General features: G+C 41.2%; 6 protein-coding genes across 12 annotated transcripts; 3 read left to right on the top strand and 3 right to left on the bottom strand.

The window, feature by feature from the left end:
* Positions 1 to 85,925: 85,925 nt before the first annotated feature.
* YWHAQ (tyrosine 3-monooxygenase/tryptophan 5-monooxygenase activation protein theta) lies at positions 85,926 to 107,501 on the top strand. The gene is made up of 6 exons (XM_059842860.1): positions 85,926 to 86,082; positions 87,106 to 87,484; positions 102,258 to 102,381; positions 104,759 to 104,922; positions 105,289 to 105,384; positions 106,431 to 107,501. The coding sequence occupies exons 2-6, from the start codon at positions 87,191 to 87,193 to the stop codon at positions 106,488 to 106,490; spliced, it is 738 nt and encodes a 245-aa protein (XP_059698843.1). The 5' UTR covers positions 85,926 to 86,082; positions 87,106 to 87,190; the 3' UTR covers positions 106,491 to 107,501.
* Positions 107,502 to 130,918: 23,417 nt separating this feature from the next.
* Positions 130,919 to 165,825, top strand: ADAM17 (ADAM metallopeptidase domain 17). Of its 2 annotated transcripts, XM_059842851.1 has the most exons (19): positions 130,919 to 131,222; positions 143,290 to 143,422; positions 144,921 to 145,054; positions 145,942 to 146,030; positions 148,052 to 148,220; positions 148,765 to 148,895; positions 150,547 to 150,636; positions 151,693 to 151,806; positions 152,337 to 152,481; positions 153,028 to 153,116; positions 154,995 to 155,147; positions 155,949 to 156,148; positions 157,189 to 157,292; positions 157,959 to 158,093; positions 159,014 to 159,144; positions 160,148 to 160,226; positions 161,393 to 161,481; positions 162,129 to 162,185; positions 163,801 to 165,825. In XM_059842851.1, exons 1-19 carry the CDS (start codon positions 131,135 to 131,137, stop codon positions 164,149 to 164,151), a joined length of 2,481 nt encoding a protein of 826 aa, XP_059698834.1. In that variant the 5' UTR covers positions 130,919 to 131,134; the 3' UTR covers positions 164,152 to 165,825. The 2 variants fall into 2 exon arrangements, with proteins under 2 accessions (XP_059698834.1, XP_059698835.1); XM_059842852.1 differs by lacking the exons at positions 130,919 to 131,222; positions 143,290 to 143,422; positions 144,921 to 145,054 and having other exon boundaries at positions 145,945 to 146,030; positions 148,009 to 148,220.
* A 1,643-nt stretch (positions 165,826 to 167,468) lies between these two features.
* IAH1 (isoamyl acetate hydrolyzing esterase 1 (putative)) lies at positions 167,469 to 173,192 on the bottom strand. The gene is made up of 6 exons (XM_059842856.1): positions 173,045 to 173,192; positions 171,928 to 171,980; positions 171,332 to 171,480; positions 170,342 to 170,503; positions 168,479 to 168,597; positions 167,469 to 167,801 (listed from the first exon to the last, which is right to left on the bottom strand). Exons 1-6 carry the CDS (start codon positions 173,123 to 173,125, stop codon positions 167,634 to 167,636), a joined length of 732 nt encoding a protein of 243 aa, XP_059698839.1. The 5' UTR covers positions 173,126 to 173,192; the 3' UTR covers positions 167,469 to 167,633.
* Positions 173,193 to 173,878: 686 nt separating this feature from the next.
* CPSF3 (cleavage and polyadenylation specific factor 3) lies at positions 173,879 to 193,482 on the bottom strand. Of its 2 annotated transcripts, XM_059842853.1 has the most exons (18): positions 193,348 to 193,482; positions 192,792 to 192,855; positions 192,267 to 192,364; positions 191,159 to 191,287; positions 190,192 to 190,369; positions 188,494 to 188,583; positions 187,333 to 187,483; positions 184,913 to 185,088; positions 184,225 to 184,383; positions 183,346 to 183,492; positions 182,214 to 182,366; positions 181,697 to 181,805; positions 180,846 to 180,944; positions 179,712 to 179,806; positions 179,048 to 179,135; positions 176,968 to 177,037; positions 176,287 to 176,383; positions 173,879 to 174,303 (listed from the first exon to the last, which is right to left on the bottom strand). In XM_059842853.1, exons 1-18 carry the CDS (start codon positions 193,416 to 193,418, stop codon positions 174,202 to 174,204), a joined length of 2,076 nt encoding a protein of 691 aa, XP_059698836.1. In that variant the 5' UTR covers positions 193,419 to 193,482; the 3' UTR covers positions 173,879 to 174,201. The 2 variants fall into 2 exon arrangements, with proteins under 2 accessions (XP_059698836.1, XP_059698837.1); XM_059842854.1 differs by lacking the exons at positions 192,267 to 192,364; positions 192,792 to 192,855; positions 193,348 to 193,482 and having other exon boundaries at positions 190,192 to 190,241; positions 191,159 to 191,210.
* ITGB1BP1 (integrin subunit beta 1 binding protein 1) lies at positions 193,466 to 202,259 on the top strand. Of its 3 annotated transcripts, none has more exons than XM_059842858.1 (7): positions 193,466 to 193,544; positions 194,870 to 194,967; positions 195,869 to 195,947; positions 196,676 to 196,812; positions 198,004 to 198,096; positions 201,040 to 201,189; positions 201,900 to 202,259. In XM_059842858.1, exons 2-7 carry the CDS (start codon positions 194,896 to 194,898, stop codon positions 201,969 to 201,971), a joined length of 603 nt encoding a protein of 200 aa, XP_059698841.1. In that variant the 5' UTR covers positions 193,466 to 193,544; positions 194,870 to 194,895; the 3' UTR covers positions 201,972 to 202,259. The 3 variants fall into 3 exon arrangements, with proteins under 3 accessions (XP_059698841.1, XP_059698840.1, XP_059698842.1); XM_059842857.1 differs by having other exon boundaries at positions 193,468 to 193,544; positions 194,867 to 194,967; XM_059842859.1 differs by lacking the exons at positions 193,466 to 193,544; positions 194,870 to 194,967; positions 195,869 to 195,947 and having other exon boundaries at positions 196,677 to 196,812; positions 198,032 to 198,096.
* A 273-nt stretch (positions 202,260 to 202,532) lies between these two features.
* On the bottom strand, positions 202,533 to 287,250 carry ASAP2 (ArfGAP with SH3 domain, ankyrin repeat and PH domain 2). 3 transcript variants are annotated; one of them, XM_059842848.1, is made up of 28 exons: positions 286,951 to 287,250; positions 269,846 to 269,918; positions 265,839 to 265,984; positions 257,306 to 257,380; positions 255,697 to 255,746; positions 245,924 to 246,053; positions 243,725 to 243,810; positions 242,291 to 242,366; positions 241,715 to 241,801; positions 236,392 to 236,495; positions 236,213 to 236,282; positions 231,142 to 231,229; positions 229,309 to 229,357; positions 229,034 to 229,200; positions 227,571 to 227,704; positions 226,763 to 226,857; positions 224,916 to 225,105; positions 224,404 to 224,489; positions 224,089 to 224,204; positions 223,568 to 223,635; positions 222,651 to 222,764; positions 218,756 to 219,011; positions 216,191 to 216,352; positions 215,161 to 215,329; positions 213,752 to 213,819; positions 212,008 to 212,117; positions 206,791 to 206,913; positions 202,533 to 205,175 (listed from the first exon to the last, which is right to left on the bottom strand). In XM_059842848.1, exons 1-28 carry the CDS (start codon positions 287,074 to 287,076, stop codon positions 205,101 to 205,103), a joined length of 3,093 nt encoding a protein of 1,030 aa, XP_059698831.1. In that variant the 5' UTR covers positions 287,077 to 287,250; the 3' UTR covers positions 202,533 to 205,100. The 3 variants fall into 3 exon arrangements, with proteins under 3 accessions (XP_059698831.1, XP_059698832.1, XP_059698833.1); XM_059842849.1 differs by having other exon boundaries at positions 212,008 to 212,114; XM_059842850.1 differs by lacking the exon at positions 216,191 to 216,352.
* Between the last annotated feature and the right edge of the window lie 1,108 nt (positions 287,251 to 288,358).

The following is a 288,358-nucleotide window of genomic DNA, read 5'->3' as shown; positions in this document are numbered from 1 at the left end:
ATAAAGCAGAAACAGAGTCACTCTCACTCCCAAACAGTGACGACTAATGACTAATAGCCATGACTGTTCATAACGCTGAATTTATCTTTAATTTCCCCTTGAATACTTCTTTAGGGGCATGAATAATATTATTTGACACTTATTTTCCAAGGAAGCTTCTTGTTGGGGTTGGGAAAGAAGTTGAGCTGTAAATGCTGTAACAAAGTCACCTGGATTGTATCACACACAGGCGATTACATTTCAGCTCCCTGAGAGAATGTGCTGTAGAAAGGACTCCTTCACAATGGCTACATAAAAAACTTTGAGGAAAATGGCCAAAACAGAGGGCCTAGCTACTGTAAAAATCCTCTTCCATCACAATGTAACTGAAGGAGAAAAACAAGCGTTAGCAACTTTACAGAGATATACTGTCTTCAACAGCACATCTGGGGGGAATTTTGCTGAGAAAATGGCTCCAAAATAAAGTGAATGTGGCTGAAATGATGGGAAAGGAGACATATTTACAATTTGCCTTCATCCTCAAAGATTTTATTTCTTGTTACTCTTCAGGAAAAGGACCTGCCAGGGAGGACACTCTGGCACACTGAAATCCATGTCCTTTGTGAGGCAGGAAGCAGCTCTGGGAGGGGACCACACACACCATTTCAGTCTCGCTATTGCACAGCTGGTAAATCCTTTCCAATAAAAATGCTGTTGAGCAGCAAAAGGGTATGATTCTGGGGGCAAAACCAAGGAGCATAACTTTGCATATACAAGGAACTGGTAAAAAAATTTACTAAGAAGTTTAAATTTGTTAAATTGAGAATCTATATAAATCAGCATTCTTCTATTAAGCAACCACTTTTCCATTTCTTTTCCAGTAAGAAATCATCAATTCTCTCTGCAAAATACATTATATTAGTCAATATATGGAAGGATATGAATTACATCCTCATGATCACAATAAACTTTGTGGCTGTAGTTCTCAAAATATAATTACTTTTTAAAGCCATTTTCAGCTTCTTAAAGCCCTACTACTAATGGGCTAGTGTAGATAAATGATCAGCATCCCATGTTCCATTATAGATGAAGAACTTCTTTTGGTCCCATTGTGGTAGCTAATAATCCTTTATCTTTGGTCTTGCTGTTCAGGCCTGTGGGTTGGGAGGAAGAGCTGAGGTTACTCATGCTGTGGTGCTAATGGTGCAAGAGCAACACGATATTAATGTGAAATGGGGGCAGCTTTGGATTAGTGTTGGCATTGTCACTGCTGATGGATGCCAGTACTTCCTTGTCTGGGAATAGGCAGCAAAGAGCTCCCACAGTCCCTTCCAGCATCCCTCAGGAGCACGGGGCAGCTCAGGATCTGCTCTTGCTGCTCCACTTGGGTGCCTTCAGGTTGTCCTCCACCCTGTCCCACTCTGGCAGGGAGCAGCCCCTGGCTCTGTCCCTCACACCAGCCTGATGTGAGCCCAGAACCCATGGCCAGCCAGGCAGCACAGAGGTGCCCTCCCTCCTCCCTGCTCTCCATGTCTGTGCCTCTGCAAGAGCTGTCACCTTGTGTGAGTGCCATGAGGACACTGTAACACCTGAAGCTGTCACAAGGCCATGCAGACATTAATAAGGGGATCCATAAATGTGAGTCTCCATACTTGGCAGTTCAGGTGTGTCTTGCAGCTCTGGACCTGGCAAAGTCTCTTCTTTAGTCTCAACCCAGCCAGGAACAAAGACAAGGCAGGACCTCTTCAGGTTTGTACAGGTTGGGGGAAAAGTAGAGCATCCTCTTGAAGAGAGATGGCTCCACCATGTACCCAAACATCACCTGTATATGTGCTGTGCACCAAGCAAGACTCCTCCTCTTTATGAGCTATGTCATTGTATTCACCTTTAATGATTTCCACCCTGTGAACTTACCCTCTTTGGCTAGAGGGGAAAACTCTAGGTTGAATAATCAGTTGTGTGTTTTCCCAGCCTTGGACTGTAGGGAAGAGGAGAGAGACCATCCCACCAACTATCCCCCTGCTTGTATCTTCCTGTGCGCCTCTCCTGGTGCTGTGGGAGACCAAGAAGCAGCTCCTGGAGCCTTGATCAGCTCATCTGCTAAGATCTGCTGCAGTGGTGACTTCAGTGAGGGATGCACATTTATTCTGAAAAGTCATATTTTTATTCCTCCCACCAGCTGTGCTTTTATTTAGTGTTTGATTTGTAGACACCTTCACTGCTCTCTCACTGCCAGCTGGGTGCTGTGCCTCCAGACGTGTGCTGTTTCCAGACCGTGTGCTCATGGCTGCGGCTTTTGAGAACAAAAGAGAATTTGTAATGAGGAAATGCATCAGTTTGGTACCGCCTCATTTGCTCACCTCCTGGCTAGCCCATGGCACGGCCGCTGTCCTGCAGTCCCTTTTGGCTCTGTCCCACTCCCTTGGAGGTGCCTTTTCCCGGAGCACGCACCTGTCTCCAAAGCAACTAACCCCTTCTGCTGGGAGTGCGGCGCGGCTGCTGCCGCCCACACGGGATGCCGCCCATCACGGCTGTTCTCCATCGCCATGGAAACCATCCTCCCTCTGCCGTGCCATCCCCGCTGACCTGCTATCTGCTTTATCAGTCTGCACCGTTTATTCCCTGCGTGGATGCCTGTTTCTAATAACAGAAACACCTTGTAGGTTATATCTCATGCCAGGACTAAGTTACTTCTCTTCCATCAGTGTGCAAGTGTGGAGGGGTTAGCTCTGGTTTTGGTTTTGTCAATTCTAGCAACAAAAGTAAGTTTTTGCCTTGCCATCACTTGCCTGAAAAATATTTGTTTCACATTAGGTTTTAACAGCTTACAGCTTAATCCCTCGGGTAGAGACAAGGAGCAGAGGTGAGAGCTGGAGGTTGTATTGCTTTTTCTTTCTACCTCTCTAATTTCCTTCAAAGCAAATTAGCTCTTGGAACAGGTTATTACTTTTAAAAACCACTTAAAGTTTCCAGAGGTCTGACAATGACCCCATTAACCACTCCAGAGTGTACTTCCCACCAGCATTGTGAGCAACACAGGTTTAGTTTGTCTGCTGGAGACCTGGAGGAGATCTGACATGTGCCAGGACCCTTCCCTTATGTCCAAACCCTGGGAAGACATCACATTTGGTCCAGGCCCTCCTTACATGGAAGGCAAGAGAGGATGTGAGCAGGTGAAAGCTTCTAGAATACTCACCTGGTTCCAAATGTTGGATGGTGAAAATGGAATCCCCTCTTTACCCTTGATGGGCACCTACTTGGTATATAGCAGCTTATGTGCAAAATACAGTGGCTGGAATTGCATGTCAAACATTGAAGTTGAATTTATGAAAGTTTGTCCCAGCTCTGTCTTCTTTTTCTTTCTGCTATATTACTGGACAGACAGATGGGAAAATATAAGGAAACAAGGAGGCAGTATTGCTTACAGTAGTGCTTACTTTTTAGTATGCACTGCTTTCTCCCTAGGAAAGTATCTTTGCACCCTGATCACATCACCTCTCACTCTTCCTTTTTATCATAAACAGACTGAAGTGTTCATGAGTAAGGACTTTTTTCCAAGCTTTCAAATAATTTTACTGGCTCTTCACCTCTTCTGAATATTCAGGATCAATTTCATCCTTTCAGCCTGAGGGTCTCTGGGTTTAGATTTTCTTTCACATTCTGTCCCTGTTTGCTAATTCCCAGTCCAAAGGTTCCCACTTTTTCCATGTCATCTCTGCGATGAAGAGCTTCTTGTGACAATGGGGGGAAATGCAGGGCATTGCTTTCCTCTGGAGGGACTGTGCTGATCTTTGCTCTTCCCCCAGGGTGAATCAGTCCCCCAGGAGCTCTATTTGCTGAGTGCTCTCCAGTGTGATTTGTGTTCACTTACTGCATCTCAGCAGCCTCTGCTCCTCGAGGGAGGGATGCAAATCCTTGGCAGGAGGTTTCAGAAATCCTGTTCTGCCACCGCTGTGTTGAACAGTGTCCCACCCCATATGGAACAAAACTTTCTCATTTAAATACTGACACACAGGAGTTTGTTACCCGTTTTCTGCAGGCATTTTTCTATCACACTGAAATGGTCACAGGAATGATGAACAAAATGGCAGGGATTCCAGCCAAACCCATGTCTGCCTTTAATTCCAACGGGTAGCCAGAGAAATGCTTGGCAGTATTCAACCAGCTCTATTTTTAATATTGTGTTTACATGCATAATGACCATGTGCACATAATAGCTGTCCCCCTCCTGCTCCACCCAGCACTTTCCAGTATTGCTCACTATAGCTTTGAGCAGACATGCCTTATGGCCATTCCCAAACTGGCAATGGCATAATCCAGGGAAAGCACCTCAGCCATTACATATGCAAAGGCACTAACTATCAGGAACATTATTTTAATAGATTTTTCACAGATAGCTTTTCTTGTTTGTCCCACTCACCATCCCAGAGTCCTATTCAGACTGGGATGCAAGGAAGGGGAGACACCAAGAGGGAGGCAGAGATTCAGCAGTTGCATGTTTTACTGCTGCCAGTGCTCCACAGGACCATCCCAGCTTGGAGCTGCACTGGAAAGAAAAGAAAGGCAGTCACCTGGCCCCTTCTGGCAGGTGGCTTTTCTGTGAGATAAAGCACCTGGAATCACAGCTGGTCTGGCCCAAAGCTGAGCACAAGGGCCCCAAGTGCTTCAGTTCACCCTTGGGCAAAACCTGCCTTGATTTCTGGCTGCCCAGAGGAGCCGTCAGCTGTCAGCAGCAGTGGCCAGCTTGTACAGCCAGCCTCCCCTCCCAGCTATCTCCAGCTCTGCAGCATCTTTTCAGACCTGCTCCTGCAGCAATCTTGTTGATGCAGCTTTCATCACGAACACAATATGAGCTCCCTTAGCAGCAGCAGCAGAAAATTATATGTGAGTGCTGGTCAAAGCTGTGAGGACATGTGCAGTACAGAGCTTCCATGCAAAAGCACTGGAGCATGATGAAAAGGAGGATTTACCATCACAGAGGACATCTGTAGCAACAACATTTTCCTACCCTGTACCTTCAAACTTTGCTGGGAACACTATTCATTAAGCTGTGGTCAGTGCAGGAGATCAGTTCTGGGCATAGTAATAGAACCAACCAATTATTGTGCTTGCTTCTTTATGAGTCCTCCTCAGATTCAGGAAAATAGAGTGGCCACTTGGCTCCCCATGGCAACAAGTTCAAAGTGCAGGGTCCCATCCCCCTGAAAAACATCAGGATCCACTTTATATTTGGTTTTCTAACAGAGCCAGAGAAGCTGAGGGTGCAACAGTGCCACTGAGTTGGGCTGGAGGGGTGAGGAAGGCAATGGGGTCCCAGGCCTTGCAGTTTAGGCACATTGCTTTTCTGACCCATGTGTGACATGTACCAATCCTGCATGGCACTTGCACATCACGAGCACCCCAATTAAATTAGAAACTTACCCATTTTCCCTCCAGAAGAAGGACATCCTTTGCTGTAACCCATGCTGCTACCCATGTAGCCATAAACACACAACATCCCAATGCTGCACTGCTCTACAGTACAGTAAGCTATGAGGACTAAAATCAGTTTTAAACCCTCAATGCATCATTCCTGTCCTTATGTATTATTAAACTGTGCTCTAATTGCCAGTGCAGCAGGATGAAAATGAGTAGGTGTTGGTGACGACCTACAGCCAACTTTTGTGTTTGTTTCACCCTGAAGAAGAGAAATGTCTTGGCCATTTTCCTGAATTAAAAATTGATTTTGTGTTGCTTGCTGAGCTGGGATAATATGATTGAAGGATGAAGCAGTGGAGTAGAAAACACCAAACTGTTAGCCCCATAGCCACAGGAGAGCTTCTCCATTATCATGTTGTGCAGTGCCTGGCTGGGAGGATCACTGGCCTGTGGGCACAACAGCAACACAGATCTGCCCCAGCATCACAGTGATGGGAAATGGCATGGGAGGAAAGAGAGCAAGCAAACAGCTAAAGTGACCACACTCGAGTTTGCCATGACCAAGGGCTGCTGTCTTCCACCTGCTGGCCATGCATTTACAATGGGATTGCTCTAGGATGTGTTTCATTAGGGAATGAATTCCAATTTCCATAACAAATTCAGCCCTTGAGAAGCATGATCTACAGCACTCCGTGGATAATAGCTGTGTCACTGACCAGTTATGCTCTTCACAGCCCTATTTTATCACTAGAGGGCTCATAGAGATGACAATCCTATTTTTATCTGTTCTGCATTGCCTATTAAAAACTCTGCTTACCCCATACTCCTCTTTCCAAATATTTCTTTCCAGAAGGAGACATTGTGCGAGTGTAACCACTCATGTAACCATTGTTGCTGGAGAGGGACAGAAGGCTTTGCAGTCTTTCTGGAAGCAAATGGAAAGATGGCATGACACCTATCTACTACCAAACCACTGCTCGTGAGCAACTTCCAAGGAGCTGCCTCACCACAGTAAGACCAGAACTGTGAATTGCCAAGAGACATTGCTGACTCCATGATTTTCTAGACATTTTTGCAGTTAGCTTTTGTTGTTGTGTCACTAAAGGTATTCAAGAACATTTTGATGTGGTCTAACCTGTTATTATCCTCCCAGGGCAGGGTACAGGAAATGAAGATGACAATCACCCACTATTTAATTATGTTGTCCATTAGTTAATCCTTTTCTTCTCATGCCCAGAAAGGCTTCTCCCAAGATGAGTTCCTGCTCTACACCTCCGTGGAAGTGTGAAAGGGGTCAACAGCTTGAGTGGCTCCAGCCATCTGCAGGCGGACCCCACCAAAGAACCTCCAGCTGCACTCCCTGGTCCTCAGCAAAGCAAAGCTCCTTCCTTCCTGTACCAGCTCATCCCTCTCCTCTGCAGAAGGTGCAGAGAGACCTTGGGGGTTCGAGCAGAGCACACGTGGGGTGGAGTGAGAAACCCCAGGGGTTTCCACTCTTTGAGGAGATCCCCAGCAGTCTGTTCACCCAAGAGGGTTTGTGCTGGTTTATGCACCTGCAGAAGATGCTGCAGTGTTTCACACTGGGGGAAAGAAACCTGTCCTTTTTTTCTTTCTGAATTGAGGAATAGCCTTTGGAAAAAGCAGCAACTGGAAGCATGCTCATTCCTCCCCTTACAACTATGAAATAATGGCAAGGCTGCATTTTTGTGAGTGAACAACAAGATGTGCCTCATTGCAAGGGGCATGGAAGAAGAGCAGAGCCGGGGGACCTGGACCAGATCCTTTGATGTTCTGCACTATGAGGGTCTGGGAGAAGTCAGCAGTTTGCCATATTTCCCCGACTCCAGTGCTACCATGGCTTGCACAGCTCTCTGAGGGGAAGCTGGAGAAGGCATAAGATGCTTTTTAGGTGAAGGAAGACCTGCAAAATTATGAATAACTTTGTGCTACCCAAGGCGCAAAACCAGTTGAGAGGGGAGAAAGAAACAGAGCTCTAAATCTTTTCCCTATGAAAACAAAAGCTCTTCAGGTTCCTCTTCACATATTCATATAAGGCAAGAGGCACATGTCCTGATTTCAGCCATCAAAATTGTGAGTACCTCATCTAAATACTTTCAGAGAGGAAAAAACAGGATGATGACTTTAGCTATGATTTAAGAATATAGATTAACATGTGGGCACTGTGGACTGTGAAGGCTTTGGGTCTGTTGCCACAACCCATGGGAGCAGGGAGATTAATGTGCATCTGGGAAAACTGTGTAATTTCAAACCAATATACTGTTGGTCAAAATGAGTACTGCCAAAGCAGTGTTGCCATAAATTGTTGAGAATTTCTTTTTGCCTTTTGCACTGAAAATTTTGAAAGAAAATCCTGACTTTGCTCGATGAGAGAGGCTCTTAGAGAAACAGATTTGCTCTCTCTTTTGTGGGCTTCACCATGCAAACTCTCTAACTGAAAGGACCATTATGAAGAAAGGCAGCAGAATTGTGCTTTTCTTTTAGACAGAGAAAAGGCATCGTCTGCATTGTCAGGGAAATATCATTTGCTGCCCAATATAAGTATTTCTTTGTAAACCTTCAGAGCCAAAACCAATTAAATTCAAACCTTTATCCATCAGTATAAAGTCCTAATTTCTTAGCTAATAAAATCTCTAAGAGCATCCTGTTAACCATTGTAACATCACTAGATGAAAAGCTGCTTCTTAGTCCCCCCTTGTGTTTTCCCTTGTGTTAGATTAAGCATTTTGCAACAAATTACAATACAATTACAATTTAAAGTCCTCTGGATGGGATGGAAGAATTATAATTACTCATTGTGAAAATGGGTGTGGAAAAAGTCTTCTGACCTGTTCGTAATAATCCAACTCACACTTCATTACAGTACACGTAACACTTAATTTGTGAAACCAGTGTAATTGTGTTTGTAATCTGTGCTGTCCAGGATGATAGTGTGAGGAAAACAAGCAGCCTGTTAGCATGGTGACCACAGAGCATGCTGCCCAGCCTCCTGGCCACACTGAAATCACCAGCAAAGCAAAATAAATTGCTTTTGCTTAGCAGGAACAACACTCTGATCTCACCCTCCAAACAGAGAATTTCCTGCTCCTGCTGCTCTGACTCAGCAGCTTGCTCTGAGCAACAGGAAGAAAACAAAGAGGAAGAGGTCAGGGAGGAAGGCAGAGGTGGGAGCACAGCACTCACTCATCCTCTCCTGCTGGTCCTCCTGCCACAGCCTCACACGTCCCACAGCTCTGGTGCTTTGGGGCTGGACCTGGTCCTGGTGCCAGGATCCGTCCATATGGGATCCATCCATAACCCTGGGGTGGCTTCCCATGAAGCCACAGCACTCCCTGCCTCCAGCCTCTCCCCATGTCCACCTGCAGAGTCAGTACTGGAAGGGTCTATACACACAAATTTTTTAGGGGTGGGTAGAAAGATCCTTCATCATTTTACCAACTGGTGTGCACCATCCACAGCCATGGAAGTACAAGGCACTAGGAATTCAGCTGACTCCAGTGACCCCATCTCCTTCCCACTGACACACTGAACCTCCTCATTAAGGCAGGTAAAAGGATGGCACTAGAGGCATGCAGGGGAAGAGTGATGCCAAGCTGTGGCAATTCCCTTCCCTTGCATCCACAACAGCCATGCAAGCCCAGCCTGCAAATAGTAAAGGCAGTGAATCACTCTGCTGCTCTGGATGTGGCTCTTATTGCTTTTATGCTGATGCCATGGATGTCAGTGAGGCTCCTCCTGATTTACTACAGCAGTCTGAGACGAACAGGAGCGTGTGAGGCTCATGTATCAGAGCAGTGTGATTGCAGCACAGCTTCCTGAAAAGCAAGACACAGAGACAAAGATGTGACTTGGGAGCAGCACAGCAGAGCCCTCAAAGTCTCGGTCAGCACTGGACAGAAGCTGGACCAGAACAAGCAAGTTTGAGCAGAGATCATGTGCTATTATATTGCTTACTTAAGTGCCAATTAAATATTACTTTTTCAATTTGTATTTACCTGAGGAATCAAATGTATGTACTGCTGGTGGTATTCAAAGGCTACCTGCAAGCTGATCTGCAGCCCATGATGACAGGCTTCCCAAGGGAATGCTGGCCCTCAGTACCAGCAGCACAGAATTGGTAGGTCCCACACCAAAACCTTCCCACCTGAGCATTTAACATGGACAGTTATTTACCAAGTGACTCACAAAAACAAATAAGAAGGGAAGGGAATTAAGAGTTCTCAGTTTTTCTGCAGTTGATTTAGTAACCCCCAGGGTGAGAAACCCAGGCACCAATCACTGGCACTCTGCATGAGAGCAGGGCTGCCCCTGCAGACAGGCAGCATAAGGCTGGTTTGCCATTCAGCTCCTCTACTGAGTGAACTACCCAAATGAACATCCTCAAATAGCAGCCCCAGCTTTTGGCCCAAGGCTCTAGAAATGCTGTCTCAGTGCTGGTACATTTACCAGGGCTGGGGCCCCAGCCCAGATACTGGCAGGCAGGTGTCCACACTGGCATGCTCAGGGCCAGGAGCCACAGTGCCTTGGAGGCAGCCTGGAAGGGACCACCTTGTCCTTGAGATGTGAACTCTGCTGCCAGCCCAGAGGGCCTGTGGTGCAGGGTGGTGGTGAGGATGAAGGCTTTTGCAGAGCTGGGATAGGACACAGTGCCACACATACCCCTGAATTCAAACTGGAAGCCACCTCCCCTTTGCTGGGAAGGCAGAAGTACCCCACAAGTCACCACCAGGGAGCCCCCAGGGCTGCAGGGCTTGCTTATGGCAGAGCCCTGTGGCGAAGTCCACAGCTGGCCCCAACACTGACCTGCAGCCTCTGCACAGCCCTCATCTGTAGCAGCTGTTGGCTGCAACCCAAAAGCATTCATCACTAAAAAACCCAATTCTATGTCTAGTTAACTACCTAGATATATTATGTGAGTCAGTATGATGACATCATTGTTATCATGATGTCATCACCTACTGCACCAACCCCTATCTGCCAACTGCCCCCCAGTCCAGGACTTTGCTCTTGGAAAGTTCTGTGCCTAATACAGGGCATTTGCCCACGCAGTGAGGAAAGAGCATTGCAAATTTGTTTTTTTTAATTAGCAGCCCCAAGTAATGGGCTGACAACAGGTTAACTGTATCTGATGTAAAATTTCTGGGAGTTTCATTTTGCTCTGCAGTGCACGTGTGACAGATATGAACTGTGCTAAGTACTCACGTGAATACCAGGATAATAACCAGAGAATCTCACTGCTTAGACTATGGAAATGGGAAAAAACCCCTCTTTCTGCATGTGTATGGCTATTTCCTGTCATGTCTAGATCCAGCTGTATGCAGTCCAAATATATATGATTAAAAGCACTTTGCCCGATAATGTATTTGTAGACATAACACTTGTGCTGGGTGCAGAACTGAGCAGCCTGCTTTATTTCACAGGCAGGGTGCTTGGCAGAAGTTTGGCAGCTGCCTCCAGCTGTGAAGCTCTTTCTCTCACCAGGTGCAGATGGCAGCAAATCTCCTTCCTCCATGCTAAAATGTAAATTCCAGTCCTTTCCGAGCTACTGCACTGGATAATGAGCACTCTCTTTCATAAAAAGACTCCCATATTCTGCCAGGAACATCCTCAGGAAAGGGCAGAGAGAAGGGAAGAGGGAGAGACAGAGGTGTACCCAACCTGTAGCAGACAAGGCACAGGAGAAAACTTGAGCACTGGTGTAGATCAATTAAAAAATTGCAGTTAAGCGGGGATTGCGGGGGTGGCAGGAATTAGATTAAAGAGGGATGGAGGATCATTTAAGAGGAGGCTGTTGATATGCAATGCTTTCATTTCCCAATTCAAAAATCCCTGTAGCAGCCAGCAAAGTGTGCAAATGCCTTCTCAGTGGGTGAGAGAGGGGTGCAGGGTACAGAATGCAGAGGGCCATGGGGAGGCCACCTGCAAGGAGCCAGCTGGGGAGAACATTGGTGAAATCTGTGAATCAGTTCAGAGACAGCTTCTAACAATAGCCTTATCATCAATACCTATGTTTGCATCAGGAAAGAAACAGGCAGGAATGCACAGGTTTAACTGTATTTTCCTACATGTTGCTTATTTGGGAGAAAAACACATCACCCTCTGTACTACCAGGGTCCTTTTCCCTCTCTCACACACACACACACACAGAGCGATTTATTGTTTGCTAATTGCAAAATGCTCACAAACAGGGGGGCACTAAATTTAGGTTGAAGAGAGGTTTCTTTGTTTGAAAACAAAACAAACAAAGCAAAATAATTACAGGGGTACTGCAAGTGAATACAATAAAGAGTCAAAACAGAGGCAAAATAACACTTTTCATTTCTAGAGCTCAAGCATTTCTGCAAAGCTGCAGCAGGGTCAGTGCCTCCTCCTTGCTGAAAGGAAAAAAAGCACTCTAATCCATACTAGAGGCCCCTGGGAGAATTCAGAAAACCTTCTGAATTTCTTGCCTTTGCAGATCCCACTGTAAAAAATTTGAGGTGGGGATGTCATTTTGAGACAGATTTTCTTCTCAGCATCATGCAATATAAAATACAATTCTTGATTTGCTTAAAGGCTTTCCATGCCAACAGAAAGCAGTCAGAGCCAGTCCTCAAATCTAACACCAAAAATCCACATGGGGGAAGGCCCATGTGATGCATCCCTCAAGCCCACACCAGCTCTTCCACACTGGTTCTTACCTACTGCCCAGACATGATATTCCATTTTCCACTTGGAGCTGGTGGCAATGCTGTGCAACCTCCCAAGATTTCTAGCAACCACCAACCATAACAGCACTCTAGACAGTGAGTTTAGTAAACTGCATTCAGCTTTGAACCCAGACTCTACCCTGAAATACATTTAAAGCCCAAACCCTTGTTTTCTGCCTGTAATCACAGAGGGGAGCACTGATTTGGGGGGGATGTAGAAAATGACCACCCACTGCCCCTCTGGCTGTTTCCCATGTGTTCCTAGTATGTGTCCATGAGTCCCTCACCTTCAGCAAATTCAGTGTTGCCAGGGAAAGAGGCTGGCTGAGAGGTGTGTTGGGATGCTCACAACAAACTCCTGCACATGGCAGCGCTGTGGCAGAAGAAAAAATCTGCAGAAAGACAAGTGCATTTTAATGAACAAGGGCAACATCATTAAAACTATTTCTTGTCCCCAAGTGACTGACTAAACTGTTGGGTAACTGTTGGGAGTGCAGACAGGATGTTCATGTTCAGCATGAAGCAGCTACTTGGTGTCTCTGCAGAATAATGCAGCTGGAAAAAATCACTGTGGGAACTCGTGGCTGGCCAGAAATCTGCAGGGGAGGCGTGATCTGACGTGACAGGAGCTGGATGTCTAGGAGCAGCACCACCAGCCAGGGAAGAAAAAGAGCTGATTCTGGGAACACTGGATCTGGGTTAAAACTCAGGAAAACTGGGTCTAGCTGTAAGGACTTGCTCCTGCAGGTTGGGGTGCTTTGGTGTGCTGGCCTTTCCTCTGGGAGCTCAGGAGTAGCAGCTCTGGGGACCCTGGGGTATGACCCTCTCATGCCAGCCTGCTGCTGGAGATTTAGGAAATAACAGCAAGTATGGGAAACATCCCACTGACCACAGAGTGTTGGCAGTGCTGGGTATCAAATCCCACTCAGCTGATGCTCAGGTAACCAGAGGGGTGCTCACAGCACAGGCACAGGGCTGAGAGCCGTACAGCAAGGATTGCTCTGGTCCAGTCTCTAACCAAGTTTACTTTGTACAGACCAAAATATTTGTTTTCTTTATAAGTTCCTCAATTCAGGATCAGACACTCCAGGTTAATTTTGCTCACAGACCATTTTGGTTTTAAGACTTTTGAAAATTTCTTCACTAACACATGCCTTCTCAATTTATTTATTTCCTTGACTTTCTTAACAGCCACCAGGAGGTTATATTTAAACCTCAGGTATGGTATTAGCTCTTTGTCAATATTTAAGTTCTTATGGGACCTGTGTGGTCTTGAAAATGAAAAATTAGGTTAATTGTTTGACCAATTCAATAAAGCAGAGCAGCATCTCTGTGACCTGAACTCAGGCCAGTGTTATCTGACAGGGAGGATGTTTTTTGTTTGTGTCACTGAGACAGCTTTCCCTCAGACATCACGAGCTAGCCCCCTGGCATCAATGCAGGTGCTATCTCTGTCCTTCCCTTACTTGCATGTCACTGCCTCTTGATCCCCAGGGCAGGAGCTGGCAGCCTGCCCGCTGCCTTCAGCTGGTACAGCTGTGTGCCAGGCATGAATCCTGATCCTTAAATGTTGCCTCTGACTCAGCATTGACCCCACAATTAGTGCTTGGGAGAGGAGCACCTTGAGCCATTCCCTTCACATCAGTGACTCCCAGATGACTCACGAATGGCATGAGCTGGCACGGCTCTGTTGGAGACTTTTGGGGAGCAGTAGGGTCCTGCCCACTCCTGTGCCCAGCTACATGGGCTGTGCAGAGCAAGAGCTGAAGACACTCCTGCAGAGCAGGTCAGCCAGCAGCCCCCAGGCAGCCATCTGGGGTGCTGGGGGAAAGCTGAATGTGGGACCTCCCTGATAGGAACTCCTCTGATACCTGGCTCTCTTTGACTGGAAGTGGTCTCTCTTGAGTGGAAGGGGTCTCTGCTGATTTTTCAAGATTCACAGAATAGTCCAGTCACCTTCAAAAGTCCAAGGGGCTAAAGCTCCTTGAATGAGTGAAGGGAAAGGTGAAAAAAAAGCTCAAGGTAGCAAAAATGATGAAGACAGACTGAGAGTGATGCACAGAATGCAGGTAGAGGATTCAGACAGCCCACTGCATGTGCAACAGCTGCCTGTCATATGAGTATCAGCACATGCACCTGCACACCACCTCTGCAGCAAGAGAACCATAAAATCACAGAATCATAGAAATGTTCAGATTGGAAAAGATGTCCAAGTCTAACCACCTACCCAGCACCACCACCATGTTTACCATTAAAGTGTCCTCAAGTGCCACATCCACACACTTTTTCAACACTTTCAGGGATGGTGACTCCACTACTGCCTTGGACAGTCTGTTCCAATGCTTTGCAACTCTTTCAGTGGAGAAAGTTTTCCTAATATCCAAGCTAAACCTCTGGCACAACTTGAGCCATTTCCTCTCACCCTGTCTCTCACTACGTGTGACTGACCTCCACCTGGCCACAGCCTCCTTTCAGGCAGTTGTAGAGGGTAATAAGGTCTCCCTTGATCCTTCTTTTCTCCAGGCTAAACAGCCCCAGCCCCTCAGCTGCTCCTCACAAGAGATCTTTTCTAGAGCATGCACCAGCTCTGTTGCTCCTCTCTGGACTCCAGCACCTCAGTGTCCTTTTTGAAGTGAGGGGCACAGAACTGGACACAGCACTCGAGGCACAGCCTCACCAGTGCTGAGTGCACAGGAACAATCCTGCCCTGGCCTTGCTGGCCACACTACTTCTGATACAAGCCAGGATGTCAAATGTTAAAGAAGAAGAAACAGGGGAAAAAAAAGCCTTGCCTCTTTATTTTTGTGTTCATTCCTGAAGATGACAACCGACCTACTATGTTTTCTCATTGTATTTGCAGGGGCTCCTGTGGCACGGAGGAATGAAGGATCTGACTCCAAGTTCTCAGATGGCTAATTTATTACTTTATAATACTACGTTATATTAAAGAATACTAGACTAAACTATACTAAAGAATGCAGAAAGGATACTTACTCAATGCTAAAAAGCTAATAATGAAAACTCGTGACTCTTTCCAGAGTCTCGATACAGCTTGGCACTGATTGGCCAATGAGTCAAACAACTCACACCAGAATCCAATCAGACAATCACCTGTGGGTAAACAATCTCCAAACACATTCCACATGTGAGCACAACACAGGAGAAGCAAATGAGATAAGAATTGTTTTCCTTTTCTTCCCAGGAGAACAATCCTGGGTGAAGGGATTTTTTCAGAGAATGTAAATGCTACATTTTCTATCAAACTTGCCCCTCAAATTACAGGACATAGTTTGCTGGGAAGCACTGGGAGGAGCCAGCCTGGAGCTTGTCCTTGAACTCTTCATCATAAGAAGAACACGATCGCTGCTGCTCCTTGGCTACCAAGGGCTGCAAAGGTGATATGGATGGGGACTGATTTTTCACACACTGAGACTCTGAGGGAAATCCCCACTCAGTCATCCACCTCAGTGCACTGGTGCTGCCCTCCCCTCCTGTCAGGGCCCTGCTGTTCCTGTGAGGACTCTCCCAGCCCTCAGCTCCAGCCTGGAGAGCCGTGTCTGTCAGCCGCGGTGCTGCAGCCGCACACCCAGCTGTGCTCATAGCTGAGCTTGCTCTAAGCTCTGTCCTTATTCACAGCTGCTCACCATGGCACGGGCACTGTTCTGCACTTGCAGGGGTTTACTTTGCTTCCCATGGCTCAGGGAGCCCAAAGCATTGGCATTTTACTCTGCAGTGTACTGCTACCATCCAGTCGGGCTCTGCCAGACGAGCACTGGCAAAACTTGTGCTGCTGCTGGTGCAGCACCCACTCTCACCCTTCTGTATTCTGTATCAAAGTAAATAACCTGAGACACCATAATTTCTCTGAAGTGGCTTTAGGCTACAGCCTTTTGTCCCAGTAGGCCTTGCCAGTTGGCAGTCAGCAGCTGGTGGCAGGTTGAGCTGCCCTTTCAATTGGGTAAGGTGAGTTTTCCAGGAGCTCAGAGCTGAGAGCACAGCTTGACACAGAAATGCCTTCCAGTACTGGGCAGGCTGGCAAGCCAGACCAGGGGCACCCCAAAAGCCCCAGAGCAATGCTGGCTTGTGCATGTCCCTGCTTGCAGCATGAGGGCAGGGGCTTCAACCTCCTCCCATGGTTGATGGGCTGTAGGAGGACCCTGCCAGGTGGACTGAGCTGTTTCCCACTGAATGTAGAGCAGCACCAAGCTGCCAAATGGCCACGTGAAGCTATTTAAGAAAATGCTGAGTGAAAGACGTAAATGGTTTCTTTACCCAGCCTGCCTTACAAGCAATGTAAACTCTGTGTGGCAGTGAAGGAAGCAAACCCCACTAAGGTTTTGTTAGCTGGGATGTGCAGGACTCTCCTGTCTGGAGCGGGGTTGTCCTGCACAGGATTCCTCCACATGCCATGAGGCTCCAAACATAGGCAGGGACTGCCCAAATCGGGCCCTGGGCCCTGAGGAGAGCCTCTGCAGGTTTGCTCATGGCTGAAGCACACGTGGGGTGTCTGGAGGCACTTCAGCCATGTGTTGCACTGCAGCAAGTAACGTGGAATTGATGTGCAGGGATTGTAATGCCTTGGGAGGCTTGGGGAAAAGTCTCCCTCCTGTTTCAGTGATGGGATCTGGGAGAAATGATGATGTGTGTGCTGTCCATCCACTCCCCATCAAATGCTGTCAAAACTTCTGCCTGCACATCTCTGTTCTTCCACATCCAACCTCCACCACAACCCACTGGCAACCAACCCTTGTCACAAGTGGACTTTTGCTTTCTTTTCTTCTTTTAAATGTGAAGCTGTTGACAACCAGCTTCCTGTCTGAAAGGCAAATGGTGACTCACAGCCCTTCCCACCTCTGCACCCAGGAGAGAGCTGCTCCCTTGGAATGGCACTCTGCAAACAAACCATGGGGGATGGGGAGAGATCCCATCATTCTATCAACACATTCTCTCTCCAGGAAATCTAAGGCTTCCAGCATTGTAGAAAAATGGGCATTTTTATTAGCAAATTCTCTTGCCCTGGAAGCAACTCTTTTCATTTGCAGCTTCCCATTCATCAGCAATGTCCCTGACATGCAAAGCCATCATCAAATGCACCAAGCTCCATGGTGCCCCAGGCCATCACCTTCCCAGCCCATGCTGCACCAGAGCTGCAGCTTCCACTTTTCTTTCCCCCTCCTCTTTCTTGGTTTTCAGTCTGACACCAGTTCTACACTTGGTTTACAGACAAGCAGACTTTCCCTGGGTGGAAGGGAGGGAAAGGCACACCTGGGCTCAGGAAGGGGGAAGTCTTCTTAAGTTGTATAATTCAGGGGAGGGAGGAACAGACAAATTTGCATCAGGTCTTCTATCACTCTGACTACATTCCCACTGGAGAAGGTAAAGTGTGTGAGGACACACAGCCCAAATGATGCTGCACCATAAGAGCTGGATCCCTGAGTGAGGAAAAGAGGCAACAGAGGATGGTTGACATGGCTGGCTAAGGCCATCTAAAAGGCTGACCTTTTATTTAGTTTTTATATTTCTGTGTTACTGGCTGCCTTTATTTCCTTGCTGCCCTTCAAAATCAAAACACCAATTATTTCCTGCTGAATTAGCCCTCATTAGAGCACTGGAACCACCACAGTAGCAAGTGTCTGTCCAAGGAGGGTTTGCTGAGGAATGCTGTCCTGCCATGTTGCCCTGGCAGGGACGACTCTCCTGGCCAAAGGAACGTTTGCTTTGTGCCATGGAGATACTCCAGACAAAGGGAAATGTGGGTGAACCTGCACATCTTCCACTCCTACACCGCCCTCCTGCAGCTCCTCAGGAGAGAGGAGGCAGCTTCTGCATTTACCTGCTGCGTTATTGAGGGAGACAGAGCAGCTCTGGTCCCACGGCTGTCATTTCACACCTCCTGGTGTTTGCTCTGAGAGAAGGACTGAACAACTGCTTCCTCCTCACTGCACCAGGGCATCTTAGAAAGCACCAAGGACTGAGCTCTGGAAGTGCCTGTAGAAGAGTCATGTATCTTCCTGGCCTCTTAGTGAAATCTGCGATGGGAGAATTAAATGAGGCAAGGAATCTTCTAAAGCATTTGTGTTGTGTTTTGCCCTTCTGTATATTACAAATTGCACATTTTGTGACAGGAGCTAGCATGTCAGATTGCTTTTCCAAATAATTATGCATGATACACTCCCTCAGCCAGCTCTCTGGTGACTCAGCAGGAGGTAAAGCTTTGAATAGGAGGAAAAAAACCCTCAGACACATTTCTATGGGCTCTGTGCAGCCACCAAACAAACATCAAGTCTAGCCTTTTTGTGCTGCTGTCTGGCTGCTGAATCCCACATCACATGCAAGGAAGGGAGTTTTGTGACGAAGAAAGCTGCAGAAGACAGTCTGCTTTGGGGAGGAGTGGGGATTTTAGTGGTTTTGGTGCTGTCTCCTATTCCTTGCTTTGCTTTGCTGTTCTGAACCACCAGGTCCACCAAAATGACCTGCAGAGGGGGAAAATAATCTTCAGGGTGGGGCAAAACTTTACAGCTGGGTTTGTGGTGCGATGTTGTGTACTGGGGACGGCCCTGCCGAAGAAGAGCACCAGAAAAGGGGACTCTCCCCCTCCCGTGTCTCCCCGTGCTGTGACCGAGGGGCAGGGAAGGGACAGACCCCGGTGAGCACCAGGGAATCCCGGCTGTGCTGCTGGAGCTGGGAGTGGGGCTGGCACAAAGCTGCAGCAGGGAGTGCCCACCCAGCCACCTGTCTTTTGTTTTGGAGCCTGGCTGGGGAGCAGTGGGGTTCAAGTTTAGTTAAGCAGTGCCTCAGAGAAAAAAGAGCCACGGAGAAACTTGCCATCAGATGTGATTTCACAGGAGCCCAAGAACATGACCTCTTTTTAAGCATCTTTATTTTTGCCTGGCTAATGAGCATGTTTCCTCACAGAAAAGCAGATTCCCAATGGCAGGGATTGCAATATAATCTCTTTGCTCTGGCAGCAGCGCTGCAAAAGGGGGTGGCAGAGGCTCAGGCACGCAGAACCAGAGGGTCTCATCCTGCCTTGGGGTCACGGAGCCTGATGGCTTTTCCAACCCATCCTTCTCTCACAAGGAGAGGTCAGGGCCACCAAGCCCCAGCCCACAGAGCCAGACATGCCCAGAAACATCCCCTGTCTGTCCAGTGTCCCCACTGTGTCCCCAGCAGAGCCCAGGAGCCAAGTACTGGAGAAGTGGTCACCAGGTGTGGCAGCTGCACTAGAAGGACCTGCAGGTAGAGTCACAGATTTCCACAGGAAACCAGAGCAACAAATTGTTAGGAAAGCAAATAATCCAAAACAAATCCTTCTCCTTTATTCAGTAATGGCACACAGGCACAGAACAACAGTGGGGCCAAATCTCTGCAAGTTTGGATGCACAAATCCCTTTTCTTACTAATGAGAGCAAAGTGACAAATGGCTTTGAAAATGTGAGTTGTGATACATCTGGTGACAAGACCCCATTCCCTTGATCAACAGGAAAATCCAGTCTAGGGACTCTTAATGTGGGAGGATCAAGAGCCAGCTGAGATGCAGGAGACTGGAAAAAATGCAGGGCTTGGGAGAAAAAAAAAATCCTGTTTAATTAATATATTTTTCTTATATGGAAAACTGTATACTTGGAGAAGAAATGTAGAAGAAACAGTCTTGTAAATTAATTTTGCTCAGAGTGAACAGTGAAGGTTAGAGAAATGTTTAACACGACATGACTGCTGCCATTCTCAGCTCTTCAAAAATGCTTTCAATAGATAAAATATTTCAAATGAAGGTCTTTTATTTCAAAACTGCATGGTATGGAGCAATTAAAATGCTTACAGGCTCTCGGCTTCAATACCTAATTTAATGATGGTTTTGGCTGCTGTTGTGTCAGCTGCCTCACAGACACTATGGAGAGAGAGCAAATATTAATTTTCAAGGTTTTGCTCTATTCTCTTAAATTTGTTGATGCCTTGTGGTAGGATACAGCCTTCTTTCTTACTTAAAAAACAGCTAGATGGCTCCTTTTAATTTTTCAGCATTTTATTTTCCTTAAGTTAGAAATATATTAGTAGGCAACACATGTACAAGTACCTCAGCATACAGTGGTCACGTCTCCCACAGTTTGAAAATAAAAACTGAATCTCAGCTTTGTAAATGTATCCATCAGCTCCTTTGTTGAGCTAACTGCATAAATAATACTTTCACCCTTAAAGAATTAAAAAAACCCCAATAATTCTGATAAGCAGCATAACTACTGAAATTATTTGAATTTCCTAAATTTGGTGGGTTTTTAAAAAAAATATTTTCCTCCTTAAGCCTTTAAAACTTTCAGAGATTTTCCATCTCCTGGCAGAACAAGCTTTCCCTGTCAGACCACTGGCATCACATATTCACACATGCCAGCCATATTTAGCCCTGATGTCCCCAAACCAGCCCTGCTCCTGAAGCCAGGTGAGTATTTTGTCTGGTTGCCTTCCCCCAGCACCCCCTTGCCCCAGGGCCTCCACTCACCCCTGCCCACCTCTTCACCACCACCTCCCTCCATCCCCAGGTACTTTGGGAAAGGGTTTGGTGTCAGCAGGAGATGCTGGCAGCTCTCCTCTCCCGTGAAATGCAGCTGGAAAGCAGGATCCACAGACCTGTTGAGCAATGCCAGTTTTGTGGGAGGGTTAAAAGGGGCTGGCTCCCTCCAACCAGCTGTACTGCAGGCTTTTTGGATAAAAACCCTGCAGTCACCCTGGGGAGCTATTTTGCAAAATTTTAGTTAAAGAGACTGTATTGCAGTGAATGCTGTGCCTTCCCCAGAAAAGGATTGGAAAGTCATCCTCGTTTCCATGGATACCCTGTAACAGGACTGAAAACAAAGCTGAAGCTGTACTTTTTGATATGGCTCCCTGAGCCTCCCTCTCTGTCCTTATGCACAGGGAAGGGACAAACAGCCTCTGCAGCATGAGGGGGTCATGTCCACATGAAAATATCTGCACTTGTGGCTGAGCAGGACGGGAAACTTTGTCAAGGCATCTGCTTTTTGCATGGAAACCCCAAGGAGGCTGAGCAGTGCAGGGCTGGTTCTCCCCTCCCAATTAAATCTAGTTGAGTCCATGTTTTATATATGACCTTGAGGAGCTCTTTGATCAAATAGATTTTATTTCATCTCTCCATAAATGTCAGCATTATGGGGCATGCTGAAAAATACCACAGCAAACATAAAGAAAATAGATAACACTTTGTGGGCATCACATAACGATGATATTCCCTCTGTTGCCAGTGACATAAATCTGCAGCAGCTGGGCTCTGTGTCGTGGTGAATCACGTCTGCTACACTGCTGCAGGCACATGGCCCCAAAGCACTTGTGAGTCCAGCTCAGTTCTCAGCTTCTCCTTCCACCAGAGATGCAGAAATCCAGCTCCTTATCCACTGGAAAGGGCTGATGTCCAACATTCCCAGCTTTACACACCTCTGTGCTTGCTTGCTTGCAGCTCTCGAGCACAATGCCCACTTTTAAGAAGCCACACTCTGCTCTGTGCCAGGCTGCTTGCTGCTCTCTTTCTTCTCCCTCAAGAAAGTGCAGAGGATCAAGAAGATGCTCCACCTGACTTGCTGCAACCTTGATGCTGATGAATACAGCTAAGAGAGGGTTGGCTATTTCATTCTTCAGTGGCCTCATGTAGAATTCATCCAGAAATATTCCTTGCAGCAGTGTTGCAAACCATTTCACAGACAGTCACATCTCATTATTCATCAATGTGTCTCTCATGGAAGTGGTCAGAGAGCTGTAGAAGTCCAGGATTCTGTTGTGCCAGTTGCTGGCAAGGGCAGAGCTAATCCTGCTGGCACCCTACTCTTAGCACATGCTGGGCAACAACTCTGCCTCCCAAGGACTGCTGTACAGTAAAATCAGGGCCACCCCTGATGAAGGGGAGAAATTATGCATCTGACTCCATCTTATAAGAAGGCTAATTAATTATTCTATTCTATTCTATTCTATTCTATTCTATTCTATTCTATTCTATTCTATTCTATTCTATTCTATTCTATTCTATTCTATTCTATTCTATTCTATTCTATTCTATTCTACTGAATCTAAACTGAACCTGCTCAAGCACTCAACTCTACTGCACTCAAGCATCTCGTGACTGTCAGCTGACAGTCCCAACACACACCTGGATTCAATTGGTCAATGAATCAAACCACACCAGAATCCAATTACCAATTCCCTTCAGGTAAACAATCTTCCACAACGCATTCCACTTGTTCCAAACACAGGAGCAGTAAATGAGATAAGAATTGGTTTTTTCTTTCTCTGAGGTTCAAAGAATGTGAATCCCAGAAAATCCTTGGGAAGTTGTGCCTTGCTTTTCTCTGTGAAGAGAAATGCAGCAACACTGCTGTGCCTTGTCTTGCTCATCTGTGATGTTATTTGGAAAATAAAATGAGAAAAGAAGGGGTATACTAATGTTAAAAACAGAGAGATGTCAATATTGGTGGTATACAAGTACTTCAATAATCCTTGGAAGAAGCTATTTTGTTGTAAGGAGCTTTGGTTATTCTGTTGGATGGGAAGAAGCTTTGTGTGGATGTAGAAGGACCTGGTGCAGCTTGAGCCCTCGTTCCAGCCAGGGTTTCTGTTCCCAGCTTGGCAGCCCACCCTAGAGCTCACCAGTCTCAGAGCTTCAGTCTGAAGTCCCTTGGGGAATGGGAAGCACAGCAAGCACCAGACCCCACAGCACAAGAACCACACTGCTTTACCCCAGCTCTGGACCTGGGCTTGCAGGAGATCAAAACACCTAACAAGAGCAGAAGTCAGCACAAGAGGGGGACACAGAGAGTTAACTGAATATTCAAGATAACAAGTGTAAAGTGTAGCTTGCCGAGATTTTCTTCCAATATTATCTCCTGTCATTTAGTAATTGTATGTACACACACGCATGCATGAGATCCAAAGTGGTGGGATGTGGGCTTTGGCAGGGGCTCCAACAGATGCATTACACACAGAGGGAAGAGGCACCAAGTCAGCTGCTCAGATCAGCCCTCACGAGTGCCAATAAAGTCTTTATACCATGCCATTAAGCATTCACGATGCACCATCTGGACTGCAGGAGAGCTAATTTTGGAATGTTTTAAACACAGCACTTTATAATCTCTTGTGCATTAGTTTCCTAGTTACCTGGAGGGCAGTTTTGCAGGATTCAGAGAGAAATGGTAAAAGGCACAAACAAACTCAGTCTGCAACTAGGTGGTTTTAAGTCCTCCATCCTGGACTCATGCAAAACCCCTAAGGTCTCTATCACTGGATAGTTGCAGAGTGCCCCAAGTCCCAGTGGATAAGCTCTCCTTTTCCAGCCAAACCTTTTTTAGTACTTTTTTACACATAGCTGATGTTAGCCAAATCTTCCTGACCAGTAACAATGGAGATAGAGACTAGAATCCTAAATGACAGAGTGGAGGAGGACGAGGAGGAGGAGGAAGAAGCCAGCATGTGGAGAGGGCTGTCTGTGCAATCAGTGTCTCTTTGGACTGGTTTGGGGCTCCTCAGGCTCCAATGATTTCCTGGCTGCAGTAGGCAGTGTTATTTATTCCTCCCCTGCCTGGGCATGGCTCCCTCTCTCCAGGCATGCAGCCTGCACTGCCCCACACAGGCACCATGGGTCACCTCTGCCACCCCTCTGGCTGGAAGGAGGCTACTGGGACAGGTGAGCAGCCCCTGTGAATTGGATCTACTCTTCCAGCCTGAAAACAGGCATTTTCCTTTCATCCCTCTGAGCACAAGGGAGCACTGCAAGGAGCCCCAGCACTCTGCTTCCCTCCAGGCCACTCAGTCTCATGTCTGCAGGCAGGAGCCCTCCAGACCTTGCTCTGCTTTTGTAATCAGAAAAGCTCTGGTTAACCCACCTGATTTATCCCTGCTCAGGCCAGGTAGACTAAAACTTTCCTTAGGTCCTTGTTTGCAGCTTTTAATACCTAAAGGCATTTGGCTGCTCTTTCTGCAGCCTTGAACCCATTGCTACCTTAGTGAGATCTGCAATTTCATAGAACCTTCCCTCCCAATTATGGTCTTTAACACCTGCAGAGCCACAGCTCTGCACATACACACCCACACATCTTTTGGGGGAAAAACCACCTGAAAATAGAGACTGCATATATAAAATAGCCATGTCTCACATATTAAGTGGGTTTACTAACCAATAACAATTCTTGCATTTGAGGTTAAAATTTTTTTCTATATATTTTTCACATTAGTAGAAAGAGTTGTCAAGCTAAAATGTTATGCCTTTCTCTTTTTCTAGCTTCTTTGCAACAGTGTATTTGCCTTTTTTCACTTCATGTGTAAGGAAGCCCAAATCTGGCTTTAGCTGAGGAAGGCTTGGGATTTTTATCCAGCTCTGAGCAATTGTTTTGTGCTGACTTCTCCTTGGAAAGACTCAGCTCCTCCCTTCCACCTCAGAAGCTTCTTTCACAACGTGCTTGGCTGCTGTCAGTGCCACGGGATGTGTCCTTTTTGGCACACCAGTGGGAGGGCAGTAGGGAGGTTTTGCCCTCTGTGCTGGTGCATGGTACATGGAGAACACTCTGTCCCTGAGCTGGGGGTCTGGGGGAGCACCCTGCATAGCCACAGCCTCCCCTTGTCCCTGGTTGTTGTGGTGGTATCTCCATTCCAAAAGCTGGGATGGTACAGTGATGTGAATCCCTTGAGTGCATATGTGTGGGTAAATATAAAAATAAACTGAAATATGGTTGTCCAAGGTGTATAAGGAAGCAGCAATATGAGTCAATAAGTTGTCTCCAATTAGAATTGCTCCCATCCTAGTGTTATGATTAAATCATGGATAAGTCAAAACCAACTGCTCATAAGATGTAACATCAGCCTTGATCTGTGGATTCCCCTTTCACCTGCACAGGCACTGATCCCCTTGGCTGGGTACAGCACTGGAGGAAGATGTGCTGCATTCTTTCTCAGGCATGGACAGGTCCATGTCCACACTAGAGAAAGCTGGGGGAAAGTCCTGTATTGAGGGCTGGTCGGCAATAAATATCATGAGAGTTTCCCATTTCAATTAATCAGAAATTTCATTATAGTATCCAGGGTTTGAGCAACCACCCCAGATTGCAAGATGTTTTTCAAGAAAGGAGGTGAAGCTTTATCATTTTAATGATGGCAAAGATAATCCCCACTTTCCTCTGCACTAAACCCCCATAGGTTACCTCAGCCCTTTTCTACCTGACTCAAAACACACTTACACCCAGTCAGTCCCTACCCAGCACCAGTCACATCCCAGTGCACACATCTCTGTGATTTCCAGATCTGAATATTTTTATGGGTCTCCCTGGTGCTTTCCCTGCTTTTCCCTTCCCTTTGGAAATTGCAAAAGGGGAATCAGAAGCAGGAAACTGTCAATTAGCATAGGTAAAAAACCAGGCTAAAAAGGCTATCATCAGTTGGAAATGAGATGTTTCCCACACCAGCAGCTGCTGGATAATGGGGGTATAAATATTTGTATCTGTCTTCTTGCTGGTAAATTATGCTGGTCCTCACTTGGTGTGGGATAAGGGGAAGGGTCTCTGCTGCCCTGACACTTGCTGGAGTCTGTGGTCATTGGATGCTCCTTTTCCCAAAAACCTGTGACTGCAAAACCACCCAGAAGATGATAACCACAGCAGAAAGAGCAGGGAGACATCATGCAGAAAGTTTGCCCATAAGGGAAACTGCAAGGGACCATAGGGTTTTTCTAACAAACCTTGGTACTGCAAAAGACGAGAGAAAAAGTCTCTTTCTCACTGTTTCAAGAAATTCTACTGTTAGTTCTTTTCTGTTGGTCCTCCTCCTACCCAAACCTCATCTTTTGCTGAGACAAGGTAGGTATAAACAGCTGTTTCACAGCCAACATTTTTCAGTGACTCCCAGGGATGGTCAAACCTTGCCCAGCCAGAGAGGGACAATCTGGGCTTGTCTACATGAGGAGCTGCACTTAACCACATCAGTGCACTGATAGCAGTCATCCTCCAAGCATGGACGTGCTTCCCTCAGTGCACTCAAATACTAGGATAACAGATCAAAAGGAGAATCACTATGCTTCAATAAATTATATCTGTATTTTATGTATTATCTGCATGGTGGAACCCTCAGCTTCTGCAATATCTGGGAAAACTTATGGATGCAAAGTGGAACACAGATTTGGACCAGTTCACAGTGAGGCCCCCACGTACCTCTGCCTTTGAACCACTGCAAGTGGTGAGGGATGCAAAGCCACTGTGCTGGGTTCACATTATGTGCCTTGTGATTGGGGGGCTGCATTTCACATTCACCTTGCTCCAGTGACAGCCCTCCTTTGCTGTCATCACCTGGGGCTGCAGGTCTGGGGGGAAACAAATGACCTACAGAGTCCAATAAATGGCTCAGGAGATGCTGGAGCAGCAGCTGACCAAGTCTGCAATGTTCAGAGACTGATCTTGCAAAATGAGGCATGGAAATGGGTCAAAATTTCCAGTACAGAAAGTGCTTCCTCAGTTTGTGGTTGTTTTCTTTTTTTCCTCGATGTGTAAATTCTGTCTAAGGATGTGGAAGGTCTAGGGCATAGCATTAACACATTGTCAGCCTAATCACACAATAAAAGCTGCCACTGTGAAGCCAGAATAACCATTTATGGAGTGAGATGATGCTGAAAAAAAAGTTGTTTACAGCTTAGCATCTCCTCTGTCTGAAAATCACCCAAAGAGAGGAAGGAACTGAGAGAGGATGTGTTTGGTGATTTAATGCTTAAATAAGAGTGTGAAATGGGTATTTCTTTCTCCACTCAAGAGGGCTCAGGATTTGATTCCTCAATCTCCCTGCAGCCACCCTTATGGGATGAGCACATAGGCCCATGCCCTGGGTGTCTCCTGAATTGGGTGCTAGCAGATGGGAAAAAATCCATGGGAATGGGATGCTTGTCACACTTATAACAGTAGTGGAGTGGGGAGAGGTAAACCCACATTTTCAATTACTTATTTCATCAGGACTGTGTTATTAGTGTCTAGATAAGGGAAATGAGTCCATCCTGTCAATGGCTTTAGGAAGAGCAGGCACTGTGGAAGGAGCAGATCCCAATTTTCATTCCTATTTCCAGCCCTTTGTAAATCTATGCACTTCTGGTCAGTGTTAGGGTGGTGGTAGGTTCATACCCACACAGCTGTGCAGCTGCAGCAGCAGTAACATGCTACCAGCCTGGATTTCACAAGGATCAAAAGCCTTTGACAAGGTCCCCCAAAACATCCCTCTCTGGATGGAGAGAGATGGATTCAGTGGATAGACTGTTGGGTAGATAAGAAAGTAGTTGGATGGACACATCCAGGGGATTAAGGTCAACAGCTGAGAGTCCTGATGGACGTCAGTGACTAGTGGTGTCTTCAGGGGCCCATATTGGGACCAGGGTTATTTAATATCTGCATTAATATATTTAATATATGCATTAATAATATAGATGAAGGCCTCGAGTGCATCCTCAGCAAGTTTGCAGATGGCACAGAGCTGAGTGTTGCTGTTGACACCCCTGAGGGATGGGATGCCATCCAGAGGGACCTGCACAAGCTCGAGAATTGCACCCATAGGAATCTCATGAGGTTTAACATCACCCATTGCAAGGTGCTGCACCTGGGTCAGGGCAACCCCCAGTATTGCTCCAGGCTGGACAGTGAACAGATCCAGAGCAGCCCTGCTGAGAAGGACTTGGGATGGCATTCTCAACCATCCATGATTTAATCCCTTAAGAATTATGAGCTATATCAATAGTCAAAGAAATAATATCCTGTTTATTTTGATTAGTTTAAAAGAATTGATACCTTCTTCCAATTACTAGAGCTAATGGTATCTAGCTCCTATATGAAGAAACATTCCTTATTTTCCTGTATAGCCTCTGCAAGGTAAATAATTATGATCAATGCAGAGTAGCAGGAAGCATTTAGAGGAAAAAAAAAATTAGGAATCACAGCAGTTGAAATAAGACTGTCAGGGCTTCCCATGCCACCTGCAGGACTGTGCCCTTCCTTAAAAATCCTATCCTGTGTAAGTGCCTGACTCCATTACACATGCATCAGCCCTAGCCCCAGTGTTTGTTCCTCAGTGAGCTGTTCACTTTTGGTGTGCCTGTGTGCATCCTCAAAGCTGCATCTGCAACAGGACCCCAGCAGCCCTGTGGACCAGTAACCCCTGGAGGAGTTAGGGCTATTCAAAAGGCATGGAGGGCCATGCCAGCCCATACTGTGGCAGTGCCCTGAAATGTTTTTACCTGACTGCTTTTTACCTGTCCAGGCACTGCATAGCAGACTGCACAACACAAAATGAGACATTGCTGCTTTGATTAGTGTATGCTTTTCACTCTTTTAAGACTGTTTAAAACAGTTGCTTCATAAATCTGGCTCTGGATTTATCTGCTTTCCTATTTATTGTGTAGCCTGCTGTGTCACTTCCTTTACATGTTGCGGTGCCTGGAATACATTATTTCAAAACTGTTTTTCCTGAAAGTGCTTTTTTCAATGAAATAGGCATGAGCAAGAGCAAGTGTGTTCTTGGGAGCTTTCAGACATTGTGTCTGCTTTAACATAACATCACAGCTGCTAAAATGCTATCCTCAAATCCAGAACCATTACAGGCACTGGGGAAATTTCACCTAAGAAAGGCAATAAGGTTGTTATGGACACAGTACAGACTGTATCTACCTACCATCACCTATTCACCCGTGCTGCCAGACAGTGAGCCCATTTTCTCCATCCTACCAGTTCTTGAAATATGTGGCACTCTGAGAGACTGCTGCTTGCCATAAGAGATGGCAGCCAATAGACATGGCATCTCATCAGCCTCCCCTTTCATGCCCCCTGCTGCTCTCCTCCTCGCCCTCCCCTTATACCTCCAGCACCAAGCCCATGCTGTGCAGTCATTAGCACCAGGGGAGTCTTGTTCTGAGCACTTCCTGACACCATTTTCTACAAAGGTCAGTACCAAAGGTCAGAACATCAAAACCTGCCCAGCTTTTCCCCATCTTCCTCAGAACACAGCAGGGTTACTCAAATAAGCTTGTACCAAGAGTTTGCAGAAGGGCAGTCCTAGCATCATACACATGAAGAAACACATAATGGTGTGGGAAAGTACCAACGCAATGATGGAAGATTTTTGAGCTGCCTCACTGAATTCTTCTGGAGGGTTTTTTAGTTTATGCTGACTTCTCAAAGACTTTCCTACCAAGGGGTCCAGCGAGGTGTTTTTCTGGATCAATATGCCACTACATAACAAAAATAACACAAGGCAATTCAACACAACCCACGCTGACTGAGTGCAGAACTGCTCATGATCCAGACTGCCAAACTGGGACAGCAGAGCTGTGCTGGAGCAGCAGTGCCACCCAGGAGAGGCAAGACCATGTTCAGGGTGGCACAGGTTAAAGAACATGTGGGAGGAGATGAAGGCTGGAGGATGTGGACTGGTTCCCTGGCCTCGGACGTGGGCAGGAGCACTTCCAGCAGAAGACCTTTAATGAAGTAGGAAACAGGAGTAGGCCTAGGCCTCCCTCCACTTTTGCTGGTGAGAGTTTAAGGTGGGCAACAAACAGAAGAGATACAATTAGTTAATTCTGAAAATCTAATTAGCACTATGTCTTCTGTGGAGCTTTTTGGGAGCACCAAAGCAGCCACATGCTCCCTGTCACACCACTGCTCTTCCCTGGCACGATGGCCTTTGCTGGCAATAGCTGACTTCATGTCTACCAATGGCTTTGTCCTTCATGTCCACCAACATTTCCTGAGCCCAGAAAAGCACTGGCTGTTGTGGGTTTCAGGAGAGGCTCTCCCAGCCTGTGGATGTGGCATTTAGCTGGAGGCACAAGCCTTCCCCATCCAGTGAGAAGCCACAACCTTGTCTGTCCCATGAGTGAGACAGACTCGTTCTGTGCATGATGGCTTTCAGAAACACTGTGCACATCTGGAGCAGCTGGAGACCAGCTCTGGGGAGGGTGATTTATGGAACCCCCACAGGGACAGAGAGCGTTTGGGAGCCAGAAAGCTAAAAGCCATTATCTACATTCCTAATGCCTTTACTCAGGAGGCAGATTCCCTTCTTCCAACACTATTAGCTTCCAGGTAACACTGGGAGGATGAAATCCCTGTTCACGTGGGGTAACTATCCAGAATACCCAAAGAAGGGTGGCAAAGAACACAAAGCATAAGAAAAACAACACCTTCCACACGCAATCCCTGCTTTCTCCTTGCCAAGGAGGAAATGTTGTTTGTTAAGAGGTAGAAAGCCTCACTTCTCCTGGGAAGCTGCAGAAGGAGGCTCCAGCTCCTTGCTTTCCCTTGTCTCAGAAATGACTTCTCCCTGAACTCAGTGGGAAAACATCACAGCACCATGAAAACACAAATGCTGCTGAGATTGCACCCAGAAACTTGCACATACTTTTGACAACCCTGTAGCTGTAGCTTACTGAAGGACTGTGTAGCACTGTGTGTAAGGGGCAAGGGGATGCCCAAACCTCACCTGCACACTTTAAGGCTGTGATTGGAAAAGTGTGAAGAAACTTCAAGCAGGCATTATCTGGCACTAGCACTCCTGGCTAGAAAGCTGGATTTGACACACAGCCTTGCCAAGCACCATTTGGCATCATCACATTGAACATTTCCAGGGGATGTGTGGCCAAAATTATAAACAGAAGGACATTAGCTGGGATGGACAGAACCCCAGGCAGGCCAGTTGCCCACACTGCTCTTTCTAGGGTTCATGTTCATTCCTGCACCAGTGGCAGCCACTGGGACAAGTGAGGACACACATCTGGCATCAACCTCATCATCTCAGACCACAATACTACTAATAAAATAAAATGGCATAAATTTAAAATGGTTATCCAGACCTTCCTTTTGAAGAGGAAAACTGCTTCTTTTCAGGCTAAGGAGCTTGAAGAATGGATTTATCAAGTTGGCCTTTTTCCATGAGGCTCCAAAGATAATTATAATTATCTTAATTCTTAGTCCATGTTTTAACAATTGGCATTTAATGACCACTTGGAGCAAAAGGCTAACTGAAAATCATATGAATTGTGGCTGAAAAGTTATGGCATGAGGCCAAACAGTCTGGTTCCACTGACTTGCACTATTTCTTGGGACAGCAGTAAATACTAACACAAAAACCTAGTGGTTTTGTTCCATTTTCTGTCTCAGATCAGACCACTAATTTTGACATCTACATTCATAAAGATTGTGTCCCCTAAATCAAACATCTAAGAATAAAGGGAAGACTAATGGAAATCTAATAAAACCAAGACTTTTAGGGGAAATTACCTTTTTTTGAGTGCTAAAATTTTTTATGGATGTTTCACCCATAGCTGGGAAGGGGTGTAACCAGGGTTTGCCAACAACAGACCTTCCCTAACACAGGCATACTTTTGGAATTCATACAACACACGATGGCAAAGAAGACCTGCCCAGCTGCTCGGCAGGCTGGGGTTCACCCTGCCTTGGAACAGGGCATGCTGGCTCACGGGGACAGCAGCACTCCTGCAGGCCTCGTGTGGTGCAGTGCAGGAGGATGAGCAGAGCTTTCTGAGGATAAATAATATTAAAAATACACCTGAGCTGAAATTTTTGCATCCAAAACTGAATCCAAACTTGCCAAAAGTTCAAGGATGCTCAGGTCTGAGGTTCTCGTTCAGTCGCGTCTCTGGAGACCTTAGAAACCCATTTACTGTACAAAGAGAAAAACAGGAAGCAGAGACTGTGTCACCCCCAGGGCCTTTCCTCCAGCTGAGCTGAGTGGCCCGGGAGACATTGTTTTGGTTGCAGGCACAAACAGCAGGAACTTTGCTCTTTAGTTACAGCTTTTTCTGGAGCACTCACCCCCTGACAGGAGGCAGTGCCTACTTGCAAGCTCTGAGCCCAGCTGATGGAAACCCAGGGGCTGCATCAGTGGTATCTCAGGCTCATAGGCATTTGCAGGCAGCTTGCTTGAGGCATCTTTTCTCCACCAAGGCTTCTCACCTGGGCTAAACAACTCAGGGGTTTTTTAAGAGGAGAACTGAGTCCTGGCCTGCCCTGTTGCTGGCTCTTGTGCCTTCTCTTCTAGGTGGCTTAAATATTCAGATCATTAGGGTTTATCAGCAGGAAAACTCACAAAATAGGACAACAAAGTGCTTCTTGAAAGTGAATTTATAAAATCTATATATGTGTCAAAATTGCATGCAAAGTCTAGAAACCACAGCACACAATTCAGGAAGCTAATCAGCCAAGCTGTAATTGCAAACCCTTGCATCAGGCAGCTGAGTCATGAGATAAAGGGAGAGAATTGGGGATGAACAGCAAGAAAATCCACATTCTTGGCTTGGAGAGATGCAGAGCATTTCTAGTTCCCTTCCTGGCTGCTGTCAAGGCTTTGAAAGTAAATAACCAGCATGAATAATCTATGCATTTCATGTACACTACTCTCGTAGAGTAGTTTTAATGTGGAGAGGGCTTAAGGGATTTTGAGAAAAACTGCTCAGAGCTGTTTCAAACAATTGCTAGGTATTAATGTCACATTTGCAAGTCCTGGTGTTTCCCTGATTTTAGCAGAATAAAATTTTCTGCTTATAAAGGGTTCATCTTTTTGCTCTAGCTGTAAAAATACTGGGGACAGATGCTAAATTGCAGGTAAACATGCTGCTGGGCTGGGGAATGGCCTTGTATCAGATGTAATTGAGACAAACACTCTGGAAAGCCAGGAGGCTAAAAATTTATCTTTCATTCAATCTGCTAAACAAGGGTTGCTGAATAAAATTAGGAAAAATTAGAGCTGATCCATGGGCTATATGCTGGCCAGAAGGGAAGTGAATGCATAATGAATACATTTTATAATAAGTAGTTCAACCAAGTCTAATATGAGAATTGCTCATGCCATGGCAGTGTGCCTTTATTCTTTCTCTGCTTTTGAGATATCACTCAAAGTATTTAGTTCTTCTCCCACTCTCTCCAGCTAATACACCAGGCTCACAATAACACATCTGCTAAGTTTCCAGTGTGACCAGTCCCAAATATGCAGAACCCTGTGTGTCTTATGGTTTCATAATATCAGGATTACATGTTTCCAGAAACACTTTTTCAAACGTGCAATTTGAAGTGATGATTTTAGCCACTATTCTCTGTCTGAGCTAGTTGGTGGCCTGTGCTCTCCTGACAAGTGGGGAGAAAACCTACTCAAAATTACAACTTCTGTAGGGAAAGAAAATTAAATCCTCTTTAAGAGACTTCAGAGAGATATTAACGGATGAGGGAAACGCTGTGGATGTGGTTTACCTGGACTTTATTAAAGCCTTGGACACTGTTTCCCACAGTATTTTCCTGGAGAAACTGGCTGCTCATGGCTTGGACTGATGTGCTCTTCCCTGGTAAAACAGTGGCTGCATGGCCAGGCCCAGAGGGTGCTGATGGATGCAGTTGCTCCAGTTGGTGGCTGGTTGCAAGTGGTGATCCAGGCTTGTGTCAAGGCCAGTCCTGTTTAATGTCCTTATCAATGATCTGCATGAGGGGATCGAGAGCACCTTCAGTCACTTCACAGGTGACACCAGTTTGGGTGGGAATGTGGATCTGCTGGAGGGTAGGAAAGCTCTCTGATGCTCGCCAGAAATCCAGGATGGGTTAAATGCAGCCATAAACCACTCAGCAATATCCAAAATGGCAAGTATAGATAAGTTTGTCTAATGACCCCTGAGACACAGTTTCACAGCACCTTCTTTCTTTTTCAATATCAAAGGCCTATTCTGTCTTCTGCCAGCAACACCATGATGCAGCTGGACTGTGAAAGTCAAAGGAGGGTGTTTACCATGACTGAGATGAGCAATGGGCCACATCAGAGCAGAGCTCAGCCTGCTCTGCCCCCATCAGCTCCATCACAGGTGTGCACTCACTCCCATGCCCCAGGCAAGGGCTGGCATCATGAGACACAGTGCAAAGCAAACAGTGCAGCCACCTGGAAGACATTAGGTCCCCAAGGGTTGTCTTGTGTTCCCCACCAAAATCAACCTTGCTGTGATTCTTGGTTGTCTCATAGGAGAGAACCATCATGGCCCCTTGGTCATTGTGGGTGGCCTCCTCTTTCAGCTGCATTTCTTTTTCAGGGTATCAGAGCTGATAGTCCCCAGGAATATCACAGCAGAACCCAGCTGTCAGTGCATGAGTGAGGTTTTAAGGCAGGCATACCCAAGTGGTGATGGTGACTCTGCAAACCATCCTTACCCAGAATTTTTGTCTCAGAATGTGGCCTCACCCCTTTTCAGACTTATTTGACAGGTATTCCTGGGAAAGGGTTGTGCTGTTGTGACATGCCTGGAAAATCCCACATTTGCTCATGTTAGGAAGTCAATTACTAAAATATGGAAAGTGAGCCCAGGCTATAAGTGATTTTACAGTATGCTTAACTGGTTTCTTAGGAGAAGCAGCACAGCAGGGTTTTTGCTTGACCTTCCCACACTGTACCTTAAACACTTTTTTATTATGGAACAGCTGTTTTATTGTGGGTTGTTTGGTTGGTTGGTTTTAATTTGTTTGTTTGTTTGGGGTTTGGGGGTTTGTTTGTTTGTTTGTTTGTTTTTCTTGGTTGGGAATTTTTGGGAGTATTTTGTTTGGTTGGTGGGTTGGTTTGCTTGGTTTTTTTTTTTTTTTATTGTTGTTTGCTTGCTTCTTTTCTTTTTCTTTTATTTTATTTTATAGGGATTTTAAACTGCAAAGCTCTTCATAGAATAACAGGCTTAGACTATCCTGCATTGGAAGAGACCCATAAGGATCACCAAGTCCAACTCCTGGCCCAGCACAGGACAGCCCCCAGAATTAAGCCATGTGCATGCGAGCATTGTCCAAGTGCTTCTTGAGCTCTGTCAGGCTGGTGCTGGGACCACTTCCCTGGGGAGCCTGTTCCAGTGACTGACCACCCTCTGGGTGAGGAACCATTTTCTAACATCCAACCTAAGCCTCCCCTGACAATTTCAGGCCATTCTCTCAGGTCCTGTCACTGTCCCACAGATAAGAGATCAGTGTCTGTCTTTCCTCTTCCATTCCCAAGGAAGCTGTAGCTGCAGTGAGGTCTGCCCTCAGTCTCCCCTCCAGGCTGAACAGACCAGGTGACCTCAGTCACTCCTCACACAGCTTCCCCTCAGGGCCCTTCACCATCTTTGTGGCCTCCTTTGGACACTCTACAGCAGTTTAAAGCCTTTCTTACCTTGTGGCACCCAGAGCTGCCCCCAGCACTGGAGGTGAGGCTGCCCCAGTGCAGAGCAGAGCAGGACAATCCCCTCCCCTGCCCAGCTGGCCATGCTGTCCCTGATGCCCCCAGGGCAGGGCTGGCCCTCCTGGCTGCCAGGGCACTGCTGGCTCATGTTCAGCTTTCTGCTGACCAGGACCCCAAATCCCTTTCCATGGCACTGCTCTCCAGCCTCTCATTCCCCAGTCTGTCTGTACAGCCAGGGCTGCTCCATCCCAGCTGCAGAATCTGGCTCTTGTCTCTGTTACCCTTTGTATGGTTGGTCATTGTCCAGCCCTCTAATTCTGCAAGGTCTCTCTGCAGGGCCTGTCTGCCTTTGAGGGAGTCAGAAGCTCCTCCCAATTTAGTATCACCAGAATAACAGCCCAAACTTCCCAATACAGGCTTTCAAACTGGCTTCTTGGGCAATGTCTTAGGCTAGCTTTTGCTGTCACTTTATAGACAGGCTCTTTTTAATTTTCCTCATTTCACTTCAGTAGTTTGTGAACAGCTGGCTTTAACCTCAGAGTAAAAGTCCAGAGCTGTGCACGGTGTCCTCAGCCTCAGCAAATTACCTTGATTTTTGCCACAGAAAGATCAGTGACTGATCTGTTGCATTCCCTATCCGCTGCCTGAGGAGTAATTTTTCCTTACCTGTGCACTCTGGCCTACAACATCCAGGTCCTGAGAGCTTATGGGTGGAGGCTACCTTAATACCCACAGACATCCAGATAATTTTTACATGAAGATCCCAATTTAGGTTTGTCCTTAAAAATGCAAGGTGTAAATCTGATGAAATGTCACAGGTTTAAATCAGTATAAACCTCCTGAAATCAATGAGGTTATTTGGATTCACAGCATGAGGGCTGACTCCATCCCTGCTCTGACTACAAAACTTCCCAGTTCAAGTGATGGTGCTTCTTTGATTTTACTGTTTAAGAGCCAACTTTATTTAATATATAAAGGAACTACCTTGGCATGAAAGGAAGAAGGGAGACAATGACATTTGTGAAGAGTCAGGGCTGCACAGTGTAGGGACAGACTGTCCTAAGGCAATCCAAAGTGGACCAGGCTCTGGGCATGACTGGGAAGGAAATCTTGGCCAATGCAAAGAAAATAAGTTTAATTTAGCCTGGTAAATTGGGGGATATTTGGGATGGTAGTGATCTCCGTTAGTGCAGCAAACATTAGGGGTAAGGATGATGATTAAGCTTGGGGATGGCACTGCTGGTGTCACCTGCTGCCCTGCCAGTGCAAATGGGCTGCTGTGCTCAGGAATGGCTTCAGTCTGAAAATGAAATAGTGATTCTGGCCCCGTTAGAGCAGGCAGGGACTGAAAAGACTCCCTGAGGAAGGAGAGCAATAAAAAACACCTACGAATTTGAAGCTGGGATTGGATTTGACTGTGAGAGGGTGGGAGGGGATGGTGAGCGGCAGTGAGGTCCCTGCCCATTCTCTGCATCTCACGTGCCCCCTTGCAGCCTCCATCAGGGTCTGCTCTGCCCACGGGTGCTCACAGCCCTTTCCATGCAGAGTTCATCTCTGCCAACAAAAGTGAGTCTCTTCTGCAGTTACTTTGGCATTTAAACACTGCCCCACAGCCACTGGGCTGCCCTGAGGAGCCACTTCTTGAGGCAGGCAGCACAAACTGGGCTCAGACCAGTAGCACTGGAGTGAGTGTCTGTGTTTTGATGCCAGTGCCCTGCATCTTCCAGTTGCTACAAATCCACCTCTTTGTTCATTAATTTGACACAGTTTTTGTCATGAACAATCTGCTTTTTTTCTCTAGGTGTACTGCCTTTTCATTTACTCTCTAGGTGTACTGCCTTTTCATTTACTATTATTATTAGCTGATAAAAGTCTGGAGATGTGTATTAAAGACCTGTGCATCTAACTAAGTCAGTAACAACACACTAGTTTGTTCTGTGGGCTTTTTTTTTTTTTTGTCTTTAAATGAGAAAAGCTTCCTGCCAGGCCCTCTTAAAGCATAGAGAAGATAAGCATAATAAAAATTAAATCAGTGTCAAGAAAACAAGCCTACAGATAATGCAGTCCACAAAGGGGTCCTGGGGAGAGAGTTGCACTTATCTTTTCAGTCAGGTAGAGCTTGTGTTTCAACATTAAACACTTAGTTTTATCAAAACTAACACTTGTTTTCTTTGAAGTCATTAGTCATTAGCTGTGCTCAGTTGATAAATATGTCATTAAAATGGGGTGCTAATAGAATAATCTGCAGCAGAGCTCAAAACACTCAGATTTTCACTCAACAAATGCTTGGAAATATTTAGTGCATGTTTTTCTTGACTGCTTCTAAAATATGGGTGTCTTATGAAGCATATTTACATTTACTATGATGGCAGCATCATCTGATAGAGTATTTCTCTGAGAGGGCCTTTGCTATAGTCTGGGCAATCCTTGTGACGAGGCATTAGGTGAGCAGTAGCTGCCCATAAGCAACTGCACCATGTAAAAGCAGGAGGCTGGGCTGAACAGACTTCTGTGGTTTGATAAATGAGGTGTCTGTGCCGTGTTCCTGCCAACAGAACTAACCAGCACTGGATGGTAAAGAGAAAAAGGACTTCTTTCAACCAGTTTTTTAAGTACAAAAGCAGGTGGAATTGCTTTAAATTTGGTCCTGATGCAGAAAATCTGGCCTGTAACTGAAAATAAATGACCAGAGAGCTGCTGAATGGTACAGTGATGCTCCTGGTGTATTACTCTGACACGAGCCAGGATCAGGAGGAATGCTGAGAATACCTGGAGTAGGCTCTGTTCTCTTCTGAGTCTAATTATTTATAGCCAGCTGAAACAGAAGCTCTTCCTGCCCCTCATTTGTTCCTTCACCATAGTACATGACATACCAGGCTCAAGTCTGGCCAAAAATGTCATGGCCCTGGCTCATGTATCCTGCCTTTTGTTTGAGCTGTACCACGCTGTTGTGGCACATGAAGCTGTTATTTCCTGGGAGCTCCTCCTGGGCCCTGGGAAGATGCTGGGGGGAGGCTGGCATGTACCCTGGGCCCTGGGAAGATGCTGGGGGGAGGCTGGCATGTACCCTGGGCCCTGGGAGGAGGCTGGGGAGAGGCTGGCCAGCCAGCTCCCTGCAGGTCAGCAGATGCATGGGGGGTTTAGGTGTTTTGCAGACGAGACAGGCACTACTTTTTCTTGTCTGAAGATCTTCTTCCTTCCTGACTCCCTTCCTGAGACAGAAAAATGTATGTAAAATGCCAGGGCCTGTTCTCTGCAGGGGAGATAATTTCTGTCTCACTTCTGCTTTCAGACTCCCATGTAAGTGGCAGTCATGGGTATTACTAGATTTCATTTCATACAAGGTAATTTACCTGCCAACTTTTGAATGTGGAGATCTTGTTATCCTGTTCTACAAAAATAATCTATATTTTAAAGTGATCTCTTTTCTCTAGTTAAAAATCACACCAAATAGTTTAGATTTTGCTTTAAACATGCGAGGGGTTAAGTATTCAAGATAATATTTCTGTTATGGCCAGCCCTACTTACAGAGTCACAGAGGATGAAGAAGCTCTTCAGCAGCAATGCCACTGCAGGAACAGAAGCTTGTTACCAGCATTATCCAAAGAGTAACAGGCAGAATATCCTGAGCTTGGTCAGGATAATCAGCCTGAACACAAGAAAGTGATTAGTTAGAGCTACAAGAGTATGGACACTAATGCATGTAAATCAACCCCAGCCTTTGAAATATGTAAGGAAACAGAATATAAATTCCTCTTTGGGGTCACTTTGAAGTGCCTCTGGAACAAGAGAAGAATGTGGCCAGGACATTTTCCAAAGGCCAGCTTAACATGGACTCCAAGAATATAGACAGAGATCTGGTAGCATTCAGTGCAGATGAGAAACCTGCTTGCTTAACAAAGAGAAAAAAGTTACAGATGAAACCAAACATCTTCCCCAAGTAGACGATGTCAGAGCAGTGGTGTGTGCCTGTTTTCTACACTGTTATTTTTGGACACAGCCACCCTTCTCCTCTGGAACTGACTCACCTCTACAGGAAGGCCTCTTCCCTCCCCAGGCAGTTGTCTGCATTTTCCTTCCATGGCTTCTGGTTTCCTTCTAAGGGTTTGCACCAAACCTCACAAACAAACAATTTTAGAGCATGACCGCTGTGACTCTTTACAAGGAGACACCTGAGCCAAAGAAAACAATAAATGCTTGCACTCTATCCTGTTAATCAGATCTGAAAGCATGATTGCACCAAATCTCGTAAACCCCAACAAGTAATTCCTCTTATCCTCACTTTGCATACTTGGACGGTCAGGCACAGACAACTCAAGTTACTTGTCCCAAATTCATGCTGTGTAGCAGGCCCAGGAATAGATTGTAGATCTAGACATTTGTAGGCAGCCCAAACTGGAAGGGATGAGTTTTCAGTCAACATCAGCTCAGAAGCTGGTCTGAGCTGTCCCTTCTCAGTGCCTTCACTTCGATTGTACCAGGCAATGAAGTAGGGCAGGAACACTCCAGCACAAACGAGACACAACCCTCTCTCTCAGCAACACTGTAGTTATTCTCTCTACAATAAGAAACTGTTCTTTCATGTAGAAAATGAATCCCAGGGATTTAGGAAGCAAGCAGACACAATCTTGCCCAGCCTGATTGGAACAGGCACCCTAAAACAGGGCCCATTCAGAAGCTCCACGGACCTTCAGCAGAAGATCCTTGCAGTGAATCTTTCCTTCAAATTCCCAAATAAATCGGTCTTAAAAAAACAGGCTGCAGAAAACAAAAAGCAAGACTCTTAGTAATCACTGTAAGTCTCTAAAAAATAAAGGGAGGCTGAAAGTGTCTCATTAGAGCTCAGTAGTTGGGTGGACCTGCAGGTGCCCAGGAGTGGGTGTGTGTGGTGGCAAAACCTGCTGGGAATGGGAGATGAGGTCATGCTCTGTCCTGGATTTTGGGGTCGTTTTGGGATATTTTTTTTGTCTCTTTGCCTTCCTCTTACGCATCCCCTCAGATGACACATGAATATCTTGTATCTTGCAAAAGTTTACAAAACTGCCTTTTGATAAAATTTTCATTTTAGCAGATTCATCTCCCCCAGCCCTGGACACACCGTAGCATCCAAGAGGAAAGCCAAATGCTCAGCATCGTTCCTCCCTGAGCTGCACCATCAGGTCTCAGCTCACTGAAAAGCCTTCCTATTTGATCAGAAACCACAGCACCAATGAAAACTACAATTTCCTGACTAAAATTCAGATACAAAATCTGCATAGTGATGAAGTCTTGAAGGGTCATATTATTCTCTGGGCTGATCATGTTCCCCTGCTCACTCTTTCTCATCTGAAGATTTTAATTGCTTTAATATGTATTTGGAGCAGTGACACAGTCACAGTTTGTAGCTGTGTTTTAGAATAAATAGGAAGTGAGAAGACTTGAGCAGCAGTAAGGTTGCCATAGCAATTGTTTGTTGAAGAAGAGAAATTGTGACAACAAACCCCTGGAAAACATGTCACTGTGATTCTACCCTTTGCATCAGGCCCATCTAGACTTCAGAAAGGACAGGCTGCATGGGAGCAGGGAGCCCTCGTGGCCCCTCTGCTGCTCTTCCTCAGGAGTTTGGGGAGCCTGCCTGGGGGCTTGGCTGAGGCAGTGAACCCAGGGGCTTGGTAGGAAGTTCTGTTGAGTGACACACACCTGAACTTTGCAGACACATTAAATCACACATGACTCATCCAGTGATCCCATCCTTGTATCAGCACAAGCACTTACTTATAAATCATGGATGAATCATAAGGCATTAGTTTGACTCTTCAAACCATGGAGTATCAATCATGTGTTTTGTCTTAAGATTTTAGTCTGCAATCACTTTGAAAACAAGTTGATCTCTGGTGTAGGAAGGTTATCTGCAGGGTGCTCTCATGCTACTCAGCTGAACATTGATGGGCCACAACACAGACAAGCAGATAAATGGAAAATAAATCCACGTGCAATGTGGGGAATCTACTTTAACTTACATGAGAATATCTCTGAGAACCAAACACCACTTTTACCAGTGTTATCTGAGCAATGCAGTGCAGTGATAAATTCACAGCCTTTGTTGGGAGTTTTTCCTTGTGGCTTTACATTTGACGTTTTATATATTTCATTTGCTTACCCCTGGCACCAGCCTTTAATGGCTGACTTGCATTATTACTCTCATCTTACAAGGGACGGGACAAGAACACAATGTAAATGGGAGCCAAGGTGAGATAGACACAGCAGAGCTGAAAATTGATCTTGTTTCCAGGCTCCTTTTCACACAGACCCTGCCTAATAGTGTAAACTCATGGTTCTGCTGCCATTAGAGCAGATGCTGCTGCACCTCCTGGATGTGAGGGTCACACCATGTCTGAGCATCAGCATTTCAGTGACAGCATTCAGAGACACCCGTGGGACATTTATATTCACATGTCAACATCACCGGCCCAGGAAATAATGTTTGCATAAAGAGTTTTAAAATGCTGTCTGGAATATCTTAACCTCCATGGGACACCCTTCTCTAAATACAACAGTAAAGTGACCCCTGTGCCTCAGGAAGAGGGAGGGGGAGGAGAGCAGCATCTCACCAGACACCAAACCAGCAGCCAGCCACACTGGGCAGCAAACAGTACTTGCAGAATGCCTCCAGCCTTCTCACCCACAGGACAATAGCTCAGACTAGAACAGTGATTCTCTAGTAAGGATTTAAAAGTTCATGACAATGTCTGTACTATACTGCACTGACACACAAATGCTTCAGCTATACTCACAAAATACACATGGACGACAGCAAATCCAGACCAGGTCTGATTACCTCATTGAGTACAACTGGCCCCAAATGATCTTTTGCCTTGAAGCAATCACCAGCATTTTGTCAGGCAGAGACAGTTCTGTTTTGGAGGAGGAAGGTGGACCAGAAAGCAGGCCAAGATTTCTTCCAGCTCTATTTTCTTGTGGACCTTTTTCTGTTAAAATCAAATCCGTAGCATCCTATTTGAACTATTAGAGGTTATGAAGCAGAACAAACTGCTGGGGTACTTCTTCAGTGCAGGGAATAACCAGAGATCCAGTGGTGTGAGATATTCATCAAAAGCTGTGGAAGAACACCAAAATTACTTTCCTACATAAATCAATGAGCCACGTGAAATAGAAGCCCATGTCCAGCAGTCAGCTATGCCAAAGTCAGAGGGAGATGCAAAGTAGCACTTGGTGTAAAATCACTGCCAGCATATCACACAGTGTTGACCACGGGTTAATACCATTTGCTTCCAGAAAAACAAGGCAGCTGTAGGATAATTCACACCCACTTGCCCTGTGGCTTTACACAGAACAGAACTCCCTCAAGACTGCTGGTATAGGTAGTTGCTGAGCAAATTTTTCATGCACAAAGACCTCCTTGCTCTTTAAAATAAAAAACACCTTGTCATAAAGAAATGAAAATCTGGGACCTTTTACATATTCCCAAGTTAGTTTCCAAGACAGGATTTGAAAAGCTAGGGCTGCACTTAAAAGCCTGCATTAACTGACAGCTTGTGTTAGAGAGGGAGTAGCTGCCTTGCCCTAAGAAAAGACAGGTGAAATTTTTAAGGTGGCAATTCACTTCATCTGCTTGGACCAGCTCAGGAAGGAGCCACCCCATTCCAGGGAGGGCTTATCCCCAGCTCCTTCCCCAAGGCAGCTCCAAGGCACATGCCTGTGGTGCTCCCAGCAGGGACAAGAAGTTCACCCACTCCCTGACACAAACCTTCATGGTTACCTGTGTGCCCAGGGGTGGAGGTCACTGCAGTCAGCCCTGCATGTTTGCCACCATTTGGAACCAAACACCTCTCAGCCTGTGCAGCAGGGCTGTGCAGAGCACATTTCTGCACAGCCCTGCTTCTGCAGCTTCAAAACATTATGTATGCTTGGCATCTTGCTACCTCCACACTGAAACACTGTCGTCAGGCAAAGCTACCTGCCTGGAATAATGTACTGAATGCCAAAGAACATGAACCATCCTACAGCAGGAAATTTGGTTTGCTTTAAGCAAACTCAGATACCAAATTGATTTTTTTTGTTTTGCTGTAAGACATGTTTGATAAAAAAAAATGTATATGAATTATCTTTTGGAGGGTTTGAACTACAGGTTTGGCTTTCTTACTGTCTCTGCTTCAGCGCTCAAATGAAAGCTTTTTGTTTCCCTACATTTCTTTTTTTTAGCCTGGTCAAAGATCACTGCTCTTGCCTGACAGCAGAGCACATCTTCTGAAGTCCAAGTCAGAGCCCATGGGTGCTGTCTGTCTGTCAGCACTTGCACTGAGGTCCCTGGTCTCAGAGATGTAAATACTGACTTGATATCAGCCAAGCACTATTTCTAAAGCAGTTTCCAAATCCTCCAAGCTAAGGATCTACAATTGTTTTAAGAAAGGCTTCAGCAAGCAGAGACAGGTCTGCTCATGGATCAGTTCCTTCCTCTTATATTACTGCAGATATTTACCTGAAAGTAAGATGCTTTGTTCTTTAAATAGCATCAATCCTTCAATGCATTCTCCCCCTAAAATCCAGGTATCATAGGCTTCCTGCTGCAGAATTAGTAAGGTACATTAACAGGATCAGAAAAAAACCCTCATTTTTTGGAACTCTTATGTACAACAAGCAAGAGTGGGGGAAGCATAAGTTTATACTGTCTCAGCAGGGCTATTTTCTACTGGAAAGCTTTTGGATTTCTCAGCATTAGATGGTGAAGTTACTTTAATTTCTTAGCATCCCCCCCTTCAAGCTAATACATCCACAGGAACTCCTAAAAATTGATTTTTTCCCCGCCCCTGACAGAAGGATCATCAGTATCCAATACAAACTCCTGGCCTTGCCCAGCCCTCTCTGGGGTAGTGACCATGCAGCACCAGAGAGAGAAAGTAGGACAAAATCTGTGCACCATATGGTGTGTGAGGTGAGTCCCCAGTTCCTGCAGCTGCTGAGGGGCAGGGGAGCTGCATGGCCTCTCCAGAGGCCACCAGGAGCAGCCAAGTAGCCCATGAGGCCATGGGGAGCCCAGGTGGGCTCTTGGCCAGTGACAGTGTGCACAGAACTGGGCTGGCAGAGTGGCACAGGTGTACTGCTGGCAGCAGCCAAGCTGCCTCCCTTTGGTCTGCACAGCCCAGGGACAGGTGAGTGGGAAGCAGGATCTTGTCTTGGCTGAGTGATGGAGAGTGGCTCTGCAAAGGTGGGGCCAGGGGCATGAAGGGCTCCACAGATGCAAATCCAGGGTCAAGTTAGAAATGGGGGAGGTGTGGCTTTGTTGGGGTCATAAGGCATTACAGATGGCAGAGATGAGGAATGAGGAGAGACCTAGGATCTTGTGGAGAAGAGGAAAAAGAAATTGAGGTTTAAATATTGTGGGTGCAGGGAGTGGTAGCCCAGCAGTGATGTTTGATGGCCTCTAAAATCCAGTGTGTCCATGAGAGCTGGTCTGCATTGGGCTGTCTCTCCAGGCTTCTGGAAACCAGCTCCACCCTCACTGTTTGCATTTGTAAACATCAGACCCACTGAACAGCGGGGTGTGGATCTGAAATGCCTGCACAGCCCTCTTGAGCCCTGGTCAGGCAGAGCAGCATTTATACTTTACATTTTTCTGGTTTTTTAATGAGTTTTGTATTCCTTAAGATTGAGAGCAGACTTTTCCAAATGGGGACTGGGTATCACCCAAGCACATCCCCTCAAGCTCCCACTTCACCACAGACTATAATCAAAAGTGAAACCCTTCTCTTTCTGATGAGCTTCTTGTGAGACATTCTGGTTAGGAGCTTGTAATCTTAAATTCCTTTTATCAAGTCTACAGAAGGAAAGTGATGGTGACTCTGATTTCTGTAGCTTTGGTTGCACTTGGTTTCAGGCACAGGTGAGCTCTGGAGCAGACAGACCTTGACTCCAGCAAGGATTCAAGGCCACCAGATCACCCAGAGCAGAGGAATTCTGTTGCCTGTTGCACAACAGCCTCAGGGTACCTCAGAAAACCCAATACTCCACAGGAGCAAAAGTTCTACAGATTATCTCTGAATACAACACTTGTTATTTATTGCATTATTATATTCTTTAAAATAATATTTTCTTTACAGGAAAAAAAAAAACACAGCCACTTTTTCTTAGCAATGATTCCTTATTTTCTGTGCTCATTATAAAATTTCTTATATCAGAGTGGAATGCTGGGTGCTTAAAGTGTTATACAGACAAATAGGATTTCATAAGCAAGTATGATTCATTATCACCACCAGATAACAGAATTACCTATTCAAAGACCTCTGAACTATTTGGTATTCACTGAAGGTGAAGCATTACATTTATTAACAAGAAGTATTTGCATGAGACAGCTTCTCCACATTCTCAAGAGGGCATAAAGGCACCACAGTGAGTGTCAGCCTGTGTAAAGAAAAGTAGACACACCAAGAAAAAATTAAAGGACTCAACCTCTTCAGTTTTGGCTTCAAAGGAAAACACAGTGTAAACTTGCTCTTCTTTCTACTGTCACTAGAATGTCCTGGGGGGGTTGTACCAACACTCAGGCTCTAGGGATGACAGTGGTCCTGGGTGGATGCATGCTCTTTACTCAGGCCCAAGCAGCCACAAAGAACAAAAACCAGCAGCCTTGGTGGTTTAGGTGCTGCTGGGACTCTGAGTTGGTGTTGCCTCACATCATCACTGGCTCATGGCAGCAAGGCATGGGCACAGGTGGCACTGTCTCTTTCCTTTGCTCTTCTGGCAACTCTTCCAAGCTCTCCACAGCAGACCCATAAACCAGCAACACCTTCAACCTATCCTGATGAAATGTTTCCCTTCTCAATGCAAAGATATGTGCTGTTCAGCACATGCCAGCACTGGGGACAGCAGTGTCCCAGCAATTTCCAGGCATTGGGCCCTTTGTTGGTCAAACAGATATTCAGGAACTAGCCTGCAGGAGTTTAGTGCACATTCAAATCTTCTGTCAGGTGCCATTAGATTAGGACAGGTTTTCAAGGATGGGGCCAGAAGAGCCCAAACAAGCATGGGCAAACACCTCGTGGTCAACCCTTTTTGTTCAAATAGTTAAATCCCAAATCTTTCATTCACTTTGCTCTCTCATCCCACAGTGATCCTCTGCTGCAGGGAGCATGGCCAGTGTAAGGCACAAGTAACACCCCCTGTAGCTGACCCAGCTGGGTTCTTCTGTGCTGAGCAGAAAAGGTGCATTTTGTCTCATGCTCACTAACTCTGGGTAAATCTGCAAGCTTGTCTCCTCCTAAACCTCCTGAGAAGGAGGCAAGGGCCTTGCTTGACCAAATCACCATCAAAAGACAGGGAAAAAAAGGTAGGAATAGGCAGGCAGTGTTTTTAGACAAGGGCTATTACCAGAGAATCCCACAGGAATCTCTTCCAGAGTTTAGATCATATGAGCCATATGGATCATATGACAACATCTTCATAAATGATTTGACAGAGTGAGGAACAAAGATTGTTGATGACATGAACGGATTAAAAGCAATAAAACTGAAAGCTGACTGTGGAGAGTTGTAGTACAACCTTGCAAAAAATGGCTGGATGATAAAAAGCCAGATGAAATGTGATCTTGATAAATGTGGAATAATGCATACTGGAAAGACAACTTTAACTCCAGGCACACAGTGATGGGCTCTGACTGGCTTGCAACCATTCAGGAAAGAGATTTTAGAGAGGTTTGTTGAACTGTCTACTCAAAGCTCAGGATCAGTTTGAAAAGGCTAATTTTAATACTACTATTAGGAAATTATAGAAAACAATTTGAGTGGAAAAAAAAAAAAAGAAATATTGCAAGGATTTTATTGCCTGCATCTCACCATAAATCTCTACAGCAAGCACTGGCATCTCTTCATCTCTTCCCAAAGCAACAGAGTGGCAGCAGAAAAAGCACAAAGATGTGAAGCAAGGCTGATACAGGGAAGAACCTGACAGAGATAAGAAATCTTCAACCTAAGGATAGAGGACCATGAGGAATATGTTAGGGTTTGTAAAACCTCAAGGTACACAGGATAGATTAACAGGAAACTATGATTTAATTTCTCATAATACTACTACTAGTAGTAGTAATAATAATTATAAGTTAGGAAACCTCACCTAAAATTTTCTAGTGGCAGATTCAAAAACAAGAGGGGCACACAGTGCATTGTTACACTGGAGAGCTCACTGAGACATGACATTGGTGGATGTCACAACTGCATGTGCTCAAACAGTGAATGGAAATAGCTGATGGAGGACAGAATACATCAAGTATTATTAATCACAAAGGCATCATATTGACTTAGGAGTTCCTTGGCAAAGCCTCCTGGGGAAGTTCTCCTACAGCTTTCACACTTTTGTGCACATTTCTAAGCATCCACTATCAGTCACCTTATTTTTTATGGGCATTAAATCCTCACAGTTCTAAATAGCGTTCTGCAGTCCCATCAGAGGTGTGAGAATGCAGCAGTGAAACCCAGCAGAAATGTAACTTAAGCTCACAAGGGACTAAATGACACCAGAGTGTGCTAACCCAGGTCACAGAAAGAATAGGTGCTTCTTGAAAAAGAATTTCTATGGCAACAGTGAAAAATTATGATATTCTTGTTTGTCTTCACATCTTTTGATCTGCAGCAGCCTATGGCTTGCACAGTCTTTACTCTCTTTCTGAACAAGGGCAGAGACAACCTGCTGACCATCCAACCATCTGCTCCCAGCAGCGTAGATTTGGTCCTAATGCTTTCTGGGCTGGTGGGGATCTTAACAAAACAGTTGTGAGTAAATAATGTTTGCAGTGTGCTTAATGAAGTAGAGGATTAAGCTAACAAAATAATACAAGAAAGAACAGTCTAGATTATTAATTGTGAAGATAATAACAAGACAAGGTTTGTTTCTTATACACTGGGGGAAAATAGGTCTTTTTTTTGTATTTGGACTTGAACTTGTAAAGAACTTTGCAGCTTTCTCCTTGGTATTCCTTCTCACTTTTGGCCAAACTGCCCCATGCCAGCCTCTGTGCACTTAGGGATAACCAGTAAAATCTTCACTGAGGGCTGCTGTGCAAGACCTTTTTATAGACTTCCTATATGTCATGATACCCAGATAGTGCAAAAGGGAGCTACGAGACACAGCTGCTAGGCTGGCTCTCAGCCAGCACTTCCACTTGCCAGGGTTCCTCTGCAGGCTGCACAACACAAATCTCTACATGGGAAAGGCAGTGAACCTCTGGACCTCTCAGAGTCTGGGAAAAAATATAGGCAGCCTTTACTTTCTGCAGGTTCAAACATTTCATCCTCACTGTGGGTGTGCTGAGCATCTGCTAGAAGATTAAGGTAGCTGTCAGCACAGACACTTCACACAGAAATGAGAGACATTTCTTATTCCAAAGTACTGCTGCCTCATCTGAGAATGGGTGAGCAGGTGTTAGACATGATTTCAGAGCATCTGCAGTGTGTGAATGCAAGCTATGTATTAAGTAAGGTTATTAATTTTAAATCGATCAGCTTAGTGCAGCTCTGAACAGAAACATGTCAAATTTGGCTGCTAATTTGGGGGGGAAGCTGAGCTCAGAGGAGTGCTGGCTGGGTGAAGGAGACAAAATAAGGGGTACTTTCAACAAGTTTGAGAAATATTGATTTGAATGGACTGTGCTGAGAGTAAAACCAGTGTGAGCAGGGTCTGGTCTGCTGTGGGTGAAGGGCTGTGCAGTGTCCCCAGGGATACTCCCCTGTCCCATGGGTGCTCGTGCCAGCACTGTGCCTCTACATGGGCACAGCTGAAATGCCCTTTAAATGTCAGTGAACAAAGTAAGGAAGACATCAGTTAGGTCCTGCCCTATTTTATGCCTTCTGTGACATCAAAATCCAATATTATAAAATGCAGGAAATTTATAAAGAAAACTAAGTATCTAGAAGAAAAGGCCACAGGTAGGAGGACAGGGGACAAGGAATGACAGGATGTTCTCTCTGCTGGTGCTGTGTGTTGGATAAACCTTGTCTTCCTGAGCAGCTGTGAAGCCTAAGAGAGGGCTGCTGTAGCAACAAATTCAAAAACAGAAGGCTAGCACCTCTCAGCAACTGAAGGACAGCAAGTTAGAGTATTAGACAAAAAAGTAAAAAACTGCTGAGGAACAAGAGTAGAAATGTAATTATGGAAGATAAGACCTGCCAAAGAGAATATTTCATTCTTTGAGGAGATTACATGTTTGATTTATAACTGCAAAGACATAATAGAGTTTTGCAGGGTTTCTTTCTGAGCACCATATTGGCATTCTGATTAGGAATTGTCAATACACAATATTAATAAAGCATTATGTGGATAAAGAAGTGGCTCAAAAAACCGTTTTCTTCATCAAAGAGATTTGTTATCTATTGGATATTATGAAGACCAGCAGGATCTTGGTGCCTCTCTGAAACTTTTATCCATTAATGCAACTCTAGAGAACACCAGTCTGCAAACAAATGTTCTCCTGGCAGCTGGAGAATGGGACCAGCAATGGTCATGGCACGACTAAGGAATTGGTAGTGGCCAAGGGTGCTGCTGCTGAGGCATGCACTGCTTTGTCAGAGTGCTTAATTTCTCAGTGTTTTTGAACTGCCAATGCTGCACACATGTCACTTTCTAATTTATTTTTAGCTCGTGAAGTTTCTGAGAAGCAAATCAGATTGCTATTGACACTGTGTCTAATGCAGCCCCTTCTTTGCCACAGTCAGTTTCTGAAATGAAGTTATAACAGTGCTGTAAAAAACCCCTGATGTGACAGGCCTGGAAGATGAAATGGTTTGTTGATGTCAGCCTGTGCTAATGGAAGCTGAGCTGAATAGCTCAAGAGCAACAAATTATATAGATTTAGGGCACAGAACAATTTCAGCTACATCACCTTAATGTCCTTTGTAATGAAAACAAATTGCTTTGTGCTATATAAAGTGGTGCCAATGGGAGTCGGAAAGTTCAAAATAACACAAGGACATTGTTTGGTTCCCCAACCAGCTCAGTAGAAGTGTGGCAGAGTGAAAAACAAGGAAGGAACTTCACTGGTTCCTTCCATGAGAATTTAGTCCCCAAGACATAATCCTGAAACTTTGTTTAGATACTCCACTAATAAAAATATGAAAAAATATCCTTGTTTTATTCATAGCAGTAACTTCTGATCATTTGACTTATCAAAGTATTCATCAAATGTGGCTTAAATTTGCAACACCTCTGAAGCCTGGCCTGTGTCTCAAAGGGCTTAGCCATTTCATCTACAGTGATACAATTTTCTTGAAACAGAAGAAAAAGCAACCCTAAAAAAGTGGCTTTACCAAGAAGCTGTTAATTCAATACAGTTTATTTAAACAGTGCAAAGCAACATTAGCACTCTGGTGAGCAATCATTATTCCTATGGTGTGGCACCTCAGGCTCCCAACAACACACCTGCATCCCTCTGTACTGGGTGCTAGGTGAACATACAAATCTGAAGCCAATAATTTTATACTAGGCTTTTAATATCCAAAATATATTTGGAAAAGATCAAGTTTTTAATTGATATGGAATAACCATATCCTTGTTTTAAAGAAGAGGAAAACTCAAGTCAGTTCAATACTTCTTTCTATTACAAAAGTGGGAAAGGAAACATTTACATATTTCCACAGAAGAGACACCTTTGTCCACAAAGACACTGGATTACTGATTCATATAATCATATAATAAGGTTATATAATGAAATCCTTTTCTTCTTCCCAACCCTGACAATGGAGAAACACTATCTATTTCTTTTTGGAGATGACCACATTACAGTACCACTCTTTTATATTGTAACAGTGATTTTTTCAGGAATAAACCTTCTCATTTTTACGTGTATGTTCATAAATGCCTCAAAGTTAATCTTTAAATCTTAGTAGTCTTACTGGACACAGACATATCTACCTTTTGTACTGGAAAAAAAAAATTGGAATAAATCTGGACATGACTATATCTGTGTTGTCACAATTGGCCACCGATAAGACTGACTTTTGGCCAGGCTGGTGAGCCAGGTGCAAGAGCTGTGGTGCTGTTCAAAGCCAACACAGATGTGAGAGAGCTCTGGGACTGCTCTGGTAGGTCTCAGCTGAGAATCACAACAGTCACTGATGCTTTGTTTTGCAATAAAAGCTAGCTCTTACAGCTGTGACAGGTATATATTGCTTGGATCATACCCCATTTCCATTTTTTGATGCTTAGATGACACACTAAGGACTTTGTTCACTTTCAGCTAATGTTTCTACTAACTAACTTTTTGCTAATGCATCCATCAGAAAAGCATCATAAATACTTCTGGAGACAGACATTAATCGTGTGGCCTTCAGGGAATGTGTGCTTGGCCAAACTTGGCATGAACCTCACCTCTTAAATTCTTGAGGAGGAAACCCTTTCATTAAGGACTGGAGAATAGAAAAATCCAAAAAATCAGGAAAAAAATTTAGAGGGTTGTGGTGCTTCTAATTATACGCACACAAATATATGTGTGTGTATATATATATATATATATATATATATATATATATATATGTATGTGCCATTTGCAGTTCAGTTGTGGCACTTGTCTCATTGGTGTGACAAGGATAGTATACTGAGGGAGGAAATAGGAATGGGCAGGACATTCATAAAGATGACAGCAAGCACAGTAAATCCTCAGGATCCAGGCAGGGCAGGATACTCACAAGCACACCACTGTCCCTGACAGCCCTTTGCCAGGGGTCTGTCGCTGATGAGACAGCTCTTGGCCTGAGACACTATCATGCCTTTCCTGCACACACACAGGATGGTAACTGGGTTGCTTGGATGGGAAAAACCAGAATTTTCATTAAATTTGGTACCTGGGCAGGCAGCCTGCTGCCTGCTGAAACCTGACATATGTGACTGGTTCAGCCTCACAGGAGGCAGAGAGAGAGGAAATCCAGGGTAAGGAATAACTCATACTACAAGCAGAACAAGAGGGAAAAAAAAAAAAAAAGAAAAAGAAAAAAACCTATCACTTAGGTGCAAACCCCTGCTAGGTGTAAGACAGATGGTTTTCCATGGCAAAGAATCAAGATATTTTTTTACTATTGGCCAGAAATTGCATGAAATCATGTTATTTATTTATTTACTTAGTCTTCAATTAAAAATACCATTGAACCAAATCTGACAGTGCTCAAATTCAGTTTACTCCAGCCCTACCATTTCATCCACTGATGGGTTTAATTCCTTTTTGATCTTTGCTGTACAGAATTTTTATAAGGGCTGCTGACAGTTCCACTCTGCATCAGCTCCCAAGACTTTCCAGCAGCAAACCCACTTGGGCAGGTGTGGCAAGAGCAAGACTTGCTCCTCTTTCCCCTCCTGGAAGGCTGTCATGGTGATTCAGTGACAGCATCTGTATGCTGGGAGGGAAAAGCTGTCCCACACATCTCCAGCCAGGGGGAGAGGAAGGGGAAATAAAAGTCTTTGTGAGAGATGTGCTGCAGAGGCTGTGCCCCTCCTCAGCACAGCCACACTATTCACCTGATGGAAGGTGAAGCCCTCTGGGAGCACATGGTACCTGTGATTGCATCCCTGCTACCAATGGCACCAGATTCCCACCACAGGTTCACAGAGGGGTGGAGGCTGGAAGGGACTTCTGGGAGTCATCTGGCCCAAGAGTGGATATCTGCACTAGTGGAAATATTATTTTGTGCTATTTCATTCTCTCTGAACTGTGTGAGGTATGCTGAGACCTTCATGTCAAGCTTTGTTTATTAGATTCTTGGAAAAAATGGGCTATGAAATCTATTAATCTCTTTCTTTTACATTTTTGCAAAGTGCTGCCACACACTTTTTGAAGTGATGGCCTGGCATCATACTCAGCCAAGTTTCACTGAAGGTGAGGATCATCTGGGGGCAAGGTGGTGCTACAAGTAAGCTGAGAGCAGAGCTGTGCTTGGGATGGAAACACAGAGTGTGAGAGGGACTGGCCTGCTCTGTGTGATGGGATCTTCCTCCCAGCACAGCCACTGTGCTGAGGGCTCACAGCCAGTCCAACCTGAGATACTGAGTGAAAAACATGTAACATCAACCAAACACAAGGCAGAAGGGAATAACCTACAGGAACTCAAACTCCAGGATGAGAAAACCAAAGCAGAAGATGTCATGGGCATGGGGCAAGGGACCAGCAGCGAGCAAGGCACAGCAGTGCCAGCCTTGGAGAGCTCCCACCTCCTCTCCTCTCAGTCACCAACCACAGCTGAAGTAGGCAGGGAAGGGGCCAGGAATCATCTCAGGGAGCTGATGGGCTGGGACAGACATGGTCTGGGAAAAAACCCAACACATTAGGTAAGCCTTTATCTCAGGGCTGACTTTGAGGTATTGGCAAATGTGAAGAGTTTGTATCACATAATTACTTCTAAAAACAAAAGTGGTGGAGTTTTTTCATGTAAGAAAGGTCTGGTTATGTGATCCAGCTGAATTTTTAGTTAAAATCCTCTCGCCCAGATTTTGTCATAACATTTTCTCAAAGCAAACTGCCCAAGGACTGAATTAGAATAAGCCAGAGCATTAAATCTGTTAATTCACAAGGTTTTAATTTTCTCTCTGTTAAATTTGGTGAAAGTTCTTTTGCAACACCCTAAAAGTGTTATTTAAGAGAAAAAGTGATTTTAGCAGTCAGAAACAGGATACAAGGTGTCAGGGCTTATGAATCAGGTCGTAAAGGGTAAAGCAATGAAAATCCACTGACTTCCACTAAACTAAAGCCATTTTACACCACCTGAGCATCTGCTCCTTCAGCTTCAGCTCACCTCCACTGCCAAATCTCTGTTGTGATGACATCCTTCAACGCAGGACATCCATTAATGAAAACAACAATATGATTTTTCTTCCCTTTCTGCTGTTCCAAAGATAATTACAACTAGAGAGTTTCAATAAAGGTTGTCTTTGCTTTTGGTTTTGTTCAAGGACATTACTTTGCAGTGTTGAACACAAGGTTTAATCACAGCTTGCATTACCTTAGTTGTCCTGAAACACAAGCACCAAGGGAATGCAGCCCTTTGAGCATCACTGTGCAGGCTCACAGTGTCCTGCCTTCCTTGGCCAGGGTGGGGCAGGGCCACCTCCTCCAGGGTAGGTTTTGGAGGGCTCCCTGCTGACAGACCGGCTGTCCGGCCTCTCAGGCCAGCTCTCCATCCTCACACACATTTCATGGGCTTGGATGAGAAAGGAGAGGCAGACATCACATGCTCACTGAGCAGATAAAATGACTGAAGTGCTAAAAGAGAGCCATGAGCCCACTGCCCCAGCTGGAGCACGGGAACCAAGAGGGCAAGATGCAGAGGGAAGGGCTTTGCGCTGCTGTGGAGGAATCGTGGTCCTTCAGAAAGGCAGCACAGAGAATTTATTAATGTTTTATGAGTTCTGTCCAGAGATCAGACAACATGTAAAGGTCCCTCTGGGAATTTACTCCATCATTCACCCTCAAGAGACCCCCAGAGTGGCAGCCTGCAGGTTGTCCATCTTTGCTCATGGATGCATTACTCCAGTGTCTAAGTAGAGGCAGGACCCCATCATACCCACACCTGGCATTCCTGTGCTGGTTCACAGCTATTCAAAAGTCTTTTTTAGGTTATGCTCTTCAGAGCTGGGTGAAAGCTGTGCATCTAATGCTTGCTTTTAAGTGTGCAGCCTGTGGGAGACAACACTTCATGGACTGAGAGTGCCATAGGAGAAATCCTCACATCTGGGGAGTGGAAGCCTTGATCAGCTTTAGGTTTAATACATTTCCTTTTCTAGGTAACAAGCTTCACCTTAGAAAGGGCAGCAGAGTGCATAACAAGGACCTCAACAACCCAGTATGGTGCAGACATGCCTCAGAGCCTGCAGAGCAATCCCAGCACCTTCAGTCAATGTTAACAATCTTTCCAGACCAGCACCTGTGCAATAAAGCTGGGGAGAGATGAGACTCTGAGGAGCCCCACACTCTTTCCAAGTAAATCAGTCTCACACTTGAGAGACAGTGATCCTGCTGGCCAGAGAGGAGGGAGGCTGCCAGCACTGCAGGGGGAAGAGGTTTGCTGATCATTCCCTGAAGCAGAAACAATAACTTCAGTCACCAGGGCTGTCTTTCAGCAGCACAGAACTCAATGTTTGTGGCTGTTAGCAAGTCAGTTACAAGTAAGCAAATTACATTATTAAAAAATCTGTGTGAGAGAACATGCCTTGAAACCAGGTGAAATGGCATGACTGTCCCTTTTATCATTCTCAGACCTGCTGTGTGATGATTCCTGCCAAGGATGCCCATGTCCTTACAGTGGCATCCCTGGAGGACCAGCAGGTTCCCCTGCCTGCCTCAGCCTCCACACCATCACACTGCAGGCACCTGTCCCACCAGGGGAAGATGCCCTCTCGTACCAGAGGTCTCCAGCCCAACCCAGCAGCTCCCAGCTACAGCTGGGAAAGGCAAACAGCACCATGGTCCCCAGAGAGAGGCTGCTGGCAGCACAGTTTGAGCTGCTGATCCAGCCCTGAATCAGGCAGTGGGGTTGAGACTGCCATCACAAAATGCTGCATTTTGCAAGCCTGGCATTTGGTACAAAGCTCACCAAATGCAAAGGAAAAAGCTCTTCATTTCATGACATTTGGATTAAATTCCCCACCTTTAATATAGAATAATGTTCCCTTGGCTTACTTTTCTTTCCATTATTTAAAAAAAACCAGCACAAACACACAGTAAAAGAGCTGCTACTTGAACATAGATAAGACCCTCCAAATCATTATTCTCTTGTATTCCAGGACACCTGTGCATATTAAGCAAAAGAATCTATTATCTACCACAAGGCAGGTGTTCTAGCTGTATTGGAGTTAGAAATGGGAGTCTGGCTAAAAACTAATTCAATTCAATGGGAAGTTCTTCAATTTAACACACAAATTGATTTGTTTTGGCTGATCAGTCGAGATAAAAATAGAAAAATATGCTTTGAAATAATTAAAGAAACATTTAACTGGAATAAAATGTTGATTACAAATGCCTTCTCAGAAAACTGAAGTGAAAATGAGAATAATTTTCACTTCAGTTTTCTGAGAAGAGATTTGGAGCCGACAATGATGTGGACCAGTTTTCCAATATTGGGGTCCTTGGCTGCTTACAGACTACTGAAGTCATGTGCCCCATTGGAGAGTAACTATCTGACTTTAGAATGTAGCATTTAAAGAGATGCCATCATTTTTTTAATGCCTTTACTGGCACATTGTGTTACAACCCTTTTTCAGTACGCAATTAAATGCTCTAAAAACCTGAAAAATAAATAGGAAAAAAAAATTACAGGTCTCAGTTTCTGAAGTTCCTATTCATTTATTCCCTTCCTGAACTGCTCAGAAACTGTAAGGATTTTGATAAATCCAGAAGTATCCTCCTCTACAGAGAGTTACATAGTATTTTGCACTACAATAAAGAACCTGTGACATTGCTGAGTGGTTCTTCATCTCTGTAAGAAGCAAAGCATGACTTCTTTGATTAGTACTTCTTGCTCTAGACTGAGGGGTAACCTAGGGTGATTAGTATGAGACAGAAATTAGTGGATTTTCTAAGAAAAAGGCATTTAGCAAAATCCAGAATGCTGGTATCTGGCCTATCAGGGTGAAAGCATCGGGAATCAAAGCAAAGCAGCTTTTGTTTTTTAAGTTAATGAACCAGGACATCCAGAGCCCTCCTTGACAGGCATTTGCATCATTTCCATTGGAGAAGTTATCAGAAAATATTAATAAAAACAATTCAATAATATTTTCCAAGAATAAGCATCAGTAATTTTCTTTGGCTTTTCGTAATTTTCTTTGGTTTTACACCCACAATGACAGCTGTGTAACAGATTCTTATGTTCAAGCAGGGTGTCCTGGGCTTTGCTGAGTAATATGAACATCATTCATATAGGGTCCATGGCATTATTTTATTATAGTGGTTGGTGTGGTTTTGTGTACATTGAAATTACATCAAGAACTTGTGTTTTTCAAATAGCTTGAAAATGCTGCACAAACCACTCAGACCATCCTCCAATATCTTTATTGTGTTACAATTTCCAAGGGATGCTGTTATATGGAGTAAACGTTTAAGCTGTCAATATTGCAGCAGGAGAGCGAGTAACAGAGCTGGCACATGAGCTGATCGTGGAACTGGGAAGAAGAACAGAACTCCAGGGTTGTCCTCCTGCTTGTGCCACCACCTGAAGAGTCATATTCTGACCAGCTTCCAGCAGGGATTCCTTCCATTCACCATCTGAGGGTGGGTACAATCCTGCCTTATCACAGTAACATTTTACACACTGCTGTAAAATGGACAGGTTGAGTTCACTATACCAAATAAGAACATTTTCTAGTTTTATTACTCAGTAAAGACAGTCTGAAGGTCAGGAGTATTTAACATTAACAAGTGCCTTGGGAAACCCTGGGATTCCTATGCAGTGCAAGAGGAAAACATCATAGCTACTGAGAGCAAAGGGTACCATTCTTTGTCACCCCACCTGTATTTTTCTAATCTTGCCCTTTATACATCTTTATAAATAGAACCATTGTGCAGTTAACATAGTCTCTGAATGAAATGTAAGCTCATTCTAGACACCTGTACTAACAACGGATAACCTTGGTGAATCTTCCAATGAAAGAAGAAAAGCTACAGAAAAACCCTAGAGTGTGCCGAGAAAGTCTCTGCCTGTATGAATTCAAGTGCTTTAATCTGCACGACAAAGGCCCCCCTCCCCTTCCGAACAGCCACAGCACGGCATTGGCTATTCATTCCATGCACCCTCCCTGCTAGAGTGTGGGAAAAGAGACCGGACCCGTGCGAGCAGTGCCGCGAGTACGCCTAGCAAAAGGCAGAACACCAAATTCTCCCCAGCACTCGAGCTCTCGGTGCCTTCCCCCGGGCAGGGCAGGGCTGCTCCGGGCTTCCTTGGCGCGGCACTCAGAGCCTTCGCTCCAGCAGAGATTCCGCGAGCCTGGCTCGAAAACACATTGCAGAGGTTCGAGTACTCATTCACTATAAAATTCTGCATGGTAAATAACATGGCCCTGACTCGCAGCTGCTGTGCTGCCGTTGACATAACAGAAATGAGATACGGCAGAAGGAAAGGAAGGAATGTGAATCACCAAAACCCACAGTAAAGCAGACTGCAGTCAGAAACACGGGTTGCCTGTTGGTACTGCTTTGTGTGGGGAGTACCAGCGAGACCCCACCGAGATCCGCAGGGCAGGTGATCCCACTGAGGGATCCACGGGCTGGTGCCAGCCTCCAGACACGAGTCCCTGCCCGGGAACGGCCAGGCCGGGCCAGGGCAGATCCCCAGAGGGACAAGCACAGGAGCCCATCAGCCTCACTCCCGCCCCAGGCAGTGCCGGAGCTGCGGCAGGGCTCTCTGAGGCACGTGCATTTCTTTTATCGCGTATGTGTCACTTTTGACTCACGCTCACACTTCGACTCCCCAGACGCACTGATTCAGCTCCCTGTCTACTCCACAGACTGCAAACGCTCAGGCACTCCAGCGCCAAGCTCTGCTCTGAGCTGCACAGGGAGAGAGAAAGTAATTCCAGTGAAGACAAAGTCTGACACAGAGTAAATAGCAGACGTTAGACTTTTTTTCCTTCTACCACTGACTTCTTACATTTAGTTCTAGTCAAATCTCTCTCCCGTTTTTGGCGGGATCCTCTCTCTGATCAGACAGAGCTTCTGATAAAGACAAGATGAATCTTGTTTAAAGCAGGATCCTACTAAACACAGAACAGTTTGCCTTTGGGTTTTTTTGTTTTGTTTTGGTTTGGTTTGGATTGGTTTTTTATTTTGATCAAGTAGCAACTGTTAGGGAAAGAAAACAACAATTTTTTAAACTTTAATTTTTTAAAAACTCGCCCTGCAAATCTGTGCCCAAAATTTGTGTGAGATATTGAACTACAACAATTACCCATCTCCTTGCTTGCTGTTGCTGTTACTGATAGTTCAGTAGGTCAGGACTGCAGAAGCTTCTTAACATGGGGCACAGAGACTCTGTGCCAGGTTCTGATCTCAGCTGCACGTGCTGTAATTTACCTTATGTTCATATTGCACTAGAATTACTGAGATGGAAATGTGTTTCACTCTTCCCATCCTTTTGCCTTTGGAGTTGAAGCAAAGGGAAGCTTTATTTTGAAACGTAGGAGCAGTGAAATGATTAACAAAAGCTAAATAGGGCAGTTTCAGGCTGAAAAATGTATGATTCATAGCAACTTGTTCAGACATATTTCTAAGTCGTATACTTTATGGCAATTTAATTATGTAATAGAAGGGATCATGCACTGTTGCATGCCCACAGTTCCCACTCGTTCAGTTAAATGCAGATGGGCTCACACTACACACAAAGTAACACACGAAAGAGAGGGAGAGAGAAAAGTGGTGCTGGAGTATAAGAAAAAAACACATAGCAAAAAGAATACTCAAATAGCAAGTTCTGTACACCACAAAGTATTCATTTGCTCAACTGCAGCAAAAGGCTGGGCAGGAGAGCATCAGCAACAAGCCAAGGCAATCTCAGCATAGGATTAAGGCCATTAAATGGAGAGGAAATGTCACAGCATGCATAAGAAATCTGAAGACTTCAGACATGCAAGCACCGCTGGATGTGGGTGTTTTTATTATACAGCTAGATGTAGAATATCAGAACCTTTCTAGCATTTTTCTCCACCTAAATCAGAGGTTTAAAGGCTGCTGAGTGCCACCTCAGCTTCTTCAGCCATTTGATAAAATCTAGTAGTGATTTCTGAACAGTGTGAGAAGGGTGCAGGTATTTTGTAGATCACTCATGCCCTCATCACTGCATCTTCCATGAGCCCAGGACACCTCCTACTTCATTGAAAGATGTACAGAAAACTCCAGGGTTGTTTATGTGCTGGAAGATTTAGGTCTATGGCAACATGCCTCCTCACAGATTGGTGTCATATTGATCTCTTTTGAAAGTAGTGGTGGCAAACAGCAGCTGAACCCTCATTGCATGAGGGATGCAATGTTGGCACTGATCACAAACATAATTACTGTTCACAGTGATAGGAAACTTTCAAAGCAGAAATGGCCTCACATTCTGCCAGAGGAGGTTCGGTTTGGACGTGAGTAAAAATTTCTTCATGGAAAGGGTGATCAAGCATTGGAACAGACTGTTCAGGGAAGTGGCTGAGTCACCATGCTGGAAGGGATTTAAAAGATGTATAGATGTGACACTTGGGGACATGGTTTAGTGGTGGACTTGGCAGGGCTGTGTTAACATCTGATTTAAAGGTCTTTTCCAACCTAAACCATTCTATTATAATGAAAAACTCCTTCAGTCCCCTGAGGTGCCAAAAGTGACATCCCTCTTTTGGCTTACCTTCATAGCACAGAACAGTATGGGCACCATCTCCTGTAGCCATCAGTGCTGAGGGAGCTGTATGAGAGATAAAGCCCTGGTATGTATGAAATCTAGATGTGACACCAACACTTAATTGCTTTTATATTGAATTAATAGGACCTGGTAATGTCACGTTTGTGCTCCTGTTATAGCTTTATGCCTGCTTTTGGGAGAGCAGATAAGAACTGATTAGCCACAAGGTCCCCAGTGTGCATTGTGGTCCCTGGACAGCAACACCCCTGTCCCACATTCCTGTTGCTGGGGCTCCCTCCTGACAGGAAGGATTGCTCCCAGGAAGAGGGGAGGAAGGCTGGGTCTAATATAAAATATAAAGATATCTTTTTAAATATATGGAATTATATGATATAGAATGTACAATCAAAAAACAATGAAAGTCAATGCTTTGGTGGACTGTCAGACCACCTGGGTATGATCCCAGATGCATCCTCTCTGTACCAGTACTAGCAGAGCTGTAAATACACTGCTGCACTGGAGGAAAACCTGCCTGTTCCCAGTAAATGGCACTTGGGCCAGGAGCAACAGAATTAAAAAATACATATTAGGGCACATGGTGTGAATGGCCTCTAAGCAAACAGAGTGGATACAGCCTCCAGCAAGCCTTGCTCCCTCAGATTTGACTGCTCCCCAACGGGAGGAGCAGGCAGAATGGGAGCCTGCTCACTGACCTGACACCTTGCTCTGCCCACCCAGATATGCAGGGGGACACAGAGGGACACAGAGGGATGCAGAACGATGCGGAGCAATCCAGAGTGATGCAGAGGGATGTAGCCATAAGCAGAAGGAGGCAAGTGCTCACAGGAACCAGACACAGCATGGGCTGGCCCCCAAGAGAAAAGGGACATTCTGTTCGACGTGATACCTGCAGCTGCCAGAGGCCAAGACTTGCACCTAGTGAGTGGTGGAAGCTTAAACCCTGAGGGAGGGCAGGGAGAACTGTTGTACGGGGGAGATATTCACATGCAGTGCAAGAAGAAAACCTTTACTTACTAATCCAGCCCCCATTAACCTGCAGAGCTGGGCTGTGGCATTTGTCTGCAGGATTTATAGAGAAGACAGCATAAGGAAAGCTTGAAGAAAGGGGGTTAATCAATTTAAAGGAGAATAGGAGAATGTAGTAGGCTCCTGCAGGAGTGAGGTCTGGGAGGAGGCACAGCCCCCATGCCTAGCTGCACTGTCTCTGGATCTCCACTCCTATGGGGGAGAGCAGCCGCCGCCCAGCGCGTGGGGAAGCCAGCGGGAGCATTACCTCATCCCGCGGGAGTGACTCAGAGCAGCAGTATCACCTCTGCATGCCAAGTGCATCAGGTCAGTAAAATTAATTCAAAGTATTGAGGAAACAGGTCTAGCACGCCAGAGAAAAGGAATGGACACAAACTGTAGAGAAAGGCACATTACTGTATATCATAATATGCCTGTACATCATCTGTCCACACAGCAACATGCACAGGTGATCACCTTCCATCAGCTGTGATGCTCTTCCTTCTCTCCAGGAAGAATGCAACATATCCATGCTTCAGGTGTGCATCTCCCCCCTCTCTGCTGTGTGCTGTTACCAGTGAACACGGGGGCAAAGAAGTTCACCTGAGTTTGGAGCACAAAGGGACATACTCCTAGGGACTGGTAGAGCTGATTGCACAATGTTGCGCTAGTCCCTGAAAAAAGGCAGCTAAAGAAAGAGCCCGTATTGCACCAAAAATATTCATCGTTGAGTTTACAGATCAGCTCATGCAGCAAGACCTTTGGGCTCTCTTTGCAGAGTCATGGACTATAAAGCTTGTTGGAGGCTTAGAAAGAGGGGTAAGTCTCATCCCTGAAACCATTCTGATCTGACACAAGCTGGAATAGTGTCTTCTTGCATGGGAAATGACTCTGTAGCCATCACATAGAAACGTGGAGCTGCTCTTTGGGAGTGAAGCACAGAATACACTTCAGCTTGCCTCTCCTTTGACAGCTTCAGGTGAAAAGCTGTTTACGAAGAGAGACAAAACCCAAGCCTGATCCTACCCTGACTTTGTATGTCAGACCCCCACTGAGCTGAGATTCACTGTTTCTAAGTCAGGATCATCCCTGCACAGGTACTATGTGTGTGTCCTTCACCAAAGCAAGCAGAAGGGATTTTGGTGCACTTTCTTATGGAGAAAGCAGGATTCAGGTTTCAACACCTTGTTAACACATAGTGAAGCACTGGTCAAAATGGACTTAATGACAGAATAATTTAACACACTTTCCTTAAAAAATAATTACAGGTAAAAAATACATCTCTTCTTAGCAGTGATGGGCATCATCTTATCAAAGATTTTAATACCACAATCCCAGGATGCAGGAGGCAGATTTCTGACCTCACCTTTTAGCTGTGGAATCTTCATATAATCAAGTTGTGAGGCAGAAGCTATTTGTTGGTCCATCTTTATTCACAGTGTTTTCAGTGGCTCTAAGAGACATTTTGCACTTCTTTGTAACCTAGGTTCTCAAAGGTTTGCATACACTAAAGCAAAACCACAGGGTTTCATTTTCTTGATGGAATAAAACCAGTAATGTGCATATTTAATAATCACACAAGAAATATCCATTTTATTTCACTTTGCCTTTAAACAGAATAAAAAGGCATCAACTTACTTGATATCCAAGCACTGCCACCAGCCAGCAGTGGACTCTGTCCCCAGGGCAGGTCACCACCAATGGCATAGTGCACAGCATGCTGCCAAGCCAAGAAGAATTTGCTTAAGAACAGCCCTTCTGGCACCGAAACTGCTGACTATAATATTTGACAATATTGCATCTTTTTCCCAGTCTGATTGAGAAATGGAAGGGAGATCATTCTGGTTTCTGAGGTGTAGCAGGTCATGACAAACAACCAGGATAAATGTCCCCGGGGCTAAAAGTCAGTCCTTATTACCAGCTCAAGCTCAACCTTCATGCAGAGACTTGAGCAAGTTTCTGTGCATATGGTTGCATTCTGTTGGAGACGATAAAACCAACCAATCTCATGGGGGAAGAGTTACAGGATTCACTCATTCTTTTCAACAAAAACCATTGCTTGATGCAGTGAACACAGGGCTGGGAACCAGACAAAGATAACTCCTGGAGAAATGCTCTGTGCTCTCTGGGCAAAATCTGTCTCACTCCAACCCTCTCTAATTTCTGCCATCAGCATCAGTAGGGCCAAAATCTGATTTTTCTAACCAAGAACAAATAGGCAAGGATGTAAAAGTGGGAACCGTAATGTTTATGGGACACTCTCCACTGCTTTGAGGTCTCATGGACAGGTTACATTACTGACTTCTGGCTTTGTCCAGCCCTGGTTGTAGCAGCAGAAAGCACCTTCCTGCTAAAATGTCAGAAATCAGCTTTTCTGCTTGGGCAGCTCATTAGCATCAGGCTCTAAAGTTTGAAAAAAACAGGCTCACAGAAGTTTAAAAAGGCTGGAAGAAGTATTAACACTGCCTTGAACCTGACATGAACCACAGAAAAGGGGAATTACACCACCATAAAGAAGGTGTGAATTTAATTAATCATACTGGCAACTCAATTTCCCATGTGAGTATTTCCCTTCCAAGATGAGCCATGGCCATTTTCAACACAGTTGATGTTTCTTAACATCAGAAGGGGTAGTTTAAACTAAGCTGAAAAGAAGTCACTCTTTAATAAGAGGATACACGAGAGATTATATGGCATAACTGCAGCAATACAGTTATAATTACAGGAGTCTGACTTCCCATGCAGATGAGTCCTGACCCGGGTAGAATTATTGATTTGTGCTGCTTGCTTTAGGAGGGAAACAAACCCATTGTGTCTGAATTATTCTCTCTGCACAGCCAAGAAGGAGGACAACAATTTTTGGTAAAGAAAAAGAACAGAAATTTCCTTTTTGCAGTTCTCACTTCACAACTTGCAACAAAATTATTTTATGTCAAACCACTTAATCTGTAGGATTGTAATCCTCCCAAAATACCATTTGATTTATGGAGGAAAATGAATGCCAGAAACAGACTGCTTTTTATTTCTCATTTTTGCAGGTGCTAATGGAGTCATTTTAGATACTAAACCATGGGAGAATGTGTTCCTCCCTTTTCCCCCTGCAGCCAAAGGTTAGATGAGCTGGCACTGTAGGCTGAGCCTGCCTTCATGACATCTTTCCTGACAGCTCATTTTCAATCCCTGATTCAGCCATCCCTGATCACAGGTACATTGCATCACACCTACAAGCTCCCTGGCACTTTATCAGACTCCAAAGAGCAGACTGTATTCCTGTGTACCGTGCTCTGTATGGAAATAGCATAACATTAAGTCATATGCAAATGTCTAAACACAGCCCACCATTAACTGCCATAGAAATCTATCAACTACAGGCATAATGAGGTGAAGGTATGAAACACAGATTACTCCAAGGAGGATCTAACCCCAAATGCTCATGAAGTTCAGCACTATCTTAGTTTGTAGCAGGTGTCATTCCACATACAGGAGACAGATCATATGACAACTTTTAATTAGTTACATATGAAAATGACCACGATATTAATAGCACAACTTCTGGAATTTAGTGCCATGCTCAATATTTAAAGCCTGTGGGCTCTAGTCTTTCATCAGGCTGCTGATACAAACATCAGTTTATGAACTAGTGTCACTACCTGTCTGATCAGGGTCATGGACAAGTAAATGTAATGACTTGGGCTGAGAGACGTTTTGTCTTGGCAGAAGGAGATCACAATTTCCCTCAAGAAACAGTTTTCACCTAAGCTATCAAAAGTAAACAGCATATGAAACCCTAAGTGCCTGTTAAAACACTTCCCTTGATGAAATATTTAATGCATTTTTTACTTAACAACATACATACTCTTTGTCTGCTTAAAAATTAAATGTTCCTTTCTGCACAATGAACAAGAATGTGAAAAGGCAAATGGTGAAGAATCTCAGAAAGTTTTATGAATAGAAAACACCTCATTCAAGGCTTTTAAGAACCTAGTTTCCACTTTCTGCGTAAGGTGGAAATGCCTGACCAAGAAGTGCAGTCTGGCATTTCAAGATGCTGTCTTTGGAGATCCTTTCTCCCTGCCCAGCCTCATACATTATTTGGGCCACACAGAACATCCTTGGCAGGCAAGGGGCAGCAGGACAAAACCCAGGCCAGCTGGGATGCCAAGGAATCCTACTTCCCCGGGCATTGTACAGTTTGCCCACAGCATGCTTGGAGACCTGAGCACCAAATGACCATTAGGAAGCCTTGTCCTGAAGTAGAAGCCATTATTAAGGAGAAGTAAGACAGTAGGTCAAAAGCACAGGAGAATCTTGAGAGGTTCCTTTCTCCTGATTTGATCCTCTTAGTATCTCCTGGACAAGTTATTCCTCCCTTTCTTGTTTGAGGAGGTTACATTCCTGAAAAGAAAGGTCTAGCTCCACCTGGAATGGTGGTGGGAAGGAGCATCAGCCCTTCAAGCAGCTCTCAGTTGCACAGGAGAGCACAGAGTGTGCACAGAGGAGCTTTGGGGTCAGGCTGGGGCACAGAGCTCTGGGTGTACTTGTTTTGCAGGCACAGTTGTGTCAGTGACACAAAGCAGGTCTGCAGCATAGCTGCCCTCCAGGGACCTCCCTCTGAAGCCTCCTTCAAGTGGAGGATCCACAGCAGAGACAGGAATGACTCTGATGTGTTTGTGTTATTTTTGAACTGAAGATTATCAACAGTAAACAACAAATGAGAGTTTTGCCCTGTCATAACTACTGTGCCACAGACACTGTCCTCCTTCCTGGGGTCTCAGCTGGGATGTTCAGAGAGCAAAGGGACTTGTGTCCCTCTCCTGGGGGGCCTGCCAAGGCTCACACTAAGCTGTGACCAACTACACCTACTTCAGCTCTCTCAGAAAAAGGTTTGCTTTCCACCAGCCAAATGCTATGAATCTGCCAGTTCCCCTCTAGAAACCTTTTATTCATCCCCAACAAAACTGAAGTGACAGTGGCCAAGGTATAAGGCCTCAGGCACACACAGATCTCCCAGCACATTCCCTTACCCACATGCATCCTCTCTGTTCACACGCCAAGCAAGTTGCATTTGCTCATCCTCGGGGGCTGGGAGCTGGCAGCCAGCTCGCTCAGTCTCCAGCTGACACACCCCTGGAGCCCCTCCCTTCCTACAGGGCTCCTTTGCTCACAGTTCACCTTGCCCCCCTCTCCCAAGCCTTCCCAAAGCAGCCTCCCTAAGACAGGGGCTGGAGTTTGGGGATCCCCCTTCATCCCTCTCAGCCTGGTTATCCATTTCTGTCCAGGCAAATGATTTTTATCCAAGCCATTGTTTTCTCTTTCCTGCCTGGTTTCTTTAGTTCCAGTTCTGCCTCCTTTAAGTCTGCGTTTCCAGTTAGCAACACAGAGCCAGGCTGGGAATGCAAATTGTAAGGGATAATCATTTAAGAAAAAAACCAAAACCAAAAAAACACTCCAAAGCAAACAAACCCAAACATTTTGAGTGCTTTTCCCCCACGTTAAGAACTATGCAGAAATTGATGTGCATAACAGCACAGGAATCTCCTGTCAGGGTGCTGGAGCACAGCGGGGAGCAGCAGAGCAGCAGAGGCTCCAGTGCTGCAGCAGCCAGGCAGGCAGGGTGCTGGGGAAGTGCCTCCCCCGAGGTCTGGGCTTTCCTGTGTTTTCCAAATAATTGGACACGTTGAAGGTTGAATCCCACAAATGAGTTAAGTCCAAACCTTAAGTCAGCTGGTTGCAGTGAGAATGAGTCGAAGGGTGTTTCACCATCCCTCTGCTCCTCCCTCCCAGCAAACTGGCAGACTGCTCAGGTTTTTCTCTGCAAACTGCCAAACCACTATTAAACCTTAGACTCATGCCACTGGAGAGAGGAAACTATTTATAGAATAAAAAATTGAATGAGTTTGCTGGCCTAGGTTCATATTTGGTGACTTCAACAAGTTATATAAGGGCAGATTTTAAACCACCACCTTTGGAGAATCCTTCTCAGGGTTTTCCCAGTTTTTCTTGTTGTTTTGCTCTCCTCTGCTGATTAGAGCTGGGCATCATTCTGCAGGAGTGTTTTAATTGGTACATTTTAAATGTTTTCTTTAGGTGAGAGTTCTGTGGCCTGGCCTGGCCTGAGGATCTTGCTCAGAGCCTGGCTGCAAGCAGTGGGATCCTGCAGCCTCCAGAAGTCAAGGCAGAATTCCCCTGTAGTATACTCACAAACCTGATAGTGTGGTGATGATCATGGAAGGGATGGAAGATATTCCCTTCCTTCCCATTGTTTAGCATTTATCAAAAGTTCTTAATAAAATATATGTTGTTAAAAGCACTGCAAATTAACTTCACCTATTGTTAACAAAAGACCTGTCTTAAAAAATATTTCATGGCTTGCATAACAAATGCAGGATATCATAGTTAAAGATTTAAATTGAAACTCAGAACTGAGCTGCCAGAAGCCTAGAAATCATGAGTGCTTAGTACTTTTGAGCACATTAATTGTCCTCAAAATTCAGATGCAGACAGCTACCTGATAAAATATTGACTTTTTCAGTAACACAACTCTGAATATGAAGATCAACCTAAAGACACAATTTATAATCCAGAGCAACAGGGAGACCTGCTGTCCCATGGAAAATAGCTCCTGCAGACTTCTGAGAGCCCCTCACAAGATGATATCAGCCCCAGCTGCCAGCAAGAGCCAAAGCATTTTAAGTGCTCGTGCAGCATTTCCACAAAGCAGAGCTCTAGTTTGCAAGTGGTGAGAAACAATCCACAATATAAACAGGGAAGTGTATCCCTATCAGCATGCAGTGCTGCTCTCAGCTCATTAAGAAGAAGGATTACTTTTCTTATTTCAAGACACATCACAGCAATACACGACCTTTCGATTAGACAAGGGTTCTGGTGCAATCTTCAAAAGCATTGCAATGCATTTTACATCTGCCAGAGCTGACATGCATTAACTGCTGCAGAATTTTATAAGACAGCAGCCTAGGGATGGTTTTGGCATCCCTGCCTACCTCAGGTCCATGTGGCACGATAAAAAGCAGTTTCTCAGGTCACATGGAAGGTGTGTCTTGTTTCCTCTGGTTAAAGGAGACAGGGAAGTGCCCCCTGGGGACTGTGTTTTAGTTGTAGTATTTCCTTTGTTGTAAACAACAAGTTATGCCCTAGGAAAGGACCTGCTAAAATGATCTGGAGGGTGAAATGTGCTTTTCTTGTAGCTTGGCTAGGCTTGGCTTGGCTTTGCCACCAGGCATCAGCCAGTGCACCTGGCCTGTCCAGACCCACAGGCTTTAATGATGCTTTTGAGTTAACCCACAGAGAATTAATACTCTAAACTGCAAGAAATCTGTTAATATGATCTCCTTTTTTTCATAACTGAGGTGGTTGTAACATTAGGAACCTTAGATCTGTGGGTGAAAGCTGAACTTCTAAATTGAGCTGAGAAGTGTTTCAGTCCTAAGGCTCAATGAGTGCTTCAGGTTTCTTGATGATTTCAGCTAAAATGATATCTTAATTTAAATATTGTGTAGGCATACACCAAAAAACCCAAAACAGACAAGGAAGGGGCATTAAACAAAAGCAAGAAGTTGCATTAAGTGCAAAAGGAATGAAATTATATGGAGTGTTAGAATATTACTTAGATGTTAATGTTCAGTTTTAACAAGCTCTTAAGCAGTGCTTGATTAGATTAGGTTAGATTAGGGATCAGCAGGGATTAGATCTAATTCATGAATCAGACAAAGCCTGAAAACCTCTATGAGAGAAATGTGGGCAGGAGGTTTTGGTAGCACATAAGTGACGTCCAGGCAGTGGAAGATGATGGGAGCAGGGACTGTGTCCAACAGCCTCCCTCCAGCTACTAAGGATGAGCAAAGCTTTCCTGACTGCACAAGTGAAATGCTGCATTACACTCCAAATGCTTCTTCCTTAGAAAGATCCCAGTGTCTTCTCCAGCTTCTGTACCTCTGGAAAGGGCTGAAATTGGAGGCATGGACTCAGGACAGCAGTAACCTCATACCTACAGGGGTACTGCCCCTGATACACCAAGTACAGGCACGATGAAAAAGTGATAGGAGCTTTACAAAGGTACTGTAGGCAGGGCATCATTGCCTGTTGCCCAGGCATTGCTTGAAAACACACAGAACTCCAGGTTATTGCCTTTAAATTGTTTAAATCCTCTTAACAACTCACTGACACACCTGAGTGAGGCAGGCAGTCTTCCACTACCACACTTCAAGCTTTAATAGGGGCTGAGCAACTCTCAGGATGCAGAATGACAACAGAAGGAGAATTGTCAGGGTACTTTGTGACAAGGGAAACACAAATTAGAGTGCAGGTTCTCTTGCCATAATTATAATGCCTTTTACAGGAATGATGCACATCCTTGAAATGCTTTGACAGAGATCAGATTTCAGTATAAAGTCCAGATTACTTTATGACCCTAATTTCTCTATTCAATTAGGTTGATACCAAAAGCTGCAAGGTGCCTGTTTCACTTTACTTTCTTTGAGCAGGAAAAAAGCAACAATTCCATCTTTATTTCTTCTAACAATAGGATGCACTGTTGTGGCCATATTGCTCCTTTCAGCTCAGAAGCTGGCTTAAAGCAGGTTGAGATGGTTTCTCAAGTCATCTTTTGCCAGGCATTACTAAGGAAGTGTCTTCTTTGGACGATGCTTCAAAGGACAAGTGCTTGAAGAAAGCAAACAGCATTCAGAGTAGATCCATCCTGACAGATGTGTACCTGCAATATCATAGGAACGAAGCTTCTCCCAAATATTTGGCAGTGAAAGCTTGCAATCAAAATGGGGATGAGCTAATTACTGTACAAACAAGGCACACTGTCTTAGTGTACCTTGACATGTCACATCCTTCTGGAAGTGTGCTAGGAAGGGTCAGTCCAGATTTGGGGAAACATGAATGGTAAAATTCACCCAGCGAGGCAGACAATATGATGTCCTGAGCGGGACAAAATCTAGCACTGGTCCTGACATTTTTACCAGGGAAGGGAACCTTTCCTCTCCCCATCCCTGAAAGGGAATAGAGTTGAACAGAGGGTATTTGTTCCCTTTCCTTGTAGAAACAGGTTCCTAATCCTTCAATGGAAAGAGCAAGATGCTCCACAAGGCACACTCCCTGTTCTCCTGCAGGTTAACATTCACTAACATTTATCCCTGTGCCTCAAGCTGGTGGCTTTGCAGGAGGCTTGTGATCTGGTTAGTTCTCCTCCAGACCCAACCCTGACTGTGAAAGAATGTAAAGAATGTGGTAAAATGGAAGAAGAGTGATCTCCTACTGTAAGGGATGACCCAAGAGAGTGATTTTTGTCTTTTCTTTTCCCTGCCTGACTCCAGCTAGATGGGTGTCAGAGACAGGAGTTATGTACAGTGCATTTCACAAACTTGCTTTGAGTTTAACAGTTTAAGATGAACACAGTAGACAATAAACAATGATAGCCATGTCCAGCTGGGAATGGCAACTCCTACTCCAGTGCACTCAGAGATCTGCTTCAGCCTAAGGACTGGTACAACAGTGGAACTACAGCTAAAACACCAATACAGGAATGGAAAGGGCAGCACTGCACAGCCAGGTGTATCTCAAGTCAAGGAGCCATGAGTTTTTCCACCTCCCTTTTGGTCTTCTGAGACAAGAGAGAGACCAATGCCACTGAAGGAAGAATGTCATCCTTGCCTTCTCCATGGATCCTTGTAGGACTGCTTGTAGAATAGTGTTAACTAGGCTTGCTCCTGCAGTTCATGTTTTTTACTGCAAACTGGCAAAGATTTAAAGCCATTTTGCAGGCAGATTCGGTAACCTGTAGGAGTAGCCTAACATTTTCAGGATAACAGGAAGTGGATCCTTCTTCTTAAAATATCCCATATTCTTCTACTGATATCCCAACATATTTTGCCAGATAACTGGTTTTTGCTGCAGCCATTACCTGCCTTCTTGCATTTTTGCAAAGAGCAAAGTGCTGGTCAGTGGCAAGCTGATTTACCACCACAATCCCATACTGAAGTCTGGAACTGATGACCTTTTGAGAAGCCTGCCTCTTGGCCAAATCCCTAGCAACTGTTTAGTGCAGGGAAAAAAATCAGATGAGTGATAGAGAGAGGTAGATAGGACCCTGACTGGGACAAAAATAAATAAATAGAGCAAGACTTCAAGGATGGTATCCGGGCCTACTACAGTACACTGTTACCAAGACCTGACTGCACTCTGGTTCTGAGCTCCAGCTGGAGCATCTCTCTGTGTTGCAGGCAGGGGAGGTACCATTCCAAAGGATGGGACACTGGAACAGGTTATTCAGAGAAATTGTGGATGCCTCATTCCTGAAAGTGTTCAAGGCCAGGCTGAAAGGGCTTTGATTAATCTGGTGTAGTGGAAGGTGTCCCACTGCACTGTTCCTGATATAGGTCAGGATGTCATTGGTCTTCTTGGCCACCTGGGTACACTCTGGCCCCATGTACAGCTACTCCAAACCAACACTCCCAGATTCTTTTCACTAGAGAAGCTTTCCAGCCACTCTGCCTCCAGCCTGTAGCACTGCATGGAGTTGTTGAGACCCAAGTGCAGGAGCCAGCACTTCATCTTGTTGACGCTCATTCCACTGGCCTCAGCCCATTGATCCAGCCTGTCTAGATCCCTCTGCAGAGCCTTCCTGCCCTCCAGCAGATTCACACTCCCACCCAACTGGGTGTCATCTTTGAACTGTCTGAAGGTGCAATTGATCCCCTTGTCCAGATTTTTGATGAAACTTGTTGCCTCCTCCTCCACTGAGCTGCCTGCCCAGGTGATAGGGCATTATTACATCAGTAAAAAAAAAAAATCACAGCTAAAGGAAAACCACAACAGTTGGAATGTAAAGTTCTTTTATTCTAAAAGTGCTTACTGTAAACAGAGGAAGAAAACTTCTAGAGATGTGTTGCTGGCTTACAGTTTAATTGGCACCCTCAGTTTTGAGCCAGCATAAATCATTATTATGAGGGAAATTGCTGAGGTCAGGCTATTCAGACACTTGCTAAAGGAAAGCACTTCTGAGTGTTGCTATAGGGAATTCTCTGCAGCTTTCCTGTAGTTTTGCAGTGTACTTTACACTGACCTGCTGGAATTAAATTAACTTATACCAAAAGTAGTGCTGTCCCTTAGCATGAAGATTGTTCATTGACACAGCTCTCTGGTGGCGCTCAGACTGTGAAGGAGAGTGCTTGTGCCTAGGCCTGGTGTTCTGGAGGAATAGGATGCATTTTTTCTTCTCTGTCCTTATCCTCATGTTAAAAAATCCAGTTTTGCCTGCTTGCAACAAGTTTGACAGTGAGATCCTTCAAACTGAGGGCAACCCTACACATGCCCACTTACTAATGTGCCTCTTGTGCACTTTGCTAATCCACAGCAAAAGCAGCCATCAACCCTCCCAGTGGAGACACACACAACCCCCGAAGCCTCTCCCAGTTAACAGCCTTCTACCCTCTGCTCTTTCCCTGGCTATCTAGGAATCCATGCCATGTTTAATAAATTTCTCCTTGAGTTACCAGAAAAGCACTGCTTTTAGACAACTGCCTTTAGGCTCAGGGGACAAGGAAGAATTTGGGAAGATGAAATCCTTGTAGCTTCAGATTTGTTTAGGTCGGGACAGAGTCTATGAGAAAGAAGACCTAAACCTGAGGAAGAGGCTAAAGGACAACAGCACTGGGTAATGTCTGTAAATTGGAAAGTAATTTCTTGGTTTTCTCCTTTGCACGTCCCTAGATCAACAGTGTGATAAAGAGGAGACAGAAGAGTGTGGGAAAAGGGCTGATACCCTATAGCACAACAGCTTTGGGGGACCCTGGAGGGGCAGATAACTTTCCTGAAGCTCATGGTTTTAATACTCCTAATTGCTTTTCAGATGCTTAGTAATGTGGTTTTGCTTAGCGTTTACTCTATGTGCTCCCCGCTACTTAATTTTTAAAAACCCCACTGAAAATGTATTTCCTTTCCCCAGAAAGTGCAATTAATTTTGCACATAAAATAAGGTAAAAGGTACACATGAATCATGACAATAGTATTCCATACACAAGAAGATATGCAATATGCTTGACTGGTTATTTATACAAAGACATATCTGTAGTTCACAAGTGGCTGTTTGAGCCATGCCAGGAGCACGATCATTTCTGACTTGACGGCCCCATGAATGTGCAGCATTTCTGTGGGGCTCCTCTTCTGTCTACTCAGGGCTTTTGGCTTGTGTGGCTCCTCTGTCTTTTCCCACATCTACACAATACCCTCTTGCTTGTTCTTCCCTTACAAAGTTGCTGCAAGAGTATTTCTGTCCTTCTTTCACCTCAACATCAGTGCTGTCCATTCAATCATGATTCATCCAAATCATATTTCATAGTCCTTATAAAGCTACCCAGGACATAAGATAGGGGGCTGTTTTGCTATCTGTGTGCAGGACAAAAGACTGAAATGAAGCAGCACCCTCTGAATTAGCAGAATAGCTCTACAGAAGACATCAGGATTAGGCTGATTTGCTCCCATGAGGATCTCTGCTGTGTCCTTTGTTTATCTACAAAATGTACCCTGCACATCCAATTAAAGCTTCTTCAAGCTTGGGACCTTGGAACTGATCTTATTTAATACTTCCATAAACAACCTTGGCATAAGAAAATGAAAACATGCTAATGAAACAAGAGCATATCACAAGATTCAAAGTTTGGGCCAGTGCAGAGGAAGATCAGAGTATTGCACAGGTAGGCTAAGAGTAAAACAGACAGACTAAACTGAGGATCATGGAGTATAAAGTCATGTATTTAGGGATTAACACCAGAATTTCTGCTAAAAACTCAGAAGCCTGTAATTTAGCAGCCAACTAGGAACACCTTATATTTCTACATAAGCACAATCATCCCTTGCTAATGTGATGCAGGGCTGAAAAAACACAGTTTGATGCCAAGAGGTATGAGTTATTTTCACCAGTAAAAAAGTTATTTTGCTAGTATTAAAAGTCTTATGGGGATCTTGCTGGGATATTCTAAGAACTGGGGATTTTTTGTTGAACAGAGACAAATTCAGACTCAAGAGGTATTAAGCCTGTTTTGGTGGAGGGAAGGAAGCAGATACAAAGGGACTAGCATTTAGGTTTAGGCTGCACTTGCACAGGCAGCATGAGTGAATGGTAAGGTAGGACTGCAGAATTTGAGGCAGATGTAGGCAACCAGACATGCTCCTGCCTCGAAATGTGCACAGAATTTGTTCTCATGCTTCAATGAACAAGCACAGAGCCTTCCAACATCCCCTGTACTGCCTTCCCCCAGCATACTTCTGCTGCTCATAATTAAAGACAAACCTGAGAGGGGAGACAGGCCTGCAGGAACAACTCCCTCCCAAAGCTGTCTTAGCAAAATGTGGAAAACTAATGTGGATCTTCCTTGCCAAGTTGGACTAGACATAGCCATCTCCTTCCAACTAATGAAACACGTCTTTTTGTTCCCATTTCTCAGCTGGGGCTCCTATTCTGGTGTTTTGATATTTGATCCCGTTTTTCCCCATCTGCTCATTTATTTTCTCTTCCCTCACCCCAACCCATTCCCTCTGCAAGTTGCCCATGTGTGTCTGAGGGATGAGATGAACTACAGAAGGGAATGTCTCACATCAGGATCCCGTGCTGCAACATGGGCATTAAGGAGCTCTTTTGCAATAAAGCAGCATCAATAATTCAGCAACATGAGAAGAGTGCAAAGCCCATGGCTGAGATGGAGCCAGGCAATCATTTGGGAATGTAAAAGATGCCAGGAACTAAGTATTCCTATGTTGAAGCTTTGGGAATATAACATAGCAAAGAAAGCAGAGTTCCCAGGGATTGTGGACTTCCACACTACCTCCTGCATGTTGACTGACAAGCTATACACAGAAATACATCTCTGCAGTAATGACTAAAAGACTGATGGAAGGAAGAGGAGAAAATGTAGAGTGCCCCCATCGATCCCAGTGCAATGGAGTCTGCGGTGCACACTCAGTGGAGAGCCCAACACAACCCCACACCCCCATTTCCTCTGCCCACCCTTCACTGCCACCCACAGGCTCAGCTGCCAGCCAGGGGCAGCCTAGGGTGCTTTGACCCCAGATAACAAGTGCTTGGCTCTGAGGCTGTAGGAAACACTGTGGGCTCCACTCCTTCTACTCCTACAGGTTTCTTAGAACCACTCTGAGACTCTGATGCCACCACAGCTGCTCACAGCATATTTTTTTTTTATCCAAACCAGTTCAAACTTCAAACTTCAAACAATGCTAAAGTCTAGGGGGACAAGATTTGTTTGGCCACCTCCTCAGATGCATCAAGTTGTGCTGTTGTCACTGATACAAGCAAAAAGGTGGGAATACAGGTTTTACTTTTCACTCAGGCTAAAGATAAACTGCATGGTGCCTTAAGATGAAGGCTAGTGCTCCATGTCTTGACTAATGGTCTGGAAAAGAGTGTGACTAGGGCAAGTTTACAAGTGACACAATTTTATCTGACAGTCAAAACAGAACTCTGAGACAAGGTTGTGGAAAACCTTCATACAGACCTAACAAATGCTGGTTGAATGGACAACACGACACAGAAGAAATGCCATGCTATCAAGTATAGTCTAGGGCAAAATGATTTAAGTATTGATGTGGTCAGCAAAATAAGAACAATTGCATCATGGTTAGTGTCATTTTATATAGCTGACAGGATTTCAGGAAGAATTGTACTGAGAAAAGTCCTGAAAGCATTAAACCACTGTTTAAATCAACAGTCTCACCTTGCAAGCAGTGTCCACTACCAAGTCTTCCATCACAGAGATATATGAGAAAATAAAGATTCCACAGAGGTATAACTGAAGAATTTTAAAAGTAAGGACAGACTAAATGAGATGGTACAAATGGGGTTACAATAAAAAAAATCTTCAAGGAATTAATTAAATACAAAAGACACACATTCAAAACAGGCAGCATTTTTCTCTGATTTACACCAGACAAAAATCAGGCCTTATCCTTTTAAAGTGAATCAAAAGGAGCTTGTGCTCTGTGAAAGCAAATACTAAATGACTCTTGATGACAATCACCCTACTTCTCATGCCCTGCAACTACTGTTCCTTCAAACAAACTGAATGGCTGTGTGCCAAGAGTAACAATAAAACAATTGCATCAGAAATAAAGAATATTCCTCTCCACCTGAAAAAAATATATGACTTTGAATGAAAGTATGTAAGTACGATGCAAAAGGGGAAAATGTAGAAAATTCAGTCCCCTAACAAATGCCACTTTATACAGTATGAAATTGAACCCTTCATACAGGCCTGATGATCATTTATGTGCTTTCTGAGTGAACATAACCTGCTTATAATTAATATGTAATGTTTGTATTGATCCATTAGGGGTAATCTTCAGCCATCATGAATATTCCTCAAATTGTTCTCATAGTTCTAGACTTTGGCTTATGTCCGGTCTATTTAATTTTATTTAGTTGCTTAAGGATCTGGAAACAGACACTTTCAGAATCTCAGTAAGATGGGAAGAATCATTCCCTGGAAATATTTTCCACAGGCTACACAGAGATGCAGGGGCTACTATGCTCAAAAATCCAGTAACTTGGAACTACATCTACTGGAGAGAAATCGAAGTCTGTCTTTCTGTGGAGCATCCTTACCATGTCTTGGAAAACAGATCTGACATTTCCAGGATACACACTTCTCTATATCTGTAAGAGAGACCTTATTTCAGCCTTTCAGTATACAATACAGGGGACTTACAAGAAAGATGGAGAAGGACTTTTTACCAGGGTCTGAGTAACAGGACAACAGTTTTAAACTGAGAGTTTAGATCAGACATAAGGAAGACATGTTTTATGATGAGGGTATTGAAGTATTGGTATGCATAGTCCAGAGAAGCTGTGGATGCCCCATCCATGGAAGTGTTGAAGGACAAGTTGGATGGGGCTTTAAACAACCAGGTCTAGTGAAAGATGTCCCTGTCCATGGCATGGAGGTACTTTCATTCCTACTGGTAGAAGCATGGGGTTTTTTCCATCAGAAAAGTTTTGCAACCTTCTTCTTCAGGGTAGGAATTCCTGAAGAGTTTGACAGAGCAGGACATTTACTTCCTACCTAGCTGTGATGACAGCAGCATGGGTACAATAAAGCAAGCTGGTCAACCAGTACTCCTCCAATATCACACCCAGGAAAGTAAGATACCATCCCTCCTGGAAAACATTTGAATGAAATAGCTAACAAAGGTGGTGATCTGTGACAATAGAAAAAAAAAAAACAACCTATGAAATATTTGATACATTTAATACAACATTTTATGTTATATTTCCCCTTATATTTCCAAAACTTTCACCTTAATTATCTTATTATTTTAATGATCCATGCATAGCTTTTAAGCTCAGGTAAAGATGTATAGAAACATTGTATTTAAACAGGAAATAAGGCAAATTCATAGAAATGCCGGTTCTTAAGAAGGGGAGCAATGCTAACTACATAACATCTGAACATTCAAATACACTTTACTGAAGGTTTCAAAAACAACAATAATTTGAGGAACGCCACAAAGAAGCAGAATGAAATAAATACTGGCATTGACTTACAGCTGTTCTGTGTGTTCTATCTGGAAGTCTCGGGTGTTCAAACACATGGAAATTAGATGTGAAAACTCCTCCCAGCATCAATGTTTAACACTGTGAACATCTAGCACCTTCAGACTAAACTCTTCATGTACTCATTGATGGATCAGGACCACATCTGAATCTCCCTGTTCAGAAGTGTATCTCCTGCTGCAGAAATGGCTTTATCTGCCAACATCAGCATGTTACCATGTTCTCCATGTTGTAAGCATAGCTTTTTACCTCAACAGAAATCTCTGCTCTCTCATACACAGTAGAACATGAAAATAGGGAAAGGGAGGTTGCATCTCTCATTTGGTTTTTCCAAAAGGCAAAACTTCTCACTGGTAAGCTCAACCCACAAATGCAGGAGACAACCCCACACGTAGCCACTTCTTTCCCTTGTCTGAAGCTTTTTTCCTTGCTTGTAGCTCCATGGACGCTCACCCTGTGTACCTGAAACTTCCTACAACATTAATGCAAGTAATTAGGTGATATAATTTGCATTACCACAGGCCATCATTAAACAGCTTGCCTATAATGATGGCAGACAAGTACAACAGTGATAAAATATTTCAGTAAAGCAAAGATGCAGTATGTTAACTGCCAAAATTATTTCATGTACTAAAGATGTATGAATAGTGCCCTGTTCTTGGCTTGTCAAAGGGCATTTCAGCCTAAAATATGTATACATATGCATATACTATGCTCTTCAACCATTGAAGAATTATTTTATTCTACATATAAATCACTATTAATAGTGTACCAGATATATAATCGTAAGTAGAGAGACATTTAATATGTGTTTTTCATAGTCCTCAGACTTCTGATTTATGTACATGAAGGAGTACAAAGTTGCTGAGTCCTAATTAAACTCATAACCAAGAACCTTGTCATTAGAAATCGCATGGAAAAATTCAATACAAACACATCCTCTTGCCACATTGAGATGATGGAAGAGCACAAACTCCTCAAATCCAAAGTATCTCACCTTTGAACAAATTTCTGAGGGCTACTACACAATTAATTTCAGTCTGTAAAATTCAGATGAGAAAGGACAGTTATATTACATCTTCCCACGGGTATCTCTACTTAACCACTGGACTGCCTTCCTTCCATCTCTATCTTTTTTGTCTTCTCTCTTTCCTGATTTTATTCTTATATTGCTCTACACTGGGAATAGTCTGATAATCATAGTTTGTTTTTATTGCTTCCCTAGCACGCACTGTATTTCAGAATAAAATGGCTTTATTTATGGAATGGTGTTTCCCTGTAAGGAATTACCCCAGTTTACTTATAGTTTACAGGTATAACTATCTATTCACAATTCCTTTACCAGTCAGTTTACCTGTATAGATGAACACTTGACCTTCAGACATCCATCAGTCTTAATATTATATGACACAGAAAAAAGTACATTTAGATTATGCAGAGAAACTACACTAGTACTTTCAGATCAAATCCTTGTCTATTTTTCAAACTGTTAATTGATACAGTAAGAGATATTACCTCTCTGCACCAGCTTTGCCTGCTGGCATCCTTAGCCCATCACAAAACTAACAGGAGTGGCCTGCAGTGACCTGCCTGCAGTGACCTGCCTGCAGGACCCAAGGCTTTCTCAAATCATGCTCCCAACTACAATTCCAACGCCCCCTCTCCTGTCCCCGCTGTGTCCCTTGGCTGACTGCTGCCCCTTCTCCCATTTGAATAACATGCTCTTAGGCCAATTGCAGAGGAAAGAGAAGAGAGAAAAAACAAGAAGTGCAGAGGTCAAACACAGACAGAGCTCTCCCTGAATTCACTAAATCTTCACGAAACCTGAAGCCTTTCCAAGTACCAGTGCATCTTTATGCATTTTGGTCTTATTCCCTAGTGCCCCTTTCCCTTCCAATACTTCTCACCCCCTAAAAGGCACACTAAATGTGTGCAGTGTTTGTGCTCTCTGACCTCTCCATATCATTTTTGCCTTGCACATCCACCCTCACTACCTGCTTTTTCATTTGTCAATGATGACCATTGGCAAAACGGCAGAAGAACCAAAAATCTATACAAATCTATTGCAATAGAGATGTTTTCTGAAACCAGCAATCTCATAGCACTACAATAAACTGTTAATGGATGAGCAATTTTAATGGTCCACTCCCATAAACTGAGTAATTTTTCTTAGATAAAAGCAAGACATATAATTAGAAAAGGGAACTAGTTACTTGTAATAAAAGAATAATCAAATCACCATTAAAAGGACATGAGTTGCATTTGTCTTAATTCCAGGGGCCCTCCTGTTGCCTTCAGATAGGAGGATAAAATTTACTTGACCATCTGAGTGACTTTTTCCAGTTGTGTTTGTTCATGCAGAAGGGGACCTTTTAGCAAAGTTGCATGTAACTGAACAAAAGCCATTAAAAGGCTATTTGCTTCATTTCCATAAAAAAAGGACACCCCTCAACATTGAGGGATACCATGAACTCCAGCTGGCTCCTGTCTTCCCACTTGTAAGACAGAGCCAGTGAAAGCAAAAGAGAAGCCCATGGAAATCTCCAAAAGCTTTATGTCCAGCTAGACCAGTGCAGGGTATTCATGGAGAGGAATCCCATATGGGACTCCACTACTCTTGATGGCTGCAGCACACTGAGGTCCCAGGGCTTTGGATCTACTTCACAAGAGATTCACTGGACCTGCTTAGGACCAAAACAGACAAACCTGCATTTTAATGCCAACAGCACAAAAAAGGGAATAGTTCCGTTTGGCCAGCAACTTCCTTCCCTCCCACACAGGCCCATCAGGAGGAAAGCTCTCTGAGGTAGGGAGATGGCCCACCCAGGTAACACAGGCTTGACTCTGCTCCCCAGAGCCTATTGCACTCTCCAGTACCACATGCCACAGATGGAAAGGATACAGAGAAACCCTGTCATGTTCAATAAGGTTACGTATACTGCACCTCCCAAAACCAGGCATGGAATCTAATAGCAATTACTGAAATGGTAGGAGGGAAGAGTGTCAGACAAAGGCTGAGACACTCCTATCAACCATGATCAGTAACTGCCTCAGCACATCAGACTACAGCAGCATTTACCTTGCAGCAGATATCAATATTAATCAATACCATCCTTTACAAGCAATGACCGAACTAGTCCCAGCATGGAGATACTCTTCTCCTGAAGCCACTTAAATGGCACTTGAAGACAAATGGCACTCAGCAGCAAAACTGAGGTTCAGTACCACCCTCCCACTCTGAAACTCACCTTCCTAACCCAAGTATTCCTTGATCCCTCTTCTCCCAGCAGAAGAAAACTATTTGCATATAACAGCACCCCGCAGTAGCTACACATTCATCGGCATCTTCAGAGGCTTGTCCTCTGGAGCAATCAGTTTACACCAGCTATGAGCAAGACATGCAAGTATTTTCAAAAATTTAAGAAGTCCTGTGGCCTCCTCACAGCAGAGTACAGATGGAATATGGAATCAGGCTACTGTTTAAAGAGCTTGATCCCACTGACTCACATTTATTTTTCACTTAACTGGACTCTGATGATGCTTTAGCCTCTTACATGGGTGACTTTCTATTTTTAATATAAGAGCACTCGTGCCACCCTCTAGCACCTTTAAGATATGAGAAAAAAAAATACAAGGGTAACAAGAGATCTTAACGTTTCATTCCTAAGTCCCCCAACCAAGTGCAAGATAAATAAATTTAAGTAAATGTAAGTTTTATCTAGAAGAGTCATGACCACTGGTTTAGTTCCTCTCCAAAAGCTTAAACACACATCAGTCTATATGAACACACTTAGAATGTTTTTCATGTTTTAGCTAGAATGGTTTAGCTGTTTTTCACAGAGAAAATCAGAAATAACTCCAGTTTTGTCCAGGATGACACACTTTATTACAATTTGATTATCAAAGAATTCCAACACCTGCAACTATCAAAGTGGCGCCTTTAAACTCTTAAAGAAGTTGGCCAGATGGAAGCTAAGTCTTACACTGGTTTCATGGAAAATTAACCAAACATGGAAAACATAAAGAGAAAACTCAATTTTAATACCCTCAGCTGACATCTTAAAATTTGCCTGCAGAATTTCCTTAAGACTCCAGCTCTCATATAAGACTGCTAAATGTCTAGGCCTTCTAAGCAGGTCTTCTTCTCTGCCCAGAAGTTTTAGTAAAGTTTGAAACAACAAAGGAAGGGCAGAGGGTACAGATACAGAAAGAATGACAGCAGGAGAACAAGGCAGGAGCTGAGCAGAAGGTAGGAATCAGAAGGGGATAAGATGGGATAGCAGTGTAAATTAGGGGGCTGATAATAAGGAGAATATTACAGGAAGAGTGTGGGAGCAAAAGAGAAATGTCCCTAACCACGAGAACACAGGGTCTTAATAAACATAAAATGTGTTCTCTGGCCATTAAGTGAACAGACACGAGACTAGCTGTAAAGAATCTCCATCCCATTCAAGGCAGAACACAAAATGAGCAAGTTTTTCTACTGCTCCCCATGACAGGACTAAGGACTATTGTGGATAGTTCAGGAGCATGCTGCATATCCAAAGAGCTCACTCATACTGTTGTTCAGTGGTAGTCTGGGTAAATCCCATGACAGAAGTCTGTTTTGGAGAGTTCTCGTGTGTTTAGCTTCATTCACAGTGCTATATGTTTGCTTGGTGAGATGCCACTTTGACCTGCCGTGTATCTGTCGTACAGACAGCAGAAGGAAGCTCCTGTCTGTACCATCTCAACCTCCTTTGCTGTAGAGATGGAAAGCATTTGATGGAGGGGGCTGGTTCTGCTGAGAAAAAGTAAGCAAAGTCCCATAGCAAATAACAGAGGCTCTAGAAAACTGTCTTCTAACTCTGTTGTAAAGTTCACATGTAAGTCTGAGGAATTTGCATTATATATATTCCTCATTTTTCTCCCACACCCCAATTGAGGAGTTTGTGGTGTGAGTTGCTAAGATGCTGAATGTGAGTAGGTGCATCTGAAGTCAGTGGGAGGTGGACTTTCTCTACGTGCAAAGTAGCATAAAGCATTTACCACCCTGGAAATGAAGGTCTTTGATATAGTATTTACCACTTGGGAAATTAAGGCTTAAATTTCTTCATACAGGTAACCAGAAGTGTTGATATTTTTAATTTACTGCACACAAGACAAAATGATGCCAACCATTTCATAGTGGTGACAAGGGTAAAGTCCTTAATGGTCAATAAGATTATAGCACTCCTGAAATGCTCTACAGGAAATTAGTTTTTTTTTAATTCAATAAAGGATAATGTTATCCAGTAAACTGTACATTAAAGTACACACGGATAAGCATGTATAAGAATAAGCAATAAAAGAAACACAGATTTGGAAAGCTTTTGTAGCTTACTCTCCTGCCATCCCAAGCAACTACATCCCATAAGCACTTTTATAAACTCATCAGGCTCTTCTTTCTAAGCAGATGGGCTTCCTGCCCTCAGCACAGGGAAACTGTCTCATGGCCTCATTGCACTGAAAATTCCAAACCTTCTAAGTTACAGTCTAAATTCATCACTGACCATTTTCCACACATTTGTCTTCCATTGAAACAATTCTATATCCATGCCATTCACTCTTCCTTTGAGATGGCATCAAATCTCCTCTTAACATTTATTTTTCTCATCTAAACACAAGAAATTCTTCAAGCCCCTTCACTGAAAAGCTCCCCAAAAGACAACATTCCTATTTAGCAACAGGATTCTTCTGGGGAAATGAGCTTATGGCTATGTAATTAAATTGATATTGCTGGGCAATCTTATGGCATGTTAGCCCACGAGATCCAAGCCTGAAAAGCAAGGAGCACAGAGGGGGTTTGAAGCCAGACACAAAGGCCACACAGATGCTCTGCAGACATACATCAGACTCTGCATCGTGCACGGAGTTCAGTCTACATCCATCACACTGCTCTGTGCACACAAACTGCTCTGCTCAGCACTTCCCAACTCTTAACTTGGGTCTGTATTTCTTAATGCAGCCTCTCAATAGGTGGGAGAGAAATGGGAACTAAATGTTATGACAGTAATTCTTAATATCTTCCCCATTTCTGAGGTGAATCAGCAAAGGAAGTAGCCTCAATTAAATCAGCTGTCCTTCCTCAAATAAAACACACTCACCCACGCCTTATAGTTGGAATGGTTAGTTGATAGAGACATGGTGTTAATAAAAAAGGTTTTGTCACATAATTGGTCAGTTTTGGTCTTTACTTCATGTAAATGAAGATAATTAATAGAGACTAATGAAAATGAGAACATATCCAACAAGGAAGAATAAATGGACATCCTAAAACTGTAGCAAGTTACCAAGAGGTAACTTCTGGGGGAGATCCAGAGAGGTTTCTGAGTTTCATTAAATTTGAAAAGGTTGTTATCTATTGTTCTATATTTTTTTTCTAATAAAGCAATGTTTCCCAAACTCAAATGACAAAGAAAAGTGTTTTGTTCACAGTATAGCTCAAATTTCCACATACACAATCCCAGTCCTAGTCCAAACAGAGACCAAGAGCTTTATGAGTTGAGACAGTAACATCCTGAGATTGATTCAGAGAATTCATCATCCCATCTGGATGCTGAAGTTCCTCAGTATGACTATATTTGGTGATGCTGAAAACAAAGGTGAGAAATCTCATCACTTGACGCACAGACCTGGTACTGCACAGACATTGGAGAACCTGACCTCGCCTGAGCCCTGATTCACCAGATGCATTTGACCTGATTTTGTACGGCAAGACCAACAACACAAACCCACCGTGTCCTTACCACATCCTCTGAGGCTCAGGCAGCGTGAGTGCACACAAGTCATGCATCTACTCAGCCAACGTTTTGGACCTACATACGGCCATAGGTGCCTCATCTTTATCCAGCCACGGGTGGGTAACACGCTACTACGGTACGTCATAGCATGGTCTGACCTCTAGAGAATTAAGGTGAAATCAAGAGGGGGAAAAACAAGCAAATATACTGATCGTTGCCTATGGGAAATGCTGCCTTCACCCGCGTGGGGCTCCGGGAACGTACTCGGGAATATGAAGCCCCGCAGCGCCTGTACCAGACCCCGCCAGCTCCGGGCACCTGGCGGCGGCAACGCCCGGACTTCGTCCGGCCCGTTCCGGAAGGGCCGCCCGGCCGCTCCCAACCCGGCCGCGCCCGGCCCGCCGCAGGGCCGCCCGGGCAGGGCCAGGCTCGCCGCCCGCTCCTGCGGGAGCTCCCGCCCGCCGGCGCTGCGGGGAGCAGCGGCCTGAGGGCGCGGCCGCCCGCGGGCGGAACAACAGTGGTGCGGGCCCGGGCACCGCCTCGCGCCCCCTCCACCCTCCCGCCCCGCCGCCGGTACGGGCACCGCCTCGGCCGGGCCCTCCCACAGGGAGCCCCGGGCCCCCTCCCGCGGCCTCCCCCATCCCCGGTCCCCTTCCCCGTCCCGGTCCCGGGCGCCGGGCGGGGGGGAGCGGCGAGGGCGGGGTGGGGGGGGAAAGGGGGGGGTGGTAGCGGCGTCACCATGGCGACAGTGACGTCACCCCACCCTGGATCTCATTGGAGGAAACCCCGTGGCCCCAGCCGCAGCCCACGGGCCCAGCCGAGCTCGCGCCCTGCCCGCGCTCGCCCCCGCGGCGGCGCGCTCCTCTCCCATTGGCCAGCGGTGCGCGGGGGGGTGGGGCCTGGCGCCCAGGCCGGGCCGCTATTGGCCGCGTGGGCGCGGGCCGCGCAGCGGGTCGGTGCGCGCGCCAACGCCCTTCAGCGCTGGCTCGGCCGAGACGGGAGCGGCTCTTTCTCTCCGCCACAGCCCCGAGCGCGGCACCGACCGGGTGCGGCCCGGCCCCACAGCCCGGCGGACCCAGGTGAGCGCGGGGCCGCGGCCGGCGGCGGGATGGGCCCCGCTCCGCTGCCTCCTCCCGCCGCGTCCTCCATTTTGTGATCGCGGCGTGGAGAGCTCGGCGGCCCCGGGGAGCGGGAGGTGCATCCAGCGCCGCCATTTCGCACCCGCCGCCGCTTCCTCTTCCCGCCCCATCGCCACGGGGACTCCGCCGGCCGCCCCCGCGCCCCCCGCCGTCCCAGGAGACGCGGCTGTTGAGCCCGAGACCGCACCCGCTGCCGTGTACCGGGAGCCGCCGCGCTCTCCGCCGGCAGCGCTGGGCCCCCGCCGCGCCGAGGTCCGGATCGGCGGCCGCCGGGGCAGGCGGGAGGCCCGGGTCCGCCGCGCCCCGCCGCGAGGAGGAGAAGCGCCCGGGGCCCCCTCCCCGGCCTCGCGGCCCCGGCCTCGCTCGCCCCCGGGGAGGCGGGTCCTGGAGGGGTTTAACCCCTGCTGTGTTCTCCGGCGCCGAGCTCGTCTTGATGCTTTTATTATGTATTTTTTCCCGCCAGTCCCGGCATTCATGCCCGCCTGCCTCCGGCGCTCGCCAGCAGGGCTGGTGGCCCACGGCGGCAGGGATTTGGGCGAGGGCCCTAGGCAGGGTGGTAACTAGGGATCATTCCCCGAGTTAGAGGGCATATTAATATGCTCACGTAGGGCACGACGGAAAAGCGGGGTGATGACTTTTTTTCTGATGGAAAACCAGCTATTTCCACTGTTTGGGCGGCTGGCTGCCGTCCCTTGGATAGTACCGACCGAGTGTGACTTCTCCGCCTGGGTTTCTAGGTCGTGGTTTCCCGAGGGGTGGACCCTTGGGACGAGTCCCCGTAGCCTTGCATGGTAGGGGGGCAGGATGTTGCAGTCCGTCTCTCCAGGAGGAGCAGCTGGAGATGGGGAAGGGAAGGCAAGGTTCACAGTAATTCTCGTGTTTTGCTGAGTTGCAGTGGGTGCTGTAGGATCGTGTTCGGTGGTGTTTATCCTGGCATCATGGTTGTTGTCTTCTTTCTGTCAGGTTTTGAGGTGCATTCTCGTGTTGATAGTGTGACACCTCCAGCTTCTTCTGCTACTGCACTGCTCTTGTCCCACTGCCAGCCACCATGGATAAGACCGAGTTGATCCAGAAAGCCAAGCTGGCTGAGCAGGCCGAGCGCTACGATGACATGGCCACCTGCATGAAGGCAGTAACGGAGCAAGGTGCCGAGCTGTCCAACGAGGAGCGCAACCTGCTCTCCGTGGCCTACAAGAACGTGGTGGGGGGGCGACGCTCGGCCTGGAGGGTCATCTCCAGCATCGAGCAGAAGACAGACACCAGTGACAAGAAGATGCAGCTTATCAAGGACTATCGGGAGAAGGTGGAGTCTGAGCTCAGGTCCATCTGCACCACGGTGCTGGTAAGTGGGGACTTTGTTTTTTCTTATATTTTGTTTAAGGTAAAGAAGTGCAGTATTTAAGTGTGCTCCTATTGGGAACTTGGTTGGGGCATATCATGCATTGTTGTGCTGGGGTAGGTGAGGTCAGTACTGTGTAAGTACCCCTTACATACGTTACCGTGATGAGGAGGATCAACTGCACTATGCTGTTGCCCCTATATGTGTAGAGGTATTTGAGATACTCAGTTTTGAGTGTCTGTTAGGTACGTTTTTGGGTGGAGTGATCCGTATGCAGTATTTCACCAGGTAGTTGCAGAGATACAGAGAATTTTGCTTCTCTGCTGTGGTTAGTAAACCTATTAGTAAGATAAGCTAAAAATGTGAAAACCCCTTTATTCAGATCAGCTGATAACTTGCTGCAAACATTGAAACAATGTGTGCATTTTGTTTATTTCCTCATGAAGAAAAGTACTCAAGGTATCTTCAAAAGACATTTTGAGGAGTGTTACAAATTTGACTTTACAAACTTAGACATCTGTATTAAAGGGAGGAAAGAGACATGTAGAAATTGTCTTTGTTAGGTGCAAGCTGACTTCTCAGGGTATCTTTGAGATGAGTTTGCAGTAATTATGGGGCAATGTAAAGCTAAGGTGTAAAGACTGGAATAACACCCTAAGCATGCATCCCACCCAGAAGTACATTTCTGAGGAAGCAGCAGAATTCCAGATGCTGTTCATAGGAAAACTGTAGTGCACTGTAGTGGGAGCTCAAGAGATGTGTGTCAGTAGTGTGGAGGCAGCTGGACCCAGTTCTACATGACCAGGGAACTGTATCTGAAAGAAACTGCATGTGCATAATGCAGTAGTAATTCTGTGGCAGATAATCTTCAGTGGTTGATTTGCTCCTCTTAGTTACATTTTTTTGGTGTCTAGTACTGCTAATGTGAGACCAGGAGAAAGCAAGTCTATAAGGAAATAGACAATTTTGAGGTAAATTTCTTCTAGATTTGTTTAGGAGATGTGAATTTAAAGGTGGCTAGTTCAGAAATAACTGATTTTTCTTCTTGATTAAGTGTTCTGGCTCACATACAAGGGAATGCTTCTTTGGATTGTGCTGAAAATACCTGTATGCTTCCTTGTATGCTGCCACCTAGGTTTGTTCTTTCTAAATCAAAGTGATTCATATTTATTTTCATATTTATTAGCTTTACGAATCAGTTAATTCCTTAGCACACTTAAGAGCCCGTGCCTTCCACAAGAGCAAAATTGTTTCTCCAGTTAGAGGTGTATTGAAATTGTTAAACTTTCACCTTTGTGAAAATGATGAGACTCCTGTAGGATTCCTGCTTCCTGTGACAAAAGTTTCACTAGAACCCTGTGTGATGAAGTGCCAGCATTTGTGTCACTCTTCTTTCTCTACTCAGTGCCCCACTTCAGGATTAACTTCTTGGGACCTCCACGTAAAGCTCACTCTTCTGACTTAATCTCCCTTTGTCCTTTTACCAATCTAGTGCCATGGAGAAGGCGATGCATAAAATTCATACTGGTTGTACCATTTTGACAAGGAACTTGTGTTTCCATAGGGAGAGGCAGTGACTTGACCCCCTTCACACAGTGTCTCTACTGAAGTTATTCCACCCCATCTGATGGTGGCCAGCAGGTATTCTGGTAGCCATGCTAGCACAGACCTCTAGTGTAGGGAAAGCAAGCTTTTCCTGTGCTAGATGATTTTTTCAATGCACTCTAGTCATTCTCTGTTCTCAGCAATGGCCTGTTGGCAACTTTCCCCTTCCGGCCTGCAAGGCTGCAGGAAGTAGTGAAGACCAAAACCTGCGGCTGAGCATGCTTTTCCTGTCCTGTCCTGATCTGCTGCAGAGATGTGCCTTCCTTTGGTAGGAGGAGATGTTGGCTATCTACTGCAAGCCTCCCTTTTTTTTCACTCTTCCTTTGAGGGCCATGTCCAGTTCTGTTCTCTTCTGATTCCCACCCTTTCCTCCTCCATCTGCTACTCCTATGATCCGTGAGTCAGCATGTGACAGGTTGGAATTCAGGAGGAGCAGGCGTTACAAAGGATGGGTTTCCTAAAGCTGAGCCCCACCATGGTTTTGGCTCCTCCTTCAAATGATAATTTCTTCTGTACTAGTACTATGGTAACAGCTTGTGGCTTTTTCAGATCTCTTCAGCTGAGTCTCAGAGATGCCTTTTTAATTCTAGGAAGGCAGCTAAACTGTAACAACTGCTGGCAAGTAGTATGGAAAGGTTGCTTGTCATCTGGAGTATTTGGATTTAGCAAGGGTGGGTGTGTTGGGTGGAGTGTGACTGCTGTTAGTCATACTACTAACAGTTTTTTCAAAAGATTTCTTTTTAACTACTGGTGTGGCATATTTCTAAATCTTCATGTAGAAGAACTTGTGCTAGCGTTAAAAATGCTGCTAATTTTTTTTATTAAAATGGCAGGAACATGGAATCTGTAATTACCTTTTTTCCTGCAAAAAAATGCCCCAAGCCAGTTAAGTAGGCATTGTTTCAGGTCATGGTTTGATAAAGAACTTAAGAACTTAAATTTATTTATCACCACTAGAATACAAACATTCAAAATTACAAGGTATCTGCATATAGATATATACATAAAAATAAAGCTTTTACTGATTCTTTAACTGCCCATCTTGCAAGTAGGCATGATCTGAATGCATTTTAGCTGTTAACTTTATGACTGGTCTTTCAGATGAGAGTAACGCTTTAATGGAGAAATGGAATGGCTACCAAACAACTTGTACAAATGTTTTATTTGAAAGGTATACTAGGAGGTTTTGCTGAACTCCCTGTATTGATGGACTAATTCTTTGGTAATGTAGAGAGTTAATGTTGAATCATCTCTTATGACTCATAGTTAGAACTGTTCTTGAAACTCTCTTCTCCTTGACTAAAGAAACAGGTTAGCAACTTAATTTTTTTCAGGATAAAGTTGCACTATGTTGATTCATGTACTCTGAGCACAAAGTTCATGTTGCTTTTTCTTGATTTGAGTCATTTGAAGACAGGTACTAGATAATGTAGAAGGGGTGGATGCAGCAGCAACTTTCCTATAATTAGTTAAATGAGATGGGAGACTTTGAAGATGGAGCACACAGTATAAGGTCTGCTTAATTATATGCACACTCCACTGTTCAGTGGCAATAGTTTTTTTAAAAAGTTAACTTTTGAATTGATACCTTTCTGGGAAAGCAGATTAAACTGGTGGGTTTTCTGAGAGCCTTGGTCGTTTTTGCATGGCGAAAACTTGTGTTGCATTCAGGCTCCTTTGTTCTTTAGAGAGCAGTAATGTGAAGGCAGGGAAGACAGCAGCCCTTGCCTGGAAGCACTCTCCACTTACAGCTTGAGGGTTTTTGTGCCTGTTAGTGTGTGTTCAGTTTCTAGGTCCTGATGTGTTGGACCTCTTCGTGGAGCAATAGACATAAGATTTGGTAACTATTTGCCCATAGTTTAAATTTTGATGAATATGCAAAGTCATTAGGACTTGAAAACAACTGTGTCTTCATTGTTACTTCTCCTGTCTCTAGCTGCAGTGTTAAAGTGTTTTTTAAATATTCTTAGAAAATTTTGTGTAGAAAAGTTACATACCTGAGGCTTTTGTTTCTCAACATCAGTTTTCACAGTGTACTCTGTAAACGTGTTTACATTGTATTGTGTCAGGCCCATGTTGGCTTGTTTCTCTAGAAATGAGTGATGGTATTGTGAACTCTGAGAAATGAAGGAGCAGTCACATTACTTGTGCTGTTGGTTCTTTTTGCCACCCTGTGGCAGTGCCTGCAATGAAATAGTTTTGAGCTATAGGTGTGTATTGTCTGTATTTTTACTGTCTTAAGGCTGATGGGATGCTTTGATCTTCTGAGATTTTACTGTTAATTGTTGAAAGCATGTATTGGTATGTTGCTCTTGCCAGCTCCCCTTTCCTTCCTTCCTTCTTTCCTTCCTCCCTCCTCCCCAAGGTTGCAATGTTGTTCCTACTGCTGCTTCACATACTTAAGAAACAATAAAAGCTAATGAAAATGAGTGAAAAAATCTGTCCACTTCTGATAATTATCCATTTTATAGATCTTGTTCTAAAGTCAGTCACTTAAAATGAGTAGAACAAAAATCCCCATGCTAGAAGGTAGTGTTTAGAGCAGTTTGTTTCAATAGCACAAGTTCAGAGGTCCATTGAAAGTGAAGTTGGCAATTTTTTGCAGTAGCAAATAGATTCCTCATATCAGCTAAAATATCTGATGTCTGATGATGAATAACTTTGACCATAGCCCTCTTTCTTCCCTATTACTTTGTTACTTTTGGCCTACAGAAAAGTACATGTAGAAATTGTCATATTCAGTAGTTATCAGCTTCATGATCCTGCCTAAACCATTGCCAAAATTTGGTATCTTGTGAATTCTTTGTCTCTGTGTTCCTATTATCAGGGAAGAGAGAGAATTTGTACAGAGATGTATGTGGTATAGAGGTGAAACCCATAAATAAAAGGGTATTACATACAGTCTTTTCATACAGGAAACTGTGTAATATGCAGTTTTGTTTTGAAGGTCAGGCATGCTAATCACTTAATATTACATTTTGACTTGAGTTAGTTGCCCTAGTTGTGGTTGGGACAGTGTTTCAAGTACTACTTTTAACCTTTTGTAAGTTAAAGGGACTGCTATTCTTAAGTGACTGACTAAAAGGAAAAGCTACTTCATAAAAGTTAGGTTGGGAATGTTACTTCTTGGTAAGTCCAGTATTGTGGAGTGAATGTGAACTGAATGAATAGTTTAGAATAAATAATCTTTTTTTTGTGAAAAGTAATTTGTGGAGAGAGAGATGATTTTTCCTTTGTGTTCTTAGCACAACTTCTAGCAACCATCAACACATTTGTGGTAAGAATTGTGGAACTTAATAGTTTAATTTTTTTAGTGTGATATGCTTGAAACTTAGATCTGAACTTGACTTACTAATAGTTTTACCTTCTCTTACCTTCTCTGTCATCTTTCATTAGAATCTGCTGTTGGAATCCTCATTCTTGTGCAAAGGAAACTTAATTATTTCTGAAAAGGGACTGATTCTTGCAGAAACAAAGCATAGAGTGCACTGAGGTTCTGGAATTCTGATGGTAGCTGCAGCCTCCATCCCATGCAGTTATTGCTTGCTGCCCCCTCCCCTTACAGCTGAATGCTGTCTAGAATTATGAAATTTCTTGGAAGATATTTATTGCTTTGGTGGCCTTGAGAAAGTAGGATGTGCTCACTAGGTTGAACTGGAAAACAAAGACAAAAATTCTGGTTTTTCTGCTAATGCAGTGAAGCTTTTAACAGATTTTGTAAATCACTGTCATTCTTACCTGCTAGACAGTTGTCTCACAGGCACTTCTACTGCCTTGGATACTAATGTGATGAGATGCCTTTCTGAAGAAAAACACAGAAGCCTGTATCTGAGAGAGAGAGAGAGCTTGGTGGGGGAAAAACGCACTTGAGTTTGAAGGTTATTACACTTGATTTCTTTAACATGACGCAAATTGGGGTTGTTTAACACAGTATTAAAGGAGTAGATTGTACCGTTTCTGTACAGGCACTGCAGCTTGGTATTCCGGTTTCAGTAGTGGGGGGATTCCTGATTTTCAGAGGAAGGTAGTGAGGAAAGCAGCAGAGGAAGGCCTGGTAAAAGTGCATGGATATACTAAGTTGGGTAGGTGAAGGTGCACGCTTCTTAATCAATGTTTTCATATTTAGCTTTATGCTCTTGACCTTCGAGATTGAGGGGCCAGGTGCTTTCTTACTGCCAATAAACTTGAAGCCAATTTTGTTACAAAGGTAAGGTAAGTAATTATTCTTGAGCACCACATTTGTGGTACTCAGTATAGCTCTACCAAGTTTATTGGAGGAGTATATAAGTTCCTCATCATCCTTTCTGTATTCCCAGGAAGCTGGAACCAACATGAGAACCCTAAAGCTGTGCATACTGCTGATTTGTAAGCTTGTCTTTTGCTAATCCATCCTGTATATCTGAATCTATAATATTGCCCAGTTTGTGTGAGCTAGGCACTTAGGAGAGGCAGCAAAACAATTTGAGTGCTGAGTTTCACATCTTGTAGTCTGTGTACCCACCAAAACATCAGGTGTCAAGATCTAAGAGCTGGAAGTCCTGAATTGCTATGATTTTGTTTGTACCTTTCTCTAAATTTGTTAAAGTAATCAAGGGTTTGATTTACCAGTTCCTAATATTGATAAGGGTTTATTATTTGCTCTATTGCTCTTTATTCTCTCCTTTAATTTAAATGATCCGTTCACTGAAGTACCCTGATATATGAGTAATGTTCAGCTCTGAAAACAGAAGAATTTGCATTTGCTTTAATAATAGCTTTTCTAAATACGCTGTATATACTCTTACCTGACTGACAGCCCCATCATTCCTGGACAAAACTTCTTCAGGAAGTTGTTGTAGATTGTCTCATTTTGGGAATAACAAATTACTGGCGCGTTCCCAATCACAGTTCCAGTAGACTGAGTAAAATAATAAGTTTCTGGGTTTCCTTCAAAATAAAGTCGGATGATGCAAAAGGCTCTTCCAAGCCACACCATGCAATGGGAATAAAGTGCATCTGTTGTGTTACCATTTTGAGTTTCAGTGATCCCAAGCCTCTGATCAAGAGCTCCCAAAGAGAGATGAGAACTAAAACAAGTCAAAATTAGTTCTTAGCATAAGGGCCATGTACCTTAAGACCACAACTCCTGTGTGCTGTTGTTCCTCTTGAGTGCTGTTAGTCTAGCTATACCTTGGCCAGTCATTTAATCTTGCCTTTGGGCTTCTGTAGCTGCAGAGCGTAGAAGTATTTTTAAATGAAAATTTCATTTTTAAATTAAAATTTTTTTGTTTGATTCCGTCATATTATGCAATGTCACGAATGGATGCTGAAAGAAGCTTTTAGATGGCCAGGATTCTGAAGGGAAGGATTTGGTGTCTAAAATGTGTGTTTGCTAAGAAGAGAAGAGCACTTGGAAGTATTTTGCGGAATTAGAAATATGTAAAACGCAGTCATGGAAGAATGTTAGAGTCAATTTGAGATAAATATGTCAGATACCAACGAATTTTTCATGAAAGTTTTTGGCTGTGTTGTATAGCCATTAATTCATCAAAAAGTTATAATTTTTGAAAAGAGGAATGGCTTCTTTTTTAATGCTCATTTCTACATTTGATGGGGGTAACTGGGAAACTTCAGAGTCTGCCATAGAAACTTAAACAGTTCTCTGACTTTCACTGGATTGTTCATCTTGTCTGAAAAATCTATAGAAGGGAAAACTTGTATTTCCATATACTTCTAGTTTCTGGCTTACATAGTTCTCTGGGGACCACAGAACTTTCTAACTTGAGGAAAAGTATAAGCAGTGAGTGTAAATTCTAGATTAAATTAATCTCAGCCCCAGGTGGGAATAGTGTAGGCAGACGTGCTGCAGCTCAGGCTTCCAGTGCATTTGTTAAGTGAGATTCCAGATACTTCATTCAGGGCCAATCCTAGGTATTGGCTGCCAGTTCTTAAAACTATATAGACAAAGACATGGAACCAAATGGAAAAGATGAATTAGGTCACCCTCTCTGTTTTCATGTCAGGTACATTTGTCTCTGCTTTCAGTAGTGCTTTGTCAGGTCATCTTAAGGCCATGCCATTACTGGAAAGGTGCACACATATTTTCCTCAATACATAAACTGAAACGCTGTTAGTCTGGAGAGGTCTGTATGAAAATCACTTAATGTTCTCCCAAAAGGAGTTGATGCATAGAGCTTGAATCCTGAAGAATGAAGAACTCAGTTCCGCTGAATTACACTGTTAAAAGTAAAGTGATCTTACTTTTGCAGCAGGGGACTCTCCCTTTCCTGTCAAGAAAACAACTGCTGAACGTTAAAAAACACCTAGGTTTCAGTGAGTCATACTGTGCACTTTGGAATGACTGATTTTACTTAAAATAGTCAAGAAGTCTTAAATACTACTCTACTAGACGATTAAAGCAGGCAGTTATTTGTGAGTAGAAGCCTTACTGAAAGGTCTGAGCCCACACCAATCATCTGTGCTGTCAGAGACTTCGGAATATTTGATGTGTTTAAATTCACATTTAAGTTATATTAGGTGATTATGTTGGTCTGAGCTGCCTCACCCACTTCAGCTTTGCTTTTTGAGTGCAGTTGGGGTGGAAACCATTTCTGTCTATGCTGCTTCCATCAAAAATACTTGAGACTGAATTATTTTTCCAAATATTTGGCATGCTGCAGGCCTGGCTGAATTTATGTAGCCTCATAGACTCATGGTGTTCCTGTGAGATGCAGGCTGCTCATCTAGATGGGACTCTGATGTTGAATCCATGTTTCAGGGTGGTGAGGTAACTTGCTAGAAGAAGTGTTGACATGCGCTCTGTGCCTTGTGCATTATTTTTAGGAACCTTGTCTCAAAATAGGTTTATTTTGAAACAGTTTCTTCACTTGCATGTGACTTTTTGGTTCTGTGGGGTTTGGCCAATTAGTGTTTGGTACAACATTAAGTAATCCGTTACTTGCTGTTACCCAGGTAACATCTGTGCTCCTGGCCCTCTGCTCCTTAGTAAACAAAACAACCCAAAAGCACTTAGAGCTCAAAATAGAGTACATTCAGTGTCAGTTCAGAAAAGGAAGAAACATCTAGGAAACAGCAATGAAACTCAGTCTAGTTCCTGTAAAACCTGCGAAAAATTGGTACTCTGTGGAATGACAGCACCTCCTCTGCTGGCAGGTCTGAGAACACTTGGACAGCTAAGAGCTGCTGAGCAGAAGTTCAACTTAGTTTCTTTTTTCTTTTTCTTCTTTCTTTTTTTCCATATAATTGAACTTTTTCATTATGCAGTGAGGAGGAATATAATTTTTTTTATTTTATAAGTATTGATATTTATTAGTTTGTTCTTCTGTCAAAAAATTACTACTGTAGGATTTTGGTTTTTTTCTAGATGCTTTTAGTCTCATATGAGTTCAAGCCAGGTGAAGGACATTGTTTTAAAATACTAAAACCTGCAAATGCCAATTACTTCACACAAACTGTTATGATATTAACTTCTAAAAATAGCTTTTAAAATTACATTCCCAGAAGTTGGAGATGGTGCTGAAATAAGGTATTTCAAACATCTTGAAGTAAGATATATGGGCTTAAGGCTCCAGGGTATTCCTGAAACAGTCCGACTTGAAAAATCAAACTTTATCCAACATAGACTTCATTCAGAAAGTTCTGTGCCAGCTGTTTAGAGCATCAACACACTCCTTGCTAACTACCATGCAGCAGCTTAACTTATGGGGCAAACTTTTGGAGAGCATTGCTGTTTCTGATTGTTGCTTTTATATTGACTTTTTTCCTTTTAGTGGAACAAAATTAGTGATAAACTGTACTCAGTGAGAAATGTCAATGGAGATCTGTCTTTTAATAGCATAACATTAAATAACTTGGTGCTGGTGTTGTGACCCAGACATGTCATAGGTGTTGACCTCTGAGTGATGGTGATGTTGTAAATGTTTTGGGTTACTTGAGTTTACCACATTGAGAACTACTGTCTGTACCTAGGCACATGCTGTCTTTAATATCCTTTGAAAATTGGCCTCAAACTAGTTGTGATGAGTAGATAATCTCTGGAGCTGACCTGGTTCACATTTATCCTCTGGTATTGAATGGTTAAGTGTGAAGAATATGTCCACTAGCTAGTGGTGTTGGAATAGATGAGGAGACTTACACTCATGTACTTGCTACTCTTACTGAAGTCCAAGTCTAAATGGCACAACTGAGGGAAGCTAAAAGGTCAATTGAATATTCTAGATGGGTTTTTTTCCAAATTCATCTTTGCTGTTGTGATTTTTTTTTTTTTTAATAGCTGGATATGTAGGAAGAGAGAACTGCGCAGACCAGATAGCAGTGGTATTTTTCTGCCACTTGAACCTACCCTGTAGTTAAACTGTATAGAAAGTATTTAGTGTACACTATGGTTGAACTTAATGTCTCAATTATTCTTGCCTTTAAAATAGGCTTGGGTGGGGAGAGAGTGGTGGGACTTTGTATTATGATGTCAGCTTTTTCAAGGAGGCGTTGCCCTGAAAAGAGAAAACAGAAAGCATATGTGGAGTGGGACTGGAACATGAATTGCAGGGGAGGTGTGCCACTGTATAGTAAGGAGAGGTTGGCTGGATGCACACACCACAAATAATTATTAAGGAGCTCTGTCTTCGGGGAGCTGCTTTGTCTGTGTCAGACATACCTTCAGGTAAAGGTATGCCTGACATCCCTTCAGGGCTTGCTTTTCATAAAGCTGAAAAAATGGGGAAGTGATGAGAGCAGATAGACTGACTTAGTATTTCTGGCTCAGGTTAATTGCAGTGGTCACTGAGTACCACGTGTTCAACCCTTGAGCCTACTTAAACAGACGGGAAAGGGGACCGAGAGAATACTTACCTAGCTGGGAAAGAACAAGAGTAGAATGGAGAAGGATCCAAAAAGGCAATTGAAATGTAAGTTTCATTTGCATGGAGAGGATTATGTTTGCCAATGGAGAGAGAAAGAAATAAAATTCAGCTTTTAGGGGAAGAAGTATCTAGCTGCCAGGCTCCCAGCCTTCTCCCCATTGCTTCTTCAGGCAGCTGCAGACCTGTTCCAGGGAGTGTTAGCCCTTTGTTGCTGGCATTTCTATAATAGATAAATAAGCCTTCCTTTCATGGGAGGGGAAAAGAATATCATATATGAGAATATGATGCTGTTAGGGTGACAAGAGTGTTAGCACACTGTGAGGGTAGAAATAAACTGAGATGGATGAGCAACACTTAGGAGAAGTCGAGTGGGAAATCTTGTCACACTCTAGGAGGACCAGCATGCCGCTTGAGTGTAATATGGCATTGTCGGGGAGGCAGCAGCTACCAACCACAGACTGTCACACTGCACACCTATTGTAATGCAACTGCAGTGGGACACAAAGGGTCTGGTTTGAGGATAGAGCTTTGATTCCTGCATCTTCATACTCCTCCTGGTTCTGAGAGGCACCCCCCATCAGGGCAGATCAGCAGCTTGGGCATTGTGTGGCTCTCATGCAGCTTCTGAGGCATGTTTTGTGTTGCAGAGCACATAATTGCTGGTTTTTCAAGGCTTGGTTTAGAAGGTGATGGGAAGAGCTGCAATTCTTAAGTGATGGTGGCATCTGTATTTTAATACATAAAAGGGATGTGAGCATGGATGGCAGTCTATTGTATTGCCTTACTTCATCCCAGAATCATACTTCTTGCAGTGCTTGTCTCTGCCTACGTAAAATCACAAAAACTTTGATGTTCTCTGTGGTCTGCTTCATTGCTTTGACTGCCTGTAGTCATTTTACTTAATATCAGCTGATGTTTAAAATAAGGTTTCCTGGATAATTTCTTTCTGCTTGAAAGGTAAAAATGTCCAGGTGAGGAGAGATGAGAGAAGAGATGCAGGAAATCTTGAGTTTTCCTGGCTATTACTGACTCACAGCAGTGTAAAGCAAATAATTTGGCTTATTGTGCTGTCTGCTCTCACTACCCCACCAACATTTTCTCTGAGAGGGAGGGTAAGATGCCTTCCAAGGAATTATGATAATCCTGAGATGAATGGCTCATAAAGTACACCAAATAAATTATTGATTTGAAAGAATAACATCTGGCCTGATAATCAGCTTCACTCAAAGTCTGTTTGGATTCTGTTCTAACTTACATGATTCATAAATGAGATCTTGTTCCATTTAAGGCTATTAAAAAACCAAAATTGAATATGTAAAGTCCATAATGAATGTTCCACCCTAGCTGAAGGAAAAGGCACAGCTCTCTTCCTTACTTGTGTTATGTAAGGATTAGGAGGCCCTTAAAATGAACTGGGAATGAGAGCTGCTGGGCTACTGAGCTTCTCCACCTGAGAAGTGCCTAGGAAATAACCTACTCTTTGCTCTCTGAAAAACTGCAGCTCATTCTCTGCATCACATTTTTCTCTTAAGTTTCTTGGAAGTTTGGACAGAGCCACTGGTTATCAGATGTGCGTAACAAAGGCAGCATTTTAGAGATGCACTTACACACAGGCCACAGTGCTGCTTGCTTGTGGAGGGCTGGCACAGCAAAATCCTTTCATATTCCAAGAAAAAAATAGTGTGTGGCCTACCCCATCTGGGGGGAGGAAAAAGTGGGCTCTGATGCCCTAAGGAATGTAGCTTTCAGATTTGGCTTAAATTGGCCACGCTAAAGCTTTCCTGTAAACATTCTTTAGTGTGCACTAGATTCCAGGGGTTAAGTATTTTTCAGCTATAACCAAGCCAGATCAGCTCTAGAGCTGCCTCCAAAGACAAAATTTTGTAATAAAATGGGTAATACTTTTTGTGTGCTAAATATACAGTAAATTTCTGTGTTTTGGAAAGCATAAAAGAAAGATGCCTGATTGTTCCCTTGTTGCTGTAATTGTAACATCTTGAAAGTTTTATTTCAGTATTTGAAAGGTGAATCAAAGATACAGTTTTGCAAAATATGTGGTTTAAAAATGCTATATAGTATCTTCACTGCTTGTCTGGTCAGTGCTCCTTAGACTGTGGCACAGTTAATTTCAGCACATGGATAGGTCACATCTCTGCTACTTAATGCAGTCCCAACCATAGGATGGCTTTTGAAGGCTGGTGGTTACTCTTCGAACATCATGGATTTAAGGAACCTTTCTAAACCACAGGTGTATTATGTGTCACATTTCATCATTCTGGGCAGTTTCTTGGAAAATCAAACTCAAATGTTAGACTTGACATTACCACGTTTTTGTCTCTGAGACTGAAACTGGTTTGTGTAGTGTTGCACTTTTATGGCTGACGTGGACATTGTCATAGGAGAAAAGCAGCAAGAAAACACTCAGCCAAAATGTGAAGTTTTTTTCTTTGCAGAAATCTGTCAAGTGGAAATAACTCATTCTAATATGGAATGATTCATGCACAAGAACAGTATTAATACAGTGTTGTATTACCAATCTGCCTACTACCTTTTAACTCCTGTTTTGAAACACACCTACGGTTTTGCTGCTTTTTCCCTAACACCAGTGAGCTGTACTGTTCTATATGTTTGCTCAAGCCCCTGCATACTTGGCTGTGTTCAACTGTTACACAGATTCCTCACTTAGGCCTTTGTCAAATAGCCAGTGTCTAGGCTTTGGCAGTGGTTTTACAGCCTTACAGAAACTCCTAAAAATGTCTGTCTTTGATTTGGTAGGTGCAGGGGTGTGTCAGGCTTGGTATCATCTTACCTTCTGCTGCTTTCTCTAGGGGTGGTATCAAGGGCAGGTATGACTCTCTTCTTGCCTTACTGCCTTGATGGGGATCTCTGAGGGAGGTTGTCTGGGCACTGCATGGTTACATCCATGGGACACATACAGTTTGGATGCAAAAATGCTTTTTTTAACCCAATTGGAAGTACCCTACTACAAGTGTCAGTTTAAAAATAGTTGCCCAAACCTCAAATGGACTTGGATTGAGTAAACGCTTTGAACTGGGCTGCTCTGCTTATATTGATCATTAAAGGAAGTAATAATGATATGGTGGTGTGCATAGGGAGTAAGTTTGTGTCTAAAATTAGCTTGTTTTGATTATAGTGCTCTAGTAGTCAATTAAAGTGCTAAGGATTTTTGTGCAGAAAGCTAACAGTTCCTTGAATATTTCCTTTGTAGCTGCTTCATGTATTTGGATACATGTTCCTGTAACAAAAATCTTAACTAGCCAGCTGCAAGCTTTGTGGAAACTTTCTGCTTCTTTTTTGTCCTGTTTACTTTCCCAATAAGTAAATGCAGATCTTTATCACTTACATTCCTACTGTGAAGTTTCTCTGAGTATTGTAGGGTTTCCTTGAGTGTTTCTGAATTCTGGAGAACATGGGTGGTTGTAGTAATGAGTTTAGTAAAATCTCTGGAGTTCAAGGGCAAGGTCAGCCAGAAGCTGCTCTGCTGCTTGTCAGTTCTCTGAACTACCCTGTTGTCTAGGGGAAAGTCCTGTACCTCTTCTCTCCTTTCTTCACCCCTGTCTTAGGATGACTTGCAGCCTTGGAGAGAGACTTACCTTCTCTTGCTGGAGGCTTGCAAACCTTTCCTTGTCCTTCTGGTATCAGGTAGGGGAGCTGTGAACAAGGGGAGTGATGTTTGCAGCAGCTCAGGGTGTGCTGGAGGGCACTGTATAGCTCTTTCCATTCTGGGACTGGCAAGGCAGATATGAAGGATGCCTCCCTGCTGTGTTGGAGCCAGGTGTTCCTCTAGAGCCTTGTGAAGAGCTGGTGCAGTTTGGTGAGGTTGGCTGCTGAATGAATGGATTTGAATCCTTGACTCCCTGTGATAGGTGGGCTGGAAATTCCTTATCACAAGTCTAGTAAACAAAATTGATGAAAAAAAAGTAGCTTTGAAACTTTCTGTGTTGTGTTTTGCTTTTCCAGTAAAAGCTTACTCATTTGCAATGTTTTTGAAATGAGAAGCGTATATCCTGAAACTAAACTTGGTCCTGAAACTGTACATCAGTAAACCTTTCCTTATTACTTGTAGTCTGATTGGCAGTTGGCTGTTCATCGTAATGGTTGTGCCTATACTCAGTCTCAGTTTGTTGGAATAAGTGTGCATCTATCTAAAATGCCTTACAAGTCTGTTAAGCCTTGTAGCGAACATTTGAGTCCATCCAAACTGGATGAACTCAAATCTGGGAGAGAAGTAGATTGAACTTAGTTGCAGCGGTGTTTGCAATGTGTCAATGTGTGTTTTGTTGTTGTTTCAGGAGCTCTTGGACAAATATTTAATAGCTAATGCAACTAATCCAGAGAGCAAGGTATTCTACCTGAAGATGAAGGGAGACTACTTCCGATACCTTGCTGAGGTTGCCTGTGGTGATGACAGAAAACGTAAGTACCTTGGGTCTTTCCCAGCTCTGCTCCATGGGTGAGGGGCCAGGAAATGAAATACACAGACTCCAGATTCACATGAGTTAGCTGTGCTTCAGTCAGAAATGTCCTGTTTTTATACAGAGAGCAAAATCTGACTAGACCTTAAGCATGCCAGGAAATTTTAGCTGGTGTTCCTGTCATCTACCCTAAATTCCTGAAGAGTTGTTCCATAATGCTTATTCAGATCTTCTGGAAAACAATGTAGGTGAAGGTATGGTAATATATTTAATGTTGCTTGTTTGTAGTTCTTTACTAAAATAAAGTTGGTTGGGGCGAGTAAACAAATCTCTGTAACATTTTGTACTCCATGGTAGAGTCCTGTTGGTCTTCAAATTTTAACTGTTTCACTGTGAAGCAGACTTCATTGCAGTCACCTGTGTTTATAAAGAAGCCACAAAATTACTAGGTTGATAGTCTAGCAAAAAAGCATGAGCTGTACTCTAAAATGATTGATTTTAATGGGAGTTTTAGTTTGCCTGTTTGGATTCAGCAGGAAAGGGCTGGAAACTGCCACTTGATACTGGGCATCTTGAGACTGTAGACCTTTCCTAAGAGTTAGAACAGGTGCATGGGTAGTTGTAAGTACCTCAGGAACGTCTTCTTGGCAAGATTTTAACTCTGTATTTAGCAGATGTATTGAATTAATTGTTCAAACTGTCTTGCAGAGTGCCCAGATAGTGTTGTGATGTTAAAAACTCCTGCTATGGCATAAGCTAGTGATCTGTTTCTACATAACAGACTAATATTAGTTGTGCAGTAATGCTGTGACATAAAGGGGAGGGACTGCCATAACCCGTGGGTGCTGCGGTGTCTCTCCCCTGGGGGTGGGCATGGCAGGACCTGACCCTGTTGACCGCCTGGACCTGATTGCAGAGCACAGTGGGAGGATGGGGCTGGTTGTCTCTTCAGGCTTTTTTAGTCTGCCTCTGTTGTAGAAGCATTCAGGTTGAAAAATTAAGACATACAGAATGGAGTAAAAGGTTTGCATTAATGTGTTGCATTCAGAAATTCTTAACCCTTAATTTGATTCAAGTAGCAGCCGCAAGTCCATGGGTAGCAGAGAAAACTTGCCTTTGGCTTTCACAAAGATCATGATTTATACTTTGTCTCAAGCAACAGCTACAAATCTGGGCTTGTCCAAGCATAGAAATACCAGCTCCTGTTTGCTAAAATGACTGCAGTTAAATGCCTCACATGCTGATAGGGGATACAGTGCAGGAGAGGTTCATTGATACAGCCTTGTTAGCAGATCCTGCTGGGGTTTAGCTCTGAAGTTACAGTTTATGTGTATCACAATGCGGACTTTTCTGCCTAACTTCTTGCCAACTTCAAGACTTTTTAAACTTTTCTGATGTTCCTTCTCAAAACATCTGTTTATTTTCTCAGTTTCAAATATATTTTATGTACTTACGAGCTAATTTATCTCCTAGATTTCCTAGCTTTTTGCCTTTTTTCCCCTGTTCTCAACAAATGGATAGTCCTTTAGCACTTGTTACTGTGTAAATACTGGAAAATCCAAATCTGTCTTGACTCTTTTCAGTACTTAAATTTTACTTACCAAGTTCTTTTACCAGCATTTGCTGGAGAAGTGCCAATACTAGCTAGCTCCCTCACAGAGTATTTTGAGCTCTGACAATGACCTTTATTTTCCTGCAGTCTCCTTCATTCTGCAGCATGTTTGGGGAACTGTTGGCCCTTTGGTTGTCTATCAGAAGTGAATCTGGAATAGATTATGGGTAGCACTCTTGAAGTACTCTCTGACCTGGTAACCTCTTTTCTGTGTGGTGTTTATCCCAGTTATTTTGGGCACAACACTGGGGCTTTTAATCTTGACCTGTCTACATGCAGATTTTGGAGGCAAACCTTCAGTTTTACAGGAACACGCTGTTCATGCCTTCCAAGGAATTGGGCCTTCTTTACTCCGCACACATAACTGACATGAACATGTCCATCCTGAGAAAGGAATGAAGTACAAGTTCTGTAGAAAAAGTAATGCACAAATGCTCCCCGCCCTCCCCACTCCCAAAGTACCAAAGGCCACTGAAGACTGAAGTAGTCTTGGATGCTTCTGTTTACCAAGTTCTGTGTGTTTATCTCTCTTGAATACCTTTGCTCTGTAGTAGCTTAGTTTGCTCCTTGTGCTTTGTCAGTGTGGCAGCTGTACTTAACATGGGTGTACAGTGATTACTTTGATGAAAATAAGTGCACTGTTTTCCTAAGAACAGGTTTATGTACAGCACTGTAGAGTCTCCTACTAATGGAGTGATCTAGGTAGGAATATTTTTTAAAAAATTTAAACCAACCCCAAACCACTTTGTTTGTCATTCTTTTACAGAAACAATAGAAAACTCACAGGGAGCTTATCAGGAGGCATTTGATATCAGCAAGAAGGAGATGCAGCCAACGCATCCAATTCGCTTGGGTCTAGCTCTTAACTTCTCTGTATTTTATTATGAGATTCTCAACAATCCTGAGCTTGCCTGCACACTGGCAAAGACAGTAAGTAACTTTTTTTTTCCAGTATGCCTGCAGGGAAAGTTGAAGAGACTTTATGCTTAAAATTGTATGAATTACTGCTTCCTAGAGTTTGTGAATGAAGTGATCATATTTCAAGTTTCTGGTTTCCTAACTCATATTGTTAGTGGGATTGAAGGGGTACAAGCAGGCTGTATTTACAATGTGACTTAAATTTTCAGCAGCATGGGAAACTTTTATTATGTCTTAAGTATGGTTTTGTTTCAAGTAGAGCAGGTCATTAACTTCTGATGTTGCTTTTTTTTTTAAGCTACCTTTTCTGATAGGTTTAGCTTCTGCTTGCTTAATGATCAGTTAATAGAAAGGCTAAAGATGATTTAATTATTCCAGGCGTTTGATGAGGCAATTGCAGAACTTGATACACTGAATGAAGACTCATACAAAGACAGTACTCTCATCATGCAGTTGCTTAGAGACAACCTAACAGTAAGTTGCTTTTTTATGTATTATCTGATTCTTTTCTCCAGGTGTTTGCTTAGACTGAATTTTTGATGGAAAAAAACCCTTTATTTTCCTCTCACACAAAGCACAGCACTGACTTGGGCTGCTTGCCTATGATACCTTTTCATAACTTAGTTTGAATGTTGTGCAAGTTGATATCCAGCTTCATGCTGTGTAATCTGGAATAGCAGCCTGGGTAGCTCACATTCTTCCTGGTGTGATGGTCTTTATGGTAGCTGGGAGAAGGGGCATTCAGCCCAACCTAATATATAAGATAGGACAAGGAATTAAAAAAGGTCATCTGTGATCTATCAGGGAATTTTACTCAAACTTTGATTACTGCCTCAAAATGATGTTTCTTCTGGTGTACATCCAGTGTAGCTTGCTTGTCCTTTTTTTCATTCAAAAGCTCTGAAGTTTCAGTGTACTAAGAATAAAATCAGTTTGTTTATGTTATTATAATGATAAAACATTTAAGAAAAGTGCTTTATGGAGCAACTAAGTTGTATTAAAATATGCAACTATGGCAGTTTATCAGGGAATATCCTCTCTGAATAATTACTGTGTTTAAAATGACAACAACAATTATTATTTTGCAGTAGTCCTTCAGAAGTGTCTGTTGTTAGCAGAGTGAAGTGCCTAGCTTCGATAACCAGAGTGGCAGCGTACACTTGCAGGATTAAGACTGCTGTGTTTGAAATGGAAGTTGCCCTTGGAGCTGCTGTTGGGGCTGTTGAATGGCCTGGGATTGATGGCACAGCTCACTGTTAAGCACAAGAGCTGGAGCCTTTGAGAACATGTCTGCTCTGCCTGAGGGGAAGAGCTCATTGTGCCCTGTGCGTGGGGAGCTCTGTCCAGTTACCTCTCCCCCAGCAAGTGCTGGGAGCCAGGGCTGTGCAGTGCCAGTGCATTGGTACTTTGTGGGCATCCTTAAGTCTAATTCGTTATCATTTCCTTACACTTAGTAGTTGTCTCTTTTTGGAATTCAAGCTGCACTTCTGGAAGCTGACACTTTCTTCTTTTCTTTCTAGTTATGGACATCAGACAGTGCAGGAGAAGAATGTGATGCTGCAGAAGGTGCAGAAAACTAAACTGCACGTGGGGCGTCATTCTCCCTTTCCTTCTCAAAAAACCTTTTTACACGTCTCCATTCCTTATAGCTCCACTTGGATTTCCTATAGCAAAGAAAACCCATCCATGTGTATGGAAATCAATTTATAGTCTTTTCACACTGCAGCTTTGGGAAAACTCCATTCCTTGATTTGTGTTTGTCCTGGCCTTCCTGGTGTGCGGTTACTGCTGTAGAAAAGTATTAATAGCTTCATTTCATATAAACATAAGTAACTTCCAAACACTTATGTAGCGGACTAAAGTGTACCTGGTATTTAAAAACAAATCTGAACCAGTTCCTGCCAGTTGACTGTGTTTTGTATTACAGTAAGATATGAAAATGTAGTTAATTGCAACTAAAGAGTGTTCCACATAGCATTTAATTCTCTACATTCCCTTCTTATTCTGCAGAGTTTCCTTTCTGTAATTGACTTTCACATGCTACTGTGTATTTGTTTCAGTAGGAATATGGAAGTTCTGGGCCAGATCAAGTTGAACATTTAAAAGTTTGGAAAACGACAAATTGAGTTGCTTCCCGTATCATGTAATACAGAAGCTTGTGTGTTCAAAAACAGAGGCTTCTCTTAATCTTCAGTTGCTGCTGTTTAAGTTGATATCCCTTCCCAATAAAAGTTCACTTACACTCCTGCCTTTGTAGTTCTGGTATTCACTTTACTATGTATTAGAAGCAGCATGTTACTGCTGGAGTACAGGCAGTGCTTTTTGGCAGACTAAAGTGCATGTCATTTCTTAATACACTGGAATGGGAAAACCAATTGAAGTTCACATGTCCAAGTATAAAATTTAGTACTTTTCCATGCAGGTTTGTGCACATGTGAGAAGGTGTCAAGTTTGTCCAGTGATTGTTAGAGAGTTTGGACCACTATTGTGTGTTGCTAATCATTGATTGTAGTCCCAAAAAAGCCTTGTGAAAATGTTATGCCCTCTGTAACAGCAAAGTAACATTAAATAAAATTACATTTTATAAACCACCTACTGTTGACTTGTAACAATTCCATATAATAATTTAAGGGCTGAACTTAAAAAGTGAGTATCTTGTGCTGGAAATGTCTTTCTCAAATTTATTGTAAACTTCTTAAAAGTCTGCTTTTAAATGAACTTTTTTTAAAAAAAATACCCCGGATAACTTGTCATAGTTAATCTGGCACGTGGACTTGTTAATATCTAAATCTACTAGAGGAAATGTATTCTCCGTAGTAATGAACTAAGAAAAGATACCCAATTTCTTGATGTTCTTTCATGGCTTGCAAATATTCTCATCTAAATTATGCAATTTTTTTGTAATCTGTTGGAGTTCTCTGCTGTGTTCTCTTATTGTGTTTTTCCTGATGGATCTCATTACAGTGTTCCAGCTACATTTTTAGTAATGCAGAGGACTTGGTCATGCTCTAGAATGTTAGTTTGTGTGCTGCTACATCATGATCTGCTTTCTCTTGTTCTTAGACTACATTTAATGTTACTGTTTTCCCTCATTTTTTGGAGCTTTTTGTAACAATGTGTTGCTCTGCTTTTTTTCTTTTCCCCCTGGATCCCTTAAGAGTTTCTTTCCTAAATCTCTACCTCTTACTTTCCCATGTTGGTGGGTTTTTGAAAATATTTAACTCTTGTTAGTGTTGTGGCTGGACAAGAAATCACATTGCAAAAAAGGATATATATTACTAGTCCTTGAAAGCTTCTGGTGGTATATCTTCCACCTTCCATGTTTTTATTCATTGAGTGTGCACAAGGAGTGTTTCTACAATAAAACTGTTCAGATTCTGTGCTTCAATTGACATGCATTACTCTAAAAAAAAAATTGTATAAGTTCCATTTTCTTCATGCAGTCATTTTGAATTGCTGTCAAAGTATTGCATGGCAGGACTCTACATAGTAAACTCATATGCTTCTTAATCGGTGTTTTGGTTTCATAATTTCCCCTCCCCCACACATTTCTTACTGATCCCTTTTTTGTTTAATAAAGGTTTTAGCTCCTAAGTGCTGCCATTCTCTAGTAAGGCTGTTTGGGTACTACATGTAGCAGTCAGCTTTATATGCTCATTTTTGCTTTCTTTGCTCAAGATTTGCTTTCTTTGCTGTCTTCTGGCTGCTGTCTTAGCTTGCACTGCATTGTCAGCTAACACTGTTCTCTTGTTTCCTTTCTTTTGCACCTTGTTGAGAGAGTTGTCAGTTTTCCTTACAGGAACAGCAGCCAGGCCTTGTATCTAGATTATAGTTTAATTTATTAAATGTGCTTTCTGATTATTATCAAGCTGGACATATGCTAGACTGTCTTGTTGATTGCATCTGTGTTATACATGAAAAAGAGTCTTGAAGCTGGAGCATTGGCTTTTAAATTTTAATAATAATAAATACAGCAGTATCTCTCCTCATCATTACTTCCAAAATTTGGCCAAGTATTTGCATTGTTTTAGAGGAGAGAGGGAATGAAATGTGTAGGGGAATGGGACAATACCTCAAATAAAAGGGATGGATTGTAATTCCCTAAATGACTTTGCTGAGTCTTTCCCTCCCAGGTAAACCTGGGCAGTAAATCCTATGTTGGTAAAGGGCAGACTTTGTAATTTATTCAAGACGTTATTAGAAGCATACAGACTTGAGATTCCCATTGACAGCTGAAATCCCAGACTTGTGTCCCAAGAACCAAGTGCCCTGTTTTGTGTGAGTGTGGCTAGATGACACTGCTGCTGAAAGCTCCAGCAATTACAGCTTGGCCAGCTTTCAGCTGTATAAAATGCCAGAGCGGGAAGGGTGAAATGTTAGTACCAGCTTTGGGTTACTGCCATGATATTTTCTGCTACGCTGCAAAGACTCCAGCTTCCTAGAGGAATGCTTTGTTGTCTTCTGCCACATGGTTATGAGGACACCTGATAATAAAGTGTAGCCTGAAACTATGTCATCAAGTATTTTAAAACTTGTATTTCTGTATATGCAAACCAGTTTAAAGGCAATTTGTCTGCAGTGTTGGAGCTGTGTGTTGATATAATGTAAGAATTTCTGAACAGAGATTCTGTAAATGCCATTAAAAGTGGCTCATAAGCTTTTTTTATTGCAAATTACATTCTTTGTTGTCCAACCTCTTTGCGTAGTTAAATCCTCATTCCTGCTGTGGTCATTGTCATTGTAAAACCCCTCTACTTTGGAAGCAAAAGGACAGTTTGCAAAATCTGTTTGGAGGGAGAAGACTGGGGCTTTTTTTAAGCCTTGGCTTCAAATCACATATGGCTGCTCATGTTGTTGCTGCTGAGCAGATGCTGAGCATTTCCAATCTGTTGTAAATCTGTTGGAAACAATAAAAGAGGGTCATTACAGTCCTGTAAAAAGGAGGAAAATGAGAGGGAGAAGAGATGTTTGTTTCTATGCTGTGAATTACTTAAATTGCATTCCCCAGGTAAATCTGGTGTGTGACAGCCAGGGAGTGATAGAGTTTGGTTTCAGCAGTATCAGCAGTAACAACACTGTACATTATAGCATTCTTCACATAACTCAAGGCTTCCAAAGAGATTTTGTGCACGTGTTAAGTGATACTGAAGTCTCTGTAGTACAGGATGTGTGAATCAGCCCAGTGAAGTTTAAAAAATACTTGTTTTTCTATTCATAGAACAAGTTATGCCAATGTGAACCAGGAGGCAACAGAATATTTGGGCTATTATTAAATGGCAGAGCCAAGGTTTTGCCATTCTCATCCCTTCTGAAAAATCCAGGCTGACACAAAATCTGCCTTTGTTCTGTTAGCAAAATTTCATTGGTTTCCATGTATAGGTGACTTAAACTGCATTTATAGAGCTAATTTGGTAAGACTGAATGGTCTGAACAAGATCTTGCTGTATGGTTTAAAAGGTTTCAGTAGTTGGTGAACTTATTAATAACTTAATTAACCTTTAATGTTAGAATTAATCAGTTTAAGTACAGGACCTCGACAACATAATTTTCAATTTTCATACACTGGGTCTTCAGTAGGGTTTTATGCAAACATAGGATAAGCACCCACATAAAATATATTTTTATTTGGACACCTCAAAGTATAGATATTTGTTAATATGTAGCTATGCCAAAATACTTCAAATAAATATTAGTGCTCGGTAAGGATTGTGTCAAGTGGAAACTCATGCCAGTTTATTGCTGTTAAGGTTTGTGGTTTGAGAGATGGTTGACAGTTTCATCAGTGAGAGGAACAAGAGGAACTTCTCAAAGAGTACTAGAGAATCACCAAAGAAGTTTGTGTACAGTGGAATTGCAGCTAGAGCCAATTTAACTGACCCAATTTTTGATATTCCGTTTTGTCCCTCCCCTCAAGTTTTATACCATCTGGGACAGTTTCAGTAATGCTCAGTGGGAAATAAAATTAGGGCTTTTGCTAGACCCGCTTGAATTACTTAGCAGCCAAGTTCAAAGCTACTTTGCTGTGAAACTTCCATCCCTACAAATGTGTTTCTAATGTTCTGGTTACTCTCCTGCTCTGCTTCACTCCAGCTGTCTTGCGTTGCTCTTCCTTTCTACCCTGTCCTAAGGCTCTGGAGTGAGGGCTGGGCACACTGGATGGTGGGGGAGAGATGCTCGAAGGCACAAATTGCTCTCATCTCTTGGACATTGCAAATACTCGAGGGGATGGTCTGCACCCAGGTGCCAGGTGTGTAGGATCCCAGAGGGGAGAAGATACAGCAAGGTGGTCACTACTGGAAATGTTGTAAGGCAGGAGAATTGGAAAACCAGAGTCCGTCTGTCAGTATTGAATGCAAACACTGCTGTCTCTTGTTACTGCCTCCAGAGGGGAAAGGACTTAAGATACTTAGTCACTTAAAAGTGAGGGATGTCATTCATGAAAGTCTGGTGTGTGGTCAAGGCTGAGATGTTTAATATCTCTGAATGTGCTGCTCCATTCTGCAAGCAATGAGATGGTCACATGCTGTTCTGTACCAAGAGCACATGGTCACCTCTAGTGACTGGAATATGGTTCAAAACCAGTACCTTTGATAAATAATAAAAAATATAAATTTTGAGAAATAATAATATAAATGGTTCCTGTGGGGATACAGCCTTATGTGTGCCAGTCTCACCAATTGAAGACTTATGCTTCGAAGTGGGACAACTTATGCTGTGGTTTATGTACTTAACATAAGTCTGGGGAAGACCCCCTAGATAGCACATCCCACTCTACACTCTGATGTTTATCAGGCTGGTATCAGTATGTTCATCCTGCTGATAACTAGAAATCCAAATAAAAGCTTTCTCTTAGCTAATTTCTACCCACCTATTTTTGTGTCAGGGCTGCCTGTTGGCTAAACCTTGTAAGCATTTGCTGTTAGCAGCTCTGCATAGAGAGGAATCTTAGATTACCAGAGTGCTCCAGGAACACTTTGTGGTATGCAAGGATAGTACATTGTGCAGAACTTCAATACATCTATAACAGTAATTGGTTTTCAGAGGTGGGTCCTAATGCTGCATGTCCTTTTGCTCAAGGTTTTGCTGATTTTAGTGAGGATTCAGTTCATCAATGGTCTGCAATAGTTACATTTGTATTTTTTCAGTGATAATTTGGCTGGTAAGGGAGGCAATTTGCTTTGGAGTGCATCTGCAAAGAATCTATTGCAAAAGGAAAAAACAACCGAGGAAAAAGGAATTGTTTTGGTTGCTGAATAGAATGATCTTTAACAGCATGGGCATTGACATTTGAAAGAAATAAACATACTTTCTTTTTCCAAATGGCTGCTCTTTATAAAAATGGCTCATTTGTTAGTTCACGGTCTTAAAAGATAAAAAGGAAATGTTGCTTATCTGTCTGGCTTGGTTGATGGATCAATTGCAAATATTTTTGTCCAATTGGAACTGGAGGGGAAAGGACAAATCATTCTTGTCAAAGGCACTTTAATTTTTAAAAGGTGCTCAAGCTTTCCAAATGTAACTTTTTTTTTCCAATCCAGGTACAAATAGGAGATCAATATCAGCATCCTGGAACTTCATATTGTATTCCCTGACTTGCTGAATTTCACATGCTGAGAAAACCAGGCAGGCCTTCCTACTAATTAATAAATCACTAGGATTAAATGGTACAGTAAGAAAAGTAACAGAAAGAAAACAAGCTGACTGTTCAGTGGATTTGTAATACTGGAATGTTTTGTTTTTCTCTAACAGTAGGAAATTGCTACACCCACAAAAGGTCTATAATTTAGTGCATTCTTCTGTAAGTAGCCACATCTTTCTTCATTAAGCAGAATCTAGAAACCCGTTACTGCAAAAAAGCCTAAGAAAAATGTCATGTCACCATGAATCTAATCATTGTTATTACAGAAAAGCTTCACAACCCTGCTGTGGAGAGCATGACATACACAAGCATCCAAACCCTGGGAACTCCCACCTGCCATGCTGACCCTTTCACGAGTGATGAATTTTGGACAACCTTTGGTAACTGCAGTGGCTACCTAAAATATGGGATAAAGCCCGTTTAAGACAAGGTCAAGCATTATTTATGTAAAGGAATAAAATACAGTGTTCTCCTGTCCTTTAAAAGACAAGTAGAATAATAAGAATTTGACAATGAATTCAGGGTTATAGCAGAGATGGAATAACCCTGCAGTGTCTTTGTAGTTCTGCTGGGGACAAAAGGAAAAGCTATGTGGATTAATTTGAAGATTTACTAAGGCAACTGGAGAGAGTAGCCTGTTTTATTCCTGAACTCTCAAGCACCTGAGAGCATTTTTCCTCTGTTGGAGAAGGGAAAAAAGGCATCTTTTATCAAGAAAATCTTATTTCTCTGGTGAGAAAAAAAGCAACCACATGCATTTGTACTTGAGGTTCCAGTAGTTGTGATCTTGTCAAAGATCTAGAGAAGACATTACTCATTTTGTCATGATGAGCTTGTTTCTGAACTGCTGAGTTTGTACTGAAGTTCCTTAAATGCACTTGAATCCTCTCTGGTGAGAATGTTGCTGCAGGGTAAAGTTCAAACCAAATTCTTTAGTGAAGGATGAGAGTTTAAAAACATCAAGAAATGATGTAGATAAGTGTGAGAAGGCAAAGAAGGATGGGAATTTGGTAGCCAAAGTGATCCAGCAGGGCTGAGTAGAGTTTAGAGAATCCCTGCCTAACTTCAGGAAGTGACTCAAGACTTAAACTAAACTACATGATCACATCTCTGGGTAAAAACGGAGCAAATGGGTCCTTTGGGAAAGGACATCATCCTTAGGGAAATACTTGGACTGACACTTACTAATTGAAATGATGGATTTACTCAATGAGCATGGTGATGTAGTGGTAAAAGATGGGGAATGTTTGCATTTGCAGGCAGCATGGAAGTCATGCTGAAGCTGCCATAAGGGAAGTAGTGTGCCGTTTCCCTATGTGTAAGTTCTATCACTGTTTTTCCATTTGTGTTTTTTTTTCCCCTTAATAACCTGTCCTGCTCTGTACAGTCTGAGTGTTGTTTGCCCATTGAGATGTTCTGGGGATCCAAACACTTGGAGTAGTTTATCAAGGCAACCTGGAATTCCTACAGTCAGCTAGCACTAGTGCTGGAAATCCTGATGATGGTCTGCTCAGAGTATCACAAGTACTGGATGCTTCCTAAACTACTTACTGAATTAATTGCTTGATCTTTTTAGCAGGAATCCTATTGTTTAATTGGTAGAATTGAGTCACAGAAGCTATTTCCTGTCTAATAAAAACAGTGTTCCAAATTATCCCAAACATCACATAATTTTTCTATTAAAAAGTTTTTATTGAGAATGAAATTCTGAGATTTTTTTTTCTTTGAAATGAATTTAAAATTGTTAGATCTGATTCTCTCATTAAGCATTCTTGGCAAAATAAAAAGTCCTCAAAAGCTCTGGAAGCCATAGCCCAATGGGACTCTGAATTGCATTTCCATCCTCAAAAAGACTGTTGGAAAGATAACTGCGTGGGAAGTGATCCACTGCAGGGAACAGTCATGTCCTGGCAGCAAGGATGGACCAGATGACCTAATTTCTCTTTTCCATTGGAGTTGTCTGATTCCTCAACTAGTCATGCAATCACATGACTGACAACAAGGATAAAAAAATATGGAAAGTACATCTCCCACTGAAACAAATAAATCCTGTTATTCTTGATTCCATCACCTTGCAAGCACTGATAAATTGAATGCCATACAGTCCTATATCATTATGTTGGTGTTTTAGATGGAACCCTTAAAACTGACTTGCAGTCTGCTGTGTCTGGAATTCAGCACTGCTTCCTCAGCTGCATGAGACATCTGCTTGGTGCAGTTGATGTGTGAATAGAAGCAAGGCTTGAGAAGAAGAGCTCAAAGAAGGAGTTGCAGGAATAATATACTCTATTGCCAGTCTTAATGTTACCCCATAAAACTCATCTACGAGATTTTGGAAGTGCAGCACTACTACTACTCCATTATCATACCTTGTATATATATGACGTGAGTTTGCTGAGCCAGTTGATTAGATTTGCCTTAAGATGGCTTTTTTGCAGCTGTTTATAAATCAGCCATGACCTGGTTATCACGATCCAAAAGGAGAGTTTTTCTTCTTGGTTTTTCTCTTCCTTTCCCATCACTTGGTGCTTCTTGCTGGCTGAACAGGCTGCCTCTTCTCCCTGAGCAAGGTAGCCCGAGGTCTTGTAGTGTCAGATCTTATATGCAATATGAAGAATTTTAGAAACAGCATTTAGATTATTATCAAGGGATAAATCTTTGAAATCCATTTTATTAATATAACCTCATGCTGCACAGTTTATACATGGAATCTTATTCCCACTTGGTGCATCCCATCTGTAATCATTCTCCATTATTCACATCATACCTACAAATAAAACCAAACACGAAGGCCGAGGAGTCCTGACTGTAGCATTAAGATGATAATGGATTACAAGAATGCACTTAGAAACACCTGCATCTGGGCAGAGAAGTGAGGGTGCACAAGATAAAGAACTTTAAAAAGCAGAATACACAGACCAATAAAACACTTTGCTGTTTTGATGGAAACTACAGAAATCTACTGTATTGTCTGAAAGAAGACGTTTATCCTTGAGATCCTTCACAACTCTGACTTGCAATTACTAGATGGATGCTCATCTAGCCAGCTGAGATGCAGGAGGAGTTTGCTCTTAGAACCATTTTGGAAGAACTGTGGTAAGGTTGGTTTCTTCCTCGGTAAGAGAAAGTGGAGTAGAGTGCTTCTTGCTAGGACTGTATGTCATATACTTTCTATTACTACTGAAACCAAGGGCCTCTGCAATGCCCAATCTCCTGACCTCTTCTTGTACCTTATTTTTTTAATAGTTGTGGCTTTCAGTCTTTTTCTTTAGGTATTTTGGTTTAGAGGATGTTAAAAATTTGTCTTTTAGCTTCGATTTATTGACTACATATTTTATGGGGCCTTCTGAAGTAGATGTCTATTACAGACTTGTATGTACAAGATTGGATAAGTCCTGTATTCCTTTGGCCCTGGTAATCTGTTCTTTCCTACTCATGTAGCCAAAAGGAGCACTCTCCACCCTGCCACCTGCAGGGCCAGAGACATGGACAAGATACAGGGATGTCAATAGTTTTCCATGCCCTGCATTCTTCTTCTAAAGTATTTTCCTGTGCAAAGTAATCCCAATTTCTAAAACAGTGAGAAAAAATCTTCGACCTCTCAAGAAATATAAATAAATACATGTGTATTATAAAAATATCATTGGTTAGTAAGATAAATACTGTGATAATGAAGAAGGTTTAACATTTAGACATGAGGCATGTCTTGACGACTGAGGGACCTTTGTGAAAGGGATGACCAAAAATTAAAAATCTTACATTTAACAGCATATTTCCTGTTTGTTCCTGCTTGTTTTTTCCCTTGACTTGTGAAGCTTTCCAATGTTTTCCAGTTGGAACAGAGATTGCTGCTGTTCAGGGAAACTGCCTCAGAGACCTACTCCACTGAAACAAAAGCAACTGGGAGATGCAATTTGATGTATTTGTGTTTGGTTTTCTTCCTTGTCACTCAGCTTTCATATCCATTTGCACCCACCCACTCCAAAACTCCTGTTTGCTGTTAGTAATTTGTTTACTTGCCTAATTTCAAAGATCTTTACTTTAAAACTCTACATATTGCTTCTAAACAGTGTCGTGGGATAAAATGTATCAGTCTGAACCTTACAAATTACAGCAATCCAAAGGCTGTGCTGATTCATACTCCCTGCCAGTGATGTCTGAAGATTTTCATTAAATGGGAATTGCTGGGATACAAAGCTCCAGTGGCAGCCTGACCTCCTGGGCCATGTCTCCTGTGCTGACGACCAGTTGCTGCACTGGATACATGCTAAGGAGGATCTCTCTGAGGTCACTGTTATGCAGTCAATTTAATCCAACACAAATCCATACTGCCTTTGAAATCTTATGCTGTCTCATCTCTGCTTGTCCCTAGTGCCTCTCTTAGGCTGTCATCAAACAGCCTGAATGCAAAACCACAGGCAGGGATGAACACCTTTCCCTTCTCCCTCCCCTGCCCACATGCTGACCCTCAGGAAGAGAAATGCATGGGAGGAGAGGCCAGAGGCACTCCTCCTCCCCATGGCAATGATGATGTGGCAACACAACAAAAACCCAGATACAAGGAGTTTAACATCCCTTCTTGTCAGGTTCAAGGCAGATTTATTTCTCTACTTTGCACTGTAGTCTGGGTCTGGTCTTGTAATGTTTATGGTTGGCTTAAAGTGAGCGACACCGGATTCTCACTCATTAGGCTGCATGATCAAAGTCTCTTTAGGAGTAATATCTTCCAGCAATGAAAGCTCCTGAGTCTCAAACTGCACAAGAAGAAGAGTTGTAAATAAAAGACAAAAATTAAGATCTTGACCAAAGAAAGAAGCTTGGTATCCTTAGCAGAAGCGTCAATCCATATGACACCCCAGCAGAACACAGGCATGGTCAGCAAACCTGTTTTACTACAATTTCAGGTGCTCTGCATCATTCAATTTCTTTCTACCTTCACAAGTTGGGCTTAAGGGTAAAAACAAATTCAAGCATCAAAAGGCAAACTTTGTTTACAGTCCTCCTGTAAACAGTGCTTTATTGTGTAGGAGGCTGTTTTTGTACTGTTCCAGAATGAAATGTCCTGGTGGTGATGCCTGTAATCAAGGAAACAGGAGAATGTGGGATTAATGCAAGAAACAAGATGAGCTGATAATTAATCACAGAAAATTAGTTCACTAAAGAAGTTTAACTCATTAAAATTAAACAATCAATAGCAAGACTCCTATTTCTTTCAACTGAGAAGTGGATTTGGAATCCTCTCTTTAAAATTATAACCTAAAAGATGCACCATATTCAGGAGAATTAAAAGATGGAAAATAATGAGTAATACATCAAGTAGTTTCAGTTGTGCTAGTGTGTGTTTACTGAAATATATATTTTATTTATAAATATTTTGTTATATATATATTTACAAGTGTTTGTATATATATATATATATATATATATATATATATGAATGAGAATTGACAATTTGACTATGTCTGCTTGCAGACAACTGACTCATTTGGTGTTGGAAATTAGTTACAATCAGCTGCTAACAATTTTTGAATACTAAGAATCTAGGCTGATCTAGGCTACTAAGGATCTACCCCATGCCAGTAACCACACATCATTAGCTATGAGTTTGCAGTCCTGTGAGCCACTCCTGCCTTTACATAACTTGGATTTCTGGACTCAAATGGGGGACAGTAAAATGTTGTTAAAATATTTTACTAAATACATTACTTTAATTATGGTGTCTTGGTTGAAGACTGTTTAGAAACCACATTTAACACTAATTACTGGTCATGTTGTCTGGAAAAAACATCAATAAAAGTCTAAATCCTTAGAGATAAACTCCTCTTTTCTGGAGTTTCATATACAGGTAAGAACAGCCAGTTTACTTATTAATTAAACTTTCCAAGTAGCTCATTTGAATATGGTTTAAGTTATGATAGGAAATACTAGAAGCTTGCTCAGTAAAACAGCAATATAAAAACAAAAAACTCATACAAAATAAAAAAACTGCTCAGGTTTGCCTACTATCATATATGCAGTATCTTTGCATTAAAAGGAGCAAGACAAGTAATGTATATTTAAGGATCTTACAAAACATCTCCTCAAACAAACTGTTTTTCTACATTGCATAAATTACACACACATTTATAAAGTGCAGCTGTTTGTTTATGGCTCCATACTTTACTGGTTGTGACTTTTTACAGCTTAACATCATGCCTCCATTGCTCTTATCATTACACAATGCTGTCAGCCACTAACAAGACAAATATTTTAATAAAAGCAGCTTAGTTTCAATAATGATTTAGAGTCATAAAACCATTAAGGCTGGAAGGGACCTATGGAAATTACATGGTTCGTATCTCCTCTCAGAGCAAGTCCAACTTCAAAGTTACAGGTTCCTCGGGGCGTGTCTTTCCAACACACATAATGCTAAATCATCCCAATACTCTGCATAGCATTAAAAGCATTAATGCAGTCAGTTGTTCTCACTAACCCACTAACAAATGCATTAAAGTTACCTTGTGTTAAAACTAGCCACTATACTTATTTAATCTTACATAAACAACAGTGATGCTGGGGTTTTTTTCTCTCAAGTCCTTAATTTGTTTTATTTTTATACTTTTTTTTTTTTTTAGACCCCTTATTGCATAGTCATTAAGTACAAATATATTTGTATAGTCAGTGGTGGTATTTTTATTCTTGGGGAACTGCCATTGCATTCTGGAGATGGGGGCTTGGTGAATTATGCTTTAGACTATTTCTTAGATACTGAGCCAGTAATCTGTATTCTCAAGGGAAACAGACATGGATTTGTATCAGCCATGGTAAATGAGAAAACCTGTCCAACAGCAGCACACTAAAATTCAACTGGTTTAATTTTGTTCTAATCACTTTAGTGTTGTAAAAGGACCTGAAAAGTGATGTTTTCATTAATTTCAGTATAATTGCCTCAAACACAGCAGCAATGCATCCTTATTTACACTGGCTCCAGCAATGTTTGCATCAAAACACACAGAAGAACTGACTTTTGACAAAAAGGATGGTTTAATTTGCAGTGGATAGTCTGCTCGTCTTACTGATTCTTACTGGGAAACAACTCCTTCAGCAAGGCTCTGGCACAGACATCTGATCAGTCTGTAACCTGGCAAAGGCACCTAATCCAGCCTGTAACCCTTGCAAAGGCACCTAAGCAGGATGACAGCTGTTACAAGAGCCCAGAGGTCTTGTGCAGACACTTCTGCTGCCCTTACATGGAAAATGTAAGTGCAGACCCGTGGGATCCCACCACACGTTTACCTGTATCTCAATCTTCCCAGTCAGCTGTCTTGGAGGAGTCTTCCAGACAATCCAGAAATCCAACAACTGTAGACCTTGATTCTGCAGAACTGTTTATGCCTTCTACTCCTTTTTTTTTACCTGTATTTGTGAACACAAATAAATTTTAAAAACCCAACCAGCCACCAAAATAAACTATAAGTGTACCTAAGAATTCAGTTTGATTTAATTACAAACACAAACAATGACAAACCATATTCAGCATCATTTAACTGGCCAAACTGGAACAGTTTTTGTGAAGCTCAAAGGGAAAAGGAAAGGAGAAGAAGGTATCAAGGAGACAAAAGCAAGAGCTCTGATGGCACTACAGAGTTTGGGTTTTTTTTTTTCTCTTAAACTTTTTCTTGGTCACCTTTTGAACTTCCTCATCTTTCATGGCCCTTTTTATCACCTGTTTCAGGCTCCTTCTTTGCCCTGATCCCATGGGTCATCTTTTCTCAGCACCCCAGATAAAATAAGAAAAGTTGCTCAGTGTGGACATCTGACAGCAGAATAAGTTTGATTCAGCTGAAGCCTGGTACCCAACTAGCATAGGATCAGAATTAGGCTTTCCCTATGTGTCTTAGAGATATGAACTTTATCCTTTGAACCACATTCTTGATGATATTTGTCACACATTTCCTCAGCAACTTCAAAAGTCCTTTAATTACAGTGCTGTTTACCTACTATCTTAACTAACAGGCATTTGCTCAGAACAGACATTTTCTCAAACACTCCCTTTATTATCTTTTTCCCCAAGTGCAAAAAAAAATTTACCAAGAGCCATATTAACATCCCTGGTTATATATAAATCAGTATTCTTTTGAGAACAAAAATATCTAAAGCGTAATAAGCAAGTATGAGTTTGTGTCCTAGATTTGCAATAAACTCTGTGCTTGTGCTTTTTACTTTAGGGACCTTAGAAACTTCTGCCTACCAGTTCTTTGCCAATAACACTTTTCTCATGTGTGAGAAACACAAGCTTGGTGTCACTTTTCTTAAAGAAAAATACCTAAGATAATCACTTTAAATGGGTCTAGCACTGTGCTTGTTTTCAAGTTATTTCCCAGTCCATTTAAATTGGTGCTTTAAGTCAGCAGGTGTAAAATACCTTGAACACTTGGCTCTTGCATTGCATATCTAATATATATCACTGTCCATGCTCTACCACTGAAAACTGACTCACACACAGAAAGCTGAGGAGACAGACAGAATCTTTTTAATGGTACCTTAAGTTAGTTACAGTTGAAGTATTGTGGCCAGTGGTTTCCTTACTGTGCCCCATGAGCCACAGGTATGGACTTTACAGAATCATATGAAAACATGGTTTTAAGTAGAATTTTAATAATAGGGTGCAGTAAGTTTTCAGAGTTGACTACACTCCAGTGGTCCAAACTGTTTGGAGATTCCTGAGCTAGTCTGACATCTGTGATTACAGAATTATCAAAGTGCTCCCAGCTGCCTTATGATGGCAGAGCTGTGTTACCAGGGTGATATAAGCTACAGCTCAGTGAATAACACAGCCAGCATATTTGCTGAGGGCAGGTCTCTTGAGGCTCTCTACTAGCACTACACAGAATATACTTCCAACCAAACAGCTGCAGGTAGGCCAGGAAAAGGCTGAAGAGCTGGCACAGGTGCAGAAGGGAACATGCCTCCTAGCAGCACTGTCCTGAAGCAGAAGTGTCTCTTGGAAGTGCCCTTCTCTCTTGTCTTCCTACTGTGTGCCCTGTATCAGATCTGGCTGGTGAGCACATCCCAGAGCAGTGTAATTGGGCAGGGCTGGGGAGTGGCAATTTTATGAGTCATATTTCAAGCACACGGAACTGAAAGCCCTGGAGAGGAGAGAAATGAGGCACCATGAAAATGAGACATCAAAGGTATATAAATAGGAAGACATATTAAAAACAATGTTGAAATCTCAGCTGATGGGCAGGTGACTTGAATCACACACAGGTCTTAAGCAGTTCAAATGCAGCTCCTTCACCAAAGTTCCATCATGAGGATGGCCAGTCTGGGTCACCTGGACCCTGACTGTTGGATGAAGTATGCCAGTGGTGCTCCTGAGCCTGATATCAGTAGGCTGTCTACAAGTCCAACACACGTGCAGGCCCATTTTGCAGTGGTGCACTGCTGTCCCAGATGCAGGCTGCTCATAGAGATTTCCTTTTCTTGTTGGAAACAGGTGGTATGTGTGAATTCTGGTCACATGAATATTTTGACAATGTTCATAGACCCAAGATATTTGGTGAGCTTTTATTTGTAAAGAAATTATTTAAAAATAAATTCTCTTGGTCTCACTCACATACTCAGGAGAACTATTTTGTCTGAGAAAGAACTGTGAGGACTTGGATCCAGATTGTCTGCTCAGTGCAGGTGCTTACACCCATTCAGAGTGTGAAGTACTTGCCAGCCTGGAGCAGCAATGCTTCACACTTAAATTGCTCAGATATCAGTGAGCTGACAGGGTCAAAAATAAGTAAGGAGAATGAAACCTCTGAACTTGTTGATAGCTTGTAAACACTAAGGACTGCAGCAGCTCAGCAAAAAAACGCCTGCATTTCTCCAGTTCTGAGGTGAATGGCTTCATTCAGTCAGTGGTGCAGTTTGGGGTAACTCTGCCCTGTCCTTCTGCTGCAAAGTCACCAGGTTGCTACACGAGATCCTCTTGTCCTGATCTTTCCCCTCTGTTGAGGCTTTACAATAGTTTCCGGAGGAGCATTAAGACAAGGCATACAGCTCCTCATTTTACAGAAGGAGAATTTCTGCAACATCCCATCACAGCAATTTTTTCAAGAGCATCTCCTTCTGCAGGAGGCTCAGGACTCCAGTTCTCACTGTGGAACCCAGGGAAAATGCAAGGTGTTATTTGGTTGGCTGAGGCATTTATCTCTTCTCAAGCAAATTTGATGATGCCGCATTCACAAGGGTAGTCTACTACAGCTCTAATTAGGAATAGCAAGCAAAATCTAACCCTACATTCCATGTATTCCATGAATTGCTCCATATTTGAGGTATTGCCAAAAAACCCCTAGAAGCCACAAATGCATTCCAGCACAGCCTTTTTCTAGCCCACTCTTTTTCTGTTTCTTTGTAATACAGATGGTACAGAATTCATTACATGAATTTTCCATAGCATGTTGAAGTCTCCACTTACACTTAAATCCATTATCGTCAACCTAGCTTGCAAGGGAAAAATCCCCAGGAGTACCACCTTTCAACTCCCATGCATGAGAATAAATCTCACTTGTGAAGCCACCGAATACTGATTTCACTTTGCCCAAAAGAGTTTCATTTGTCTCTCTCATACTATTCTAAGCCTAAACAGGAACTCTTCATATGTATATAAAGTCATAGTACATATACACACACAAATGTAGAACCAAAGCAGTCTGCATAAGGTAGAATGCCAGCAGATCCTTCCAAGACCAAACATATGCAAATTTAATCAGTTAAATGTTTTGGGGTGTTTTGTTTTGGTTTTTTTACTATAGTATGTGTCCAGCTGGCAGGTTTTGCTTAGGCTGATGGACTATACTGGCAGCAGTTCCCTCTGCATCTCATACACCAAAATAGTACAGCTGGAGACTGGCCCACATTTCATTACTTTCCACAAGGTCCACATTTGCTGCCTTTATATTAAAAGTACTCCTGGAATAATGTCTGGTCCTAATGTCTGATCAAAAATGCTGCCCAGAAGAAACACATTTTACCTTGTGCTCAGATTCTCTTTTCCTCTATTTAATTTCACATCAAAGAAGCTTTTTCCTAGGAGAGAAAAGAGAATCAATAAAAATATCTGACATCCTCTGAAGAGCAGGAATTGATACCAGAGAGTTAACTTCTACCAGTGTCTGTGACAGCTGTTGGGTGGGTAAGAGAAATCACCAGGATATATGTTAAATCATCAGGATGTATTTTAGAACCAGAACACAACAAAACCTGGGAATTTGACATTAGGTCCAGTTCGGTTTTTTGATTTTTTTTTGGGGAGTTTTGTGTTTTTGTTTTGTTTTGATCTTGTTTTTGTTTATTTATTTGTTTTGGTTTTTGGGGGGTGGGTTTTGTTTGTTTTGTTTTGTTGTTTTGGTGGTTTGTTTTTTTACTGTAGCCATGAGTATTACCAAACAATTGCACTGATGAAAGGAAAATATGATACCAAACAAACAAAGCCAAATAATTGATCCTTTAAGCTTAAAAGGAAGTATGTTGCTCTGTGGCATTCACACATATTTGTAAATGTGATCAAGCTGAAGAGAATGTGTCTCTCCATTATACATTGCAAGGTCTTTTCAGGACAAATTTTGTGAAATGTGCTCAGTGGAACCTGAAGCCACATGACCTGTTAACATTGATGCTAACAGAACTGTCTAAATTACAAATAGTGATTTGGGATGAGTTTTAAAACTGCATCCTGTTTCCATTTAAAGCAGTGTCACAGCTCTTGTTCTCTAAACAGGGCTGGGATTCCTGTGAAAGTATGAACCATCTTGCCAGAGTGTATCCACAGATGTCTGTAAAGGTGAGAAAGGCATGTGTGAAACTACCCAGGAAATCATAAAGTTAAATGGTTTATATTCATCATCTTGCTGTGGAACACTAAAACACTCTGGATAGTTCCTGAATAGTTTTGCCAAGGACACCTGGTGAATCTGAAATATGTATGTCCAGTTGTAAGATAGTAGTAAGCTTTAAATATGGAAAGCTGTTTTCTGTTTCTCTTAAGATCCCTATTTGGACAAAAGTGTACCAGTCAGACGGCAGAAGTATTTTCATTATTTACACATAAACATGTGCCATCTTTCCTAAAAACTGGAAAGAAAGAGATGGAAGACTGGCAGCACCATCTCCTGGCAGATAAAAGAAATAGGGACCACTTTATGTCAGAAGGTAGGGCCCAAGTAATTTCTTCATGGATTTTAAAAAGGCTGAAGCAGGAAGTAACTTCACAAGAGTATATTCCCTCCCTAAGAAGATTAACTTTTATATGCTTCAGGGAAGAAAAGCATTATGTGTTATTATAATTATAGAGAACATATGCTCACAATAATGGAGAACAAATTCAGATTGCTTCTGCCTTTAAAAAGCTCTCTCATGTTAGTCTCTGCTTTCCTTTGTGATGCAGTAATAGCAGATTTCAAAACTAGCACAGCAGGTAAGTCAGTCCAGTTGCAGCATATTTGTGTAGTCCTGGAAGACCACAGAAAACCATAGAAGATCCTCGAAGTTAGAAAATATTGAAATATATATATTTCAAGAGCTGTAGCCAAATTTCTGTCTTTCTGAGTAAGTAGGGGAAATGTTGGGAAATCATGGGATCACTGATGTTGAAACGTTGGAAACTCCTGGATCACTTGTGTGGAGTGCTATTTTACATATTTTGAAAGTGACAACTGGCCAAACAGAGCTAAGTAAGGGTGAGGCCTTCCAAGTAATGAAATGCTGTATGGGAAAGAAAAACATCTATGGAGATAAAAGAGGAGACTAAGTCAGATGACTTGGTGAAAGACAGACATGGAAGAGAAGAGTGGAGGAAAAAGAGGTAAGGAAGAGAGGAATTGGAGAAACTTCAGAACTGGTATGCCACAGGAGTCCAGATCTCATTTTTCAGCAAGAGGGAGAAGACAATCTCAGCAGTCAGGCTGAAGTATACCAGTCTTCTGCCTGTTAACTCTTGCAGACCTGTTCTTGCTGTTAGGTATCCTGTTCCATGGTATGAAACAAACACAAAACCCTCCTTGTGCAACATAAACATGGATGATGTTTTGGTATTGGGGTTTTCCCCCATGTTTTGGAGTTTATTTCACTTTAAGAAACTCCCAAGTGCTTTTAAAGTTTTGTTTTGTTTTGTTTTCTGCAGATGAACATGAAAGTGGAAGAGATTTATGAACATATTCATTCCTTCCTTCTCCCAAAGTATGAACACTTATAAGTCACTGCACTTCCCAGGACTTTGCCCAACATAGATTCAAAAGCCACACATAATAATTCCCATGGGAAAATATGCAGCTTTATGAAGCCTACATCTCCCACGTGGGTGGGGAGGAGCTCTGCTTATCTCTTTAGCTCAGAACCAAGATCAGGACTTTTTCCTCGGGGGGGATCATTTACTCTTCAAACATTCACAAAACAAAGGTAATCCACCATCTTCCTCCAGGGCATGCCACAGAATCCATCTTCCTTCCCAAACAAACTACTAAACTGTATATTTTATGAATCACTCTGGGTAGTGGGTTTACTTCTTTTACCAAACAGTTGTTCTTAAAGGAACCCTTCTTGTCAACAGGGTCAGTCACCCAGCTAGCTGTCACTCCACATCTCCAGCTTTTATTATTAACACAGGGAAACACATTCACAGCCTACATATATAAAATTCTTTTGTTTCTTTTTTTTTTATTCAATGTGCTGTACTTGTGCTATTCCTACCAACACACTATGTGCTGTTTCCCATTAATTTCTAATCACATCCTATGTATTTAGCATATCCTTGTTTAGCCCATACTCATACTTATAAAATGGCTCAAATTCCTTACTGTGGGAAGAATGCATTTCCATTAATACTGAGTATCAACACACTCCAAGAGTGGTCTTGTACTGGACACAAGATGATATATTTATATAAACAATTTAAGATTAAAAAAAAGAAACCACTCAGACACGTCATTAAATGGCAACCTACAGATGCCAAATCAATAATTGTTATTAATGTGGAATAAAACATATTGCTAAATCAGTGACAATTTTTATACTTACTATATACTGTTATGCTATTATTAAATAGCAATAATCTCAACACTTCAATCTAACAACTTCATTATGATAGGCTCTGTCAAAACCCAAAGCACAGTTCTAAAACCCTAAAAATATTTACAGGCAATCAACTTTTATTATTAAAGTGTCCTTGTGAGATAAGAAGTAAATGGAAGAAAAAAAACCTAGTCAGCGGGAACATTCAAGTAATAACAGAAAAATAAACTTTTTAATCTGGCTTTCTGTATCTTCCTTCACAAGTTACAAAATAGTGAGAGATAGAATAGTCTATCCATTGATAAAAAAATGGATCTCTACTGATACCTCTGAAGTCCAATATGTAGTCTGGAAATTGGGATAAACAGTTCACAGATAGAACAATGCATTCCAAAAAGTTCAATCTAAAGTTGATTCTAAGACTTGCAGAAAGATCCTGCAATAGTAAATCACATCTGATAAGATGGCAAATGAAATTTGATGTTTTCAAATGTTATATGTAACCTTCACCAAATACTTACAATGATGACCACTTGTTTAGTTGTTATTAATGTGAAAAGACATCTTAGAAAGCTGGTGAAGTATCATCTACCTGAAACTTTAATTCTGTACTCAGTGGAGGTCAAAAATTACAGAAAGTCACTAGAATCAAGACATGGGTAGAGGAAAATTATTTATTATATACTTCAGAATGGCTGTACTATATTGAAAAAACCCAAAAAACCACAAACCCAAAAACCAAAACCCAAAAGCCAGAAAGATGTTTAGATTAAGCACAAGCATGGATTAATCACACACAAAGGAAGGCTAACCAAAATAAGACATTTCATTTGGAGAAAAACCCAATCAAACCTATAACTCAGTGTTATGGTAGATTTCATGAATGACATAGAAGGAAAGAGTCATAAAATGCATAAAACCCAATCATAAATAATTTTCAAGAAGATCTGAAATAATCTAAGATTATTTCAATAGTCTTGGTGTATCAGGTGCCAGAAGCTGAAACTCATCAACCAAACTGGCTGCAAAACCAGTACTGAGAGATGATAAAGCCATGGTGGAAAACCCAAAAGAACCTCCTGAGTGTGTGTTCCTCTGCTGGAACACTTCATCATTAGCCTTACCTCTGATCTGTTTCAAATGGAGACGTTGACCTAAAAAGAAGTTAATGACACAAAACAAACAACTTTGAGACAAATTCTCAACAGACACTGTTCACCCAGGAAACTCAAGGATGCAATAATTTGTACAGTGCAGTCAAATTCTAACTGTGGTATCAATTCTTGCTTAAAACTTCCTTGGCATCTAAGAAGTAGATTGTATCAAATGTTACATTATTTTTTTAAATTGTGACCATTAAAAGTGACACTTATTCCACACAGACTAGTATGACTATAATTAGTGCATACATGGGGAGATGTGATTTACCAGGGAAAGATCAACAAGGGTTTTGTCAACATTGTTCTTGCCAAGAGAAATCTTGATTTGTAAACTCAGATTGAAGTCTTTTGAACATGTCAGCAAGCACCTGGATAAGAGGGATTGCAGAGATACAGTTTGCTGAGATTTCTGAAAGACTTTCAAGACTTTCTTGCTAAAGGTCCTTAAGGAGACTAAACAACTGCAGGACAAGAGAGAAGATCCCAGCACGGACTGAAATGCAGTTAAAAGACTAAGTATATGGTCAGTTTTCACAATGAAAGGAAGTCACTAATGCACCTTCACATCTCTGCACTTATTCATAAATAATTCGAGTAAGATAAGGAGTGACAAGACTAAGATTGCTGAAGATATCATGTTATTCATGAAAGGAGAGAAAAGGTGTGGCTGAGAATTGCAGAAAGACCTTCCTTTATGCAGGGCTCATAGACACCCACTGATGATCCACTATATGGGGGACAGATATGCTCCAGCACAGGACTCAGCAGGGACCCCCAGACTCCTCTAAAGCCTCACTCAAAGCCTCTCTGTCATCTGGAATAGCACTGGACACCTCCACATGGGCAACTGAACAGAGACCTCAGTGCCTGGCAGGAAAACAGCAGATGATCATGAAAAGGGACAGATGTAAAGCCATGCACATGGGGACAAAATAGTCCTACATCACATGTGGAATAATGCTCTCTGAGCTGACCACTACATGTCAGGAGCGTGAGCTGGGAAGTTTAATGTTATTGTAGGACAATGCCAGCTCAGTGGAGATCAACAGCACATTGAATGTTAGAAATATTTAGAAGCAATACTGAAAACAAGGCAGGAAATATTATTATGCCACTTTATAAATCTACTAGTTCCCTTTGTCATGAACACCATATGGAGTTCCAGTCCCACCATCACAAACAGAACAACAGAAATGGTAAAGTTCATAGAATAGCAGTAAACACCTCCTTGGAAAGGAAATTTCACTTGGATTTGTCAGTCTGCAAGAGGAGCCTTACCAGACTGCAAGGGGATTTCACGGAGGCTCTAAAATGGTGACTGGCATAGAGAAGGCAAACTTCATGTACTGTCCTTCCCGGAGCAAGAAGCAGGGTTGGGTCATCCCACGGTGTCACAAAATGTCAAGCTGAAAGCAAGGAAAGTGGCTGTTCATACATACAGTCACATTGTGGAACTCCTGATACAGGATAATATGGATGCTACAAGTTCACAAGCAGTAGGTCACAGAAATCACAGAAATAACAGAAATCACAGAAATCACAGAAAGAATAAAGTTGGAAGGGACCACAGTGGAGCATCTGGTCCAATCTCCCTGCTTAAGCAGGGCTATTTCAGAGCACATGGCACAGGATTGTATCCTGGTGGTTCTGAAATATCTCCAGTGAGGGAGACTTGACAGCTTCCCTGGAGAATCTCTTCCAGTGCTGAGTCACTCACACAGTAAAGAAATTCCTTCTCATGTTCAGCTGGCACTCCCTAAGCATCAAATCAACTGAACAAATATATGGAGGAGATACAGTGAGGACTGCTAAGCAAGAAGCAACCTCTGATTTCAGGAGTCACTAGATGCAAATTGTTGGAAGTTCAAAGCAGACCCACAGGAAGTTTCACCAGAAGTTTCACCTCTTACAATCCTCTCATCTTTGGGGACAAGAACTGAGAGACACTCTTGTTTCAAGTGATGTATCTGCAATTACAGTGCTATGAAAAAATGAAAAATTAGTCATTTTATTGATGCTTTTTAAATATTTCAGGTTAACTAATGAGCAGCACAGCTTAAGCAGGATGGGCAATGGGGACACTTTTTCTCCATTTTTGCCAAGCACATCGCTTGCAATCATCTCTGCTGGAGGCATCTGCAAAAAGGTATGAGATCCACTTAATTCTGGAGAATATTAACCAGAGCAGTACAGCATAGCTGTAACACAAGTACATTTTCAGTGCTTTTATCTCAATAAAGTGTGCTCTTTGGGAACAGTTGAGTCATGGACCCATCACTTATTATTTGTACTAAGTGCCACAATCCTCAGTTGTGCTAAGGAAACTACACAAAACCCTGTAAAGTCACCAAGTACAGTCACTCATGTGGGCTGGGGAGAACAGCAAACACAGCTGTGAGTGGCATCACTGAGCGTGCAAGGTCTCAGGGCACCAGGGTCCTGCCCAGGCAGGTCCACACCCCATGCTGTCCCCAGAGAGGGGCTGCAGAACGCAGAGCCTTCTCCCTTCCCAGGAGTCTGTTCCTGCCCTGGGAAGGCCGTGAGGCGGCTGTGGAGAGGCTGTCCCAAGAAAGCAAGTGCTCTCAGCAGGAAGAACAGCATTGCCAGCAGGTAGAAGGAGGTGATCCTGCCCCTCCACTCAGGCCACACCTGGAGTGCTGTGTCCAGTTCTGGGCTTCTCAGTATAGGTGAGACATGGAGCTCCTGGACAGGGTCCAGCAGAGGCTACAAAGATGATGGACTGGAGCATCTCTCTCTTTATGAGGAAAAACTGAGAGAGTTGGGTCTGTTCAGCCACCAAGAGATGACTGAGACAGGACCTCATAAATGTATTTCAGTATCTCAACCGAGGGTGTCAAGAGAATGGAGCCAGCCTCCTCTTGGTGGTGCCAAGCAATACGACAAGATACAACAGGCAGAAATGGACGCTCAAGAAGTTCCACCTTTACATGAGGAAAAACTTTATTGTGCGTGTGAACAAGCACTGGAACAGATTGTCCAAAGGCTGTGTTATCTCCCACCCTGAGTATATTCAAGAACCATCTGGATGCAATCCTGTGCCATCAGCCTAGGATGACCCTGCAGGAGCAGCGAGGCTAGACCAGACGCCCCGCTGCAGTCCCTTACACGCCATCCCACACCGCGCCTCCGTGAGGGCAGTGCGCGCCGCCTCCCGCCCTCACAGCCGAGCGGGCACCTCCCCTCCGCACCGCCCCCCCCAAGATGGCGTCCCCGCCCGCCCCACAATACCCCGCGCGCAGCTGCCGCGCTTCCGGGTGCGGGCCCAGGAGGGCGGCGGGCCCGGCACGGCGGGTGGAGGGCGAGGCTGTTCCGAGCGGATGCGAACGAGCGGGCGCGCAGTGCCGGAGGAGGCCGCGCCCGGACCATGAGGCTTCGACTGTGGCTGGTCCCGGCCCTGGTGCTGCTGTGGGGGCCGGGCGGGCTGGAGGCGCTGGGGCGCCCGCAGCGCTACGGTGAGGACAGGGCGCGACCACAGCAACCCCGGTGGGGAGGGGAGGAGAGGAGAGGAGGAGGGAGAGACCACTGCGACAGTGCGGGGGGAGGAAGGCGCGGCACCCCCGCCTCTGCCGGGGGTTAGCGATGGGCGCTGTGTGGGGCGGGACAGAGCAGCCCTTGTGCTGAGGGCATCACTGATGGGCAGTGTTTGGGGCTGCTGCTCTCTGCGGGGAGACACCATTGTCTTCACACGCGAGGTCTACTGAAGAGTTTTCCTCACAGGAGGTTGCGTTCTCTTAAGGCGGGCTAATCCCAGAATAGGTCGGGTGGGACGGGACCGTAGTGGGTCATCTGGTCCGGTGTCCATGCTCCTGCAGGGTCATCCTGGATCACATTCCACGGGATTGCATCCAGGTTCGGGAATATCTCCAGTGAGGGAGGCTGCTCTGCCTCACTGGTCAAAATCGTATAAATGGCATCCCTTCGTAGTTCTGTTTGGAGAGTCACCAGAGAGCCCGAAGCTATTGGAGCTGAAAGTGGCCTCTAGAAAAGCTTGACACGGAGGAGAACCGCTGCTTTATTTAACTTCTGTAAACAGTTTTGCATCTAAGCTTCTGCTTAGATGCAAAACTGAACAAGTTGTAGACTTTCGTTTGATACGCAAAAGCTTATCACTGCAATGGCAGATGGACTCTTGCATGAGGCAGTGGCTGTGTCTTGCCCTCAAGGCCCGTGTCTTACATACTTCTTGGATCCTTGTCTTTGCTTCATTCTCCTTTTCTCTGTATGATAGTTTCTGAGCAGCAAAATTTTTGTTTTCTTTAAAAGCTTTGTCTGGCCCCCACGTGAAAACCCCTGTTTTTAAATCAAAGGTACAAAAACGATTTTGTGGTAAATTCTGTTGCTTTCCTTGAACCCATTGCTATACAGGGTGGGATTCACATGGGGTGATGCTGACATTCAAATCAACAGCTGAACTGTTTAAAGACAGTCTCGGAACACTGTTGCAGTGATTAATTGGCTGTGCATTCATCCAGAGATAGCTGTCCTGTCTCCAGTCAGTGAGGCCAGCAGGGACTGCTCCAAGTCTCCTTTCTTGGCTTAGATCTCTCAGTGCATTTCCTGACAGGTGTCTGCACCTCTGCCCTCCTCTCCAGCACCTGAGGTGGATGGATTTGTGGTTCTGTGCACACCTCAGCAGTTTGTGGCTATAGGAACCTGGGAAGGATGAGGCTCTCAGTGGTGGATGCTCCAGGAAGTGTAATAGAAATAAAACAAGCACAGCGTGTCCCTTCAGCATCAGGCAGGTCAGGGAGGTCCTGAACAGCGGTTGCATCTTGGGCTGTCAGATCTTCATGCATTCTAAAGATTCTGTCTGCTATGAGTTTGTGCAGTCTTTATCTGATGGCTTTTAACTTCTTGGCCCACTACCACTGTGCCTGGACAATGAGCTCTTCAATTTTATGAAATACTGCATGGAGGAAAACCTCATTTCTTCTATTTCTAAATGTTGGAAAAAATATTCATTTTCTTCACTTCTGTAGTGACTTACATACCTATGCAATTCGTCTCATTTGTACTACTGTTTGTTGCTTAAGTGATAAAAGATTAGTCTATATAATAATTCTTATTATGAGGAAAGAATCATGGCTTTATTGGTTACTTTTGTCTATATATTTTGTGTTGGATTTTTATTTATTTGAGATGTATGGTCAGGGCTGACCATACATCATTTATTTGAGATGTATGGTCAGGACATCATTTGTAATACAAAGGCAGCCTAAATTTATAATTATGAATACTCTTGGTTTTTTTTTCTTTTTGGGGGGGGGTTGTTTTGCTTTGAGTGGTAATAATTGCACTGATATACTTTGTTGTGTAAATACTGTGAGGAATTCTTTTCCTCACATGTTATTTCACACATTCATACCTTGAATTTCATCACATTTTGTTTTGTTGTCCACTAAGCTAAATTTGCAAAAGTATTTTGTGAGGGAGCTTGAAGAATGCATGCTACCTTAGCTGTTACTTTTATCCACACACTACTGCCAGATACATATATATGTATAGGAGGCACTACTGTCCCAGTACCTTATTTAGCCCCAGGTCTAGTAACTTACACGTTGTTGTTACTGTTACCTGTTTGCCAGGTTGGGACACTGAATGTATTTGTTGATTAGGCCCTTAGACGGTATCTGGAGTGGAAATTGGTCTGTTCAGACCCCCTGCACTACACCAGTTGACCAGTTCTAGTTTTGCAGTGCTTTGTAACTCTTGGGGTAATATATTCATATCCTGTTGATTTATTGGTCATTTTCTTGACCTGTTGTAAAGCCTTTTTCTGAGTTTTGAACACAGGTCTTTACATATATCCTGTCATGACAAAAAGTTCCTTTTGGGGAACTTTTTAATCTCCTCTGCAGTGAATCATGGTCAGTTATTGGTACTGGCCTTTAGCGTCCCTTCTTGGGGCTGTATTTGCAGCTTACTTGTTTTACTAGCCCTTTTGGTTATTTAGGTGTGTGGTTTCTTCTCATAAAATAAAAAAATATTTCAAGTATTAGCTTTCTGCCTTTTACAAGCTGCTTTTAAAAATACCTTTGCCTATTTTATTGTGGTTTTATGTTCACCTTTTGTTGGAGTTTTGTTGTCCTCATCTTACAGCTTGGTTTTCTAAATATCATCATTTCCTTCTAATTATTTCAATATTACTATTTTGAAAGCTTTGTTTTTCCACAGCTTAATTTTTGGGAACTGAGATCAGATTTCTGATGAGCATTGTCTGTAAGGAAGTTTCATGAATTAACATTTTGTGATTTCTATTGAGAACCTCTCACTTATTACTCTGAGTTCAGTTTTTCAAGGAGGGAAAAAAATATACAGTGAAAAAAAGAATTTGACAAAGAATAGAATAAGTGATAAAACATGTTGGTAATTTTTCAGCTTTTTTCAGCTGAGGTAACCTTAGGGTGTGGTTCTCCAGGAGTCTAAACTGATCTAAAATGGGACTGCCACAACCTCAGCTTTCCAATCCCTTCCCCATTCTTGTGAGCACATTAATGGAATGTGGGCTGTCTGGAAGCTAATCTCTTTTTTTGTTTGTGTTTTTTTTTCCTTGCTTCTTTTTTTCTTTTTCTTTTTTTAGTGGTTTGGGGTTTTTGTTTGCTTGGTTTTGGTTTATTTTCAGTAAAAGGTATAGTTTCTCTCTTTGAGCTCCATTATTGTGGAGCAGCTCACAGTGTGACTGTCCAAGCACCTGGCCCATTGTTTTTGAGGGGTGGAAGTGGTTGTGTTCCAGGTGAAGAATGAAGGCAGAATGGTATCCACCTCAGTTTGTCTTTAGGTGTACTCTTTAGTAATGTTGACATCAGGGATCAATTTCTAGAGAAGTGGGACTTCACTACTCAATACAGTGACTGATACTGTAGTTTGGCCCCAGAAAAATTGATGGCAACTCTTTCAAGATTTTTCTCTTTGTTTTCATTTATCTCTGAAGATAACCTTTTATACCTTTAAAATATTTATGCTGTTTGTCTTGGAGTTCAGACATATATGAATGGTAACAGAGCTTAATGTACTTGAAAAGAGTAACAGTGCAAATGTCCAGCTTGGGTGCTGAATAGGTGAATAGGTCACTGAATATATCTAAAGAACTGCCTGACTCTTTATTACAGTACAGTGGTACAAGTTGTGTGCCACTAAGCAGCATGTGTGCAGGATTACCCCCAACAGAGTCTGGATGTAAAATGTGTCTTACTCAACTGTTGCGCCTTTTGAGTGAGAACTTTTGTTGCAAGCTAGGCAGGGAACTAAAATAAGGTAGTTCTTCCTTTGCTGGGCTGTTGATGTTCTTTAAATCACTCACTGGGGATCTTTTTCTACCCGCCAAATTGCACTAGTAAAATCTGAGGCAGGTACCCTGATTTTCACCAGTTTTTTTCTCCACACTGCAGAAATACCACGCAGAACTCTGAACAACTGTGTGAGCTGGAGAAATGACCTGGTACAAATGGTTCAGTGCAAACCTACCTGATGCACATCAGAAGACTTGGATTTAGATTTGTTGAGTGAAAAAAAGCAAATGGTAGTGGTGTTGAAGAATAAACCAGGGGAGCTAAGTGATACAGAGAGCAGCAGAAATTGATTTGTAGTCACTTTTGAATTCTTCACACTTGGCGTAACAAAATGCAGGAAGTCCAAAGGCCAGGAATGTAACTTGCTGCCAGAGAATTTAGGGATTGGAAGTTTAGCTCAGTGTTAAGAATCTGCAGTGAGATCATTAGTGACAAAAATCTTAATGCAAGATTAAATTTTATCCTGCTGGACTGAAGCTTCTGTTGGAGACTAAGGCTAGACCTAGGTGAGGGTCAAATGATTCGTTTCTCTACCATGATCTGCCTTTTTTGTTAGTTTCTTACCTCATTTGGATGTTGTTTGAAGCAAGATTGTTGTTGCAGATGGAGCTGGTTTTGCTGTTTGTCCCCAAAAGCTGAAGGTTGAGTGTGTTTCTCACCATGCATCACATGGTGGAGAATTCAAGGACACACAATCCCACAGCATGTGGTCCCTGCCCAAAATGTGGTGGGATTATTTCAAAATCATTGCAGGAATTGATGCAGTGTCTGGCTCTATATAAACAGCAAATGTTTGGTGTAGACATGGCCCTATTAAATGCAAATTACCCGTGTTATTTTTGGGTTGTGGATTAGCAATCTTTTCCATGAAGTTACTTAATATCAAGGTTTTCAAGTACTTTTCTCAGGTGTGTTTTCATTTGTTCATATGAATAGGTCAATGTTTCCATTTCCAACTGAAAAAAGCGATAGAAGTAATTTCTGTGAAAAGTACTCAAGGTCAACAAAAATAAGAATGTCAGTGCTACATTAAATTCTAATTAATATGAATTACCTTTAATGGTTGCAAGAATTTTGATAATGGGAGCCTAATCCAGTGCTCAGCATGGGTTTGGTTTTCAGTAGTGCCAATTTGTTCTGACCTTTAAGCAGACAAAAAGAAAATTCCTGTTTGCATTTAAGATTTGGAGTGGTTTAATTTTCTCCCCAATAAAAACTGTCAACTTCACTGCTGCTGTAGATTGCTGATAGCAGCAGTGACTCATCTCAGTTTCATGCTTCTGCCACTCTGGAATTTTTGTGTGCATGTGCAGGAGCCCCAGCATGGTTTCCTGCTCTATGGCTGGAAGGGCCGAGTGAGGAAGCCCAGCCAGTCATACTCCAACACTCTGGCACTCTGACTTTACACTCAGATGTAATTGTGCATTTAGTAGTCGGCAGAGATTTGTTTTTGGGATAGAAGTTTATATTTAGTTTCCGTTGTGAACAGGTTGATCCCCCACCCCAGTGTTTTTATAAACTGTAGGAGTCCGAGTTTGCCTGTTTGCCAGACGGATGATGGCACGTGCTTTGCTGTGAACCCAAGAGCTAGGTTTCTTTAGCAATGAGCAGTTTATCCTGCTGTCCTTTTCTGTGATCTGCATGTGCAGCACATAAGCTTGCCTCTTTTGGGAATGTCCCAAAAGACATCCTCTCAATGTTTCTAATGGTCTTCCTGATGTCTTTCATTCTTGTAGATACCTGTGATAATACTGCCCATCTTTGTCACTTGTGGCCTGCATCTCTTCACAATATCCATCCCTGTCTTCTTGTGCTGCCCTAATGTGCATTATTTGTTTGGGACTTTTTTCCCACCTTGATATTTCCTTTTTTAACCTTTGTAGGTGCATGGACCAGGAAGTGGGAAGGCAAGGGGGCTCTGCTATGAAGGGAGGTACCTACAGCTGCCACCCAGTAGATGCTGATCCATAATTCCTGAGGTGTTGAACAAGAACATGATATCCCTTGGTTTCCTTTCTCACATTTTTAGGTTTTAACTGAAACAGTGAAATTCTGCCCCTCAGTACCTGTGAGGTGCTTCAGATTTTGAAAGTTTGTGTGTGAATGAGTTCATAGTTGTATCCACAAGGAAAAGAAATGCAGTCAGAAGTGAAGGGGTTGGTCTCACAAGTGTAGTCTAGGCAGTAATTAGTGTCTACCTAGAATCAGTTCCACTCAAACTTATTTTGTGACACAGCAGGATTTTGTGAGGTGGTATCTTTGTACAGTAGTGAGACTTGTAGTTTTTGGATAGCCAGACAAATGGCCTGTTTCCAGAGAACACTGCATCCCATGACTGGGTAGTTCCTCTCTGCAGGATGTATGAAAGCATGTGATTTGGGGGTGAGTTGTGCTGGGGTTTTTTAAGCATCAAGTCACATGATGCTGTTCTGTTGTAAGATGGGGTGGCTGTATTGCCCTCATTTCACTTTAATTATGAGGATGTTAATTCAGTAGACTTCCTTAACTTTTTATAATGTCAATGTTTGGCATGATATTGCTTTTTTTTTCTTTGGAAAGTGGTCTGTTGTCATTAATAGGACAAACTGTTATTAAATCAAGTAGATCCAACAGTGTAAGTTTTGTTCCTCACTGATCCTTATTTAAGATGTGATTAGTGAAGGAGATCATTTGCAAGGTTGGAAGCGTGTGAGGTAATGTGTAGGAGCCATTGTGGGTATTCAGCTGTATTCAAAACCACCAGAAACAGCAGCTTAATTATCTATACAGCTTCTGCTAAACAGAATTTGCACCCTTAAGGAAATATTCCCACTGCCTAGAAACAGATGTTTATTTTACTGTGGGGAAAAACGTTGTAGTAGTATAAAGGTGCTGCTACATGAACAAGTTTTTCCTGAGATGAGCTAAAAGGTATTTAGTAAGCTGTTAGCTTTTCCATGATACCCATCACTGGCATGTCTGAATGTGTGATAAGGAGGGAGTAGTTGCCCAGTGTAACTGCAGGAGAAGTGCTCTGTGGAAAGGTGGACAGTAAAGCAGCAGCATTCCTGCCCTTCCAGCATGAGGGCTGATTAACCCTACCCGGAGGTTTTGTCTGCTGCTGAGTGAGTGAGTGTGGGCGCCTTGTTTTCTCATGTGGCTTGGCTAGTTTGGTGCTTTTGGGGTCGAGTGAAAAACATGCCTTCTAAAACATTCAGCAGTGCTGATGTGGCTGACCATTCTTAGTAACAGGTTTGTCCAGAAATGTGCTCAGAGTGTAAACTTTTATCTTGTTATGGTTTATTAGAACACTGACATGTATTTGGTTCTTGCTTTGAACTTGTTTCTCATGCAAGTTCTTCTGTTTACATGTTCTTGATAAGCAAAACAGCAACCACTCTTCAGTGGAAACAAGTAAACATGATTTATCTAAACTGTTGAAAGCATGGGCTGTTTTGTGTGGGATAAGTGTTTCAGTTCGCTTTTTATTGTGTCTCTGGCAATGTCTCTGTACCAGATGGGCTGGAGAAAGATGTAACAGCACGTGCAAGGAGTTGTTACAGAGCAGCTTTCCCACGATGAACCTTCTCAATGTGTCCTCGTTGTCAACAGTCTCCTAAAAGCATCATAAGCTGTTCAGAGAGGGTATCCACAAACATTTATGCTGGACTGCATCACCTCATGCCTGGCACAGACTGTTTGTGTGTCCAGTTGAAATATGAATATATTTGCCTTCTCCATTAGCACTCCCTGGAATGGTGCTGCAGCCAGAGGATCCAGCTGTGTTGCAGCCAGTGAGTGGCTGTTACTGCAAACACAGGGGCAGCTGTTTTATGTAGGGTGATGGACACCTGCTTTAGCTCTTGTGCTTCAAGCTGGAAAGACTCTGGTCTGTGTTTCCTAGTCTAAATTCTGAGACACTGAATTATATTTCCAATTACTGTGTTTAGTTACTTCAATTAATATATTTTAATGTACAAGAAGAGCATACAAAACTAAATAGTAACAATAAAGAATATGGAACCCTTCTATTCAGTCACTCCTCTGCTCAATCAGAAAAATTGTTACTAGTCAACTGCTCATAAGCTTTTGATAGGTTGATTGGAAATCAGCTTGAGATCAGAACCCAGATGTAGTCGATGAGTACTGCATGAAATACAGCCTGGAGCCCCTTCTTCAGTCTTGGAGATGACACTGATTTAACAGTCCCACTGCAAAATCCTTCTGAATGTGTTTACAGTGCCTCTTGTAGGACCGCCCATGAAGGCTCGTCATCCCATTCCAGTGCCTTTGACAGAAAAATTATTTCTGCTTTTATTCCCTTGGGATAATGGGAGAAATAGCTGCAATTATTCCTGCAAGCCCTACTGACTATCTAGTGGTCTTTTTTAAATCCTTTTTTTTTTTCTTTTTTTAATTTTGGATATTGAGTTTTAGGTAGGAATATTTTCTGTCATGGGATAATTTTGAGGAGAGAGTTCTAAAAAATACTAATTATATCTTCTGGGTTAAAATTTCGCACTTCTAGGTAAGCTTAACCGTTCCATAAATGATGCAGTGCAAAAGAATGCTCATGAAATGGCTGACTTGCCACATTTACTTGTTGGGTTCTGGACAATAGATGGGGCATGAGATCATGGGAATTTACTGTTGTACTTATGAAAGCCAAGCTGGTTGGAGAAGGCTGACATTGGTATTTGAATTGCTGGCTGAGCACTGAAAGAGAAACTTCTTCTTTTGAAATGCATGCAGTGGCCTCCAACTCAGGGAGTTAAGCTGTTCTCCCGTGCATTTGTGAGCTCTTTGGTGCTAGAGCAGAGTTTATTAAAAGATACTGTCTGCGTTAAGTCTGGAAGTCTAGTGCCAGGAGGCTTTTAGCCTGGAAACAAGGTGAAAAAAAAAGAGACAAGAGTTGATGAGTTCAGAGCTGGGGGTAGAGGTGGATCACTGCTGTGGATTTCTTCTTGAGAGCTTTGGGATATTGTCTTTGTCACTGATGTTCCTTCCCTGTCATTCTTACAAACCCGTTTTCCATATGTTTTTAGGAGGTTTCTCTCCGGGAAAGAAGGTACCATGAAGTGAAGGCTGGTGACAATAAATAAATACTTGCCATAGCAGGATGCAATTAAGAGGTTCCGTAAAATGACAGGAATGCAGAAATCTAGGAGGGTATGGAAGGGAATGAACCGCAAAAAATGGTTTGGGAAACCTAAGCTCAGGTCTCTTGAAACCCATGGGAAATGATTCTTGGACCATAATGAAGATCATGGGGAAGGAATACCAGAAAGATTTTTAAACTTGAATAAAAAGTCAAGTATGTGCTTTCTATGGCTCCCATCCAGTCTGCTGCACAATTGGATTCTGTACAGTTCTGTGTTTTCTTTACAATAATGATACTTCATCTTTTATTTTCAATAAGCCATGAACATGTATTTGTTTCACAATATGAACATTTTACAGGAAAATTTTGTTTTGAGTGTATTACCAAGATATTTGTTCCACATCTGTCTGATACCATAATTAGTTAACAGATTATGTCTGGGAGCAGTGTGTCTTAAGCCTCTACTTATGTTGTAAGTAAAATTAAAAGCAAACAAATTTAGGAAGGGTAAGAGGAAATATGAACAAGTGCACTCTTGTTTCAGGGCTACAGGAACTGGGAGTGCCGTATATTTCATTTGTGACTTCAATAGAATCATCTTACTCATCTTCATGAACTTCTTAGGTCTTGTTCTTACTACTCTTCCTGTGTCTCTGTGAGGCATTTCCAGAAGGGTGTTTTTGTATATTAAGGTGGAGTAGGACTTGCCTACCAAATAAAAAAGCCTGTTTTTTTTTTTTTTTTTTTAGCAGATTTCTCAGTTCTCCTGTCATGAAACTGAGACATTTTGTCTGGCCATAGTGGCAACTGCGTCTTGCTTTTTGGCACGGGTTCCTCTTGGTTCTGGTCTGTACTTCAAAGGCAGAGGTGGAAAAGGACAGTAATGTTTTGTAGCTGGGGTTGTGCCTCTCGGGCAGACCTTGTGCTCAGCAAGTCCCTGAACAGCACAGCAGTGGTACCATGCCTCTTGTTTCATGTCCCATGTACCACACACTTGGTCTGTATCATAAACCAATGTTGGATATCCTGTATATCAACATCCACTTTAATTGAGGGGTCAGCTCTAGCCTGAGTGTAGTGACAGAATCTCGAGTTTGATTAAAAGAATTCAGAACTAAGCAGTTTAATGAGGTTTTTTTCCCAGAATTGATTTCCTTGCCTGTTCTTGCCCCTTCCTAGGTGGTTCTCGATGAGGACAGACGGCAGATAAAAAGCAATTATTTAGAACAAACTTTTTAACAAAAAGAGAGCTGTTTGGAGGGGGAAGTTAGGCATTTACTCACTGCATGGCTCTAGTGAACCAGCTCTGCAGTGTGTGGCAGCCTGAAACAAAGGCCCTTCCTGACATGCAGCAGTGGGGCACATGTGGGGAAAATCCCCACAACAGAAAACACGGTGATAGAAACTTGTGTTTGCATATAACCCGAAACACATGGTAATCATGTGAGGTGCTCTCGACCTGAGGGTTGTAAACAGAAATCAGGAAATTGCAACTGCACTGCCCTTCCTGTGTTGCTCAAGGCCCAGGGAGGGAGAAGCCTGGGAACCGCTGCTCAGTGGCTTCTGCTGCCCAAGAAAGGAGCCATGTCACCATGCCTCACTCTGTGAGTGGGTTTGGTGCAAGGCCAGGAGGGCTGTGAGGGTCATCTTTGCTTTTCTGCCTTCCTCACTTCAGTGTACACAAACACACCTGTGGCTGTACACTGCTGGTTAATTCTCCCCATCCACCCACCCCTTGCAAAGTGAAAAGCAAGGTGCTTCCCTTGCCCTCATCAGTGCACGCGTTCTTAAAGCTTTCCTGGGCTTCGGAGGCATGGATTTGGGGATAAATTATGGTACTGAGTGTCAGGTTTAAAAAACCCATATTATTTCAAGAGCTATGAGCATCTAGATTTCAAGTTGGCAATCTTGGTTTGTTGCACAATAGCTGGTAAAACAGCTTGTTAGTAGTGCTGCTTGCTTTAAAGGCCAATAAAACACACGAGGTGCCTTTGCTGAGTGGGGTAAGCTAGTGACCCCACTAGGTAGGTACTCTGAAGGAATGCTATCTTCCTTAACAGAAAACCTCTTTGGTAGCTATCAGGTCTGGTTTAGAAGCATAGTTGGAAATGGAGGGGAAGGAAACAGGAAATTTTTTAAAAAAAACAATGTCTGGGTGAGCACTTCTGTCTCTTGTGAAGCACATCTGAATCCTCATTTAGTGCAGTGAATAGTGAACACCTCTGGCTGAGAAGGAAAACGGCAATGTGAGAATAAGAACCTGTGGTTAAGGCTGTAAATAGCAACTGAATCTATCAGTGCTAGTAGAAGCCAGGGTGGTTGTTGGGTGTCTCTCTGGGTGGTGGGTGCACCAGAGGAGCAAGAGTGTGGGTGGGTGTTTGGATGAAGGAATGCCTTATAAAGTAGCAGGAGGCTTTATCAGCAAGAGCCAAGAACTGTTTGCAGCTATCCTGCACTTGTTAATGGTGGAAACCTGTGCAGAATATTGACCTGAATTTATAATTTGGGTACTGCTCCCATAGGAATTGAGGCACTTGGTCTCCTTTCTCTGAACAAGTTTTCGTGTTCTGAGTAGGAAAAGGAGTTTTACATGATGGTAAGGTATTGGGAAACCAGGGTATCTCACATGAGTTGTCTTGTTAGTTAGTTCTGATTGATTGTGCTATCCAGATACCTGTTTTCTGACTACTGTTGGGCAGAAAGGCCCAATACAGTCCAGTCTGCAATTAACTTGGTTTAAGTCTCCTAGGTTAAACTATTTTCTTCCTCAGACTCACGTGGGGACCAGCAGGTGTGGAGAGTAATTCACCCCGGAGAAATGGGGATGTTCTCCCTGTATAGTTTCTGGGAGGCAGCCAGGGAGGGCATTAGTTCTGCATTGCTGTGGCTGTAAAAATGATGAGTTGGTTGCTCAGAAGTTGTAGAAAATGTGAAGCAAACTCTGTCTCTCTCAGATTGTCTTGTCTCAGTCTATTATTTCTACTTGTGTACACAAAACAGGCCATTACAGAAATGTACAGTAGTTATCCTAAAATTAGAGCAAACTGCGGTCTTGCTGTTCAAATGGGAGTCTCTGGTTTGCTCTTTTTTAATGTGTGCATTTGGAAAGAAAGTCTTTTGAAACGAAAACTTTCCTTGTTGGTCTTTCAGACACAGTTGAGTCCATGCTTTCAGACTACGACATCCTCTCCCTGTCTAGCATCCAGCAACACTCACTGAAGAAGAGAGACCTCCAACCTGAGACACACGTAGAGAGGCTCTTAAGTTTTTCCGCCCTGCAAAGGTAATTAAATCATCAGCAATGAAATAGCATAATATTTTCCTTCAGTTTCTGATGGGTAATGTGCAGTTTCAAACCCAGAAATTGTTGTCTTGTTTTCTATCATGACTGGCCAGTTCTTCAGGTTAGTGATCTGCATGGTTATATGACTTCAGAGAGGCTCAGAGGGAAGGGGAAAGTAAGCGTTTTATTTCTCTGATGGCTGAAGTGACAGTAATTTAGGATTTTTTTTGCTTTATTTTTAGGTTTAGTTTCATGTAGATTACTCCCACTGATCAGGATGATCTCACTTTTACCTCATCTGGCAATGTTGTTAGTGCTTCTTGACTGTCCTCTGGTTCTTGAAAATCTCAGCCTTCGGTTTGGGAATTGCGGGTGGTGTGCTGCCCAAGAGATTACTGTTTTTATTATCATGGAGGTTTAAGCCTTTTCCTACTGAGTATAAATGTCCCATGAAATAAAATACTTACTTTCATCTTTTGTTGCTTTGGTTTGGTTTTGTGTATTGGTTTTTGTTATAAGATGGGAAATAAAAGCTCAGGTGAAAGGGGGAGGAGAAGTAGAAGGGAGCAGGCAAGAAGATTGCAGGGATTTTATTCTGAGAGTCGGAAAAATGCCTTGCAGGTATTTTAGTGCTGAAATTGTGAATCTGAAATGGGGAGCAGGGTCAGAGTAACACTTTGTATTAACAAATGTAGATTCATTTTTATTTGTCTGACATCTTGTCCTCTGTGTATTCATGTGTGTTCCCCTGTGTCATCTTCAACTGTCATGCAAGTTATGCATAATTTTTGAATCTCAGAATGTTTGAAAGGGCTTTTTTTTTGAGTTTTGAGGGGCAATTATGAAAGGTTAATGGGATCAGATGTCTGACTATCCCTGTTTTGCACTGCCTCATGCACGCTGGCTTTAGGGTGAGGTTGCCAATGACGATTACAGAATAATTGCAGAGGAGCATGCCAAAAATCTTTGACCCAAAGCCCACATAAACCAAGAGCCCATGAGGCTTCTAGAAAAGGGATACTTCGTGGGATAGTTTTCATTTTTTGTGACAATATATTGTAAAAAATGTAGAAAAATGTAGGGAGTTCAGATTTCTGTTTATGGTCTTCTGCCTGTATTATGTCAGTAAGTAAGAACTTCAAGATAATTTAATTTCAAATAGATGGAGAAATTTCTTGGTCTGATTTTTTTTTTTTTTTTTTTTCTTTTTAATAGTTACCAGTAACTGGTTTTGCTTAACTGCAAATGGAGAAGGCACATCATGGGCAAACTCTTACTGTTTTGGATTTGGGGGGTTAATTTTTTAACTTTTTTTAAATTGAACATCCGTGACTCTAAAATATTTACAGTTACCTATTAGACAGTATATGTTTTTGTAGCCTGCTTATCAGAATTAATGCTTTTTAACTTCTTTTGGACCCTCAGTAAAATGGAGATTGAATGTATCTGTTATGTGTATACTTTTCTTAAAAATAAATGTAAGTAAATTCTTTTACAGGCACTTTAAATTATACTTAACTGCAACTGCTGAGCACTTTTCAGAAGAATTTCAAGCATTAATTGTGGATGGTGAAGGCAAGGAAAAAGAGTATCGTGTTCAATGGCGAGACTTTTTCACTGGACATGTCGTTGGTTAGTATGAAGTAGACTATGGGTCAATGCTGAGAAACCACAGCTTTGCTTGAGTCTCTTGGGCTGGATAAATGGTGTATTTCCCTCATTTTCATCAGATGTGGTTAGGATGAAGAAATAAATGTAATTTTATCCTCTTGGGTTTTCTGGTTTTGTTTTTGTGGTGTGTTTGGGGATTTTTTAGGTTTGGTGGGTGGTGGGGTGTATTGCATCAAGTTCCTAAGACAGGACTCTTGTGTTGAGTTTGGCAGGACACAAAGGTATAATTTACTTAAGCAGCAGCTTGCAAATTATTATTTTTTTTTAATGCTGATGGTAGCTTTAATTCCAGCTGGAATGTAGGACTTGAATGTTCCTTGCCCCAGAACACAAAGCCAAGGTAGAGGTGATGCAGTAATGCCCAGACTGTTCAATTAAAAGACTTAAAGATAGTTCTTTGTAGATTACTTTTCTGTAAAGAAAGATGCCATGCTCCACTTTCATGCAGTACTAATGCTTCTCCTAAGTTGTTTTGATTTCTTTGTTGCCTTTGTGATGTGGTGAGACTTTTCCACTGGAATGCAGGCTGACGCCGTGAAATTGCTGTCTGATAGTAGTTAGATGCACGTTGCTTTTGTTGGCAGAAATATTGTGTCCCCCATTACTAATCCCCAGAGCCATCTCAGCACTTTCTGCAAAATTTTCTGTTAAGTGACTATTGGGAAGTTAAGACTTGAGGGAAGTGCTGATTAATTTAGTTTTTTTCTTTAAATTGAACAGTAAAGAGACTGAGGTAGGTGATTTGTCATGAAGTTTAGAAACAATTAGAAACCCTCAACAAACAGTGTCTGTGCAGGAGCACATGCAAACAGCTGAATTAATTTAATGCTTCCGTGCTGTTGTTAAAGGAGAGCATAATTCCAAGGTTGTGGCACATATTGGGGATGAAGATTTTACGGTGCGAATCAATACTGATGGAGAAGAATACAATATCGAGGTATGCTTTGCTGTGGAAAACTGTATCCAGACAATCACCTTCTTTTCCTCTGGGTGTTCCTTTTCCTTGCTAGTTATGTTGACACTTCTGTAGCTCACGCTAGCTTTGGTGGTAGTGTTTGTTTTGGGGTGAGGAGGGAGAGAAATAAGAAACCGATTTGGCTTGCAAGTGTTGACTTTTATTAGTGTGTGACATTCTCTGACAGTTGCATGCTTTAGGTACATCAGGGAGAAGGTATATTTTAAACAGGAAGGGACTTCAGAAACAGAAATGGGTAATGTTAGAAATTAGTGGTGATCATGGCCTTTAACAAGCTGTGGCAGTCTAAACAGAGTCAATGTCTCTGAAGCTTTTTAAAACTGGCTTTGTTACATCTTGGAAGTTTTCCCGTTCTTAGAGCATCATTAAAAATCTGATATTTTATCTGAAAATTGGTTGTTTTTCCCTAGTCCCTTGTTTTTCACCATTTTACTTGCTTGTATTATTTTGAACTCTTGGTTAAAAAAAAATACTCAACAAGTATATAATTAGAGACTGTCATAATGAGATATTCAGTGCAGTATATTCCCAGACACAAGCAGTATTTGAATGGCTGAATAACAGTAATTATGGCTGAGTGTTATATGGATATTGTAATTGTCTCCAAACCCAAAGATACACAGAATTATGGGTAAACCTGAAATATCTAGTCATGTTAAAGTATAAAAATGTGATCAAAATGCCAAAATCAATGTACTTGTGTTTTACATTGAGAACATACAGTGTCTGTTTGCTTGTGATGTAAAGCATTTTTGTGTTTGTGCTCAAGAGCAGTTGTGGGTGTGCCTTGTCTCTCTGTGCAGCCACACCCCCCCCCCCCCCCCCCCCCCCCAGTTTCTGGCTGGCTGTGTCTGTGCAGCTGGGGGCAGGCAGTGTGTGCAGCCTCTGCCCTGCTGCCTTGCTGGTGCTGTCCCCAGGTCAGCTTTGGCCACTATCAGCCCTGGGTGAGATGATTGCCATGTGCAGAGGGAGCAGGCCTGAGTCTGTTCCCCAAAGGCAGCATGGACAAAGCTGCTCTGCCATTTCCTGCTTCTGTTTTCAGGGTAGTTGGGTATGGTTTGGGAAGCCTGTGGGCCTTTGTGTAAACTGCTGGTGCTCTCACACCTTGCCTTAGTGTGTGAAACCTTCAGTTTTGTGCTGCAGACATGTGGCTACTGACATGGCACAACCTTCACATTCTGGGACCTTTTCACTTTTGTGAAGTGAAAGCACAGTGTGCTAAATGATGGCTGGCTGAAGTTGGAAGAGCCCTGCCTAAGGGCCAGAGGAGACCCAGAGCCAGGTGCACCATGTTGTAGGTGCAGGCAGTCTGTACTGCTTGGCTCTGGCCAAAGAGCTGACCCTGTCTGTGTCATATTTGGTGGTGTTGCTTTAGCTTTAATGTTCAGATAAAAATAGGACTTGTCAGTAAAGTAAAAAGATTATTTTTATGTATTTGCTATGGGAATTGGTGTCTTTCCTTCAGATTTCATGGTCTTCTTTGGTTTTGGAGAAACTTACATGCTTGTGAGTGACTTAGGTAGCTGTTGAACATCGGAGAGCCCACATTCTGCTGTGTGCTTAAAGGCTCTCTGTTACCTACCTCCTGCTGTGCTTCTGGTCAGTGCACTGGTTGGCAGTTAAAGATATCCTTCTGGCTCCATGCTCTTACAGAGGGGAGCAGAGGAACCTGAGAAGCCTCTTCAGCTTGGTCAGATTCTGAGGAGAAGAAAAATTCTCTCCTATGGCCTTTTCAGGTAGCTGCCCCTACTTTGTTAAGATGTTCTCAGACTTTTGGATTCCCATGTAGCATAAGAGAGTTGACTTCTGTTGGCTTTCTTGAGGATGTCATTTTATCAGTCGATTTGTTGCTGTGGGTGAAGTGCATTTGTGCATTTGTGTGTAGACAGAAAACTGTGGAGATACAATGGTGCACACATGAAGTTTTTTACTTATCTAGCCTTTGGATTCATTGTGTTCCTGACTTCTCCTTGTGCTGTCAGCCACTGTGGAGATTTGTAGATGATGTGGAAGATGAAAGACTGCTGGTCTACAGATCTGAAGATATCAAAGATTTCTCAAGGTTGCAGTCCCCCAAAGTGTGTGGTTATTTAAAGCTGAGCGAAGATGAGCTGCTGCCAAAAGGACTGGAAGACAGGAAACAAAATGAAGGTGAGTGTCCATACCTTGGGAGAGCAGCAAATTAGCTCTTTCAATTCGCTGTGGGCATGGAGGGGGGAAGCAGCACTCCTCATGCCTCTTTAAACAACTCTGTACTTCTGAGCACCGTGCAGCAGGACATGTTTGGCCTCTATGGTCACTCAGGGAATCTATCATGAGCTATGATGGGGTTTTGAGAGTTTTTGGTCCCACTTTCCTCTATTCTTTGCTGTGTCAGCAAAAGTTGGGGTAAGACTAGGAACAGGAGGAGGAGAGATGTTAAGGCTGTGGTGATGACCTTAAAAGCTCTATAGGTAAATCTGATGAATAACTCAGTTTCACTGCCGTGCATTCTTTTCCTTACAGTAAGTTTGAGGACTGTTAGGTAGACAAAATACAAGAATAGCTATTTAAAAAAAAAGCCCCAAACTAAAACTAAACATCCCTATTCTCCTCCCAGGAGCCCACCCACACTCAAATTCAGGTCTTGAATAAGGACAGTGGACTCAGCAGTGCGAGTAGTATTTGAGTGGTTTTTTTGAAATATTTACTTTAGGAAGCACCCATCGGAAGAAAAGAACCATTCCAGAGAACTCCAAAAACACGTGCAAGATGTTGGTAGTGGCAGACCATCGTTTCTTCAAGTACATGGGCCGTGGGGAAGAGAGCACCACTATAAACTACTTGGTAAGTAACACCATACAGCTTATACTGCTTTTGTACACATGGCTTTTACCTAGGAAAGTGCAAAATCATGCTTTAAAAATATTCTACAGTGAAGCTAATGTAGTTCAGTAGTCTTCATTTTGCTTTTAAATTTCACTTAAAAGCAAATTCCTTCCTGTCATATACTTCTGTTAGCTATGCTGTTTTCTGCCCAGGAACTTCTCTTCTCTCAGTCAGAGCTCTAGAGTCTCCTGGGTTTTGAAATCCACTGCAAATGCTCTGAGCATCTTTAAAGTTCCAGCATGTTTAATGAGCAGTTAAAGCAACTCATATAGATCTTCTTTTCCAGATTCTTTCAGGATTCTCTGTCCAGAACAATAAATTAGAAGCAGGCCCAGTAAACAACTTGTTTGGTTGTACGCTTGGTGGTGTGGATTAACCCCAGCAGGCAGCTCAGCCTCAGGCAGCCACTTGCTCTCTCCTCCCAGATGGAATGGGGAGAGAATCAGAAGGGTAAAGGTGAGATAACTTGTAGGTTGAGATAGAAACAGTTTAATAGCAAAAGCTGTTCACAGCAGCAAAGCAAAACAAGGGAATTAATTCACTGCTTCTCATCAGCAGGCAGGTGTTCAGCCGTCCTCAGGGAAGCAGGGCTCCAATCGTGTGTACCCATTACTGAGTGACCCAGCTGAAACACTGGGGTTGTCTATCTGACAGGTTTTTGTGAACTAAAACAAGGCCTTTCTCCCTTTCAGCAGAAGGGGAGAGTATGGGAGTTTGGGGACTGGAGACTGAAAAAATGAAAACAGTTTTGGAGGCCTGTTGTTCATCTAAAGTCTCTTTCTAAGCTTTACTCTTTGAAATGCTAATCACTGTTCCACTTTTGCTGGCTTTTTGACCTTCTGTCCCCAGAAATGCTTTTACATTCTCCAGGTGAGGGGGCCTCATTTGGTGTGTTTGCAGAAGTGCTCTTATCTCAGCATCTGACATGTGCTGAGGCTGACCCCTGCTGTGTTTCCTAGGTAGATGGGTACTGTTAACAACACAGTGATTGGAAAACTAAAGCATAAACTATTACTGAGTGGTTCTGAATGTCACTTCTCCTTCTCAGCAAGTTTGGTGGTTTATATTTAGTAGAAGGTGTTTTTTTAAGAGAACAGCTTGAAAAGGGAGGTATTGATTGTGAGCACTGACAAGAGACTTTCTGGAACTTTGTGCTTGAACCATAATGAGGAAAATAATAGGTTTTTGGCTGGGTGAGAGAAGCAAGCCTGGGGGGTCAGTTAAACTAGTTAAGCACTATGCTGAAACAAAGCAGTAAAAACAGCTCCCTGCTCTGCCCTTCACCTCAAAGAAATCTGGAAAATTAGTGTTTGAACAAAGTGTTTCCCAAAATGTCTTGTTCTTAATATTATTGCTATTCCACTACACAAACAAAAGTGATAAATGGAAAAGTTTGTGCTGCTTTTTTATGATGGAAAATTTTCAAGTATATTGGATAATACTGATCCAAAACTAACAGTACTTGGATCGAGGGAGTTTGTCTTGTTACCTTACAGGAGGTTCAATTTTAATTCAAGTGACTGTTTCTAGGTAAGTATGTATCAGTTTCTCTGCATGTCTTTTGCTCCTTGAAAGCTCACTTGGGTAACTTGTTTTCTCTTCCACACAGATTGAATTGATAGACAGAGTAGATGACATCTACCGAAACACTTCCTGGGACGATGGAACCTTCAATGGGTACGGCATACAGATAGAGCAGGTATTCACTGCACTCTGCAGAGGGCTTCCAAGTTAAAGGAACATGCTTTAAACAGCAGTGTTTCTGCTTATTTTGTCAGGGTTAGAGCTAAAGTAATAAAATCCTACATTATTAACTCCAACCAGGAGCACTCTGAAATTGCATCTTGCCCATGTTAATGAGCTGACACAATGCCTATTTTCAGTTCCTTGCAGTGTTTGAAATGTGAATTTTCAGGGAGATTTTTTCCATATTTATTCCTGATTCAAAAGTGCATTTTTCATCTGAATATTAGCAACTTTTGTTTCATTCAGACAAACTCATGCATTTATTTTATATATCTCTTGCTAGTTCTTGGTTTACAAAGCCTGAGTGGGCCTCAAACCCAGGTGAGAACAATCTTGCCTGAAGAGCTTTAATGACTCCCTTAGACATCATGCTAGTGTAGAGGCTTGTATTTGGACACAGGGAATGTTGTGACTTCAGTTTCTACAATGGTGTCTTGAAGTGCATGGAAATCTAGAAAACAGCATTAAAAACAGGAGGACTCCATCAGCTCAGTGTACTGCAAGAGCTGTGAGGGGGAAGATGGAGACTAATGGTACAAGCTAGCTGCCCCTTTGCTGGGAAAAGATCAGCAGGCATAAAAAAGGAGCATTACTTGGGCAGGGGAGGGGGTGGAGAAAACGATGAGCTAATTCTGGATTACTGGGAAAGTGGCAGTTCTTTAACCTGCATTTTGGTTAGCTAGAGCTCTGAAATTATTTGCAATTATTTATACTGGTTGTATTTGTCTGGGTTTTTTTTTTAATGGTAAAAGGCATCTCAAAGCAGAATTTTACAGTGAAAACTTCTGATGTTATCCTGTAAAAGGGTTACTTACAATGTAGTTATTGTAAGATTTAGTTGGTGTATTTAACTAGCAGAGACTGGTATGCTAATATTGGAATCATGCTGAGTCTGAATTTTTCTCCTTACAGATCTATTGGGATATTTAAAATTACATTGAAACCTTTTCTGTAGCTATAAAATTGACAAAAATTTCTGTTCATTGTTGTTGCCCTTTTTGACATGTAGATTATCATCCACAATGAGCCAAATCCTGTAAAACCTGGAGAAAAACATTATAATATGGCAAGAAGTTACCCAGATGATAAGAAAGATGCCTGGGATGTGAAAATGCTGCTAGAGGTAGGTTGTAACCCTTGAAAAATAGTGCCCCTTAACAGAAAATTGCTCATTCATATTGCTGCTCTGTAGCAATGGGTGAAAGTCCTCTGCTCCCTCTGCATGACGTTTAGATGTCACACAAAGTCAAACCAGCTGCTGTGCCCTGTAGCCCTTGGTAAAGGGCTCCCTTGCATAATTACAGAGCAGACTTCAATTAGTCTTATTAATGTGGTCTGAGTCAGGCAGTCCTGATATGTCTGGCCCTGAGACTGGCTGCCTTGTGACCTTCATCAAGTTATTGTACTTGGCTTTGTCCTCCCTGTGGAAAGGGAAAGTGAATAGACAAGTTATGTAAATGAATGTGTACAGGGTAGTTGGGCATTAGTTTAATTTCCTGCAGCTCTGCAGGACTGCTAAACAGCTGCTGTTTCTGACTTACCCAGATCTAGGATGTACCTGTCTGGCACATTAAATAAATATTATTATCTATAGACATCTAACAAGCACTGTAAGCTAACAGGGATCTGACTTTTTTTTTTTTTTTTTTTAAGCAATTTAGCTTTGATATTGCAGAGAAAGCAGCTCACGTATGCCTTGCTCATCTCTTCACATACCAAGATTTTGACATGGGAACGCTTGGACTGGCTTATGTTGGCTCTCCCAGACCTAACAGCCATGGTGGCATTTGTCCTAAAGGCAAGGCTTCTTTTTCTTCTCTCCCAGTTCTGGGTTGGAAGCTTGTTTTTGTTATTCATGTTTAATTCTTCTCTTCAACTTTCATGGAGTATGTTGTGTTATTTGCACACACTCTAGGGGCTGGTTTTTTACATAGAAGGGATGGATTTTTTTTTTTTTTTTGGCTGAAGCTGGGAAAAGGGGGAAGGATAAAAGTCACTAAACAAAGTTGCTAAGCTATCTGGTGTGACCAGGCTGTATAGAAAAAACCCTGTTCTAAGGGCTGCTTTGTGTGGGCACATCCTGCAGTGGTTCTGGAGTGGCAGATGCTGTTGTCTTGGAAATTTCTGCTGTTTTGCCTTTACTGCAATACATGAGCTGTTGGAGCTGTGATTGAAAGATTCCCAGCTCCAAAAACTGGCAGGGTCTCACCAGTGAGCCTGTGAGAGCAATAAAGCTGTAAAGCTCTTCATTTCCCCAGACAAGTATCCCTCTCTTCCCAAAAGTATCCTGAAACTCAAGAAAAATGTTTCTCAATTTTTATTTGTTTATTTCTCACTCTTTCAGCTTATTACAGTCAAATTGTAAAGAAGGATATCTATCTGAACAGTGGCTTGACCAGCACGAAGAACTATGGGAAGACCATCCTCACAAAGGTAGAAGAGTATTCTCCTCATATGTGTGTGCTGGTGATGTGTGCAATGGGATTGTGACAAGCTCCTGTGCTCTCTCAGAAAAGAGCTGCTGGCTTTCCACTTGAGTGAGATCTCTGAGGACAAGGATATAGATCATAAAACAAAAATCATCTTTTTTGTTGTAGCTGACAAGGGGAGACAGGACTGAATGGAACTGAAAATTGAACTCACTGTGAAACAGGAACAGAAGCAGCTAGTGTCTCATAGGAGCTGTAGTTTCCTAGATATAAACAGGCTTTTGATCTCTAAAGATGAATTTAAATGTGTTTTGTTTTAACAAAAAATCACCAAACAAACAACAAAACTCTTAGCAAAACAAACCCTCAAACAGAAAAAGCAGGCAAAGTAGGAGGTTTGGTTTGAGCCTTTTAATGAAATTCCTCCACCTGATTTTTGTGTGTCCTGAGAAACTAGAGCAGAGAGCAGTGTAGTAGACAGAGCTTATTAGTGCTAATACTAAGCTTAATGTAAGTCGATGTTTCCTGGATTTTTTTCCATACTTTGAGATAGTAAATGCACAAAGGCCTGAATATGAACGTTGTCTCACTTGTAAAAACACCATAGTAGTGCCTATGTCTGCCTCTATTAAATCTTTGAGGTTAGGCATATTTCACTTTTGCTGACTTCTGCTGGCTTCTCAGCTGTGCTTTTCTGTAGCATGATTATAATAATAGGAATTTATAATTGATGTGTGGGCTAAAACTTGGCACAGAAACTGTCAAGAAGATAGGGAAAAAAGACAGTAAAGCTTTGTGTTAGAGGGATGTTGACAGAGAGCTCTAGCAATAGCTGTTGCCATGCTATTTGCATTTGTTCAATCTCCAGACTGGAGTTCTGCCTTAGATTACAAAGGAGGTTTAGTTTTCTCTCTTCCCCATGGTAGGCTTAGGGCTTGGGATGATGGTTCACATTGATTTCACAGGGAAAGTGCTACACGATTTCCACTTTGGTTTAAAAAAACCAAAACCAAAACAATCTCCTTAAAACTCTTCTCCAAATGAAACACAATGAAGCCCAGGAGGGATGCTTGGGCAGCTCTCCTGTCTCTGGCTCCCACATTGGCCATGCTTAGACACGGACTGGGGCAGCTCATGGCAGTGCTTGGTCCTTCCTGTGCCCACACAGCAGCTGCAGTGACAGTTTCTCTCCAGAACTGCCCAGTCTCCTTGTGGTTATCTTTATTTCTGTGTGAGTTTAATTTGTGGTTGTCACTTGTGAGCGTGACACCATCTGCTGGGGAAGGTGCCGTGGGAGGTGCGCAGCGAGTGGAGCCAGTTTGGGATCCTCAGCACAGGCAGGCGTGTCTCACATAAATGATGTCGGAAATCCATCCCTGTTGGGCCACAATTGTAGGTGCCTTTCCTAGAAATCTTGCTGTAGTGGAGTTTATTCAGCACTCCTAATGTCATTGTCCATTTAGAAGAAATAATTCTAATGGCAAGATATGTTAAACAAGAGATAGACTAATTGTAGTAGCTGGTGTTTGTTTGGATTGGGTTTTATTTTAACTTTTTATGCCTTTCAGCTACATAGAACAAATTTTCATATTTAAGTATCTGCATTGCCTTGCAAACAAGTTTGAATTGGTAGTCTAGGACAGTATTTTGCCTTTAACAGTGATTTAATGTTCAAATCTAGTCCTTGAACTTAACTTTGAAAAGGACCACAATTTTATTTACCTTAATTTTGCCGGAAAACCAGAAAAATGTTTGTAGGAAATCCCCTATCATCTTGGTGTATTTTAGTATTGCTGGCGGCCTAGAAGTAACTGGGATCTTCTGTCCTTTTCTGGTCAGACTAATTTTTTCCAACACTGTTTTTATCATGTTCAAAAAAAAGGAGGCTGACCTGGTTACAACACATGAACTTGGACATAACTTTGGAGCAGAGCATGATCCTGACAGTCTGCCAGAGTGTGCCCCCACTGAAGACCAGGGTGGGAAATATGTCATGTATCCTATTGCTGTCAGTGGGGATCATGAAAACAACAAGGTATGGCTGTTAATTTTGCATCAACACAAAAGTTTCTGCTATGGTCAGTGACCCTTTGCATGGCAAATCTGTTTAGTTAATGATTCCTGTAGTTTGAAGCCACCAGAATGTAATGGATTAGCCATAAGAAAACATTTGCATGCGGTTGGGTTCTCTGCAAGATAAGCTCATCTTTGTAATCTGGGTTTCTCTGGAGTTCATAGCATGGCAAGGTGCATTTTAATTAGTTGTTTGTAATTAGCTGTGGCCATATGCTGCTACAAGCAAGTCCCAGCAAGAGTCAAATCCAGCACCTTCAGTCCCACACAGCGTTGGGGTGGTCCATAGCTGCTGTTGGAGAAGGGCTGCCAGGTGCCACAGCCGTGGTGGAAGCTTGCCCTGGCACTGTGGGGTTGGCATTGTGCCTGCTCTGCAGATGAAACCCAGATGAGCAGGGGATACTTGGCCTGCAGTCTGCCCTGCCCTGTGCCCAGCCCCTCTGCCCAGAGGCAGCGCAGTCTGTGCCTCATGTGCAGCTTCACATCCCGTCCTGGGGCTGCCGAAGCCGTGGGAGAGCTGCAGTTGTCTCTGAGCCAGACTGCGTGGGGGAGTCCCTGCAGTGTGCAGCAGTGTCTGTTACTGACCCAGCTGTTACTTTCCCATCTTAAGTTCTTCCAGGGTATCAAACTGACAGTACAAAGGGAATAAATGCTTTCTGGAATGCCAGAGCTCAGAGACATGGGGAGGCTGTGGCTGCCATAGGTGCCAGTTGTTGACAGAAAGGTACACTCAGTGCTGCTTTTTTCCCCTGTGACTCTCTAGATGTTCTCAAGCTGCAGCAAAAAATCTATCCATAGGACCATAGAGGTCAAGGCCCAGGAGTGCTTCAAAGAGCGCAACAACAAAGTGTGTGGGAACTCCAGAGTGGATGAAGGCGAGGAATGTGATCCTGGCCTCTTGTACCAGCTGGCTGATCCCTGCTGCTCTGCAGACTGTAAACTGAAAGACGGTGCCAAGTGCAGGTAAGGGGAAATGAGCTGCAGCTTCTCTTTACACAGGAGAGAACGTTGGGTGGGCTGAAAACTCCTAAAGCCACCTGTAGTGTCATAGGCCCCTTTCCTGGCTTTAAGGCTGAATGAGTGAGCTCACAACAGTGAAAGATTTCTTGAAAGGCTTCTGTATGCATACATTAATTTTTATAGCATTCTGTTTGTTTTCCTGAGAAGTGTCAAGAGCCACATCCTTGCAAATTATTACCGCGTTGTCATTGTTATTACTGCCATTATTATTAAGCAAACTTAGGCAATCAAAAAGCATTTAAAAATTTCCTGTGCACACTTTCTGTGCAAATACAAGTTTTGTTTGTGTTGGAAGGAGGCTTTTTACACTGGTACATACTGGTAATTCCAAACTGCTGCAAAATGTGTTTGAGCAGACAACACAGTGACTGCATGAAATGACTCCTCTTTCTGCTGTTGCTTTTTGGGGTGTTCATGGCCTTGTTGCAATGCAGTTTCCAATCTTTTTTTTTTTTCCATAGTTCAGCTCTACACCATGTAAGATTAGAGAGTTTGTGCAATTCCTGTTGTTTAGCAAGAAAACCCATGCATTTGAATGAGTGTTTTTGTACTGAGGGCCTTCATGTATTAGATGAGAAAATGAAAGTAAAGACAATGCAGAATATACAAAGTAGGAAACCCTCAGAGCGAACAGAAGGGGGAGAAATGTTTGGGGAAGGAAAGGGTGAAAGATCTTGTCTTAAGTTGCACAGCAGGTTACAACAGGTTGATCCAAGTGCCTGAATAAATACAAGGGTCTCTCTGTTGTCTCTCAATATATTGTACTTTCTATGTGATTTGACCTTCAGTACATGAAGAGTGAGTATATATGTAGAAAGGTGGTTGTGGGAGGGGGCAGAGAGGACAAGGGTTGAATCAATGAGTCAGTCTCCAAGAAGTAGCTTTTTATTTCCTAAACATCTTTTTTATTTGGCTTTGTCACATTTGTACTTTTTTTTTTAAATTGGTTAATATTTATTTCTTTCATTTTGATCTTTCCCCAGTGACCGAAACAGTCCTTGCTGTAAAGGCTGCCAGTTTGAAAGTGCACAAAAGAAATGCCAGGAAGCCATAAATGCCACTTGTAAAGGAGAGTCTTTTTGCACTGGTAGGATGTGGTTCTGTCCCCTGTATGTCAGCTAGCCAAGTGCTTCAGGCTCGGTGTCCTGTTCAACCCACTTTCAGTCTAGTGCCCTTTAGTCATCCGGTACATGTAATTTTAGAGACCAGTTAAGCATCACAGTATGCTCCTATAATGAGTTTCATTGTAGTTCAAGAGTCACTTTGTGATTTATTGCCCAGAAGAACATAAAAAAGGTTGATTTTTAAAAAAATTTTTTGTTTCTTTCTCTTAAAAAAAAAAAAAGGCAAAACAGAATGTGTCCCTGGGAGGGAACAAGAATGAATTTTGCTTAGAAAAGGTGGAATTACTGCAGCTCTGCTTCACTTCCCCACTTGTTTACTTCTTCCTCATAGTTTTTCTTGGAGACAGGGAGTCAAGTCAGCGTGTGCTTTGCCGAGGGGGGCTCCAGGGTCTGCACCTACTGCTTGGTTGCCAGTGCCATTATGCCCGAGCTGTTGAAAGCCCCCAGAGCTTCTGCTGCCTCTCAGAGCAGCTGGCAGGCAGCCTGCAGTTGAAAGCCAAGAACAAGCTGTTGGGGTTTTCTTGGGCTAAGTCTGTATTTCCATTATTTTCCTTCTTTCTTCTGCACGCTTAGGTTCTCTGCCCTTTGCTCTAACACAGCCCTCCCACTCTGCTGACTTCCATCTGCAGGGAACAGCAGCGAGTGTCCCCCGCCAGGGAACGCTCCGGATGACACCGTGTGCGTGGACATGGGCAAGTGCAAGGACGGGGAGTGTGTCCCTTTCTGCGAGAGGGAGAGGAACCTGCGCTCGTGTGCCTGCAATGGTGGGTGACACAGTGAACTGAAAGGGGACCGGCACTGAAATTTGTGTTTCGTCTCTGCTCCTTGGAGAGTGCTGGCTTCACTGTGGGCTGAATTTGTGGTTTCTGGAAAAGTTTAAACTGTTGGGTTTTGTCAGCTGTTCTCTGTTTAAAAAGGGGATGTGAATGTCCTCTGTCTTCTGGTGGTTTGGGTTGAAGACATTAAGATGAGACTTAGGTTCTGACACTCCAGCTAAAGGAGAGGACACTCTCCTACCTTCCAGCTCTACCACAGATGGACAAGAAGGGATTGTAAGGGATTGTTGGCATTCCAGCCGACCTCTGGATCTGGCATCTGGCAGTGGAGTAGTGGCCTTCAGCAAGGGGTTAAAGAAAGATTTCAGAGAGATTAAAGTGCCTTGAGAATATAGAATGCCCATCTTAATTCTCCTGCTAACCTGCCTGTCATACACTTCTGCCAGTGATTTTTCCTGCTCCTTTGCTGTCCATTTTATCCCCTAAATGTGGGCAAGCAGCTGGGAGTAGGATGAAAACTTCACAGGGACAACACAAGGAACTGCTGTGAGCCCCCACCATTTGGGATGGAAGGCATAGCTGAGGAGGCAGGTGCCTAGAGGACTCAGAGCCCAAGAAATATTTATCTTTTTGGATGCACTTGGAACCTCTTCACTGGCCTGTTGATTCGTGCAGTTTTGGGGTATCAGCTTGGAAAACTTGGTCCCACTGTACCCCTTAATGTGTTGCACAGGGCATGTGATTGAGTTTTAGGCTTGATTGTCAGAGTGCCCAAAATTGGGCAGCTTGGCCCTGCTTTCCCTGTGGGGCAGCTGGTCAGGACTGTGCTCACCCAGGAGACACACAGGCTTGTGGGTTGCAGGTGACTCTCTGTGCTTCCAAGGAATGAGTTTGCTGCTCTATTTCAGAAACAGATAATTCCTGCAAGGTGTGCTGCCGGGACGAGCAGGACAGGTGCACGCCGTACGTGGATGCCAACGACCAGTTCCTGTTCCTGCGCAAGGGCAAGCCTTGCACTGTGGGCTTCTGTGACACAAATGTAAGTGTGCCCAGCTCTGCTCTGCTCGGGGTCTGAGTCCTTGGTGAGGAGGACTGTGCTGGGGAAGAGAAGACAATGCTTGAGCCAGGGTAATGGGGTTTTAAGTACCTCTTCACAGGGTAACTATTAAAGGGTGTTGGAGGCTGTAGGTGTTGGAGTTCTGCAGAGACCCATGCAAGGGGAAGCTGTTACCTTCTGGAGCTGCTCATTACCCCCTCTGCTGCTCCCCACAGCTCAGCCAGGGACCCTGCTTAGCTCAGCAGCCTGGCACCCTGCACAAAGGCAGGGACTGAGCACTGCCGTAAGCTCGGCTGGGTTTGCAGCGCTTGCCTTTTAGCTGTTCCCGTTAGCCCAATTAGTTTTTATTCCAATAATTCACATCAGGGAGCAATCACATGGAAATCCAGCTGGCAGTATCTGAAAGGGGCAGTGAGCCTGTGGCAGGGACACTGGTGGGTTGCTGGCATTCAGTGGCCTTTATCATGGTACAGACCCCAGTGGCTGGAGCTGAACTGGGTGTCAGCAGAAGTGAATTTGGGAGGGCATGCCCCAGTCCTTCTGCTGGCAGAACTGGAAGGTCAAGGTTCTGCTGTGTTAAACCAGCACAGCCAAATCTGGGAGTGAGTTTGTCTGTAACCTTGGGCCCCTGAGAGCTGCAGCCTTCTTTGTGGATAATGGGAACTGAGGTTTCCAGTGATTAAATCTCTCCAGAAACATCAGTTTTATGTCCCCTAACGTGGGCCAAAGGTGGAGGGGATTTTGCACGTTTCAAACAATAAAATGATTTGATTCAGACCACAGTTGAATTGAAACTGGCTTGATAAAAATAAAGGCAGTAAAAATGGACTGCTGCTATTGGGCATGAGTGTAATTCTGTATTCAAATGTAAATGAAGTCATGCTGTGTCTGTAGTTCTCATTTCATTACTGTCACTGTACCTCCCTCTCCAAGAAGGCAGTACTCAATACTTGGGTAATATAAGATTATTTTGTTACTTTTGTAGGGCAAATGCGAGAAGCAAGTACAGGATGTGATTGAACGATTTTGGGATTTCATAGACCAACTCAGCATCAATACTTTTGGTAAGATACATAACCATATCCTTTGGGGATTTTTGAGTTCATGACATGAACCTCTAAAGCCTCAGGGGGAGTTAGCTTCCTGGATTTATTCACCATGTGCAAGGGTAGCTGTGCTTTTGATTTATCAAAGTATATTTTTGCCTGAAGTTTGACACTACTGATCTCTCCTTTTAAAGCTGAAAGGATGGGAGATTGTTTTGCATTTTTGTACTCCATTTTTTTCTAGGCATCTTCCAAGTTTGTGAAAGGGGTGATAGCTTCTTGTCTGAATACCAAGAACTAGGTCAATTAGAGAAAAGCAAATAACAGTCAGTCTCTTTAGAGGGCAGCTAGATTCAGCAGGGTATAAAGTAGGCCTCTCAGTGGGATGTAAATGTCAACAGAAAGGGAGGGGAACACTTCCTTTCTCTGTCATTTAAGAAAACCAGAGGTCACACACCTCAAGCTGTGCCTGTGCTGAGTCACTCCCTGTGACTGAGTGGGCCTCCTTGGTCTTAATCCCAGCTGTGCAACCCAAGCAGGTGTCACCTCACCCCAGGTGTCACCCCCAGTGTCTTGCTCTGTTACTGGCACCAGACAAAACCCGTGGTTAAGCTGGTGCTGTGCTATGAGCCCTAACTGTGTGTGCTCATGGCACCACTGCGCTTGCACAGTGCAGTTATCTGAGCTGCAGCTTTCAATCTCAAGTTTCAGGGACAAAAAATTGTTTCTTAGGTAACTGATAAAGCTATTTAGCCTGCTTGGATAGAGGCAGTTTTTAAATCTTTGACATCCAAATATTTTGTTTGTGGAGGCAGGTAGAGATCACATGACTGTTACATCAGAACGTGGTAATGGACTCGGCAATGTGTCTTGTTAAGTGGGAGAGGCAGCTTGGCTGGCTCAGTATAGGCTGTTCCAAAACAACCCATATTCAGTGTTACAGCCTCACAGCATTTCTCTTCAGAGAACAACAGAGAAAAACCTGTTGTTGTTAACATACTGGGTACAATTTTTTAAAATGTGTAATTTTATCTTTGCCTACTCCAAAGAAGGCAGCCTGTGCTTCTCTAAGCAATTCTGAGGCTTCACTTTCCTGAGCAGTGGCTGCAGAAGGGGGGATAGATGTGTGTGCTCATGAAACAGTATTTGATGGGTAACTGACAGATTTGAACTTGGTTCCACAGGGAAGTTCCTAGCGGATAATATAGTGGGCTCTGTGCTTGTCTTCTCCTTGCTGTTTTGGATTCCTCTCAGCATCCTTGTGCACTGTGTGGTGAGTAAGCTCTCTTTGAGATGACTGCTCTGTTGGATTTTGCTGTGAGAACACCCTTCATATGTGAAGTGGCAGATGGCTGTGGGAGAAATGATGGGAAGCTTTTAGCAAACCCTGGGGGGAAATCCAGCATATGTAAGTTTTATTGCTCTTTCAGTAGGCAAAACTCTTGCTAAACTCTGCCAGGCCCTGGCAGACCCAGTGCTCTCATGACTATTCCCTGGAGCCTTTCCCATTCTTTCCCAGGCAGATTTTCTTTCTCTGCCTTCTGAGTTCCACCCAAGTATAATTTTAGTATTTTTATCATTAAAAACAAAGTCTTCTAAAGCCCTGTGAAGAAAAGACACCCACATTTTGAGAGAAGACACAGAGTGGGAAGTGATCCTAGTTGATCTTGGGTGGATGGGTAAAGAGAGTCAGTGAGCTCATGGCCACTGGGAGTGTGGATATGTGATGTGCTGCCGGCAGCAATGTGGGCTTAGAGCAAAGGGATGCTGTGTCCACAAGCACTCCTGGGATGAATGGGAAGGCATGGGAAACAGGGGAAGGGAAGTAGGGGACCCCACAAACTGCTGAGTCCTTGCAGGAAAAAGGAGTCTTTGCCATAGGGAAATAACTTTGTTATTTTGTTGTGTGTTTTTCAATAGGACAAGAAATTGGACAAGCAGTATGAGGAGAACACAAAGTCCCTGTTTTGCCCCAGTGTAAGTTGCTATCTAAGTCTGAATTGGCAGAATGCTGTCCCATGTGTATTGGAAAACCTGAACCTCAGGTGTCTGCAAAATATTTACCAAAAGAGTAGTAAGGGAGAGCCCCAGAGCCCCATGCTGCAGAGGGATGAATCCATGAAAGGGGAAGCTGGTTTCTGAACTAGCCTCTGTTCCCTTACCAAGCATTGCAGCAGCATGGCAGGGTCTTATTCTTCCTTCCTGTAACAGCTGAGCCTTGTTGGCAGAGCCTGTGTGGTGCACCAGAGAGGGGCAGGAAGCCACTCTGCTCTGCAGAGCACAGCTTCACCTGTTTCCAGCATCCCCTCAGCACAGCCCACTGGGCAGCACCAGCCATAGGCTGCTAGGTCCCAGCCAAGTGGTCACTGAAGCATGAGGCTCAAAAATCTCTGCAAAATGCATGTCTTTGCTGCAGAATGGCTGTTTGTAGGAGGTGGCTTCTAGCAGCCAGATGTGCTACAGCCTTCCAGTTGCTCAAGGGTCACATCAGCAGCACTTCTCACCTTGCAGATAATGAGCTGGGAGAGGGGAAGAGCAAAAAAGTGCCAAGATAAATTTTAATTACAGTCCAGCACGGGGCACCTTGTGACATAGAGGTTTGGGTATCCTTTCCTGTGCTTTGACAATCCAGTTCCTCTTAAGAACTAAAATACTCAGTTAAGGAAAAGCTGTTCCGTTAGGGGAGGGGGAAAAAAGCCTTGCAGAGCTCTTCCTTGTACAACCATTGGAAGAAGCATAGTGAAGTCAGAGACTACTGAGGCAGAGTGCCTCTGTCATCTACTGTGACAGAACTGAGGTGATCTTAGTTTGAGTGCTCCATAGCTGTGACATGAGAAAGGTTATCTTAGTGCTTCTTACCTGCATTCAATTGAGAAAATCCCAGAGGCAGGAGAGAGAGCACAGGTATAGCCAACGTCCTCCATGCACCAGCAACAGTTTAACAAACAGAGTTTGTGTCTTTTGAATCTGCTGAGGATGGAGAGTTGGGAAATGATAGCAGGTAAACATCTCATTCTTCCCACTATTAGCATTTGCTGAGGTCCTTGGGGAATTTTTATGCTTAGAGATATCTAGATATTTTCCAAACCATGCTGAAATAGTAGCAGACATCAATGGACTTGAACTTAATCTGGGTTGAGTTACGATGACAGTGATCCCTGCAGTGTTTGACCTTGTGTTCAGTGGAGTTCTTGTACATGAGACCATGAACTCTCCAAGTTGGAGGACTGGAATAAGCTGTACCTTGGACTGTTTCCCTACACTGAGCTCTGTGCCATGTAGCTTGACCCTGCATTTCCAGTCCTAGGCTTTGCCAAAGCAGTTTGGGCCCCAGGAAGGAAGGGCTGACTCACCAGCTCTTCCCAGTGAGGCTGTCACCTGTGGTGCTTTATACAGAGGAGGAAGCAGAGACAGAAGAGCCTTTCTGCCTTTAGGGAGTGGCTCGGAGGACATGGCAGGCTTTAAGCTGTTTTCCCAGGAGTGCAGCCGCTCCTCAGAACGTGCCTCCTCCCTTAGAAAAATGCTGCAGAAACCGAACCCTGGACTCGCTGTTGGTTGCGTTGCCAGTGACATGGCCGCTTGTGTCTTGCAGAACGTGGAGATGCTCAGCAGCCTGGACTCGGCCTCCGTGCGCATCATCAAGCCGTTCCCCGCGGCGCCGGCCGCCAGCCGGCACCAGCCGCTGCAGCCGCTGGCACCCGCGCCCGCCGCGCCCGCGCCGCCCAAGCAGGAGCACCAGCGCATGGACACCATCCAGGAGGACCCCAGCACCGACTCGCACATCGACGAGGACGCCTTTGAGAAGGACCCTTTCCCAAACAGCAGCTCTGCCGCCAAATCTTTTGAGGACTTGACAGACCACCCTGTCATTAGGAGTGAGAAAGCCTCATCCTTCAAACTGCAGCGCCAGAACCGCGTGGACAGCAAAGAAACAGAGTGCTAGTGTCCTGCTGCCTTCTAAATGTATGACTCGTGTCTGCAAAACAAGGATCTGAAACCATTTCATTTCTATAAATATAAATATATGTATATATATTTTTGTGAGGGAGTGGGAGAATAAGGAAGTGACCTACTGCAGATGCTGGTCATGTGTATGACCTTCCTTAAACTACATTTATTAGAGCATTATATCTTTTAAAAAGGAAAATCCAAACTAGAACTGGCTTGTTTTTGAAGCTTTTTGGATTTGTTTTTCTACTTCCTTGACCTTTAACATTTCCTTCAACCTGTGGTGCAAAACCAAATATCCTGATGGATATTGGATTGTGTATATCGGCCTTTTTTTATAATTTAATATTTTGTAGTCTGACAGCACTGATAGACAAAATTAAGGGGCTTTTAAAACCAAAATGAACTCTGCAGTATGTTCCATACTAGAGTAGATAATTTAGCAGTTTAAGGTACATGTAACCAAAAGCCTAAGCAAATGCCTTGAGAAGAGAAAGAGTAATGAAATAGGTAAAAATACAGTCTCGCAGCATTCAGCAAAATACATAATCAGAATAAAGAAACTTAAAATGCCCAGCTTCTGTATAAATAAAAGGATCATAGAGGCTGTTACACTGTACACAGTGCACGAGAAATGCTTCTCTAGCATGAAACTCTTCTGCCTCAGTGGTGAGGCTGTCTTGTCTTGGTGGCTTTTGTTGGGAGCTTCCTTCTCTGCCCTAAGGTTTGTGTATTGCAGGTGTCTGCTTGGAGAAAGAAGTGTAAAGGAAGAAATCATTTATGCAGATGACTTTTTAAACTGCTGTTTACAGCAGTTTTGGTGCAGAAATGTTTCTCCAAATGTTATGTTAAAACAGGCAACACTATTGTTGAAATTTTCAGATTACTGAGCTCAGTTTTCTGTGGTCTCTGTGGCCTTTGGCAGTTCCTACTGCATGAATGATGGGGAAAAAAATCACTCCATTGCAGGGGAGGTATTTGTTTAAAAACAATTGTGAATTTAATAAAGAAATAAACCTTTGTTAAAACTTGCAGGGTAAGTATAAGGAGGATATTTTGTGAATACAGATACTCACACAGGTAGTAAAACATGGTATTAACAGCTGATAATTGGATGGTGTCTTCTGTACACCTGGAGATGTGTCAGGTGAGCTGGGACTGGCACATGAGCATTGTTTTAGCTTAGTAGCAGATGGACTGACACAGCAGAGTCACGGAGCAACAGTCCTGGTAGTACAGCAGCACCTTCATTCTGCAGCTGTTTCTCCCACAATAATCTGTTGATAAAGCTGACAGAACATGGCCAAGGGCAGAACCATTTAACTCTTACAAGCCTGGACTCAGACACAGGGACGTGGGGTTGTGGTGAGCCCATGTTTTTAAATGTTGAGGGAAAGGAACTGAACCTGTGCTGCAGCGTTGTGTGAGTGCTCCCTCTCCTCCACACCCAAGGATACTTGTTACATTAGTTACTTGAATGTGTGCCTTATGGTATTCCTATCTGACTAGCTATTACATTTTATATGCTGGTTTTGAACTTTGTTTGGGGTTGTTTATTATTTGTTCAGGTTTTCTTTTTTTGATTCAGTGCAAAGTACGCATGTGAGGAGTTAATTTAATTCCCAATAAAATAAAAGCTTTTTATATTAAAAAAAAATCGGTTAAACAAGAGTTGTTTCTATGCAGTCCTTTTCTAAAAGATCTCCCTTCTCTCATTGGCAAAGCCTGGGTTAAAAGTCTGGCATGCAGCCAGGCAGGAGCCAGGATTTCTGACTGCTTCTTTCTGAGCTCAGATGCTGCAGAGACTATGACTATGAGGGTCAGACAGACCTGGACTGTGAGGGCTGCCTGCTTCCTGGAGCTGGAATGCCATGTGTCCTGCAGATTATCATCAGTTCAGATAGTGTCAGTAAATGCCTGAGGGATGGGGGTGTGCTCAAATGCCTGTTCAGCCACCAAATCTGTGAGCACATGTTCTCAGCACAATGGTCTTTACATCCCAAGTGAAAACCATGCAGTGGCAGGTGCTTGGGAGCATGGAAACAGAGATTTGGAGCAGGCCTTGGAAATCACTGAATCCTTCCCCCAGCCTGATCTGTAGTCCAGAAACTGAAAACAGTACTTGCATGGTTTGTTCATAACATCTAAGGCAGGAAGATCCACAGCTTCCCACTAGGAACCCCTTCTGCTGTTCAGCCAGTATTTAAGCATTTATTACAGAAAGGATAGTCCAGTTTAATACTCATAAATATTTATATATCAAACTTGCTTCTGCTCTGGCTCCAGGCACTTGAAAACTACTTATGGTTCAGTTTATAACACTGTTACAAAGTAGATTACACATCTTGGCTAGCTTGTTTTGATTATTTAATGAATCAAAGGCAGTCTAATGGCACTGACAGTGCAGGACGGCATGAGAGCTTCTCATTACTCTCTCACCCCCACATAATAAGCAACCTGCTCCATGCCAACATAACTGTTAATACAGCCTAGAATTATGGAGGGGTTATATTTGCACTGATACACCATTTGATTTTTATGCACGGTTAATTGTATCCTCACTTTTGCTGCTATCTGGCTCAATCATTTCCCAAACCTTTTTTTTTTCCGTATTTGTTGAATTTCATTTAGGTTGCAGATAATGGGGATTTTTTTTTGTTTGTAAAGGCAATTTTGTAGTTTGTGTTCTCTTGGCCAAAACCTGCATAGTCTGCAGTACTTACATATTAGATGAGTTGTAAAATTATTTTAACAACTCACTTAAAAGGTCTTCTTAACTTGGCAAATGACATACAATGCAGCTTTGTCAGCAGAGATGCAGGTCTTTTCTAGTAGTTTCTCCAAGGTCATATTTCACCAGTTTTTTACTTCCCAAAGACATGCACTGGTCTGAAACCTGTGCCTATACAGAAGAGCTGGGTATAAAGAAGCTGATGCTGGTGCCAGAGTAAGTTAAATTTTAAAAGCCCTGCTCTAAACTACTCTCTATCAATACCAAAGCCACAGTAGAACTTAGGGAACTGCTGTATTACATCCAAATAAATGAATTTGGACTGACACTAACAGATCTTGACAAACTCCTCTTACTGCCTCTTATAAGCTCCTCTGAGTTCAAAGCAAGTAGATGGTATTAATCATAGTGCAGTCCCCAAAGCTCAGCAAGGCCAGGAACTGCTCGGGGCAGCCTCTATCCCTTGGCCACAGAACAGCTAAGAATCATTTTCCTCTGAGTCCTCCAAGGAAAGAGCTACTCATCCCCACAGCTATCCTGGCAACAGCAGCATGAAGAAAAACCACCTCAGGACACACCCAAGTGGTCTCACCTTTATTCTCCCACAGACCAAGAGAAGGAGATAGAGAAGAGCATTGTTGGGGACTCCCCAGTGCCATGCTCCCTGAGGACACAGTTTGCAGCACGTCTGCACAATGAGCTGGCTCTGTCAATCGTGGCTGTCCCGGCTCCTCCCTGCAGGGCTGTCACAGGAGACTGGCCTCGGGGTTCGTGTGGTCCACATCACGCCAGTAAGGAAGCAGAGAAGGCAGGGCAGACAGTTTGTTTTCCAGGCGTGACCAAAGCTGAGCTGCTAGAAAGCTGTTGCCTTTTGTTGATAAATGAAGACCATCCGACAAATAGGAAGAGAAATCCTAAAGTGAGGTTAAAACCATGTATAAGTGGATTTGCTAGCTGCAACGAGACAGCCTTTAGTAATTCTTCAAAGCCAGCTGGTAAACTGGTTTTATTTTTCACTGTTTATGTTAAAATGTTAAGAGAATGTTCTGATGGCCAAAATCACTGCTATTCATCAGTAAAAGATCATAGGATTAAGTGATGCAATAAAAAATCAACAGTCTACTGCATTGGGGAGAGCAGGGGAGAGAAAATGTTCAGGGTCCAAACTAGAGTTATCTGCTCACAGGAAGTCTGCAGTTTACCTATGGATGAGTTTGGGCATTTGGTCAGAAGCATCAGCAACACCCTTGTGCAGCCAGATCTGACCTTTAAATTAGCCCAGCACTGGACAAGAAACCTCCAGAGACCCCTTCCAACCTAAACTATTCCATGACTCAAGTTCAAGGAAAAGGCTATTTAGATACAATGTACTCAGGATATTTGCTAACCAAGCACCACGGCCAGGCTGTATACAGTTTTATTTCTCATTGCCAACTATGAAGCACTCTGGATTATTTTTTATCTTCCCTAAAATGTAATTTGGATGTACTTTGTAGCATTTCAGTGATAGTGCAGCACCACTGGTTCCTCTGTGCTAAGTGATGCATTTCACAATTTGTGACAGTTTCAGTTATTTCTGCTTTCATCGTACCTGATTCTTCTGCATCAAGCTCCAGAGGTCAAGCACGTCTGTGCCACACTCCCTGGCCACCTGCACGCAGGCCTGGGCGTACTGCCCCGTGGTGGCATTGCAGCGGTTCAGTTTGTCACCTGCCAAGCAGAAACAAGGACAACATCCAGCACTCGCCACTGATGCAGCACCATTTCAGTCTTCTGTGGCACACACCATCTGCATCAGGTGTTAAACCAGCAGACATGACCAATCACAAACTAAATCCAAAGCACAGCAATGTAAGTGGCTGGAAGCTACAGCTTGTGTGGTCTTTTTCTGGGCACCCTTTGGTTCCGAGTCACTTGAAAATGTCTCTTTTGAAGAAATGCATCAGCTTGAGAGAGAAGCAACAGCAACAAGCAGACATATAATTCTGCTGCTCACAGCTCTCACTTTCTGGCAAGCTTCAGGTGAAAGCAGTGCTTAGATTTAAAACTCTTCGTACACCTGCTAAGGCAGGTAAAACAGAGTTAAGTAAATGGAAATGTATTTACAAGTTGCCTTCTCCTTTTTATCTGACTGCACATGCAACTGCTCCTTGCAGTAGCCCTCTTGCTTCATCACACCTGGATGAATGCTCCTGTGAACATCACCATGCTCCTGCTTCCCATCTCTCCTTTGCTCTGGTATCTGACAAAACTAGGAACAGGCAGAAAACTTCTTGGTTCTGGAGGGGAGATGGTCTGATATTGCTGCTTATTGTGCCCACAATACTTCATTTGTGGTCCGTGATCTGAGATCACCCTGTCTTTTGTTCCATCCCTAGACAGTACTCTTTTACACACATGCTGGCAGATTCAATGCTGTAAATTCAAGTTTCCTCCCCTCCTACCCCATAAAAAGGACAGTTTTAAGAGGAAAATTGGTTAACATTACAAGTGCTCCTTGACAGCTGGGAGCCAGATAAACAGCATTTGATGTGTGCTCACATTGACATCACATCAAAGCCTCCTAATACAAAATCATACAAGAATGTTGTCTAATTTAATGCAGTTTAAACTTAGGGTCATCTTCAAAGCTTTACTACTTTGATTGAAAACATGACTCAGGATATGCAACAGCACCTAAATCATAGAAAACTGTGCCACAAAGGTACCAGCTCTGTATATCTCTGTAGTATGTATTTGTTTTTTTATAAATTTGCAAGAACCGGACAAGGTGTCCCAACAGAAAAGAGCACATACTCTCAGGAGGTAAAAACTGTCACTGCTGGAGTCAATGGGATTATGGCAATTTCCACCACCTCAGTAACATGAAGTAAGTGGTGCTATTATGTCTCTAATTTTAGAATTAGCTCAAATAACATCATGGGAAATAATTTAACTACCTCCTTCTTCTTTTTCAGGCACTTTTATTAGCATCTTTAGAATATGATATTCTCTGGTATTGTTTCTTTTAACTTTAAAATAAACCTGGCTGGGATATTACTGCTTATCCAAACAGATGTGAAATCTGCTGTACCCAGTAAAAACTTTTCTAAGGCCCACAATGCCAACATTTCTTCAATTATTTGTATTATTCTGGAGGCTGCTGGGACACGATGGAATCTGCCTAGGACATGCTGACAAACCCCATGTTCTTAGAGGGCAGCCACTTCTGTCAGTTCTGTGCATTAACACATCAATCAACACTTTGGAAAAGATGTTTGTAAGTACTTGGCAGTTACTCCATGAGCTTATCCAGAAGTTGTTTAGTAAAACAGCAGCCCCTTTCCAACTAGTCAGAGAACATGACTGCAATCTGGTACACACAAGAAGGAAACCACCTGACAACCTGGGATCTGTCACTTGACACTCCACCAGTAAAATGCAGAAATTCCACCCATCATCATCACTCCTTTACCTTTGGCAAGACATGCCTTTTCCCAAGCTGATTCCTGAAGAGGTGGCGGTGTAATCAAAATAATCTTGTCTGCAGTAATGTCTACTGACTTCAGGTACTGCACCATGCTCTTCAGGTTGGCGGCATACTCCTCCAAAGGAACGTGCTGCTTAGGGTTCAGCTCTGTCAGGGGTGGAGCACATGCATCAGTGGGGCTGAGCTCCCTGCAGGCTTCTTGCACAGCATAACAGCACTTTTACACAGTATGGCCATGGACATTCAGTTCCAGTATGCAGTTCCCCTCAATCATGGATTCGGGAGGTGTGGTAGGAAAATTCTGTTCCTCGAGACCCAAAGCAGACAAATCAAGAGTTTTAAGACAGCATTTCCAACAGGCAAATAAGGCACAGGCAAAAAAAACCCCAACAGTTGGGTTTTTTAAGATGCTTTTTTCACAACTTTGTATCAGAAAATATAATCACCTCAAACCTCGCTGGAACCAAAACCTGAGATTTCCAATATTCTTGGATGCAGAGAAAATTTTGGAAAGTCCCATGGACATACAGTCAGTCCTTCATGCACTGATGTTATCATTTTGATTAGACTCTGCATCCTGCTATGCTCATCTGAAAGAGAATTCAAATGCTACCTTCCCTCCTTTCCTCAGCCCATCTGCTGAGAACTCACCAGTCTCCTCTAAAGACAGAAGAAACAACTGGATGCCCAACTCCAATTTTAGGCAACTACTACAACTAAGTCTTGAGCCTTCTGAAATTTATTTTTCTAGTATTAAAACTTGGTGATAGGGAGAGAAATGGAAGGGACTGTATAGTTTAAATACAAATGAAATGACAGAAAACAAACCTCTGTACAAATGGAAAGAGAGTAATCAGTTCATAGAGAAGTAGCAGGAAAAGCCTATTCTGAAATGTTCTGCCTATTCTGCTAAACTGTAAAACTGTTCTAAGAGAACAGGTCACAGGGGAAAAAAAAAAAAGCAAGCTACTCTACCTTTTAAAGCACTGTCATTGGCTCCAAAGAAAATAGTAACTGCAGCAATACTGTCAGCACTAGTACTTTCAGTGATCAGTCTTGGAAGAATCAACTTAGCCCATCTGGTGTTGTACCCTGAGATCCCACGGTTCAAAACATCACATTTCCTGAAACAGAGACACATATCAAAAAGAACATCTCTTCTCTGTCCACCAAAACAAAACTTTGGAAGGTTTGAACCATTCTGTCAGGCCATCTGCCTCCATCCCTCTCAGGAAAAATGAGATGTCATGTGAGTTTTTAATGGGATCATGCTTTGAAAGTGCACACACAGGCTGCACACGTACTGTTTACCTGCTACACCGCGGAACCAGGACAACAATCTTGACAATCACTAAAGGATTTTTAATTTCCACTCAAGCTTTGAGTGGAAACACCCAATGAATATTTTCACCAGTTTTGGGCATGCTGCCCAGAAGACAGTTGCACTTCACTAAATAAATAAATGTCAATAAATAAACATGTTTTAAGTATTAACCACTGTTGATTTTCATTTAGAAAAGCTCCATGACTTTCTACAAGCTAGAACTTACTTTTGAAATTTAAGCTCTTACCTGACCAGTCTCTCAGCAAGGTATGCCCCCCAGCCATTTTCCTGGAAGGAGTACTGAAAATAAGGAAAATGGTTAGATCCTCACTGGAAGAACTTGTTCTCCAGAGATTAGCCCCACCACTGGCAGCTTCCCACCTGAAAGGCTTTTGTAGCTGGCCTCTGGCACTGCTGCTGGTGCATTTCCTCCCTCCCTGCCCTGTCCCTCTGAGGTCAAACACTCCTGGTTTTATCCAGGCACACCACTGGCCCCCGAGGCAATGCAGGGCTGGTACCTCTGGAGGGATGAACCCGTGGTCCCTTCAAAATCCAAACTGCCTGCTGTTGGACTGTAGTTTCATTTTGGCCAGCGAGGGTTTGCTGTGTTTGGAATATTTTCCTACTTTATTTCTAAGATCCTTTCATTCTGAAGAGCACCTCTCAAAAATCCTCCCTCTTCATAGAGTTGAGTTTAACACCCACCTCTTCCAGAAACAGAAAAACTAACTCCTTCCCTTTATTCCCATTACTGCACCATCCTCTCTGCTACAATTCTGCAGTGAGTCGGCTTAGACATCCATCTCCCATTAAAGATAAACCTGGTCTCCGGTTACTTTTTCATCAGAGCAGCTCCGTGACCCACCACACAACCCATGCAACAGAAGGCAGGGACCCAAAATCCACGCCAAGAAGCTGCTGCTGCCTCAGAGATGTTCACCAGGTGCAGTCACCTCAGTGGAGGAGCAGTCTCCGGCCTGGCGAGCTAGACGCGGGGAGCAGGGATGCCCCAGGAGCCGCCAGGGCAGGTACAGCTCCCTGCAGGCGGCACGGGCAGCACGCTGGGCCCCCCGCACGGAAAATGCCCCTGACACCGCAACATCCCAGCTACACCTTCACCTTCGCGCCTCTGGAACTCCTGGGAGACGGCCCCGAATCTCACATCGGCCCACCAGGCGCGAAGGCCCCGGCGCAGCCTCAGGGCGGCTCCGGGGGTGTGAGCGGGGCCGAGCGCGCTCCCGGCTGCGGCCGCCGGAGCTCAGACCAACGCCGGCATGCTGCCGGGCCCGGTGCGGGGAGCGGGCTGGCCGGGGAGCTCCAGGCGGGCATTGCGGGGCCAGGCCAGGCGGGCGGGCGGGCACTACCTCAGTGATGGAGTCTCCGAAGAGCAGGACGCGAGGCCAGCGCAGGAGCCGCCCGCGGGCTCCCGCCTCCGCCAGCGCCATGGCCGCGGCCGGACATCCGCCGGGAGCGGCGGCCTCGCCGCTTCCTCTGCAGCGGGAAACGGGGCGGGCCGGTGGAAGGCCCCGGCTACAAACCGAGTGCAGGTTCCAGCTCCTCTCAATCTTTTATGGCCTCTTTAAAAGGCTCAGTGGCGCGGCCCGGGCAGCCGCGAACCCACCCCTCACACCCCCCTCGTGCTGGCTGGAAGCGCTCCCGACGGAACGCGCCCCTTTTAACGGTCTTTATCTGTTTCAGAGAGAGACTTCCTTCTTAACAAAATGCAATTGCCTCATTTAAAAGACCTCACGTTGAGCCTGCTAACAACACAATTTGGGGAGGAAAGTGTCGTTAATTTTGCTAATCGTCCAACATTACTACTACGACGAAGATCATCGTTTGACAACTGCAGCTACCTCAGAGCATCAATGCCACTGTATTTGGAATTCTGCTCTGTGTCCTGCAGTATCTGATACCCCGTGTCCCTTCTCCCAGGCCCGGGTGGGCAGCGGCTTGGGGCACCAAGGCTGTCACAGGTCACAAACGCTCCCTGCTCTTGCAGGTGGCGGTGTTCCTCCAGCCCAGTTAAAGACAAGCCAGCAGGCGGGGTTTTAAAGCTCCAACCAGCCCCACCACGCAAACACGGATTCCGTTTTCAGTTGTGCTCAAGACCGTTTTGACTTCAAGTACATACAAGCATGCAGGCAATCACTTCCTCAACAGGAACAAAACTATATATATAAACCCAATACATCCAATTTATCCTCCAACCAGTTTTAATATTCAAAAATACAAAACTCCATTTAATCTTTGTAATTCTGTATCAGGTTAAGAATTATTTCTTTTATGTGCACATAAGAGAACATATGCACACTTTGCCTGATTTAATTGCATCTATATGCACAAATACAGTTGTTATGAGGTTGCTGATCAATTATGTAAAATAACTCAGCGCTTTCACATTCACAGAATTGAAACCTTTGACTTATTCAAGAAAAAAAAATCTATTTACTTTTAAAAAATAGCTCAAATAAATTGAAAATTTAAAAGATTTTTTAGGCATCCTAAGTATCTACAGAGGTCAGTATACAGGGCTGAGGGCATCATAAAGCCTCTGTGCTGCCAGTTCCACCATTTCACGAAGGGATTCGTCATCTTCGCCCCCTGGCTCACAGTCAACTGTCTGGGAACAGAAAGAGAAGGATGTTACAACAGCGGGCACTTCATGCTCCTGTCAGCACCCAAGGAATGCTCCAAAGGGGAAACCAAAAAGCAGCCATGGAAATTATCAAGAGCAGCAGTGTATGTTTTTCAGTGGTCTGCCACCATGTAGAGGAGTTCAGAGAAGACTCAAGCAAGTCCTGCTGAGGAACAAGAAGCTTAATTTTGAGTCTTATGCTCAAAACTGCTGTGTAAAATGCACTGAAGTTTTGTGGATTACACTGGATTCGAAATCAAATAAACTCACACAAGATTCAGTTGCTGGAGATTTCATTTTATCTGTGAATTCACTCACACTGTATCAGGTTAACACTGCAAAACACATGCAGTCACTAGAGGTACAGGCACCGCACTGATGTTCCCACACACATGACAACATTCACAAAAAAATAATCCAAGTAAATTAATTTTTTACTAAAACAAATTTTCCTAGAGAAAGATGTCCACCACAAACATGAAACTTGTTCTACATTCCTGACTGTTCTACCTCAAAAACAAAGGACAGCATTTGAGTAGTAATACTGTTCTTGGTCCTGTGGCCTTTCTAGACTCTAAGACTATACCTCCTTTAATTCAGTATTAACTTGTTACTCTGATTTTTCCAACCATAAAGGTTTGGGGGGGAGGAAAAAGGGCACCTAAAACAGCAAATACATTTAATGTTATCTAGCAATGTTATTGAAATTGTGTTAACTGTGAGAGCACTGTGTTAACATGGAAAAAAATCCATGTGTACCGCCAGTCAGATCTGCACTAAAGAGCTTTTTATTTTAAAGCAAATAAAGTTTTATAAGATACATGCACATATGAAAAAAGACAGGTCTGCCTTGTAAAATCTGGTTCACAATGGCACAAGCTTTCCATTGCCAACACAGACTGTACAGGAAGTACTGCAAAGATACACCCTGCTGCAACTGAACTGCCACTGGGCTTTCTGTCAGTACACAAATCTTTTAACAATAATGACGTATTATAAAAAAGATCAAACTTCTTGATTAAGCAGTTGCATCCTTTTCCAGTCTAGTTACTTTTTTCTTTATTTCAAGAATTCTTTCACCAGTCCTGTATTTTTCTGTACTATGTACAAACTGAAATGTAGGATTTTTTATTAAAGAACTGAAAAGAGATGGCACAAGTTGTGTGTTAACCACTGTAACTCACTATTTTCTTAAGATAATTAACATTCACTTGTTTTGTTTCAATAGGTAACAAACTTTTGGCAGGGGCCAAGCTTTTCTTCTGGGTTTGTAGAACACTTAAAACATTTGTTGTGACCCCTTAAGGAGAGCATGTGAGAGGTGCTCCATAGAATGAATTTACATTATATTATTACTATGAATAGAGGCAATACACAAGCTATGTTTAATATGTTATTAGTAATGGCAAAGTCAACATGCTAAAATGCTTAAGAACATGAAGGACATGGCTTTAACCGTTCTTTACAGTTTTAAATTATTCAAATTTCTAGGTGTAACTGCTTCTTAAAGCACCCTTTTAACATGCATGACATCCAATTCTGTAAGCTATTAAATTAATACATTATTTCTTTTTGTATTTCAGCCTTTCAATTTAGCTCCAAAAGGATCAAGATGACAAAAAAAAAAATTATTAAGAACATTCCTACCCTGTAACTGTTCAATTATTCAGACCAGAGCCATGCTTTAAAAGCATTAAAAAAAAATTGCGGGTTAACTTAGTTACTATTCTACAATATTTCTTTATTACTTTTTTCATACAACTGAGCTGCTGAAAAATACTGGGTTTTTTTTTCAAATGTACTGCATTTGTTGCATAAACATTGCTAGCATTTTTTAGTTAAGAATGCTCTCTGTTTTGATACCAAGTTCATTTCCTTAGCAAGTGAGTACATGGCAGTGTAGGCAGCACTGTGTGCCAGCAGGAGATGCTGAACACAGCACACACAGAAGAGCTTTGCTTTACATACCCGAGTGTCCAGGGAAATGTTGGCAGTCTTTCCATCCACGGTGATGCACAGCACAGAGTCATCTTTGGAACTCACACAGTCCTCTCCAAACATATCCCTAAAGCAAAGACCCAGGAGTGTAAGGTGTGGCCAAACAGCAAACTTAGGTTTTTCTACTTACCCTGGGGTCACTTTGGCAGGTGAGTATCACCTTTCAGCAACAATTATTTAACTCACTCCGATGTAATTAAAAAGATCAATCTTTATTATGACAGCGGGTATCAAATAACAGTAAGAATTTTACCAAAATAATCTCATCATAAACAAAGGGAAGGATTCCTTTGGTTTCAAAAGAGGCAAGATTTCTACACAAATAAAAGAATACACATCAGAGTAATTTTAAAAGAGATGTGATCCAAAGCTGTTTTCATTAACCACTGGTAGCATAACTTTTGGAGACAACTTAAAAATCAGCTTCTGGAAAACATAATTGGGCTCTGTATTCAAAATTTTAATGGTGCTGAGAACTTTTTACTGTGCTTCTTTCTTTACTTAATGCCTGGCCTTCACAGAAACTAGACTAAAGTAAATTTGCACGAAGTATTTTTACATAACTATCTTTAAACCCTTTTATATTAATACTATTCTATGTATTTAGTTAACATTGCTCATTTTCCTTTAGAAAAATACACATCAACTTACTGAAGCATGATCTCCATTCTCTTCCGATATACATCCATATCTATTTTTTTGGAAATCTTATTTACTGCAGCTGAAAAGAAAAAAAAATTACTTTCACAGACATTTACTGGAAGGGAAAAATGGCTAATTGATAGATACTATTCACAAACTGACTTTCCTGAAAAACAATTTTAAAAAAACCCCTATGTTTAAACAATTTATTAAAAAACATACCTAAAAAATAAGTCAAGGAAATGCATACATTTCCATTATATATTCCTGTTTTCATCATACTTTAAAGTAAAAAATTTCACAATTCACATTCTGACTTTGTACTTATCCTGCTTTTTCTTAACACTCATTACATCTCATATATCCTTTACTTAATAGAGAAAATAATTTACTTTAATCGGTTGTTTATAATCCCTCCATTTTCTCTTATTACATGAAACTACCACATCATGGAGGTTGGGAGCATGCAGAATAAAATAAAATGAAATAAAACTGAACAGTTTTGTTTTATACTGAATGTGAGCAGTAGTAATAAGCACAGACATTCCTGGAATATATTTCAGCATAGAGAAGTTGAAATAAAAACAATACCTTTTTTTAGACCTAGTTTCAAAATTAAGAGGTAGTGTAAAACAAGTTATTTTCTTTTGAACATAATTATTTAAGTATTTGATTGTTAAAGAGTCACAAGTCTGGAGGAAAGGGTAGTTGTGAAAATAGCTACCTTTTTCATTGATGGGATACAAAAATTAAGTCTTGTGAAAAACTGGTTTTCAGTACTTCTAAATCAGCTGAAGAGTACAGAACACAGTGGTAGTAAGTTTCTGATTAATTCTTTGGAAAATTTTACAACTGCAAGTGACCGAGCTTAAATCTTAATAATAAAAAAACTGAATAAATATATTCAAATTTACCATTCCTTACATAAGATGCAGTAACTGAACATACTAGGCAAGATATAATTTTATTCTGGGAATAAGGTAAACACAGGCACATGGTAAGCTAAGCAACAATAACTTAATATCTTAATTTGATCTCTTTTGATCCGGTGTACAACCCTAAAATACACAACTGCAAGAACTCTTTTGAATGTTTTTACCCCAAATAAGAACAAAAAAAATACTGAAAGAAGCCACACCTGAGATTAGCAGACAAAATCAGCACTACTAAACAACATGGGAGATAATGCTTAAGGGTACATAAAAATACAACAAAATAATTTCAGGGTGGTGGAAGGTGGAGAATCTAGATACTGTCACTAAAAAATCATTCAGAGAAAGTGTGGACTACAAAAAAACAAGGTAAGACAGATACTACAATAAGAAATTTAAAAAATCTGGCAGACCAGTGAAATTGTTTTTTCCATCTGTATAAAAAAAAGAAGAAAAAAAAGAGGAGGTCAAAGTATCATTCAAAAATAAAATTTCTATTTTTGGATAGTCTCACAGAGCAGAACATGAGGACATGGCCAGAAGGACTTACAAAGTGAAAGTTATCACAGCCAAGATCAGAACATTACACTCTGAATTTGCTTGGGTCAAGGTGACTGGAAAATCCTTCCCCCCAAACAAAGTAAGAACTGTTATGGGAATTTATAAACTCAGGTGAAAGGATTTTTTAAATGTGTTGAGTCAGGTATGGGACGAAACCCCAAGGAACACTCACTGCTACTATACAAAATTATTAAAATATATAATAGAAAGACAACAGAGGTAATCCAGTGAAAATATCTGTCCATATCAAATCATAGAATCAAAAAATGTCCTGGAATGGACCACACAAAACTTAATCACTTCAGTTTTTTTGTACAAGGTTTAAAACTTATTTTAAGTAAGGCCATGTTTTCCACAGGCAGTTATCGGTTACCATGATAAGAGAAAGTTTCAACAAATGAACGTGTCACAAATAATGAAGACCAACCTGTAATTCTGTTTTAAGTGGCAAATTTTACTCCCAAGTAAGTTCCATAAGGCAAGGAAATACAATAAGGGGGTTGCAATCTATTAGAAGGCATTATTCCCTTCTAAGCTTGATGTAAAAAAAAAAGGAAGAAATTCCTCAGTTAAATAAGCATGCACTAAACTTATACCTTTCTGTATTTTGGGGTTTGACTGAACTTCCAGTATCACTGTTGTCACAGTGTCTGCATACATATCATTAGCAGGATTTGCCACCCACTAGAAGACAAAAAAAAAAAAAAAATCATGATTTAGGCTGAGTGAATAATGCAGCATAAAGACAATATAACATAAATTGCATTCTCCTTTTTGCTTTTCTCTGAATTCCAGCTTCAAATGACTGTCATACATTTCACACCAAATTAACTGCTTTTAACCAGGCGTAACCAGTTACTCAAGTAACTTCCCATGAAAAATTCAAGCTTTTGAATGTTTCTGAGCATATTTACAAAATAATTAATTACCACAACTCTCTGAGGAAGGAATACCATTTGATGTTATTTCCAATTACTATCTGCCAAATGAAGAAAGGGCACCAAATCTGCCATTATACTCATGAGATACAGAAAAAAAAAAAAAAAAAAAACAACAAACCAACCCAACAGCCACTGGATAAATCAAGTGACACATATGCACACAGGACCACAGCTCAAGGTGAACTTTGTTCTAGCCTTTGCTCTACTTGTTATACAACAGAAAACTCCTTAAAACGTTGAATTCTGCATGGCATCTCTATGGTATTATTTTGAAAAAACTGGAGAAGAAAATACTTCTGTCTCCCTCACCAATGCCCACCTCAAGGACTACCATGCCTGGTTCCTGGATCACAGTAATATTTTTGAAAACCTTCAGGGCTGGTTTTTGTTGGATTTCTATTTCTTCTACATCACCTAAGAAGTGACAACAAATGGTTAGTAACAATGAAATTATAGTGGAAGCAAGATAAAGTTTATTTGCCTAAGAAAATAAGTCAGTTTAAGAATAAGAGGGGTTGTCTGTTATCACAACTGCTCAGGGCAGCTCACAAAATGGAACCCCATACTCTCTTTCCTTACCTGACAATATTCTTTGTTCTGGATTGTTTAGGGGTTTTTTATTAGTTAATTTTGGCCACTTTACTTGGTTTGAATTCTTTTATTTGACTAGCTTAGTACACTGAGTGAGTACACCAACAAAAAAGAAAAGACATGAGGAATTCAGTCAATTCTGCTCCATTTGCAGAAGTAACCAGCTCTTGCCCCACATTAGCCTAGAGCTTAAATGAAAAGCACTTGTGTGCCTGCTAGCACTTGGGTTATGAGACCTGAACCTCAACTGAATATAGGTGTTCTCTTCACTAGTGACATGAATTAGGTTCTGACACTAGAGAATTAAAAAAAAATTCTGAACTTTAAATCTGGGAAAGGAATCTGCAAGGTGTGTGTACCTAACAGAGGAGCTACCCCTAACCCTTGAGAAAGCCAGAGAGAGGCACAGGGGATCATCCCAGTGTCAGGTTTAAATGGCTTCTCATCCAGGAAAAGCCAATTCGTGCCTCTTGGGAAGGCACAGACGAGGCTGTGTGTCCCAAAGGAGGGCAGAGCTCTTGTTTTGGTTAACTGGATGGCATCAGCCATTCTATTTGGGGCTATAGATACAAGATCAATTAATAAAGTTTCCATCAGCGTGGCCAGAGTACTCACTTTGGGGGCTGACAGAGACAGAAATCAGCCTATGCTCTATATTGCTATATGCTTATCACTTTGTAATATGAATGCAGTAGAATCCCAAAGCTGTGTTACACTCATGAACTGCATCTGGCAGAAATTGCGTAGTCTAAAGAAAGCTGTAAAATACAAAGACATCTCCACTCAGAAGACCTCTGAAGACTGGAAGTTGTTGTAAAGGCTGGCCAGTGTAACTCGTGGCCGTGTCCTGCCCAGCACGCACCGGTGAGTTTCTGCAGCTGGTAAGAGAGCAGATTGAAAGGGCCCGTGTAGGGGATGGCTTGGGTCTGGGTCACAGTGCTCATCGCCAAGTCCGTGTAATCTGAAACCATTTGAGAAAGTGCATGTTAAAAACTGCCCCTCTGAATTTATTGTCTAGTAAACAGAATTTATTATAGATAAATAATAGCATTGATACATATAGATAAATAATAGCATTGATACGTTTAAGACAAGGGGGCTGAAAAGGACAATTTGTAAAGAGGAAGGTGGTACACCTGTTATAAGATAAATAATGTATTTGTGGTTAGGAAACCAGCTCGTTTTATTATCTAACCTATTAGAGACCAACAATGAACTAGGGCAGCAGAACTGCTTTCCCCCAAGCTCTTCTGACCTCAGATTTAATTCATCTTCTATTCTGAGAATAGATCAATTCCCTGATTAATAAAAGGCATACGGGACTACGCAAATATTTTCTGTGTTCTGTAGCTTTTTACACTAAAAACTAATGACATTTTAGAAAATGGTAGGACTATTGATTGAGGTGGTTTTTGCTTCTCACTGGAATGTTTTATGCATATTCTTTCAGAGGAAAAGGTTTTAAATAACCAGAAGGGAAATGGAATTTTCCTTCTTTTCTGTTAGAGACCGGAAAAATTTTGAGTGAATGAGTTAAATACATTTCGTCTCACTACAATAGTTCAGAACTTATGGCAAATAAGAAATAAAACTAAAATGTTCTCTAATTGCTTATGAAACACAAAACTGCAAGAAAAAACCCCAGACTTATAAGTGTTTTAATGACACAGTATGTTTCAACTACCCACTGATCACATGACTGTCTGTACTTACTGGAGAGGTCACATGGAGAAAGGATGTGATAGTTAAAATTTCTTTTAACTAGGATTCCAGAAATTCTCTGTCCTTGCTCTGGTTTTTTATCTGCTAAAGATCCCATCACCTGGAGAGGAAAAACACATATATAGTGCAACAAGCAATCTGAAGCATTCACAGCTTCAAGTAATTATGGAGATGAAATATGGCTCTCTAAGAAAAATCAGAGTATAAAGTGAACTCTGAAAACAAAAGGAGTAACCTCAAAACTTTCTGAGACATAACACAAGAAAAGTTTGTAAGATTGAAGAATAAAAAAAAAAAAACAAACCACATCAACAACAAAAAAAAACACCCTCAAAATAAAAACCTTTGAACCAAACACCAAATACCACTAAACACAAAATATTCACATACTTTGAGACTCTGGACAACATGTAATTTGAAATCAATTAAAAAGAGGCTACAAAGAATGTGCAGTTTTTACACCAGAAGAAAATACTGTTCTACATATAAGAAAACACTGATTTCATACCTTGGCAAGTTTTTCTCCCCTGAAGTTTAATGTCACAGCTTCGGTATTCCTAGGATTATGAACTTCTATATGAACTTCATCATTATCCTCATACTCCCGTATCAATGCTGCTTTCAATCTGGCCATTTCATTCTGCTCACCATGAACTAAAATCTACAAAAAAGACAGTTTTCCTCTTAGCATAAATTATTTGTCCAACCAGGCATGTTTAGTAAGCAAGTTATCCAAGAAAACTGCCATATTCAATCTCATCTTTATAAAAATGCAATTCCATGAGGTCACAATGTAGGAAACATGAGCTCAGTCACAGTTCTGTGTCTGTGAATTCTCTGCATTATTTGAAGGATGGGATTATTTGAAGCCCTGAGTATTAGCTGAAAAATCCATGTTACCAAACAGAGTGCATTACAGAGATCCCATTTAAGTTTTCACACACAAATATACTGTTGTATTATGAAAGGGAAGTATTAAGTTCAACAGAAGTCAGTTAGCTTTATATTTTTGTGTCTGTATGTAGATATAAACATAATAAACATGCAAGTCAAAGAGAATGCTTCACAGTTCACAATTTTCTTTGCCAAGTTAATTCTCTTCTCTTCTGTAATTTTCTTCTTTCTTATCTATGTATGTATCTATGTATTCACATTGTTTCACCACCAGTTTCAGATCCCAGTTGCCATTTTTACATTCTGGTCCTCCACACCTTCTACTTCTACATTTGCTCATGCTTTTCCCTTCAAGTGATGCCTTTGTCTTTTGCTGTCTGCACAAACCTTCAATTGATGTTTTCTTATTTATTTCAGGGCCAATTCCAGTGAATTATTCCAACACCAGCAGCCCCAGCTTAGCATTGTTCCATACTGCATGTTACTTCTCAACACTGCTGAAACGGATTATGGCCTACACCATTGTCTGCAGTCATTCCCAGAGATCCCACATGCATACACTCGAGAACAAGTTTATTTTTACTTTGCTAAGATAACTTGACAAAAAATGATTAAAATCTCCACCTTTAATTATTCAAAGCACAGGGGTGCTGGCTACTGCTAGACACCAGTCTCTGCCTTGACTCAAGGCTGTGAGCTGGTTTGATGAATCTCACTCTGGAGAAAAGGGCAGCATGGATACTGACCACGTGTGGAGGTTTCAGGGCCCGGATAAATTCACTGGTTTGTTGATAATCTGTGTGAGCAGAGAAAGAAATGTAATCCACAGACATCTTCAGTGGGAGTTTTTGCCCTGACATAGTTGTGATCTCCTCAGGTTCAGACATGATGTGCTAGAAAATAAAAAGCACCTTAATTAAAAAAAGTAAAGCCTTCTATGCACACTGTATAACTAATGCTTTACATTTCAAAAATCAATGAAATAATAGTGGCAGCCTCATTACATGTGAAGCAGTGAAAAAATCTCTCAAATTTCCCAGAACACACACTCACACATGAAAAACACAGACACAACATACCATTTCATCTTGTGCATGCTCAGCTGTCCTGGGTGCTCATGCTTCTTCAAGATAAATCTCTCTGACTTGTATCAAAACAGTAACAAGTGTGTTGTTTCTACCTCTAAAGGCAAAATTAGATGCTGTGGTTGCTCTTAGCTGCTTGAATTTGGAAAGAATTTCATTCCCTACAGATGGTCAATGGCACAAGGCAATCTGGTCTCTGACATATAAGTAGTGTTAGACATATCAACTTCTCTAGAATTAGGATAGGGCTACCTTCTTGAAAAATTAAGCAGTGGAGAGGTCTAAAGTACCAATGATTCCTTCTCATGACAAGATAACTGCCCCTAGAAAAGTTTATTCTATATAACATCACTGGAAAAGATCAAATTGTCTGTACTTTTCATTAGTATTAGCCAAAAGCAATCAATTTTGACTATGTACTCATATATACTCAACAACAATCTCAGTAAATCAAATAAAGACAATTCCTATTGACCAATTCTTTCAAAACCTAGTGAATGCTACCTCTAATTAAGAGGTTGTGGTGCATTAGCAACTCACCTTAGCAAGAGTTCCTTCAACGCAGTACCCTGCAATAATGACTCCATTTCTCTTATCTGTGCACCAGCTCTCAAACAACTCCCTGGATAAGCCACTCTGCATCATACCTGGGGAAGCCATCACAACACTCGGGCCAATGTCATCAAAGTGATCCATACTCTAGAGAGACACAGTGGGAATATCAGTTACCACAGCTCACTTAAACCAAGGACAGCCCCGCTGCATCCTTAAACAATGTACAAGAAGGGCCCTGTCTTCACAGAATATACCCCATCCTCACAAAAAGTGTCCTTTGCAGGAAAATTCATCTTACTGCTACCCACAAGGAGTAAACTGCAAGCACAGGGATCTGAAGTGGAAAAAATGTTGGGGCATAAGCTTCCCTCAAAAAGCCCTCTAAGCACTGGGACAGCAGATAACTCAGATATAAACCTGCACCTAATCAATCTATTAGGATATTAAGGATATTGATTGGCTTAGCTGATTAGAACATGGTGCTAAAAACACACCCAGGTTGTGGGTTCAATCCCTGGAGGGGCCAACTCACTTCAGAGCTGGACTCCATGATCCTTGTGTGAACCTTCCAACTCAGAATATTCTGTGATATCAGGATATTAAACATGCAAACTATTGAGCACATATCAACTCTTCTGTCACATTGACCTTTTTGTGAGAATCTCAAGCTTACCTTCAGATTACTAATATGCTTGAAAACAAAAGGATTGTTGATGTTAATTTGCTTGCGGATTTTGTCATTCATGGCATTGACGTATGTCTGATAAACTGCCATACATTTCTTTGCCAAAGAGGAGGCATAGTATATAGGGATATCATGGAGTTCAGGATGATTCTGCCAGTATTCATCTAAAAACACAAAACAAACAAAATAATAAAAAAGAACAAAACAAAAAAAACCCAGCCACCAAACAACAAAACACAAAATTTTGTCCACAGGATTATTTATAAAGTATGTGCTTACCAAAAACATTAGCAATTCTTGTAAAACTGATTTACCAGTGGGCTTTTTCATTTTTAATACAGAAAATCACCATCACAGCCTCTTTGCTTTCATCTGCTTCTCTAAAACAGTCACCAGCTAGAACTATACACAACCAGTACAAACAAACAGCCAAACAGACATGACAAAGGTGAACTTCAGATCCTTCTTGCAGGTCAAATTTCAATCAACCACCACCTTCAGCTACAAGCCATAAAGTATACATGATACTACACTGCAACAAGTCTATATTTATGACAGTAAAATAAAGCTTCTATGTCCCTGTCAAATATTTATTCTACATCTAAGAGCCAGGGACATCTGCACACAGATTTGTTCAGGAGAATCCACTGTATGAACATTCTGTAAAATAAATCCATGGAGTTCAAGGTGAGAAGGAATCACTCAATTATCAAGCCTGGCTTTATGTATAGCACCAACAGTTATACCTTACAAGCCCAACTGGAAAAAAAACAAGGAAAGAGCCTCCATTAACCACAACTTATTTTATCATTGATGAAAGCAGCCACAACCTTTCCCAAACACAAAGGAGAGATCTAAATGCAGCTGTACAAATGTAGCTTCTCCATTTTCCCATTTGGATACTTTTCTGCTAGTCTGAAATATATTTATGTTGCACAATTGAGACACAATAGTCCAAAAATAGAGGTATGCTCTTTTGGCTGTATTTGTCCATTTAGAATGACATTACAATGTGGTTTTACCTAACATTTCTGATTTGCAGGCAAAGCTTCTCACAACATTTCAGAGAACCTCACTGCCATGGCTACCTTAATAAGCTCAGGTGTAAGGTGGGAACAGCCAGTGAAACATAACCAGTCACAAACTGAATTCATCATCATAATCTTCTACACCATAATGCAGTATTTTATTTTTGTCATACAGTTACAGAAAGAAGAAAAATAAACACAGAAGCCTGCAGGCTCAACTGCTTAGGCATGTGAGATGCAATTGCATTTTTTACCTAATTAAGCATCCAATTGCATGTCTAGCTTTCCTAGATATACTTTCAAGCTTAACTTTAGAAACTCAGTTTAATATCTACACACAGCAAAGAGAGGCAAACAAATTACAACCTAATGGCCACACAAGGTCGAAAATGTTCAGTTTTTAAGTTCTCTATAAATTAAAAAAACCCTCGCAATCAATGAGAAGTAGTAAATAATTCTACAACATCAAATACTACCCCATGCCTTGATCTGAATTTCATGTTAACACTTGAATAGACTATTAAGACATTTTGAAAACAAACTAGTATCTAATACTGAGCTAAACTGAAATGAAAAGTGAGAAAGATTTCAAGTAGTTTAGGGATCATTTCATATTCAACACCCCTAAATATAAGCATTTTAAGCTTGAGATAGTTTTCTTTTGATCTTGTCAGCCTTTGAATGAGCAGAAAGACTAGTGAAAAAAATCATGCAACATAGTACAAATTACATGTGCTAAATGGAAGAAGAGAGGCCTGGGAATAACTTACTTAAAAGCTGTTTTTTCTTAAGCACCTTGTAACAACTATCTATATATTTTATGAGAAGTAGCTTGTTTTGTTTATGGATAGTTTTCACTCACTTTTGCTCAAAAGCCTAATTTACTTTTCATTATTATTAGGACTTCAGAAGTGTTAGAAGTGTCTTCTATTGTCTTCTAAGCTTTTCCTATAAAGAGATTTTCATACAGGTTTGTAAATTAAAGTGCATAAATAGCAGAACTTCAGAAGAAATATACCCCTTTTTTTAGAGTACAGTTTAAGTAAAATAGTTGCTGTTGTAACTTTTTGTTATTTTTCTATTTGTAACAATTGTCTGTAATTGCTGAAATCCTGATTCAAAAAGATTCAAAAGCCAAGCACATATTACCACACCATCATCTCCTCCTTTCTAGGTCTCTCATCCTACTTCACAAAGCAGAACTGCTGTTTAGATTACTAGACCTTTTGCATTTGAACAAACATGCATTATACATGAAATTATGAGGTAAATAACACGCTGCAAAATGGCTGAAGAGTTGTTCAAGGAATTAAGATACCTGAAAACATTCTAAATCCCTTTCTGTGCCTTTCCATTAAGAGCAGCTGGGAAGGTACATACCTAAGATGAGGAGCAGCTCTTGAGCTCGGCCCAGGGCAAACACAGGGATGAGGCCTCGGCCCCCTCTGTTGACGATATCGTGAACTGTGTTGCAGAACCTCGCCTCCCGCTCTTCCCTCTTCTCGTGAATGTGAGTGCCGTACGTGGATTCCTGCAGATGGAGAGACAGACGTTGAAAGGACTGACACACAGAGTAATTCCTCATCTTCTCTGAGCCCAACAAAAAAAAGCAGAAAAACATACTGGTGTTAACATGTTGGGGAAAGGAAGAAGAGAGGTCAAAGAGAGGGAGAAGTTCCGCCAGGTTCCCAAAACCACCCCGCCAAGGCAAATAACCAAAACTTCCCTGCTCCCAAATCCCTCCAAGCAATTTAGACAGACAGATCCTGTTGGCACTAAAGAAGTTAGAGCTATTAATTTCAATGCTTCTTTTAAGAGGTTTCAAATGTAACACACTTATCTTCCTAATTGGAAATGCTGCCAGAGCTTTGATGATCACAGGGCCTATAGTGGTACATGTGCTTAACCCTGGACTTCAAATACAGGAATTACACAAAACACAAGATTTTGATGTGACTTAAAATTAGATTATCAGTTATAGAGAACACTAGAAGGGGCACAATAAATGAAATAATTTTAAAAGTTCCCAGTGTTTGTTTCCAGCTAAAACTGTTACTTATAAGTAAAGTTTCCCTTGAGCTGCTGTTTTTCAAACATGGATTCAGAATAAAATAATTTCACTCAGAAAACAGAACAAAAAAATATGGAATAATACTCAGGGTACCTCCACCAAGAACAAATTCTTACCACATCTGGAAGTAGGTTAGGATCTACTAAAAGAGAGGTCTGGTTAAATTTGGGTTGGTATAACACAAGTCAAAATCTAATAAATCTCCCATCTCAGAAAGGTCTGTCCAGAGCCTTAAGGAGCTTCATCAGAAGAATCATACAACTGTAATTAGACTTTTCAGTACAATGGGAAGCAATGTCAGAGTTCTGAGCACCCAAGTATTTTGGATATTTAACACAAATCACTACCACTAAATCTCCACTGTCTTTGTCATTCTGTTTTGTCTTTAATCAAGTCATACCCCTAATTCATAATTACTAACAGAATAATTCAAAATCACTAACAGAAAGAAATAATTTTGCAAAACTTACAATTATAAGAATGTCAGGTTTAATATTGGGAATCTCAGCTGCCATCAGGTGTCTGTCTTCCTGCCTTGAGAAATCACCTGTATATAACAGCTGTTGGAGACAAAGAGAAGCAGGTCCTCTGGTTACAGGTTCTACCAGTCAGCAGCCTTTAAAAGGCTGTGCAAAGATGGTTTTAATGAATTTCTGATAAAAAGGTCAGCTGTACTTTAAATAAGACTCTTCTTATGTGAGCAGTGCTTACAATTTTAGGTCAACAGTACTACAAGTATTTAAACTTCAATAGCAAAGGTTTTTCAAGCAGTAACATCATTCCAACAAAACCAGGTAAACAATTATTAAGCTCTTATTTCTCATTTCAGATAGCAAGGTGCCATTTTCAGCCTTCTGCATACTTGCACTGACCACAAAGAAGTAAAAATAGACATAACATAAAATACAGCAACTCCTACAAGGAAGTAAATCAAAGATCAAACTGCATTTACATACCAGAATGCAAATATAATGAATAATCCAATAAAATTACGTATTAGAAATTCTTCTAATATTTTCTGATACTAAAAAACATCCTGTAATCTAATTGATTTTCCAAATGGAATAGTCATGTTCCCCAATACACCAAGAAGTAATTTTTTATTTTTATTTATTTTTAATGGATTCTCAATTGCAGGATGGAATGCAACTCTCTGTGCCTAAATTGATGGTTTCAAAACTGACATTTTTTGATTTAACAATAATTCCATTGATGAAAATGTGAATAATAACATACAGTCAGTGACAGCAGACACCTGGTCTGCAAGGTTAAGCTACTATCACAGGGAATTAATGAAAATAATGATATTAAAACCCAATCTATTTGAGTCATGCATAGTAAGAAGGAAATTTTCTTCATCATGACTCAATCAGAAAAAAAAACCAAAAAAGAAACACTAGGAGATCTAAATTTTATTGTGATCATTGTAAACTCAGTTCTATTTCTAGGATTTTTTTAAAGTTAAAACCCTTATAATTCTCAATCATTATAAATCATGAACAAATTTGTACTGGGCAGCAAGCCCCAAAACCACCTTCTCTCTTCCCTCTTCAGGGCTGTGTGAAACTTTCCTTGGACAGTGATTATCTTGCTGAACTCCAATTCAAGGGATGTGTTTCAAGTATCTATTCACTGTGTTTTTGGCACAGTGCTGCCTGTGATTATATGATTTACTTAATCCCTCTGTGCCTAAAATTAATAATAATCTTATTTCTTTAAGAACTTTAGCACAGGAGTGTTATGAGAAAAATATAACTCACATACACTGACAAATGCCATATAAGAACTTGAGACAGGCAGAAACGTTAAGTGAGAATTACAGAAACAAACATCTGTTCACAGATTTTACTAAAATGCAGCTTCCACACAACTGCCTCAGCTACCACCCGCCTCTGATCAGCCCAGCAAGGGAAACTACAAGTTTAGTGGTTCTAAATCTGAGTCATGTCTCAGACTCCCATACAATCCAAACATCTTACCTGATCTGTGTCACTTGCAAGTGTTAATCAGTGAGAAAATACATGTCCTAAGCCAAGGCCTCTCCCCCTGACCTGAGCCCAAGCCTATTGGACAGCTCCAGCCACAGTGGTGGGGCATAAGAGATAATAATAATTAATGACTACATTAGTACTCAGGCTTGATTTCAATTTGTAAGAAAGAGAAAATACCTTCACACCAGCTATTTCAATCATAAACATGGCTGCTCCCAGAACGTGGCCTGCGTGGTAGCACCAGAATTTGATTCCTGCCACCTCTTTCACTTCATGGAAGTTGATGGTCTCGATCTTGTCCATGCTTTCTTCCAGGTCTGTTTCTGTGTACAGCATGTCATCCGCTGAGATGTTACTGCATGCAAGTGAAATGGCTACATATCAGCTCCTCTGAACAGCTGGAAAAAACTTCCTGGGTTTTCCCCACTGACAGATTTCCATTCAGTAACACCACGTCTCCCATGTTAGAAATCAAGCCCAGCTACCCTAATGTAGGTCACTTAAGGAGAGTTAAAGTATCTTTCTTTTGAAAGGCCATGCTAGAAGAGTCTTTTCAGTTAAGAATCTGCTCTGTGTTTCTCAAAAGGTTCCCAGCCCTGGGCAGAGATCTGCAACTTAGCATGTAACAGTCCTCAAAAACCACATGGATCCATGCTTTTCCTACCAGCCCAGAAGAAACAAGTTAAAAGAGGACTTTTCATCAGGTTTCTGACCCAAGCTCAAAACAGCTGAGTTGAGATACACTCAGGACCGCTGCAGCCACATGGAAATAATGTGTCAAGGCATGAAACACAAGAAAACAAAAAACACAGGAGAGAGAAAAAACCCCAACATGTAAGTAACTGATCCCTCTTTGTATATTTAATATTTGTATATACATATACATATTTGTATATGTACAAATTTATATATTTGTATATTTAATATGTGAATTGTATCTTTAGGAGCTTAATATTCACTACAAACTATCCATGAGGTAGTAAAATGATTCATTACTTCTAACCTGGTTATATGTAATGTTGCTACTTAAGACAACATCCAGGTTCATCCAGCTACTTTTGGTAGCTTCACCTTAAGTTTCCCTTTGGAAAGGGAAATAATAGGTAAAATAACTCAGAAAGAGACAGCCCATAGATTGGCTTACCTGACTTTAACATAGTCTGAAAGAAGCCATCTGTAAATAGCTTTTGTGGCATGAGTCATAAATGTCCTTCCCTTAAAACTTGTTTTCTGTAAAAACCACGGCAAAGCCCCACAGTGATCTAAATGGAAGCTTAAAATAGACACACAAATCCAATTAATACATTCATATTGCACAACACTAATACATAATATCTATAATTCACTACTTCACTGGACTAACATGGTGTCATGAAAATCCAGAAACAGAATTTTCAACCTTGTTAACTGTGCTGGTCTACGTTCTGCAGACTGGTAACTACAGGAAACTACTACCAGGAAACATGATCAAGAAAAGGCAGAACTAATACAAGAAATTCTCCATTAATTGCCAAGGTTTTACATGTATAGTATTAGAATTACCTCCTTTCTGTAATTTCCATATAAATTTAGAGGGAGAAAAGGAACAGGAACCAGAGACAGTAAACATCAAAGATACATGAAAGCTAAAAACATTATTCTAATTTTGCATGTTGCACACTACAGAATACAGCATGATCTCTGAAAATTAAATTATTTGTTCACACTTCTAGTTTGACCCATCTTAAGAAACTACTTTTGAAATACAGGTAGAGCAAACACATACCACAAAAGCTAAGGATCTTATGGAGAGCTTTTTATTACTGATTACATCATTTAGAAATGGCTCTCCTTGTCTCTCAGCCACTAAGCAATACATAGACCACATTCAAAGCTTGTGTAAGTCTCTAAGAACCTTTTCAATTCAAAGCCAACAGAGCAAAAAACACAACCAATATTCTTCTGCAGTCTTTGTGTAGAAAACTCACACCACAAGCTATCACAATGGTGTTAAAGCAGGCCAGGCTGTAAAACAGTCAGAAATCAGAGTGACCTCAGAGAAGAGCCGTAATGTCAAAAGTGAATGAACATCCTCAATATTCAGTCCTTAATTCTAAATGGAGATCCTTCAAAATTTTTTTTAAAAACCCAGAAACTAGAATTTTCCCCTGCCATCTAAATAACACCTATTTTTCAGCCTCTCTTAAAAACATACAAGTGAACACAGCTCAGACCACGACCTCAAGTTATTTGTGCTTTTAGGTGCCACTTACTGACTAATAAGGAGGAGATCAATCTCAGCTGGATCTATCAAATCAATGTAAGGAAGAGCATCCATTCCTTCTAGCCCAGGATGGATTCCACAATCAAGCTGAAAAATGAAAGAAAGTTAAAGCTTCTAGCAGTATGCATGAAAAACCCTCTTCCATTTTGGTCTATGACATTGTTATTAGTGACTGGTAACTTTTAACATCACACAAAAAAACCTTTTTCTTCACTAAACATTACTTTTAGCATTGGATTCCAAGCAGAATAGTTTAGGTTGGAAGCACATACATTCTTTATGGGGAGAGGGTTTTATTTTACAGCACAGCCTCTGTGATGCCTAATGTCATAGATGCTATACTGCTCCAGAAGGCTACAAAATGTGCCTTTTCTAGCACTGCGTCTGACTTCAGAGCAGAGGCTGAATTTAACCTGCAGCATTTCAGATCATTTCTGTGATCTGAAGTAGCACACTAAGAGGGCATATCATGCAATAATTACCATTATTACCAACATATCCATGCAGTAATTACCATTATTTTTCTTCCTTTAAACTCCAGAATGATGCAAGACCTTCCTACTTCTTGGCCAGCACCTCTGCAAAGGGACATCAAAGTCATGAGGACTGAAACAACCCACACCGCACAGATGTAACTACACTGGATGCCTTTACCGGGGTTATCTTTCTGTGCAGAAATAACAACTGCACGGCCCTTTTAAGCTCAGCTAGCCGAAGTACCTGAAGAGCTGTAGTTATCCCAAAGGACATGAGGCCCTAAGTAACGCAGCAGAATTAAAAACAACCCGTTTGAGGAAATTATTTTGGCCTCTTTTGTTTTTTACTGAGCGCTCGGGTCTCAAACTATTGACACGTACAATAAAGTTCACCTAAGTAACAAATCGGGCCGAATAAACGTGGAGTAGCATCTTCAAGCTGTCCCCAAACCAGCGCTTGTGGGAACGCTACCACAAACACCCTCAGCCGGCAGCGGCACCTTTGCCAGGGCAAGAGGCGGCTCTCGGCGGCGCTGCCCCGGCCCCGGCCCGGCCCCCCTCGCCCCCCGGCCCGCGGCTGCCCCGGGCGCTCACAGGGGCCGGATGAGCAGCTGGTCGCTCTCCTCGGCCGGGATCAGCGCCTCGGCTTTGCGCTTGGCCGCCATCGCGCCGCCTTCCGCTGCCTTCCGCCGCCCCGCCGCGCCTGCGCCGCCCCGCCCGCCCCGCGCGACCCGGAACGGCATCGGCGGCGGCGGCGGGATCGGGATCGGCAGCGGGGCCCGGCGCGCCCGGTAAGCAGCGGCCACATCGCTCTGTCGCTTGTCGGGAGGAACGGGGAGAGAAGCGAAGGCGGTATGCGGTGCTGCCCTGCCCGGCTTCCCGGGCCGCCCCCTGCACCCGCTGAGGCGGGGATGCTCCGCGGAAAGGCCCGGAGCTCCTGAGGGCCCGTGGAACGCGCCCGGACCGCCCGGGAGCCGCGGGAGCTGAGGCCCCTCGGAGGCCGCTGCGCAGCCGGCAGAGGCGCTCCCGGAGCGGCCGCAGGGCTGTGCGGAGCCGCCGGCACAGCCACGCTGGAAACCGGGGCTCGGGGTGTGCTGGACACCGCCCTGCCCTGCCCACCGCTGGTCGCCCTGAGTGGCTTTAGTCCGTCAGGGACCCGGTGTTTGCTTAGTGGCGGAACAGCGGCGGCCTAGGGACTGTGTCCCATCACGGCATCGCACATCTCAGCTCCCCCTTGTGCTTCTTTCATTATTTCCTGCAGTGTGACCCGTCTTCCGTAGGCTGTCATTATCCGTTGTCCCGTTTTTTCCACCTGATCAAAGTTTCTGAAATTTTGTAATGAAAATAATTCGTCTCTGAAGCTGAGAAATAGGGAGCCCGCATCCTGCTGCTTGACGCTGGCCAGCCAAAGTTGAAGCGAAGCAAGGTGTTGGTAGGACAGGCACAGGAAATAGGGTTCTGAAATCCTCTCAGAACTCCCAGGAGCTCAGTTCTAATGCAGTAAATGTACCACGCATATTGCTTAATTTTTCGGAATATGTGAAGTGGTAATGACTGCTCCTATGAGTATTCCAGTCAGTAGTTCTTCAGAAGTAGGTTGGGGTTGGGATTTGGAGTTTTTTTCTGGTTTTTTTTGTTTGGTTGTGGGGGGTGTTTAGTCAGGCGGTGGGGGGGGATAGATTTTGCTTTTTTGTTTTGTTTTCCTGGAAACACTGTCCTTGTTGTAGGGAGTATGTTGTATGCACTTTATAGGGCACTTAGATTGTACTCACAAGTACAAAAAAAATCACCTAATATTTAGGTGGGAATAAATTTTAAATTTTGCCTTGTTTCTAAATGTATCTATGCATTAGAAACTGACCTTTGCAACACTCTGTAAACCAGATAGTAGCTTTTTTTGGCAATTCAGAAGGATAGGGAAGTTTTAGCAGAGAGCTTGAGGAACTTTCCCCAGTCACACATGAAGAGCATCAGGGTAAAATTCCTACCTCCATTCACAGAGTCCTGAGTAAATTTCCAGTTTTGGTCCACTTTGAACACAGTCACTGGTATTTGCCTGGAACTCCTTCCCTTGATGATATGACAGGCTTTAATTTTTATTTTTTCTACTTAGAAGATCTTCTTTGATCCAATTATGAAAATATGTTTAGAAAAGGAAAGAAGCGACACAGCAGCAGCAGCTCACAAAGCAGTGAAATCAGCACTAAAAGCAAGGTAAGCTGGATGTGGTGTTTATTCTCTTTGTGAAGCACTAGGGTTTGTTCCAAGTTAACAGTTCAGTGGTTCACTTGCACTGATGGTAGGATGTGATTTCCATAAAATGCCATGCTCCACAAAGAGAACTTTCTACTTCCATTCCTCAGATTGTGTCATGAGAGTTAAAAATACCTATCAGTCATAAAGCCCAGGTATTCTGAGGTGAATACTCAGTCACTTCCACAGTGAATTGCACAAGCATAAGATTTTTCTCACAGCACATTGAAAGGTTTGAAGGAAAACTAGCACATTTGTTCTTAAATTTTGTCTTAAAGTACAGTGCCTGCTGCTAGGTACCAAGAATGAGTTTATTCTTCAGTACTTTTTGGTTTCTCAGTATCTCTAAAAGTATTCTTAATTTTGAATAATGTGTTCGTTTTGTCTGATTTGTTTTAGAATGGTCACTTGAATATTCTGGATTTTCCAAGGTGCTATTTCTTTTCCCCTGCACTGCTGTGTTATTTTAAGTATTGGTGACAAGCATGTAGTCATCAATTTCTTCATGTAAATTGCAGTACCAGAAATATTTGGACATAATCCTAAGGTTTATTTTTCCTTTTTCTCTGGACATAACCTTAAGGTTCATTTTCTCTTCTTCTGTCATTTCCTCCTTTCAAAATATCTGTGGATTTCTCAAGGGTTCCTGATGAACTTTTATCAGTCCAATCTGCACTGCAGTAGAAAGATAACTTCAGGAAAGAAACAGGTGTTTTTTCCTCCCCATTTTCCAGTGCTGCTGAAGTAACTAGAACATAAACTCTAGGTTTTTTTTTTTTTTTTAAAGACTTGAGGCAGGACATCTACAAGTTAATTGTTAACACGTTCCCAGTAACTTTCTGATGATGATTTTTTTTCTTAGTCTGTAGATTCCAGTCTGGGGGGACTTTCCAGGTCTAGTACTGTGGCCAGCCTAGATACAGACTCCACAAAAAGTTCAGGTATGTAATCACAGCTTGAGCAGGTATAGATGGAGCAGGATTAACTTTCTGTCTTGGTATAAAACAGCAGAAAGTGGAAAAGCTTAAGATAAGTATTTTCAGTAATATGAGAGAATCTGTTAGGCAGACTGGTGACTAATGCAGGCACAGCCCTAGGCTTCTATTATTTACAATTCATCTAGGATTGAGTCGCTGTTTTCAAAGTTAAGTGTCTGAGGAAGAAAAACTTAGCTGTGCTACCAGTCTGTTACCAGCACAAGTCTTGTACAGCTTTTGGGAGGGCTGTTTTATGCTTTTCTAAGTTTACATTTGCACCAAAATAATGGAAATAAGATTTGATTTGACTGGTTTTTAGTCACCAATGTATCACTGTTGGACCAAACAGTTAATTTGAAACAAATAGACCTCAAAAAGTAGAACCAGCTTTTTAATGTTTTTTATGTTTTTTTATGTTTTCTGATCAAGGTTGTTAACTCCAAATTCGAATTGGCATGAACAGTGCTGTTTATACCAATATCATGTGTGCATACAAAACTGTTGCCTTTACCAAGGGTCTGTTCTAAATCAATCCAGTACAGTTCATTAAAGAGGAGTTAATATACTGTGATAAGTGTTTGATGAAAGTCTGCAAAATTAGGGATTTTATTATCTTAACCCTGTCAACGGCAATTAGAATAGCATTACAGTTCTGGAAGTCTTCAGAATGGCTTTGTTTTACTTTGTTGCAGGACAAAGCAATAGTAATTCTGATACATGTGCAGAATTCAGAGTTAAATATGTTGGTGCCATTGAAAAATTGAAATACAATGAGAGCAAAAGTCTTGAAGGGCCACTGGACTTGATAAATTACATAGATGTTGCACAGGTAAGTGGGTTACAAAAGGCAATACCAACAAAGTCAAAACATCTTAAACTTAGGTGAGGGGTTTTTTTATTTATCCTGTGGTTTGACATCTGTAAATTTTAGACTTACTTGAAGAAAGTGGCATACTTAACTATTAACCTATGAGCCTCAAAGGCCATCACAGTTCTATAATTTTAGGTGACTGGAGAAGATGCACCCAGAAAACCATTCTGCAGAAGCAGGCTCAGAGCCAAGGCCCTTTTCATGAGTCCTTATTGAACAGGTCTCAGCTGAAGGCTGTTACAATGCCTCCAGCAAGATTAGGATTAGTATCCAGGAAGGAATTTCTCCCCAGATTCTTTAGTATTGTAAAAGTTTTCCCGTAGAGGAAGATGTCAAGTTTCTGCAAGTTTCATCACTCATGAACCTGTGACTGAAAAAGCTGAATAATATTTGGGTCATCCTTGCCAAACTCTGGTTGCTTGAACTTAACTTTTGTACTGAAAGCCATAACTGGTTGTTCTCATTAGGTATCTGATTATATATTTTTTAAAGCACAGAATGTCTGTTTATTGTGCAGCAACTTGCCATTTCTGAATATTTGCTAAAACTATTTTTGCAGCCAAACAGTGAAAGTGCTGCCAGTGGAACATGGATCATCTTGGGTCAGTGCAGCATGATAGGCCATGCATGATTTTTCAGCCAACCTGATTTGACCACGGGGCCAAACTCTCCCCTGAGATGACAAATTCCTTTCTGGAACCATGTGATATTTGCAGTAGAGTAGAGCAGAATGGAATAGAGGGATGGGAATGCTGGAAGGGACCAATGGTGACTACCAGTCCAAACTGCCTGACCACTTCAGGGCTGACAAACAGTTAAATGTGTTGTAAAGGGCATTGTCTAAGTGCCTCTTAAACTCTTGACAGGTTTGGGGCATCATCCACTTTGCTAGGAAGCCTGTTCAAGTGTTTGGTCACCCTCTCAGTAAAGAAATGCCTCCTAATGTCCAGTCTCCTCTGAGTGTATTTCACATAACCTTAAGAGGCTGGGCGAGCACTGGACAGACCCCACAGAGCAGGATCTGAGCAGGGTTTGTGGTGGTGCTGACCCAGTGGACCCAAGTACACATAAATATGTTTTCTGTTATGTATCTTCATTGTTCATGTTCTTCTGTCTGCACTAAAGGCTTTTGTTTGTTTCCCTCCAAAGCAAGATGGAAAGTTACCTTTTGTTCCAGGTGAAGAGGAGTTTATTATGGGAGTTTCCAAATATGGCATTAAAGTTTCCACATCTGATCAGTATGTAAGTGCTTCACCCAACTTGTCTTTCTGATGAGAGTTGATAAGTGCTTTCATTTATTTCTCTGGTAGATGATGTGTGACCAAAATGTCATTTCTGGCTTTAAGCAAAATTGAAACAAACAAGCTCTCCCAGCAGCACTGCTTCATGTCATATCTCCACAGGCTGTGTTTTCCTGGATTTATGACAAAAAGCTGTTCCGTTTGAGATAGAGCACCAGACAAAAGGCAGGCAAGTCTTTTATAACACTCTTTGGGCATCATTATTTCATGGGGGAAAGTAGTGTGACTGTGGTGGCTAAGACCATAGGTTCCTCAGCCCAAGTTAGCAAGGCAGTTCCTCTTGGTGTTTCTGTGAAGAGGGAAAACAAAGGATGGGGTTTTTTAAGAATACCTGAGTTGCCCAGCTCTTTTAAGTTCCATCCTTGCACTCCTAATTCAAGAGTTAGAGTTCACTTCAGCATTAAAACCTCGTGATTGCACTTTATTGATCAAGCCTACTTTTTGTTTGCATCCTTTCCTACATGTAGTTTATTTTCCTTTAGTGCAATTCATGCAGCTTCTTTGCTAAAAATAAAAATCCGGTCTCTTCCCCAGGGCCCTCCAGTTGCCTTTGTGTAGCTTTGTGTTGCAGCCATGTGGTTTCCTTCTGGTTGCCCTCAGAGCCCCAGCTACCATAAATACTTGGCCTTAGGAAGCCTTGACCCATCAACAACCCAGCGATGCCTGTTCATGAAAGCCTCAAGTATGAGCACAGAGAACAGCATTGCTTAATAGTTGAATGCTCTGAAGAGAGCCAAAAAGTTTCCTTTGGTCCCTTCAGAAAATAGAACACTTGTTTCTGATGCCTGGGAGGAAGGGTAGTACTTGTTATTCAGACCTCGAATTCTTTTGAATTCTGTTTTTGCTCTCCTAAATTCTTAATTCTCATTAAAAACATAGGTTACACTATTATTAAAATTCATTTGTGCTTTGATAAAATCAAATAACTAATTTAGGACTTTCATCCATTGCTTTTCTGTCTTCAAATTGCAAGCTTGCACAAGCAGATAAAGCCTTTTGTGTTTAAGGTAGCTTGCACTGACAATTTGTTGCATTGCATTGTTCCCCAAATTCTGGCTTTTTGCATCTGTGTCACTGTAGGCATTTAATTTGTCCTTCAGCATGTTAGTTCACCAAATTCTTTTCACAGAGTTCCAGGATACTGAAAGGATGGGAAGAAATTAATTTACAAGGAGATTGTACTCAAAATAATTATATCATCCCTCTTTGAGTGATAATCCACATACACTTTAGGACTGTAGCAAGTTCCAAGCAAGCAACCATGGAGAGTTTCTAATAATTTGGTGAACAGTCTTGGCATCTTTCTAACAGATGGGAGGGTGGATGCAGTAAGCTCCAGGCAGGCTCCAGCTGCCCTGAGCATGGTGTTATTGCTGATGGTGAGAGCAATGTGAGCAGTGAGCCGAGCGAGCGTCAGGATGGAGATGTTTTTCAGCAAGGTGACCTTAGGGCTGTGGTGGAGGTCTCTCCCTCCAGGGTTCCAAGGCAGGCAGCTAGCTCACTGCCCGTTTTTACTGCTTCTGTGTTGCACTCTCTGGGTAACCCAAGCCTAAGGGAGTGCCCCCTACTGCAAACAGCGTGCTGGGTGCTTGCCGGGCGGCTGTGAGGGTCAAGCCCTCTTCTGAGACCACTCGCTGCTTCACTTCTGTATCCAAGTGGGCATTTCTTTAGACCCTTCAGCTGACAGAGACAGATGTTTGATGCCATGAACACAGAAACAGAGCTGTCTAGAATTCCTAAGACCATGGAGATGGTATGACTGGAATAGACCAGATGAGTGTGATCAGAGGGCAGAATGGCTGGAGAAGAAAGGCTTTGTGTAGGGTACAGCTCCAGAGACCTTGTACTGGATGTCTTTACCAATCCCTCTCTGGAATGGCCAAAATCAGAAGTGTTGGGACTATGGTGGAAATCCTGCAGCTCTGATGGAGAGTAGATTTCTCCCAGATGAGATCTGTAGAAGAGTCAGGACACATCTGTGGATTAGGTCACAAACAGCCTGGCTACAGCCACATGGCTACTGCCCCCCAAAGCAACTGACCTTGTCTATACTCTTTTCTGGGAACAGTTTCTTGTGTGTATCCTTCCCAAGACTGAGATGGGGGAAAAATACTGGGAAAGTAAGAAGTTGTTTTAAGTTACCACTGTGCCAGAAGGACAGTGTCCCACCTGTCACAGAGGCTGAGTGAGTGTTGGTGGGAAGTGAATGTGCACTTTCACATTATGGCCAGGAATGTCACCATAGAATCATGGGAGGGGCTGAGTTGAAATGGATCTGAAAGATGCTCTAGTTCCACCTCCCTGCCATGGACAGGGACACCTCCCGCTAGACCAAGTTGCTCAAAGCCCCCTCTAACCTGACCTCGAACAGTTCCAGGGACTGGGCATCCACAGCTTCTCTGAACAATGTGTTCCAGTGCCTCACCACTCTCACAGTAAAGAATTTCTTACCTTAAATTCAATAACCTACTATAAATCTACTCTTTCAGTTTAAAGCCATTCAAATCCCCTTTTTGTCACTACATGCCCCTTAAAAAGTCCGTTTCCTGCTCTCATGCAGACCTGCTTCAGGTACTGGAAGGTGCCCCTAAGTATCCCCAAGAGCTTTCTCTTTTCCTGGCTGAACAACTCTCTCAGCTTGTCTTCATAGTCCACATAGGAATGCACTTCTGGAGTAGAAGCAAAAATTAAAGCTAAACTTGTGCTTAACCACCACTTCTTAAAATCTTGACTAAACACTCAAATTAAAAAAAAATTACTAAGGAAAACTTTTCTCCTTTAAATAAATCTAAAGTATTCTTTTGTAAGTAAGAATAAAAACATGGAGAACTGAAATATCTGTTGCACTGTTCCAGAGTAACTTTTATTTGCCCTGTGCTTTCAGGATGTGTTACATAGGCATGCTCTCTATTTGATTGTAAGGATGGTGTGCTATGATGATGGTCTGGGAGCAGGGAAAAGTTTACTGGCTTTGAAGACAACAGATGCAGCCTCTGAAGAATGCAGCCTCTGGGTATATCAGTGCAATAGTTTGGTAAGAGTTTATGCTGTCAGTATTGAAATTAGGTATTGGAATTCTGATTCCAGTAAAGGGAGATTCTAAAACTGAAAGCCCTTGTAAAGGCTTTTTGGCAGAAGGAAGATTGCTTAATTTAAAAAAAAAGGTATGAATGTGTGCTGGCTTAGGAGGGGAAAACAGCCCTGCTGCCTACTTTGGATCAGTTTTCAGGAAAACACCTACATTCCCTAAAATTGCCAGTGACTGTACTCACCTGAGAAAGCTCTGCCCAATCTAAAGGGTGCTATGGCAGCAACTATGGACAATCTCCACTTATAATTCTAAACAAAACAAAATCTCTTAAGGTATGGAGCAGGAAGGGATGGAGTAACTATTCTGATAACAGAGCATGCAACCATATCTGTAAGCAAAGGAGGTGATCCCTTCTTATGAGTAGGAGAATTCATTGTCAGGATGCTCTGCTAACACTGACCCTTGGCTGGCAGCGCTGGGGGAAACACAAAAAATGAGGTTCTGAATACTGGTGCTGTGCAATGCTGACAGCCAGCAATGCTGACTTGGTTCAAAAGAGCTCATGTAAGACAGCTCCTACATGTCATTGCAGGCCAGACACGTGATACCTGGGTCTCACAAAGAAAAATGAAGGACACACTCTGCTTTAAATGAGTTTTGAGAAGTTTAGAAGTTCTTCAGAAGGTGTTAATGTGCGTGTTTGGCTTTTTTAGGAACAAGCACAAGCCATTTGCAAAGTGTTGTCTACAGCCTTTGATTCAGTTTTAATGTCGGAGAAGTCCTGATTTCCTTCGGCAGCGGCGTTGGTGTGGGAGGCACTGGGCTCCTCGTGACACCACGGGCAGCTTGGAGCCACACACCGTCCTAGGAGAGACTTGCTGTGCAAAGAAGAGCCTCACAACCTTGCACATGGTACTCTGGCATTCCCCAAACATGACCTGAAGATTCTATCTTCAGTGTCCAGGACATTACAGAATTTTATATTTAACAAAATTTCATTTTTTCCTAAATCATGTTTTGTATGTTCATGTCAATACTGCAAAAATGTAAAATAAAACTGACACTTGCTTCTACCTCCTTGTCTAAGAAATAATTTGTTAATATAGACTTTGATTCTGCTTAACCCAGGTACTAGAAAACAAAGGAGCGGTAAGATGGAATTATTTGGTGCTTTACCCCTCTAATTTAATCTCAGGTGTGCCATCTACAGTTTTTCTTTTCAACTAAAGTTCCTAAGAAATACCTTTTTTCCTCAAGTGATACTTGTTTGTATTTGTCATTTTTATACATTAAAAAGAACAATATTGCATAAGCAATACAAGGGAACAGAAGAGAAGCAGAAAAAGTGATTTTAAAAGTAGTTTTATTTTTCCAGACATTTGACTGGTTAACAAGAGTAAAATTTATTAATCATGCTCTAATTATAAATCACTGCATCCAGGACATTGAAAATAAGAGTTGATTTTAGGTTATACAATATATACAGTTGCTCTGCAACTAAACAAAATAAAAACAACTGAATTGAATATTATACATCTCATAGCATTCTAAGCTGCATTTTAAGTGTCACTTGCTCCTTTTTAAACAGTTAACACAGCAACCTAATAGTCTGTCTATTAACAGATTTTTTGAATCAGATTTGAAAAGCTGTATGAAATATGCCAAAATTTTGGACTTAAAATTTTTAATTTTATATTATAAATAGATATCTACAGGCTCTAGAATTTCATTTTTCTCTGCCAGAGGAGAAAACCTTTTGAGAAATTCAAAAAATCAAGGGATAAATTTTGCTTAGCTGCTCTTTACTGGTCCTTGGGATTTTACCTGTCTGCACTGTTAGTGCTATTAAATTGTAGTCTACAAGTTTCCTGGTCTTTAACTGACCGGTGAACAGAGTTGTGACATTTTACTCTATTCCTCTTCTAGCAGAACTCAAGGGAAATTTGTATCATTGTTTATTGTTACGAATTGTTACATACACTATAAGATTCTGTGTTAAAAATACTGTACATTAGGAGATTTGTGCAAAATAATATGCCCATTTACTCTCTAGACTCTATCAGGGATAGAAACATACAAAATAGTGTTGCAAACTGAACGTATCAGTAAGTGAATAAAACTGTAGTGCTAAACTATTACTCTATCATTTTACTGGGAACTTTGAAAATACAGACTAATTTGCTTTAACTTGCAATAAAAATATCTTGAAACATTCCAGTTTGTTCCCCATTTATACTGCAGCAACAGCATCTAGGAAGTCAAAGTTACACATCTACGTGGCTGTGCCCACACGCCCGAGAGGCATCAACCAACGGTACCATTCAGGAAGGGTGATACAGGGTGAGATCAGTGTTGCTCTTCCAGCATTTTCGCAACGTGGTTTTCCTCCAAATAAGCACAGATGTGGTTCTGGGCTGTTTTCCATTCCTTCCAATATGAAATGGCCAATTTAAGCACCATTTGCCAGAAATTCAAAGCTCTCTTGATAAATCTAGAGATACAATGTTCACGTAACGTGATAAAAGCCAATGTGACCTAGACATTGATTTTCTGTATCCTATGCCTCAGTTGTTTCCTGTAGCATAAGCAAAACCCGGTACAATTTCACAATACACAAACATCAAAATGATGTCAGATCTGTATTGGTGTTTTAAATTCCATCAACCAACTGGGAACTATCCATGGCCTAGCTTTTGTTCACGAATCAGCAAAACAAGTTTAACAACAGTGTAGCTACCATATATGTGGGTATTCTATATAAATACAGAGTGAGTTGGCAAACTATCATTGTTTGCAAGGTAGTGGCACACAAATTTCATAAACCAGAACATAATGTAGTGAACTCGTGAGGTGTCAGGTATCTTATTGACCAAGGATAATTACCTACATGTTCCATCAAATATGTTCTCTCTGTGAACACATTGCTGGATGATTTAAAAGAAAATTCCAGAATTTAAAAACAAAGTGTTAATGCTATAATGAGACAAGCCTAAGAGATGTTCTGCAATCCATCATCATAGTTAAGTACATTTCAGGAAGTGCAGTTTTCAAATCCTTGAGTTAATGTAGTAACTCATTAATATTGCCATAGTTTAGTTAACCAGCAGTAGTCACATAAAATGACCAAAATGGATGTAACATACATAAGAACATTCAAAAAACAGGTTCTACACACATGCAGCATAGAAAAACAAAACAGTCTCAAGCTCATAAAATTAGAACTAGAAAGTTCAACGACTAACACAGATTTCAGATAACTTGAAGCAAATATCTACATCCATTCTGAAAGAAAGAAGTTTCTCCTGTGGTAAACTGAAGTACTTTTTCACTTTCACCTGGCCAAAGACACATAATTAAAACAATTTCTTCTGCAACTGTTGGCATCCTTGATGACAGACAGTATGGCAAGCTACTGCATGAGTCCATTTCAGAATTACAGAGCAGCTTGCATGTTTTGGTTCCAACACCTCAAATGGTGTCAAGAACTGAATAAGTTCACTGCCCTGGTAGATGCACACACAATTTCTTTAACTGGGGAAGCAACACTGAACTGTTGTACTGTCATGTTACAAAAGGGAGATTAAAATTACAGTGAATTGATCAATAAGAACATTCATAATGTGATATTCAGACATGTGGATTTTGATTGTTAAAGCTTTTCAGTTCACCTTGAAAAATACAGGAAGAGTTGTTTTTATTTAAAAGTGTAAACTGCTTATGAGAAGTTTTCATGTAGAAAAAAGTTTAAAAGTCCCCAAACCAGAACAATGGCAATAAAAAAGTAAGCTACAGTACCTAGGACTTGGGCAGTGCTCTGGCAATGTGGCTGTGGATAGGTAGGTGAAATGAAATACAACAAAACTTATTTCTGTGACTGCTGGAAATGAGAAATGTCTCCACTTATCAGTAGCAATCTAGTCAACAATAAAGTGCACAAATGATACAGGAAAAGCTCCTTTCCGACTGGGATCTCCATCAATATGACCAATCTGAAAGAGTCCAGATATTTTTCAAGTTAAATCTTGAAATGACATTCCAGTATCACCAAAAAGAATACCAGTGACCTTCCTGCCTGTAGTACAAGCCTCCCACCAAATCTTTTCTGCAGTAGTGCTAGTTTTCTTCTGCCAACAGGAAAATTCAGTCCTACAGGGTGCAAGTTTTTCAGCTGTATGTTGGGTTTTTGTCAAATGCAAAAGTTTTATCCAGTTCTTTGAATATACAACATTTTACTGCCGTAACCACTGCTGCATAATTCCACTGCAATCTGTAATGCCTGGCAGCCCACATGTGGCCTCTGCTGAGTTGCTTCTTTAACGATCACTGTGAGGCAAAAGGATGAATCAAGCTTCAACAGTTTCAGGTTTTACATTAACCTATTTCTGCTTATACAGCATTATTGTCAATTTAGATGCAATCTGAAGCTCTTTCTTCACTAGCTAACAGATTAAGGCAAGTGTTTTCATGCACAATAATTTTCCAAGATTTTGCTTTAGCCAGTAAGACTCTAGGATGTAAAAACCTGAGATGGTTTCCCAGCTCAGATAGACTCAGTCCTAGTCATCTGAAGACTGAGGACAATACAAAGTTCTCCTCTGATGCTATCCTGGGGTGACTTTAGGATGCTGTATTGTATTTGTATCCCCATCCATCTGTTTAGCCCAGAAATAAGTTCTACACCTTTAAAACTAGATCTGAGAGCTAACAGGGCAGAAGGAGAATTGGTGGAATGTCTAAGGAGACTGTATTCCAAACACAGAGATAAGAGCTTCAGCTCTCTCGGTGCATGTTGTCTGCAGTACAGACAGTGAGCGGGACAGAGCCCTCCTTTGCTTTTAGTTAGTTTTTAGCTAGCTGAGGCAGACAAGTTCCCTGGACTGTGTTTTTTCTTTTTTTTGGAACTGTTCAGCCCTGCTTTGGACCAAAAACCCAGAAAAACACTGGGAGCTCATGCCTGTGGCCCAGTGGGGCCTGGGACGCGGCATTTCCAGCGCAGGAGGGACTGATAAGAGACTGAGCGAGCTGAGCCACACCCCACAAAAAGGACCCTCTGAATCTGCCATCTCTTCAGAACAATGAGAGGTTCCATTGTTTAATATTATTAATTTTTTAATGTCTGTGAGTACTTTGCTTGTTAAATAAATCATTTTTTCCACTTTTCTTAAAGGAGGATTATCTCCCAAACAGGTGGGGTGAAGGGCCACTGAATTCTGCTCTTTAGGGAACATCCCTTTGGAAGTTCCCTTCCAAGTTTGTCCCAAACCAGGACAGACATCCACTACATAGCACTTGTAAGAGCAGATTCTTAAATTGCTGGCACTCCACCAAAAATTTTCTGGAGCATGGAGACCATGTCCCCAGTACACTGTGAACCCCACTAATCACATTTCTTTTTTTCCCCTGAGTGAGAAAAGCTACAAGCTTGTCTGAAGTTTGACTTTTGAAATTTCATCTCCAGTTTCCATGAGATGAAACTATTCTCGTTATTTGGAAATAGGGGGATCTTCCTATTTGGAAGCAGGGGATCCTCCGAAGTGAGTATCAACCTCTAAGATTTAATTTCTTTCTTTCAAAGTGTGTTGACAGAAAATGCAAAATACTCACCCACCACTCCTGATCTTCTTCACCATCAACAACAATAATATCTCCCTCTGCAAAAGTCAGCTCATCTGGGTTATCTGCTACACAGTTGTAAATTGCTTTTACTCTCTTGGGTTTAGTTTTTGACTGAAATGAAAAAAAAACCCTGAAGGTAAATAATACAGCACAGAAGAGACAGAGTAGACTTGGAGTTTTTTAAAGAAAGTTTTCAGAACTGCTTCCAACTGCGTTTTTTACAGGTTAGAGTTCAGCTATATCTTTTATGCTGGGTGCTCATGCTTCAAGCTGAATCTGGCACCACCCAAATATTTTTGGAACCACTGTGCCAATAACATAGGCCATGTTTCCTTTAGAAATTCTCCATTTTGGCTCACCCTCTGTCTTCAGAGCTCTACATTACTGTAGTGAGTATGATTTTGTTCAGAAGATGGGGTGATCAAATTCTGTGCAAATGTAACAGCAGCAGCATTATCAGAGGGAGGCCTGAGCCACCTGCCAATATGCTCCTTCTTAATTTGCTAAAACCATTTCAGTGGTGTAAGAACCCACCAAAACATCCTCTGCCTCCCAGCAGTGCTCTGAGGACTGCCAGCCACAGGAGTCTTTTGGAAGATCTTTCAAAGTTTAAGTTTAGTAAGGAGTTGCAATATTCCAGTATGGCAGTGGGACTCAGTCCTAGCTATGTTCTGTGCAAAGTGATATCAAAATTGTTTCACTCTGGTTTTTCTCATATCACACCTTTTCCAGTGCAAACCAGTCTGCTGCTGCATTTCTTTTCAGCCTCCTCATTCTCTCTTGCAGACCAAAAATAATGCTGCCTACACAGTGTTCCCATGCAAAACAACCCAACAAGTGAAGAGGCTCAAGAGCTGGAGGCAGAGTGTAAAGGTTTCCACCATGAGTCCACCCTTTTCCCAGCCACAGGGAACAAAAATCTCCCCTTTCTACCCTAAGGTGTCAGAGCAGAGGTCTAAGTGCCATTTAGGTCTGAGATGGCTGTTAACGCAGTGGCTGTTTGGGACAGAAGTTCCACATGGCACAAGGAAAAGATGGCCTCATCACCATACTGGAGTTCCCCCTGTGCCTGGTCCCAGTCTCTAGTTAGGTCAGCCATGGAGCAGACAGATGAAAAGGAACAAGAGACCCTATTTACAACTCTCATCTTCTCCATCAGCAAAATGGTCTGCTAAGGACAGAACTGCCCAACAGTCTCTTACTGCGCCATTGTGCTAGAGCTCAGCACCATGCTGAGAAAAGAGGGAATGTGGATGGGGAAGGATGGAGGCAGCATGATTGTTATGTTCCTCTAGAAGCATTCATTTGCATTCTAGTATAAATTGTATATAAATTCTAATATAAATAAAGCTGTGGCCTGCCCAGGGCAGGCACACCCTGAGGCTCTCTCATCCCTGTGAGCTGCCAGCCTGGCACTGCAGCACAGCAATTTTTCCAGACGCTCCCTCTCAGACAAGTGACAGTCTGAACCACAACCACCTTTTAGGTCAAAAGGGAAAAGCTTCACATAAGTACAACAGTGATATAATGACTAACTTCAAAGTGCAGTAATTACAGGTATTTCTTGTTCTTTAGAAGGCAAGGAAATTAAAATAGATCTCATTCCCAGAGGAATAACATCTTCTAGGGAAATTTCCCATGTATCTACAAAATGGTTTCAAAAATCTAAATATCACATTGAGGACAAAAAAAGAAATCAAAAGGTGAATCAGGAATTTCCACCTGATAAACAGGCTATTGGGTAAACGCACTGTGTAGGAGATAAGCTACTAGCTATATGTGCATATACAACTAGACCTGTCTTTTCTTTACTCAAGGAGCATTTCTGCATTTTTTTCTAAACTTGGGCTGGCCTCTGGATTCCCTGGCAGGGTAAAGACATAGCAAAAAAGCCAGGAGTATAAGGCTAAATGGAGCAATTTAGCCAAAGAACTTTAGCTAGACTGATCTAGCTAAAGCTCTTTAGCTGAGGAGCCCTTGACTAAATCTCAGCTAAGATGCTTTAGCTAGATTAATTTAGCTAAAGCATCTTAACTAACACATACTCCTGAGCCAGGTTTTCCCTTATTTCCCTGTCCTATGACAGAAGGAAATCACCCAGCTGATTTGCTCAGTGACAGAATTCACCTTAATGAAGACCTAGAGACAGCTGGAGAGTCAGATATGTTCTTCATATTATGTGCAATTAATATTAAACATTGAAGACACTGACCCCAAAACTAGCCAGCACAGCCCATTCCTTCATAGCTAAATCAATTTGTCCTATTTAAAAAAAAAAAAAAAAAAAAAGTGAACAACATAGAGAAACTACAACTTCAATTTATAGAGAAAGTCAGGTTAGGAGCTGTTTCAGATGTGCTGGAAGGATGTAACCAGTGTTTACACCTGAATCCCAGCACACACAACAGAAATTAAGATCAGAGTCCAGCAGCTTCACAAAGTTAATATGACAACATAAGTAATTTACACTACTTAGACCATTTAATTTTTGTGGCCTAAAAAATGAAGGTTATTTTAATGCAAGACAGACAGCAACTTGGTTGAACAAGAGTGGGGGAGGCAAGAAACCAGAAAATTTTGTACTCCCAACTAATGCAAGGTGATGCCTCTGAGGCTTCTCATCATTATCAGATGAGAAACAGGTAACAGGAGCTCTGTGTGCTCAAGACCTATGGCAAGGCTATGCACACAAACACACCGAACTCTGTCCTGGAGAGCTGCTGTTTCAGTGGACATGGTTAAGGAAAAATGGTTGAAGGGAGAGACACAGAGGACTGAAGGAAGCAGGTGTTTTCATTACAAGCCATTAACAAGACCATTGCAGAGCCTGGAACAGCACGTCTCCTACCTCTCTGCTCATTATTTACTACTGAAGCACACTCCTGCACAGAATGTGTGAAACTGCCCAGACCCAGTCACACACACAGCATCTTGGAAATGTACAGGCTGTACATATTGTTATTTGCTTCCTGCAGAGATATACTGTCAGGATCAAGGATATGGATCTTTTACATCTATCACACAAGAAAGCAACATAAAATTGAAGAAAGGACCAAACACCAAGTTAACTACACATAATGTATAGCTCCACTGACATCTGGAAATACATCCCTTTACCAAGATTATAGGTACTGACACTAATATGTGCTACCATTCATGGCCCTAGATTAAAAATAATAAGTAAAGAGTATAAAAAAGCCACACAATCAGATCAAGAGTCCATCTAATCCAGTATCTCTTTTCTAAAAGTCACTGTAAGGGGGAGGGTGGAGAAGAGAAATATAGAATTAACCACCTTCTGCTGGGGATATGCTTACCAAGTGATTTCTGTCCTGTCACCAGGTGAATGCTGAGAACTGACAGCACAAAGAAACAGTTTCTTTTTTTTTTTTTGAGCTGCTAGTCTTGTTTGAAGTCATTTCACCTACTGTCGTGGTTTGAGAGGAAATGAGTTTTTTTGGATGGCGTGGTCAGACCAATGGGTGTTCAGATTTTAATATTGGCACCTGGTTTGTCCACTGAGGGCATGGATACGCCTCTGAGAACACAGGGGTTAAAAGCTGTGAACACGCAGGGGAAATTCTCTTTTTGGTTCCGGTCCTGGAAGAGAAGAAACGTCCCCCCTTCCAGCTCCAAGCTGGGCCGGGGGGGACAGGAGGCCATGCGGCCGGAGGTAAGCCAGGCCTGGGACAGAAGCGAGATTCGAAGGGTGGAGGAGCACTGCGAGGCTTTGGGCAGCCATCCCCCACCATTCCCCCCTCCCCCGAGGGAGAGAAAGGGAGAGAACCTGTGCCTGTGATAGTCTGGGAGTGCCCAGCAGGGCAGCCAGATGTGGGAGTTCTGGACAGGCAGAGCCTGGGACTTTTAACCCTTCTTGTGGATGATGGAAACCTGCCAAATGCTGATCTTCCTGGAGTTAGTGAAAGGCATTGAGAGAGGCTCAGAAGAATCTTAGGTGGGAGGAGATGATGGAGTGGCCTTTGGCTGGACTTTTCTTGTATAGCCATGGCAGAACCACTTGAGTTCCTGTGACACAGAGACTGCATCTAGGGGGAGGCAAGGGCTCAGAGCCAGGAGAGTGCGGTGATGTGAAAGTGTGTGGACAGAGACGCCGCGTGAGGAGGGTGGTGGTGGTGCCCTCCGTCTTCAGAGAAGAAGAGGAAGATGATCTCTGTTCAAGAGACCCCTCAGCCCCAGGGGGTGAAAGTTGTGGGGGGGGACAGGTGTCCCAAAGGAGAGAGACTGTGCTCTTTTTGGAACTGGACAAAGCATCCTTAAAGGGAAAAACCCTAGAAGCAGCTCTGGTCCATGTGCAGTGGTGAGAGCACTGGACATGGAAGGAAGAGGTCACGATGGCAAAATGTTCTCCAGGCGGTGCCACAGTGACACGGAAACACGAGAAGTTTCGACTGTTTCCTGGGTGAAGTCTGTGGTGCAAGAGGGACTCCTCTCCTCTCGAGGAATTGAGAATTGATTATCTAAAGGGTGGTGATGGACTGAGAGTGGGTGATCTAAGGGGTGGCAACTGAATTGGAAATTTGGTGGGGGGAGGAGGAGGAAATTTGGAAGGTTTTCATCCTGTGTTCTGTGTGTTTCTCTTGTAGTTTTAGGTTAATAAAGTTTTTCTTCTTTCATTCTTAAGTTGGAGCCTACTCTGCTCTGTCTCTGATCACATCTCACAGTAGATACCAGGGAAGAGGTATTCTCATGGGGGCACTGGCATTGCGCCAGGCTCAAACCATGACACCTACCCACATGAACAACTGTCAGTATATCTGTGTCCATTATAAAAGCACAAGAGTTCCCTTATAACTTACTTCACTGAAGACTGAGAATGAAGCCACGTGTTACAAGGGACTCACCAAGCTCACCTACAAAGTCACTAACTCCTAAAGCTTATCTAGCTCCAATAAGTCAAACCCTAATTCTGTGTATTGTGTTGGTCACATCTGGACATGAACAAAGAATCCAGCTGGTTTGGTTTGCTTTCTTAAACTTAAACTCACATACTATCCTATAGGAAATTCAAGGAAAAAAAGTTTTCATAACTATTTAGTACAAGTCACACAGATACACACAGGATACAGGCCTTGCATGTTTCACGGCTCTCACACTTTTACCACAACAGGACACACAATCATGTCTACAGCGTGTTTGATAGAATGCAGAAGATGAATAAAATCAAACGCCACATTTTGTACTTACTATTTGTGATTTCCTTGGCATTGGTGCTGGTGGCTGGATTTGTGCCAAAGTATTTGCTGTAGATCCAGTCTGTGTTCCTGGAATGTCACATACTGAAGATGACTCTCCTGCTAAGGTAAATAAACCAAGTAAATATTAGGCATGCTTCCAAAAAAAGTAAGAATCATGGTATCAATTGAAACCAAACCAATTATTCTTAAAAGTACATAAATCATTTTATATTCCATGAATATTTAATTTTTACTGGCTCTTTCTAAATAATGGAACAGAATTCTATCCTTTTCCTTACCAAAAAGGCCACTTTTCCCTAAGGCAATTATCTTAGACATTAAACAGTGCAGATATGTTGAGAGAGATAAAATAGATGAGGGCAGAACCAAATATCCTATTCCCCCTATCCTTCACTACAGACTGTATGCTGTTAGAACCTTTCTTTCCTAGTAAAGACCATCATTATCAGGGTGCTGTATCCTTCACAGGAGACTCCTGACACAGATGGCAGATAGCCATTAGCAAATTCCTCTGGGATACGTCAAGAAAAAGTGAAAAAGAATCACAGTAATAACAAATGAATATAAAATATACAGTAGAAGGGCAAACAAGGTAGGAGAAATTCCACTACAACCATGACAGAATCTGCACAAACTTCACTGTAGAGATTTTATGGAGATTACGTTATTGTCATGTCCCAAAGTAGTAGTTACTTCGAACAGCAAAACCCACAAAATGAATAATGAACTCTGAATAATGTACTCTGTTTATTAACGTGAAAACAGCAATATCAATTTGCAATATAATTAAAAGTGACACGATATAAACTCTGGATTTTCAAGTCAGAAACACATTTTTCTATTCTAAAATGTGCATCTGACACCTTGCTTATGACATATGCAAACAACAGTGCAAACAAAAATTTTCAAAATGCATCCTTTGTTTGAGTGGGTTTTAAGGTGAGGTTAAGAAAGCTAAAGCCTAGCTGGAAGGAATGTCAAAGATAACAAGGAGGGCTTTATAAATCCATAGGTAACAGAAGGAAAATTAGAGAATATGTGGACCCATTGTTGAACAAGATGAGATTCTGGTTACAAAGTACATGGGAAAGGCTGAGCTACTGAATGCCTTCTTGGCCTTAGCCTTTACTAGCAAGACAGGTCTTCAGGAAACCTGGTCCAGACATCAGGGGAGAATCTGGAGCAATGAGGTACAAAGTTCTGCACCTGGGGACAAACGGGCCACGCACTAATATATGTTGGTGGCCACCTGGCTGAAAAGCAGGACCAGAGGCAGTGGACACTGAAACAGAGGAGCCTCTGTCTGAACATCAGGAAACACTTTGTCAGTGTGAGGATGACACAGCACTGGCACAGGTTGCCCAGAGAGGTTGTGGAGTCTCCATCCTCTGGGCACAGTCCTGGGTGATCCATTCTTGCTGACCCTTCTTGAAGAAAGGGTCAGAGCCAATAACCTGTGGAGGTCCCTCCCAACAGCAACCATTCTGTGATTATGTTTATTACATGGTCCCATTGTTGACTTTATGTGGCCCATAGCTCTGCTCATGATAAAGAACTTGAGGCATCAGGGCCTACACAATCACAAAGAGAAACAAGAAGAATGTTGGCCCTGATTATATTTAAATGTGTAAGGTAAATGAAGAGATTAAAGAAAACCTCAACAAACCCATACCCTCCCTTTGATTGTTATGACAGCTTAACTATAATAAAATAAATCTCTAAACCACAATTACCAGGTTGTTGTAGAGACCCAAGTCCTCTGGTCTGCCCTTTGTTAGTTAAGCCAGATGACTTCTCAGTCCTGTGCAGAAAGTGAGAAATTGGTCCATTTCAGAAATAAACAAGAATTCAAAAAGCAACAATACAGAGCACTTTCCAAATTATAAAAGTCTTGGCATGTCCTCAGTAAAATCTAGTGACAGCTATTTTGATTTCAAATGTACTACTTCTGATAAGGTGAACTGAAGTATTTCTGATTAAGTGAATTGAAAATTGCACCTAATTTTAAAAAAAGTAAGGCAGAAAAATAATACAGGTTTGATTATTGCAATTTGTGTCTTTTCCTGAGATTTAAAGTTCCTTTCACTGTTATTTTATTTTTTTCTTGAAATTATGCATCCCTATTAGTCTGTACATTATAGAAAGCTTCAACAATTTGTGTCTACCTTTTTAGGTAGAATGGTGCATAGAAAAAAAGGGCTAGAAAGGAGCTTAAGGGTCAAGGTTGCTTTCATCTTTCAGTCCCAATTTGCAAATGAAACCTTATTTCTTCCAAAATTTGCTCAAAGGCCCTATTTTCTACATTTCTCATTACCTTATTGATCTCCCCTGGTTCCCACCTCAGTATTCATTTTACTGCAATGTCCCAAACTGAACACAGCAGTCCTGCTGAGGCACCACTGATGTTGAGACAGCTGAGAGAATTAATTCCTATAGTTTGCAGGCTAAGGTAAAGCTATACTCTTTAACTCTTCCCTAAGAGCACTAGGGAAGTGCCTTACTTACAATGTCCTTACAGATCCTTCTTCTAAGGACTTTTGCTTGCCCATACTCTGCCGTTCTCCATGCTTCATTCCTGTAGTTGATCTTAACTACTAAGACTGACACCCTTATTTTCCCTTGACTACTCCTTCGGTTTCTCAAGGATGCTTTGGATATGATCTTGTTTTCCAGTGCATATGTCCTTCCTAACTTATTTTTCTGCAAATTTTTTTTTTTTCCTTTTCCAGGTCTCTCTACTTCTGCCGCAAATGGAAAGATTCAATGGAACAGAACTTATGCAAAACACGTGAACAATAAATGGCACAATCAGACATTAGATCCCATTATCTCCTATTTGTTACTAGATGAGAATAAGGAATTGAATATTTTTTATGGTTTTTTTATCTCCATCATAGCTAGGTGTTCTGGAGATATTTGGCAAGTCATATAACCTTAAATCACTAGGCTGTGTTGTTTTCACTGTAGTAATCCTTGATTACTGTAGTAATCATCTACATCCTTAGCATCTGCCTTCTGTTCATTCCCACATGAACACATCATTGCCAAAAGCATGCATGCTTTATTGATGATTGCATGTTATAGATATATTAAGTTACTAAAAATGATGAAGTATATTAAAGATTATAATGACATCAGTTACCCAGGAATAGGCTTTCTCTGAGAGATTCTGCTAGGAGGTTGTGGGGGCAGTGGTGGTGGGGTTGGCTTGTTTTGTGGAGGAGCTGGCTGCTGTTTCGATTGCTGGTTCAGAGCTTCTATAATGCTGGCTGTCTTTGCCACTGGAGGTGGTGGTGCTGGAGAAAGTACATCTATAGAGGAAAGTTAGACAGAAACAAGGAATTAAATTTCTATTTATCATTTCATTTCTTGGGTTCTCATTACAGGTTCCCTTGTTACAGGAGTTATGTAAGAAAAATGCTTTACTACATGTAATGGAAGGAGGACCTCTTTGGAAAATGGTTTACCTTTTGTTTCACCTAGTCGAAGTTGGAGACCTCACAAGCACTTAAATTTATTCAAGCATTAAAGTGCAAGCAAAGAAAATTCTTACTGAAGTCAGTCACATTCTTGAAAACAGTAGATCAGAATACATTTTTTAAAGTGCTAATATTATTTGTTCAGTCAATGCCTTCAGCCTGTGTTTTATGGAAAAGTAACCAAGTGGCAAATATCTGGCAAATTGTATTTAGAAGAACATTTTTTCTTAAAACCTTGTTGTGATTCACAACTAAGATCAGACTAGGTTTAGCAATTAATTAAAATTGCTACTGAATTCTTAAAACCACCACAACAGCAGCTGGCAATGAAATAAAACATCCTTTTGCATTCCAGCAGTCTGCAAGAATCAAGCACAATGCAGAGACACAGCCCCAGGCTTACATGTAACACTCACCTTTACAACTAGTGAGAAATGCAGCACAAAAACTATATCTATATATGCAAAATGATGAGCCCTTTAGATGTAGTAATAGATGGTGTTTCCTGCTGACCCTGCACTACACCATACAGTCCTCACCGGAGCATCAGAGAAGACAGTTTGTTACTGGATGGGAACGATAGGCCAAAGCTACAGTCACCAAAAGAAGAAGTATGAGTTGTGGAAATGGAAAAATAAGCCAACTGTGATTAGATACAGTAGAAGGGAAAAACAGGGGAAAGTGGAAACATACTTGTAGATGTTACACGCAATGGCGGCACAGGGGGATGAATAGCTGGTGGATCTGATGAAGACCTCTGCCTGCTTATACTTTCCACTCCTAAAGAATTTGTCTTCCACATTGCATTAGATGAAGAAATTGTCTGAATACCACTGCCAAGAACTGAAGGCTGAACTAAAAAGAGAGGAAAATACTGCATTATTATTATTACTTACCCTAAGCACAAAATGTTAATATTCACACTTGTGCTTTCAGAAATGATGTGGATAGACCACTATATTCAGCAACACTACATTCATCAACTATAGTCACTGCAACCTGACAGAAAGCCAGAGCAGAAATCAGTCTGGTGTTAAAAATTACAAAAAAAAAAATCACCCAGAAACTTCTAACAGTTTACCTAAACAAAATTTGTCTCCAGTCATTACTTTAAAATATATCAATACTTGAAAAAGCAAATTTCTCAGTAAGAAGGCAGAAGGCACATCTTGCTACCTCCTTTAATCTCTGATAACTGTAATTTTCTCAGGTACTGCAAGAAAAGGACCTCACTCTTCCACAAGCATGAGCACACACTGCTGACTCAAAGTGAAGCATCAGTGTTGACTTAGAAATAAAATAAAACTGTAAACCTGAATTCCACTCAAGCAAGAAGCTATAATAACTAGTTGTGAAAGAGTCACAAAGTACTTCTTCAGAGCCTCTTAAATTACTTCATTCTGAAGAGCTGCCCCCTCTTTTCATAGAAACAGTCTACAGGTTTTCTTTATAAAGCCAGTATTTTGCACATATTATGTCATTTCTCCCTACTCAACACATGAGTATCATATTAAGAAAAGATGAAGCAGAGTAAGGTATGAACAAATATTAGGTTGCAGGGAAAAGCATAAAAGGCTCAGAAGACTTGGAAAACAGCCTAAAGCTATGAGGATAAAGCAGCAGTAATACACCATAAGTAAAACATTAACAACATCAGCAACTGACAAGAAGCTACGGTCAATTATACTATTACAGCTTTTAACTAAGTATATAAATTAATAGGCTAATACACTGCTAGAGTAAAGAATATGAGCTAATAATCTAAGGCAGGCAGCATGTCTTCATGGCATGAGTTGTGTTACAGTGATGCCAAGAAGTTTGAGGTTGGGAATGAAATTAAAATGACACTTCTTGAAATGTGTCATTTAATCAAGGACAAACTGTGGGTATAATTTGCCATGATTAAAATAATATCAAAGGATAAAACAGTCTTTTTAACTATTCATTTTTTTACTAATTCAGAGATAGAATCTAGTTGAACAAACCAGGCAAGCTCTTTGTATCCATTTTCCTGTTTGGTGGGGAAAATATCCCTTTCCACCAAGTAAAAAAATGTTGTCTAGATATTAAGCTTAGACTTCATGTGAAATGTTAAAGTAATCCTGCCTTGGTTAAGTTTTACATGCAACTAAACTTCCCCTGCTCCCATCCTACCCTTTCCAAGTAACCCAAAACCAGACTTTTCTGTTCTCAGTTTATCTGCCCTTTTTATGCAGCCATTCCATAACCAACTTTTTATATTACACAGAAGATCAGTTTGCCATCTCAGGCACAATCACTGGTGCATGGAGTCCTGCATTCTGACCTCTGCACAGTGCTCCCAAAGGCAGAAGTCACTCATGTGTGCCCAGAACATTTCCTGATCATATCACCTCTTACAGAGTCTCAATACAGCACCATAGAAAACCATGTGGTTAATAGTAACTTTTCTTGAACTGAATAATAAATTTAGCCTCCATGAAAGATGGTGGATAATAAAGGTATTAGAACAATGAAACACAATGAATATGACCTGTACTAAGAGGACCTATTCAGATTTCTCTGTTTCTCTACTGTGATGCAAACAGATTACATATGAAGATAAAAATGAAGTTCACAGCACCAGCTTTAATGGTAGATTTTGCAAGCACACAACCCTCTGAATCAGGATGAGACACATACTTTTACACTGTTCTAATGATCTAGGGCCAACCAGCTGTGTTTTCAGTCAGCTATCAGGTCGCTAAAATCATCCAGTTCTCCACATCATGACACTTACACATTTATTTCAACAACCCTGAAGCATGTATTTATTAAGAGAAGAATTTGCAAGGCTAAAATCTCATGCTCTGCATACACTCTCCATTCTCTGAGGTCTGAAACAAAGTTTCATGGCAGACAAATGCTATTGAAATTTTACCTTTACAGTGAACACTGACAATGATGTCTTAAAGAAACAGAAGTATGAAAAGATTGAATATAGCAAAAAATTGATGAGCTACATTGACTGCAGCCATCCTTTTAATAAACGGTTTAACTCTGGTGAGGTTATCTGGGTATTGTTTTACCAAACACTATTGTGTACTGCCTTGCAGGTATACCAATAATCAAACTCAGAACATATTATGTAGATTCACTTCAAGGATATAAATTAAGGCCATCAATAACTGTTCCAATACTTACCTGTGCTAAATAACTGTAAGAGAAAACCTAAAAAAAAAATTTTTTTTTCCAAATTATGGTCCTATTCTTCTAATATACAATTATATTTTCTAGTACCTTTGCCAATATTCCTTGGAGGTAGAGGAGGTGCACTACTTGTAACAGGTACTGCAGGCTGAATGGGAGGTGGGCTGCCACTGAGTATTGCTCCATATGTTTCATTCTGTAATATACTTGGCATAAATCCTCTTTGTTTGTCCTTAGCAATGTTTGCTGCATCTCTTGCCAAGGATGCTACATTAGGCTGAAGTTGGTTTGATCCAAGCTGGTAGAAGCTGACTGGCCTGTCCTCTCTCCGGTTGGGACTGGGTTGCTTTAAACAATAAAAAAAGTACTCATTGATACCACATTATTTGTACTAATTTTATTTATTAGTTAATAGAAAGTTCGTAGTTTCTAGAAAGAAAGAATGGCTTCTAAAATGCATTTTTGTTGCTTTTAATACATAACCTAAAACCTACATTCTGCCCTCTTCAAGGCATAGTAACTGTGCACCCTAACAATGCACCATAACAACAAAAGATTTAAGGTGAATTGCACATCAAAACTATTAATATATTCTCATTTCTTCTGTAGTACACTGCTACAGGATAATACTGTATCCCTAAATACACAAGACTATACTTCTATAGATAACCAGAATAGATTTTCAGACTGGATCAAATAAAGTTTTCCTGCATCAAAATAGCCAGCAGTATTTTCAAAACGAAGTAACTGTAGTTCCTAAGCCTCATCTGAACTTCAGCAGAGCTAAATCCCAAATGGATGATCATGACCTCATAACCCAGACAAGATTTCATCTAAGTATTCTACCTGTAGCTCAGCCTACAACAAATGAGTAGCCAAAATTTCTCTTAAACTCTTTTTAGCTCACTAGTGTTACTGGATAAATCTGGAAGATTACTTCAATTGGTAGCTGGGATGGAACATTGCTCATCCTACACACAGTATCGAATTGTATCTGATTAGCTGTTTTTGAGATTTACAGCAGTCATCTGCACTTAGCATTACTCTTCCTGTTTCAACAGCATAGTCATTACTATTATCAAATGATAATTAAAATAGCTGGAGTTACAAATTCATGTGGCTTGTATAGCAATGGGCTTTAACGATCCACAGCCAGAGAGCATAAATATACCTTCAGAAATAGTGCTAGATAAACAAGCCATACTGACATATTGTCTGTATGAAATTAAAATAACAATTTACAGTAATAGCATTTAGGCAGAATAAAGGTTTACATCAACAGTGTCACTAACAAGCAATTGATTTTCCTCTGAATACATTCAATGATTACTTCTGGATTCATCATGTAGGGCCTTTAGATATGTTATAGCACAGCATTATAACTCCAAGATTTATCTGAATTATGTACATCATAGTCCCTACCCTTGCTTTGGCTTAGCAGCCTCACTCCTCATTGGCTGACACTCTCCATTCCCTGACCTCTCCACTGTCCTAGTTCTGGGACTTGTTTCAGCCCACACCTTCTTCTGCTTTCTAAACCAGCAGAAGTTCTTTTTCATGTTTATGATTCATCTTTTCACTGGCTCACCAAACTGAAGCAGTTCGGTACAGGGACAAATGTGTGCCAGAGTGGAGGCAAAAGCCGAGGCAGGACCAGACAGCCACAGTGTACAACAGCAGCAGAAACCAGTTGAATTATCTTAACTTTCTTTTAGGTAAGTCTCTCATATATGAAATATTCAGGACTAAAAGAACTTAAATTTCAGACATGACATCTTCTGACATAGATTACAAAATCTCTTCAGTTGTCTTACCAGCAAGACACATCCAATAGCTTGACATTTAAAAACTCTGATGTGATCCTAAGCAACAGCAATATTCACCCATGCGAACAATTCAGTCACAGACACAGGGACTCTGTGATTAATAGTCTTTAATCTCCTTTCAAAAGTCTCTGCAGTATAAACCTAGTAATAGTGGGCAGTGAAATAGGAGTTTCATAATTTTAGCCACACTGTTGAGCAGCAGACACCCTCCTATATGAGATGGAGCTCAGGGACTACTAAAAAAAAAAAAATTCACTGAACTGCAGAAGGCAACTGGCAACAATGAAGAAAGTGAAGGACAAGAACAGACCAAGAAACAAATTTAGATCATGCCAGAAAGGGATTTGTATTTGTAAATAACCAAAAACTTTTACACCTGGAAAACATGAGACCTCTAAAGGTTTCAATTTATTTCATCAAAATGATCACCATTACTATTGTTATTATCTGGAGGGTGATAAAATATATAGGAATACATAAATATGGGGATAGAGTATGTTCATTCAGAAGAACTGGATCTAGCAGCTCACAGATTTCAGATTCTTCCACAGATACTAAAATTTTAAGGAAAAATCTTAAGAAGAGTCTCAGAAGGTAGAAATTGTGCTTTGAAAGGAATGGCCTGTGACACCTTCTACTGCTAATTAGTTCAAGTCAAGCACCAGAGGTAACAGCTATCTTGGACTAGAGACACAGGACAGAGAAAGAGTCCTATGCACACACAGTATTGTAAAAATGCTATTTTGCAACAGAGGAATTACAGATACCAAAATTAGTCTCCAAAACATTTAAGCCAATTTAATGGTCTGATGAACTAACAATTTTAAAGAGATTCTATGAAGGTAATGGAAATGAAACTGTGACTGTCAGGTTTTAATATTTTTGAAAACAAAGAAAAACCCAACACACAAGACTTGGTTTTATGTTATCAATTTAGTGTTAGCAATTCATGTCCTAGTTGAGATGACGGATTTTGCAAGAGAAGTATTAAAACGCTAAAGCTTGTAGAAAGAAAAAGTCAAATTTCATTATCCAGAGGAGAAAGTGGTTTTTGTTAGCTACTTTCAAAAAACATTGTGCTAACATCTGAAGACTAATATAAAGCCTATTATGTATTCCTTGTACTTTATAAGGAAAGCAGAAAAGGCATAAGCAATTAGAACACCATACACACACAAAGAACAAAAACCTGTTTAATACTTGCATGGAATACTTCAAATTATGAACATTTCAGGATGTCATTAGTATTTTGGAGCCTATACATAATTTCAAATTACTTGTCCCCTGCAAAGTCATGCCATTTTTAGGCGTCAAACACAGTAGTTTTTTACTTGTGTGTTTAGGTGCATAAATACTTTTTCAAGTATTTCCCAGTTTGGGCTCCAAACTGGGAACTTAAATTTTGAAAATGCAATGAAGTTTCTGTGCTATTGAAATGTTTTGCAATATGACCATCATTCAAGCCATCTGGACATGATTCTGAGCAACTGGCTCCAGGTGATCCTGGTGTAGCAGGGAGGTTAGACCTCCAACCCCAGCCATTCTGTGATTCTGGACCTAAAAGTGCCACAACTCTACTAGACATTTCAGGTATGAAAAGCATGAAAATGGAAAATTATTTTATACGTGAAGATTCAGAATTAAGACCCTACCCTGCTGTTAATGGATGTAGCTTATTTAATGCACAGGTTCAGTAGAAGACAAAACAATGCATAAACTGTTTTAAAGTTAGAGCCATTGACTGGAGATATTTCCCAAACATGAGGAGATAGTGTGAGGTACCTTCCATTGTAAAGGCAATTTTCCCAGTTCATGTTAGATCTGCTTCACAATCAGCAGATCTAAATATTCCTGATATATTGAAACCAACTATTGACTTGATTGAAAAGAATATATACACGTGGCTAATAATTTGGGACACGTGGCTAATAATTATAGTTGATCTTCTTTTTCCTCTTAAAACATAACCTGGTCATGTTTTAAGAGGAAAAAGAAGATCAACTATAATTCCAGAAACAAAAATTTAAGCTATTGCATTTTACTACAGAGATTTATTTCACAGTGTCTTCATACCTATAGTAAAAAGCAAAGTTATTGAAATAATTATGAACATCACACTTACACATACATGTGTACAGAAAAATAATATTGATACAAACCTGTAGCTTTTCGTCCACGTCATCATCACTTTCATCCAGATCTTCATGAAGTAACCGCCATTCATATTCTACATGAACATGAGAATTAAATCTTCCAGACAGTGCTTGAGTAAGCTAAGGAAAAAAACCAGTGACTGTTGACACTTATGTTATAGGCAGTACTTATTTTAAAACAAAATATTTAAAAGCAAACAAAGTCCACAAATAGGAAGAATCTTGATTTCAGCAATCTGGAAAGTTACTGCACTGAAGTAAATTTAAATTAAGCTGTGTTACCAAATACAACACAAATAAATCAAAAGTAACGAGACATTTAATTAACCATTGTAGATCCATTCTCGATTTTCTGATAAGAAACATCACTTTGCATTTGCTTTGATTTAGAAATTGCAATTCAAAGAAATTAACTGCAATGGCAGTTGCCTTGAATCCAAATGACTTATTAAGAAGCCTTGACCCCCCCTAATACAATGGGGCATCCACAACTTCTCTGGGCAACAAGATAACAACCTTCATCAAGGCCTTCACTCATAAAAAGTACTTTAGTAATTAGATTTCAAGATGTCAGACACTTAGATTCATAGAATTGTTTAGGTTGGAAAAGACCTTTAAAATCATGAAGTCCAACCATGAACCCAGAACCGCCATATCCTCCACTAAACAACAGCTTAAGTGCCACATCTACACCATTTTTAAATACCTCCAGGAAAGGTGACTCAACCACTCCCTTGCATCTGAAGAAAAATATTGTTTCCTTCTTAAAAGCATATAATTTATGTAAGCATATGACTATTTCTGAGGATATAACTATTTCTACTACACCATTATTGCATCTGAAATAGATTCACTGAATATTCAGCTGTGAACTTTTAAATGATCAGACATGAAATGCACACACAGAATGACACGATACTCACCAACTCTTCACAGTGAGTATGTTTTAAACGTTTAGCTATATCAAGTGGTGTCTCTCCTGCTTCATTTGCTATATTACAGCAAAAAGAGAAATGTATGATGAGAGGCGTCACTATTAACGTGTCCATTACTAAAGACAAACCTGCATAGTAAAGTACTAGAGCAACACACTCAAAAACTCACCTCTTTCTTTTATAAGTAGGTCCAACTCACATCAACCCCCTGAACATGACAAGCAGTAGCAATTCAACATGCCATATATACATATGAATGATAGCCATGAAATGGCAGTATATAACTTGACAACAAAACAACAATTAAATATCTAAACCTGTTTAAAAATTAAGTGTAATATATAAGTCAATTTAAAGCTTGAAATAAACAGTGAATATTGATTCTCTAATAATGAAGATTTACAGAATTATGATAAACAATGGAGGAGAAAATGCACTTATTCCAGCTTCACTGGTTTTTATCTGAAGCAATGACAAATAGGAAATTGAAGTACACATTACCCTTTTACCTATTTCAATAGAAGCCTTCCCTCTCAGCAGCAGTTTGAGGCACTCAACGTTGTCTGTTAGACAGCAATAATGCAGGGCTGTGCTACCTTTACAGGTTTGCTTGTCTAGATTGCCACTTTTGGAGTACAAGAAAGAAGAAAGGTAATTAAACATAAGTTTCCTACTCCATATTATTAAGCCACTCTCATTAGAAGATTTTCAAAGAATAAAATTACATTTGCAAATACAGCTTTAGTACTTTAGTATTTGTATTTATTTAGTATTTATATTACTTTACATAAAGGCAATGTCAATATTTAGCTTTCCATACTTACCTGTTCTGCACTAAAAAGTCAACTATATGAAGGGAAGTTCGATCAACTGATCTAACAGCAAGGTGCAGTGCTGTTTCATCTTGCTCCTAAGAATAAAATGAAAAAAGATATTTGTTTCTTCTTCTTCTGAATAAGAAATTTTAGTAAGACACTAATTAAATAAAATAAAACATGTAATTTCAAAATATTCAAACGTGCTACCATTAAAACATCTGCGAAGACTTACTGTGTCCCTTTCGTTCCTTTAAAGTAAATAAATAAATAAATGGGTTGAAAACTAATCAATTATTGAATAATTTAATGTTTAATGTTTTAATAAACTTAAAATAAGACAGTACTTGGAAACAGTTTTAGATTAAACTACTTCGTATCTTCTTTTTTTATTGTTAAATTACGTCATTAAAATGACATGCATTCAGAACAGTGTTTCAGATATTATTTCAAATAATTTTTAATTAATGAATGCATATTGCACTTACAACAATTTGTCTAATAAAATTTACAACACTTACATGGCCATTGGCCAGTGGAATTTTTTCTGTGAGATCCACCCCGTCAGCATACACTTGAACTAATCCAAGAATGTCCCTTGATTTCACTGCTTCACAAAGAGCGTGCAATTTAGCTGCATTGTCTGCATGCTTCTTCCTTGCATATTTTCTCTCAATATACTTGGCAGTAATGTAATCTTTTCTTGCATTCCTGAAATTGAATATGATTTACTTCTATAACATTCAGCTGAAGATACATATTACCATTTCTATAAATACATGCAAGTCATTTGAAATCATTCATTATGATAATTTTTCTTTTTAAATATGCATGTAACCATGCAGTCTCATATTTCAAGTAAGAAATGTAGTTACAGAAAATGAATCAAATATCCAATATGAAGATGGACCAGGAATTCCTTCCTCCAAACTCTGTGATGATGTTGAGATCAAGACTATCCAGCTCTATGTGCAGAAGATACATCAAAGCTTCAAAATGTTGGTGTATGCTACCTTGCAGGATTGCGTTTTACCTGACTTGGTACTCCTACACATGCTGGAAAGGGATGGAAGGCTTTTTTTTTTTTTTTTAAATCTATCTTATGATCTTATGCCTCTGCACAGACTATCCAGGTCCTGAATTTGAATTTACAGCAGTGAGTATGTTTTTTTAAATCTTCACCAAAACTGTAACAGGGAGGATGTGTTGGACCTTTTAGTGACATTTCTAAACCAAGATGAAAACTTAGTCCACCTGACTCAGCACAAGTTATCACTTCTGCTGTAGATGCCCAGTAACACATCTACTCCTCTTCCCTTCACTGCAAGGCAGGAGCTTGCTTGCCTCCCAAAGGCATAACTCCTCACCAGCTCTTGGGATGAACACAGCATTGCACAGAAGACAATTGACAAAGTCATATCTCATCATCTAGATACTATGTAATGGGCAAGAAGTTAAAAAAAAACCCCAATAAATAATAATAAATTGAATCAATGGATAACTCTTGTTCATAAAGCATTTGATAGTCTTCAGGTTCTTATTTCAATAAAATAGCTCCAATTTTGGAAAGCAAAGGTATGAAATGAAATTATCTTTTTAGATAAAAATTTTTAGAAGTGTTCTCATTATATTGATTCAGCATATGGTAAAATTATTAGTAATTTAAATTCTTAATATTAATACTCTGCATTATTATTGATAGGAGTAGTCCAAAATTATCTAAACTGCCTTGTTTAACATTGGTTTTGTCAGAATGCTAAAAATACACCTAATGTAAAATCAGCTTCATCCAGAGCCAATTCTTCTGGGTTTGTTTCTGCATTGTTTACTAGCTCTTTCATGATGAGCAGGATCCAGCCAAGTAGGCAGCTGTCCTTGCTGTATGTCTGCCATCACTGCTCAGTGCTTTCGAGGAATTCAGTTAAATGTTCTGTCTTCATTCCTCACGGACTTCGGTCCTAGGTGTAGTTTCTAAATGCTGTTCTGTATCTTTCAAGTAAATGTGCACTTTATTACAATTTCTATTTTGTTTTCAAATAGCACAAAATTAATTGCTTTGGTTTTAACCCCTACCCTTGCATGACTGTAAGGTTCCCAATAAGTCACAGTTAATTTGTTTCTTTCCCACAAACCATGATTGAAAGTGCTGGTAAAATATTCCCTACTATTAGAGTAGGTACAGTCAGATAAAACTCAATAAAACAGACATGCAAAGCATCAGAAGAAAGGTTTACTCCTCAGCTATAAGACCATGAAAAAGATATTACACATCTTCCATGGCCTGTCAGTGCAAACCATAATGGCACAGCCCCTTAGTAATATTAAATTAAATGCCTGCCTTTCTCAGAAGTAGTGGCTCTTTACTTACATATCACTGCTTGGATTAGGTTTGACCACCTCATCAACTGGAAGACAGAATTCCATAATCTCATTAAATCCAGCATTCCCAATATTCTTTGCAAGCTGTTAAAAAACCAAAATCCCACAGCTCAATTAATAAACATGTTCAGTTATTAGCACATAACAAGAGAAAATGGGAGCTGGGACCTCTTATTTCTGATTCCTTGGCCCGCTGCTATGTCAGCAATAACAGATTAGGGACTTTTTTTGGATGTGAATTTTCACCTGGGATTTAGTACATGAACAAATAACTGAAGAATAATCCATCAAGACACCAGTTCATACAATAATTGCAAATACTCTGTGCTGAGTAAGAGCACACATATGAACTGTCATGGAGCAGCTGACAAGCGGTAACTTCTTTGTGTAGCAAAGCTGAATACATTTTCTTCCTTTGGAGATTAAAGTTGTCTTCTAAAATAATGCTAAATAATTAATGGGTTAAGTATTTGTGAAGTCCTCCAATTTTTAATCTGAAGCACATTTATACATCAAACAGCTGCATTCTTTTAGAAAGCAACTCAGGATAAAAAGATTTGAAAACTCAAAAAATATTAAGCCTCGACTAATTTGAGTTTTAAGATAAGAAAAAGCTTACAATATGACCTTATGTTCCACAAGGTTCCAATAAACTTTAAAAATTAAGCTTTCTTAAATTATGTTTATCTAGAGACAACTTCAGGATGAGAACATCTTGCTAAAGTGACAAAAAATATACTTGTGTTAGAAGTATTTTACAGTACTATTTTTTAAGTTAATAAAAGCCATTTGATTACCAGAAGTTCAGATGTTCCCAGCACATCTAACGTAAGTGACTGCATTCTGGAATAGTGAACACCAAGTTCTCTATGGATTCCTGAGCATTCAATGCAAGTTAAAATTCCCAAATTTGTTGAAAGCCAGGTAGGATCTGAAACAGAAGGCACCCACAGAATTAAATTTATTCATGCAATTATTTAATCTAGCAAATGAATATTACACAAATGAAATTTTGTAAAATAAGATTCTTGTAGATTAATTTTTTTTTTGTTGTTATTTTATGTCCTTACATTTACTCTACCTGGAAAAAAAACCAGGATCTTTAATGCTGAAAGAAGTGAAGAGAATTTTTGTTTTGTTTTTGTGAAAGACATTGCTATCCAAGGGAACCTGTTAACCACTCCAGTTTGTCATTCTTCAAACAACTTTCAGGAACTGCATTTTCCCACCATCAGTATAATGGTGTCATACTCTCAACTAGGAATATAGGTGCAGCTTAAACATAACAATATTTACAGGGCTGTGGTTCTTTTGTACTTCAAATATAGACTTTCAACCAAGTGAAGCAGAAGTGATTCAGAAGTGCACACACAGCCCACACTACAAGATTCTCACTCAACTACTTCAAAGATACTAAGGCTCATTCCTCTTCTTTCATAGCCCTCGACAGTCTTTTCTCCTGGTATTTTGCATTTACTACATTAGTCCCTCCTTTTCCAGCGAAATAATTAATTTCTGAAGATTTAGACAGCTTAGCAATTAATTTGTCTGATAAAAGTTTGTTAGTTGCCATTTACACTCTCCTTTTTTAAGACAGCAAGCTTGTCTCTTCCTTATACAATATTTATTGCTGGAAGTAACTATCAATTTGTAAAGTGCATACAGCATCTGAGCAGATGTTTGCAGCTACACTTTTACACCAAAAAACAATAAGTCCTGCAGTGCCCCTGCAACATGAAAGAACATAAGAAACAGCAGGATTTTAAAAATAATTTGAAGACGGTTAAAGTAGAAATTCATTGATGAAGAAAACCAACACTGCAAGCCATAGTCAGCAGGAGTATTCTTTTCAAAATGAGTATATCCTTAGACATACTCCCTGTCTACTTAGTCAAATACGATGAAAAAAAAAAGAAACAAGATGTTTTAAGAAAATGTTCAAGTAACTTATAGCTGTTCAATTTCACCTAAATCTTACATTATTAACCCATATTTATGCAAGTTCATTTAAGTAAGCAAAACCTACAATTAGCAAAATACATGGGAGAAAAATAAGCTTCTTGGTAACTTGCTCCCCTCTGATAATAAGCATATAGCAAATCAATCTTACTAAAGTAGTTCCATTAAATTGTTAGCATATTCTACTACGTGTATAATTTTTGTGAAATAATGAGTAAAAGTGAAAGTATAAAACATTAGCTTAAAGTTTCTCATGAGACAAAGAATTTTTACCAATTAGAAATATGCTTAATTGAGTCACCTTGTGCTCCACAGTCACAACAAACATCATTTCCAGTCATCCTCTGGACTTCAGATATAATTTCTTTTGTCAGTTCCTGGACAATATTATTTTCTCCTGTGTTATCATCTCCTTTGAATGCATTATTTAAAGCTTCCTCTTTGCTGTTTTGTAGCACAGATGTCCATCTAAAATGGCAGCAATATTTTGCTATTAAGTGTTATGGCACTTCTGAAGTTCAAAGTAAGTCACAATAGAGCAACAGGGTCAACAATAAAATTAGCCAGGTAACTCACATTTGACATTCCTGTTCATCCTCTGCTTGAAAGTGGTATGTTCTGTCGTCTGCAGAATAAATAATTCACATACGGATTAAAAAAAGTTATTGAAAAACTTATCTTGCAGAAATCTCTCAATGAAACGTAAAATTAATTGATTCCTGAGGTTTCTGTTCTCATCACTGGCATCTGTTTACAGACAAAAAGCCCATTTAAGAAGTTTCACCTTACTGCCTACAGTTCCTGTGTGATTGCCTCTATGTTTATACAAGGCAGCTCGCTGCATTTTAAACAGAAAAAAAAGTTTCTTTCTTCAGTGCTGTGCTTTTATCACACAAGCAGCAGGAGAGCAAAGTAAATGCTCCACGTTCTGGATAAAACCTCCACCATCACAAATATAAAGTTCTGCTAGGAGGGAGGGGAGTAAAATATAGAGTCCATATTTGAATTTATCTGTGTGTATAAGAAAGACTCTAAGAGTTGAAATGAGCTCTTAAAACCCAATAATCACAAACTTCAAAAAAAAGTTGCAAAGTCCAAACTACAACCAGCATGAGCCCCAATCTGTTTCAATTAAACCAAGCTCACAATTTTTAATTTACTACTACTTTTCTAATTCTAAGCATTGCTATTATAGTGCACTACTAAAGAAAAAAGCATAATACATTGTAAGTCTATGAAGAATAAGATATGATACAGTTTAATGACTGAGCTGGAGTGAGAATAGTTGATGAGAACAACAGAGGTAAAACTAGAGGCAAATATATTTTAAGATGAAAATTTCTAAAGTTTGAAAAATATTCAGGCTAAAAGGTATTAAAAGATAGCTTCAAGCATGGAAAATATTAAGACAGTGAAGATATATGAAAGAACAGAAAGGAAAGTGCTACATTAAGAGATGTTTTTCTTGTCATAATACAGCAATTTCCATTTTGTAAAGAACGAGGAATTTTTTTTAACTACAGTAAAACAAAGTGAAAAAATAATCTGGAAAAGTCTAAGAGGCCAGTTATGCCTTTTCAAGTGTGTGGTAACATTGCAATAAGCTGACACTGGGCAGAACATGACACGGACAAAGAAAGAGCAAAAGTTAACAGGGAAGCCCAGCTGCTTGAGCAGAAATTAATCAGCTGTATGTTGCACATAAGCATTCAAGTCCATTCACATAAGTACTACAGCTTACATTTACAAACACAGAAGAACTTTATACTTCAATAAAGGAACAAATGAGGAATACATTTATATTCTTCTCCCCAGCTAATTTGACATACATATTTCAGTAAAATATCCTAGTTAGAAAGGAAACATTCTACTACACAATTTCATATCATCCCGTTCTGATCCAAAAATTATTCTGTTTTGGTGGGTTAAACATGTAGATTCTTTATCTCACCTTTCTATCTATTATGAGATAATAAAACCAAAAAATGTTTTTAGTATTTTCTTCACAGTTGAATAGCAACCTCCAGACTTAAATTTTTAAAAGTTTAACAAGCACCTTTTGATCTTGTGCACAAGTTTTAACTTTTCAAGACAATGAGCTAGGATATTTTTAGCATGAAGAGTGATGTCATAGCAAAAAACAGTTACTGTGCTGTAAGACAGCAAAAAATTAAACAGAAAAAAGAAGTGAAAACAGCTTTTAAATACAAGTGGTTTTCCAAAGAAACAGGCAGAGTTAGTTGCATTATGCTAAAATAACCGAAAGGTCAAATTGTCATAGGAAGGGCATTTTATAAAGGGAAGCATTCTACAATGGCAAAAATGTTCTAGTGGATTACTGACACATCTACAGAAATAATGCAATTCTGCTACGAGTTGCAAATAAAAAGACCTGAACAACAAACCTACGTGATATGAGGTCAAAACACTTTTTCTCCTCTGGGTTTGTTTTCACTTGGCAGGTTAACAGATTGAGCTTTGCTGGAGGTCGGTTAGCCTATTTGAAAATAAAACATACACATTTTAGTACACCACACTGACTGAAAGCTGCAGATTGAAAGCACAGGATAATGTCCCACTGGCCAAAAAGACTTGAGAAATGGCTTTTAAATTTTTAAGGTCTCCAGGTTTTCATTCATGTTTTCTTCCACACAATGGTTCATAAGCTACTTTTATTTGATGACTTTGCTTACTGGTAACTGGATAGACACTAGAATTTTGAAAGGAAGAAGGGAAGAATCTCTTTAATTACCTCTAACCAGGAACACTTATCTGAAGGAACTAGGTATGAAAAAGAGACAGGTTCATCTTTATATTTAATCCCCTAACACTCAGACATTTAGTTTTAAAAATTACTTGTTTAGTTTTCAATAATTGACTTCTGCTAATGCCTTTAAGGGGTCCCCAAATAACCAGTTAAGAACAAGTGCTGAATTTTTAAATCAGTAAAGGGAACTAAGTGAAGGAAAATAAGTTTTCACAGAAAAGTCTTGCAGCAAACGTATGTAAAAGTAAAGTGAGCTGATTACTAAAAAAATCTAGTGAAATAACGTATATTTTATAATGACATATATTTTCTAGACAAGTTCCTCTCAGCTATTTCATTCTTTTTTGAACAGAAAGTGACATTGTTCTACTAAGAGCAAGATTCACAAGGAACCTGCATTTTGAAAGACTCATAAAGGCTACAAAGACTTTTCAAACAGCACCTCTGCACTCTTCTTTCCCTTAACCTACCAGCACTACAGAGCTGGAGTAGGACCTAGAAAGATTTGTTTGCAACCTTGACTTGAGGAATGGCTTTCAGTTCCTACAATTGATAATTAGTTTCACTCTTCTTTTAGAAAAATTAAATCAGAAAGAAGATTTAATTAGTCAACCTTTGCTCCAGACAATAATATCTAAAAAATCATTGAACCATTAGGAAAGAACTATTATAGGGACAGCAACATTCACAAACTCATTACCACACTTACTGTTGCGTTCTAACAACACTTATAGACTAAGTTGCTAAAATAAGATTTAAATATCTAAACAAAACTACTACCAAATGAAACTGTACTAACACATAATGTTATTAACTTGCAATGAATCATAAGAAATGTAGATATTCTCACAATCTCATCTAAATTTATTGAAGAAAACATTTAATTCAAATAAACAAGGGACAACAAGTCAAAAGATTACAGATTCCCTTGAAACAATCTGATAAAACAATATAGCTGTCCAAAAAAGAATAGTATCATTATATCTGCAGAACAGTTTAAAAAAAAAATCAAAACCATGGACAAACATAAGAAAGGAAACAATTATGTATTTTTTTTTTCTGTTAGGGGAAAAAAAAAAAGCATGGTGTCCTTGAAAAATAGCCTACGCTCATGCTTTGCCCAGCATAAGCAGCAGACAAAACAAAGTCATGGAAGCTTTGAAACAATAAATGTGCAGGTCACTTGCTGGGCAATGTAAAACAAATTATACCCAAGAGAGGTTTTGGAGGCAGCAAGATGACAATTTATTGACAATCACATTGTGTTCTCTGCCTAATAAATAGCTTTTCCAATTCCAGCTTTCCTTTCAGTAGTAAAAATGCATAGAGTTTTAATTATTTAGTTATAAATTATATATAAATATATAAAAATATTTCTAAATTATTAATTATATAGACACTGGGCAACTCATATATACCTTTCCCACAGGCTCTATGAGAATGTAAAAATGCAATTCATGTTTAAGAGAAAATTCCCTCGCCCCAAGACTTTGGATCTGAAGTGCATTTGGGACCTAATTAGTTTTCTCTAACTTATGAAAAATGAAGCTGTAAATGAATGGAGTAAAATGCTTTAGAGGGGTCTGAAGGAGCAATGCCCACAGGACTTGTCCCTCGGGACAGGAGAATGCAGCAGAAGAACTCAGTATCACAATCAGGCAACCCAAAGAAATGGCTGCAACACCAATAACATATCCTGGGCAAATATGCTGATCTTGGAATCCATACATATTCTTTTATCTGAAGAACTCCTAACCTGAAGTCAGCGTTAACAAGGGTATTAAAATCCCTGTGCATGTGGCAGATAGCACCTCATTCATGCTTCCATCCTGCAGTTGACTAACAGGTTTTCTCCAGCAGCCTCCCCAGCCTGTGCCCGCTGCTTGTGGACAACAGACTTCCATCACATGGCAGGTACTGCCTTGGGAGAAGTTGAAGCTTAAAGACAAAGGGAGGTAAGCCTGTGTGAGCTCCTCAGCCACACTGATTCAGACACTTGGCAGGATTAGAAGACACTAGACATGGAAAACACTAACAAATGAAACTAACATTACACTACTTGTTTGAAACCTCTGAGATTCACTTTCCTGATCGAGTCTTAGATTAAGTTTCAGACTACTGCTGAGTTTTGGACACCCATGTAAACATGCCAACACCCTGAAAAGTGCTGCCACCTTTCATGCCATTCACAGACCTGATCATCAACTCATGTTCCTTCCTGCAAAAATGGCAACCCTCTATCCATCAAAACTGAGTTATAAACTGTTCTAGCAACAAACAGCAGTGTAAGAATCAAAAAGTTAGGCCTCTGAGACAATACAGGAGACATAGAGCTGATTTTACAAAAGGCATGACCAAATATGTCCACTAACAGACTGGCTGGCTGATTTCATCATGCATTTCTTCTGGATATCAGTGACCAACTTCCAAATAAAAAGATGAAATGTGATTGTTTTGCCCTCAATTGTCCTTTTAATCATCATGGTAAGGTTTACAGCAGTAAAGAAAGAACAACAAAAAAATTCGATAAGGACTCTCTTATATTCTTTCTTTTGCAAACAACCAGCAAAACTTTAAACACAAATCCAGCTTTGAGGAATCTGATGTTTCTGAAGTCTTTCTGCCTTGTGACTTGATCTGGAAAGGACTTAGGAATTCCTAATTACATGTTTCAATCTTCTTCTATCATTGTTTTTCATCCATGTATGTTAAATGTATGAATGCTGATTTCTTTGAAGCTTTTACTAGCCTAAAGTATAACTTCTGCACATATGCCAATGCAGGCAGGCACATACCAGGTCACAGCTGGGTGACTGACAGAGAACCAAACATATTCTCTCCATCCATCAGGAAAGCACTTGACAGGCCAGTTTAAGAGCCTGCAAGTGCTTGAAGATAGCTGTTCTAGAGACTGGCAAAGTAGTCCCTCGTAAAGAGACGCTACATGACAAAAGAAGAGAAATCCATGAGGAATACTTAGGCCTTAAAGGAGAAGTATTTACAAATTTGTATTTGAAAAAGAAAGCAAAACTGACAACTGAATTTCTGAGATTTTGATGAACTGCTGGGATGAGAGAATACATCGTATTTCAGAGACCAGGAGATATCAACCCTGAGAAGCTTGGAAATTCTCAGAAGACATTCAGAGCAGCCTAGAAAAATTTTAACTAACAAAAGTGACTTCTACATGTTTCAGTGTCTGTGAAACATTAACTAATTTTTAACATAAAGCTGTCATCAATATATTAGGGGGAAGTGAGCAAATAAGTGAAAACACCTTCTAGGAGTATATTTTAAAACAAGAAGGGACTTTTCTAATGTTGTAATATAAAAACATTGAGACCAAACCTGTGAAATGCACCTATCTAAATTCACATTTGAATATTTCCCTTAGGAATGATTTCCAGCTATGGCTCCACTGATTTCAGTGGGAACATACTGTTTCTAAAAATGTCAGACCATCCAGTAGACAGCTTATAAAAAGAGAAGAAAACGGTATCTTGATAGACTCAGTAAGTGTACTTGCAAGTGAAAGTTTTCAAATTCTGCTCCACAAGTGGATTTTGTAGCCTCTGCCAGCTCTGAGCTCCCCCAACTACATTTCTACTGGTACCAGTACAGCATGTCCAACATCAGGCACAATCACAGCACATGGAGACACCAGCATAGAATACACCAACAGACTTCCCTCTGAGAAAGAGACACTCCTACACACCCAAATGAGAAGAGGCATAAACAAGTGGACAATTCCCAAGCCATAGTAAGGATTCTGCTTTGCAGGCCTGGCTTCACACTCCTCCTTAACTCCTGATTATCAATTCTGAAGGCAGCAGCTTGTGCTTAGATGCACAAATGAGAGATTGATTCATTTTTGCTGCCAGGGTCAACTTGTAGTCATAGCAACAAGCATAACAGGATGAAGAACAGAACAGTTCATAACAGGAACAAGAAACAGGACTGTTTATTAGACCAAGAATGGGAAATAATGACACTGAGTTATTTTTTGCCACAAGAAACTTTCTTAAAAGTTTTGAGAAAACAATGTAAAAAATGTTACAGGAAAGCACAACCAAGTTGAAGGCAAAGTGCAAAAAGTCCAAACCATGAAAGCAAAAAGTTTTAAAATTTTAACAAATGTTTAATAGTTATAGTTAATGTGTTCAAATATTGGTAGCAGTAATAAAGAGGAATTTGTAATTCTCTATTTCTTGTCATTCTGGTAGAAGTTGTTTTTAGACTTGATTTTCCCCAACAGCTACTCCTAAGATCCTAAGGAGCTAACAGGCTACCATACAGCAGCAAATCTGGGGGAGAAATGCAATTCAGCACACTCTCAGTTTATCTTGCAAATATCAAAAGTTGTTTAACTCATATCTAAAAAATGGCTTAATGCCCAACCATATCTTTAAAAAAAAAAAAAAGTTAGAGTTTGTATTTTTAGATAGCCTGGTAAAATATGTACATTAACAAGAACTGAGTAACTAAAAAAGCCTTTTTTTCCCATTAACAGTCATGAACATTAAAATAGCTGTGTTTTTAGATACTGTGTATATCTTGATATATTTCTAAAAGGCTGCCTTAAAAAATATATCACTCATATTCAAAACACTGTATCAGGAATCTAGCTAATTCCAAATCATAAATATAGACCAGCATAGCTTGCCTTTCTGTATTAGCAACCATGTACATAAAATACTGCAAACAAATACTTACTGTACCATGGGAAATTGTAAGAAAACCATTTTTAACTGAGCACTTCCTTTTCTGCCACACTTTTCTGATTCTAGTTTAAAGAGAAAAAAGAAAGGTGACAGTTTTAAACATATTTTGTATTACATTTCTTGAGCTCTTAGGACCTAATATTTCTCCCAGCAAACTGCAGCAGTACTTACCCATCACTTTTCTTGTACAGACTGCCACTGCGCTCAGTGCCATGCTCCTTGTTTCCCTGAGGCTGATGTAAACTGTAAGCTGTACTCTGGCGAATCTGAGAATCCTGAAATAATCAACAGCAATTTGTGATGCATTCCACTCTTTCAACCAAACTACTTCCCCATTAATGAGTTTCAGAGCTTTTCCTTCCTGCTCTCATCCAACAGGCTAAAGGACAATTTTCCTCCTCAATGAAAGAGAATAAGATCCATTTATTTTTTCAGAGGGCACAAAAAAATTTGAGAACCATCCATTATCAGCACCTGCCAAAATCTTTTTACTTACCTTTATTTATATTTACTCTTGGCCTTAATATATAGGGGTTTTAACCCAAAACTTAATTGAGCCGTGGCCTTTCCAACTCATGTAAACACAGCAAGATACAAACACTAAAGACTATTATTACCTGCAATTCCTAGTGTACTCTTCCACTGAGAAAATAATTACATACATCAATTTGAAGAAGTGCTAATTACATACATCAATTTGAAAAGCAGAAGAGTCCTCCTGGAAACATAGTTCAGGAGTCATGCAGGAAAACTGAAAAGTCATTTCCAAAAAAGAATAATTTAAAGCAAAATATCTGGAAGAAAGTAGAATTCTGAGACAAGAAGAGACAAGGATTAATTGAACCCTTCTCATTGCTCTCAGAACTACCTAGAGGCAGGACCCACTGCTGTAAGAGTCCAGCTTCTTAAAAAATAAGAACCTGAAAATGATGAATCTGATGTGTCACACCATATTAACAGCAGTAACGTGACAGAATGGACTTTTAAATGCACACAGTAACAGTGACTATTACTTCAAATTTTCATCTTTTTCATTTCTACTGTCATTGCTCTATGTACATAATTATTCTTGTGCTATATATGGCATATAATACAAGTATAGTAAGGAAAAAAGACAAAGCAGCTCACTCATATGACTATGAGCTATTCTAAACATGATGGTAGGGACAGAGATCCCACCTACACCTCTGTTCCGAGCGCTTAGGACTCTTCACCTCCAAGCTGCAGGATTTCAGGCTCATCCTGAATACACTGCAGGAGCTCAGTGGTCCTGAGAGCCATGAGCTGAGCTCTGCACAGGCTGCAGCACTCCTTGGTCCTCCTTTTCAAGAGAAGCAACCTGTGCCCTCTCCCTGCCTCTCACCACGTGATCCAGGAAGCCATACCAGGTAACTACAACACTATCTGAGCCTTTTAAAAAGGCCTAAAGAACTACCACTTAGCTGTCTGTGCCTGACAAAGCATCTCTTTAGCTTTAAACCAGTCTCTTTATCGTTCCTTTCTAGTTGGTTTACATATAATTATTTGGTTTTGCACTCTGCACAACATAAAGCCAGAACAACATTTTTTAAATATTCTTGTCACTCATTAAAAACTGCTGCATGCATACATTTACTGACTTTTGAAGAAAATCTGATCTGACACTGCCTATTGTGCCCTACCAATGCCTTGATCTCTTCCTCCCATTAGCCAGTAAAGGAACTCTATTCACAAGATCAGAGGCCTGACAGGAAATTAATTTCAGTTCTCCCCATCCTCAATTATGTGAAGATTACTGATGACCTCCAACACCTGCTCATAGTATCATTCCCGTCAGTCTGTGCTGCTACTTTTTGTGCATTTTTTTCTACCTCATTTCAGCTACCTCCCTTCATCAGTTTATGCTCAGCTGCTGTGTTTGGCCAAACTGGCAAACCAATAATACAAGCTTCCTGCCTCAATTCAGCAGGAGAGGAAGTTGCAACAGCTGATGTGTATTTCCACACATTCATGACTCTGAACAGGATCTAAAAAATGTAATACTATTTAATGAAAAGATCTTAAGGACAAACATATTGTTCATTTTAAATTCCCAGTTCAGGTCATGTCCAGATCAATACTGTCCAATGTGATTGCCAAATGATGGTTTTCCACAGTCGTCTGACAAGAATTCATGATTTTGATCCAGCTTCTAGGAGACAGTAACCACCCCACAAATTACCACCACAATTAACATCCTTCCTTTCAGCATGCCTTTTCCATAAGCAGGCACTCCAAGGATCGTCCCTTATTTCTGGTTTGCATACTACACAAAACTAGGATAGAAATCACAGATAACAGGGTCAGACCCAAAAGCCTCATTGGAGGAGCAAAAACAATGTACATTACCTATGGGAGGAAATGGATTACTGCAGGCTAGAGGACACACACCTAGTGCAGAGTATTGTCATTTCAAATATAACTTGAACATAACAAAATCAGAACAGGCTGAAGTACAGAAGTCTAAGGAACTGAACTTTGACCACTTTATCAACTTTGAAATGTAGATAGGCATATAAAAAGAAGTGAGTCATTTAATATTTGCAGCATGTTCTTAGTGAATCACTTCACTGACCATAGAAAGGTTTGAAATTCTTTCTTCCAAAGTCTAGGAAGATATACTAACTTTTAAGTCAAGCTGAACAGCAGAGCTAAAAATGAAAGAAATGTGAAAACAGTATTCTCTAAAGATGGTTTGTGACTACTGTTAAGAGATATTCTGAGATCCTATTTGTCAGCTCCACTACGTGAACATAACAGAACTTTTCCTACAAGGTGCTTCAACCTATACACAACAAGTTTTGGCTAGCCATTCCACAGCTCCCATGGAGCGGGATTTTCAGACTCTTTAGACCATTCCTGTGTGTAAAGCTGCCAAAAAAAGCTCTTATAGCTTTTCCAGAGCCTGAGCGTCTCTGACATTTTCAGGATAATTGCCAGGAGGATGTTCCAAAGATCCATCCCTATCCCTATTACAGCCCTACAAAATCTCCAAAAGATGTATCTATCAGAACCCCCTGCAGGAAGCCTCTCCTAGAGCAAAACTACCATAATTTTTGTCAGGAAACACAACACTTATCCTATTTTGCAGTGGTCTAAATAGATTATAGGTTCTAACAAAGAAGCAGAAATGAATCTAAACTCTACAGTCACAGGAGGTGACCTCACCCAAGGTCATGGGAACAAGAACAGTTAAGGCAATATAATTCTAAGGTTGACTCTGAAACTTGCAGAACTTTTACATTTGAAAAATAAAAGCTTAAAAATTAAAAATTATGAAGGTGTACACAAAATGACATTTAAAAATAAAGTTTCAATACAAACCAGGTTTGATGAAGTTGTGTGTAGGAAGAAACTATGCACAACAAAACTATAGGCACCACAAAACAAAGGTTCACTAAAAGGGCTTGTGTGTGTTAAATTTTTTAAACATAAGAGGAACAATGTTTGTCAACATTCTGTCATTTCATACATGAAGACCATTTTAATTAAAAATACATATATTTTCAAAATCTTGCAAGAACATCAAATCAAGCAACTGGATTTAATTTCCAAAAGAAAGTACAAAGGAAATCACCAATTTGTCTTACAACAATTTTCTTTCCCAAGAAGAGTCTGATAAATTTTTTGATAATATTTTTCTTTTTTTTTTTTTTGGGTAATAAAATACACCAAGGAGGAGAAAGAACAGTCTTTTCATGCCAACAGACAAAAGCTCAGAGGAAAAATCCAGTTTCTTGAAATCTGAATGCAAATCATGCCATTATTTTCATTAAAACATAGTAACACTTACTCTCCTAGACTTCGGTCACAAAATGTAAATGCATTTCAGGAAGAAAAAAGAAATCAGTTATAGTAAAGAAAATTACAGTGCAACAAGAATAATATTAGTGGGCTGTACAGTAAATTATATAAGAACTCTTAGGCATCCCACTGATTAATTGATGTTTTCAAAAAGCTTTAAAAATAATTATAGCAATTCTCATGCTCTGCAGGTAAGCATCTATATCTAAATTTGAAGAATTACTGTATAATGACTACAGCATAAAGCACTTTTTATACTTGTATTTTTAAATGTCACAAACTCAGTAGAAATAATAAATGTATGTGTATTATTAATTTTTGAGTATGTGAAAAAATGTGTACTTGTCACATATTCCATATATATTTAATATCAGTATCACTGATAGACATTCCCAGCAACCATGAAAGCCACAGACCCAACTAAAAGAGGACACCTGCTAGCACACCCTAAACAGCAAAGCCTCATTCTTGGGAGTGGGCAATCCATGGCTAACCCAAAGCAGTCACCACTTCCATGAGGTTCCCTAGTGTCTTATTCTGCCAAGCTCAAATTTGGAAGTTTTTGGCAAATCAGTGAGTCCTAAATGCCAGGCAGAATCTAAAGAAGTGCCTGCTGATCCTGTGGGACTTTGTACACAATTGTCATTATCACAAACTTCCCAAGGTAACAAAGTGAGGAGTGTTTGAGAGCATTCCAAATGCCTGTCAGAAGTCACAGAATCACATGGATTGGTTTGGGAGGGGTCTTTAAAGATCATTCAGTCCAGCCCCCAGCTGTGGGCAAGGACACCTTTCACTAGATTACATTGCTCAACAACCACCATCTGTCACCAGTAAGGAGTCACCATAACTTTTATGGGAGGATCAAAGCAAGACCGGAAAAGATCAAGGAAGTCTGAGCTCTGTAGACTAAACTATTTCATTGTGATGCCTCTCAGAAAGAGAATCTGAAAAGTGGGGGGGTGGTTCATTCATCACTTACTCATGGCCCACCAGCCACACAAAGGAAGCTAGCTGGCATGCATTTATATGAAGAGGAGGCACTAGCAATCTGAAACACAAGTAGACTCAGTATTTAGGATTACATTATACAAAAGATGCTTACTTCCAGATCAGAGTTTCAGACTACTCCAGAATTCATTAAGTCTAATGGCAATCATAACTGGAACTCAAAAAATACTTACTGGATTGCCAAACTGACCCAGCTCTTGCACATCTGAACACTGGCATTTTGCAGCTGAGTACCAAACTTGATTGTCATTTTTTGCAGATGATGACAGAGGTGTTTTGGGATTTTGTTATGAAGTTCAGTTTTACATAATCATTATACAGTTTGGAATAATATTGTGAGATAAGGTTCTATGTGGTCTTCTTGATACTGCCAAAGTTTTTCATTCTCAGTTTGAGCAACAGTGCACCATCTGAAATATTTTACAAGACTGGTAATGAAAATAAATTATTTTTCAGTAAGTCTCATATTTTTAGAGGGCATTTGTTTTTATAAAAAATGCCTTCCTCAGAAACATTCAATATCAGCCTCAAAAAAAAAAAAGAATTAACAAAAGGAATTAAATGTCTGATAAAAGTAAAAATAATTTTATTTTTAATATTAACATTACATTACAAGTAATTAAAATAGGTATTCCAAAGTTAAACCACCTTATATGCTCACCTCTTTCTGATCAACTTGGAGTGCTGATTTTAAAATATCTCTGAGCTGTGTTAATTGTCTTCGTTCTTCATCTTGTGCTTGTTTAATCTTGAATGAAGAAAAAAACAGGTTAAAAATAACATTTTTTTAAACTTTCAATGCAGGTCTTTCAAACTTGCTGCTTAATTGGTTCATTTTTTGAGAAATATTCAGTGAGAATGAAAGCAACAAGAAAATGTAATGTGATCAGTTTATTTTCCCTTGTATTTTCAGAAAATTTGATAATGGTTGGGATATTGCTGGGTTAAGGCTTTGATATTGCCTCACGATGCTCTTGCCTCCTTGTGTTCCATTTGAAACCACATGCTATTTTCTACTTAATCAATACTTTTGAGCAAAGGTGTTTCCATAACATTTTACACAGTGGGGTCCTGAACTGAAACTAAGACTTCTGAATGTCGTATTAAAACAAGACTTTACCAACAATCTACTCTAAGTGCTGACTATTAAAGCAGCCAAGCAACCTGAACCAAAATAATCATGCTTCTACTGTAGAAAACTAAATTTACCAGACAAATATGAAATGTTGCTACTCACTGTATAAAGATCTGTTGAGAGCATCTCAATTGAAGGTTTGAGACTTTCAACTGCTTTTAACCCATCCTGAAAGAAACTTAAAAAGAAAAGCAAAAAGCCAGCTGTTATGAAACTTTACTTTGAATTTTCTACTTAAAAAGTTGCCAAAGTAAGACATGCATATTATTATGCCATGCCATAAACTTCAAAATAGTAAAGTTTTTAAAATTAATCTTTGACTGATCCACCTCTTTATTTCCATCATAGCTTATTCTAACATGCAAAATCCCCAATTGGATTCGGAACTGTCACAATCCATCGCCAGACAATTTTTCCTCATTCTCGCCTCAAACATTCTCATCACGCTTTGTGAAGGCCTAGAACAAGTAAGATTCACTTGAAGAACAGCAAAAGCTCCATATAAAATAATAGTGATTTCTTGAAGCCACATAATTTTATGTCTGATGCAATCTTTTTACTAAAGGAAAACCCCTCTGTTTGCCAAGCATTAATTATGCTCTATAAGCGAGCTTATAGAATATGCTACACCTTTCTGTAGTACATGCATTTTGAATTGGCAGAGTAATGCTGTCTATGCCAAGCATTCCAGTTCTTATAAAAGTAATTTGAGATTTAAAAAATAAATCATCAGAAATCACAGTTACATGCATATTTGATTAAATATTGCTGCACTCTTCACAACATAAAATATTTTCACTCTGGGAAGCAATCAAGCAAGTGACAATGAAACACAGCACTTACCTTGCTAAAATTTTATTTAACAGACAGAGCAAATTAATGATACACTACAAGTGAAACTGATTTTAAAAGCAACACAGATATTAAGGAAAAAATACATAGATGCAGACTGGTGTTTTAAGATGAAAACTTTAATGATTTCAATAGGTTAGCAGTGGCTCTTTCAAGTTTATAGCTGTGACTTCATTGCTACATGACAGATTTGTAACACTATCATAGCAAAAGCACATAATTCTAATGAGAAGTCTGTGTTTTACTACTGGGTTCTCCTCCAATAAACTAGAGAAAGAGAGACTCTTTCAATATACTTTATTCCACTGCTTATACAACTTATTTTTCTTGAGCGCATAATTAATTTAGATCATTGTTAGATACACTCAAAGAAGTCCATCAAAACTAATGGACCACTAAGTAATAGATCAAACTAAAAGCGCTGTTTCAAGGGTAGTTTACAAACATGGCAAATTATTGTTCAGTATTCCTTTGGAACATACAATTATATTCAATGTAACAAGCTCAACCTCATTACATGTTTCAGAATATAGTAACAAAAGCTATCTGTCAAAAGCAATCTGTCAAGACATCAGCAAGAACAGCTGAAATTTAAGATTTTAAAAATTCTAGAAAAGTGTTATCAAAATTTGAAAACAAAATGTTGTTCCAGTTAGTGTAGAGATTATGAAAAGTAAAACATACTTGCACTGAGCATGAAAATACTTGATCAAGTTCTGAAGTAAGTCCACTCCTTTTTTAATCTTGATTTCATTGACTTTCAGCAGGTACTGTTAAAACAGTAATTCACAAAACAAATTATTTATTACTGCTACAGGTTTTTTTAACACCTTATTTTCAGTTATATCTCAAAAAGTTTTAACAGTCACAGATTTACAAAACCTGAAAGAAAATGCAGCAAAATGTGGCTTCAAGAGTTAAGTCACACAAAAAGAATTCTTGTCACTGCTGACTTTTGATATCCTGCGAGGATATTTCACTATGATTTGTTCAAATTGTTAGAATATCCTTAGGGGCTCCTAAGGAAAGCCACTGTTAAAGAAAGCATGAAGGGGTTTGTGGAGTACATTTAGGAACCCATTATTATACCTAGCAGCACATCTAAAAATTAATTTCACTAGTTGTTAATTCATTACTAAACAGATGTCATTAAGGAGGAAAGCAGTTTGCTAAAATAAAAGTGATGGATTATCTTAACAAGTTTTGAAATCTGCCCGTTGATTTTATAGTTTTTTTAATCAAATCCTTATACATGGTAATTACAACAAATTACAGTTTAGCAAGAGATTTTTCAATGACTCTACTGTCAAGTGCAAAAGAAGTGTAATTACTGTCCTTTTGCATAAGGCACAATCAAAGTCCACATTAAGTGGCAGCTCCTCCCCTGAATATCATAGCATAAAATGTCAGCCATGCAAGCAGAAGAATGATTGATCAAATATCACAGTCCTTAACTGTCCATTAAATGACAACAAATTTTAACTTAGCCAGTGACCTCCAACTGAAGGAGTAAATGTCTTCTTAATGATGCTCTAATACATCTCAGTCTCCCCTTCTCATAATACACCCTAAATGTTTTAAATCAGCTTAAGTAAAGCAGCATCCAAGTGCCAGCTTTCAATGTTGCAGCTTCTTATGCTGGTTCAGGTGAACAAATAATGAGCCTAACTGGATAATATTTACTTACAACAACCACCTCTCCAGCTCCTAATAATTTCAAATGGAGCTCTAGGCATTTGGTATTCAGTTCACTTTCATAATTCATAGAGAACTAGTCTGTACTTATGATAAAACTTCAATATGTTACCCCTCTGACTTACTATCAAAACAAAACCAAAGTCCTCTTTCACAACTATTCAGAGGTAACTGAGTACAAACTTATTTTCCTCAAAATCAGAAAAAATACAGGAAACACTTCAGATATTCCACATTTAAGGTAATTAATCCAAATTCAGAGACTTCACCCTTCTTTATCACTACAACTGACTAAAATGAACTCTTCCTTTATTGTGACACAGCAAGAGAGAAGCATCTGTTCCCAGTTGTTTCTTAGGAAGGATACAGATGGGCAATTAGCTGACAACATCCATATGTTTATTTGTTACTCAAATCCCTTAATCAGTTTTGAACATTTTAGTCTGATTCTGTATAGGAATGCGAAGCTTTTCTCTTATGTATGAGTGCGTGTAGTTACTAAAAGTAATATCCAGGACAACTGCAGTTATGCTATGCTGGCATATGAGTCAAATTAGCTATCATCATCACAGGAAAGGCAGTAGAAACACCCATGGTGTATTTTTGGGCTAATGTGTACTAAAAAAGAACAGAGCAACTTGAATTCCCAACCAGACATATCTTTAAATGAATTGAACTAAAAATATTCACATCAGATTCAACATACTGCAAAATCACAGAGATTTTGAAGTAGAAACATTATGAAACAACTTGAAAGACAACTGGATTCCATCCCTAGCACTTTTTTCCTGTACCAACCCAGGAGTGTGCTAGACTATAGCCTCTCCTCCTAATAACACAACAGCTGCCAGGACAGGGAGCAATTCAGAGAATGATCAAGGGCTTAAAATAACTAACAGTGAAGTAGTGGTGTAAAAACTTGATTTATTATAATCTCTTAGTGCTTTATTTGCATTAATTTAGCTGTTTAGTGAAATTAGAAAATATCTAAATTTTCTGCAAAGTTTGCCCATCAGGATAGTAAAAAAATGTGTTTTCATAAATGGAGTCAACAAATAACTTGGCATTTCCTTTTAATATCACAGCTACTCTTAAACAATTGCACTTTTCAAAATTTTCCTACAAACACAATAACAACCACAACCACAACAACAACAATAATAATAATAATTTCACACTGAATCTTACCTCACACATCTGTAACTGGAAGAACCTTCTTTCTTTCTCCATCTCTTCTGCAATTTCAGCTCCACTTATTTCTGTACGAATCATCCCATGAAGCTTAGCATGCTCTTTTTTCTCCTTCTCTATTTTTGTACTATAAGGCAAAAATAATCAGTCAATGAAGTGAGAAATCCACAGCCTCTCAGGAAATCAGATTATTCACAAAGTCTACTGACAGATGCAGAGCCAAACTCCTGTAGCTTTGCATATTACTTACTTCCAGATGACATTTCATTTGAAATTTGACAATTACTAAAGATCAGCAATGACATACAGTAGCTGAAATCTAATTAATCATCTGTTAAAGTCATGTTCTGACAGATATTCCAAAAGACAGTCAATAAGAAGTACATACTAAGTTCCTGCTCCAAAGAAAGAAAATACAGGAAAAAATAATGAGTTTTAATTGAAAACATAGAGGGATGTTTAATCCCAACAGAGCAAACACTGGTTAACAAAGTTCAGTTATGTCACCAGATTTATTGAGTCTTGCCTGTCATCAAGTCATCTTCTATATATACAGGGTTTCCCAAGCCAAAATCACAGTTGCTGCCTCTACTTGCTGCTGAGCCAGTTGGCACTGGGAATGCCGACCAGCCGGCTGTGTTGCAGACTTCAAAGTCTGCTAGACCAGCTGTCCTAATTCCCTAAAAGTTTCCATGAACATTTTCCAAGAGCTCTGAATAAAACAGGTTCTCCTGCAGAATATAAATGAATAACCAATGCCTGGGCTATTCCCATAAACTCACTTCTGCATTTGTTAAAGCTATTCTCCTTATTACTCCTAAATGCAGTAGCATAATTTGACAACCCAGTTAGATAAGTCTAATATAAATACATATATTTATATATTAAGGAAAGAAAATACATGAGGGTGTTTACTTTTTGAAGACTTTTAGTTTTCTACTCATACTGTTTAGAACCTCAAAATTCTGAAAAGAGCTTCCTGAGGAAATGCTATACTGCTTTTGAACAAGGAATACAGGAAGGAGATCAGAGGAACAAATAACACACACAACTGTCCTACCTCCTCTTGGGTAGTCAAGTGTCTCTTAGCTCTCTCTCTGAAAAGGTGACATGTCTCAAGTACTCTCTTAACCTGATGTTAACATTACCCTAACAGCTTATGGGAAAATGTCTAGAAGGTCTAAGGACTTCCAGACAACAAAATATTCTGTATATACACTTCTCAAGAATGAGGAACTGCCTCCTATTACACCTCAAGCAGCAAGGGAAAACAAGAATTAATTCCATTAATCCTTTCCCTTCAACATTCCCATTGGGAAGCATTTTGAGCAGCAGTTCAAGAAGCCCCACTGTGCTCTCAGCATGGGCAGACACAGCAGAGCCAGCCCTGTGCAGTATTGCAGCACATTCAGCCAGCACTGTGCTCTTCCTCAGCCCATCACACCCCACCAGAAGCAGACGTTTGGAAGGAAGCTCCTCTCCTTTGAAATAAATGTTCTGAAAACCTCCAGTTGCCTGAATTAAAACTCAGTTCCAGAATGTTCTGTTTTCATGAAGAGTAAGTCCTCACTCTTACCCAATTACTACCAGTTATGCTATTTTGGAGGCACAGAACACAAGAGTCCAGACGCAAGAATTAACCAGACAATCCTGAACAAGAAAGATAAACCACTACAAAAAAGATTCACAGAAAATTATGAATATGCAGCTCATTTCTAGCACACACTCTAGAAGAGTTTACATTATATCACACTTGATAGCTCTAAAACAGTCAAACCTCAGAGAAAAGATCCAGGATGTTTCCATTCTCTCCATTTTTGAATTAACCTAGTGTTCTTGAGGCCAGAGAACTCACTAACATGTGACCAGGAGTGAGAAGGCTAATAACTACCAATTACCATTCTATAGTATTTTCATTTTTTACAGAGAACAATACTCAAGCATAAGAAAATGAAACCACCTCCAAAATCTTGGGAGTTTATTAGCACGCCATCAGGTATCTCTCAATGCCAGTTAAACCAAAAGACAGCTAACACTGCCAAACAGACAAACATTATGCACAATACCACAGCATACATTGTAATCCTCTTAAAGAAAGCTAGATTTTGGTGTAAGAGTGCTTTCTGCTCTTTAAAGGATGAATCATACTCCATAGGCAAAAAAGTAGTAAAACCAAGATGAAAATATACTGACCTCTATCAAGCAATTCAGAGAAAGACATCCTTGAAGCCATTTGGTGGAGCTTCAGGCTACCTGTTTTCAAAACTCAAAAAGCTACTTAACCAAAAACCCCAAATCACCTCTTAGTGACAAGTATCACAGATACATGCCTCGTGCATTTCACATTTACATTTCCTCATTATTTTACTTTTAATACCTAACTACATCTTCATCTTTGTAGTTCAGAATTTACCTAGTTGTTTTGCCACAATTATAGGCTACCTCCTCTCTGACTGATACTACAGGACACTGCTTCTAGGGAGACAAACCCCTCACAGCCCTTTGCATGCAAATCTTCTGAGTGCTAAAGGCCGGCTGAATGTCCTATCCAAATGCAAGGATCAACTCAGCTTCAAGTGTCAGTCTGTTGTGACATTAACCAAATCCTTTTGGCAAAGATAGTCCTCTAACACTACAGCGCGAGATTTCCAAATGTTGCAGGGTGTTCAGGTTTTCCTGGCAGATCAATTATCCCAAATAATTAAGAAAATTGTGAAAACTCTAAAAAATACCCCAGAAGCAATAAGAAAGCAGCAAATGCTTTGTAATGCTGCTATTCTTGGAGCTCATGCAGCACATATCACATATACACACTTTGCTGACTACGATTAAAATGTGAGCGCACGTCAGTCCATTTACAAGACAGCTGCACATAACTAATATACAGTGAGGTCAGATGTGTGTAACAGACAAGCAAAGCTGAAATACAGGATGAAGAATTACAACAGTAAAGTCAGAGATACAAAGTGAATGGTCTCACCCATTCATTTTCCAATATTTTTACCACTTCAATTTGAAGAGAAACCATCTTTCAATATAAATTACAATTTTCATTCCAATAAATCAATTTTGTCATACAGATTGTGGTATAAATAAGCACCAAAAACTTGCATTTATTTTCTGTCAGTCAATAAGGGTAAAAAATTAGAGCACCCTGTGTACATGCAGCAGTAGTGAACTGGCTGGCTGGGAAGCAACTCTGTCATTCTTCCTCTCCTTCTCCATACAGCAGTCAGCCAGGCTGAGTCTGGGTACACACACATGAGAAGGTGCAGAGACTGAGAATAGCACCTGGAAGGAACACACTTTAATTGGTAGCACTCTGGAAAAAGAAGTGCTTCTGAAGGCTATTTTGTTTGACCAAATAATATTAGACATTTTCATTTCAAATATCCTTTCACTGTCTAGGCTTTCTTTTCAGCCTGACTCTCCAGGCTTGGGCCCTCCCGCTTTTTGGTGAAAGAGTCTCCATTTCACTTCGTCCTACTGTCTGTCAATGCTCACAGTAAAGTATGTCTCTCTTCTAACACTCAAGTCCTCAATGAAGAAGAACTCTTTTCCTTTTGGAAATGCTTGAAAGGTTTTCCCTTCCATACATCCTGCTTTGAATGATAAAGGGGAAGAGGACAGAAGGAGCGATATGTGTTCAGATCATTTCACCCATTACAGATGCAGATTCATTCAAAGACTTTTCCATTTAATTTGTAGGTAATCTCTTTCAAAATAAAAATACTTAACATGAAATCTTATACTTAAAACAGTATATTGTGGATGTGGTTACCTGGACTTCAGTAAAGCCTTTGACACTGTTTCCCACAGGATTCTCCTGGAGAAACTGGCTGCTCGTGTCTTGAACAGGCAACTGTTCACTGGGAAAAAAAACCTGCCTGGAGAGCCTGGACGATGATGGTGAATGGAATTACTCCAGCTGGTGACTGGTCACTAGTGGTATTCCCCAGACTTGGTGTTGGGGCCAGTCCTGATTAATATCTCTATGAATCACCTGGAAAAGGGAACTGCATTCCCAATAAGCCTTCAGATGACACTAAGCTGGGGGGGCATGTGGATCTGCTGGAGGGTAGGAAGACTGCTGAGGGATCTGGACAGGCTGGATCAATAAGGAAAGGCCAGTGGTATGAAGTTCAATAAGGCCAAGTGCCAGGTCCCACACTTGGATCACAACAACCCCAAGCAGCCCTACAGGCTGGGGACGGAGTGGCTGGAAAGCTGCCTGTCAGCAAAGAGCCTGGAGGTCCTGGTCAGAAGCCAGCTGAGCACAAGCCAGCATGTGCTCAGGTGGCCAAGAAGGCCAATGGCATTCTGGCCTGTATCAGTAATAGTGTGGTTAACAGGACCAAGACAGTGATTATCCCCCTGTACTCTGCACCAGTGAGTCCACACCTTGAGTGCTGTGTCCAGTCTGGAGCACAACTTTGAGGAGAAGTGTCTGAGGGAGCTGGGATTCTTTAGGCTGTTGAAAATGAGGTTTGAGGGGACCTTATCATTCTTTACAACTACCTGAAAGGAGGTTTTAGCAATGGAATTTCAGTTTCCTCTCACAGGTAACAAGCAATAGCACAAAAAGAAACTGCCTCAAGTTACACCAGGAAGTTTTGATTGGATATTAGAAAAAAAAAAATCTTCTGGAAAGGGCTGCCAAGCATTGGACCAGGCTGCCCATGGGAGTGGTTGAGTCGCTATGCCTGCAGGTATTTAGATGTGTAGATGTAACCCTTAGGGATATGCTTTAGATGGGGACTTGGCAGAGTTAGATTTATGGTTGAACTTGATCATCTTAAAGGTATTTTCAAACTTAAATCATTGTATTATTCTATACTATGATTTTATATTTAGGTAACCTTGTCTAGCACTTTCATTCTATATCACTATTTACAAGCTGTGACCTCCACTTTGTCTTATCTACATGCATTAAAAGGAAACATGGCAGAACTATCTAGGAGCTATGAATATCAATGGTCTTCTGAGTCAAGTTAGAGCTCTGTAGTAGTAAATTGAGAAATGGTTGCAGAATTTTCAGATAAAATTGTTTTATATTGTGCAAAACATGAGTTAACTAAAGTGCAAATAGCATCACTTAAAAAATAGTTATGCAGACATCTTAACAGATGACTGTATTTGACTTTGTTCATTTTTCCATTGACTTCAAATAGTTCAGAAAAAAATCAATGATAATTATTTCTAGATATGAGCACTTGGGTTTCTTCACAGTAATGTATTGTTAATGCCTGGATCTTAAAATGCCATAAGCACATTCAAATAACTTGTTCTCTTCACTTAGTTGTGCAAAAGAGATCTCATGCCCAGTTTTTAAAAGGAGAATGGCAAAGAAGGAGAGGTAATCAGCCTTACCAGAAATAGCTCATTAGTTTCCATTAAACCTTTACATTTCTTAGCATGAGCACAACACTTGTTAAAGAAGACTTCTGAAGACAATAGCATTTACAGGCCACAAAATAAGACAACTCTATTTTAAAAAATTAACATTTTTTTCTTTTCAGGAAAATCAGGTTTATATCCAGAATACAGACTTATTCAGCTAAAAAAAAATTGTGAATAATATGCTTCAGTAAGTTTATGCTTCTATTTCCTGTGTGAAATTGACATAAAGTCTTTACCTCGGAATGTACCACAACAGGACCGATCAAACTGAAGCATGTGGGTGATATCTGGCTCAGTGCCTTGCTGAATCCGATCTGTTTGCTGGGAGAATGAGCAGTTTTTATGACATGTGTACTCCTTCCCCATATGGTCCCCCGGCACGCCTGCCATTAGTGTTTAAGTACACAGGGGAAAGCAACTGCCTCGTAACAAGAAGAGCCCAGTCTGAAACAGCTCTCCCAAAGGACGCAGACCAGTCCCACTGCATTGCTCTGGTGGCCAGCAGCATCTCCCAGCTCTTATGTGGGAAACAACAACTGTAACTGAGGTCCCATCAAAAATGCAATGCTTTAAGGCTTTAAAAACATTTTAAAATCTTTATGGCTCCAACTGAGTCATATTAACGATTGGTGGTGAGAAAATATAACTTATTCATGAATGCCACCTCAGGATAGTCCCAATTTTTGACTGAAGTAGGTTTGCATGAAGCTATAGGTTGCTTGCTCCTCATACTACCTTACTCAAGAGCAGCCCCAGGGTACAGAGAAAGAGAGCTCCAGCTTCCCTCCATTACTTCAGCTAAGGTGATCCTGAGAAAAACAGTCTGAGAAGTTAGGTGGCTACAGGGCAAAGGAGGTGCATAGTAATCAACAATGATTGATGGTGATCCAAGATCATCAGAATGGATCTTAACATCTCTCTCCCGAACAAGAACTAGATACATAGGAATTTTTAAACACACCTAATTACAGAGAGAGGTTGGATCTCAAAAATTGTTATGGGAATAAAGCAAAGCAGATACCATTTTTAAATTAACTTTCCTTCTTTTCAAATATGTCACACGTGGGTATATTTGCACCCAAGAGGTTATCACAAAAGTGCAAGGAAGAGAGATGAGATAGGGTGATAAATAAGCTTAAAATCTTTCCTTATAAAAACAGCAATCAATATGGAAACTGTCACTTCCCAACAGACTAGAAAAACACCAATTCATTATCCGGCACATAGCTTCACAGGTCTGTACTTGTGACTAGGAAATGCAGATGAACAGTATGATGTTAAGCATATGATACAGAGGCATGTGCAGAAAAAGAGCAGCCAAGCAGCCTTGAATAGTTTGTTAACCAAAAGGGAAACGGAAAAGAAAGAAAAAAAAAAAAAAGGGGGAAGAATTTTAAAAAGAGTTATTCACATGTTAGAAGAAATATCACTAGAAAAGACAGCTCACTAAGCACACACCTAGAATTGGTTTTAGGCAGAATCCAAACAAGGAGTTATCTAAAGTAACAGACTGAAGAGGGCTGAGCAAACCTCTGGCTATCAGCACCTACACCCACCATTCTACTCTGGCAACACAAGCTGTAGGTGAGACTGAGGTTACCTCTCCCAGTTACTTTGTCTTTTTACTTCTCTTAAAGGAGAGAGAATGAAGACACCACAACAAAACCCCCAAAATTTGCAATTAAGACTTCTTGAGGTGATTCTGCATCCACCCATTGCTACAGATGATCAAAACACACAGCTATAAGGAAGTTTAGATTCAGGACAGCCACAGAATGAAAAGAGTTTTCTTAAGAAACCTCAGCAGCATGTATAATAGCAACCCAGAAAAACCTCACTGTTTTCCTATGTCAAAAAATTAGTATGAGAAAAAAGATAACCTGAACAAATTCAAGCTCAAATTAATATTCTCATTCTAAGTTGAAAATCGTGTCATTAAAATTCCCATCTCTAGTTTTTTAAAGGCAAATGCTCCATAATGACAGGTCATAACATCTCAATTTATCTGGGAACTGATCTTATGTACAAGAGGTCTGACAAATCCCACAGTCCTACAGGCAGGGGTCTCAGGGAAGTTCCAAGACTGAATTTAACTCAACAAAACCATGGAAAAGTGGTCAGCTTCTTGGTATAAGCAACACAGCTTGCAGTGAAAAACAATACTCCCTGACTGCCAACCTTATGCCATGAAAAGTAATTTCCACTGTTGTAGAACAGCCTACCAAAAAAAAAAAAAAAAAAAAAAAAAAAAAAAAAAAAAAAAAGAGCAGCCCATTATTTGAATAATTGTCTAGTAAAAAGAATTCCCAGACTCCCTATCCTGAGCCTCAAATGATCCTTTGGTCTTTACCAAAGTCAAGGAGTCCAACAGACTGGACTAAGAGCTTAAAACTTCAAAATATTGATGTGGAACTTTCATCTAACCACTTTAAAAAAATGCAGCACCCAGTAATTTTACCAGCCCACTACTTAGAAATACCAAAAAAATGGTTCATGGACCTGAAAAAAATTCCTCATGAATGTGTACTACCTTCAAGCTTTGCACGTTGAATAACCTGACACATAAATGGCTTAGAAATGAGCACTGTCAAGTAGGTCTGCTTCATTTGTTAAAAGATCTTGCAGAAAGTAGAGATAACTGCAACTGGAAAAAGGAAACCCATTTCAGATCAAAACCCAAGTGTCTTACTTGAAAGCAAAGTCATAGAAAAGGTTTTCTAAAGGATTTCCAGTTGAAAGAAAAAGAAAAAAAATCTCATTATATCATACAAGCAGCAACGGATTCAATGCCGCAGACAGAAAACACATCATCAGCATCATGTTTTCAGATCCTGACTGGCACAGCACACAAAATAACATTTCCAACATGTCCATAACCTCAAATGAAAATCCCCAAACATACAAATACATTTTCTAAGGGGATTTCTTACTTCTCAAGTACTTAATTAAATTAAATAACAACTGAAAATATTTCTGGTATATCTGACTCTGAAATGCCAGCTCTGAACAAACTGATGGTCAAGCTCAAATCATTACATCATTTCAACACACTCATCCTAATGAATATTAGATCAGAAATCCTAAAAGCACTAGAGGTCTTGGTCCAATAGTAACATTCCTCTTGGTGTACGTCCCAGCAGTACACAAATTTATTTTAAATTCTGCACATAAACTTTGTGAGTTGTCAGTATGCATAGTCATACACAAGTAAACAAGCATTCAGATCCAGTAATCAAGCAGTGCTGGACAACAGCAGACTAATTATAGGACTATTCTTTAAGGCTTGTCCTCAGAGATCAACTACTGCCACAGGTAATGATTAGAAATCTTAATTACTTCAATAGTCAATAACTGGAATGGCACCAAATGAGACTGCTCACCAGTGTCAGGAACATAAAACACTGGAACCAACACAATCTTCTATGGATTTAGAGTGTCAGACTAGAGGTTTATCTCAGTATTTCAGAATGTTCTTTTATGAAAATCCAGCTGTAGCTAGGCAGTTTCAAAAACCAAAAGCCACACAAGTCTTCCTCAAATTTGATGCTAGAAAGCAATAACTAGACCATTCTCATTGTTATTTACAAAAGGAATAATGAAATTTACCTAACTAGTTGCTTTTGTGGGTAAACCAGCTACAGGAATAATTTCTGAAGACTTCAGACAGACTAAGTGGGCACCAAAGAATCACTATAACTTTGTGCAATTAAAAAAAAAAAAAACATAAATGGTGCTGGATTTTCAACCAGTCTAGCTGACTGTGGATCTGCAAGTTATTTATGTTAAATAGTATAATCATATTTGGTTCTTCTGGACCTGTATCATCAGAGATGGTCTCATGCAAGGCAGCACTATTTCAGAAGAACAAAGACACTGGAGATGGGACACAAAACTGATAGTCAATCTAGGTAATACTGTAATGTGGAATAAAACTCACTACAAAATTCTACTTCAGAGACTGTCAGCTGTAATGATACAATTGACCTGGCCAACCCTGGAAACAACTGTCTCTGATGCAGGACACTGAATCACTTAAGATTTACCAGGACCCAATAAATTGTGCTTGATATTCGGTGTTGAGCTTTGTTGACTCATTCAATTTATTTAGCTAGATATAAAATTCCAGTTTTTATAAACTTATTTCATAGCTGTTTGTTTAAGCAGTGTATCTGGTAACTTCAAACAAGTGGCTTATGCTAAGTAGGGTTAGATCCACAACATAAGACACAACTCACAAGCCTCAGATAGGTGTACATCCACTTCTAATACATGCTGCACCTGCTGAGAGCATCCAACCTCAGCATTAAGTAATAAACTCTACAGATTTCAGTTACATTTCCCTCTTAAATAGAAGTTTAAAAGATACATACACTTTTGTTTCATAGTCCTTCCAAGCTTTATCAAAGGGTTTTTTCAGGTCCTGTGAAGAAAAGAGAAAAAATAACAGCCAGCTATTTGCATGAAAAATACTGTGGCTCTAACAATGAAGACACACCTTGGCCCCTTGCAGTGCCTACTAGAATAAGGGACTTCACTCTCTCTTCCAAGGCTTGTGCAAAAGCAGTCTTGCACATAGGAAAACCAATCTTGTAAAGAGAATCAATACACTCATGTTTTGAAAAGCATCTCTAGGATGCTCTTTACTATGATTTTTACAGCTCCATTTTACTCCTTAAAAGGTATAACAATATGTTATCCTAAGACCACACTATGCAATTAATCAAAGTTACTACTTTCTCATCATTCTATCTGTCTCTACTGGAAAAAAGTCCCTGTCCCAAGGCTGCCTTGGCTAAGAGCTTGATTCATCACACTAAAGTTTAAAAAAATCGAATTTCCACTGACTTAATGGGAACAGTATAGACCTTATAGCTCAGCGTAACTAATTCCATGAGAATTATGGATTACTTACATTCCAAATTCCTTTATCTTCTTTCCTCTAAATAAGGTAATTTGGATAAAATGATCTTAACAAGTTGTAACATTATTTCACTGATGTCTAAAAATGCAAGAGCTGAAATTTTGATGAAGTTCAAGAGAACAGACAACTACAACTGTCAGACACTGGAAAATCTTTGCAACTATAGATTAAGAACTAATTCTTACATGTTAATTAATTATTGAGACAATTATTAAATGAACTGAAGTAGCATTTGATTATATTCTCAAGGCAGTGGGGAAACACTGTATTGTAGTAAATGTATTTATCCTGACATAGAGAAAAACATGAGAGAAATGTGGTAAGCAAACAACACAAAGATAATAAGTCTATCTTATTAAATAATCTATTTATGCTCCAGTAATTTACAGAAACCATTTTTAGTCTATGTACATATTTTTTTCCTTCCTTCAGTGTCCTAGAACAATAGCTGCCAGTCACTTCCTGTTCACTCACTAGTAAACAAAGCAAAAGCTGAGTAAGTTTGCTTGCCATAGGCTCTGAAATTTATGATAAACATATCATCATTTGAGTCTTAAGTTGCTGTTATTTCAAATAGGAAATGTCCTTGGCGCATAAACAAATAGATTTCAGCTTCTTAAAAAAAATCCTATGCTCATACAGTCTATTGTGTGTTTCTTAATAGTTCCAGGTAAGTTTAGAATGATAAAAATCCTTAAAAATATAGTACTACCCTTAACTCAACTAAGCAAATATCTGAATCTTACGCCTCTTTCTTTGCTTATCTTCTGCATCTCAGGCCTGCTTTTAAAGCTTCTCAAATGTTGTTTTGTATACACACTCAAGAACATGAGGTATGTGAATCCACAAACAGAAAGGATAACTTGATTCACAAAAAAAAAACAAAACAAAAACAAAAAAAAACCCACAAAAACAAACAAAACCCCCAAAGTCTTGTTTATTGAGGTAATACATTACTTGAGTATCCTACACCTTACAACACATAAGATTAATACACTTGCTAAATATATCTACTGTACCAATAACAATCCTATATATTAATAGGAGGAAAGACATACCCCTTTCACTCCTTTCAGGTCTCCCTTCAGCAAACTGTCCAATGGAAAAGTGATTATGTTGTTCATATTCTGAATCTGTAACAACAAAATTACACCAAATCAGTTAATATACTTAGACACAGAATGCAAGCTGTCTTAATACACACATTTCAGAAAGTTTCACGAGGAAATCATACATAATATTTTCCTGCCCATGTCTTATGGAGATGTTTATCAGCACAGCCAGTAATCAAAGACGAAACCAACATAAGTTAATTAAGCTCACTCTGGAAACATTATAACCCAAACCAGCAGGAAACCTCCAAAATTACTGCTGATTATAAATACCTCATCCAACAGCGTCTGCAAAATAAGAACACTAATTTTTACATTGCCTTATTTCCCTATTTAAATTCTATGAATAGAAGTATACCATTTTTTAGCACTGAAAATTTTAAGTTCATGAGCATATTTTATATTAACCTTGCTTACTTTTTAGCTTCTTCAGACCTATTCCATAAAGCATATCTGCCTACTCTCCCAAAACATGGCATCTTACTCTGACAGAAGTTATAAAGACAAAGAATGCTGGCCTGTAAAAAAGCCACCATTCCAATATTTTCCATTTGATTTTAAAAAGCAATATATCTGCCTTATTTATCTCATGCAAACTTTGAAATAAGATTTTAATGAGGTCTTAAGTATGTAAGTAATTCAAGAGAAAATAAGTACTTCAAGAAGATAAAAATTATTTCAAAGTAAGATGGTGGGAAAATAATAATGATTTTTGTTAAATATCTGTATGATAATATTTTAGCAAGTAAAAAGAACAAAGAAACACTGTAGGAATAAGACAGCTAGGAAAAGATTGTATATCAACTCCTTTATGAGTCAGGGAAAACATTCAAGGTATGGATCATAATATCTAGGCAGAGAGTTTAAACTGTAACTATTCATAAGGATTGGTTGCTCTGAGGAGCAAACCCAAAATACTTCTGAATAACACAAAGAGAAAAAAATCAGAATAACTTTTGTAGCAGTTCGGCAAAAGTTGCCCTTGGATGAGTAACATCATTTTTGGTATTTTATGGTGTTCTTTTAAAATGCAATTTTTTTTTAAGAAGCTCTGAAATCCCTACATGAAGATGGATTTCAAATGATCCAATTACAGAAAGAACTCTGCATCATGTAGGAACAAATAGTTTTATTTCTTTAGGAATAATGTCAGGGACGTCAAAGTGCCCTTTAGCGTAACCCATCCAGAGATGAAAGAATACTAAAATTTCAAGGAAAAAATAATTCCAATTATAGATGCTTCAGAATTGTATTTTACAATTCTGGGGAGAAATTGTATTGTAAATATTATCACCCTGTAGTTACTTGGTGGCCTCACTAGAACAGACTCCACGTAACAGTTATTGTTAAAACAAACCAGCAAAGCCCCACTGTCCCCACCTTTCCTCCTCAAAGAAACTACCTTACTGCATTTGCTTGAAATTTCAGCCACCAGTCAAAGTGAACCTTCCTCAGTTTTAAAGGTTACACAGATTGTCTCTGCATGGAAAAGCTAAAGAAAAGAAATACAGAAAATGTGGTCTCTCAAACTCTTAACACAAAACATATTTCCCCTGCTCCACCCTACTTTTTCTCCTCCCCACCAAGCTGCAGGACCCAACAACAGCCCTTCAGAATCAACAAGTTATATTTCAGCTCTGCATTAGGGTTGGTTTTTTTAAGTATTTCCTGTAAAAATTGAATGAGCAACATGTACACATGCTTAGCTGGCAGTGCTGGAAACCATCCACCTCCTAAGTCCTCAGCAGTACTACCACATGCATATATCAACACAACCATTCTCAAAGTTAATAAAATTAAATGTCACAGATACAGGGGGAAAATGCAAAGGCTTAAACTGCACAGCACCTACATTAAAAAATTCCAGAAGCTGCAAGTGCACATCCAGAAAGGTTATTCGGGTGGAAAAGAGAAAAGGTCTCTCTCAAGATATCTTTCCATGTGAAGTTTCCTACTTTGTTAGTCTATTTTATGGATGTGATGTAGTCAAATGTCTAACTTAAGGATCAATACTTTCATGGCCTCCATTTAATTACTCTTCAAATTCAGTACACAGGAATAAAGAACAAAGCATTTCTCAGCAGCAGACTCAAGATAACTGATTTTTCTTTAAGTCAGAAAAAAATAAACCATCTGAAGTATTATCTGAAACATACTCATGTGTAAACATCAGACTCCAAAATAGATATGGATTTTTGCTAGAATTTCACACCATGAGGCCTGGAGTCCAAAGCAGCTTTAAAAAAAAAAAAAAAGCAAAAAGAGGAGAAAAACTCTACATTCTTTTTAAAAGTTTAGAGACTGTTTGCCTATTCAAATTAATTCCTTCTGTGTGCTATCACCTGTACATTACCATCAGTCTATTGTATTCCCTATGCTCCTATTTTATTTGTAACAAAAGTAAACATACATAATGCATGAACTTGTCATTATTAACCCAGTTAGATGAATCATACTCCCTCATATTTATAAGTCAGCAAGCAGTATACAGATGAAAGATCTTACATGTTTTTCCCCTCTTTCTTGAGAAGCATAAGCTGAACGCTCTAAAAATATAGACCCATTTTTGGCATACAGAGAAGGACTAATATGTGCAGCTCCTACTCTGTGTGCAGAGTACAAGGAACAATGTAATGGACTCTACATTTTTACTACTTTATGTTTTAAAATGTGTTTTAAAAAAAATACACAAAGGTGCAAGAAAGCTTCACAGAAATTAATGTCATCCCATCTCAGAGGAACACTAGCAAATTTCACATGGTTAAAATACAAAGAAAGGAAAAAAAATAGTTGACCTCATTTCCACTTCCAACTTTGCTGCTTTGGCACTTGCAGTTTTCCTCTGACAGTTTCCAACAAGATGACAGTGTAAAAAATTAACACTTCCTAAGTTGGAGAAGGCTCAGAAGAAGAAATGGTGGGGGAGAGAACATATAAACAAAACACATAGCTGCCAGAAGTGCTGGTAGAGGCAACAAGCAAGCCAGCATTTCTAAAGGAGAAAGATGTTCAAGTGGCCTAAGGGCCTATGGTTAAACATTTAAATTCATTGTTTGCCAGCCCTCCTGATTACTTTAAGGTAAAGCTCTTTTCCCTAAGAGCTTTGTATACTGATGCCCACAGTACTTCTGTAGATTTTGTCTACTAAATCCAAGCAAAAAGGAAAAAAAGCCTTTCCAGTATACTTCAGAAGTTAAATACTTTTCTTTACATGCAGAACTTAAAACTTTTTCAGTTTAGACTAAAATTCAGGCACTTGAGCAGTATGATACGTCTCCTATTGCCATTACTAAACCTTAGATGCAGTCCCTGTACTTAGCTGTGGGCTTCTCAACCATCAGTGAGCTTGTGTGTGTGCAGGTGATGGCAGTACTGCCTGCTGACAAATCATGAAGTGTTGGGGGGTTTTTCTATGGCAAGTGCTATTGGATTTAATAGTTTCCAGTAATTTTTCTAGTGACATGAGCTTTAGTAGGACAAGGCCAATCAACACAGCAGGGAGAAAGTGGAAATCAGAGCATCCACAGATGCCCTGATGAGCATTGTACAGATGAGACATTGTCTGTCTAAACTTAAGGTTTAGCATCTACCCCCAAGACTTCAGAAAAATGTGTAACAAAGACTGGTGGCACAAACTTTCATCTTTGCACTGTGTCTTCCTTCCCCTCACACACAAGGACACAGTGCTGCCCTTCCCCTGTCCTCACCCCCTTTCCTCTGCAGCACAGGTGTGGCTAAGCTGGGACACCACCCACCACCCATTATGCTACAGGGAAAATGACTCCAGCAGAACAGGAGCTGGGCACCACTAAGCGACCACATGGAGCTGCTGGCACAGCTGTCTAGAAAAATGCCTTCACACAAGACACCAAGTGTTGCCACCATGGACTACTTAGAGTCAGCCCCATTATTAGCACCAACATGCAAACTACAAGCTGGGAGTTTCTCTATTAGAAAGTACTTCATGGGAAATTTGAAAAGCATAAAATGAAGAGCTGCAGAAGAAAAGGAAGGAAGAGGCTTGGGGTTATTCTAGCCCTTCTTCCTTAGCAGTAGAGAACTCCAGAGTGGACATTTTCTAACCTAGGTTGAAAGACCTAAGTGGTAGGCTTCTATCACTTTCTCTGGGACACCTCACCTAATATTTTCAGAGTGAGATTCCATTTATAAACAATTTATTATTTTCCTCCTCTACAATCAGAGTTATCTGTGAAGTAAACATTCTTCTAGACTTTCTTCATAAACCTACCTATTGAAGCCCTCATAATGTTTTATTACTGTCCTCTGAATTTCCTCCAGTTGGACCAACACCCTTTGGCAAAAAAATAAAGATTTGATTCCAGGTGGAGCTGAACTCATGCTTCTCAGGAGGAATTATTAGATCTTGGTTTATATCTCTACAAGCACAAATCAAAGAGTCCTCTATTTTTTAACTCACACTGTTAGCCAAGTTTTCCCCGAGTGTACTGGTGAAAAACTGAAAGCTCACAACTTAAATCATTAAGATCCATATATCATACTTCAATCTCAAATATGTATACGTGTAGGGCTTTTTCAAGGATTTCAGTGATTCCTCCTAAACAAAAATCACTGCTGTTCTTCCATTTTTTCTGACTAAATATCCAAGGATTATTAATAGAAAATAGAATCTCTTACTTCCAGCTATCTTCCACAGAGTGGAAACATCAGATCCACTCCTCTCAATGCAGCCTGTTTCATTAACTTTACATTTATATAAATGAAAAATAAAGGAAAAAAGTAAACAAATACAGAAAATGGTATTTGTTAAATAGCTACTTCATCTTCACAGATCAAACCCCTTTTCAAGAAGTGTTGACAAAGATGCACAACTAGAGTTTATTTCCTCTCAGTGTAGCAATTTAATAGGATTTAAAGGAGAAAATATTTAAAGTGCAAACATACTGCAATAAGCCTTTCCTTGTCCTAACATTTTTCATATTAAGACTCATTAAGACTTTACCCCTTGGCACTATACTTAAGAAGGAAGAGTAATTAACACTACAAGCAAGTACCGTACAGAACTAACCTACCTGGGAGCACTGCCTACTCTACTGGGTGGTCCAAGTCTATTAGGAATTAGTAACAAGGTTGCCATCATCAGCAATATTGTGCTTGCCACAAAATGTAGTATGTTGTTTCTGAAAATGGCCTCTAGTACTTTCATATCTTTCACTACCAAAAAGACAAACTGATTGCTCAATCTTCTTGAAAAAACAGAAGTTGAAAAAAAATTTTAAGCTGATATCAGAGCTTTGGCAAGAGAAAATAACTGCACAGTATATATCGCAAAGTGATCCAAATGATGCAAACAGGTAGAATGGCTAAAATGAGTGGTTACAAGGATCTTGCACACAGTAAATATAAATTCATTTCTTGAAGATGCATTTATAAATCCCTTCAAAAACTGAAGAAAAATTACAAAGGTTGGGGTGGGTTTTTTTTTTAAATTTGATGCACTATTTGAAAGTGCACACATAAAAGCAGCATAGCAAACTTACAAAAACCTCAAGACCTAAATTTTAACTTGAATAGTAAGTATTCAGGTTTTAGGATTAAAAATGAAAACACTTCAGCTGTTATTGAAATAACTTGAAACACTGATGCCATCATAAGGCCATAAAAACACCAAAGTCTTTTGGGAAACTTTAAAAATTATTAGGGAAAACAAGCACCTGAAAATTTAGTTAAAGCAGAACAACTTTATAATGCCTTTCCTCTACCTTACAAAGGACAAGTTTAAGGAAAATCTGTGTGCAGAAGGACTTTAGAGCTCCAGCTCTAAATGCCATCCAGGCCAAGAGCTGACAGAACACATCAGCTTCTAGAAACAAAAGTAGAATATATGACAAAGCAAAACTTGACAGTAGCCCTAAAGCTTTGCCAGTGTTAATAGCTTTGGCATCTGTTCCAGTCTGAACATGTCCTCTCACTTCCTTGCACATTCCCCATCCACTTCAGTTCAAATCTTCTGTGGAAATTCAGCACCCTGTGAAACTCCAGAGACAGGTCTATTTAAAGAGTACCTTTCAGAATGTTTTTTCAACAGTAGCAGGTTGCATGGCCCTGGCTACATTTTTGATGCAAATATTTACAACCAAAACATGTGGAGCTACAGGGAAACACCAGAGGAGAGGTATGTTTTTAATATCATTATGTTGAAAGCATTCAGAGTTGGATACATCATCTCATTTTGAGAACGCACATGTGGCTATGACTTAAACAAAATACACCCCAAATTATTTCCAATTCCTGTACAGAAATTTTTATACTGGTCAATACCCTTTTAACCTTCTAGAAAACTACACCTCAAACACTGAATTTATGAACAGATTTTCAAAGTGACCAGTTACTAAAAGTTTTTTCTAGTGGCATTGACTTCTAATAAGCAAAGCTATATAAGGCTATAATTTTTCATTATTGTAGATTTCTTTTTCATAAATATGGCATTTACAAGCAATAATGAAGTTCACATCCTTTTTTCATATGATTTCTTCCTGGAGGAAACTATTTTCCTACTGAGACACCAAATTCAAAGACCAATAGGTTTTCTTTGCTAGTCAGGAAGAAACAAAAAGCTTCAAACCTCAACAATATGAGGCATATTAGGAAGGAGCAGAACTTTACAGAGACCTGCTCTTCACCAGACAGTAATAAAGAGAGAAGGTGCCTATGCTACTGCAATATTAAAAAAAGAAATTATATTCATGCCTATGCAAAATTACTCTTCTCTTCAAAAACAGAGAAAATAAGAACCACAAACTGAGAAAACCAACAGACTTAGCTACCCTCTTATGACATAGCCTCTCCTTATACACACAAACTGAAGCAAAAGGACATAGCTGTTACTAAAAAAAACCAGTACTCAGCAAAAAGAACTACAAATATTCCTTGGAGAAGACACAAAACACTTAGGGAGATAACAAAAGGTAACAAAAACATGCATTCCAACTTCCCATAGATACTTATTTTGATGTTTTTGCTTTCCATAGCATGGAAGAAAATTTATTCTTGTCAGAAACATTTTGCAAAGATAGTAGTCTCTGGTTTTCAAAGAACAAATAGCTAAGATTTTTGGTAAAAAGCAACATCTTCTAGCCATCAGAAGTATTATTGAAATGTAATACATTCAAAGATTTTTCTGAAGAGGGGGTGTAGCTTTTAGCAGATTGCTTTTTAAAACCACTTAAACATCAAATTTCCCAGATCCATTTGCCTAATGAATTCATCATACGGCAATTAATATATGATAGAGGGGGTTTTAGTCAACAGAAGGTATCAATTAGAAGATCCATTCAATTTTCCTTTCCATAGGAGCTGCCTGCCTCTGTATGACAGACTTCGGATAACTGACTCACATTGAATCAGGATGCCTCTTCTCATACATAATCTCAGATAGTATTTGCACATCCAGAGAAGTCCAAATCAATATAACCAATATGAAATACATCTCACTGTTGATAAATACATTTGGCTGTATTCATCAATATCATGATTGGGTAAAAAGACAGGACAGCATCAGAGTGAATAGAACTGCCCTAAATCCTATCAGCTGGAAACATTCCCCAATGAAGTGGTTATGGCCAGCTGGCTGCAAACTACAGACATTTGGTCTAGACTCACAAAAGCATTTGATGTGTCTTCATGCCATTGATTTCAGCAGACACAGACTTTTAAATACACCTGGGAATCTGGGTCATTTGCCCTTCCTAGCCCCTGGTATAAGAGTTCTGTGAATTCAAGTAAATTTGGTACTTAAGATACGGGATAGCTCTACCACCTAGGATGTAATCAGTCTGCCCTTTTTGCACCCTCTGATCAATGTGAAATTGAGGCTGAAAATTCTCCATTTATAATGAAAAATCCTGTTCTTCCACTTGGCTCCATCCCATTTGGCTCACCAAAGAGGCTTTTAAGACTTACTGGCTTCAGCTGCAGGATTGGTCCCCAATGGATGCTACTGTTGTTTTAGCATTTTGCTTGATTTTGTTTCCCTGACTCATTTCCCTGAGAAGCAAAAATGCTCTCTTCCAGAGCCACTAAAATCTCCCTTTACAAATACAAATGGAAAGTGGGAAAAAGTAAAGTAAAACACCATGATCACACAGTAAATCAAGTTGGATTTTGCTGGTTTCACATTTTAAAGCAAATTGAGATGTGTGTTTTATAATGCATGTTATAACTACATTATTGTGGGAAGTTTTTAGGCGTGAGAAGTGTTGGAAGAGGGGGGTTTGTTGCATTTTTATGTCATGGTGATTTCTGGTTTCTTTGGTTTGGGTCGAGTTTTGACTTCTGCAAAGGGAAAACCTAGGACATGAGATATTTTCATAAGCTGAGAATTTTGTAAGAACATTGGTTGCTAAAACACAAATTGCCTTCAATATGAAGAGCTGTTATAGTTCCAAAATACAGCTTTTGGCTTCAAAATACCAACATGTTTTTCTTGAGTAATTCTTACCAAATTTTTGAAGAGTGCAGTTAGTTCCTTTGTAAACACAGAAAATTTTAAAAACGCTGTTCCCAAATCTGGGTCATCCCTGCAAACACAGTTGCCACCAAACTTCTCCAGTGCTTGTGTATACTGTTCTTCATTTTCCACATGAGCTTCAAAAAGAGCAAAACATGAAGATATCATCAGCAGATAAAAGGTTATTGAAATCACAATTTATGGGGGTTTAAAAAAAAAAAAGCTTTTCAGAGTTATTGCTAAAAATGTTTACTTAATACAAAAAACAGCCATTATTTACACTTCAACACTGATATGCCAGAAATATGACATATCTCACTAATTTTGGTTTGCATGTTCCTATCCACACATACAAATGACAATGTGCCATGACAAGACAAACATCTGACACCCTAGAAAGATCCATAATATTTCTGCACCATAGCAGAGACCTCATAACAACTCCCAACTCCTATAATGAACTTTCAGATTTTTGCCTTTTAGTAACACTTTCTTATTTTAACTGTGTGCTATTATGCTTTACTGTGTGCTGAAAAAGAAGCAGAAGAGCTAAAGTGTGCTAGCAGAGTCTTGGATTTCTACAGCAGAAGGCAATAGATCAAATATTCCTGGGTGATCCTGGAAAAAAGGACTACAAAACATGTTACAGAGGAGGACAAAACCATATCTGCCAATTCAGGGCAGCAGTGGGGATTTGAAGCAAATCCTAGCAGTCTGCATTTACCACAGGCTAGTTCAGTTCTGAAAGCAGCTCTGGTTCATGACAACCAGATTCCTTTCTGAGACAATAAAACCAGAAGCTCTGCCTTAGAAATCATCCAGTGGTCCTGGGCTACACCAGGACAATTCATGCAGCACACATCTAACATCAATGTTCAGAAAGCTTTGAGCTGCACATGTTGTGGGGTTATTCAGCCCAGGGCATGAAAGGAAATCTAGGCATAAAATAAATTCAAATACAAAGGAAATCTGAGAGCCTTAACTACTTTGCCCAAGTGATTTACTCCTAGACCACCAGGTTACTTGCCTATATAGACAGGCATACAAAGTCCCTTTGTCAAAAGTCAATTTGCCCTGTGGAATAAAACAGAAACAGAAAGCTTTTCTGAACTCAAGTTTAGTGACCGTATCACGCTTGAGCATGTGGACAAAGCACACCAAGCTGGCACCTGAGAAAGGTAACATTGCCTATTTCTTATTCTAGCTGTAGACAATTTCTAAAGCTTCAAAGGAAGTCAGGGGAAAAAAACCTCCCCATCCTAGAAAACAATTATGTATTAATAAGGACCAAGACTGTCTTGGTCATTACATGAGACTAGCATAAACCCTGAAGATTATTTAGAGAGGAATAATCTGCTTAAACAAGCAATGATTCCATTTCATTTCAAGCCCATTTTTACACATAAACACATTTAATATCCAAAGGATTTTTGATACAATGTCCTTTCCCAAATTTCAGTGAATTGGTAATATAACCTGTTCAATAAACTTATCATGCTCCAGACTGAAAACAAACCTGTTTGTTCATGCATCCTATCTGGAATGCCATTCAAGAACTTTGTTTCTCAAACAGCTACAAATTTCCTCTAATTTCCAATATATGAAACTAAAACCCTGTGCAGTAGTGGTAATTAAAGACTGACATAATGTATATGCAGAATGGGAATTACACAGACAGCATTAATTCTACAAGTCTTTAACTTGAGCACTTGAATTTGCAGCCTGTGATAGAGAGTTTGCAGATAGCTATTAAATTTTAAAACTGAGTACTAGCACTGAAAGTTACTTATTTTCCTCAGCGTCAACGGCAAGGGCTGAGCACTTACCAAAATTTTTGCTGTAGAATAAAGTAAGGATGTTCAACTAATTCTATTGTGTGACATATATACACTTGAACAAGCTTTCAGTGAACTGGCATAGACAGCAAGAATGAGGATGTGGCAGGTCACACCTCCTTTTGATCTCACATCTACCCAGTAAGGTGAATTATTTCCACACTGCTTTCTTTCTGCATTTTTGCTGCTTACTGTATCCAGCTTAGCTTACATGAATCCAGGTGAGAGAAGAGCTCGGGCCACAATTTCTACAGCAAGAAGAGAAAGGTTCCTGCATGCAAGCAAGGTGAAAAGGCTGCTACCATTAAGTGTTATGGTTAGATGGGCAACCAGTAGCTGAGCCATGCTGACTTTTTACCTTAGGAAATAAGCACAGCACCCATTCCACACAGCATCCCCAGGAGGCTTCTATTCCCCAGCATCCTGGGGACTGTTCTTCTGGATTCTGAGACATTCCCCAGAATGCTGATGGTAGTTTATTGCAGCAGTACTATTAACTGAGCCGGTGCCCCCCAAGTGCTTCTGAAGAACACGAAAATCTACTTTTCTGATGGGACCCTTCAAAATACTCTTCCTGTCCTATGGTGTTTTCCTGACAAATTTTAAAAGGTTCTCTACAAACAGAAGGTATGAAATCAAAAAAAGAAACTTGATCTAGTTTTGAAGGCTGAGGCTCTTTTAAAGTAAAGACCCAAGCTATATACAAATTGGGAGTCGCTATGTAATCCTTAATAATAACTATTAATGATAATAAAAATAACTGTATAGGGAACCTATACTAAAAATCTGTCACTGTGCTCTTCTGTATGTAGGATCATGGGGTTTGTTTTGTTAAAAGAAATCCCAGGGGCTGACAAATGGCGTGGTTAGTGATGTTTCTGCTGGTGGAAGATAAAAACCTCCAAACCTTTCATCTTTTTTGCCAAGAATGGGTGGGCAGCACAAATTTAAAACGTGAGCAAGGTACTGATTGTATGCAGAAACGAGTGATTTGCTACAGTGTTCTAACAGGTACTCTGATTATGAGGCATAGTCTAGAACTCCGGAATAAAATTAAAAAAAAAAACTCAACAGGCAAAAAAACTCAGCTAAGCAAGAAAAGAGAAGAAAGAATGCCAAATCAATGAAACAGCTCCTGATAAATCTTAAACTGAGCCCTTCACAATCCAAAGATAACAGCTTTACTACATTCGACAAGGAACTTCCTTTCAATTACTGGAGGTAAATTATACCACAACAGCAGTTCTTGTTATAACCTTGTCTGAACACCAACATGGCCACAAGTTCTGTCAGGTATTGGTGGCTCTCCAAGGTTGACAGGCCTATCTATTTTGCATTTAATATAGATTTTGTTAGCTTTAATTGCTATGAACTGCACAGTGAGAACAAAAGCCAACCAAATGCCGTTTCTTACCCACAAAAACAAATGCTGTTTCTTATTTACAAAATGCTGCTGATCCACAAAAACAAAAGCTTCAGTTATTTTTTCAAAGAAGATAAACATACACAATTCTAAGAGATTGGCATACATTTAAAAATGCATGCAGCAATAGTTCTTTGTATTTTATACAGCATTGTATGAAAAATAACCGATTTTTTACATCATGACAATAAAAAGTTGCAGCTTATCAGCTCCCTCTTGTCATGAAGTTCTCAATATACATAAGTGAAAGCCACCAGGGAGACTGAGGTTTCACAAAGCAGTAGAGCCAATGTAGCTTCTTATTGCTGCCAAAGAGTAATTTCACCCCCCCACATCCTCCTCTCTTGATGATACACAGGCCCTACCACTTCAGGTGCTCATCAAAGCCCAATTAAGTTGATCTCACTGCTTATGCAGCTTTATACAAGCTTAAAAATTTATCTAGGGATCTTGTCAAGCAGGAGGCGTGACAGAAGGAGCAGGAGCCCACACCCAGTGGAAAGAGGAGAGTACAGCTTTACGACTTGGTACCAGTACGGCAGCAAGAGAGGTTTAGCTACCCCACAACACCTCATCCTTACTGAGGTCATGATCAAAAAGCTAGCTCAAGATTACCATTTAAAATGCACATATTTATCTTCTCAGAGTTACCCATATAACTCTTTCTGATTCAGTATGACATCTGACTGTTTAAATCTTCTAATTTCACCAATATAAACTAATAGGAATTACGTACTTACCCAAACCAGATAAGTTTATGGCTTTGACAGATTTCTTCATTTTATAGAGAACAGTTCGGTCAACATCCAAAGCCTAAAAAAAGAGAAAAATGTAATAGTGGATTGATTGTCCTTTGGCAAATTTCTGCCCTGGAAACCTACTGTATTTACAACTATTACATAGCTAACTTTATTTCCATAATTAATAATTTACTTGGTATTTGTTTCCACATCCATCCACATAACCTATTCTATCCCCTTGCCCGAAAAAACACCTTCTCCATCTTTGGCTGGGGATCAGCATCATGTAAATTCAGCAGGAAACAACTTACACAGTATCGTCTTTCCATGCTAAATTATTAAAGAAGCTTAAAACAGTTTTCACCCATCATATATTCTGATGTTGCTGAAGAAATGAGCAATATCACTTTCCTAGGCAGAATATTGAAAATGGAATTTAATTTCAGTTTTCCTGGATAATTTAGTTAATTGCTTTCTCAACTATATGAACTTTCTAACTGCTATGCTGAGCAAAATAAATTGCATCTCTCTCAAATATCTTTCACACAGTTTAACACAAGGCTAAGCTTTCCCCAACACTATATAAAATTCAAGTTTAAATCTTGCCCAGAATGCTAAAGCACTTATAAGTACCAAGGACAACACAACAAGCAAAACCTAAAACCTTAATGTGTTGAAACTGTACAGGTCAGGCTTTCTTGGGTCCTCTCTTCATCCCCTGCCTGTCTTTTCAGCTGTGTCAGTGCAAAGCTGTACCTGAATCTTAACAACCTGCGACTAGAAATGGGGGAGGGGAAATCACTTCTGGAAAGCTTTCCAAACAGGAAACAAAGGATAACAAATATCTAGCCATTTGAAGAGGGACCTGGATACATTTATGAAACACAATTACTATGTTTCCAACTGTGGTACGAAAACTACAGTTGCTGTTGCAAGAAGTTTTGCCTACCCTCCCTTTCTTGGTGCAATCTTCTCATAGTGTGTGACATTTAAGAGTTCCTATGTGTGCCTACAACTAATAGGCAAAATACTGAAAAGCTTTACATCTTTAATACTGTATTTCACTCTTGCTACAGACCAAAAAATTGAGAGGAAGACTTTGCCTTTGTTTAATTGAGCAGCATTGGTGTTTATTCACATCTAGTGTTTCAAAGGAGTAATTTCAGGATAAAACTTGAAAATGTCAGCTCCTTGTCTCTAGTGGTGTTCTTCATATTTCCTTGTCCTTTTCTTTGTCTACATCTTAGCACTGGGAAATCAGTTCAAATCCAGTTGTAGCTTCACTACAGTTCACATTTCTAAGCTTCTGCTTGTTTCATAAATATATACATACTATACCAATGCACACACATGCACCAAAATGCACCTTAATTCAACTTCCTGGTGCATTTTCAGTAGTTTCAGAAGCAGGAAATTTCAAAATGGCTTTGGATGTTGCATATACTAGCGTTTCTTTTTATTCACTTAAAAATGCCCAGTAAACTCCTGAACAAGGAGAAAAGTGACCATGTATTTCACATGGTGGGATCAGTTTTTCTTCTCGGGCAACGTTGCTGGTTTTGCCTCCAAAAACTCTATTGTGAGACTGGTAAGACAGCTTATTTTAGCATTTGTTTCAGCACAACTGAGACATATAAATAAGTTTCATAGTCCCACTCAGCTTCTACTGATGAGCACTCAGACTGCTCTACAGTTAAAAACAGTAAATATAGCTTTGACTTGGGGGGGGGGGAATTCTCTACAGTACATAAGACAAGAAGTCACATTATTGTGGAAGTGGTGTTTTGCACGTGAACTGAAACAGAAACTCAAAAGTGACCTTCTTGAGTGCGTCCTTGTCTGTGCAATCTTTTTTCCAAATACGTATTTATGTCTTCTGTTCATTTACTTTCATGTGATTTTTGATGACAATCTGATGAAACCATTTTTAAGGTAAATTACTTTTCAGTCAGAAGTATACTAGGGAGAGGAACAAGCATATCACAATCAAATGTAGATTTTCAAAGGAACACAGCACAGAGGACTCAAGCTACCAGTGATAAGTAGCAAAGCTTTTTTCCACGTGCAGGAACAAGGTCCAGTTTCACTTACCAAAGGCCAATTTCCATTTTCACTGCTTCAAAGGTTTTTACTTTGAACAGTAAAATGTGTCAACTAATTAGAACCAAATCCATCTTACCAGGAAGAAATCAGTCTGAGATTACTGAAACATCCTGAAATGTTATTCTACATCCTACTCTGTATGCTTAATTCTAAATAATAATAATAATAATAATAATAATAATAATAATAATAATAATAATAATAATAATAATAATAATATTTCTGCTTAAGTCTGTTTCACATTGCCTAGAAAGATTTAAGCCCATCAGGATTTGCAATTTTCAAAGATTTAATTGTGCTGCTTCCCCCCCAAAAAACCTCAGAAAATAAAAAGATTGGCATCAGTCCCCAAATCTATGTCTAAATAGATCTGTGCAATATAGATGGCTGGCATAAAAGATGAATGTATTATTCGCTCTTTTCAGTGAAGAGAGGAGAAACAACTGTTCTATTATTAGCATATTTAACTGAGGGAGGAAAAAAAGCAGGAAGACAGAAACACAGAAACTGAACATCCCAGAGATGATTTTGGCACCTTTTACAGAGCCAAAGGGTACGGGGAAAACCAGGGCAGTAGCAGCAGTGGAGAGTCCCCAGGCTCTAGTGGTTCATTAAACATCTTTTGTGCCAAACTTACAGCAGAAGTCTGGGTCTTTGTCTCATACAAGTGTCCTCACACCAGTGTCTTTTTCTTTGTGGCCCAGAATATAATTAATTATTTCTGAGGGAATAGAAAAACAGCCATACTGGATCAGATCAACACCGCATTTAACCTGATATCCTCTATCAGGAGCAGCCAACAGCAGATGTTCGGGGCAGCAAGCAAGGAAAAGCACGTACACATCCTTCCCCAGGATAATCTCCCAGTTTCCAGTAACGAGTTTAAAAACAAAAGACTGAGATACTCTCAACCATAAACACTACATAGCCCAATAGGCTATTATCAAGAGAAGAAAAGCCCAAATTTTCTCATTCCAGACAAGGGAAAGAAAAAAACTAAAGCATGGGAAGTAGGGACAGAGGAAGAGAAAGGAGTCGGCCATCACCTTTACTTTATTTTGCATTTAAAACAGTTCAAAATCTCTAACACATTCCTTCCTTCTTACCCACAGCAGCTTCCTTTTGGAAAGTGTAAAAGTTACTATTTCACATTTTCAGCTATTTGGATGGGATTTTGCTGAAAGTATTCATAGAACTGGATCTGAATTTGAGGAAAGTCTCAAGATTACCGTTTTGTAAAATAGAGTCCATTGGAACAACAACAACAAATGCTTGGAAGTACTGCTAGAGCAGTAACAAAATTTTGGGAAATAAATCTTGTATCATTAGAAAAATTATCCTGGAGTCAGGAACCTAAGTGTTCTTCTCTAAACTGAGCATCTAACTGACAAATATACAACAAAAAAAAAAATTAACACACTGATTTTTTATTTATTATACACAGTTATCTTAACACTATTTCTTTAAAACAAAATCAGATCTCACTCAATTTTAGCAATTTGCTTTAAAACATTGGTCTACTCAACAGTCATAAATCCAGCACTTCATCCATTCCAGTATTTTAGAATAAGTAATAATGCCAGAGGCTGCTGCAGATGCTAAACACATATAGGAACATCCTTCCCAAAAACAAAAGGCACAGGAAGAAACTTGGTCAGTTAAGGAAGAGAGGCAATCAAGTAGTTACTGTAGAGACAGCAGAACAAGACAAGGTTCTTGTGCCTCACTGGACTGCTCTTGTTTAAAAATTACCAACAGCAAATTTTTTATACTTGTATCCAGGAACCACAATAGTTTGGTGTTTCTCCTGTATCTTTACAGGCAATCTGATATTCACTGTAATTAATCCTTGCTGACTCAAAAGATCAGAGATATCCACAAACATTCTGTCTCAGCTTGTTATTTTTCTACTAGAAATGAACTGTCCACACTGCTGGCTTCATTCAATCTACTTCTCTGTTACAGAGGGTGGTAAAAAAACTTCCTAAATTATGTTATCCCTCTCCAGAATCCCCTTTCTCCTGCTCTTATGTCATTTCCTCCTTCAATGTATCAGTTTCTTTTCTAAACCCTCTCCAGTTTCCTTCCACTGATCACCTTGCACATTCACAGAGGGACTGATACAAAGGGTAGAAAAAAACCCTTACAGGCATAGTCTGGGGCAAGGCATTGTAGCTTCTGAATGGATGCTAGAACAACTGTAATTTAAAAACACTTTAATTTGGGGCAATTACTTTACTTGGAGCAGTAGCTATGTGAAAAACTGCAGTAGCTATGACAGTTAACTGGTATAAATGAGCTCTTTGCTGTGAGACCTGTTAGCTAAAGAGACTGAAGGTTCAGAGACAAACCTGCAAAACAAAGGAAAGAGTTTATGGCAGAATAGTCTCTGAAAGGTCCCCTTCCACAAAAGCATTATTTCTCCAGCATCTGGGTTTGAGGTTCTTGAGGGCCCAATGACAAGGCAATCTGTTTAAACAAGCACTGGTGTATTTGGCAGAAGAATGTAGTAAACTCTTGAGCTAAGGATATGCATGGTGGAAAAAAGTAACACTAATGTGCTTTGGGAAGTTTATACATGAAAGTGCAAGGTAATTCTTCTGCAAAGGTAAACAAAGGGAGAATTTGGCACTGCTCTATGTTGTGTATAAAACCAGACCCGAACATGATGACTTTGTACAATGCATTTATTAAAACAAAAAAGGGATGCCTAAAAACCAGAATTCTCTAACAGACTACTTCTGTCAGAAGAGAAATCCTAAATCAGAAGTTCAGAGATACAAAATGTTACAGCATTAATACAAGTCACTAAATGAGACTGTTTCACACTAAACAGGTGCTGTATCTCTGTATAAATTGATTTCCACAGGCTCCCCTCACTACAAAAAGTTAGAAATGCAACAGATACTTAACAAGGAAACAGGCATCAAGCATTTTTTGTGAAATAAAATCTCATGCTTACAGAAAGAATGGAAGCTGCTTATGTCAACTATTTCTCCAGAACACATCCACCTCCTGCATTAACCAATTTTTACACTGAGATATATACTTTCCTTCTCCAACACTACAGCTATCTGCTTTCAAAGACAAAATGCCTGGACTTTAAATACAGATCTCATAAGCAACATAGCAGATTATGCACTTAATCTTTACAGTTGCTCATTTATAAACAGAGGGAGTGTAAAATAAACTCCCTTATTTAATATTTAATTGTAGTTTATTTTTTCAGTTGCAGTAGCTAATTCTTTATATCATCTCCATTTATTTAATATAACATGCTTCAACATCCTAAGATATATCACCACGTAAAATAAAGTAACATAGGCAACAGGATTAAAGTTCCAATGATGATTGTCTTAAATGGACCAGTAATATTTACCAACCCTTTACTTTTTACACCCTGCGAAAGACTTTTTTCTAGCTTCACGTTTTTGCATTTCTGTCTGCTGTCCGCATCCATTAAAGCCGTTCACGGCTGGGAGTCCAGCTGTTGGAAGAGGCTGATCCTCACACTGTGTCATTCAACAGCATTATGATGAGCTGGCTGATGAGATTTTCCTTTTGCAGATTTTTTAATTCAGGAACTCTTTTCCATGCTATTAAATCTTTTTAGACACCATCAGAGGCAACAAGAATTAATCTTTGCAGAACATAAAGCCTTTTTATTCTACATGTGATAAGCTTTCTGAAAAGAGAATTTTTAGTTATTTAGGGGAGCAATTAACAAATCAAAACACTTTCCAGACACTCAAAAGTTCCCACATTAGTGGTCTAATTTGGTATTTGTAGTCTTCCAAACCTCTACTTGAACCAGGCAGACACTCCTGTTACAATCTCTATAAAACAATGACAAATGAAACAGTTACATTTCCCCCTATGTATGATGTACTCTATGATAAAAACAAGAACCTTTGCAGTGTGTACACAGATCAACTGGATGCCATAAACTGATCTATCCCTCCACATCCAACACTCCTTTGACTTTTTCTTCTTTAGGTATCCAATAATTCTAGGGACAAGAAACTAACCTAGAAAAGAGAAGAGTCTACAACAACACAGCAAAACATAACTGCAGTCTTAACAGGCCTCTGAGAGCTTCTTAACAGACATAAATAATAAATCGGTGTCACACACATCACTGGCAGACACATACAAGGGGTCCATTCTGAAAGGGAATAGAAGGCACACAAACTCTATCTAGTTTATGATACACCTGAAATTCTGAGGATGCCATATTCCCACAACAAAGAATGGCAGAGGTATCTAGAGGGGACTTAGTAGAGTAACACAAATCACCTCAAATGAACCAACCATTCTCAGGGACATACAGAACCAGCTGTCAAAATAAGGTTCATCAGAGGTGGCAGCACATTGGACATCATCTCTATTATCAGAGTACAAATTTATTAACAGCATCTACCTATAATACTAATGCTATATTATTATTACACATAAAACCCAGTGTCAAATGATATAACTTATTTTCTCTTGAAACATTATAAAATTATTTCTGTTCTATAGTGGCCTTCAGACTTCAGCCTGTGATTTGCACTCCAACTTCTCTGTAATTCACTATACCTTAGAAAATCTCTGCATTGTCTCAGTATCAGTACACTTAAATGAAAGAATGCATCTGAACTGCCATTCATTTCAGGTGCTCAACACAGAAATCACAGGACACTATTACAATCTTGAAAGCAATGATCTTAAATTCTACTGGAACTTCAGCAGCTTTAAGTAAAACTAAAATTAACAGTTCGGACATTCCTGTCACTAGAGACAGCTGCCTCAAAGTGTAAGTGAATCTTAAGTGATGCAATTATTAGTGCACCAAAGAGTAGAGATACAATACTCATTTACATAACATTGATGCAAAAATAAAAGCTTTATCCCTACAGTGGACTTTGCCAAAATAATGAGAGAGTTCATGTCATGGAAGGTATCTCTAGAATGGAACAGATGGCACTTCCCTGTATCAACAATTTCGATTAGGAAGGTAAATTCATACACAACCCTCACCTAAGACAAAACACTACCTAAGACAAAGAACTTCCGCATTTAAAATTGAAGCAACTTAGAACAGAGAAGCATGTCCAGGCCTGTCAGAATCTCAGTTTTCTTAAATGAAATAGAAAAGAGCTACTGAATCAACTGATTGAAGCAAAAGAGACAAATGTCTGAATCTATATGTAAGCAAGCATCATGTGTCCTTGCACCAGTGCCACATCTGTATGGGCTGGGGGACAGGGAAGGCAATGGCAAACATGGCTCCATCCCTAAAACAGACTGGGCTGGAAATACTGATATGAAAAGCTTATCATCTATATCCAGACAATTTAAACAACAGAAGAGAGTGAACTAAGCAGAAGAATGAATGAAACCAAACAAAAAGAAGCTTAGAAAAGATTTACTACTTTGCTGCTTCCTCAATGCTATTCTCATCAGCACAATCAGCATCTAGTCTACATGGAGCTCAGAGTGTAGGAGGACTCTGCTGGCATTTTTTCCATTGTTGTGTAACATACACCTACAGTGCTGGAAAATAAACAAATAATTAAAAACATGTGCTTTGCAAAACTCCATACTGCATGTTTTACATGTGACTACAGAGCAGGGGCTCTGTGTTTGCAAATGCTAAGGAAATTTCTACTCCTATTGCAATAGCCAAACAGTAATCCTGGTTGATTGAAGGGGCTTAAAATGATTACTTCATGCATTTGTTTCAGAGTTGACTTCCCTAGAATACAGCCTAAAATTCCTTGAAATTGCATCTTCTAGGAAAGAAATATTTCATTAACAATGAACAGAAATCATAAAACATGAGAAAATAATCTGTAAGAACATCCACATCCCTTCACTACCATTTTCCCTTCCTATGTGCTTTTTAAATGTAGTACAAAGCTTTCAGGAATGTGGAAGTAGTTTGTTCAGCTCTAATCACTTCAGCTGTTTTGATGTATCTACACGCATACTTAGCATAATGCCTAGACAGAATTATAGATTTCAGGCTAGAACTACATTGATAATCTGATCTTTAATCAGGGCTAGCTGAGGGGTCCACAAACAGCAGATGGTTCTGAACACCACACTGCTCCAAGACAACCAGGAGCAGAGTTTCAGCCTTCTCTCTCAGTTCTCTATTTCTTCTTGGTTTAACAAGTCAGATGCTAGAATTTATACTACAGCTTCTTTCATGTTAACTTTTACAGCCACCTCTTAAAGAATATACTCCAAAGAAATACACTTCACTGCACAGTATGTCACTTACATAGTAAATATTTTTGTGAAGCAGAGTTCACATACACAAAGAAGCACATTTTTGAAATTCTGTCCAACACCTACTCACTTGAAAACAAAGCCTACTACTTGAGATGAAAAGTACTGAATCACACCACCCAAGCTAATTTCCTGCAAAGCACCATTGCTCATAAGAAAAAGCCTATTCAGTTACCATACTGTATCTCGGTTCCTCCATCAATAAATTCTCCCCTGTAAGGTAAATTATTTTCTCTTTCCAAATAAAACTGAGATATGTATAATATCTCATAAAGTCTGCATAATTCTTAATTACACCCCATTTTCTGAGGAACTCACAGAATTTTTCTTCCATTCCTAAACTACAGTAGGATATAGCCAAGAGATCACCATTATTCCCTGTCCTCCACCACTACCCCTTCCCTATATTCCTGCCTGCCTCCTTGCTACACTGACCCTTTTCACATTAGCCCTGCCCCCATGTTCTCAGGCCTGTGTTTTCATCCTACTTCCTGTGTGAACACTGCCACACTCCCTCTTCCTTTGCAGTTCCTGTCATTTCCAATTTCTCTGAACTTCCTCAGACTTCTTATGCATTTCCTCATCCCCTCCTTAGTGCTTCTCCCCAATTAGCAATTCCAGACCCTTCAATTCCTCATATGCCTTCACAGTACTTCTGCTTCTGAATAACTCTCTCAATCTCTCAATTAGTTTTTAATTCAAATTACATTTTCTTGTTCTTCACATTTGACTGATCTCCATGTTACCTCTTACACATTCCAGGTGCCCATTACTTTGTGAGTTTTCCCTTTCTTGTGTTGCCATTTTTTGTTGCTTCCCAGCCAGATTTATTTGACCACTTAATCCCTAGATTGATGTAAACTTCAGAAAAGAAGTCTACATTTAGTTGAAACAAAAGAAGCTTGTGGCCACCTTAATCACAGAAAATCTCATCTCTAATACTAAAACTCTTTGAGCTGATGTCTCTCTCCCCACCAAGAGCAGCTACACAAACAGTAAGCATTCTGCATATAGAACAGTTTAAGCTTCGTGCTAACAAACCTGACACTGTGTTGGGAAAAGGCTACCAAAAAAAAGAGAAGTCCTGCCCTCAATTTGCAATAAGGTTAACAGTTACAAACTCCAAACTTTTGCTTGTCCCATAAGTAGAACTACGTTTTCCAGCTGGGTTAAAGAAAAAAAAAAGGTCTCAGTTAAAATGGACCAAAGGAGAGATTTTAATGCTATATGATACCTGGGTATAACCATTTTGTACAGCTTTACAAGTATGATTCTCAGTAATTCTGATTTCCCATTAGCAGCTTCCAGCACTGCTGAAAGAGTAAATAAGGAGACACACAATTTCTCCTATTGTGAACCTCTTGCACATTTGACTATGCTACAAATGTGAAAGCACTGCCTTCCTGAATAGCAGTGGTAATTGCTGTAAATGCATGTTTAGAATGTTTTTCAAGCATTTCTGGTAGCAGGAGGGGAACCAGTACTTGCTTGCCACTCGTCCAGGAACACTTACAATCTTTGAGTGAGAACATCTCTCCTCAATTTAAAGGTCATGGTCGGCATTTCTGCATTCATTGCAATATTTTTTTTTCAGATTGTAAATATTTCTCCTTTTCTTTCCATCCCTGCCTTTTTAACCCTCTGTGCTACATCAGATATCAAGGTAGTCTTCAGAGGATTTGTCAAAAATATTTGCTAGTTACCATCTTAGCTCTTTCAGGATCCTGGGAAATAAGTCAACCAACCCCAACAAACTGAGTGCTTTAAGCTCACAATTTTGTTTATTGCCTTGCTTACTGGCATCTCTATTCCTGCCATCCATTCCACCTTCTCCCACACTTTGAGCTCAAAAATTGCAGCATAGCACTTGTTTGGATTTGGCAATACCTACATTATCTTCAATGCTACTACATTCTAACTGCATATTATGTCTTCTTTTTCTCCTTGCAATTCTATGTGCTTAAAAGCGTTTTTGTTTTCTTTACTGTCTCTTGCAACTCCTAAAGAAACTTGACTTTTGCAAATTTGTCTTTTATCTTTACACATATTCTTTAAAACAAAACCTTCCTCTGAATATCTGGCTTTTTCTTCACATGTCTGACAGGCTCAGATAATTTGTGACATTCTTCCTGGGGTGTTCCAAGTCTGTAGATTTTCCCACAGTTTTCCCCTTCCCTGGAATATTTAATGAACATTTTTCAGACTGTAGTATATGCACTCTTCCGTTCTATCGACCTCATCACCTCTCAGTTGAATGATTTTTTTCCCTATATATATATGTATATGTGTGTGTGTGCTTTGCTTTTAATTTCTTTGTTGCATTTTTAGTACATAATTCATTCAGCCCCTACTATTCAATAAACACTTCACTTGTTCCACAACCTGATTCCTTCCTTTAAACCAGCAACTCTCACGTTAGTCCCTCCAGCTTCTGTTTCCTTACATAAAAGTCAGCATCTTGGCTTGCCATGACAGATGCCTGACATGACTTTTTCCCTCTCTAGCAACTTCACAAAGGAAATAAGATTTATTTGGAGACAGCAGGGGCTGAGAACAAGTGAAGGCTCTTGCCACTGGCCCACTCATGAGAGTCATTTCATCTTAGCATGAAGCCCACCTGAGGTCCAGCCATTGCTCCAGTACCTTGGACAGGGCTGGGCCAAGGCAGGGACCTCCACAGAGATAGGACAAAGCACCAATAACTGCTGTAGCAAAGGAGTTTCAAGACATTAAGAAAGATAAGGAGACTGTAAATATTTCAAAAGCATAGAGAAGCTTGACACCCAAGACAAGAGAGGGAAGAGTCAGCCTAAACAAGGCTAGACCTGACTTTTATGGAGCTTTAAGTGGAAAGGTTGCTTCTGGGAAACTGGAGCAGACAGATCGTGTGGGCTGTCTAGAGTGAGGCTCAGAAGGTGCAGTGCTGGAGCTTACACAGGGAATGGCTGTATGTAATACATGCACATACTCACACAAATGGAAGGTGAAAATTATAAAACAATCATAGATTTAAGAGTTGAACTAAGTGTTTAATAGCCACTATTCCAACGCATATGAATAAAAAGAAAGCACTTCATAGTGGTCCAGCTACTAACACACTACACTGGTCAGATGCACCAAGTTTTCTTGCATTTCTCCATCTGTATTTATCAGTCAGATCCACTTGACATGTGGACTGTAAGAGCTCTGGAGCAGGCTTTTGTCCTGTGACTTTGCAATGCCTTTCAGAATAAAGGTTCACCTTTATTCACCTTTACCTAAAGTTGCTGCATATTATGGTATAGAGAGAACAACGTGAAGAGGAAGTGAAGGTGGTTAAACCTAAGCAGACATAGCCACTTTCTACATTACCCTCTCCTAGCATCAGCATGAAGTACACTAGATTCAGATAAGACAGTTCTGAAAAATACACCAACATTATGGAAAACTCAAAACACAAAACCAACCATTTAGTAAAGTACTTCAGAGAGATATATATCTTTCTTTAGAAATCCATATTTTTCATTCATTCTCCTAGGAGGAATGGGAGCATTTGATAACGCCAAGCAGATTCATCACCAAATGCACTAAGGTGCACAGAAATCTTTTTTTGTAGTTTGACACTGTTTTAACTGACTGCCTGTTGATGTTAAAGGTTTAAAGTTGAAACTGGCTACCCGAAAATATGCACAAAGCTCCAGCTGAAGCCGTACAGTTTAGCTCCTGTATTTCTGCAATTTTCATCCTCTACATTCCTCTCAAAAAGAACACAATTCCCACACTCCTTTTGAAATCATAATGCCTTTTGTGTTATAATGACTTTTCCAGAAATCTCTGGATACCGATGACAGAGAATCACGATTCCAGAAAGGAACACAAAAAACACTTTAAACAACATGTATTTGTGGAAGTGTATTTAGTAATGAGGTAAGAAAAGTGTGCAAAAATGTTCTACTAAAGAGCATGCTGTAGTAGGCATAAAGATATATTTTATTAAAAAGAAAAACATACAAGAAACCATAGTAAATTTCTCAAAATGAACTACAGCATACGACACTTCCTACTGCTTCTCAAACTACACAGAATCACTCTCTTCATGTAACTTTGAAATGCAAGGCATAATCATCAACTACTGGAAAACAGAATCCAGTCCTATAAACGTAGCAAGCAAAAAGTAAATATACGGGTGTATCCATGCATCCAGACTCACATTCCCCCACCCTACCAAGCTGTTATTACATCTCCCCCTTGTTAGCTTTGCCAAACCAAAATGCAGAAGAGCATGCTACAGCATTGTACCATACAAGAGGGAATCAAATTCAATAAACATCGATCCCTTACACCACTCCCAGCCAGCTGAAAACTGTGGATTGCCTTAGGTGGCAAGACGTTGCCATTTCTGATAGAAAATTGCATTATAAATAACAGTGAGGAAGAAAAGGATTTGATTCAGAAATGACATGCTGCATTTGTAGGTGTGGTAATTGAAAAAAAAAAAATCTTTGAAAGTGTAAAATAACAGAATTATTGAGGTATAATCATCATGGAATGGGACCTACAAAACAAAGGCAAGTAGAGACCTGAAATTACAAGTTATGCCTTTAACATTAATTCCTCAGCTTTTACAAAAATTCCTTGAGAGTGGTTTTTAAATAGACTGCAAGCAATTGAAATCTATTTCTATCCAGAGAACTAAAACCACCTTTGGTACCACTATACAGTTTCTTTTGGTTGTACACTTTGCGTATTTTCCCCATGTTTGTCCTCTCTACTTTTTAGGACACATTTACTCCAGTGGCAAGTGCCACTGTGATGTGGAGGTGTTCCAGTAACCTATTAAACTTCTCTCAGCGCTTCCATTCTCCTTCCTTCCTAGGAAAATCTGTGCATGCAGTCAACTTGAAGCAGGTGAGTAAATTTTGTACCTCAGTCCTGACTTAGATGGAAATGTCTTCAGCACAGGGACTGTCTGCTACTCCCTGTTTACACATTAGTCTGGAAAACTGCTCCCTATCCTAATTACTTGGTCCAGCACTGGATCCCAATAAACAGTCAGAACAGAAATATGGGCTTCACTTCCACTCTTTATTGTAAAACTTAACTCATGCTTCAAAAAAAAAAAAAAAAAGGGGGGGGGCACAATTAGATTCTAGTCATTCCATTACTCTTTACACTAATTTCTAAAAATCTTTAAAATTATCAGTTACTAGAACCACTCTGCAGGTTTCATTACACTTTAGTTTAAGAATGATCACCACAAATTTTTAGATCCTGTGACCTTTAGTAGAAACAGACAATTAAAAGGGCTGCAGTTCTTAGACGAGATTACTGATTTCAAGCAACCCCTCCCCCAGTCATGTGACCATGCTCTGAACTCTATCAATTAAAACTTATTTAATCTTAGTCACTATCACACTTGTAAAGATTAAACAGTAACCTGTAAGGGCCTGTGACATATTGCTCACTAATAATTTCGTTTCAGAAGACGCTAAATATTCCCAACATTTTACTAGGCAACCTCCTAATCTGAGAACAATGAAGAAATTATATGATTCCTTTTCCTTTGAAATCACTTTGTTGTTCCACAAGCATGCCTTCCCTAATCCCTTTTCCACTACTGAGAGCAAATAAACAGATTCAGCAAAGAGTCAGATGCTCTTTCTGCAAGTGTTTGAACAGGCACCAGCTCCCAAACTGCAATGCAGGTGTTTCTGGTGATCTCAAAAGCCATGATCCATGGTCTGTAATCAGTGTATATAATCATATAAAACAGTAAAACTAAAAGTATCTTCAACTGATACTAAGAATCAACCATATTGTGAAACTGACAGAGGTCAGTTAATCCAAGTTCAGATTTAAGGCAATACCACTGCCCACAAAGATATCTGGATAAATTATATACTCTTAATTGTCCAACATCTTATTGACTTCCTCACTTAACAAGGCTCTTCCATTCCACCATGGAAAGCTTCATTAACTAAACTTTTAAGACACTCCTAGATACCTACTAATTAACAAAGACAGAATTACAAAACTAGTAGCCAGCAATGTTAAGTGCAAAAGACATCCCAATGGGATGTGAAAACATATCTGTATTTGCGGACAGTTGAGCTCAGGCTAACAAGTCACAGCAGCCTCCCCCTCCTGTGCTTCTGCACTGCCTCCCCAGCTCCCAAGGGAGCACCAGACTTGGGAGCCCACAGCTGGCTTCATGCAGGCAGTTGAATACTCCATTCCAGAACCATACTTTCTGGGAGTAGCAGTAAAGAGACACCCTCTAAGTATCAGTATTAACCACTTAATTTGTTGGTTTAATAAATGTATACAATATCTTGGGAAGGAAAATGTGTCTTCGGTTAATAAACTAGCTCTCACAGTCGCTTGTTCAAACCAGGGCATACACAAAGTCAGCAGTCAGCCAGTTTCAACTTACCTATTAACTGCTTTAAAGTAACACATTCCCTCAATCATGCACAGCCAGACTTCCTAGTTCCCAGAACTGCACTGCCTGCTGCAAGAGAGCAGTGTGCTCTGCAAATCAATGCTTCCCACCACCAGTGCCACTGGAAATGCACAGGTTCTTTGTATTCCCTGAAGGTTTTTTGTTGCATTCTTTAATAAGCTTTAGTTCATAACAAGCTGATGAACTACTTGCCCAGCCTCCCAGAAAAAAAGGTGCTGAGCCCTGACTTCTCTATTACACAACTTATAGACAGCTTTTTATCCAAGAATCACATTTAACCTGAAAAACCAGGCACGTCATGCTGAAGGACCTGAGTATCTCCAAACCAAAGAGGTCTAAGCCTGAAAAAAGCTTTCACCATTTTGAAACTATGAAAATATATTTGTTGCTCTTGACAAATCACAGAGAAAAAGATTCAGTAGTCATTTCCACACATGCTTTCAGACAGCAGCACAAACAGGCAGGAACTGCTGATATTTTGCCAGAAGTGCCAGATAGACCAATACTATTAACAACTACTGCCAGTCTCTGCAATCTCCCACCTCCTGCCTTGCAAACTTTACTAGGCTCATTGTTTATTATCATTATTACTAAAGATAATTTTGTAGTAACCTAGCAGACAGCATCGAATACCAGCAATATGCAGATACCAAGAAAGATTTAATGTTTTGATTGAATTCCATTAGAAATCAAACATCAATCCACTAAGTTTGACTTAGAGAAAAAACAATTTTTTTCAGAACTGCAATAAAAATCTCTAAATCTCACAAAACTGCTTTTGACACAAATGGTTATACCAACTTCGATCTTGTATTAGTCAATTATTAAGCACTTCTACCTTGCAATTAAAATTATTCATTACTATAAATATTCATGAAGAGGTTGTCTTTGTTACAAAATTGTTGATCTTAAGACTATCGGGTTAATAAAGCATAATTAGATCCAGGCATTTAAGTGCAAGCTTGCAGGGCAGAAAATTACCTCAGGAACAAGATTATTTTGAATTCAACTCCTTGCTTTAGTGGTTTTGGGAACTGGCAAAACAGGAAAATCCTGAAAAGGGTGTTTAAACACCTAACCTGGGTTTTGTTCACTTAAGACACGTTAATAATCCATTGCTAGTGGCAGTTCTTTTGAAAGAAGGGACACCAACAACCGACAAGATTCTTTTTGCTGAAGAGGCTCTTTTTAAAATATATGCTTAGTGCAAAACAAATCAACTAAACACACACTGTAAGAACTGATGTAACAGGTAGATGGAGCAAATTAATCTGCAGCACAAGTAAGATTCCCACCTCCTACAAGTTACTTCAGAGAAGCTGCTAGGGGAGTCAAGATACACAGACGCTTCTCATTTCATTGTGCGTGTATGACTGGGATGTGGAATGTACTCTCACTGTGTTCAGACCTGTCCCAGATTTCCCTCTGATTTGAAACAGGAGGGAAAAGAGCCTCCCTCTCCCGAGTGCTGGCAGACATCCCCCGTGGGAGGAAGGGTGGGCTCTCACCATCAGGTCCAACGGCACGTTCCGAGTATCTTTAAAGACAGAAAAACACCCGGCTCTCGGCGAGACAAAAGCGGCTCACGCCAGGCACGAGCAGCCCGGCTGTCCCGAAGGAGGCAGGGAACAGGGAGCTCGGGATCCCGACACCGAAGAGCGGGCACGGCCCTGAGGGAGCGGCTCCTCAGGGAAGGCTGCCTTAAACCGTATGGCCGGGGGAAGTGCGTTTAAATTTCTGTGTGCGGGAAATGGAAAGCTGATTAAATCCCACCTGTGCCCGGAGGCAGGCAGACACACACTCAGGGAAAGGACAAATAGGGAAAGCCGAAGACCCACAGAGAGACCAAGGCGGTTCAGGTGGCGATGTGAGGGAAGGGGCTGACGGAGGAGACTGCAGAGTTCAAGTTCCCCCACCCCCATTTACGAGGAAAGAGGCCGGAACCGCCCAGATCGGGGCTCCTCGGGCGTCAAGAGGAGCGAGAACCGACGGCTGGAGCTCCCCAGCTGAGGGCGGCGAACGACCCTGCCCCGCCGTGAGCTGAGGGGCGGGCAGAGCGTGAGCCCCGCGGGCCGGGGGTGCGGCGCCCCGGCCCTTCCCCCCTCCTTTTCTTTCCCCTCTCCACTCGGGCGAGCCCCATTTCCATTTCCTCGAAGCGGCAGCCGAGGGCGCTGCTCGGGGCCGGGCGGGAGAGGGAGCGGCAGGAGCCAGCGCCGGTAGCGCCTTGTTCTCTGCAGCCAGGCCAAAGAGGGCTGCGCGCCCCGCGCCCCCCGCCCGGGCTCACCTCCTCGATGGCTGCCACTGTGTTCCTGCACTGGGCCATCCGGGTGGTGAAGTTGGAGGCGGTGGGTGACTTGTAATCCTCATTGGTCTCGGACACGAATTCCGACACGGAGATCTGGTCCGGCATGGCGGGGCGGGGATGAACGAGGGGAGGGAGGGGGAAAGCAGGCGGCTCCAGGGGCAGGGAGGGGAGGGCGTAGGGGGGGCTCCCCCTCACATCGCTCGGCAACCGGCGGCGGCGGCAGCGCCCTCCTCGCAGCCCCGCTGTCTGGAGCGGTGTTGTTCCTCCGCCGCCACACAAGGAAATTCCCCGCACCCACACTCCTCCTCCCGCGCGGTCACGCAGCACCGGGGGCCGGGCACACGCCCAGCCGCGGGAGCTGCCTCCACACCCCGCCCTCCCGTTCGCTTTCTCCCTCTCGCTTTCCTCCTCCTCCCTCGCTCCCTCACGCCCTCGCGGGGCGGGGGCGCGGCCGCAGACCCCCCGGCAGCCCCCGGAGCGGACCGGCAGCCCCCGGAGCGGACCTGCCGCCGCGCGCTCGCCACCGGCGCCCGCCCTGAGAAGATGGCGGCCCCCTCCCTCTTTCCCTCGCTCAGTCCGTCCTCCCCGAGCCCCGAGGGGAGAGGAGGTGGCAGGCGCCGGCTGGGTAATCCCAGCGACTGGCAGGACGAATCCAGCCGTGTGGTTCGGATAGTGTTTAACAACAAAAACCCAAGGGCAGGGGAAGGTGAGGCGCCGTGCCTGCCTGGCAGGAGGGGGAACAGGTTGAAGCCCACAGGACAGGTCTCCGCACTGTCCCCTGCGGGACTGCTCGCAGGTGCAGAGACAGACTCTTCCCTCACAGCTCGTAATTTATGTTTCAACAGTTTAATCTGTTTTACGAGTTCGTTGTCTAGTTTCGAGGGAGCTAAAGAGAAATGTTGTCGTTCCCAAGAGGTCCGTGCAAAAATATTTTTAGGCTAAGTAACGTTTAAATCTAAATTCTTAAAAAGGTTTTTCTGTACTCAAGGAGTAAGAGCTATCAGAGGAGGTGCTTTGTTCTTCAATATAAAGCCACAAGGTTCACTCAAGGCAAAAAGGGGTGAAACTCAGCCGGAGCTGTGGCGTTTTTGGCTGATGCAGCAGAAGGGACACTGGCAAGGTGTCACTGAAAGAGCATGGTGTTGCTTGCATTGGAAATACAGGGATGTGATCCATGACAGAGGTTTCTTTTGGCCTCAAAGCCCTTAGGACTTCTAGCTGATTCCTGCAGAAAGCTTCAGAAGTCTGTATTTTGGCCCAGAAACTCTCCTGTGGCTCTTTCACTCCCCTCTGGTGATAGTTATTAGTTTTCTATAAGTGATTCTTTATTACTCTGTTTTAAAACTCTTCAGGGAATTCAGATGAGTAAGCAGGTACTCTTTTGCTG

The sequence above is a fragment of the Haemorhous mexicanus genome, chromosome 3 (genome assembly GCF_027477595.1).
Source record: "Haemorhous mexicanus isolate bHaeMex1 chromosome 3, bHaeMex1.pri, whole genome shotgun sequence".
Taxonomy (NCBI): domain Eukaryota; kingdom Metazoa; phylum Chordata; class Aves; order Passeriformes; family Fringillidae; genus Haemorhous; species Haemorhous mexicanus.
Note: the sequence above shows the minus strand (reverse complement) of the source record. Positions and strands in the feature narration are given on the sequence as shown.

Excerpts from the sequence above, each read along its gene's own strand:
- ADAM17 (XM_059842851.1), top strand. The coding sequence starts at position 131,135 with ATGAGGCTTCGACTGTGGCTGGTCCCGGCCCTGGTGCTGCTGTGGGGG. Across the intron at positions 157,293-157,958 it reads AGGAGAGTCTTTTTGCACTG|GGAACAGCAGCGAGTGTCCC; the intron begins GTAGGATGTGGT and ends TTCCATCTGCAG. Across the intron at positions 161,482-162,128 it reads GCATCCTTGTGCACTGTGTG|GACAAGAAATTGGACAAGCA; the intron begins GTGAGTAAGCTC and ends GTTTTTCAATAG.
- ITGB1BP1 (XM_059842858.1), top strand. The coding sequence starts at position 194,896 with ATGTTTAGAAAAGGAAAGAAGCGACACAGCAGCAGCAGCTCACAAAGC. Across the intron at positions 196,813-198,003 it reads ATTACATAGATGTTGCACAG|CAAGATGGAAAGTTACCTTT; the intron begins GTAAGTGGGTTA and ends TTCCCTCCAAAG. Across the intron at positions 201,190-201,899 it reads TATATCAGTGCAATAGTTTG|GAACAAGCACAAGCCATTTG; the intron begins GTAAGAGTTTAT and ends TGGCTTTTTTAG.
- IAH1 (XM_059842856.1), bottom strand. The coding sequence starts at position 173,125 with ATGGCGCTGGCGGAGGCGGGAGCCCGCGGGCGGCTCCTGCGCTGGCCT. Across the intron at positions 170,504-171,331 it reads CAATGACAGTGCTTTAAAAG|AGCTGAACCCTAAGCAGCAC; the intron begins GTAGAGTAGCTT and ends CACCCCTGACAG. Across the intron at positions 168,598-170,341 it reads AAAGGCATGTCTTGCCAAAG|GTGACAAACTGAACCGCTGC; the intron begins GTAAAGGAGTGA and ends TCTGCTTGGCAG.
- ASAP2 (XM_059842848.1), bottom strand. The coding sequence starts at position 287,076 with ATGCCGGACCAGATCTCCGTGTCGGAATTCGTGTCCGAGACCAATGAG. Across the intron at positions 219,012-222,650 it reads ACGTGGACGAAAAGCTACAG|CAACCCAGTCCCAACCGGAG; the intron begins GTTTGTATCAAT and ends TATTGTTTAAAG. Across the intron at positions 216,353-218,755 it reads TCCAAGGAATATTGGCAAAG|TTCAGCCTTCAGTTCTTGGC; the intron begins GTACTAGAAAAT and ends CTCTCTTTTTAG.
- CPSF3 (XM_059842853.1), bottom strand. The coding sequence starts at position 193,418 with ATGGCGGCCAAGCGCAAAGCCGAGGCGCTGATCCCGGCCGAGGAGAGC. Across the intron at positions 180,945-181,696 it reads TTCTCCATGTGACCTCTCCA|ATTACACGGACTTGGCGATG; the intron begins GTAAGTACAGAC and ends AAATGGTTTCAG. Across the intron at positions 179,807-180,845 it reads CCAGCTGCAGAAACTCACCG|GTGATGTAGAAGAAATAGAA; the intron begins GTGCGTGCTGGG and ends GTCACTTCTTAG.
- YWHAQ (XM_059842860.1), top strand. The coding sequence starts at position 87,191 with ATGGATAAGACCGAGTTGATCCAGAAAGCCAAGCTGGCTGAGCAGGCC. Across the intron at positions 87,485-102,257 it reads CCATCTGCACCACGGTGCTG|GAGCTCTTGGACAAATATTT; the intron begins GTAAGTGGGGAC and ends TTGTTGTTTCAG. Across the intron at positions 105,385-106,430 it reads TGCTTAGAGACAACCTAACA|TTATGGACATCAGACAGTGC; the intron begins GTAAGTTGCTTT and ends TTTTCTTTCTAG.